The 246,873-nt window shown below is 39.0% G+C and overlaps 5 protein-coding genes across 5 annotated transcripts; 1 reads left to right on the top strand and 4 right to left on the bottom strand.

Annotated features, from left to right (window-relative positions):
• Positions 1–42,976: 42,976 nt before the first annotated feature.
• On the top strand, positions 42,977–103,060 carry HSPA12A (heat shock protein family A (Hsp70) member 12A). The gene is made up of 12 exons (XM_054832341.1): positions 42,977–43,305; positions 58,660–58,745; positions 60,923–61,050; positions 67,399–67,585; positions 68,492–68,596; positions 71,275–71,391; positions 89,601–89,772; positions 92,526–92,612; positions 93,184–93,288; positions 94,376–94,634; positions 96,288–96,391; positions 97,850–103,060. The coding sequence occupies exons 1-12, from the start codon at positions 43,278–43,280 to the stop codon at positions 98,482–98,484; spliced, it is 2,013 nt and encodes a 670-aa protein (XP_054688316.1). The 5' UTR covers positions 42,977–43,277; the 3' UTR covers positions 98,485–103,060.
• Positions 103,061–115,104: 12,044 nt separating this feature from the next.
• Positions 115,105–131,515, bottom strand: LOC129208641 (inactive pancreatic lipase-related protein 1-like). The gene is made up of 13 exons (XM_054831728.1): positions 131,407–131,515; positions 130,959–131,001; positions 130,037–130,191; positions 129,377–129,502; positions 127,099–127,233; positions 125,888–125,996; positions 122,747–122,866; positions 122,383–122,502; positions 120,826–120,944; positions 119,555–119,684; positions 118,339–118,450; positions 116,421–116,588; positions 115,105–115,224 (listed from the first exon to the last, which is right to left on the bottom strand). The coding sequence occupies exons 2-13, from the start codon at positions 130,999–131,001 to the stop codon at positions 115,161–115,163; spliced, it is 1,401 nt and encodes a 466-aa protein (XP_054687703.1). The 5' UTR covers positions 131,407–131,515; the 3' UTR covers positions 115,105–115,160.
• A 2,791-nt stretch (positions 131,516–134,306) lies between these two features.
• LOC129208694 (pancreatic lipase-related protein 2-like) lies at positions 134,307–145,678 on the bottom strand. The gene is made up of 13 exons (XM_054831878.1): positions 145,616–145,678; positions 145,039–145,087; positions 144,064–144,218; positions 143,023–143,148; positions 141,333–141,467; positions 139,492–139,600; positions 138,761–138,877; positions 138,558–138,680; positions 137,574–137,692; positions 136,702–136,831; positions 136,308–136,419; positions 135,075–135,242; positions 134,307–134,370 (listed from the first exon to the last, which is right to left on the bottom strand). The coding sequence occupies exons 1-13, from the start codon at positions 145,676–145,678 to the stop codon at positions 134,307–134,309; spliced, it is 1,470 nt and encodes a 489-aa protein (XP_054687853.1).
• Positions 145,679–159,021: 13,343 nt separating this feature from the next.
• LOC129208762 (pancreatic lipase-related protein 2-like) lies at positions 159,022–176,144 on the bottom strand. The gene is made up of 13 exons (XM_054832059.1): positions 176,085–176,144; positions 175,855–175,903; positions 174,243–174,397; positions 171,020–171,145; positions 169,934–170,068; positions 168,863–168,971; positions 167,603–167,722; positions 167,388–167,510; positions 164,932–165,047; positions 163,331–163,460; positions 161,850–161,961; positions 159,895–160,059; positions 159,022–159,085 (listed from the first exon to the last, which is right to left on the bottom strand). The coding sequence occupies exons 1-13, from the start codon at positions 176,142–176,144 to the stop codon at positions 159,022–159,024; spliced, it is 1,464 nt and encodes a 487-aa protein (XP_054688034.1).
• A 24,318-nt stretch (positions 176,145–200,462) lies between these two features.
• On the bottom strand, positions 200,463–220,880 carry CCDC172 (coiled-coil domain containing 172). Its single transcript, XM_054831879.1, has 8 exons — positions 220,802–220,880; positions 220,479–220,564; positions 216,980–217,096; positions 215,437–215,602; positions 213,347–213,448; positions 212,268–212,370; positions 201,352–201,439; positions 200,463–200,498 (listed from the first exon to the last, which is right to left on the bottom strand). The coding sequence occupies exons 1-8, from the start codon at positions 220,878–220,880 to the stop codon at positions 200,463–200,465; spliced, it is 777 nt and encodes a 258-aa protein (XP_054687854.1).
• Between the last annotated feature and the right edge of the window lie 25,993 nt (positions 220,881–246,873).

The following is a 246,873-nucleotide window of genomic DNA, read 5'->3' on the forward strand; positions in this document are numbered from 1 at the left end:
AAACTTGTCAGCTTTGCCTTTAGGAAAGCAATGAGCTGAAGCAGGTTGATACTCACTTTATTTAATAATCTTGCATTCTTTTTTTTAATAAACAGGTTGAAATACTAAGGATTCCCCTCAAGTATTTTTCATTTCTTGGTTCATGATCAAGTGAATGTTACATGAATTATCTCTATGGTCATGTAATTTCCATTAACAGTAATAGTAATTGTAAGCATGTAGAAAGAGGATGGCTTATCCTATGATCCTACCTATTATGAAGTAGTTAACTGATTAAGGTTAGGATACTGCAAGCCACTTCATACCATCCGTGAACTCTCTGCAACCCCATTATCTTCATTAGGCTTGTGTGGGTGTAATTAATTGGTCTTTAGTTAACAGTTGTGTTGAATGAAAAGAATTTAGTTCTATTTCTCTTAGTTTTATTGGCCCCATGGTGCTAACAGGCTAAAGTGTAATTAAAAACTCTCTAATCAAAGTATATGTAGCAAGCCCCAAGGAATGTCCCCAGTGAGGAAAAGCCTGTGATTGGTGTGACTCTGGCCTTTGAGAAATGACCAGGTACAAATGACACCCTATACAATGAAAATATTTCATTTATATCAACATGTACATTTAAAATGTACAAAACTGGCTGTATAAGCTTGCAATCTTCGCTTTCCTAGGCGTGTGCAGTAACACCATATTTTGATGTCTTCTCACCAGATTATCTCCCAGAATCTTGTAGATTGTATAGTATTTTGGGTGGATAGAGAAATGGGTCTTGTGTTTCTTTTGAGAGCATCTGTACATAATTTTTTATCACCTCTTGCCTTTACTATAACTCTTGTGCCAGGAAATAAATTATGATCATCTGTTCCTCATTTATGATATTGTATTGTGTGCATTCCTTTCTTCACCAGATGCTTTGTATCTCACTTGAGTATTTATATGTGGTGCTAATCTGGGGCACTCTAAAACCAAGTATAATACAGCATGCTTAAGTGTTACATAAAGGACTTGCTTTTTGCTGTTCTAAAATGTTGCTTTAAAGATATAAACTCGCCCCTTAAATCAATTAAGATCATGGTCTCACTGCTATCTGTGTTCGTGTAGGATTTCACAGAACAGTAATGTGTGCTCATTCCACTGACAGGGTCTTCTTTGAAGTCAAGTCTGAGTACATAAAAACTGCATGACATTTCCAATAAAATCAGGATTGCCTTTTTAGCTTGGTGATATAAATACTCTTGTACAAGTACATTACTGGTTTTGAGGCGTTTTAATTTCTTAAATAAAAAAGGCTTTTTAATTATTTTATTTCTTCTTACACCTAAAATGCTTCTGTAGTGTTTCTTTTCTTTCTTAGTATTCTGTTTTCTATAAAGGACAAACTGCAGTAACAAAGTTAAATATAACTTTAGGGACAAGAGTAAACAAACACTTTGGCCCTAGGACATGGCGGGACATAACGTTTAGATTGGGCTTTGGGTCTAGATACAAAATATCCAAGAACTTGAGTAATATATATACTAGATACTTGGAAATTTCTAACAATTATTTAGGTCTTTATTTTTTCCTCTTTAGCATTATTATTTTAATTTCCAGAGTACTCATATAAGAGTTCATTTGCCTTGAGTAATCATTCTCCGGTCCAATGGTTAGTTCAAGTTGAGTGGGTTTTAGTACTAATTTATTTCTAAAGTTTGAGGATTCTTCCTGTGGGTCTGTTCAGCTCCTGCTGTGCGAGGGTGAGCCTAGCTTTCTCCAAAGGAGCCTGCTGAATTAAAATGTGAGAGCTGATAGGCTTTGATTTATCGTTCTAACTCTAAGGGTGATTTGGGATGCATAGTGTTGACAGACAAGTTTTTGAGCTGATTTTTGAGTTTACAGAAGATTGTCCTCAGATTTCTGTGATATAACTTTTTTTTGTACTGTGTAGATTTTTTTTAATGTAATGCACAGGTAATTGATGAATGCTAGGTTTAGTCTTGGGTATGAGTTTACTACATGATTTCTTTGTGTGTGCGTTTTGAAGTAAGTGTTATGAGCTTTAAGTCATTATTGAAGCCTACCTATTTCAGGGACCCTGACATGATGGATTATAGGGATTTTTGTCAGTATATTGTCAATATCATACTCTGAAATGTTAATACACTTACAAATATATACAGAGTCTGAATGTTGTCAGGCTTTGTGAAATTCATATCAAATATTTTCTATGACATGAAAATAAAAATGTGTGCTCATACATCAGTTATTGCATATGAGGTATTGACATATTTCAAAGATGATGTGGCACTGTGGCCATAGTACATTTGCAATTTATATGGACCAGCAGTCAAACCAGATGAACAGAGAGTTAGAAAAGCAGGAACATGTACTTAAGTTTTCTAGTTCTGAAGCTGGGTAAATACTGCTAAAGAAAAACTTACTTTTACATAAACCAGTGGAATTTATTCTTGTTCATCATCTCTTTTTTATGGTCAGAATGGTTTTCTTGATGTTCAAGTTTGAACCTGCAGTTCAAACAGCAGCCAGAAAAAGCAATGTATTAATTAGAAAGGAATGACCCTTTTCTACTTTTCTGACCTGAAATGAGATACCTTTCTGAAAATAATGATTTGATATCTTTTTAAAGGTTCTGAGCACTAAAGCACCTGGTTTTTTTCTGGTAAATCTTCCCATTCATTGCTCTTGCTATAAAGAATTCTGCAGAAGATTTTTTTTTTTATCTAGATTTTTTTAGCTTTACCCTTCAGGCTTTGTGTTTTCCTCTTTCCTTTTATATTAGATTAGAAAACCCCTAAATTTGCTCAACTATTTAAGAAGAAGTACTTGCAGTTCCAAATACAGACACTTTTGGGGTAGTTGGAAGCAATCTGTAGGTTATCTGTTACTTGTTAGCAAATCAAAGACTTACATGACTGAGAAGCGAAACCCTACTAGTGCAGATGAACTGGTCATCTGTAGGATACAAGAAAAATAAAGTTTGAAATCTTAGTTACTTACAAGTATGCAATAGTTGAAGTGAGTATTGCAATGAGTGAGAAAGAGTATTAATTGAGTTCTTAAGTCCTGTAATTTGCTGACAGATTTCAAGAGAAGCATTTCTGTTTCTTTCCAGGAAAAGTGAAGCTGGTAGCAGAGGGATTTAAGGAGTTGGAATAAAAAGGGTAATTTTCGCATTACTATTGAAAATTGGGGCTTTCCTGCATCCTGTGATTTTTTTGCTTAAACACATTTTTTGGGACAAACTGCGTATGGAAGAAAAAGAAGAATGGCATTTTTTTTTCCCCGTGGTGTATCTCCTGATTTTTACAACCTTAATCACTTGGGGCATGTCTTGAACTTTTAACCTTCTTTCCTCGGCACTGATGCAGTGAATAATGGACTCTCCTGCTTGACACATAACTAGATTGCAGTTCAAAGTGGATGTCACAAACACTATTGCACCATCTGGAGCAAAAGCTTGACTATCATTTCAGGATAAGCCCCTAAGATCATATGAATTTATAACTGACTTCATTTTTTCCATTGCATTAATTTGTTTCTTCAATTCAAAAATACATTTTGGGTTTTTTTTCAAAAAACTCGCCTCCTGTTGCTGATATATTTTGCACAAACCCCTTGAGTTTTCCTATAAACAAGATTTAAATAGTTCCCCTGACTTCCCTGAGGCTAGGGAAATGCTGCATGAATTGTGGAGGGAAAATTCGAAGTCTATTTCTTTCTTGCATTAATGGCACTGATGGAAATTGCATAACCATGTTTGGTTACGGTATATTGGACTATATTAGTGTAAGATTATGGTTTGATGGAGCATAACTGGAATTGTGCTTAAGAATAGAATTCAGTGTCAGAATCTAAATTTCTGTCAGGATTTGTACACTTATTACAAAACATGCATGTTATCCACTGATAGTATTGCCTACTGGCTGTATATTGCACTGGTAGGAATGTACCTTTAACTGTGATACAGGACCGCTGCTTTCTAGTCTCCATTTCTTACAAATAGCTACTGAACGCAACATGAGGGGACGAACTGATAGAAAGAGTGTTTTGACAGAAAACCCTCTAGAACTGGAGGAAGATAGTGCATCTGCACTTGTACATTTTGTGAAACGTACCTAAAGCAATGAGGAGGATGGTATGTAAAACTCATGAGGCTTCAACCAGAAAGCAATCGGTACACCTAATGTGTCCAAACATCCATCATAAAAATCACCACTTTCCTCAGTGAAGAAAGAGGATATATTTATTGTCAACTGCTGATGTCTAGTAATCAAGTCAAGAGTAGTACCAAATGTACACAAGTGTATTTGCCAGAGTGTAAAAAGTTTATGTTTTTTGACTGTGCTACTTTATCAATACTCAGTTACTGGCTCCATTCATGGGGAGGGTAGCAGTCCATCACACACAACCTAGAACATTCTGGCAGTGCAAGCTGTGTATAAGTAAATAACACAATGAAATTATTTTGAGACGTGCTTACTATCGCTCTATTTTAAAGTTAAATGGTATCCTAGCACTTACAAGCTTAAATCCACAAAGGACTATCAGATCATCTACTCTTGACCTCCTGTGTATACAAAGCACTGCATTGTTTTTTGCATATGATCTACAAGTTGGAAGGTTTTTAGGCTTTAATTTGAGATGAATTGCTGCCTGCTTGCAGCAAAATATCTCAATAAATAGTGTAGCTCTTAATTAGCAATTTTGTGTTTTAATTCTATCCATATTCTGTGAGCATTGACTATAACAAGCAAGAAAAATTGCACAGGAACACCTTTAATTCCCTGACTACTTGTCAGAAGATAGTAGAGCTCTTCTTTTCTGTTTCCTACTTATAAATGGTCATTTTTTTAGGACTGCCATGAAGTGGTTGTGAAGCTACTGCACTAGTCTGCCCTGTAATGGGAGTTCATTCAAAGGCCATGTTGTTTCAGGACAAGCGTCAGTAGCAATTACCACTTCCAGCTTTTCTCTAGAAGTGTGAGTTTGTGTCAAGGGCTCCAGAGTCAGCCTGCTAGCCTAAGCTTCAAACACAGAGACAGATCAGTTATTCTCAGTTTCCTGTGTCGCAGTTCTTCATGTTGAAGCTTTAGACAGAATTTCCACTCTATTTTTGGAAAACAAGGTGTGGGACTCTGTTTGAAAAAATTGAGCCTATTGCAACTATCAAGTTTTCAAACTATACTTGTGAAAAGAGTAAGAGGAAATGGTATTTCATATGTCTGCTGAATCCTTTTACGTCACTGCTGTAAAATATTATATCACCCAGCAAAAGTAATTCTGAGTAGGACTTTAGAAATCACTGCTTAGTTTAATTGGATACCTATACTAGAATTCGTTCAGCTTATCAGTGAGCAAGCCCTATTGCATGTAGCTCTACATAACAAAACGTAACCATGAAATTCCAAACTAGTAGTTCAGTTTCTGAATTATTCAATGCATAAACAAGTTGAGCATCTAGTTCTCTACTTCATGTTGTTAAACTAGTGTAAGTCTGGTTCAATTATAGTGCAAGAGTGGAGCCAGGATCTCTCCGGATATCAGTCACACTGATTTGGGTGCTTTTAATCTTGTGATACTATGTGAAACAGCCATCGTGTAGTTGCCTGTGTTGGAGTTCCTTACCAGAGAATAATAATTTTCCCTATGGTGGTTCCTCAGCAACTCAGCATATGAATAGCCCGTAGTGATCTAGCTGCTGATCCATCTCTCTGTCCTTTTTGCAAAACTCTAAGAAGCTTCCAAAAGCTATTTATTATTTATGGAATTTATAGAAAAAAGATTTTATGGTTATGACATTGTGATGGTGTACTATTGGTGACAGTGCATATGTAGTATAGAAAAAATGTGATTTGGAAAACTATAAAGGGTGAGGTTTTGTGTGTTTTTCCTGATTTTGCTCTGAGTAAGTTTTTACATGTGTAGACTTTTTCTTGCTTATTTGTACTGTCAGTTAAATAAATGGAGATCTTGATTTCATACAAAATCTCTAAGGCCTACATACTTTAGCAATAAAAAGCATGATGTCTTTGGGTGCACTCTTGAATTGTTCATCAGTGCGCAACATCACGTGTTTGTTAGAAGTGACAGCATGTGTTTAAGATGAAGAAATGAATTAAATACTGGCCCCAACTATTTCTGTTACTTTAATTATACTTAGATTCGGAGTGTGATATTTACAATACCTTTTTGTGGTACAGCATTTTTCTATCAGCTATCATTTCATAAAGCTACAGACCAGAGCTATACGAAACAGCCTTGTTTGAATATTTGGCAAGTCACTGTTGCTAGCAAGTGACTAAATCAGAAGGGCATTAATCTCACAGCACTATTCAGTAACTCCACCCACTTCTTCAAGCCATTCCAAGCTTTCCCTTAGCATCTTTTGTATATAGACAATATTTTAAGATTAATGAGAAATTGCATTAGTTTGATTTCTAAGAAATGGAATAGGAAGTGGGGAAAATGCAAAGGAGGCAATTATATAATATTGTCTTGCAAAGCTGAAGTAAATGACATACAAATCCAAAGTAAATTAGATAAATAACTTCCTTATGTGAATTGATGTGTGTGCTTATGATGTTTAGCTTCTTAAAAAAGTCATGAAAATATAAAATATGCTGAAAGTGGTGCTTATAAATCAAGATCATCCAGGAGAGCTAGCCACTGCAAACTTGCTATATATACACACAGATACATCCATATACAGGAGCTGCTTCTCTTTTGCCTCCTTGTTCTTGAACTTCACTAAGAGCTTTCAATTGCTCTGACATTTTCAGCCAAGGAAGTAATAGTTGTTGCTGAGCAGTATTCTACAGGCAATTATCTTATCTGATCGTTGGAGCAATCCCCACTAGAAAGGAACCAATACGATCAAGTTAAATCATTACAGAAAAGCAAGACAAACAGAGGGAGGAACAAATAGAGGAAAAAGGGGCTTATCTCATTAACGGGTGCCTATGCTGCAAGGTTCAGAACAGCAGACAATGAAGTTAGCCTGTAAAACAAAGCTGTGGGGTTGCCTCTCCTGTAGCTGTTGACAGGTCTGAATCCTCTCTTCCAGAGCCTATTGTGGCTATAGTGCGGGGCACCTGCAGAAAATGTGGCAAAACTAGGCAGGGAGCACGAGCTTTTCAATAAGCTGTCATCTCTCTTCTCCCTTCACCCACCCTCTAGTTCCCAGCAGGAGAGGAGAAGCCATACTGAAGAACTAGACTGGAAAATAGTCATGTGATGGGAAAAGGGGTCAGATACAGACACCTTACTGTTACTGACTTTCTGAGCCTTGTATGATTCAGCTTTTTGGGCAACTCCTAAAGAGCATTTATTCTTTTTGCTAATGCTGTTTTTAAGGTAATGACCTCTAAAAACCTGCATCATTGCATAGGCAAATCACTGTATGATCATTTTCAGCAAATACATTTTTTAAAATATTTATCTCTTCCTATTTCTGCTCTAGAAAGAAAGATAGGGATTTTGTTTTCGTTAATTCACTGGTAAACAATGATTTGAATACTGCCAAAATTGGCTGCTTATTTGCTCTCGCAGGTGAGTCAAAAGATGGATTTCTAGACTTGGTACTTGTGCTGTAAAAAAATCTATATTTAGAAGTCCTTTTTGTTGTTTTAATGTTTCTAGAGTGTCCTCAAAGGCTACACGTACTTGTTTAAAAAGAGAATAAAAGCACTTGTCTGTGTATACATACATCCACAGGGACACAGGCACACAAAGAGAGTAAGAACTTGTGTGACATAATCTATAGATCCCAAAGCATTTACAAAGGAGAGGGCTTTACCCATCCTGTGAACAGACAGTCCTTATGTGTATGAGCATATTCATGTGTACCATGTACATGTGTAACACTTTTTTTTGTTTTCTCTGTGTGTGCAAATCTTGTTATTGTGCATGCATATTATTATTAGTGGAGAGGTCTTGGAGTCCCAATCAGGCCTTTTTATACTAGGCATAGCACAAACACAAGATATTTCCTGAAAAGAAACTGATTAACAACGGTTGCATCTGCACTGTGGGGTAGAGGTATTATTTCGGCTTTTTGGATATAAACTCTGCTGCATCTCAGTAACAGAATGGGAGATTTGTGAGGCATCTGATGTAGTCTGAAGGTACGATCTTCTGGTTTTGCCTGTCATGTGATGTATAGAAGTGCAGTGCTTCTCCCTTTGTACTGAGGTCAGGGTTCAGGGGGAAAGTTGGCTTATTTAACAAACTGAACAAACAGAGATAATATGCATAGTCAAGTTGGGTTTTTTTTCCCCCGATAATGGCATTTACATGGCTTGGAAACAGTCAGGGACCAGAACCTCTGGGTATGCCAATGGGTGAGAAAATGACAATACTGTTATTTCAGTTTCCAATATGTGGATCTGAGAAAGAGGATAACCTTCCATTGATCGCAGAGCAAGTCTAATGAGTTGGGTTTTGAACCAACATCTTCAGCACCTTCATCCCAAGTACCTTATGTGGAAGATCTATATTAATCTCTTACTTTTGTACTTTATTTTAGAAGGCATAAGTGATATTCTGTGCAGCTGCAATGTAATGGAATGATTTCCTAACAAATGAAAAAATCTTTATTTTGGTAGAACAAAAGTATTGCTGGTAACATGGCTGTTAGAGATTGGGAGAGCAAATTCCAAAACCTAAGGCAATATAGTCTTTTTCTGGCCTAAGGAAACAGCCCTAGTGCTATATTTTGTGGTTTCCATTGGAGGAAGAAGGAGCCAAAGGGTTCAAAGGAAATACAAGGAACATGGACAGGGGCACGTTCATGGGAAGTAGACATAAAATATCTGAGGAATGGATGCCCTTCCAAGTCCTGTCCAGTTCTTTATTAAAAAGGATATTTGTAGTTATTTCATTTTCTCTTGTCTTTTATCTTCAAAAAACTGTGCCAGGATTTTGGTCAAGTAGTGATAAATTACAGAAACTCTTCAGGTAAAGAACCTGCAGAAAAAAATAGGGTGATAATAAACTGTCTCAAGGCTGCATACTCTTCTGTATGAATAAATAACTTTTCACACATAAATTGCTGCCAGTGGAGACTTAATTAAGGTCGATTGTTAATATGCCTGAGTGGTATTTTTTTATAATCTTCTGTCAAAGGTAATGTGCCAAGATTAAAGAAATTACAAGGAAAAAGAAGGACAGTATATTCTTAGACATTCATCCTTTTGCATTGCTGTAGCATTTGACAGCTCCAGCAAAGGGTTGCAAGCTTACTGGATTTGGTACTTATTCTTGGATGTAACAGAAAAGAACAAAAATACAATGAATACACTTAGAATAATCAGATGAATATGTGATTGTGTATCTCTGTTCCAGTGTGGGTTATGCATACTTTCCCTTTCAGATGTCCCCTTAGGCGTGTTGCAGGTAAGACTGCATTTAGTTGTTTGTTCACTCACCAACACGCTCCCCAAAAGGCAAGAGTTTGTGTCTGATTGTTTAAGACCTTGCTTCTGCTTTGAACATGTCTAGTTCCCTTGGAAAAACATTCTCTACATCCCCATCCCCCTTTAGGGAAAACAAGTGAACTATTCATGCAAAAAAGTGTGTGTGTGGTTGGGAGAGTGGGGGGGCGTGCAATGCCACCGACAAACCCTATTGAAATGCATTGGCTGTTCATTTACATTCACACTTTTTTTAATAAAAATGTTAACTAATGATGTTAAATGCTTTGCCAAAGGTCCTGGCGGGTCAGTTGCCGAAGTGCCATTTCTGCCTAATTAGGGCTCTTGTGGCAGCCCAGGGGCCTCCTGATGCAGTGGGTGACAAGCCGGGAGCTGACAGCTTCAATCGGCTCCAACAGGAAGGTTGGGCTGGTCATGTTTTCTAACTCAGCCAGGTGTTAGCTGAATGTAGGGGGGGTCTTGGCCAGACCTGAGCATTCGTTTGATCTTCCTTTCTTTCACTTGCTCTATTTTGAGCTCTTCCCTTTGCCTGTCCCGTCTTGTGTCAAGGTCAAGAATGAGCTTGACTAAATCAGCAATTTCATTTATCTCTGGGAGATCATTAGCAGTCCTTCTCCCTCCCCTCCCCAAATAAACCTTAGGCACTGGTGCAGAAACAGCACTGGTTCCAGAAACCAGGCACTGGGCAGTCCAGATATGAAAAGGAGAAGGAAAAAAATGCAGATCCTTCCATAAATAGAATCTTTTCTACTTCTCTGTTCCTTATTATTAATGTATATTAAATATCTCCATCAAAACACCCTGAGTAACCCTCAAAAACATAAAATACTTCCACGATTACCAAAAAAAAAGCTTAGAGCATGTTTAAAATTTTATTTCAGCACTACTGTAGTAAAAGTATTTTCTTAAAAATAACAAGTAAAAACAGAATAAATAAAGTTTTCCTTTGTCATCACCTGTTTCTTAGTAGCACACTAACCATGTTCATATGTGGCCTCATGCTTTTGATAGGTGGCCAGTTTTAGGTGTCTTGACAGCTGACGACTGTGAAATTGGATCATCAATGTATTGGGGAATTTGCTTTTTTAAATGGGTATCTTCACTTCGTTATAGCATTTTGACTTCAACTGAGTTATGCTAGTTTATGTTAACTGAGAAAATAGCCCTTAAAACATAAACGCATTGCTGACCATTGTATAAATAACTCAGGATTTCAAAATGCTTTACCAAGAAATGGCACAAAGCATTAGACTGATCAAGGTTGAATTAATTTACTAGATTTCTTTAATCTAAGATGAATCTAATTTTCAGGAGATGTTCTGTTTTGGTTTTTTTCCTGGTTCTTACAACTAGATTTCAGACTTCGTTGCCTATTTACAAAAAGTCACTCTGTGCAGGAATTGCTTTGGCCTCTATGGAATGAAACCACTGCTGAAGTAAAAGGTAGCATTTGGATAATAACAGACAACTGGTTAATAATGCTCAATAATATTAAGGACAGGAAACAATAAAGGAAATTATATCACTTGATAGCTGTAGTCATAATGTAATGATAGGGTGTGGTTTGGGGTTTTTTTAAACAGGAAGACTATAATAGGAAACAGTTGCATCCTTTCTTATTAATGATGTTAAACACTTTTAATTTTTTTTTTCTTTGTCCTTATCTCTGATTCAAAAGACTACTCCAAAGAAATTCAGATCTGGAGAGCTTCTGTTGTATCCAGCAAAATTTTAGCTACAAAACAGTAGAAAATTGGAACTGACAGCTGAGAAGCAGTTACACTTTATGAGAGCAAGAACAATTTAAGTGTAATTCCATTCCAGTATTTTAATAAAAATTAATTTTCAGTGAGGACAACTATTACAGCAAGACATTCCAAATAGGGAGACCTAAAAGTTGTGTTATGTAGTTTATTAAGACAATATTCCTATCTTTCAAAAGAGATTAAGATTGAAATAGGAAGGTAATGGTGGGACATGCATTTCTTTCAGGAGAAAACGTAACTGGACAATATAAGGAATCACATTAGTCAATATCTTGCCGATCTACTTTCTGACACTGTAGTGTATATCTGATTTTCATTGCATTGTCATAAAAAGAACTTGGCATGCAGGACAGTTGCTGGCTAAGTGGCAAGCCCACAGGGTAATTTCCAGAGGGGATGTTTTTTCTTTTGATATTTTTTTTTTGAAAAAGTAGTTTTACTTGTATTGTGAATGTGGAGATATTTTGTTGATACTTGGAGCCAAAAAGCATGAAGCAGAATGCTTGATGTTTGTATATTACTAATTTCCTGCAGTCTAAAAGAATTTTAACCATCTTTTAGTAATGTTGACAGTTTTTGGAAAGTTAGGGACAATGACAGTGCACCGACTTTTTGACAGATAGTTCCAAATGAGTATTATGATTATGCACATGTGGACTGGTAATACCAAAAATACCGATTACCAATATGATAATACCAAATCATAGTTTTCTGCATTCAGTCCTCTGTCTTCCTATGTAGTTTGACTTGGTGTCTACTGTCATAAAATATGCAGATCCTCAGCAGGTTTCAGAAATGCACGTATGTCTGAAAGAGTAGGTAATTGGTTTCTGTTGCACGCTGAAAAATTTTATTTGCTGTTCATGTCATAACATACAAATCAGTTATTGAAAAAATCTACACATCATACATACATTTTTAACATCTTAAAGAGCAGTTCCTAGAAAAGTGAAGCTGTGATGAGAAGTTACTGAAATGATGAAATCATTTATAAAATGCAGAAGACTATGAAGGTAATGTTGGGTTTTTTTAAAGACAGTTACTGAAATCTGTCTTTGTCTCCTTACTTCATTATATCCACATATTGCAGCACATCGAATACCCTAAAATGTATAATTCATGAATCTCAAGATGGGTATGTGGGGAGGACATGGCTACTCTACAAGCAAATTTCCTCTGCTCTGTACTGTTCTGGGAGTATGCCCAGAAACTCATGCTGCTGTAGCTTACTCCAAACTATTAGTTATATTAACCTGCAGCATACATCAATCCAAGCATCCTGCCTTGCAGTTTACCTTCATACAATAGAAAAAGTGAATTGAACCAGGGACAGAGAATCAGGTTTTGATCTGTATTTCCTCTCCATTTATAAGATTCAGAAATGTTTCTTCACCAGTTTACTCCTTTAGTGTAAAATGTATGCCCAAGCTGAATATTCGCGTTGCAAAAGTTTACCTGCTTCCTTTATTTGTGACTAGCTAGTTCATGTGTGTATTGTTCCGAGAAGTTCTTTCATTATTTCTCATTGATTGTTGTAATTTTTCCCCTTTTTTTTTTTTCATGGAGGAAGGATAAACCCCTTTATTGAAGCGTTTTGTATATGAATCCGCAATAAAGTTATGGCTGATTTAGTCAGTCTGAGCAACAATAGGAAGAAAAGACATGCACAGATATGAAGAATTCTGCTCTTCTGCGGAAATCTGCACTGCTCAGAGCAATTGCTCTTGCTTCCACAAGGTAGATCTGAGTGTTGCTCAGAACTGGTACTTATTTTAGACTATAGCTGTGTATTAGGAGTAGTTGTGACCTTGGAGATACAGTGTGTGTTAGCAGTCACCGACTTGTGCATTAGAGGAAGGTAGTGCCAGTCACCTTCTTAATAGAGTCTTTTTAATTCTTTTGCAGTTTAGGGCAGGAACAAACTGTGAGGCCTGATCAATGACCCATGAATCCAGTGAAGATTCACCCACTGACCTGTAGTTAGCAATGATTCAAGGCTTTAATGATTCTACATTTTTCCACTCTTTTCATGTTTTCAATCTTTTATTTCTATCTTCATATCAGATCAGTAGAATCCATCTGTTAAAGCTAAATACAGTGACATGAGGTCTGAAAAGGTCAGGAGCAGAACAGATTTCTTTCCTCCAGATGGAAGCTTTAAAACAACAGGGAATAATTACATATAAATGCAAGAATGCTCAGGTAACTGATCGGATTTTATCTGCCTGATCCTTGCGTGATGCGAATAGAAGATCGACCTGTCCCTGAACTCTCTTGGCAGCTTCACGGAATGACTTAAACGAGATCAGCTAAAACGATTATACTAGATGGGTTTTAATGATTAGTCAAACCAATTTATCAGCTTGTTTCTCATTGGTACTTTCATTCCACCACAATACACAGGCTGACTTTACAGACTGGCTGCATCTTGTTGACAAAACCGTTTAAAATTTTGGAGGTATAGCTTCTGAGTTTAATTGATAAGTTGTTTCATAAAATACCTATGTGTGTGACATGCATGTTGTGATAGATCAACAGTAGGCAGTCATTGAGTTAAGCTGCTGGAATTCTTCTTGACTTCTTAAGAATGATTTTTTGGCAACATTAGGTTAAAATGTTAGAACGCTAACACTGAAACAGGCCGAAGCCTTCCAAGCTCACAAAAACATCCGTTGTAGTAAAGACAGAGTTAAATAGGGAAAATCTGTAATAAAATCAGTCTAAATATTCCCACCCTGATCTTCAGTATCTGGAAAGATGAGAATGAAAAACCTGGAGTGCTTTATTGTTTTCATCTAAACTTTAGGGGGTCTGTTGAGGAAAGAGGATATTCCAGCTGAACATAATAGAGCAAATTCCAGAATGATTAGAGACTGTGATGTCTAATTAATTAGCTTTTGTGGTAGTTAATTAAGTGGTCAAGAGTAGTATATGAGGCAATAAAATCTGCTGCTTGCATTTAGCAGTGCCAAAGGTTATTTATAGGGTACTGATAGTGATGTAATTCTATTATACTGCAAAACTTGCATAGAAACACGCTTATTAATACAGTTTAAGATTTGTAACATTTTTATACATGAGAATAATAGTTAAGGCCATGGAAAAATCTTGTAGTGAATACTTGGGCAAAATTACTATCTGTAGACCCATGTTCTAAGTTACTCTCACAGATTTCCATCCCTGGGATTTAAAATTCAACTTCCCATCAGTAAAATGAGCAGGACTTAGCCAAAAGGCAGAAAAAGCTTTTGCTTCAGAAGGAACAGAGATGGGAATTTTCTGCTATTTTTAGTAGCTTTCATGTTATGTATAAAAATAATAATGAAAATAAGCGAACAGGCGTATCTCTAGGATTGCTTCTTACATTTTTTAATCTAAGCTTCTGGGTTTTTTTAGTGATTCCCTGATGTTTAAAGTTGCAAAGGGAATAAGACTTGTGAATAGAAACCAACATAGTATCTATCTCCAGGACTTTTGTAAGATTGCTTGGCATATCACTGTAAAATCCTTGACATAAGTTTTAAATTTCTTGCATGTATTCAATAAGCTGAAAACACTGAATATTACTGATAGCAATTTAGATGTCACTGTTGACTGTTCACTGTTGATTATCTATCTTTCAGGTTTTATTTTTGTGGGATGATAGCATGGAGACTGCGTAATGTCCTGCAAGTGCCGTTTTATTTGACAGCAAGATTGGGTACAGGGAAACAGTCCTGGCATCTAAGTTCAGTCTCCTTATGGATAAATGGAAAGAGGGAGATTCTGACTTAGGCGTTCTTCATCCTTAATCTTCCTGAGGACAGTCAGGTCAGTTACATGAGGCCTCCTCCTCTCTCCAGAAGGGTCTCTTGCATGTAGAACAACAGATTGCACCAGTGTTTAGTGTCTTCACTTTTGAACCTCTATGAAGTGTGCAGCCATCATGTTCCCAGGACCCAGTCGTGAGTGGGCTGAGTGCCAGCCCTGATACGATGCTATAATGCTAGCTCGCTTAATAGGGTTGCATGTCAGATGGCACACTTGGGTCCTGCAGGGACAGAAGGCAGAGGTCTACAGGGAGAAACAACAGGAAGAAATGAAGTGGGTGGAAAGAGCAAATCAGGTGTCTGCCACCCTACAGTTACTTGTATGGAATGGGTAAGTGCTAATAGGTGATACCAATCCTGTACTTTTTCCATACAAAGACTTTCCCAAATATGTGTGTTATTTCCATTTCTCTATCCAATACAGAAACTGCACAATGTTCCCTTTTCACTTATCTATCTTTTTATTGAGATCTTCTGCAGCTTGTGGTAATACATTTCTTTTCTTTCTTCTTTTTCTATTATTCACAGTTAAAGACACGTACTGTATCTCCAAGCCTTTCTGATAGATTCCATAGAGAAGAAAATGATTCAGGGGAAAAATCTTTGAATGCATTTTTTGAAAAATATTAGGACTAAAGCTACCTTAAAACTCCCCGCAGGTTTAATGAGAGTGCCTGTTAAATTTTCTGGGTATAGAAGAATAATTTGCTAAACAAAATCCCTGCAATCGTACCTTGGTTGCCTATCTTTTTTTTCTTTTAAACTTCAGAATAAATGAAAAATTGATCTGTATGGTCACTGAAACATTAAATTGTCTTATCTGTCACTTGTTCAACATTGGCTTCTTAAAAGGGAAAACAACAATCACAATCAGCAGTTTCTCAGTGCCTAGAAGAAAATAGAAGCTATAAATGGACAGATGAATTATGTGCTTCCAGTGGTTTTCAAGGGAAGCATTTACTGAGGGAGAAAATTGTTTTAATCTTATAACAACTAAGGAGTGCAGAGTTTGTAAAAACATGGAACACCTACACATAAACTTAATTTTTGTTGCATAGGAACATATACAAAGTAGCTTTCAACAAAAATGGTTGGGGAAACAAGCTCTTTCATTGTTTGGTATGCTATTTTATATCTTTAACAAATCTCTCTGAAGCACTCAGGGAAACCTAAACACAGTGGGTTAGTTGAGTGTTCAGCCTTTATGGTTTTCAAAAAAAAAAAACAAAAACCAACCCAAAAAAGGAGTGAATCTTCTTTTAAAATGGAAATAAGTATAAATTTGGGTCATGTGGTGTGTATCTTTTCTTGCATATTTTGAAAGAGTGGAGGAAAAGAATAGGAGGAAGCTAGAATCAAACTCAAACAAAGAGCAGCCTCCACATTCTTGTTTTTCATTTCCCTGTCCTGTGTCTATTTCTAAGTTTTGCTAAGGATCTACAGAAGCAAAATACAGAGTTGCAAACCTACCAGTAGGAGGCATGCATAGCCTCTTTCTTTGATTAATTAATCTTGGCCATTAGACCACCCTCTCCCTCCTTTTTTTTACTCTTGTCCAGCTGTTTTGCATTCAGTAGCAGAATGAAACTAAGTAAATTTTGGGGAGGGATAAAATCAGAAAGCATTCAAGAATGAAATTTTTCATTCTTTCTTGGAGAAACTAAGTAAATAAAGTACTAGGCATCCAGAATACTATAAATTATGAGTTAATAAAGACAGAAATGTAATATTTGAATCCTTTGTTATGATGGGAAGTTAGTAGGAATCATAATCTGATCCTTAAAATTAAGCTGGTTTTTGACTGCAAATCTATAAGCCAGGTAAGGCTAAATAAAGTTACCCTTTTTATCACCATAGTGATAATGTACTGCCCAGTGTAATAATGAGATTTTCTTATGTCTACCCTCTGTGCTGGTGTGGGAGAACTGCTTAACCTACTAGAAATACTAAGGAGAGAGGGGAGGAAGAATAGAGAAGATTGTTGAGGACTAGGAAATGAGGGTGTTACTTTTTTAGTTCCAGTGTGTGCAAAGCAGGGGACACAAAGGCAGCGTGATATATAAAACATAGATCTTTGCACAAGATGGCTTATCTGCCAAACATTTCCAGTAGCATTTTCCCTTCTGAGTGGAAGTATGTGGATGCATTACTCAAAAGTGGACTGAAAATGTAGATCCCATTCCTTCTTCCACTGAGGTTAAAGTAGATGTATAAGATCAGCTATTGATAGAGCTGTGAGCAAAACCTAAGACAGGAGAAGAGAACTGGTGGGAATGTTTATAGAAGGAGAGTTTTGTTCTGGAGAACTCGTTAAGTTTTCCTAAGCCCTTCTTGCATGCAGGGTACATCTTTATGTACAGGAAAAATGCCAAGCTAGTTCCCATCTGTTTTGTTTTGGTGAAGCCACATTGGGGAAGGTAGGTACAGCCTGAGACTCCACTAGTACAATCACTTTGAAGACTGAGTTCAGTTCCTTAAGGGTTAGTGAAATAACTGTTGCAAAAGCTGCTTGTAGCTGCTGATCGCACATGTGGAAGTATTTGCATTGTTCCAAAGGCAGTGAGTGGAATATTGTGGGTGAAATGTAGCAAATAAAATCAAGGAGTTGTGGGAACAGGAAAGCTCACGTTCTCGGGTGGAAACTAGTAACTAGGGATTCAGACCTTGTGTGGAATTTTGACAGCTGTTATTACTCATAAATGCCTGGGTTCATTTGACCATAGGAAAAAAGAAAGGGTGAACAATATCTGCAGGGGATAATTTTTATTTCACTTCGATCAGAAATAGCAGTCAACAACAGTAGTTTAAAATGCTGTAACTAGAGAGGAAAATACTTAGAGAAAGCAGATACATGTTCTGTTCTGCAGAATGGTATTGCTGACAGACTGCTATCGAAGCTTAAGCAAGGGGTTAATTCATGACTTTTCTGAATACTCATACAGTTTTCTCACACACTGGGATGTGTGTGTGTTACTGATACCTACCTATCAGAAACATGCTTGGAGTTCGTAAAGTATTTCATAGAATCACAGAGTGGTTTGGGTTGGAAGGGACCTTAAAGACCGTCTAGTTCCAACCCCCCTGCTGCGGGCAGGGACACCCTCCACTAGCCCAGGTTGTCCAAAGCCCCATCCAACCTGGCCTTGAACACTTCCAGGGATGGGGCATCCACAGCTTCTCTGGGCAACCTGTTGCAGTGCCTCACCACTCTCAGAGTGAAAAATTACTTCCTAATATCTAATCTAAATTTCTTCCTTATATCTATCTTATATCTTCCTCATAACTTACATATTTGACTCTTCTAATTTTCATATCTTTTCTAAAACACATTGCCACTGCTTACTACCTTATATTATGGACAGCGAAACTTACACATTCCATATAAAAGGTTTTTAGCATGAATTAGTACTTTAAGTTGTAAACAGAATGTCTACTTGGTATTTATCCACTGTCACATACAAAATAACGTTATTATTTTAATTGTGTTTGAATATTTGGGGTAGGGTGGACTGTATATTGATTCTTATGGTTTTTTTGTTTGCTCCTCTAGATGTAATGAAATAAAAAAAATGCACAAAGATTTTCCAGCCTAGCAGATGCTTAGGGTTCAGTACATAGAGAATAAATGCAATTGCACATTACTAATAGAGAGCCAAGCAATGTAATAGGAATGACCGATCTTTAAGATCAGAAATCCTCCTTACATGTAAAGACTGTGGGTTTCATGTGTAGTGAAAGATTTAATGCTTTAAAGAACAGATGTCTGTGTTATGATACTCTAAACAAATTGTGGTTGTCAGTGGAGATTCTGCCAAAGGGAGGAGTTCTGTCAACTAAATGATAAAATACTAATTATTGTAAAGGTACAGCCTATCTAATTTTTTCCTCAGCCTTGTTTTACTGGATTTTTTGGCTATATTTGTGAGAAAAATTGTTAAAATGTGCTAATTTATAATGCCTCTGTTTCTGCAGTGTTATTCCTGGTTTTATGGGAATGCTACAGAGGATCGTGTGCATCAGTGGAAGCCTGCTGCATCGGTCAGGGTGGAATAAATGGTACACAAGACCACAGGGAAGCTCTCTGCATAGAGGTATTTCTCAGTTCTTGGTCTTCCTTGTCATAGTTCTAAAGGTGATAAAAAATCAGGCCAAAGAAATGTTAGGAATAACCAAAATTGTTGTTAACAAGCCTGTCAATGAAATGCAGTGGGAAGGTTGATTATGAGGAAGGGAATTAAACACGTGGAAGAATCTAGAAAATCAGAGTTTGTAAGTAACTGCAGCCTTGAGGCTTTTAATATGTCAGTCACTGGCCTTCTCCACTGAGAGAGGCTAAAATGTTTACAGTGCTTTTTTTTTTTTGGGTGGATGACATTTAAAATCTCAGCAATGAAATACTTGCCTTTTTCATTTTAAGTAACTGCATACAAACATGTATTTATGAAATGTAATTTTTGATTGCCACAAAGAGAGACTCGTAAGTAGGCATAAATCAGTTTACAAGTGTTACCTTCACCATAAGTACTTACTTATTGCCTTTATATTCTGTAAATCAAGGAGAAAAAAAAAAGATCAGAATTCATGTGGTTGTTTCTATGTCTTCAAGAGCTGACCAATAATAGCATAAGGGAAAAGGTGGGGTCAACAAAAGGTTTCTTGGAAATATCAGCCAGATCTCTGAGTTCTCATCGTATCTCTTGCAGAAGTTTCATGGTAAAGCTAAACCTATAAATACAGACCTCTTAAGTATCTGGTCTTCAGACACGTGAGATTCCATGTGCTGGGGCACACATTTCTCTGCAAGGTTAGGTGATAAGCGTATGTCCAGTCATTAAAGAATTGAATCCTGCAGGACATAGCCTTAAGAGGGGAGCATGGCTTATAGCAGGGCTCCTGTCAGCACTGGGTACTGCTAAACAGCACATTCTCCAGCTGCAGTGCCAGTACCATGACCTTTCTTTTGCTCCCTGACCCACACATCAGATGCAGCTGGTCAGATAATCGCAGATCAGACTGACCACCTGCGTCTGATGTGTGGGATCCAAAAGTGGGAGAGAAGCCATGGTACTGCTATATAAAAATGTGCAATGCTAGCAGTGACAGAGTGTGATACAAAAGAATGAGTCAGTGCATAAGACTTGACAGGTCTGCTTTATAGCACAGCTGGGGATTCACCAGATCCCACAGCACAGAGAGTGGGAAGGGAAGTGCTCTGTGTGCTGCCAATTCTCCCTCTTTGCAGAACAATCCTTAGAAGACTGTTTCTGCGTGCATAACTTACCAGCTTACCTAATGAGATTTGCACTGCAAACACCACAGCTAAATTTGTCTTACAGATAGTGTGGAAAGCACTTTAGCCTAAGAAAACATGATTTTTAGCCTCTTCCCCATTTATTTCATAAAGAGCTCTTGTTAAGCATTCAGGTTTTGAGTCAATGTTATCAAAGCTACATGTTTTGACAGGTTCTCTCCTGTGTGTGTGTATATGGAAAGGTTCTTCATGTACCTCCTAAGTTGAGAGATATAATTTGAACAGAGAAAATTATGGTTCATAAAGTGCTCTTGTTAGGTGACATGACTATGCTTAGTCCACTGCAGGACAGCCTACACAGAGAAATGCATATTTCCATACAAATTACAGTATACTGCAGCCAAGAGATCAATTAGAATGTCTGCGACCAAGAACTCTCAAGTGTCTCCATTCAGTCTGCCATTCAAACGAGACGAGAAATGCGTTCAATTGGTGTAAAGAATTTGAACTCTTTCAGGGAGTGTGTAGAGACTGCCGGAAAGTGGCATTCCCCGCGGGGTGGGACTTGCAGATTCTGTGAGATCCAGCAGAGAATTTTAAGGGTTCTGTAACCTAACATTTTGTCTCCTGTTGAGCGAAAAATTGCAGAACCTGCTGAATATTGTGGAAAGAATGAGGATTTTTCATTGGTCAAATATAACTGACTATGCTGGCTCTATCAGGTGTTGCTTCGGTCAACTTGATCATCTTAAATTAATGCTATATTTCCTTTGAACTTGCACTTGCACTTTGCAAGCTATGTTGCAGGTACAGCACCAGCACCTCTGGTGTTGAAATGCAGGTCTTCTGGAATGAAACATCACAGGAATGAAACATCATAACTGTTTAACAATACACAGTAACAGTTGACAGATCGAGACAGGAAATTCAGGTTTAAAAAAACCTTGAAAATGTAGAAGTGTATATTTTATAGGGCAGCAGAGTATGATATTGTCTACTCTTTTGATAACTGCCTCGAGATATTCATTTGACCAGAAGTTGTCAAAAACTGTGTTTAGCAATTCAAAATGCCTACCTTTCATCAAGATGATCTAAGATCCCTCCCGTTGACTGGAGCTGTAAAGTTCAATTCTTACTCAAGTCAATGAAAAAGCTCCCATTGACTTCAGTAATACAGCAGCAGAATGCAGAAGACATGAAAGCTATCCCAGCTTTCACTCAATAAAAATACTTACCAAATGAAGTCACTGAAATGTGACAGAATTTAAATATTAAAAATACCTCTAATAGTTATTTCTGTGTAATATAGTTATATGGCAGTTAATAACATTATAAATAGTTTATACTTAAAATAGTGCAATATTCATATACATTGTAATTGTCTTTAAATATACCGTTCCTATAGTATTTTTTTATTTTCATCACTGAGTGATTTGAAATATTTTTGCTCCATTTTAAGCAAACATGCTCCTCCCAGCAATTAGTGAAGCATTTTTTTCATGGCTAGCTTTTCCCCTTTAAAAATATTCTTTGATTGTAGGAAAGATATTAAACTTAATAGAACAATTTCTTGTTATAAAGGTACTAATTAAAAGAGAACTTTTATTCAGAGGCAGGATTTCTTTCATTCATGATTCATTAAGGGTTTCCCCAGGCACAGGATCCGTAAAGTGAGTCTCATAAATTGTTGAGAAGGGGCAGAGTTCGCAGGCGTTTCCTTTGGAACTCAGAGGTTCAAAATCTCTGATAAGCTTTTTATGTTGGTTACTGTCCCCAAAGTTTCATAATATTTTAGGACGCCTCTTCTTGGTCATTTTGGTATTTGTTTACAAAAGAGCAATTGGTAATGATGGGATGACTGCTGGGTCTCAGACTTTAAATGATCTTTTTCATAAGGGATATGGGAGCTGTTTTCTGGTAGGAACTGGCTCAGGTTCAATATTAAATATGGGTTTGCAGCGAGTTCAGCCTGAAAATTCTGGGAAGCAATTGGTGTTTAGCAGCTCAGACAATTGACTAGGATTAAAACCTTCACCTTTCACTCCAAACCTTTCATGCTGCAAAAATCTCCCCAATGAGAGGTGTGGGATGATTTTCTTGGAGAAGTCAGGGGAAGAGCGAGTGAAAGACTGCCGAGTACAGTCTGCTAGGAGAGAGGGTGTAGGAGCAGCCTGCGGTGTGCTGGAGGGCGCAGGAGCATGCTGCAGGCAGTTAGAGAGCACCCAGATTTCAGTGAGCGTGGGGGCCCAGGCGGGGAGCCGTCTCCCAGAGTTAAAGTATGTAGTGAGCACTCAGCTTTACCCAGGAGGTGGTGGACGCAGGGTGTCTTAGCTTAGTTTACTCACATATCTCCTGTTACCTCTGTGTGGTACATCCACTGCTGATGTGACGCTGGTGTAGAGTGCCCTGGTTCTTTGCCATCCGCTCCCCACGGCTCTCTGGACTCGGGTCATTATACAAAGCAATAGGACGCCCTCCTCTGGATTGCTGTGTCCAGCTGCACGTATACTTCATCCAAAACGTCATACAGAAAGAGAAACATCAAAATAGGGGAGATGGGAAGGGTGAGGGTCTTTGAAAGACTCCTTTATATTTTATGGAACATAATAGAAAGTGATATAATACAGTATATGGCATAACATATCGAACAACCTGTGGGATATTCCAGTGTATCTATCCTCCCAGTACGGCAGCTAAGAGCTACACTGTAAAAAAAGGAAACTGAATATATAAAGGTAATGTAAATTTATATGTTTGTGTATATATACAAATGTATGCATATAAATGAATTTTACAAGTTTATATATAGGTGTGTATATGTAAGTGCCAGAAGGAAAGCAGATTTAATTTTTTTACTAACTTTAGATCAGAAAAATATTTATTGCTACATTCCAGGACATAATGTAATTGCACTAATGATCAGGTCAGGAAGACCTTTTTCCATGGACATGTGATAACAAATGCCTGGTATGAGCTTTGAATACTGTCTTCTCCAAGCAAGTTGCTTATTTGAAATTAACAACTGAGTGTGCCTTGGAGATGCTGCTGCAATCCTTGTGAATAAAAATAAAGACAGCCTTTTAAAGCAAGCTGTTACTTGTTCACTGCGCAGTAACAGCTATGAGCCTGTACCTGTGATAGCTTACCATGTCAGAGTCAGATTCTTAAAAAGTACCACACCAGTATGATACAGAACAACAGTGGTGTTCCTCAGGGCTCAATTCTAGGGCCAGTTCTGTTCAAAATATTTATCAGTGGTCTGGATGCAGGAGTGGAATTTACTTTAGCAAGTAATCTGGGAGGTGTTGTTGACTCCCTTGAGGGACAAGATGCCTTGCAGAGGGATCTAGATAGATTGGATCATTGGGCAATGATTAATTGGATGAAATTTAACAAGTCCAAATGCCGGATCCTGCACCTAGCACAAGGCAGGTACAAGCATAAATTGGGAGAGGAGTGGCTGGAGAGCAGTCCTGCAGAAAGGGATCTGGGGGTGCTGGTCGGCAGCAGGCTCAATATGAGTCAGCAGCGTGCCCTGGCAGCCAGGAGGGCAAACCACATCCTGCGGTGCATCAGACACAGCGTCACCAGCTGGTCAAAAGAGGGAATTATCCCGCTGTAATCAGCGTTGGTGCGGCCTCGAGTACTGTGTGTAGCTCTGGGCCCCACAATTTAAGAAGAATGTTCAGGTACTTGAATGCGTCCAGAGAAGCGCAACAAAGCTGGTGACAGGGCTGGAAGGAATGTCCTGTGAGGAGCGGCTGAGGACTTTGTGCTTGTCTAGTTTGGAGAAAAGGAGGCTGAGGGGTGACCTCGGCTCTCTACAGCTTCCTAAGGAGGGGAGGTGGAGAGGGAGGTGCTGAGCTCTTCTCCCTGGGATCCAGTGACAGGATGTGTGAGAATGGTTCAAAGCTGCACCAGGGGAGGTTCAGACTGGACATTAGGAAGCATTTCTTTACCGAGAGGGTGGTCAAACACTGGAACAGGCTTCCTAGAGAGGTGGTCAGTACCCAACCTGGCACTGTTTCACTGGCATTTGGACAACGCCCTTAATGCCATGCTTTAACTTTTGGTCAGCGCTGAAGTGGTCAGGCAGTTGGACTAGATGATCATTGTAGGTCCCTTCCAACTGAAATAGTCTGTTCTGTTCTATTCTATTCTACCATCCAGGATAATGTGCTACCTACAATTCTTGACTTTCCTGGCCAGCATTAACTTTCTAGCACTATGAAACCAGATGGATTTTTTTTTTTTTAAAGCAGAATTAGCTATTAAAAACAAGATTCCAGGGAACAAAAAGAAACAGTGAGTTTCTTCTGCCAACTGCTTATCATTGGATAATGAGGACCTTGTATGAGTGTTTCAAAGAGAGGAAATGACTGGCCCTCTGTGAATGTTATACTCAGAGTAATCAAAATGCTTTTTTTTTTTTCTGTAGTAGAGAAGATGAGGCATGGTCTCACTGTTCTGTATGTTGAAAGATCAATCAGTAGACACACTAAGAAGTGTTCCCTTTCACTCCTTCCCCCTGAATTTAAGATTCTGAAGAGCTTACCTTTTCTAGTGCAGCTCTAAGACCAGAGCTCTGAGCAAAGCAACATAAGTTCATGAGAGGCTTTCAGTGGGTTGGTCCTTTGGAATCCATAGCTGAATATTAGGGTTAAGAAAGCAAGGTATTGTTAGAAGATAAAGGATTGAGGGAATGACTAGAAAGCCATTTGCTCTTTCTCAAGTCAGAGAAGCAACTGAACATGAGGTAAATAAAATTATGTACATAAACACACAGACATATAAATAAAATAATATAGTTATTCCAAGAACTCACTCCTTTTGAATTAATTAAAGAAAATGGAAGGATGGCAGTGGTCTGTGTTAGAAACAGTCCACTGTTAAAAGTAAAACAAACAAAACACAGTTCATTTTGAATTATGTTATTGAACATTTTTTTAAGTCTTCTAATTTGAAGAGGGAATAACATTGTTTCTTTTTTGAAACTTTCAATAAACACCCTGAAAGCATATCGTACCATAAAATTGGTACATTATCAGCATAATAGAAATTAAAGCTATGAAAGATCTGTGGAAACATCCCAGCAGTTTTTGCATGTCTTAATAAATATTGTCGTTGATATACTGAACCACACGATGGCAGTGTATTGTTGGATAAAGACGAGTCTGCTGAACTAGTCTGAAAACCAACTTCACAGATTATATTTACCTCGTGTTAGAGAAACTTTTGTCTCTTAGGGTCATCGATTCCTAATTTTAGCACAAGAAGGATTTTCCCAAGGATCTAGTTAAATATATCCACAAAGAAGCTCGTTGAAAAACAACACAAGCCAATAAACCCTAGAGCATGAGAGTAGCTTGCAGCAAGTTACAGCTTCTTCTTGATTCCAGACTCCATGACCTTGTGAACAGTAGATCATCTTTGGATGCCTAATATAACTCCATGTTTCCACTCCTGCAGAAGCCAATATTAAAACTGTTGTTGTACTTAGTGAGAATTGGATTAACCTTATAATTAGGGACAGCAAAGAAAGATCACAGTTTTAATGTGTTTTGTAAGAAGCACCAGAGAATGGCCTTTGAAAGGTCACTTGGAAAAGTCTGGGTCAATGTGTGTGACTTTTGAAAAAGTTGGGCACTCTGGTTTCATCAGTGGCCAGTGCCTTTCTTGAGGTGGAGAAGGAGGCAGCAATTAACTCACTGACAGATAAGAAGGAGAAATGGAGTGTCTGAGAGCTTGGAGTCTGATCTTTCCTCAGAGTCAATTAGTGATAATGGCTAAACTGAGTGTTTCTTGGAAGCTAAGTTTTTGTACATGACCTTTTGCCTTGGTCATTAACTGCCAAGTCAAGCACCCTCTGCACTGGTCCTGGCTGTTCCTGCAAAGCAAAAGAAAGGGGATGGGGGAAGGAGAATGATACTGCAGTATTGGTCTGTCCCATTTATTTATTTGTTCTAAGATATTCCCATCCATAAACCACAGCATAGTTGTAAAACAATTGCAAAGCAAAGTAAGCAAAAAGTGTGACAGGGTTTTAAATGGGAGACAGCCCATCCCTCCTGGCCCACATTTGTTGAAATTTAACTTTCTACAATGTGTAAGAAAGGAGTGTCACAGTGTGGTTTGATAGCTGAGTTCTGGTGGATGAGGGGCAAAACAAATTCCAGAATTAGGACTCTTTCCCTTCCCCCTTCTGAATGGAGAGCTGTTAGCTTAAGGCCTGCTGAGTCTTAGCTATTACACAGCTAAGTGAGAGGGGCTGTTTCCGAGGAAACCAAACTGGTCATTTTGGCTGATATTTCCAAAGGTTGGTAAAATGTTTGAGCTTTATACCCTGTTGGGTTTTGGAGCTTAGCTTTCTTTAGGAGCCATAGAAAAATCCCAGCTTTGTGGTTCTGCAGACAATTGTGTAAACACAAACGCTAATCGAAGAACTTGTAAAGTTGCAGTCAATATTAGCTGTATGTACAATATCTTATAGTGAACACTGACTGCTGATTTCCAGCTGATGGGATATCAGTTGTTGCAGCAGGGCAGTTCATAATGTTAGTGAGCTGCATGGGCCATGCCTTTTCCTGATAGTGCCTTAGGGACAGCCTGCAGGCTGGCTGGATAGTTGACAGCAGCAGCCCACTTCCATCTGCTGTTACTTCCTAGGTCACACTCCACTATTTCATAAGGTGCGTGACAGGCAAGCTGAGGGTCTTCCAGAAAAAATGGTTTCAGCTGCCACATTGGAACAATTCGTGTGTGCCACTGGTAATTCTGTGCTGGAGTCAGAGGGATACTTAAGAAACCTAACAGACAGAAGTGAGTTGCATGAAGTGCTCAGGGGGTGTCATCAGTGCCCTGCTGCCATCTGTCCCAAACTCTCTGCAAATACAGACAGAGAGCAGCTTTGGGCAGGCTCAGTTCCCATGGACAATTATAGATCTCTGCAGGTGCAATGAAACCAGAACTTCCTGGAAGCATGGACATGCTGTATGATTATCTACAATGTGCCAGGGGATATCACAGCCATGTTTTACAGGCAGAAGGTATGTGATGTATTCAGCTGGAAAGACTGGACACTTTAAGTCAGTGTAAGAGTTTGCCATGAAGCTCTTCTCTAAGCCCAGAAAGTTATCTCCTGCCTATCTGTTATGCCTCTTGATGCTTGCTCATTATTTTAGGATCTTTTACAAACATGTTATGTCAACCAGAGATATGTCCTTAAAATTTTACAGTAAATTTCTTTTGATTTTCCAAATATTGTCATTTGGCCTCAACCTTTAGGAGTTATCTGCCAAGAAGTGGTTTTGGTTGGTGGAGTTAAGCATCAAAAAATTGTAATGCGATTGCATTCGGTAGCAATGAGGCTGGGGCCCCTTCTTCTATCTACTAATAAGAATACTAAATTCCTGCCTTCCCTCATATCACTTCCAAAGGACTTTTTTTTCATGTTTCCAGCATGTCTGATGCCCATAAGGTCACCTTCTCCAAAGGGCTCTGTTCCCTGTCTGCATACCACATCCAAATTTTGAAAAAAGATTAATGTTCCAGCTGTAGAACCCTTTGGACACTGTTGCCTATTTTCTCAGTCCAAACTAGCCTGGGGACATGGGACACGGGACACGATTAGGAAACTTCTGTAAAAATCAAAGTATGATCCTATTGGGTTCCAAAAAACAGACCTTCATTTAGAACCTTGTAGATAAATAGGTTTAGGACTACATCTAAACAGCTCCTGACTTGATCACTTTTTCCTTTTCATAAGAATGACTCACAGATTCATGAGAATTGGCTTACACTGACACCAAAACAAAAGAATAATCTGATGAAATTCTAAAAAAATACACAAAAGCAATAATTCATGAAGTAGGTTACTTCCCTCCACCAGTATCATACAAACTTTATAGAATATTTTCTACTGTTTTGCCCTGTCTAAATTTTCCCATCTGATATGTTCAGAATTTACGATTTACAATTTTAAAGTACTTTCTGGTATTTAGTATAAACATTCATTTTCATCCTTTCATCCTGTTACACTTTTTTTCATAGTAAAAAATTATCTCCCATTGAGTCTGACCCTGTATGTCTCAGATTCTTGTCAAAGCTTAGGGAACACTGGTTACACCCATGTTAGTTAGCCATTGCCTTCTGAAAGTAATTAAATATGTACTACTCAAGCACCTTAATAATTTTCACTCTTCTCTGAATTCCCTCCAATTTCCCATTAGGCTTTGTTACAGTCATAAAGATTGATAACAAGGATTTAATCCTGTTTCTTATTTCCAAGTCATCTTAATGTTGCTCAAGACATAACATAGGAACATGAAGAGAACAGCAGGTCCAGCAAGAGATTAAAAGAGCAGCATGATTCTGAATAAGCTGTAAACTTAAAAAAAAAAAAACCCAAAACCAAACCAAAACAGAAGAGCAGCTAAGAAACCATTAGAGGAGCCATCCAGAGAAAACAATAGTGCTAATGTGTTTCATAGAAGAAAAATGACATTAAGAGTTTTCAACAAACTAAATCTCTGGGATACTTAATAAGTAATGCAAAACATACATGTGATAAAAGTAAGGACAGGGTATATTTAACTGTGGATTCCACCGATGATATTTCAACAGGGATTTTTCCAAAAAAAGGTGAGAAACTGGGGTTCATCTGTCCCTATGCTTCTGAAAATCTTTTCTGTACAAAAAGGCAACAAGGAGCTGTTGATGTAGGTTTTAACTGATGTTTGTTTATGCACATATTTATATACTAGACACAGGGGATCTTCTGGGTCAGTTTAGGAAAGGTCAGATTTTTCCCACTGATGTGGAGCTGGAGACTATTAATTCCCTACCATTGAGAACTCTTTGCTCATTGTCTCTGACTGGCAGGAGTTTGCAGGTGGCAAAAGAAGTGGACGCTTTCCTGGTGCATTTCTGAGCTGACACTGGTGTTTCGAGTGGGAAGGTGAGTAGTTTTTGTGACATGATGCAGATGTGTCCTTTTTTTTACTCCCTAAGGTCCTAGAAACTACTGGAGTATGTAATTAGGACATCAAATTTGGTTTCTTATCAGAAGAAGAGGAAATGTTTGCGATTTAGCACAAGAAAGAATATACAAGATTAAATATTGATTGTAATGGAAGTATGCCACAAGGTAGCAATTCTGTATTTTGTGGTAGCACTTCAACTTAAGTTTCAACCATATTATGCCTTCTGTGGCATGTCTTCTATGTCTGTCGTCTTTGATGTCTTTGTACTGCTAATCCTAATTCCAGTCTCCTCACACAGTTGGAACACGTAGGTGTTCTACATCTTAATGTTAAAAATTAAAAAAAAAGAAGAAAAATGCTAGTAAAGCTAAATAATTTAAAATGAAAACTGTAAGCTAGTCAATAAAATCCAGAAATGAAGATGTCAAGGCAAATGCCTGTCTGTGAGATTGCTAGCCCTGAATCCCAGACATTTTTTCGTTCACATGCCTGGCTGCTTTTTTTTCTCAAAGCTTTCTGTAAGAGTTGTTCAGCTGCTGCAATGGACCTGGTAATTGCAGTGTGGGAATTTGCTGTTATTTGTGTGGGCCTAAATAAAGATATCTCTTGCCTGCACAAAAGTACTTCCAGAAATATCTAGAAAATCCTCAGGAAACAGAGAAGTTACTAGTATCATCCTTGATTTTGTTTACACACCTGAGCCTCTTCTTGTGCTAACCTGTTAGTGGCTGCAAAGTGTGATTCAGGTGTGTAGGCTAGCATGGTAGGGCAGATGAATATTTTAGAATTTTACTAGTCATCTTTTTGGGAATGTTTTGTCTCACCATTTGATAGTATTGCAGCATGTATTCTAGTTTCTTGGCTTACATGGGTTGTTCATAACTATTCAGGATTCTTTTTGATTAAAGATGTTTGGTAGATGTTGAAATTAAGGTTCTCTCTTCCGCCCTTGAACACTACCTGGTGAGTCTAATCAGGCAGAGTTATGTGTTGTCAGCAGAACTTTGTCCTTTAGTTGTCTGTCCTCTGTGTCCAATCCCAATCTTAACAATTTCCTGTTATATGGAAAAATGTCTCTAAATCACTCTTATAATGTACTTTGAACCCTACTCAGTTCTTAGACACCTTACATGACAGTATGAACTGAATGTAGTATTCCAGGTGAAAGCATCATATTTAACATAGCTTTGTACCTGAGATATAATTGTCAAATTCTGTTCCTTTGTACTTCTTAAACTTTTGCTTATTTCTTGATAGGTGCTGAATGGTGCATTCACCAATGACAGCAAGCTTTTTTTGTTGGGATTACTTTAGAAATTAGCAGTGTTTACAGGATATTCAAATTATTCCTCCTGAAGCTACCTTGCATTTGTTTTCCTTGTGCAATGTTGGGACGTTTTTGCTAATTTTCTGCATTACTAGTGTCTGATATTAGATATGCATCACATTTCACAGTGCTGTTGTTGGTCTAAAATACTGTCTTTGTGTTTCTGTAACACTGGAAATAGAACAATGGACTTGCTTCAGATTTACAATATTGGAATTGTAAGCAGAACTTGATTGATTTCCTCTGCAAAGTGAAGCCTGCATATTAACTTGGCTGAAGAAAAAGGTCACATCAAAGGGCACGAGTTAATCAGCTGGGACAGTGTCATCAGCTATGAGGTAACCACTGGCTGTGTGTTTCTGGAGCTCCTGTCAGAACATTTTTTTTGTACATTGTATGCCATGCATGGGGATGCTCAAAAAGCAGGTACAGTGAGAATAACACTGAAAGGGTATGAATGTTTTGTCAGTGATTGAGTGCTTACACGTTTTGTAGAGAGCACTGAATGAAGCCTTCAGGCAACTTCATTTATGTCTAAGAAGAGAAGGTAAGCTAAGGATACAAATTTATTGTAAAATTCAGGCTTTGGAACAAACAGGGTTTGGTCTGAGCAGTGTGTCATCTTTTGTGGCTCTTGTAAAATGTGGGGACACAGACTTACGTTCTCTCAGATCAGTTCAGCTTTTCTTTTAGATTTTTGTTGATTGTTCTTGTATTTGGCTTTTGTGTGTGGTTTTGTTTCTAGTTTTAGGATTTGTCTAGTTCATTACCAACATGTTGGCAATTGTGGTGTTGGTCCTAATTGGATCTATGGTATGTATTTGAGCCTGAAGGGGCAAATCAAAGTGATATTTATACCAAAACATTACTGAGCTCAGGCTGGTCTGTCAACTCAAAGCCTGTGTATAGTTTTGTAATGAGTTGATTTCCATTTTGTTCTTCTCTGGGTGTGTTTATCTTCCATTGGCTTTAAAGAGGGTCATGCAAGGTTGTTGAGGGACAAAACAAGCACGGCACAAACAAAATAGATAATGAGAGTGGAGTTTCTGAAGATGATATTGTGCCATTCTGAAGATGTCCTTGGCTGTTCCAGAATGCTTAGATAGCAACAACCGCCAGGAATGCTTTTATCATCTGTGTTTGCCCAAGAGTCTGCAACCTTTCCTTTCAGATGCTGGCCTTACACAGTTTTCTGTGCCTCTGACACCTCTTGAGTAGATTAGTGTAGTACATGGTATCTTGAGTAATATACTGCAGTCACTGGAAACTTTGGCTGCTGTGGAAAGTGGTTGCTGCTTTATTTAAAGAGAATGATTCAAGTGTTCAAAGTCCTGAACAGTTTGGATCCAGCATGATTTTGAAATCATCTGTCTGGATGACTTCTGACTGCAGAAGTCAATTTAACTGCAAGAGTACAGGCTTATAGCCTCACCCTTCCTCTCTTCCCTACTTTAAACCTTGAGGGAGCTGGATACAAGGAGTTAGGGAACCTTGATCCAATGGACATGCATTTAACTTGCATCTTTCACACCTTCTGAGCTTTTGATTAGAGCGTATTATTTTTTGTTCTCATAGATTTTCCGGCAGAAATGATTGATTTCAGTAGGAAGGAGCGAGGAACCTGTACTGGGGAAATGCTGCAAAGAATTTAGTTTTGGCCTTTTTAGCAGGGTTTTGTAGGTTTGTAGGGGTGGCATGCCTGCTGGTTTGTGGGGATGTCTGTCAGGCAAACAAGTATGAAGTTGTGGTCAAACTTTTTTGTCTTGTACTGCAAAAGTACATGCCTTAGGTCCCCCTTGGTTACTTTAAAACATAAATCCACATTTGGCTTCAGCTTTGCCTCATAAATCTATTTAATTTAGGCATATAAATTAAATGTGGCACCTGTGCAGTACTGTGATGTATATGTCAGATTATGTTACGCTGTAGAACCAAGCAGTGAAGATAGCCCGGCTAGCAGTTTACCTGAAAACAAAGGTACTAGGCAGATAGGCATCCTCAAAGGAACCTTAAAGATCATCTAGTTCCAACCCCTCTGCCATGGGCGGGGATATCTTCCACTAGACTGGTTTGCTTCAGATGCTCAAAGCATCTGAAAGGATCAGGACGCAGTAGCAGTGAAAAGACAGAAAGTCATAGTTTAAAAACCCTGCTTCAGATCCTGAGGCATCAGCTGGAGCTGAAGTTGCAGGTAGCTTATTACCTGTGAAAGAATATCAGCATCGGCCAGTTGGCAGTAACTCAGGTACCTACAGGCTTAGAAATGTGCTACAGTAGGACTTTGAGAAAGCAGTGGTCCCTGCTGGGTGAACAAGGGCCTAGTAAGAGACCAGTTCATAACTCTTACCTGGTGCCCCTGCTCAGCTGTACTAGTTGAGAAGGGCCAGCCAAATATACAAGCAATACAAACAGAAGAGCCTACAACAAGGAGATTTAGCAGTGAATTGAAAGGAATTAAAATTGTAATTGCTCATTTAAAATTGTATTTTTGTCTATAAACTGTACCACATCGAGAGGAAGTAATGGTATGTATCCATGTAAAACTTGTTGATACATACCACACAAGATTTCACATACACATACAACTGCTTCCCTTCTTTGTCTGAGATAACTGTGTATCCAGTCATTCAAAGTCATTCAAAGTCCTTGAAATTTGAAATACGTCTAGGAAGACACAATTTTAAGAGAACTACCTCAAGGCAAACTGAGTTTTCTTTCCAGCAAAAATCCTTGCAATTGCAAACAGAGTATAAAGTCTTGCAAACACATGGATACACAGAAACATCTATTACAGGGGAAAATACTTATGCCAGTGAGGTTGTCAAAGGACCTAGAAATGGAGATAGCTTTCCAGCTGGCTTTGAAAAGCAATTAGACAATTATCTCCTGTGATTTTCACTGTGGATTAGGTTCCTCTGTGAATTTGAAAATCAAGATAGGCATCTAGCTATCTCTGAGTGCTCTGAATGCTGGACATTTGCTCTTTCTGATGTAGAGCAGCTGCATCTCAGAGAAGGCAGCAGTAAGTTAGACTCTTTGAAAATCTAAAATTAAGCATTCAGAATTAGCGCTTTTAAACTATTGTTTTCCCCACCTTAAGTCTTGAGAGATACTGAGCCCTCACAGTGCCCATGCAGTGTTATGGAAAACGAGTTATGGATGCCTGTGAAAAACTGACTTTAAAACCTCTCATTTGAGTTACCTGAAGTGCAAAATTGAGATGATGAGAGTTACGTGTGCTGCCTTTGTATTGATCCAGCATTGAAAATGTCGAAGAAGGAAGGCTGACTATAAATAGTTATTCATGGCAACGTTTGGAATCCTTATATGTCCATTGTCTGCATGGTCCTTTTATGACTGGGAACACAGTTTTAAATGAATGTCATTCCAAACCCATTGATCTGTAGAAAGTGCCCCTCAGATCTTGCATCGGTGAACAGGAAGATGTATTTGATACAAGCACCCTATTTTCCCTGTAGCTATATACAGTATTTCATGTCTTATTAACATAATCTATCTACAGTGAAGTTTATAGGCCTTGACAGATAGCACCTCGGGTGAGAAAAAGGATGACAGAGAAAATTTACTTTTACGAAGTCAATCTTTCTGGATCTGTTCTTGGACAGCTTGACACCAAAGGCTATAAACATAGACTGGAATCTGAAACCTTTTCTGCAATGACCTTGTTTTAGAAAATACTATTCTTATCTCCTCGTGCTTATTCATCTCTCAGCAGTCACTGTACATTCCTCACCATGTGCTCCTTCTGTTTCTTGAGCAGTACCTTCATATTTATTTTTTATTTACTACCCATTTTTATTTAAGTCATGCAGTCTGAAGACCTACTTTATGCTAGTATCAGAATTATGTTAGTGGACCATTTGATTTGATATAGGCTTGTCGTCTCTGACTGTTTCTTTTCCATTTCTTTGGAAGAAAGCTTTTCCAGGAGGAGGACTGCTCCTGCATTGAGCACTGCATTAAATTATAGTTTAATGGCTGTAGTTTTGTACATTGAAATTTAAAATTGCCCATTCTTTATATTAGTAAAAGAAGGTCACTACTTTCTAAATAACAGAGCAGTCATATGCAAGCTTAAGGCAAAGGATTGAAAATACGGACTCAGCCCAAAATACAGTCCTTTGGAAGAGAGATGTCAAATGGATTTGAACAGTATTTTTACACATATTTCACTGTTTATAAACAGTGTCAACCACTTCTTTTTGTATGAAATGTTATGCTGCCATTCTAAACAAACCACATGCAGTTTCCTGTGGTGATGGCTTTTTTTATTGTGCTTGCACCCTGCCTGTATGACACGCATTTTCTGCAGAACTGATTTTAAAGTAGCACCTACATTTACTTTCACTGCCCTACATTTCAAAGCCAGGAGACCTTGGATGAACAAAGATCATCTGAGGTGTGGACATGTTAATCTCGGAGCATTTGCTGTATTTGAGTTTCCAGATGTCCTTGCTGGTGTTGATCTTGAAAGCAATCTAGTCTCCTTTTCAGCACGTTTTGTCCTCCTCTTTTTGAAAAAAACCCAAACCCCCAAACTCTATTATACAGTCCCCAGATACCAAGGCAGCAATCACCTTACCTCAGTGTTTCAGGGCCTGTTTTAAAATTATTGAAAGCAATGTGAGATTTTCAGTTGATTTGAATGGACTTCGAATCCAGCTGAAAGAAGCTGCAGCCAGAGTTTGCCATCGCGTCTTAAGTACAAAAAGGCACGGAATATTTTTGTGGTCAGTGAAAATCCTGGTTTTATAAGATACACATGCATACATAGTATACTAAAATAATCAGCTGTGTCTTTTTCTAAATGGTAATCTTTATCAGGAAATAAACCCCAGATCTTTTACTGCAACTAATAGGGTCAATGTTATGTGATTCTTTTGTCCATGAAAAAGCAAATTAATATGATTTCATTATGTTTCTTCCAAGGATTAAAGCATCATCTTTATGGTAGTTAAGAAAGTGGCAACATTTAAAAGAGTATTAGTTTTTCTCCTGAACAAATTCTTAGTTTATTGAATTACCAGACTGGAGCAGTTTAGTAATAATTTAGGCTAAACACTTAAAGGAATGTCAACAACATTCTTTTCTCCTGGCACGGAAGACTAACATAATAAATCATTATTGAAAATACCACAGGCAAATCCAACAGATTTAATAAGAGGAAGGATGTTTCTTGCATTGTATGTGCCAGTTTAAAGATTTTGGTGCAGTTTATTGTATTTAAATGAGAATGGACAAATAACGGACTTCTCCAACTCTCAGCTTTATGCTTTGTCAAAGCAAGATTTGCATCATAGTTTCTGATTTAAATTACATTTTAAGTCAGTAGAGCTCTGCCATCTTCTTTTTATTTTTTTTTCTTTATCTATTATTGAATTCTGCAGTTGGGGACAAACTGTATTCTTGTTTACATTTGTGTAAATACAGGAAATAGCTTATTTTTGCTTCTATTTTTTATGTAGCTGTTGTAATTAATTTAGTATTCATTTATAGAAACTAAATATGTTACATATTTCAGTGACGCTAATCTTGTACAAGATGAACTACTTTTCTTAAAAAGAGTCATATCTTTGTTAGATGACTGTTGGATAGTTACTTATTATACAATTTGACTTTTTAATTACTTGCTACTGCTCATGGTAATTCCTCACCTTTACAGGAATAATATGACTTATTGATTCATAGTCTTTATTTTAGCCTCCGTGTTTAGAAATCTTCAAAAACTGGTATTGATGTCTTCCTTCAGAAACATTTTACAGCAAGTGATAGAGTGGTATAATCTTATGGAATTGGTGTCCCTTTAGTGATTAGGGAGAAAAAAAACAATCAGAGGTTTTATGTAACCTATAGTGAGATGAATTAGATATTGAACAGAAATCCTCACTCTGTTCATTTGGGATATTATGTACTTTCATTTATATGTGTGTGCCCTCATTAAAGATTCCAAATATAGAAGTATGTGGTAGTTAACAAAGAACGTACAGAGAGGAATGGCACATCAAGATTTTGAGAAAATGTTGGTGATACTCAAGACACCATTCATTTCAGACATTTTATCCAAAAGTAAATAACTGACTCATAGTGATTGACTGATGATTTAGCCTTTTAATGTTTACAAATGTGTTAGTTATTGACATTTTCTTAAATGTTTTGTTAAGAACATATTTCAACCAGTGGATTCGTGCTAAAATATCCACTTCCACCATGTCTAGGAGTATTTCTATTTTTTTCTTCATCTGTGTGATTTACTATGCTTTATGTACCCATGATTGAATAAATGGTACCATTTGATGTTCTAAATATAATTTTCTATCAAATATATATTTTTTTAAAAAGTTATGCTCTGAAAAGAAATCCAACATCACTTATATTTGCAGATCATGTTTCAAGAGCATTTCTAAGGCATATCTTTGTAAAACATCTTTTACAACAGTTTAGCCTTTTCTTTTTTGGATAATATTCTTAGAAGTAAAAATCAATTCATTTCATATAATGTTCATATATATGAAATGTTAAAGGTTGTAAAACCTATCAAAATATGTTTAGAATGTTAAAAACATTTTCATTATTCACCAGGCACTTCTTAAGAGTGTCAGAGGGCTTCTGGTTATTTTTCATTTCCCTTCAAAATCTAAAACATCACAGTCCTCCTGCATTGTTAAATGTCAGAGGGAAGTGGAATTCATTAAGATTTACTCCAGTAAGTAACCAGTTTGTTCAGCCTTAGGTGGAGTTATAGATTCCTCTGTGTACTGCAAGTAGTTTCTTGTAAGACTGATCATGTTATTTCTTTTGCCTACTCTCTGGCTTTGCTAGCCTGCATTTCTTCAGTTGGCCTTTAAGCTTCTTTTATTCCTCCATACATGCGTCTGTCTCAGTGTGACCTGTTCTGCCTCCTACATGCAGGGTGAGATGGATGCAATCTAATGTGTATTATGGTGCCCACTCTTCATTCTGTACTAATCTGCAGGCTCTGGGTTGACGTTTTTATTATATTTGTATATTCTCCACACAGTTTCTCAAACATCTTAGGAAAAAACGAACTTTAAGCTGACACGTACCTACATGAAACCTAAATGTCTGTTTCCTATGAATAATCAATCTGTGGAAACTGCATATAATTCTAGTTTCAGGTTTTCCCCTTGAATGCAATTTCTTTTAAGTATCATGTCAATCAAGTGTTGCATATCCTTTAGCATGCTGCCTTTTCTTTTTAGTATTTAATTGGACCACAGGAAGCTTCAGAAAGTAGTTAGGTAGGGTCATATGTTCTATGTATTTCTGTGACGACATTTTTATGTATCACAGGTGCACAATGAGAGAATGTACTCCCATGTCACTTGTTGACTCTGATAATTTTCTGAGTCCTTTCCCCTTTACATTGTCAAATTCAGTATACTCAGGCTGGTAAAGGACAATTTAAGGGACAGAATTATTACTTGCACTGCAAACAACATTGCAATTTTGTAAATGCAATTTAATTCAGTGAAGCAGGTTCCAAAGCAAGAGTATGAACAATAATAGCTAAACATGCCACCGGGGTGGGGGGCGGGTATGATGTATTCTCTGGAACAGAGGCCATAAGAAATAAGGTAGGCAGAATTTTGTCCTGCCCAACAGCAGTCCTTGGTTTTAGAGATGGCTGAGCCATCTGCCACTTTTATTGACTTCAGTGGGAGCCAACATGCTCATCACTTACTTAAGCAGTGTACATGTTCACAGGAACCATGCAGCAAAACTAAGTTTATTGTTTGATGCATACGCAGCTTTGTTTCTTTTGGAGTGATAAGAAGTGTGTGGTAAAACAAGCCACTATGGATGCACAATCTGGTTGACTTTTTAAAAATGCCTTGACAGAATAGCATTTTTTACTCTGTGTAGATGGGTGCATATTTGGAGAGTAATGCTTGGATGATGGTATGATCACATTAAGTTATATAATAAACCTGTTTCTTCTGGAGTTTTTTTGTTTGTTTGTTTTGGGTTTGGGTTTTTTTGTTTGGTTTTGGTTTGGTTTTAATACATCCAGGGTAGAGGAAGGGCAGTGAATTTAAGGAGAAAAGGAGTTCAGGATATACAGTATGAATGGAGACTTTTTGGGACTGAACCCATCTTTTGGCTTTGTGTGCACAGCATGTAGCATAGTCCATTGGGATCCATGAGAAGACTCTTGAACATTACTGTGGTGGGTCTGTTGGGGACACTGTTCAGTGTTCAACATATCTACATAGTACAGTTTGTAAAAGAAGGGAAAAAAACAAATGGGGTTAGCAGTGGTGAGCACTGGGCTGCCATCTCTGCATTTGAAAGTACTCTCTTGAGTAAGTGTGTTGCCAGAGATTTGTGAGCAGCAGAACCAGACTTTCAGTGTTCACAGCCTAGCAGATTTGCTGAAACAACATCCAGCCATGAAATGCTGGAGAATTCTATGCAGGCTCTGTTCCCCAAGTGATGTACTTCTAGCAGATGCTGGGATACCAGGAATGAGAAATGTATAAAAGACAGGTGAAAACTGTATAATCTGCTCCTTTTGAAGAAACCCTTTATATTCTTATGTACTCAGTAAGCTGCTTTATTGAACAGGTGTGACAGCAATTAATAGTTTTTTGTTCTTCTTGTCTTTATGGAGATTTCTTGAGTATTAATATAAAAGGCTGGTTTTAGGAAAGGGGAAGATAGCAACTGTACCTAGGGAAACAGATTGCCAGTTGATTCTGTAATAAAAATAATTTCTAAGCTTTTAGTACATGAACCAATAAGCAGAACTGGAGAGGTTAAAGCGCTGTAAGCTGAAAAACTATACAGCTGGAATGAAGGAGGAGACTGCAATAGCAATTATGCAGGTGACAAACAAAACTCAGGTATTGTATGTTTAATGATGCTCCAGAAAGTACATAAGAGGAGACTTTGAAGTATGAAACCATTAACCTGGGAATTTTAATTGAGCAGATGGACATAGTGCTTGATGGGGGATTCCTGAGCTGCCAAGATACAAGGCTTGCTTACCTGCTTTCTGTTGTTTTAAATGCGGTGTGGTTTTTAAAGAAACAGCTCTCCCTGGTACCGGTATTGGGCTGGGTGTTGGACTTCAGTGGCACGCCGATCACTGTGTCTGTAATAACGTCTGTACATCTTGCTGTCAGGTGCATTGAAAGCAATATTCAAACGCCTGTATTCCTTCCAGATCTCCATGCCTACTGTTTACAGCTCACTGATTCTCAGTGCTACCCCATCAGTGCCTCACTTAGACTGTCGTAATCGTGTGCAAGAAGCACGTAGCTCTTTTCTCTGACTGGCTGCAGTTTTGTGTAGCTCTCACAACATGTGAATATGGCCCTGAAAGGGCACTGTGGCTATCTCCAATTTTTTCATGAAATTTTGTTTGATGCTAATGGATAACATGTATGTGGTAGCTCTGCTAAAATCAGAGCTTAGACAGCTATTATTCTTGTACTGTCAGTTTATGCCAGTGTATCTGAACCCTTTGTGTGATGAATAGAATGGTTTGAGGCTGCAGCTTTCTGGGTATCAACTAGGATAAGAAGTGCTCTGCAGATGCAAAATATAGTATATTAAATCACTGTTCTTGATTGTGCTTGAGAGATGTTCAGTCCCAAGTAGGCGCTTGATAGGGAACTTAAAGCACACGTCTGCCCCAAGCTGCTGCAGAAATCAAGCTTCTCTCCGTAGTCAGAGTAGTACCATAACAAGTACTGGGTTTGGTGCTTGAATTTAACACTGATGGGTGCCTTGGTTGGCTGACGGAACAACACTTTGATGTTTCAGAGTCAAAAAAATGTTCTTCCTTTCTGCTGCTACTCCTCTGAAATGTGCTAAGCCAGCTGATGTTAGTTCACTGAGAAGGAAAAAAATTCTTTCTGGACCCATACTAAGATTGAATCTTGTGTAAAGGACAAGCTACTTAGCTCACCTAGGTGTTTGTAAGAACAGGGATTCAGAGAATGTAGATGGCTTTACTTGTGCCATCCTTTTCAAAATCTATCTATCTGCAGTATTTTTACATTTTAATCATTATATTTAGACTCATTTCCTGTTATGCTTATAAAATCTCAACCATTAAAACCACAGATTCCGAATGACCTATCAAAATGACCATAAAAATGACAAACTTCCTAGGGAATAAGTAACAAAAATAAAGTCTCTTTAGCCTCAGAGCAGGCTCATTTGATAAGGTGACCTTTTCTAAAATTTTTTTTCTTTTATATTAAATGTACTTTTTTATTTGTTTCCAAGAGAGAGAGAGGATGAGGGAAAAATAATGCATTATTTTATTTCTCTATAATTTATTTTTATCTGTATAGTTAAGGTTGATCAATATAAAACAAAACAAAATTTAAGGTGCCTTAGTCCTTCGTTTTATATTTCAGAGTGAGAATCTAATTTTACTTCAAATGCATTTTTTAACTTGGTTCCTCTCATTAGATTTTAAAAGGAGATACTAAGCTCTCTGGGAAAGGGTCTTATTTCTGAAACTAGCAGTCACATGCATTCAAATATTCTCCTTCTGCATTATTCAGAACACCTACAGCCAAGTGTGTAACTTAGGCAACCTGGCTTGATATTGAATAATGTAGTCACTGCCTTGACATTCGGAAAGATGTCTGTACCCAGCAAATGCTATTTTTATGTGTGTTGTCTTGTTGCTTGAGGGAGCCTGGAAAATTAGCCTGCATACAGTCTTTTTTTCCTGAAAGTATATGATTTGGATGTGTATTTATGTTTTCCTTGATTGTTTCTTTTCGTTTTCCTCTGCCTTTGTTAGTTATCTCAATACATTTTTTTAAGCCTACGGTTAATTGCGATTGAAGTGCATTTAATCTGAAGCAAAAGTTTCTGCTATTTAAGTCTCTTGTCAGGAAACCAAGTATTAGAGTTGTTTGGTTTCTTATTTCCGAGGCTGTTTAATGACAGCATAAATAATCAGCCTGACTCTAAATACGTAATTAAAGCTGACTATTGGCCAGATGTTCCCCTTTGTTGCCTGGCGTGGAGTGGAGGGAAGAAGAGGAAGCAGCAATCCCAGTGCACGCTGTCCCAGTGCATGCTCTCCTTGTGTTTTGGCAGATTGCATGAGTGATCCTTGTGTCACGGAGTCTCCACAAGGATATAAGCTTACAGCTGACGCGAAGGGTGGAGTGAGCTGCTGTTCCTGCGTGCTCCTTCCCTCTGTCCTCAACAGTTTAGAAAATCCTTTTACACTGCTGCTTGTGGGAGGTGGACTGAGGAGTTCAGGTTTTCCCCTGGACAAGACAGTGGATTTCAGGATGAGGTCGTCTTGTTAGTGCATACAGGATTGGTGCAGGCCTTTCAGATGAGTCAGGTGTGTGGATGTGAAGCAGTTTACTGCTTTACTTCAACTTTTGTGCCACACCTTCTGTCCTCAGAGGCAATAAAATCTACAGGGAACAGAGCTAATGCTGTGAGAGGAGGAAATCAGGGAACAAATAGAGGGAGGTGCTGAGTAAGCACCTGCAGTGTCCATGGTTTTGCTTCAAAATTCCTTAGTTGTCAGGGGTTTTGCAGGGATCCTGCCTTGTATGAGCCACAGCTTTGGTGGGAGAACTCAGGAGAAACTTCAGTGGGATTTTATGTTGTGATGAATGCTGGAGTGACCTCCTGAGCCTAGGAGTTAGCAAGGAACTGAGGTTGAGCTTGGACTTAATGCCCTTATTTATTCCACGTGAACTGCTGGCAGTCCTTTCAAAATATGAATGGCCACTGAGGCTGGAAAGTAAAGGAGAATTAGACCATGAAGCATGGGAGGAAAACAGGAAAACATTTTCTGTGGCTCCAGGATTGTTCATGGGAGGATACTAGCCTTGTTTTTATTCTCAAATTTGTAATGGCTTCTTGCTTAGTTTGGAAAACTTAATCATGGATGAAGGGACAATAGGAGTGTCTCTCTCCCAGGTCCTGGAGACAAGTTAATTAGCTAAAAATCACAGGAAAAAAGAAATTGTGGCGCTGATGGCACTGCAGAACCACATCGGAGAGTTCACTCCAAAGGCAAATAAAAAGAATCCCTTGCTGTAAGTTACTAGTAATTCATGATTTTGGGGGACCTGTTAATGATCTCTGACTGTGCAGATTATCTGTACCTACACCCCTGACAACCTGAAGGCAACCGACCAGCATAACCATTGCAAACAATGTCATGGCTCTGTCTCCAGCAGGACTCCTGAACCCTTTTCCTAGCGCACGCGGATGAGGCAGGGTGTCACTTTCGGCCGTGGAAGGGGTGCTCTTTTTATAGCTATCACCGTGAGGGTTTTTCTGCTTCAGTGGCCGTGAAATTCGCATCTGGGGCTGGGCTGGGCTGGACTGCCCCTCGGAGCTCACCTCCCCCCCCCAGCCCCGCGCCGAGCGCCTCGCCGCTTCCGAGCAGCAGCCGCAGCCTTGGGTTCCTTGTGCGGCTGCGGGAAGCGGGCGGGGAGGGGCTGCGCAGCCCCGCAGCCTGCGCGGGAAGCCTGTCAGTGCCGGGTCAAGCGGGGAGGCTTGCCTTCGGCTCTCTGCACCGTCCGCAGGAAGGCGCAGCGGGGTGGGGACGAGAGGAAGGAGTGGAGCCTCCCCCGCGGTGTGCAGCGCAGCTCCGCCGGCGGCCCATGCCTCGGCGTGTGTAGTGAGTGCGGCGCGGCGTGCAGAGAGCCGCGGGGCGGCGGCGGGCGGCTGGGCCATGTCGGAGACGGAGAGCAGTGCCGCAGGTAAGGGGGGGAGCGGCTGTGCTCCGCGGCCGAGCGCGGCCCCGCTCCCGCCAGGCCCCCGCCGCAATGCAGGAGCGCTACCGGCGGCGGGCGCGGCAGAGCCCGGGCGCTCCTCCGGCACGGCCCGGCGGAGCTGCCCCGGCTTATCGGGGGAAATGATCTCGACCCGGAGCCCCATCCGGAGGAGGGGAAGGCGGGGAGGCGGCAGACAATGTCCCGGCGGCGGTGCCGGCCCCGCCGCCCCGGCTGTGTCCGCGCAGGCAGGGCGGCCGCGGCGCGGCGTGGGGTCGGACCGCCAGCCCCCCTCGCTTCCCCGGCGGGGTGCGGGCGCGGCGTGGGGGGATGTCCCTGCGGGCAGGCGGCGGCTGCGGCAGCGGGGGGGGGCGGGGAGCAGGTCGCTGCGGAGCTCAGCCCCGCGGAGCCCCCCGCCCGCTGCGGAGCTGCCGCGGCTCATCACGTGCCGTCCCCGGGGGGAGCCGCTGCAGCAAACCGGGAGAGGATCCAGGTGAAAAAACAATGCAGCGGCATCGCCGGGGCGGGCGTCGTGCCCGGGCGCCGGTGCTCTGCGGCGGGCGCGGCCCGGCGGGGCGGCGCAGCATCCCTCCTGGCGGGGGAGGGGGGGGGGCCTTTGTGGCTCCGTCCTCCCCGCGGGTCGGGGTCTTCCCCAGCAACGGCCCGGGAGAGAAGGGGGAGGGCTTGGGCTGGAAATCAGGTGCTGATGGTGAAATAAAGGAAGGCACCCTTTTTAGCGAGTAGCCTGGGGCACTGAAAAAGAAGGACCTGGCAGCTCGGTGGGAGAGACAGCGCTGTCTGGGATGGGAGGCTATCCTTAGCATCCTGGCACTGCCTCGGGGACCAGAGAGCTGCCAACGAGGTGTAGGGGTGGGATAAAACCCGAGTGGGTCCGTTTTACCATGCTAACGGGTCCGCGGGTCTCTGAGTTTGCAAACTTGACATACGAGCTGAGACGATCTGAATCTTGTTTTGCTTGAAACAAGGATTCTGTGGTTTTGGTCCATTTGTGATTACACTGTGCCTGATGAAAATAATAGTCTTTGCAGGACAGGGGTGGTCTCTCCTTGTGTGGGAAGGGAACTGGGGGAGGGAAGAGGGTTCCTAGGATACAAATGATATGGGTGAATAACCCTAAGGGAAATGCAGACTCAGCCTGATATCATTTGATCTCTCCATCCCTTCTTCCTCAATGTATGCTGCAAAGATTTGAGGAAACTGTAATGTGGAGCTTAAGGTGCTGGCAGTAATGTATGGGGAAACTTAAAAGGTTGAGTTTCTATGGATCATAATGAGATTTGGGGAATATTTTGAATAAAGTAGCTGAATTGCAGTGCAGGTAGCATAAAAGAGTCGTAAAGTATCCATTTTAAAAACTCCATTAAACAATACTTAGAAACTAGTTGAATCTTCAAGATGACCTGCTCTGCTGGATTCCCTTCCCACCCCCTCATCTAAACGTTCTCTCAGTGCCTCCTAAATAAAGTCTCTAATGTCTGTCTGGTTTGAGGTAACTTGTAACAATTGTCTAGCATGCAGCTGACAAAGGGAAGAACAGACTGACAGAGTCATTTGTCTTTTAGGTGACAGGGTATGGTGTTTTGTTTTCTGCAAAGTTGCAAGGTTAGTGCGATGTAACGCTAAAATTAAGTAACTTGTGACATAGGGAGAATCTGCGCAGGAGGGATTTTATTAGAAGACAGAAGACCACGTAGTAAAGCAATGATTTGTTGTGCCAGAAATCTTTATGTTCTTTCCACACACTGGAATGCTGAAGCTATCAGAGGAAAAAAAGGCTTCAGGGATAAAATGTGATTTAGTGAGTGGTGTTGTATTGACAGTACTGAAGCTGCAGCCCCTTATTGCAGCATAGTACAATGCGTAAAAGAAATGTCTGTATGTAAAATAGCCAAGTGTTGTATGCAGTGCCTGCCAATCATTTTTATAGCTTCAGTTAGCACAGCATTGCGGTATCTGCAGTTTGGTTAGTGTGAGCCTGGATGAAATTGTTCATAGCCAGGAGCTGTTGCATGTAAAGCTTCTAATTATATTGACTTTTAGCATTTTTAAAGCCATTGGCTCATAATTGGGTGACGCTGATTCAGCCAACAAGTTTTCATTTATGGTACTGTCACCCTGTAAGCTTTCAGGCTGAATATTTAGTTCATTCCCACTGGGACAGCAGCTGGTGTTCAGCAGAGCTGCCCTGCTCTGTACCTGCAAAGTTTCCCAAAGCTGCCGTCAGCTGTAGTGAGGCCCCAGGAGGTTGACGCTGTCCAGAGGTGGATTTAGCTGATGCACACATATGGTGTAAGGGGGCTTTGCCCTAGCCTAGAGGGTGTGACCGGGATATGTCTCAAACACAACTGTCACTAGGAGCCAGAACAGGTTGCTGTGGTCTTGGATGTTGGATCGAGTTAGAGCAGCATTCGGGAGGCAGTTCTGTGCAGGAAGACCAGAACGCTGCCTTAACTACAAAAGACTTGATCCCTGCATGTCAAGATTTAGTATCTATTTCACTTTCTGACCATGTCACTGGTAGTTGGGGTTATATGTGAGTTGACTGGTGTCTCATCTTGTGCTCTTTTCTGCCAAATGTTTTTGGTTGGTTTGTTTTTTTTTTTTTCCTCCACTGAGTTGATGTGACCTGCCATGGCCAAATTCTCCCACTTTCATGGGAATGCAGCTGAAATTTTTAAGGCCCCTTCTGAACCTCATATCTGCTGTTGCAATTAAGTGGATTTTTTTCTTTTTTTTTTTTTCTTTCAAAGCTACAGATGTCAAATATTTTAAAATTTCCAGTTCCATATTCTTGTAACCTGTTCTGGGTGATTAGTTGCCTTTTTGCTGTCCTCTACGATGATGTAGCTTATTCTATCTATAATTGCACCAAACAACATTCCCTTTCTTAAAAAAAATCTTAAAAATATACTTCTTACTTTAAACAATTAGCATCCAAAGGAGATCCCATCACCTCCATTTTCTGTACTTGAATTGGTTCTGCCTTTTGATGATCTGTCAGATGGGATTTCACAAGTGTTTGACTTCAAAGAGCACACCGTTTATCATTTTAGAAACTTCTCCCTGTGGCTGTTTTAGTCTGTAGGTATTGTGAAGGAGCAAATTGGCTTTTCTGGGTATTTAAAAAAAGCTGTGCTGGCTCTCAGTAAACGGTGAGGGAAAATGTGAAAGGAATTAAAACCAATGCACTCAAATGATCCTACTTCCAGGTTGGAGAACAGGAACAGTCATGACCTTAATTAGGTATGCAGTGACATGACCTTTTGGGGGAGTTTGGATCTATTCCTTTTTTATTTTTTTTAAGTAAAGTAGATGTTGACATTTTCCATATGCAGCTTAGTGAAATATTTAGAGTATTTTGTCTATCCATAAATTACTTCAGTTGCTTATTTATTCAGCTTCTGTATGGCACTTATCACTTTTCTATTAAACAGTCTTGCTAGCTGAAAACAGAAATGGCTGAAACCCCAGGTTGCATCACTATTGCGCAGGCTTGTTCAGCTGTATTTCTCCAATGGTGAGAGGTACCAGGACTTGGAATTTGTTTCAGGAATGAGCTCTGAAGTCCATCAGTCGTGATTGTAAATGGTACACTCGCTTCGCAGATGTTTTACTGAAGAGTGTGCAGCTGTTTGGTGATGTAAGGCCACAGATGTTGGTGTTGCGCTGAGGGAGTGCTGCTGCTAAGTCTGAACTTCAGTGATCTGAAATGCCTGTGACATACCTGCAGACTCCGTCTTCTTCACTGTGATAAACGTTCTGGCTCCTGGGTCATTAAATTGAAACTGCCTCCTCTCAGCGATCAGGCACGTTTTTGGTCTTAAAAAGAACATTCCATAACTCTCATTACTCAAAATATGTCAGCTATGGCCCATGTGCCGTGCTGTTAAGAAACACAGTGTTGTGCATTTAAAATAAACAAATGCGAGTTTTAAATTTTTCCATAACTACCACTAAAGCAGTGCCTTTGCAGTGTTTTAAAATTAGGATGGCAGTGGTGAACTGTGTAAGTAATGGGTATTAAAACAGGAAATTCCTTCAAAGCCTGTCTTGGAGAGATTTGAGAAAGGTTTTCACATAAATGAAAAGGAAAATGTAGTCAATTCTAATAAAGTAAGCAAATAAATAAACTAAAATACTCAGAATATGGAGGCCAGCATTCAGGCTAGAAAGCCTTTGTTCTTTACTAAGGACTTGGCTAAATATCCTTACTCAGGACTGCATCAGGGTGTGTCAAGGACATCAGAGAGCAGCTTTACCAACTGCATTGATGTGCCCCATCATCGGCACACTGCTGCGATCTTGTCCTGCGTGAGAATCATTTGGTGCTCGCTGGCCCAAATGAGTAGCTGTATCGTGATTGATTTGCAGGGCTCTGGGCACACAGATCAGTTCTAAAGGCATCTTAATTTACAAGAACAGGAGACCTGGAGAGGGTTTTTCTTACAGCTGCTGTTTCTTCGGCCAGTAATTCCTCAGTGCCTGAGTCACACTCTCAGACTGTGCTCTGCAGATGCAGTTTCCAAGGAATATTGAGAAATATTTCTAGTAATTCGTATCGTTTGCAGTCCAGAAAGAAGTGTGTATGTGAATGGATTTTCGTAGCAGTAATTTCATGTCATCTGAGGGAGTTTATTCACTTACTCTCTCTGAAGAAAAACTCTATTGCAGGAGCCTACCCAACCTGCACTGGTTTCCTTGGGGAAGGAGGCAGATGTAAATTGTTCTCCTTATGCTACTTCCTTCTCCCATAGGGAATAGTCTGGGAGCACCGCTTCGATTTGTCTGTTTTTGGATACATCTTATGTTCTTAGCACTTCTCAGGACCACTTTCTGGGGTTGAAGCAGTTTATCTTGAAGGGTTTTACAGTGCCGAGTGCTCCATGTCCACCTGTGCCATGCAGCCTTTCCTCGCGAGGCTCCGTGTGTTTGGATTCACACTTTCTTTTTTCCAGTTCCCTGTGAGGTCTGAAGAGTGGGTATTTGACTGTCTCTCTCCTCGTTGCAGCGATTGGGCTATTTTCCTCTATTAAGAGGTAATAACAATATTAAAATCAGTTTCTTTAGTACATCCTTGCCACCTCCTAGTCATTGCTTAGGAAATGCATTCCTGTGACAATTTGGTCTTGTGGATTTCATCATCGTTTGAAGATTCTTGATGCTTTCTCCATGCCTAAATGTCAAAATACCTGTGGTTATACTAGGCTGACTGGAACCTAGCCCCGTTCCCTGGTGCCAAACAGATCCAACAAATTTAACATCTCTTTCTCAAGTTTCCATGGATACCTTAGTAGAGCACATGCCGTAATCAAAATGGCAGGGCATGCCGTGTATAAAAGCTTTCAGTATTGTCATTATGGAATTGCTGCATTCAAAAATCACCCTTTTGTAGCAGCTCTCATGCTTACTCAGCTATGCTTTTGTTATGGTTTTAGGCATGGGAACTCCTTTGCTGGCCATACCATCTGCTTATTCCATGACCATGTAACTTAGCAGCTGATTATCTGGCTGGTCAGTGTTCTCGAAGTGATGTGTATGTGTAGTCATGGTGTTTGAATGTAAGCCTGGTGGTTGCTAATATAAAAACCTCTGGAAATGGATTTTGGTTGGTGATTGCATGGGTTTTGTCATCTGCTTTACAAATCCTAAACATGTACTTTCTTCTATCCATGGCTTCTCTCCTCATAAGGTATTTTCCTTTAAGCCCGATACCTGATCTGTTTTCAAGATCGTAAAATAAAGAGAATAAAGAAATACAAACCTGCTTTTGATTTAGCTATAAAGTGTCATTCAGAAGCTAAATCGATAGCTATAGACTGTGGATTCACAGATGACTTTGCTAATGAATTGTCAAATGTGATACCAGTTTTTGCAGTTTTGCAACAACTGATCTTCTCTTATGTTCCCATCTTTGAACAAAGTCAGGTTTAATAGCCTTGAAGAATATCAAGGGATTTATATATAGCATCACTCATGCTGACTACTATGAGAAGTAATGGTTATTCTAGTTTGGCTATTCTTTTTACCCTGTCTCCCTCTTTCTTTGGATCTTTTTTTGGGGGGGTGCGTGGATGGAGAGAGGTTTGTTTTTTCTCTTGTCAAGACTCTACAAATATGTGAATCATGTTTGGCATTCCTGAAGATTGTCAAAATGAAGACAACAAACATTTTCAAGTATTTTTCCCAATTCATGTTTTAAGAAAAAGGAGCCACTGCATTCATCCAGCTTGATCCATTACAAGATACTTCATAAATCTATGATATACTTGATAACTAAATAAAATAAATAAAAATGTTCTTAGTCCTGTGTGCTGGATGCACAGTCCAGAAAAGCTGAACAGTAATTCTTGTCCAGTCTCTGAAGAATATTCCTTTGAATATCGTGATCTAGAAAGGTAAATCTAGGATTGTGGTGTTTGCGGGATACAATTGCATCCTGAGATGGTTCTTAAAGAGGAACTTGCAATAAAACAGGGATTTTTATAATTCTGTAATATTTTTATCTTGCTTTTCAAAAAGAAAAAACAACCAACCAGCCCACCCGCAGCTGGTAAATGGTGTTTTTTTCCAAATAAAGTGATTAGCATCACAAATGCTCTGTTTCATGAGTGTGGTCCTGGGAATTAGAGCATAATCTTACTAGTGCCATTCCTGACAACCTTGCAGTGAACCAAGTAGATGAGTTAGATGATGACAGATGTGATGATGAAGGAAAAGCAGCAGGAAGCCCTTTCTAGGAAGTTATCTTTTCACAGAACCTAGGTTCCGTACATCTGTGTTTTGTTTTCTGTTCCTTATGTCTTTCTGTTTGGAAGCAAGGAGAGAGGGGATGAGAGATAGGAGAACCATGGTTGCACAGAGGCAAATAGCGCAAGGAAGCAAGTTCATAGAAGAACTTGTGGAAGGAAGAGAAGGTTAGTTAATGTGTATTAAAGGTGTCTGTTACAGAACTATATCTGTGGAATATTTAGAAAGATCCTGGAGAGTTGTCTTCTACCACTTTGAGCTGCAAAATCTGCTGTTAACATACCTTTACTACAACATGCAGCCTGCCCTCTCCAAGATGTAAACCACATCTCTCCTGGCAGTAGTGCATGGGTGTGCAAGAGCTGGAATCTAAGCAGAGAGCGATCACTACAAGGTGCCACTGGTGAGTCCCCAAAACCCCAGGCTTGGGGTGGGAGCAGATTCTGAGCAAGTGGGAACAGGGAAAGCTCTTGGGTCGTTCCAGGTGGAGCTGGATTTAAGACCTTAAAGTGCAGATGGTGAATGGGTTTGAGTTTAAAAGGCAGCTTTAAGTTAGACTTAGCTATTGGTAAGGATCTGGCTGAGGCTTTACAGACCCAGTTGCGAAGTATGCATGGGAGCATAGTAGGTCTGGTTTAGTCCAGCTTACCGAGCATTAGCGAGGTCAGATTAAACCTAGGTAAAATAGTTTAGCCTACGTCTTGTCAAAAAGAGGAGAAGTGAATGTAGCCCATGTGGCATTTTCAGAAGGTTATTGCAAGTTCTTGTGTGTTTCTTTCATCTTAAATTCAGTTCACAGAAAACAGGTAGTGCTTTTGGTTTCCCTTTGCTGGTGAGGTGCAGGAAAATTAATATTATCCACAGAGTGAGCGATGGGATGAACCTAGGGTTGGTTTTTGATACTCTTAACAATAATGTTAAAAACCTAAATTATCTTAGAAAGCTTGATAGCAAGTAAAGTAATTCCTCCAATCAAACTGTAATCATGATGGGAGGCAATGTAAAAGCATAAGTGAGAAAGGTCAAAACTGTAATAAGGAACATACCTTATTTTTAGAATTTTACGTAAAGAGTTGGGAGATTTTTGACTTAGGAAATCACTGTGCTTTAATTGGTATCAGTGCAATGAATACCAGCTCTTTGGGTGACCAATTATTATGAAAGGGTATCAGGAAACTTGGATTTGTATCAGAGATTAGCTATGGCCATGTTCATAGAAGGGAAATGTATTGCAGTCTTAAGAAACCAGCTGGATGCCTACTGGCATTTTAAAACAAAGAACTCTGATTCTATTGATGGTAATAGCAGTGGTGTCTTTGGTTTCAGTAGAAACAGAAGGTTCTTCTTTCTGATATGAAATACGGGATCTTTTCATTGCGCATAAGAATATTTTAAGTGGGTTTTTTGTATTTGCTTCTCTCTGTCTCTCTTTTTTGTTGTTCTATAATTATTTTCAAAGGCCATCTTTGTATTTGCAGTAAAATGCTCTAGGTTGTCATGTTACATTTGGAAGCTGTGATGTTTTGTGCTTAATGCAAAGCAAAATCTCAGGAATAGGAAAAGCTGAATAAGGTTTTCTTCATCAGTGCAGCAGTGGCCAGCTAATACCAATATGATAAACCCTTTCTTCCCTGTTGTGCAAACATCATTAGCAAGCTTTGCTTGCAACAAAATTATTATTGATGCTCAAAATGATGCACAATGTTTTGAATGAAAAACAATACTTGTAATTCCATTCTTTTATTGCCTGATGGCTACCCTATACCCGTATTTCACTCAGTGCATCTTTTTTTTTATTTTTGTTTTTTTAAGTCTAGAGATACTGCCTGAATGGAAAATGAAGAATTTGGCTAAGATTTTGGTATGACCAGCAACCTGAAATCATAGCTACATATAGCAATCACTCTTATCAGCTGCTGGATGGCTGGAAATTCCAGAAAAATGGCCATCAGATATGTGCAAATGTTGGATCTGTGCAAATGATCAGTATGTGCATGGTAAATTCAGTTAACTTGGATTTATTGGACCCATAAAGGTCGGCTGCAGTAGTGGCATTTTTAGTAGGTCTAATGCATCCTGACTTACCCTGTGTGTCTGGTTCATCAACCTACAAATAACTGAGAGGCTGAACAGATTTGGCGTGTGGAACAGTGGATATGCATTACACAAATCAAGAACAGTTATTGCAGCTTTCCTTTTGAGGCAGGGTGTTGTACTGTAGGCATACTCAGTTGGGAGTTTGGGAGAGCCTGGCAAAGGTGTGGTAGCTAGGTCTTCCCACTGGGTCCTCAAGCTCAGCCAGAGGCTGAGATCTGCCTGGAATTCATTCATTGTATATTATGAATTGAAAAAAAAAAAAGAAAAAAAAAAAAGAAAAAAAAAAGAAAAAAAAAAAAGAAAAAAAGAAAAAAAAGAAAAAAAGAAAAAAAAGAAAAAAGAAAAAAGAAAAAAAAAGAAAAAAAAAAGACTTATTGTGAAAGAACTTCTTAAAATGCTAGAAGTACGATTTGAGATAGGGAATGGTATTGATCCTGTTGTTTATTCAGAAAATCACGAGAAGAGTTTAATTAGCAAGTGTTGGGTTTGTGGCCACCCTGGCAGGATAGAAATAGAAAAGAACCTAAGATACGTTGAGTGGCATATGACATACACGCTAGTGTTCAGGCATGTTCTTACAGAGAGGTGATTTCATAGTGATGCTGCCTATTTTCTGGTTTGCAAAACAGCTGTAGGAGATACAGACCATGATGAGTCCCATTCATCATCACTTGGAACTGAGGTCTGCAAAGGTTCAGAAAGTACACTTCTCTCCCGGCCAAGCCTTTTCTTTTGTAGGCATGACTCTAAAATACTGCAGAATGTGTCTGAAAAGGTCCACGTTGGGGTTTCCGAGGGCAGACTTAGGGCTTGATGTCTTATTTCTTCTTTTTTTTTTTAAAAGTTGTTTCTTTTCCATATAATAAACAGGTGATACGAGACATATTTCCCCCCTTCCCTGACCTGACTGCATTTCTGTGCTTTATGCTGTTGAGCAGCATATCCTGCTTCCCGAATTCCTGCTTTTATTTGTCTTTTTAAATACTTACTTAGAGACAATACACACTTGCAAAAACTTTAGCTTATCTGTTGTCCATGTTACTTCAGTTGCAGGGAACCTTCTGTTAGCAGAGTCCACTGCTATGGCATGTCACTCTGTGTTGAAATGAACAATTTCCCTAATATGTGAAGCAGAAAATTTTGCTGATGCCTAGTGTAGCTGAATTACATAAGGTTAAATATTTAATAAAAGCTGAATTTAATAGAAAAGAGAAGACTTTATGTAGGTGCTGAAAAAAAATTTGGTTTAGTACCACCTTAGTGACTTGTGACTGAGAGGTTTAGCAGTGATCTTTCTTAAAGCAGTTTTAAGCCTGCTGTCTTAAAACTGATGATCTGGGACCATAGTGGTCCATGTCTGATACTTTCAGTGGTTCACTAAAACTCATTTCTCTGATCCTGAATAGGAATGCATGGCAGGGCCTCCCAAGTATTCAGAACAGACTGATAGTCTTCCAGAGGAGATCAGCTGCCATTAACTGATCTTTCTAATTAAAGAATGAGCTTGGTCCTGCTCTCTAGATCTCTTAGAAAATCAGATTCAGCTGAACATGCTATTAGTGAAATGTTCATACTACATCAGCTAATTTTTTATAAATGCTGTGGACTTTGCTTTTATTCTGTATTCTGTGACACTTAAAGGTTAATCCTTCGTAGCATTTTGTTGTCAGGTAAGTTGGAAATTTAGAATGTGGCTGACTATTTACTGAAAACCAGAAAAAGCTAAACTGATTGGCTATTGCAGAAAACCACAGAAAATAAACTCTTGCATGTGTTTAGATGAAAAGAAGGAGTAATTTAAATTAAATCTGCTAAACCAGCAATTGCAGCTAATTTGATAATGGACATAATTCATTATTAATACACTATCTGCTGATCTCATAATTTTACCAGTTCTGTAATTGTGTAGGGATTTGCAAATCAGATAGAACCCTTTGAATGTTAAAAAAAAAATGCTGAAAAAGGGAGTCTTATCTATTTTCCCTTCCTCTTCTGGTCTCCTTGAAAATGCACAAGGTGTTCTTTGGCAATTGCTTAGGTTAGGGCTAAAGTCAGAAATTGTAATTCTATACACATTTACTTAAATTACCCAAACCCCTGATGTAGACAGTCATATTTCAGGTTAATGTTCATATTATTGTTTCATAAATAAATAAAAAGTTTCTATTCAACAAATTTGCATCATACTTGGAAGACTATTTTAAATATTAGTATAAGTATTTGAAAACTTAATATAATTAGGATTCTAAATCAGATTCCTCCATTTATTTTGGCATGCAAATTGTGAAGAATGAAATGTTTATTTAACACATGTTGTTTAGCTCTATGGTTTTTTTCATAGTGTATAGTTTGACACAGATAGACAACCTCCGTAAACATGGGAGATAAAGATGGAACTTGAGCTATGTGGGACACTATTTGATTGTGTTTTTTCATTACAGAAGCCTTAACAAGTCATCCTGCTTCTAAGAACTGTTCTAAATACCATGATGCTATCCTGGACATCTTTTTAAATTGTTAAGAGGAGGAATTTACTCATGAAGGCTAGATATTCTTTTTTGTTGCATGATTGCAAATCAGGTTCCTTGCAACTCTTTTCCCATTCCCTGGCTTGGAACAGGTACTTTTTTTCCTTTCAGATCAACCAATCACAGTCCTTTAGAAATAAGAGATTTTTATATATCCAGCTCTCTCTGGAATATCCATGCATTTACTGCTCATAAGGACAGAGTTATAAAAATTGTGACACACAATTACAAAAGCTCCCACATGCACAAGTATATTTTAACCGTTCAGTTTAGATAGGGTAGATAGTATAATGTTACAAAATTCCTAATTTAATCTGCTTTTAACAACTATTTCAGTACTTGTTAGAAGAAATCTTGGCATTAAATCCAGGGTGACTGGCTTGCAAGCCATTTTCTGTAAATGCCAACCACTCTTTTTAACTTCCCAGTATTCTGAACTGCGCTCATTCACTTCTTAGCTCTGCAAACTCTCTGGCAGTGTCAGGGCCTCTTTTAACGGCTGAGTTACAATACAGCAATTACGGCTGCCTCAGTTATTGCACATGATTAGTTAGTAGTCTCATGAAATGAGTTGCAGTGTAATGCAACTGCTGCTTGTGCCAACATGACAGCGAAATCTCTCTAACAGGACATTTTGGTGAAAATTTTAGTTTGCTACTTTAGAGGTTTTCGCATTGCCTTCCATGATACTCTTTTCTTGATACAACAGAACTCTAGGCTGGTGACACATAGGACTCATTATTTTGTTTAGCTGGGTATTTGCAGGAGCAGCAGTGAATACAGTGCAGAATGATCATGGGTTTGGAAGGATTTTTTTCCTCTGGTTAAAAAATACTGCTAAATCACCAAGAGCTTAACATTCGAGCAGGGTTGAGCAGTTGATAGTTAGAAGGAGTTAGCCCTTCCACAAATCCAGCCTTTATGCATAAGTTTTCAAGAGCATTCTGAAACTGAAATGGACAGTTTATTTTAAAGATTTTTGATGAAAATATCTAAGTCACAATAACTGCATGCAATGCTACAGCCTTGGGGAAGAGTGGCTGGAAAGCTGCCCAGTGGAAAAGGACCTGGGGACGTTGGTCGACAGCCAGCTGAATGTGAGCTGGCAGTGTGCCCAGGTGGCCAAGGCGGCCAACATCATCCTGGCTTGTATCAGAAATAGTGTGGCCAGCAGGACCATGGCAGTGATCGTCCCTCTGTACGCGGCACTGGTGAGGCTGCACCTTGAGTACTGTGTTCAGTTTTGTGCCCCTCACTACAAGAAGGACATTGAGGGGCTGGAGCGTGTCCAGAGAAGGGCAATGAAGCTGGTGAAGGGTCTGGAGCACAAGTCTGATGAGACAGACTCTACAACTACCTGAAAGGAGGGTGTAGCCAGGTGGGGGGTCAGTCTCTTCTCCCAAGTAACAAGTGATAGGACAAGAGGGAACGGCCTCAAGTTGTGCCAGTGGAGGTTTAGATTGGATATTAGGAAAAATTTCTCCACCAAAAGGGTTGTCAAGCACTGGAACAGGCTGCCCAGGGAAGTGATGGAGTCACCATACCTGGAGGTATTTATGAGACGTGTAGAGGTGATGCTTAGGGACATGGTTTAGTGGTGGACTTGGCAGTGCCAGGTAAACGGTTGGACTCAGTGATCTTAAAGGTCTTTTCCAACCGAAATTCTATGATTCTAAGTCCATTTTCTGTTTTAACTGTCATGTTCTATGGGTAGCTAAGACATACCTCTGATCTCTGCTTAACGTTTTTTATTTACTAGCAAATATTTTTATATTTGTGGATACAGTGAATGTCCTTGTATACATTTTACACCTCTGGATTGTGAAGTTAATTGGGTTGAATAAATTCTTGATAAAGCACCATCCAAGTTAGCACTGTTTCATTGGATGAATATGAATATTGCACTGGTTATTTAACCACTGCTATCTGAGAGACCAAAAATGTGTATCCTGCCACACAGGATTTTCCAAGTTGTATATAGAGCTATAAATAACTTCTCAAGGTTCACCCAGGCTGATAACTGAAGACAGGCTGGAAAATAGATTGTTGAAACATGAGTGCTGAAACAGGTAACAAAAAGAATCAGTAACAAAGACAAACACTGATAACACATAGCTAGTGATTTGATGTCTATATTTTTGTGCTCAAAAGCCAGCATCCTAAGTGAGGAAAATGTACCAGTTTCCAAAGATGATGAGTCAGTATTGCGATGCCCTGGTCTGCTCAGGAGGTGTTGGTTCAGGTCCAGTCAGGAACAGCTACAGGATGCAAGGAACCTGTTTTGTTACTAATTCCTTTTTTTTCCTGTGCTAAATATTGTTCTTGAGTTCTACAAAGAATGCTATGTTGATGGTACAAAAATTAATCTGTTTTAGAAAGAGGAAGAAATTGCACAAAAGAAGCTGCTAACAGCATCTGAGGCTGCTAACAGCATCTGAACCAAATATATCTTAACGAGCTGAGCAGATTCTGTGCCTGCCATATTTGGCCTGTGGCTTTTTGTACTTTACAACAAGAGGAGTAACATAATATATTCTTGAAGAACTTGTATAGGAAATGTGAATATTTTGCTTCTGCAAATGCTTCTGAAGATCAGGCTCAACATGCATATTATAACTTGAACTGAAATAAATATTGTTACAAGACCAATATTAAGATTTGGAGGAAGATTTTTTTTCTATGATTTTTCTATGATTATCCCATAGTTGCCTACTGCAGAGTTTTTGCATCCTCCCTGGGAAAAAACCCATATTTGATTACCAGGAACAACAGGATTCTTCAATAGGTAGCTCTAAGGTTTGGGGTTTTTTGGAGAGCAGCTCCTGTGTTACCATAGAGTAATGCTCTGACTTGTCAGTTATGTCTAGAAATTACATGCTATACATAAATATGCATTTTATTGTGTGATACATCCAAGTAGGTGATAAAAAGATGTTGAAATCTATTGTTTAATATTTATTATGGGTATTAATCTTCAGAGACTTATTTAATAATTCTGCTTTACATCTAATTAGTGTATATTCTACAGAGACTTCAATAAACTCAGGGCTCAAATTTGGGAGCAGATGGGCATGAGCATGGACAGGGTGTGTGGCACCTTTTCTACATTGCATTTTGCTAAATTATTGCAGTCTTCATAAGAGAATATATTATATATAAATCTGTCTGAGTCATCACTTCTTAAATATTTTACTAAGCCATTTCCTTTTCTATCATCAATGGGGTAAATATAAGAAGGAAAAATACAAATACTGCAGTACAGTATTTGTCACTCATTTGGTATGTTCCTTTAAATGAAATTTCAGTATTGTATGCAGGGTAGAAATATTTCTTTGATGATTTGTTAATAATACTTTCCTTTTTCCCAGCTGGATTGTGTCCTGCAGTAATACTAACAGCTGCAAGATGTTTCAGTGCAGAGTGTATTGAAGAATAAAAACAGAGACAATATTGGGAAAGTTTCAGAATAAAGGTTCATGATGGAATAATTGCAACTTATTCTTACAGCGTTGTCAAATTGATATAAAATCCTCTTTTTCTCTTAAAATGAGTCTATCTTTTTTGATCTCATAATTTATGTTTAGTTTCTACATTCACACATTTAAATCTTAGGCTATTAATGTTAGCGTATAGTGTTCAAGCTGCTTGTGTCAACTATGACTTCTGAATATATTTAGGAAGACTTTTAAAATTATACATGGTAATGTAATAGGCAAAAGAATGGAAGTTAGTGATGAAGGTCAGACAAACATTTTAAAACTAAAACTGCAGTTGTTGTGTCTTAGCATGTTGTAAGGGCAACAAATATATTTTATGTGGTGGCTGTGGAATTTGTTTTCTTTTTTAGCAGATTTGTTACAACAGGAAAATAGTGTAGAAGTATGCAAAGCAACTATCTTATCCTACTCATTCTGCTTACTGACACTGAAGAATTTTTGTTTCCTTTCAGATGCGGTTTCTACATCTGCTTACTCATCACCAGCCAAAAGTTTGGGAGACCCTGGAATAACTCCTCTGTCTCCATCACATATTGTGGTAAGAAATGTGCTCTTAACACACTGTACGTTGACATTACTTTCTCCTGCCTGTTTGATTGGATGTAATTTTTTAGAAAGTTGTAATTTCCTTCCATAGTGATCCCTTTTAGGCTACCCCTAGTCTTAAGTGAAATTTCGGCAACAATGGAGTTGGTGACAGAGCTCTCATTCATTTCATTGGGGTCCCGGCTTTGCTTCTTTTTGGTCTACTTGCTGAGCTAATAGATTTGCTCCTGTATATTTTTATATCAAACACAGGGGCTTCTTGGTCCTCAGGGTTGCCAAATTCTGTCTCTGTCTTTATCACTGATTTGTTTAGGCAGCTCCTGAAAAGTCTCGTTCTATTCAGAAAAAAAGGAGATATATAGAGATATATATATATATGAATGATATTCAACAGTAAAATCCGAATTCCCAGAGAAAAGAATCTCCTCCAGCATAGAGAGCGAGAAGGTCAAAATAGAACTGTTTTAGTTTCTTAAGGAAAATAGCCACCTCTGTAAGCTTTTAGAAGCAAGCCGATGTCCCATAATGGTAGTGTGGTTTAATCTATTATATATCACGTTCATTTTGTCGACAAACTCCCATTAAAACTAAGTCCCATCTGTTTTTAAGATCATCTGCATCATCTCTAATACAGTATATACATTTCTTGATATTGCGAGGGATCATGTTCAGAACACATTGCTACCCTTGTGGATTTCTTCCTCAGCTTTCTGAATCAAGTTCAGAGTTGTACAACATCCCTCTTCAGGGTTTCTAGAGTTCTGTCATAATTTTTTGCCTGTATTCCCTTCTTTCTCCATATACTCTAGAACTTCCCCTTTTACTTCTGTCATACTGATGAATTTATGTCCTCTTTCAGTTAGATTTGCTCCTTAAACTCTTTGAGGAAGACATATAAATAACATTGCACTAGTTGATTGAAGTTGAAAATGTAGGGGTACGATAGAAGGGTGCTGGTAGTAACAGCCATGGAGATACCCGAGATACTCGAGGAAGATGGTGGAACACTGCTCATAGAGCGAGGACGTTTGGCAGTTCCTCTGTAAAACATGATAACAATTGCTTCAAAATGTTATCGGGAGTACAGGCTGGACAGAAGTGGTGGGGGATTCAGAGGTGACCTGTATAGTAATAGGTCAACAGGTCTGTTCCGTGGTGATTTTGCCAAAATCATGTGTGTGCTGTTAAGGGTATTACCCTCCTTCACTATCTGGCTCCTGTAGCACATAGCCCTTACACCAGTGTTTCCAGCTTGTTCTCTTCCTGTCTTGCTAAGCTATTCGTGCTTTAGCTGCCATCAGCATGTGAACAGTAGTTCCTTACTGTTCATTACTTATTCCTCTTTATATAGGATTATGTTAGGCAACAGCATACTGGGGAGTGGCGCAATTCCTTGTTTGTTCATGACATGCTTTATATCACATCATTATGATTTGAACCATAACCCTTACAACCTCTTCTAGGTAAAGTTCCCACGTTGCCCTTGACTGTGCTTTTCAGGGATTGCAGGTAAAAGGCAGGGAGAGGGATTCAAATTCACTATAAGCAGCTGAACAGCTTTCCACTTTCTAGCACAGGCAGGAGGAAAGAATGAATGTAGTGCTTACAAAGTAAGTGTTAGGTAAATTCTTCATAAATAAATAAATATCATGGGTTATAAAGCTTATTGCTGTGTTTTGGGTTGTTTTGTCTCTACTAGTTTGGAATGATAGTAGTACTTCATGTTCAAGTTTGTGACGTAGGTAACTCCTAAGACCACCAAATAAGTCCCAAATATACCACATTGACGGAAATAAACATATTCTTCAGTTGATCAATTTAAGAAAAAAAAAAAAACCAGCCCCAAAACCAATACCCTAGTGTTTAGCCATAAGTTTTAATGATACATTATAACAGCTATTCCAAGAAAGGAGTATGAAGAAAACTCTTGATTCAGAAGGTTACGTACAAAAGGCTCCAGCAAATACATTGAATTGTATATTGAATTTCCACTTCCATTGGAATGTGGAGCTTTCTGGTATCAACGTGGGTCACAAATGCCGCTTTAAAGCCCTTATTTCCACTGAAGAGATATGCATGTCTCGGAGAGCAGAAATATTGAAGAGTAAGACAGGTTGCAGTCATTCTAATCAGTGACTCAGTGTCTGTTTTGCTTCTGCTATTTAACAGAAGGACTCTGATGCAGATGATGCTGTAGAACAGTTATTTCTTGTTGTTGTGGCTATTGATTTTGGCACAACATCCAGTGGCTACGCCTACAGCTTCACCAAGGAACCAGAATGTATTCATGTAATGAGGTAAGGGCTGCAATGCAGCATTTAGTTTTTTATCGTGATAACATGGATTGTCTGCAGTGGCTGTAGCTATTTTCTACAGGAGCCTGAAGTGTCTAGATTTGTCTAGTGTTGCCACAGTGTAGAACTGTCTCATGGTTACAGTTTTTTGTTGCATCTTACTGTATTCTAATTTGCTTTAATAATCAATGTGAACACATGCCCTCTCTGTTATTTTTGCTGAGTTTGCAAGGTGACATGAGTAAAAGGAGGGATCAGTGAGTACTTAGAATTGTTCAGGGAGCAGTGATAATTATTAAGATGCCCTTATCTCAGATTGAGAGAAACTACACATTTATTAAGAGTCATGGCATTTCCCAGGAGCTGCCCGTCTCCTGGAATCAAGCTTGCATACGGTTGTGTGTACCACACTTAGTTACTTGCACCCAGAAACTGGTAGTTCATTTGGCTGATTTAAACTTTTTAGCATCAAATTCGAATCAAATCCCTGGTAATGAACCAGTGATACTGAGAAATAAAGCAATCAAAAGGCATGAATGTGAAAATTAAATTTTGATGTGAAATCTGTTATGTATTATATGTATGTAAGGGACAAATTTAAATGCCGTTTTGTAGCACTTTTTTTTTTAATTTCTTGATAAATTCAGTACTATGCAGTCAGAAATGCAAAAACTATTATGGCAGGTACCTCAAAGAATTGCCATACAAACCATTTTTATAATGTTTTTGATTTTTAAAAGATTTTTTAATAACTAAAAGCTTACATAATTCTTACTAAAGTATCTTTAAAATGACTCTGGTGACAAGACCCAGATATAGATAATTGCAGACATAAGCAAGGTACGTATGAAAATCTTAGCCACAGAAGTTCTTCTAAACAAAGCTGCTGTAAATAACAGTAGGTAATCTACTGTTTTAGCACTGTAATACTGAGAAAAAAAGGGCAAAAAGACTAATTTGCTGTAGTCCAGTGCGATTTTTCTAAGCAAAGATGGTAGCTGAATGCAGCGTGCTCAGTCTCAGCAGACAATATTGATTGTGCAGTCAGCCTGCGTAGTTGGTCTGTATATGGCTGTGAAGTATTTCAGGGATCTGACACGACTGGGTGATGTGAAATAATGTCTGAGGGGAGATAAATTTTGGAATGGCATTAGGCCATCCAGTTGCAAAGATACCTACCATTTTCAGTACAGACAAGTAACGCTTCAAGGCCTTTTCTGCATCCCATTCACCTATTGTTTTGCAAACAGCACAGGAAGCTGCATCGTGCTAGATGTCAAAGGACAGGCTACATGTTGCTGTCTCAGACAGGTTACTGGGTTATGGAGTCAGAATCCATGTATATCAATTCCTATTCTCTTTTGACAGTAAATAATTAATCAAAATTCTTAAAGAAGTTGGCTGAAGTGAGGGAAGACATCTCTGAAGCTGTACCTGAGCAAGCCTAAATCCTATATATTGTGTTGTTCCTATAACCTCTGTGGAGATTTTACTATGTGAAATCCCTGCGGGTTTTAGGGATGTCCTTTAAGTGCTCTGGGCTCAAAAGTTTACCTTAGGACCTGATTTTGCCATGGGGTTCACACTATACTGCAGTAAATTGCAGACCAGATTCTCCTTCCAGAGTACGAGGCTTCATACTGTAGATCACTGGGACATTGAAATCTAGATGCGGTGTGGCCAGCTGAGATGGTGTTCCAAATCTTAATAGACATTTTACTACTTATTTTTTTACCATATTTCGTTCCTTATGTAATAATGGTAGCATGATTGTGATTTCAGACCTGTGTAGATAATATGAGAGGTACTGATGTAAAAAGAAATGAAGTAAATTAATTCATACATTTCCAACCAGAAGGGAGAAACATATTTGGGGAGGGAGAATGTATTCAGATTTCCAAAAGGTATTTCAAACAGTGGAAAATATTTTAATACCAAGAATGATTTTTTTTTGTTTTGTTTTAAATAAATATAGCTGTCAGGGAAGGATTTTTGGGAAGATATAGCTGAAACTGACTTATGAAATAATGTATATATTATTTTTTATATATTTATATATGAATACTCATGAGATAATGAAATTCATTTAAAAGAATGGTATAGGTATCAAAATAAGGCTTCAGTAGTTCAGAAGGTGTTAAGAGGTTCGAACTCTGTATATAATGAGGCTTACATGTAGGATAATTTACAAATAATTCAGCAGAGTAAATGTAACTTCCTGCCTGCACTGGAGAATGTTTACATTAAAATAAAGCATGCCAATGATGCATGGTCCTCTTTTGCTTCCTAACTTTTTTTCCACTTTCCCTCCTTAGTGTTGATCCTTTCCAGACATTTAGATTTCTGTCTGCCTTTTAACAAAGCTGCTTTTCTGTAAATGTCTCAATGAAGGGTAAGATGGCTTTATTTAGAAGGTCCTACTTCTGAAAAGAGTGAACACACAGGGCTTTAGTACCAAGTTTGAGTGTAGTGTCAGCAAAGTCGTGATTCTACTCATGTAATTAGTAGACAGTCATGTTTTTGACTGCCTGTGTTTATTTGCTGTGATGGCCAGTACTTAAAGAAATGAATTTATAGGCATTGACCTAACAAAGTTCTTTAAGCATATACTTAGCTTTAAATGTATGAGTAACCTCACTCACTTCAGTGGATTAAAGCATGTGCTTGGAGTTGGGTGTGTGTTTCTGTATGATTGATGAATGATTTTACCTTGATCGCATAACATTAGGTATGTTATTTATCAGTTTTAGGTAATACTTCACACCTGTCAACTCTTATTAATTCCCCACAGCTTCTGTAAAGATAGTTGTGGTTACCGTCAGGCTCTTGTTGCAGAGTAGAAGCATATGTTACAATGAGTGCTATTTTCTGTGTACCTTGAGACTGAGAGTAAATGCATATGAACAGCCTGGCGATGAGTTCAGCAAGCACTTCAGCGGGCAGGGCACTGCCAGAGCTGTAATGACAGACAGTTTGGTGCTGTAGAATGAGTTAATAACGTCTTCTTTGGAGGGAATACACAAGGTCTTACACAGTTTTGAAAAAGTCCTATTGATTAACATGCACCTATGTGAAGTTATGTTTTGGCTGCTGGCTAAATAGCAACAAACTGAATGTAAGTGTTTCACAAATGGAGAAAAAATAAATGGAAAAACGCATGTGATTATGAAGCAAATTGCAGCCTGTCTTGGAAGGAGGGAGAAGGTGGTCTTTTTTCAGTGTAACTTCAACCTTCAGATTTTTCCTTTTCCTTCTCTTCTCTGTTTGTAATTCTTGGCAGGCACATGCTTGCCTTTCTTCTGCGTCCACACTCCTAGCAGCGTTCAGCTACGTTTTGATGACCCCACTGCTTGGCTTCCTTGACTGTTATGCTGCAGCTCTGGATCAAATTCTCATCACTCTGCACGGATCACTCTCTTTGCTCTGTTAGCCAGATTCATGTGTAAGGAAGGGCATTTCTCTGACCTTACTATAACCTTGTGATCCTTTCCACACTAACTTTCCTCTTGTCTCTGCACTTTTAATATACAGTCAGATCCTGTGTGGCTATAAATGGGTCTATACGGCTCTGTTGAGCTACTCCACTTTATTTCAGCCTAGGACCTGGTCTCGTATGTCTGGATCTAGGCAGAAATCTACCTTGGGTTCTGCTTGAATAGATTTTTAGCTCTGACCCTGCTTTGAGAAGGTATCTCCCACATGCGTTTAGAGTGCTGCTGCCTTGCATTAGGTCATGCTCTTAGTAGGCATTTTTTTTCCCTAATGGCATTATTACCATCATTTGTAATACTGGGACCATGAAGGAAAGCTGCAAACGAAAGTGTTGAAATCCTAGACCTACTGACTAGAAGCCTCCATTAACTGGAGTGAGGCTTGGGATCCACCTGAGAAGAGTGTCCCAGTCAGGAGTTACCATGCACATCCCTTTTCAGCTGCTTCTCCTTAGAAAAGATGTCACACAGGAGTATTTTTAAAGCTCTGATTGCAAATGGTAAAGTCGTATGTCATCTTGTTTCTTTATTGCTATGTCTGTGACTGAACAGTAATACAGGCTGAGAACTTTAGAACTTGCTGAGCAATTACTGTGTCTAGTTTCCATCAGAAACTCATCAGGAAGTGAACATCCAATTCTCTAGGTGGTTTTGAAAATTTCAGCCCATACCACTAGGCATCAATTTGTCTTCATTTAAACTGCACCTTAAGTGTGCTTATTCCGGAAAGAGAAAATGTGCCTAGCTGTAAATAAAAATAAAGAGGTATTGCTATTAGCCACATCCTATTTATGGAATTTCCCACTGGTGACTCAGAATGAATCATTAATGCTTCCAAGCAAAAACGATACCAGTCTGTCTCCTCTCTGCTGCCAGCAGGTGTGTGGGATTTAATGTTCTGGTGAAATAGGCAGTGTTTTCTGTTCATGGGCTGTGGGCTTCCAGCTTCTTCACATTGGAACCATATGTTTGCTGTAACACCTACTCAAAGATTTTGGAGTTGACCAAGTACATTTTTAGCAGCAGGTTAGAAGAAATGACCTGGAGCAGAGCCCTTGCCAGCTATTAGCTTTGGGGCTGAGCAGCGGGACTAGGGAGATTTATGGAAGTTTTTTCCAAGTGGATGAATGTGGAAATCATTTCACTTCTCATCATACCGTTTCTGTTTTCAGAGTGGTAGAATTGCCCTCTATACTGAAGTAAATTCATAGACGTGGTGATTCCCTGCAATCAATGCTGCTGGTGGAAAAAGGGGCAGATTTTGCTCTGTTTGATTTAGTTGAATGGTCTGAAGCGTTCCTGGCACTTTAGAAGATCCTGTTGTTACTTTGCCAAGTACTAACTCCTTAGATTGAAATTCTCCATGTCAGTTGTCTGCCTTGGTCTGGAGGCCGATTAATTTTCAATTGGCTCAACTGTTTCTGAGAGTGAAATGGAAAAGATTTTTTTCTACATAAGCTTCCTATGTCACATAAACAAATACCACAGAACAAGTCAATCCTTTTGTGCTTCAGAACAACGCCTTTGGCAGTAGTATATTGTGGAAGTGCGTTTTGCTATCTTTAGAAAAAAACGATCAACATGTGGTTTAATAATGAATGCAGTTGCCTGTGTGATCTTAACTTGTCTCCTGTTTGAGCTGCGTTATGATTATGTCTGAGAGCATAAAGCAGATTTTCCACTGATGCATTTTTTAGAAAATGTTTTCTGGTAGGTGTTTGTTTCCCATGCTGAAAGTACATGTATATGAAGTGGAACAGTAATGAGAGTTCTCACATTCTGCTTTTTTTTGTGATGGAGAAGTGAGGTGAAGACAAGAATGTTCAGAGCTGTCTCTGTGGTACAGCATTCTACTATCTGACATTGTTGGTCCCCCGTGCCCCCCAATTCCTGCTGCATTTAATGGCTGTTCCCATATTCAATGTTCTTACTTAGTTCCTTATCCATTTTGTGAAAGAAGCCTTCGTCTTAATATCTTTGTACTTCTTGGGCCTTCCTGAAGATAACTTTCACAGTCTTGATAAGATAGGATAGTTTTATTCACTGTTTTAATGGATGGTGGTGAGGGAAATATTTTGGTGCCTATAAGGTACTTGGGGATTGGAGGAGTCTGCTTAAGTTTTGACAGGCTAAAATTTTTACAGCATTTGGGGCATTTAAAACACAAAATCCATCAACTACAGGTGAGTAGAGCGCAATGCAGAGCATTCAACATCTGCCGACATGTCTTCAGATGTCCAGGACATTAGACACAAGAAGAGGTGTTGGTTGAACTCGCTGGTCTTGCTTCAGAGAGCATTCTGTGACAGAAACACGGATTTAATCCACTTCTCTGCAGTGGTGTTCAGCTGACTTAAACAGGTCCATATTTAAAAATGGGGGAAAATACCCCATACAAGTAAGCATGTGTGAAGTCTGAGTGACAATTGGGTAGGCCATTTTGAGAATTTGGGTTTTCATTTGCAGAGTCCTTGGATAATTACTTGATTTTTTTCTTACAATGTTTATTACATATGTATGTTTAGTTTGAAACTGTAATTGTTAATTCCTTGGTACTTGTGTGTGGCTTACTTTAAGGAACTTGTATTCTTTTCAAAGACAGAGTATGATTATGACCTTAAAAATTATACAACTAACTGCAAAATGTATTGAATTGTCCGAAATTAAAATTACAGTCCTCTTTTCTTGGATGTGCATAAAACCACTTGGTTTTAGTATTATAAGGATTGAAATTAGTATCTTTGGAGGGGAAAACAGTGTGTGCTATCTGCTACCACATTGTTTTTCTCACAAGATACTACTTTTTCTGCTGCTCTAAGCATTAGTATCACTTACTGAAGCTGTTTCTCTTGTTGGATAGGCGATGGGAAGGTGGAGATCCAGGCGTATCCAATCAGAAGACACCAACTACTATCCTCCTAACACCAGAAAGAAAGTTTCATAGCTTTGGGTATGCAGCAAGAGATTTCTACCATGACTTGGATCCCACTGAATCAAAGCACTGGTTGTATTTTGAAAAGTTTAAGATGAAGCTACATACCACTGGTGTAAGTAATAACCAAGTCTCTTGAATAATTGTGCATTTACCACTCAAATCATCTTCCTGTGGACAGTGCTAAGTTTTGCCTAAAGCTTGTGAACTAGATGTAAAGCATCTCTGTTCCTACGTTGAGAGAGTAAATAAATTAAACTTTTCGGTTAACATTTTGATTCATTTTGCTTCTCACTCCATTTGGCAAGTGTATTTTCCAGCCTTCTTTCTAGATCTTTGAAGTTCAATACCCACTTTGCTTAAATTTTAATGTCCTAATTTTCCTGAGTGAAATTCATAGCCATTTAGGGAGTCTCCATGAGGTTGGTTTGTTGTATAAATTTACTCAGAAAGCAGAAGTAGCATGTAAGAGCCAGACTGAACTTTAGCGCAGGGGAGCAAATTTACCCAGAGTTCATTGTCAAAACTGCAAGTGCAAATCATGCTGTTAATTTGACATTATTCCTGCTGTTTATATGTTTGTCTTTAAACTAAGCCATTCTAGAGTTTTGGGACTTGGCCAGTACTTTCTGTATTGAGGTGTTTTCTGGTTTCATGTGTTGGTAGGAAGCCAAAAATCTATGCTTTTAACTATTAATTTGGATTAAATATCTTGCATATGCAGCTTTGTTGCAATTAATTACAAATACGTTTGTTGTAATTATTTAATATTTAGTCCATATTCTCTCTCTGCCTGCAATTATTTGTAGACATGATATGTGTTTAAAAACAAAGTCTAAAATAAGCAGCAAATGTCATGCTCCAGGAAATTCAAGTGATGAGTTAGATCCTCTTCAGAACAATTTTGTCACTTTTTCCTAGCCAGGTGGATAAAGAAGAATTCCCTTTCCTCAAGCAGTGGGAATTAATTTCGTGTTTACCTTTTCCTTTTAATAACTTCCAGTTATTTTCTTTCATGTAGAATCTTACCATGGAGACAGACCTGACAGCTGCAAATGGCAAAAAAGTCAAAGCACTTGAGATATTTGCTTATGCTCTGCAATTCTTTAAGGAACAGGCATTAAAGGTAGGGTAATGCTTCCTTATCTAGATTTTCTGTATTTATAATTGTTATAAATGTGAGCTTAACACTTCTAACCTTGCCAAGCTTTGTCCTCAGCAGTATTTGATGTAAACAAAGCAAGGCAGCTGTAGAAACTCTAGGCAGGCTGTGGACTCTGGAGAGCTCACAATAGCCTGAAGTGATTTCCCCTAGCACAGGGGAAGCTTTATTCAGTAATAGTAAGTGTATCACTGTGATGCTGAGTTCTGAATATCTTCTTACCAGCTTAAATATCTTCTACTGTTTTTTTCTTGAAAAAATATTGATTTGAAAAGAAAATTCAAAAGTACAGGAGCTGAAGCTCAGGAATTAAATTTGAGACTGAGTCCTGTCCTCGTCCCCTGCACTTCTGCTGCTGGGACGATGGATTGTTCTGTGTTCATGCGAGGTTCTCTCTCATGTTAAAGAGTTGGCACTGTGAAACACAACAGGATGGGCACCTACTGATGTCTCCTGCCCCAACCTGACTTCGTCTTCGTTGATTAAGCAAAGGGAAGTCAGATGAGCTGGATTAATTTTGTGATAGATTATTAAAAGCTCATCTGTAATTTGGTGACTCGAGTCTCACTGTAAGTCTGTAGAAAGATGACCTGCTGAGGTGTACAAGCAGGTCAATACAAGCAGGTGGAAATAGTGTAATTATGCCAGTGCAATGATCTGTACAGGCTGCTTGATTGCACTGAGAGGTTCAGTATATTACCCTACGTGGAATTCTGCACCAGCGCAGAGATATAGCCTCCGTTACCCAAACCAACTCAGGTAACTTTGCGCAACACTCCTTTATTCTGTTTTACACAGTTAAACTGTAGTGTGTGTGCCAAAGAACTGCAGTTAGGCTATGGCATTTTGGCCCTGTGCTGACCCTTTGCAGGGGTGAATTTCATGTTGTTGTGCTGTGAGATGTTATTTGGTTGCCCAGATCCTGAATGTCTGTTTATGAAGAAAATCTAACAAGCATTAGGGAGAATCAAAAAGAAAGACAGACACCTGCTAGGGGTTTAATTTGTAAATTCGTACTGTGGTCTCATGGACTGCCTCCATTTATGTTGCCTTTTTTTTTTCTTCCCCTTTTTTTTTGCCCTTTTTTATTTTCCCTACTATGGCTGGTCTTGGTAGGAAAAATGCATTGTATTTTCCATTTCCCATCTGAAATATGGCAATACTCATTTCTTGTAATATTCTTCTTGTGTCACAAGATTGTTTTTTTATATTCTCCTGTGAAATACATGTCCGCAGTAAACAGTTTTTGAGATTTAAAATCTCATGTAAACAGTCACATGTGAATTAAGTACACATTGGCTTCAAATGTGCTGCTGTAATGTCAATGTAACCACAGTAGTTACTGGGTCAAATCAGAATATTAATCCAAGCAAGCATTGTTTAACATAGGCCTTGTTGTTGAAAACTAACCTACTTTTTTTAATGGGTTTAATTTATTCTCTGTGAGATCTGAGTCTATTCTTTATGGCTACAGAGAAACAATCCTATTATTACAACTCAAATTCCTCATCTTGTGAAAGACTTATTTAACTAGATTTTGGGGTTGATTGTGGAGTCATAAACTTGAACCTGTGCATAGGCTGGGGAAATTCTTAGTGAATATTGACACTGTTGGATACGATCCCATATATTTGCTGTGCTGCCTGTTCAGGGCTACATCCTTTCTTGATGTTAATAAATAAATCCCTGTGATTTGTGAGTGCATGCTGAAACTAATTAGACAAGTGATGTAAATGGACTGTTACTTTGGACTATAATCTGTCCGTTCCTGGTGCCCTGTGCAGTATAAAGGTACTACTTTTCTAGCATGGATTTTTGAACTGCAGCATAGCTAAACAAACACAACACCTTGGCACAGCACATGCAGAAACATTTTTTTACATTCTAAAGGCCCGTTGTTCACCTTTCTGAACCTTACCCTGTTTGGATGGAAATTTAGATAGGACATATGGTAATGACATTTTACTTGGAACCTGTCCCAAAACATGTCAGTATATCACCTAATTTGCAAATGCAATACAGACTTTCCTCTTTTTAAGGGAAAAAAAAAAGGACAATAAAAGAACTAAACTAGTCTTGAATGTTTGCTTAAAGCAAAATTTTTAAGGAGCAATCAGTCATTTTTTTTAAAGGGTTTAACTGTAACTTCCCCTTGTTAACCGGGTTGTAAAAATTTGATTTAAAGGTAAGTGGTTTATAAAGAAGTCATTGAAAAATCCAGATTGTAAAACATAATGTTCATTGGTGATACCTCAAATATTTTTCTGTGTATTAATACAAGATGCAAGTGTGAATTCTTCAAACTAACAACAAATCCCACACTGTGACTAAGAATGCACATAAATGTTCTGTAGTATTTAGCAGTGCATGAGCTGCTTTTGGAAAAACTAACTTTTCTATTTCATGTTAAGCAGTGAACTTTTCTACAGGCCTCCTTGAGAAGGCATCGACCCTAATCGCAGCTTTTGGCACAGTAGAGTATTCTTCACGGGTTGGCAATAATTCTGATTTGTAGCATAGATGTTACAGGAAAAAAAATTGAGAAGAGAAAGTTACTGTTACTGGAGCCCGCTGAGAAAAATGTTTTATTATAAAGTTGACACCCATCACTTTGCATTCATCTCTGTTTTCTTTTTATTTAGGAGCTCAGTGACCAAGGAGGCTCAGACTTTGAAAACACTGAAGTAAGATGGGTCATTACAGTGCCTGCTATCTGGAAGCAGCCTGCAAAACAGTTTATGAGACAAGCTGCCTACAAGGTAAGATTACAGGCTGGATGTAGAAATGCTCCTGTAAGGCCCTAGTTGATAGACTAAATGATAAATGTATTTGAGACAATTAGCTCTAGTATAAACTGGTATAAAAATGGTCTAGAAAAGAGACTAGAAACATTGAAAGAGAAGTTAATTCTACCAAGCAGTAGCCTTAAGTCATACATATTCACCTCTTAAATGCCTTTTTCTTTCTATTTACTTTTATATATTGCTGTCCTTCCCTGCAGACTCTGATGTTTTAGTCATCTTGTACACTGTATTCCTGCTGAATTCAGTGCACATGGAACAGATGCAGTTTTGAGACCCAAGGGAAAGTTGATTTTAAAATACTGGACACAGTTTTGTTTTGTTATTTTCTTTAGGTCATCGCAGATTTTTTAAATAAAAAAAAAAAGGAAGAGGAGGGAAAGCAAAGAGCCTCCTCAGTGGGACTTATTTTCCAGTTCCTATTTTCCCACAGTAGGAATGAAAGGACTGTGAACCGGATAGTCTGGATATAAAATTAAATTCAAAAGTTATTTTCACCAGTAAGAGGTTTATCTGCATTTAACCCTTTCTCCCCAACCCCCCCCAATATGTGCACTTGCCATATGCATGTCCTTTATTTCAAATTCAGTTTGCGTCTTTGATACACGAGATGTACACATTCTTCTTTTCATCAGGATATTCATTTTCCATTTTGTTGTATTTATTTTTGGTCAGAAACTTGCGTAACCCATTGGCAGCAGCTACGCGATACACAGTTTGTAAAATATCTAGTAGTCATGAGTAATTTGCAGAGTGCTCCTGGGAAGCACCCAGATTTTTCTAAATCTGTTTCTAACTATCTCTAATGTTGAGCAACATTTTTCTTAACAGTCGTTATTGTGGGATTGCTAATGCTAGTGCCAGAAGCAAAACACTCTTAAAGTTCTGATGGAAGGACACGGTTGTAGGTAAATCTGAAACGCTAGAGACCCATTCATTATCTTTGTATATTGTTGTCTGCCTGCTGTCTGTGTGCATGTGTGCTCGTGAACCGGGAGCTGTGTAAGGAGCAGGGCAGTGTAAGGTAGACTTCTTGGCATTTCTCATTTGTGGCACAATGGAATGTTGTTAATTAGTGTCTGTGTCTGTGGTTGTGTCTGTGATTTGTGTACTTTTATTGGCAAGCTTGATAAATAGCCAGGACTGACAAGGCTTTTAACTCGGGATGTGTGATCAGTTGCAGGAAAACATGAGTTTAGGGAAATAATTGATGTTTACTTGACATACATGGTTGATTTTTTTTTTAAAGTAATGGGGATGGAGAAGGAAGTGCAGAAAACAGAGTTCTGCACAGCCGTTCAGTCTTTCAGATTGCTATTGCTGGATCCAACAGGTTCCTCAAACCAGTGTGTACAGAGGGATCAGAAGTTGCAGCCTGTGTTGCTAGCTGTTGGAACATCCAAGCATCATGAAAATGAGAGCTTGTTGTCGTAAACGTAATCAGGGCATTGAGTAGAGAAAAGTGTGAAAAGGCAGTGGCAGAAACTTTGTTACTGGAAACACACTGAAGTACAACCACTAGTCTAAGCTGAGAGTTAACTAGTGGGAAATGTTAATGAGCTGTGGAAATCTGCTTGAGTATTCTGTGGCAAGTGAGGTAGCTCCTAGGAGAACAAAAATACTAACGGCTTCAGTCATCGGTTCACAATGTGAAGCCCAGCCTTTCTGGAATGGTTAAGTAGTTGTCTAGGCAAAGCTAAATATTGCATGGAATTAATAAAGTCAAGAAAGAAGTGTGGTAAATCTGCTTCTGCACTCCACATCCATCAGCTTTTGTGCAGTTTACAATCTCAGTGCATCTCTCACATCCCCTCATCTCTGCCTTGCCTTGAACAAAACATTGCTAACCTGGAACTCTTAATCTGCCCAAAGGCTCCTGCAGTGTCATTCCAGCTGCTGTGCTTTCTCATCTGAATGAGTAATTTGGGTGTTCCCTTCAGCTCACAGTTCTTCCTCTCTCCTTCCATCCAGCCTATCAAAAACCTGCTAATTCTGTCTACATGACAGCTTTTCCTGTCTGTGCATACTGCTGAGCTTTCATCAAAGCTGTCAGAGATTTTGCATCTTGGTTACTGCAACATCATTTCCTTGGCTTTGGCAAGGCCTGGTTTGTATCTCTTCAGAATATTGCCACTAACGGGTTTTGTAGCCTCGCATTTGACAGGGAATCAACCTACATTTGACTCCTTCATCTGTGTCATCTCAGACATAAGCTGCATGTCCTGGACATGAACATCTGTAACGCTAACTCATTTTCTTTCTCTGAATGCCTCTCTAAAATGCTGGTTTTTTCATGCCTACAAAAACTTGACTGTGATTAACATACTGATATGTGAAAACTGCTCCTCATTGCTTCTTGCTGTTACTCTGCCTGCCCCATGTGTATTCATCTGTTGTGCTTTTTGTATCCTTAAATCTTTTTATACTTCAGGTGTTACCTCTTTGAAGCAGGTATTTTTTGATTCTCATTGTCTTGCTGTCCACATTCTTCTGAGGGACTGAGTCTGCTAGGCTGCAGAGAGCTGCATGTCTTTACAGCTTCACTTTATTGAATCAAAATTGCTTTCTTCCTGAATAACAGTTCACAGACGCTTCTCCTGTCCCTCGTGCTTAATTCCTATGCGTCCAGAGATAGTTCTAAAGCTGTGTGACACCTGTTGAGGTGTGGTCACATTTGGAGAGAGAGCAGACTGTCATCTCTGTAGGACCCACTTTGGCTTAAGTTTCCTTTCCCGAAGCGTGTCTTCTGGGATTAGTGTACATTGCATCTGTGTTTGTTACATCCTGAATAATGACTCTTAGGATGCATCACTCAGGTTTCCCATTGTCCCCCCCCAGTGAAATATAAAGTATCATAAATAGTGTTAACTTTTCTTGTTTCTGTGTCCTAGTTGTTCTGTTTCAAATTCTTTCCTTTGGTGTAGTTCTGTCAGAAGTGCTGTATTTACCAATATTAGAAGGAATCCCATTCTCATGAAGAACTCGCATCGTGAGTAATAAATTCCAATTGCTGATATGTTTTCTTATTTTGGAGACTTCAGCAACGTGGTTTGGTTGGACAGCACGTGGGAGGACTCTGTCCCGCTCGCGTGGGTGGGACCTGCCCTTATTCTTGTCCTTGCAGAAGCAGCCAAATGCAACTTCCTGCACTGGGCCTGAGGTTTAGACCCCAGCATGGAAAAATGGCTTAGGTGTGGAGGCAAGCCACATCCTGCTCGTGAACATGGCCTGGCACTTCCAGCCTCATCAGAATGGTGTGTGAGCATGGACACAAAACCGGGATCCCACCTCAGTGTCATCTGTGTTTGTACTGACACAAGAAAATTCAGTGTTTTGTTAGCCTTGTATTACTGATGATTAAAAAAAAAATAAAAAAAAATTGTGTGTCCACTAATGGAAAGGTGAAACTCTAAAAGTATTCAAGACCATTTGTGTAGAAATCCATTGAATCTAGGTAGGCATGAATAGTTGGTTCAGTCTTAAGAGCACTTTGCTGTCTTAATATGTTACTATGAGCAGCATTTTTAATTCCTTATCCAAATGAAATTCAGGCACCGTAGAGTGTTTATTAGAGGAACCCAGGATCCAATATTCTTGGCAGAGTGTTTTTAGTAAAGGCATTCTTCCAGCTCATCTTTCAATACACATTCTTTGGGCACAGCAAGTGCAGAGCAGAATCTGCAGGCTGGAATTCCTTGAGCATGCCAATAGGAATAAGGTTTTAAGGAAGAGTTTGGAGTGTGACAGGAGTATGTGAATGCAGAAGCTATAAAATAAGAAAGTAAAACATGGCATACCAAATATGCTCAGAGCAGAGCAAAGGAAAGGGAAAGATAGTGCATTTTTGTAAGCTGGCCCAAAATATTCTGTAGGCTTATAAACATCGTTCAGCTGGTCTACTTAGAAATATTGAGGGTTCTTTTCTTTTAATATGAACTGTTGATTTTGAAATGTAGTTCTAGAGCTCTGAAGTAGATTTATCTTTCAATTACAAACAGCAAAATCATTTGCATGGTAAGCTCATATAAATAAACAGAGAGGAAGTCTAGGTTATAGGATTAAGCATGTGAGCCTGGAATTCCAGAGGCTTTCTTTAACCAGCTCTTATGCTGAATATTTATTAATGTTTTCACATCAGTTTCGTCATGGAATATGCATGATGAGAATTATTTAACACATTGTGTTCCAGGGTTACATTACATTACATTGATCAGTACTAGACTGCTCTGTAGAAACCTTCAGAGAAAAGTAAACAAATTTGTTGAAAGAGTAACGTGGCGTCACATAAAATTCCTTGCTAATAAAAACGTGGTGTGAACTATGTTTGATTTTTAAAAAGATGACTAGAGAGACTTAACCAGATTGATATCTATGAGGCTGAGCTCCATTTATTCCTTTGCAAGTATTTTCTTTGGTACATAAACCACACACAACTGAAATCTATTTGTTTAGGCACAGTGTAACAGACTTCTGCTATAAATTACATAAAAAGGCAATGATGTTCAGGCATAAGCAGCACTGGGAACCTGGTGATTTCTTTGAAACAGTACTTGTGGAGGCAGATGGGGCAGAAGTGTGTTAATGTATCAACCATCTTGATTATTTGTAGCTTCTGGGGTTCTCTTGAGTCTATGCTTTCACTTTTGTGATATTAAGATCTTTTTAATCATAAGGATTAAAACATTTAACAACTGATATGTTAGGGAGGATTCTGCATCTTGTAGCTATGTTTAATTAGGAAAGGATAACTAATTGGGGAGTGAAGATTACAGAGTGGGAACTGAGCACAGTGGGAAATGTGTACTAATTGATCTCAGTTTACACATTTTAATTACCCGGCCAGGTTCATATGAAAGCAAAGGCAGCTGACAAAACCATCTGCTAACCCAGTTCTGTACATTTCTGTTTGTCCGCTTCTGTGGCACAAGTTGGAATATTTGGAGGTTTTCTTTTTATTTTACTAAGCAAGTAAAATAGGAGGTTTTCGTAGCATTCTAGGTGAGAGTAGGTAGATGGACCTGTGCCTGTCTTATAAAGCTGTGGAACATGTTTCTCAGAATCTTAAAAATTGCCTAAAGGCTACTGGAACCAACACAAATAACCAAAAATTAGAATCTTCCCTCTGCCTGGTGGAAAGACTGTGCTAGAGGGGGCTTTCCAGCCAAAAGAAGAAAACGACAGTCTGAAAGTCTTTAAACTACAATCGGGAGGAGTAGGGGGAGTGATAGAAGTCCACAAATAAATATAAATCAGTGTGGACAAGGTCTAAAACTAGTGGGTGGGATTGTAATAAGTTCATGGAAAGGACAATGAAGGAGGATAATAGGTTGGTCTAAAAGACATCTTAGGGTGCCAGTATTCGATTACAAAGACGGAGAAAAGAAATACAAGCTGAAAGTGGAACTATACTGAAAAATATTAAGGCAAAATCAGAAAGCCCAAGGTACAAAATAAGGTGCAACTAAGAGAAAATAGCAAGCATGTAGTTTTGTTGGCAAAACTGCTCTCAGTCAGAGCCACTTGTGTCCTTTCAGTAACCAACCTGGGTCATAAGGACCTACAATAAGGATATTTTGAAACAAAGGGAAGGGGAGAGCCTGAGACACTTGGAGGGTACTCAAATAGGAAGGGAGTCAGGCTTTGCTGTTGTGGTAACTGGTGCCATGCCTGTGGTACAAAAAGCATTTCTAGGATAATATAACATGAAAAATTGAAAAGCTTATGAGAATTTAATGGCTTCATTTTTCTAATGCATGCTAGTCATAAAACTTGCAACTAATGTCCTCCTGCACCTTGGGGGATATAATGTAACGCAGCAAAAAATTCTTAGTAATGCCACTTGGAGCTAAGCTTTCATTTACTGCACAAATGTGATCTGTGGCAACAGTCACTTGGGAGTGAACTGCAGCAACATCACCTAGTGGAAATACAGACTCAGTGCCGCTGTGGTCCCATTTACCATCAACCTGTCAACAGACATAGCCTCTCCCTATCTCTGTTTCTGTCTGAAAAGCAGCCACTTCTAGAAATTCAGTTCCAGTGGGCATCTTCTAAAGACAGTGGAGAACAGACACCCCTACTGAGGGTATGTAAGCCCTCATTTTCTGTCTTAATAAGGACGGCAGAATCTTTTCCATTTGGAGAGATTCAGGACAGACTGCCATACAGTGCAAAATGGCAACTGAATTTTCACACCACTCCTCCCAGTAGTTGGCAAAAGGCAGCTGAAATACTTTTTGTTTCCCCTGAGAGTGTTATATGGATGCACCTCCTGATGATGCAGGTTGCAGTAAAAGGGAGAAGAGAGAAAGCAGGAGGATATGACAGGGATACAGGCTCTGTGACTGCATCAGAAAGTATTCAGAGAGCAGTGTGTGGGGGGTTTTGGTTGCTGTCTTGTGCTGCTGGGAGATGTGACAGCCCTTGCCCATCTCTGCACAGTCTGTAGGATACAGGTGTGAACTCTGAGCCAGCACCACTCCTGTGGCTGTGGCTGGTGCAGATCTGAGCCCAAGATCATGGGCTTGCTGAGGTTTGTACATGAAAAGGGGAGTCAAAGTCCGATTAGGTAAAATCGGCAGTGGTAAGTGGTAGTTACTCCTGACTCTCTTACCAGACCCTCCCACAGGTGCAATACACCCTCTTTCCTACACTTTTGTCTCTTTGATTTCTGTCTCTCACCTGCATTTTAGGAGTTTCATAGGTTTGTATTATATCCTATGTTTAGTAAATTTTATTGCTTTATATATTTTAAAAAGGGAAATTATAATACAAAATCCAGAGAACCCGATGAGTATGGGTTTTAGTAATAGAATCAAACAGTGTTTACAGTCCCAAAGAATTCCAAGTTCAAGTTGAAAATACAAAGAATAGATTATAAAAATAATGTATAACGTATAGAAATGCACAGGTAAAGCAATCTGTACTCTTAGCTGGGTAGCAGCAACCCCAGGAAAAATAAATTGAGGCAGTCTGACCGTGCTTAGCAAAGGCATTTATCTCAATAAGACAGCCTAGCCATCTACAACAAATTGGTTCATCTAATCAGTGACCACGCAAATGCAGCAGTTCTGACTGCAGCCAATGCAACTCCACAAAATTGGTTATTCAGAGTGTGCTGAAAGTAAAAGTCACACTTCATTACAGATCCAGATGCCACGTTTATCATCTTGCTTTTCAGAATGGGATAATGCCATAGTTTCTAAACAGCCTGTAGGAGGGAGCAGTGTTACAGGCTGTACTTTATTTCTTTTCATGGGACTAGCTTTATTGATAGGTTAGTAAACAGAAATGAAATATCAAATGGATTCTGCTTTGGTCCAAAATATCTTGCTAAGTGTGATGTATATACGTGCATGACGGATAGCCAGCTTGATTATTTGGAGTCCAAGCACCCCTAATTCCAACAAACTTCTTCAGTAGCTCCATTGTAAACCTTGGTATTGAGTTGGATACTCAGAAATTGATGCATTTGCTTTAGTGGATTGTTTCACCAAGTTTGGTCTAAGTGACTTGCCAAATGTTGTGTGGGCAGCTTGTGGCAGAGCTGAACGCCAAAGAATTGAGCTTCAAGTCTAGGTCTGCTACTGGTATTCTCATGCTTTTAAGCACAAGACTATTTCTTCTCTACAACCAAATACAGGAAGATGAATTAATTAGGAATTGAATTTTCCTCTCTGACAAAGACACTGAACTGAGGCAGATTTTTTTTTTTGGTGCAGATTGTATTAGCGTTGTAAACTCAACTTGGGCATCCTTGATGCATTAAACTAATTTCTTTGCCTATATTGAATCACTTTTAAAAGTGACTGATAGCTGATGTTTAAGGCTAAAGGTCTACTTAGGACTGTTGTGCTTTTTATATTTTCAGATTTTAAAAGTGTAGCTTTCAGATTAAGAAAAAGCATACTATGACAAATGTTTCCTTTTGATCCCAAGACACTTAAATAAAAGTTCTAATTGCAAAGATGGCTAAGCTCCATACAGAAACCTGTGAGGCCCTGAGTGACTGCAGGCTTGTTATGGTGAATCTGGTACTGCTGGTGTTGTATTGTCAAACATCATGGGCTCCGTCTTGCTGGTACAGGCAAGGGTTTGACACAGCATTCACAAAGACAAGGACAGAGAAAGTGTGTAGGTCTTTGGCATTTGGGAAGGATTCCTACCAGCAGTTCTGGTCTTTTCAGTGAATAATACCTGCGCCATTTTAGAATTGTGGAAGCATTCATTGGAAGCATTTGTTGGAGAGCATCTAGTCTGACCTTCCATTTGAAGCAGGGTTATTGCCAGCACCAGGTCAGCAGTGGTTTTATTTAGCCAAGTTTTAAAAATCTCCAAGGACAGAGATGCCTCTCTGGGCACCTGTTGCAGTGCTGCGTCACCTTCCTAGTAAAAAGGGTTTTTTGTAATATCCAGTTGAAATTCTACATGCTGCAATACATGACTGTTGCCCCTTGTCATAACTTTTCTCAGTTTTGCCAGGAGATGTGTTCTGTTAACTTTGTCGCTGCCCTTCAGATAACTGCAAGCAGCTGTTAGGTTGCTCCTTGGCCACCTCTTTACCAGACTAAACAAATCCAGCTCCCTCAGTCTCTCTTTACAGAACATGTTCTCTAGTAGTTCTTGAACCCTCTCCACTTTCTCCATGTCTGTCTTGAACTGAGGGGTGCAAGTGTGTTCAGCTGATAACCTTTACAGAGCTCATTCTGTAGCCATTGCTCATGGAAATTGGCAGTCATGAATACTTATACTGAGAAATAATAAGGAAGTAAGTGCTGTAGTATAGGGCTATAAGTGATTCTAGTGGTTTCTTTGGCATTAACAATAATAATAATAGTTTACACAATGATTAAATATTTTCATTCCAGCTTTTTGAAGTTGGTACCCAAGAATTTCTTCCACCATAAAACTAAGTCTAATTGTAAATAAAATGCTCTAGCCCCTTCAACATACACGTTCATGCACAAACTCTTAAATGGGGAGTAGTTTTGCTATTAATTGGAATTAATTTATATCTTTTCAGGTGAAGTTCACCAAACCAATGATATGGGTGAAAGTGTGAGGTACCTTATTACCATCTGTCCAGATTTTCTGCAGGTTAGAGGATTTCACCTAAAAACTCCCTTCAAAGGAGTTCATACCTTGTGAGTTCTATCGTTGCAGTGTGAGCAGCACTAAATTCAGCCTACACGAAGGTTGTAGGAAGGCTGTGAATTTTCTTTGAGTTAGTTACTTTGTATGAACTTCTTGTATGGGCAAACCCTGGGAATTCAAAAAGCACTGCAAAGCCTATGTTCTGGTGTTTCAAAAGCAAAGAAAAATTGTACAAATATATAGTGACAGTATCTACTTCATCATGGCACAAGGGAAGATACCTATGGTCTCAAGGAGGGGTCTCAGGATAATCCCAAAATCCTAAACACAATTTAAAGGTCGATTTTTACATTGGGGTTCATCCTTCTATGTCTTTGCCGTTACTTAATCACTTATGCTAGTGCCAAGTGAATAGGTGAAAACTATTACTTCCAGTTTTGTGCCCCCTCCATTAAACCAATGGCTTTTCCACTTTTCATCTTTCATAATTTATATTTCACTTGTCTGCAAAATGAAGTTACTACTATTTCACCATAGCCTGAGATTTCATTTATGCTCTCTCAAGCAGTTTTCTCACAGAGAGATGAGTATCTTTGTCCTGTCCCTTAATTGTGCAGATGAGGAAGCTGACACTGGAGGAATTCTACAGCTGGGATAATTATCCACTATGTTCTCGCTCGTGAAATGCAAAATATCAATGGCACCTGATCAGAATAGGACAAAGGAGGACAGCCTGTGCTACAAGCCTAATTTTAGGTCAACAGGCAACAATAGTGTGAAAATGTATGCATTTATGTATATGCATGTGTTTATAGCAAATATTGTTTAAGAGAAAGCAAAAAGTGCCTCTGACAATGTAGATGTCAGATGTGTACAGGATCAACCACCACCCAAATATTGTGTTGACTGGACTTAAAAAAAAAGAAAAAAGACATTAATTCTGAGTTTTCATCTAGACTTTTAAATCCTGAGATTGAACTTTTGAATGGAGGGGAGTGCCCGGCTTCCTCCTGCCTTTGGCAAACGCAGCCTCTTTGCTGTGGTCACTAAGAGGAATCTGGGTGTCTTTGAAAACCCTGTTTGTTTTGTGGTTGTTGAGCAATTTTAAGAGTCTGTCTTTAAACGGATAAGTGGACTGAGCTAAGTGGGCTGTCTGACCTCACTCTGAGGTTTTTATTCATGATACTTACTGTACTATGCTACTTTTCATCACTCTGAAGACTAACGGCAAAGCATCGGTGCATGTGATGGCATAGTGATTTTCAAACATTTTTTGTGAAGGCTTCTGAAGTCTCAAGGCAGAAGATGTAACAAAACTGCATTCACCATGCTTTTCAAGCAGCTTTGTGATATCCACTAGCCCCACTCCCTGCCAACCCAGCTCCCCCTTATGCGCCTCTTTGTGATAATGCTGAGAGTCTTTTCCCATGTTGCTCATCTTCTTTCCTGGCATGCTCTGCCTCTGTAATTAGATCTCAGTCGTTTATTTGTGACATCCCAGTTTGATGCCATAGAACTGGAGAAAGTGCTAGCTAGTGAAAAAGGAGGAGGATTAGAGAAGAGCTCACTTACCAAGGCACTAAGTGGATGGTGTTAGCATGAATCTGTTAACACAATGAACTGATTAGTTTAAACAGTGTAAATTTCACAAGGCACTTAATTTCCAACTGCTGTTTTGTGTTGCCTTGATTCAGTCACACAATACTTTCTTCATGTGGGCTGTGTGGTGCTTAACTTGCAATCATGGCTTTCCTATTGTTGCTAATTATAATAAATATGTTGGAAAATAGAAAAATGTTGATGTTAATTCACAGCTTCTGTTTTTTTTGGCTGAATGATGTTGTCCTGCAGAGCTTCATTTCCTAATGAACCACATTATCTTTACGGAGCTATTTAATGGAATCCAACTTTAAAATTTTATCTCTGGTGCTATTACAGATGTGGCTTTAGTGGTAAAACAGGTGGAAAAGGTTCTTCCTACCACCCAGAAGAGTGGATCATTACACTCATCTGGTCTGCAGTGCTGCTCCAGAAAGGATTAAATTAATGCAGCTGGTGGAGGTGATAAACAGTGAAAACAGAACAGGGACCCAAGGCTGTGGTGGAGCTGTCCCTGCAGCTTCTGCATGTGCTACGTGTCACATACAGAAATTGAAGCTTGCTGTTTGGCGAAGAGTGGCATTTGGCTGGGACACTGAACTGGAGTTCTGGGGTTGTGGAGTGAATTCCCACCTTATCCTGGGTTCCTGTGCAACATTGGCCAAGGCTTTTCGTCTCTGTGCCTTGTTTTTCCAACTGTCTAGTGAGGGTGGTTCTTTTGCACATGTTTATCTGTTTAGTCTATTTATGCTACATTTTTGTACCCAGAAATGTCTTATTAATTGTGAATGCAGTGCCTACGGCACTGACCCAATACTGAATCAGGTCTTACATGACTACAAAATTCTTCAAAGCAGTAAATTAGAATTCATCCAATCAGACCTCATTCTTAGTTTGTTTCTCTTTCTGAAAGATCAAATTTAACTGCCATGAAAGCAATATAATATATTACTTTATACTTAGTTTACAAAATGTTTTCCTTTCATGCCTTTCAATGCATAAAGGACAAAGGCAGTAGTATACGTGTTTTACAGATAGGTAATCTGAGCTAGTAAGGAGCACAGAGTCTGCTAGGATCTCACTGGTTAGTAGTGCAACAGAAAGTAAAATTCACTTCACCTGAGTATAAGCATAGTTCTTATCCAGAGAAAATGCACTTTTTAAAATTTGTGGGTCTATGTTGGAATAATTTACTTATTCCATTGGACCCTAAAAGAGATGTAGCAAGTGTTACTAAATGGGTAAAAAATGGATCTTGATCAGATTATTTTCTTTAGTTCAGAGAATTGGCCTGAAGTACTCCCTGGACCAAAGAGGAATCAAGGGGTCAGAGTGGCCTCTGTGTTCCTCTTGCAGTGGTGAAGACCACCGTTCTGCAAGTTAATGTGAGCATTAGCACTGCACTAGACCCAGCTGCAGCTGGCTCTGGCCCTGACTCTAGATTCTAGTGAAATAGGGGTCAAGACCAGACTGCCTGCACAGATCTGATTAATCCTAAGTCTGTGTAAGGCTCCTTTGTACCTCCATTATTTCCAATGTGTACTGACTCTTAACCATTTCTCTTTTGCTTTTTTGGACCTTTTTCAGAGGCTATGTTAAGATTAATATATATTTTCACCGTATTTTTGCCATAAGGAAGATGCTGATTTTATAATATTAAGTACAGCTGCATCTTAACAGGTTGAGGCTTTTCTGCCTATGTTAACATAACACTGAGGTGCAAGAACCATCTGAATCTAATACTATAAAAGTGTGGGGTAAAATGCACCTCATCTTTTATTTTTTATTTAATGTTGTCATCTTCCCAAGCTCTCCCTCCTAGCTTGGCAGGGTAGCACCGCCTAGGGGTTGGCCCACACACAACCTCGGGGACAGAAAAGTCTAATTATTGAACATACAAACTTAACACAAATACTTTCTTTTTGGACCAAGAAAAGTTCTTGGTAAGTCTGCACAAGACAGGGCAGTGTTTTGATTATTGCTGTTGTGCCCCTAGTGTAGTTTCATTCTGCAGTTTTGGCCCTTTTTAATGATCTGGTTCCAAAAGTAAGGTAGAGCTATGCAATGATCTTGTGAAAGTGCGTGCCTATGTTATCACCCAGTGCTGATGGAAGGGCAAGAGCTTCAGAAATGATTGGAAATAGGCTGCTGTGTGCAGGAAAGCATGGTTACGTGTTCCTTGACAAGGGGAAAAGCTGCGGTGTGAGCTGAGAGTCTCCCCGCCCTCATGGCAGGCACCGTGAGATTTCAGAAGTTTGAGTATTCAGAAAACAAGTTTGACTTTAAAGTTTTTTGAGTGAAGAGGAAATGTGTGTACATGAAAGAGAGAAAGAGAGGATTTCCAGGCAGATGAAGGTCAAGGAAATAAAGCTCAATATAAAATGCATGGGGCTGACTCCATTTAACATATGATTCTAGTAATAAATCAGTGTCTTAAATTCAACAGATGGAGTACTATTTTCTGTACGTGGATTTTGGTTTTGTCCCCCCGCCCCCCACTATTTAAGACCTTGGTATCAGTACTTTTAATCAGTTTTATAGCTCAAAGAAATGGGCGCACTCCATTTAAGGCATGTTCCTTGTGTTATGCGTCAGTGCTCGGGCTTTTTTTTTTTTTTGTTTGCCTGTAAAAAGATGCCTGATGTATCTCTCAGAAAAAGCAGAAAAGGAGATTTAACTTTTGCTTTCAATAGCTTGAAAGGATAGTAATAGGAAACGTGTAACTTGTCAATGATGGTGTATTTCCTAATGTGCTATTCCGAAGTCACTATGGTGTAATAAAGCTTGATAGAGCAACAGTGTTCTGCCTGGCTGTGTTATGAAATACAGGAGTACTCCAGCTAAATGCTGATGCTTCTAATTATGGCAGCTTTCAGAAATGGGAGCTTTTTATCTAGGTCTACCTTCTGGCTTTTAAAAAGGCTCAAACTACGCAGAATATTCTACTGTAGTACTAGCTTTAAGGCCATATACATGACAATAATTTAAAAAATAAATAAATGAACATTGCTTTTTTTCATTGTGCTTCATGGCATGTGAGGCTGGGTTTTAAAAATAGGATCTTTTAATGTGTGGTAATGATGATTCTGTGTATGGAATGAGCAAGTATCATTTGGTTCTCTGGAAGTGCTCAGACTGCTCTACTGAGCTACAGTCCAGACAGTATTTGCTAATGTTGACACTGTTCAGAGGATTAAGAATGCATTTGTGGTCAGCTGTGGCTCTTGTCTGGTGACACATCTCTGGCTATAAAAGCAGAGCGAGCGCGCCAGGTTGAGAAATCACCTGCATCTGGATGGTAAAGTTATTTGTGCTCAGTATGCGAGGCTTTGAAACGCTCTGAGGTTTGCTGTTGATGATGCATCTTGGCAAATGAGCAGCGATGCATTGACACCACTCGCAGACCTGTTTTACTGGAGTGAGTGAAAGTCCGGGAGTTCCCTTGTCAAAGCATGAAATCCTAGTGCTCAGGCAGGTGAGCAAAGGGAGTTTGGGGCAGTCTTTTAAAGTAGTTCTTTTCACAGTGTTCTTTGCTTCTTCCAGGTATATAAATGCAGCAATGTCCTGCAAATAAATTCATTTTAAAGAACTTTCTGGTGCTCAAAGGATTTTTGTAATTCCATGATGGGTTTTCCACGTTTGTGTTTTTGGGAAAACTGCTGTCTGCTTCTTTCGTGTTTCGTAAGTGATGACTGGGTTTATACTGCTAGTGAGTATAACAGGAGAAAGAAAATCGCCTTAGCAGACAAGAATCAAGGCATGGCTCTGTTATAAAGTCTGCTATAAGCTGCCCTAGGCAAAAGCAATGTGTTGAATCTGTCCCACTGCCAGAATGGTCTATATGATGTTGAATACCGAGACGTTGTTTAGATCTGTCCCATTCAAGCCTGTTCACTTGTGAATCTCTGTTCCTAGTTACAGTTGTACTTGGGCAGCAGTGGGCAAGGGCATGGAGTGAGGCAGGTAGAAAGGAGCAAATGTAAAATATAACAAATTCCCAAACTTCAACAGTTAATATTTTTAATGAATGCATCACCGTTTCTTCACGTTGAGCACCTGCTGTTTTCACTCCTCTTTCTCTGCATGCTTGATATTTTTCTCCCAGCTGTACCTTTCTCCTCAGCTGTAATGATGGGACAGAGGTACTGCCTCCTAACTCTTCTTCTCAGAGCTTGTATTAATGCAACCTCATTGCTCCATTCCTCTCTAGCAGTATGTATGTGTTCATGTTTCTTTCTCATCTCCCCTTCCCCCATTACATCTATGCTGTGTATAGATATATATGTACATTAACGTGCTATCTCTGATGATCTAAGTAGAAATACTGCATACATATGAAATAGAGTCAATATTGATCCATATATACGTACATATGTATATATGAAAATATATGTATATATATTATTATATGTACGTATGCATATATATACATATATTTTCATATATATGTACGTTGGATGCCAAGTACATTTCACTGCACAAGATTCTTTGTATGGTCTTTTTATGATGTGAAATAACACTTTCTTCATTGTAACTGGCCATTCAAACTGTAAGGAAAGCTTTTTACAAAACCCCTTCACATTTTCTTCATGAAATTCTGTTAGGATCAGCTCTACTTTGAACTGTTAAAAACTGTCATTTCTGTTGAATGTTTTCCTCAGGAGATATTTTGGGTATGTTAAAATAATATCTAGAGAGAAAAAGTAGCAAGAATAGCATCTGCTATACTTGGAGGGACTGAGAACATGGATCTGAGTCCATCCACTGCAGGTCACTGCCTTCCTCTGCTGATGTGCAGGCTGCAATGTGAAAAGTTCATGGTACAGATTACTGCTGGAGGAGGGGAGGAAGCAAATGTTATTGTTAATGGTTTACTGTTTTCTTTTAGCAGAACCAGCCTTGGAAATTTGTACCAAAATCCCCCCTAGAACAGATGACTTTGCAATTAATACAATTTCCCCCCCCCTCGAGTTAGGAAATACCAGTGCATTCCCTGTGTGTTCAACTCAGTTCTTGTCATCTCTGCAAATGCTTTATGATGTAGCCCTTGGATTTTAATATCCTTAGCAACAAAGTATTTTTTCCCTAAAATATAATTTTCTCTTTTAGTGTGTAGGTTAGACACGAGACTTAAGAATTGCTTTGTCTGCGCTACTAACATATGCCCAGTACATGGAGCAGACTGAGCATGCTAAGTTCATCCATGTTGCTGGATACTAAAAAAATCACTTGCTCCTCAGATTCAGAGCTCTCCCAAGACATGATAATGGATTTAATATACGTGAAAACCGTGGCAGGGTAGTGAGGAGCTATTTGTTCTCCATGCCCTTATTGGATAGGGCAAGGAGCGCTGGCCTTAAAATTGCAGCAAGAAAGATTCAGATTAGGTTTTTAGCAAAACTTTCTAAAGGCAAAGACAGTAAAGGGCTGAGACAGTTTGTGTGGGGAAATAATACATTTTTGGAATTCTTTAGCAGATTAGATAAGTATCTGTCAGGGACCGTACATTGATTCATATCTTGAATGTTGCCCTTTCCAATGCAACAAATTAAAGCTTTGTGTGTAGATGTTGAAGTGAGCTGCAATGAAACCTGCCCTGCTGTGCCTAGTGCATCCAGATTGGTTGGAGGAAAGATTGGGTTTATACTAAGGCACAATGCAAGAACTTCATCGTCATCCCCAGTACCGCTCCAGAGCTTTATCTAAGCCTCTGCCTGCCAGCATGCTTGCATGCGAGTGGTATGATGGCAGGAGAGTCTGGCCTGGACCTGTGCGTGATTGATAGTCTTTTTTTATATATCTTTTAGGGTTACTATGGCTGCTGCAAATCTGCATTTTCCAAATTTTGAAAGTTTGGTTGCAACATAGCTGGCAAGGTTTGATATTCTGTGGTATTTGCACAGTATTCTCCTTCCCAGATAGTTCCACTGATTTCAGATCATGCTGTTGAGTCCAGTGGACGTAACTGAAGCAGAAAGATTTGCCCAACAGCAATAAAGGATGTAAAGTGACCATAATCCAAATCATGCAGAGTGCTTTTAAAATAATGAGCAACCATGATTAGTTTAACATGACTTTCTTATTTTGGAATTTGTTGTTGTTTTTCCTTTTTTGTTATCAACAATGAGGAAGATGCTTTCTATAAAAATCTATTCTCTTATTTATTAAGATGGAGAGGGTAAAATGAGTCAGTAAATGTGAAGAACTAGTTTATGTCTCCAAGTCTTACCCCCGTATTACTTTTTGAACAAGTACTTTTTCACTTTGAGTTTCTAGCTGCAGGTGTAAACTAGTCAGCAGTTCCCACAGCCCACAGCATAGCCAAATTCCAGTCTGGGTCCGCAGTCTTTCCATGTGAGTCTGCCTTCTTTTGGGGATGCTCTGGAGCCACCTCAGTGCATCTGTATGAGTTGAAGGGAAGATTTGCTGGAAGACTGCCTGTGGAAGCAGAAAAATGTTCATACCTTTCTTTGTTTGCTAGGTTGCTTTAGTACTCAGGCCCTTTACTGAAACATGACAGCGGGTAAACCAAAAGTTGAGCAGAAAGATTTGAAAGATATTTTTATCTATTTTAACAGCAAATCATAAGGTAGTGAGAAGTACAGGAGAAAAGAAATGAAAACACAATTTTATCAACTGCTCTTTGATGTTTTTCTTTAAGCCCAGCTCTGAGAGTGATGTGGTTATGTGAGAACTTGTGGCTTCTTGAAAATCTATGTGTCTGGAGGCTGAAAATCCAGAGAGAAAACAGAAAGAATGGCAAATGTTGATGTTACAACATGGGATTATTTTTAGGCTTGTTCCCATTACATTTTAGGGAACCTGCCCTATTGTATTTTGAGTCCTTGAATAAACTGAGCATTTTGAAGATGTTACAAAAGCGAATGTGCTTAAAAGCAATGGATTTTGAAATAGAAAATGTTGGGGTTTAAGTCAAAAGATGTATTACTGGCAAAGTGTATCATATATTCCTAGTAAGCTACACAGTGCAGGGAGGGTCCATTTCATCAAGAACTGTATATAGCTGGGATATAAAGAAAGACATACTTAAAATATCATTGTGGGGAGGAAAGGCTAAAGGTATTCCTTCATTTTTTTAGAGCAGGGGCCCTCTTAGCGTGCAGATTCACAGGTTAATTAGGAGTTCGGGTTTTCGGCCATTCATCACAGGTTTCAAAATGACTTTCTTCCTTTCCCCACCTGTCATGTACACAGCTACTCAGTTAGACACTTTTAGCATGGTAAGTGCATGCATACTTCCCTGTTACAGCCTGTGAAGTTGTGCTATACATTGTGGGCAGGATGATTCCCAGATCAAGACTTTAGCAAACAGCAGCAGCTTCTTTGTGTGTTGAACTTGGAGGGCTGACCTAACTGAAACCGCGAGCTGGGGAAAGGCCTGTTCACTTGCTGAAAAGGGTCTGATAGATTGTGGTATTTCCCACCCCACTTCTCTGATCCGTTGTCTCTCACAGGCAGGACTGGCATCTCCTGAAAATCCTGAGCAGTTGATCATTGCCCTGGAACCCGAGGCTGCCTCTATCTACTGCCGAAAGCTCCGCCTGCACCAGATGATAGACCTGAGCAGTCGGGCACCTGTCAATGGTTATAGCCCAAGTGACACTGTTGGAACTGGATTTACGCAGGGTACTACTTCTATTAACTCACTTCTTTAGATTCTTATGCCTAAGTTTGCTTTGTCCATGAGGGCTGTTTTCTTACCATTTGTTGTTGTCTTTGCTCTCTTGAAATGTTTCAGGCTAGCATGAGTTTGCTTTTCTAAACTGTGTTGCTGTTTATTGTAATTAGACTAGTTTAGGCATTGATCCAGCAGACATGTTTGCCCACACTTGAATTTTAGCACGCAGGTAGCTTCATTGCCTTACCTTGTTGGGAGTCTTTTAGGAGAGGCATGGTATTTTCACAACAGTATTTGTCTGCCTTAATTAAAATCAATGCTTCATGTTGGATCATTTTTTTTAAGTTTAATTAGTTGGAAACAATTATGTGTTCGATTAGCTGCATTATTGAAGCAATGTTAAATAACTGGATTTTCAATGAGACTTTTAGTCTGAGGTGTTCCAGAGTTTTGGCAAATACTTTTTGATGTAATCTTTATGAAATATCATTAATTACTTTCAATACTCGAGGGAATACAAAGTACTGGAATACAGCAATTAATTAACTTATAGAAGAGCAACTAGATATGGCACTTCTGATTTTTTGACCTGGGATCTGTTGCTAATATCAATGTTTGACGATGACTTACAATAAGGGACAGAGATCAGACCACAGTGTAAGTCACTGGCCAAAAGGTTCTTCATCACCAAAGATTTTTGAGCTTGGTATCCTGCCTAAGATTGGAGGAAAATAGGAAAAAAAAAATGAATAGGAAAACGGAGGAGGAGTAAGGTGTGATTGCTGCATAAGAGATCAGATTTCCAGTCTGTGTGAATTGTAACAGTTGCACTGATACAAGTGGTAGTGTGTCAATCTACCCCAGAAGGAATTTTTCAGAATAATTTGTATTTTATCACATTTACTAGGTCAAAACAGCAGAGGTAAATGGAAGATTAAGCTAGTAAAGCTATTCCTGTACTTACCGGAGGGTATTTTTTTTAGTTAGGTGGAGTCACTATGTCATTCTCTCAAATTCATGCCTCGCCTAGCCAGCACTTGTCAGATGTGTTCAGTGTTATGGAGGCCCACGCAGAGCACAGGACACAGTCCCTTCAGGGGCCCTTTGCCTTTTGTCCCCCTTGTTCATGTCCTGAACCATTCCAGTTTCATGTGATTTTACATGAACTCACGTTCAGTCTACACAGGGATTTGCCTCTGGGAAAATAATAAAAGAAAAGAGTTCCTCTGTTTGGTTAAGGTTTTGAAGCTGTGCAGAATCTGGCAGATCATGCATTTCTGCTAACGGGCTTACGCTTGGATGAGGGAGTACCATTCTCCTTCTTGACTTTGTATGGTAAAAGCTATTGGGGATGAGAAAGGTTTCACGTCAAAATTAATGAAAACAAAGTTTGGAGTGAATTAATTTGGGGTTAGAATTAAAATTTCATAAAGGCATGGCAGGCACCCAAGACAAGCTGAGAACAGATTAAGGAGAAAACCCCTTTAAATATAAACAGAGAGAAGCACTCCAAGGACCATATCATTGCTGTGAAGTCAAAACAAAACTTTTACTGTTCATAGTAGCCAGGATAACCTTACTTCAGCTGTAGTTAAAGACTGGCTCTGGTGTTCACTTCTAGCCCACAGGAGTGAATGAAGGGACTCCCATTGACTTCTGTGGGCTCCATGTCAGGCCTTTGCTTGCACCTAGTGCTTTCTCTGTCATTGAATGCTTCATCATTTAAGCTCTCTCTGTGCACTGCTAAGTCAGTGCAGTGAGGCTGACGCGGCTTGTCTGCCTGATGGGCTCTTTATGGGGAGGGTACGGGTGCGAGTGGAGCCGCTGGCCTTTTTCTGATGATAGGCACTATAGAAATCAGAAGCAAAAGGCATTCAGCGATTTGCTTGCTGATGTTTTCAGAATGGTGTTTTCATGTGTGACAAGGTGCCTCTCCTTCTTCTGTACTGTTTCCTAGAAGTGCCTTTGAAGGTGCATGAAGATTACACAGGGAATGATTTTTTGATCAGTTTTAGGGCTTGATTAAGAAGCATAAAGGCTCTCACTACTCTGCTTCTCTTCACAGACTGTTCTGCATCTTTTAAATGTCTAAGTAGCAATTAAGTCTTGTAAGTTAACTTATTGTTATGGTAGTATTGCCAGATTATGCTTAATTTTTAATTGGTGTATATTTAAAACATTATGAGGGTCAGGCTTGGTGATCACTGTGGCTTTAAGAAGTTATAAATCTGAGAACCAGAGCTTTTGGCTGCTTGTTTTGAGACAGACCAACATCCTGGAAGGCTTTGGGGCCATCTTTGCCAGAGCCCCCAAAATCAGCAGTGCTTTTGGAGACGTGAGGATCGCCCCCTTGGCCCCGGGCAGCGCAGCTGGGTCTGGCAGCGGGCCGGGGCTGCCGCCTGCTGGCAGAGCCTGCGCCCGGCACAGCTGGCTGTGGGCCCGCCCGGTGCCAGGCAGCGCTTTAAAAACCGGGATGTGTTAAAAAAATAAATCAGATCTGTCTATAGCTTTCATTTTAGGTAATTTGTTTTAATCCAGTTAGTATCAGGAAGATCAGTGTGGCTGAAAAACATTTTTCCTTCTTTCTAGGAACAACATTATAATGTTCCCTATTCTAAAGCAATAATTTTTGTTCATTTGTTTTGTTAAGAAGTGATACGCACAGATCTGTCAGCCTGCTTGTGCTTGTTTACTGGACCTTATGATATCAACTTCTTCATGCTTTCTGATACTCAGTAATTTTTTCTCTGTCAATGATTAGCTAAGGAACACGTCCGTCGTAATCGACAGAGTCGTACCTTTTTGGTGGAAAATGTCATAGGAGAGATCTGGTCCGAACTGGAGGAAGGTAGTGTCCTTTCTTGAATAAACTTTGCTCTCACTGGTTTTATATTGCAGGCAAACATTGTGTTTCGCACAAATGTGCTGTGCACTGCATTGTTCTCACAGGGATTATAAATAGGAAAAGAAAAAAATACACGTTTATGTGCTGCTCTTAGTTACTAAGGCTGAACTGCTATTCTGTATGCTCTAGCAAAATACAGTTTATTAAGGAGATGGTAGAAAGGAATCCAGGTGTTAAAATGCAACCAGAATATTTTCCTCAGAATAGGCCTTGTAAATATGCCATAGTATTAATCGGGTAACCTACTAGAATGTATGCTAGCAGCATGAGCAATACTACTAATCTACTTTTCATCTGTGCTAAATCAATAGCTTTTGACATCCAATTTTCAAATTTATTGTCGATCATTGCATTATAATTACTAACAAAGATCAAGTCTTCAGCATAGACATTCATGACTTTCTGTAAGTCATTACCTCTCATGGTGATAATGCCCCTGAGAAGTATTCATTGCAATATGCTATTGTAATAATGTTAACGTAAATATCATTTGCCTATTCCTTTGGAAAACTAGGTGACCGTTACATCGTTGTTGATAGTGGAGGAGGTACAGTGGATATGACTGTCCATCAGATCAGGCTCCCTGAAGGACATCTTAAGGAGCTATACAAAGCAACAGGTAATGTCACTTCCACCGCTTGCTTTATTTATGTAATATTTTACTTGTCAATGAAGGAAATGTATGCCTTTATTATTCATTACATTTCACTTACAGTTCTTCCTGAAATAAGACCAGCATTCAAAATTAGTATAACCTAGCCGCTGGTCAGCAGACAAGAGTAAATCACTTAATGCTTCTGATGCATTGGGATGGTAAATCTCATGTTGGAGGGGTAAGGAACTGCCATCTCCTGTGTTATTCGCTCCCATTCAGGCCATGACCTCCTGCCGTGGTCCTGGTCTGACTTCTGCTAGTCGAGTTGTCATCTTCCTGTCCTTTGAGAGGTCACCTGTATATTGCTGCTCTGTCCAGCTCTTCAGAGATTACTGTGGAGATACAAATAGCTGAGTGTCACAACAAGATTCTTGTAAAGTGACTGTTGGCAGAACAGAAGTTTCCCTAGATTTAAGGGGAAGCTTATATATTCCAGTAATCTCACAGACAGTGTAACAAGGACGGTCTACACTCCCCTGGGAAAAATGCACAGTGATTGGTCTGCAACAAAGATATAAAGTGCAATTCTTTGACTGGTATTTCTATCCTGAACTCTGGATCCCCTTTGACTTTGTCCCATGACTAAGCTGTTAGCCACATGAGACAGCCTATTATTTGTTCCTGTGTCTCCATACTGAGTTAGTCTTCGTCTGTATGGTTTGTCACTGAACGTTCTCAGTCTTGGTGACTGTAAGGAAACAACCTAGTAGGAGCACATGGGACACTACATCGAGTCTGTCTGCTCCTGAATATGAGTCCAACTCACACCTTCTCATGTGTGGATAAGGAGGCAGTTTCCTTTGCTTCTAATAAAAATGTTTCTGTTTTATAGTGGTAATGTTACAGTGGCTATGATGCTATAGGAGTAAAAGCGAAGCAAAGGTAAGATTATGTTCCATATTAGACCAACTGTTATATTTAGAAAAGATACCTCTTTCTGTAGACCTTCTCCTATGGCAGTCCTAGTAGTGTTAATCTGATGTGTATTTGGTCAACCTGAAATCTAGTAAGCAGCTTAGAATGTTAAAGCTGTGTTTTGTTTGTAATACAGGTGGACCATATGGTTCTCTAGGTGTGGACTATGAATTTGAAAAGCTCCTGTGTAAAATATTTGGTGAAGATTTTATTGAGCAATTTAAAATCAAGCGTCCTGCTGCCTGGGTAGATCTGATGATAGCGTTTGAGTCCCGTAAACGGGCAGCAGCTCCGGACAGGACCAATCCACTGAACATCACTCTGCCTTTCTCCTTCATTGACTACTACAAGAAGTTTCGAGGTCACAGTGTAGAACATGCCTTGAGGAAAAGCAAGTGAGTAGACGACTGACCCGAAATGGATGCAGAATTAACTACTGATAGCAAAGACAAATAATTAAAATATCCTAATTACACATAGACTGAAAGATAATAATGTAAAAATGTAAGATAAGGATGAGAAAATGGGATTGCCTGAAGTGCAGTTTCCAGAATGAAAAGTTCTGATCAACCTCTTGCAAAAGCTTTTCTATATATGACTTGCACTCTCCTGGTATTGCTTTCTATCATTTTTGTTAAGCCACCGCTGCGTCACTTTCCTGAATTTGACTGTATATTTTGAGTCTCTTACGTGTTAATTGGGAAGGTCAGATCAAATACAGAATTTGATGTCTAAAAGTTAGTTCCCTAAAACCTTAATTTTTAGAGGCCTAGGCCCTGGAACAAATCAAAGATCCTGAGTGAGATGTGTAAGAATATTCATGACTTGAGAAAAGTTTTGAACAATACAAGGATTGAGCTCTGCAAGAGGAAAGCATTCTTCTTTTGAAGTGGTGGCAGGCTTTCTTTTCTTCTAGTATGTTACAGTTAGATCATTTGCTCAGTAGATGCAGAGACATAATTTCCTGCAGAGTTTTTAATTCCCAATTGTTAATATCAAGAAAGCACCCTAAATGACAAGATGATGGGCTGCTACACAAGGGGAAGTGTGGAGAAAATAGAAGTGGGCATTTTGCATCTTTTGAAGTTATATACTACAGGAGACCTGGAGATTAATGGCATCAAAGAGAATGAACAAGAGGGCCTGTGAATCTGGGGCAGAATGCCTGGGACCTGAGAGCAGATGACGTGATATTTAGTACCTGTACTTTGGCTTCTTTTTGTGTTTTTTAATCTAGTGAATGTTGAATGTAGCGTGCAGGCTGAAACTCCTGCAGCTCTACCTAAAGTTATTGGTAACTGTACTTTAAGCCTAAATGACTGGGAATCCAGCTTGGAGTCACTTCCTATATGAGACTGAAGTTCTGAAATCATTAAAACTTTCTGGAAGTATTCCCCCTCACAAGACCATCTCCCTCTAACTAATAGTCTTAATGGTGAATCTTAGAGGGAATGCTAAATGTTGCCTTCAACTGAAATGAAATTAATTGGATAATGGGATAGAAAGAGTATAAAGGGGACATATAATGTGCTTGAGATTACTGAGCTATATGCATGTCTATCAGTGATGGAATAACATAATGCCTGTATTCACTTAACAACTGTTATGCCTCGTTAAAAATGCTGTGCTCCCTTCTGCCTCCTGAGGCTTCCCATGCTTGCTTGTTTTCCTTGTGTGTTTCCAGTGGCTTTGGCCTGCTACTGCTATAATCTAAATGTTGCCCTTCTGGGGATGAATCAGTGCTGTTTCAGATGAGCGAGCACTGGATTGACTGCCAGCTGTTGCAGGAAGCAGCTGAGCATTGGTAATGCTACAGAAGGCAATCAGGCAAAGAAAACAACAATTAGACAAGCAACAATAACAATTCTCCCTTCAAATTTTACATTGTTGCAGTTGGTGTGGGGCTAGGGTGAGGTGAGGCACTTCCTTCCAAGCAAAATACATGCAGATTCCCTAAACTCATTCATTTATTTAGTGTGTCTTGTGAGCACTTGCTGTTTCTTACAGCTCAGCTGTTATGTTTGAATGTCCTTCCTGTTCTTTTCCAGTGTGGACTTTGTGAAGTGGTCCTCCCAGGGAATGCTGAGGATGAGCCCGGATGCAATGAACGCTCTTTTCAAACCTACAATTGACCAGATTGTTCAGCACCTTAGTACGTATCTGTAATTCCGCTTTCCGACTGAGCTGAAACTGAAGCTTTGCTTACCTGTTTCAAACCAGTAACTGGAATTAAAGTCAAACCACCCCCCATAGTATGCACCTAGTGAGCAAGGAATTTAGTTCTGAAACTTGTAGTTCTCTGCAAAGTAGTTAGGAAAATAATAACAGTAAAGGACGCACCTTAATACGTATTCCTACCTGGATCTGGTACTAGTTGCTGGGTGTGATTCAGTCCTGGTACTGCCTAAGCTTCAATTATTCTGTACTTCCAGGGCTGCAAGCATTCAGAAAGCTGAAATGCACTGACTCACCCAGATCCTGCTTTTCTTTTTCCTGTTTCAGGCAACAACGAAATAATGCCAGAGATGTAACTAGTTTCTCATTATTCCTGTTATTAAGAACTCTAGTTCATTTCTCCTCAGTGGAAGAACTTAGTCACATTTGTTTATGACTGTCCAAATCACTGACATCTCCAAAACACAAATAATAAATGATGCATCCTGGTAAAAGTACTTCCAGGCATGGCTTAAGCAGCACTGAATTTATTTATCCAGTAATGGGAAGTGGCATAGGCTTATCAGGAAATTTATTCTTTAAAGTCTTCCTGGTGGAAGATTGGATTTGTATCAGGTAGAGTATAATATATGTATTGAGTGAAGTATTTCTGTTCTACACATTACAAAGCACTAATGGAATTGTATTTGGAGTGGAATATCCAGCTTTACTCACTATATGTGAGGAATTATTAGATAAATTTTGAGAGGTCACAACTTAACTCGTACAGAACAGCTTATATGCGAGCAGGGAGGTAGAAATCTAGAATTACAATAGCTGTGACAGATACCTCGGTCATGCTGCCTCAGTTATTTGAACTAAGGGTGAGCTGACAACTGAACTGTATGATTTTCTTGAAAGTAGGGGATGTGAGCTTAAGCTAAGAAGGAACATCTGTAAAAATGTAAGGAGGTATTATTTTGCAGATGGTACATATTGTGGTTAAGATGTCAGGGTCAGAAATAAGAAGTGAATTTAAAATGCGGTGACTTATCTGGAATGCAGTGGAGTATGTGAATAGGTTAGGTTTGGGAATATCTCGCTGACATTTGAAATGGCAAGATGATATCTGTTTCCCTACCACCCATAATGTGACTGGCAGGATTTCTTTGCAAGAAATCCATGTCTCCCTTTACCGGTAGAAGCTAAATAAAAATCCTGTTCTAAGTGCCACTCAGAAATATTGCTTGCTTTGAGGTAAGTTTCCATTCACAGTGAAACAGAGTACAGAAGAGACTGCATGATGAGAATGGCAGCATGGGCATAGATGTGGCAGTTTCAGACTTTGTGCATGTACATGGGATGTGCAGTGCAGTCAGACATTAGGAGTTTCACCTGCATTGCCTTGTCACAGTGGATTTTTTTCCCCTATTGAATGGGCTCTGTTTCTATTTAGGTGATGTGTTTGATAAGCCAGAGGTGACCAATGTCAAGTTTCTGTTCCTGGTGGGTGGCTTCGCTGAATCCCCCTTACTCCAACAAGCTGTCCAGAGCGCTTTTGGTTCGAGATGTCGAGTCATCATTCCTCAGGATGTGGGGCTCACTATCCTCAAAGGAGCTGTTCTCTTTGGTCTAGACCCTGCTGTCATCAAAGTGCGGCGTTCACCTCTCACCTACGGTGTGGGTGTGCTCAATCGGTTTGTGGAAGGGAAGCATCCACCAGAGAAGCTCCTCATCAAAGATGGCACACGCTGGTGCACTGATGTCTTTGACAAATTTATCTCAGCTGACCAATCTGTAGCCCTTGGAGAAACTGTGACGCGCAGTTACACACCTGCCAAACCTTCTCAGTTAGTAATAGTGATCAATATCTATAGCTCAGAACAAGATAATGTCAGCTTTATCACTGAATCTGGAGTGAAAAAATGTGGCACCCTTCGCTTGGATCTCACAGGAACTGATGCTTCAGTGCCAAGCCGGCGGGAGATCAAAACACTAATGCAGTTTGGGGACACTGAAATCAAAGCCATGGCCATTGATGTTGCCACCTCTAAAAGTGTCAAAGTTGGTATTGATTTCTTAAACTATTAACAGCCCATTTTCCCCACCACAGCCTGTTTGTGAGACTGATCTTCCACTATTCCATTTTTTGACTTTCATATATCATGTAATCAACTTGAATTTCAGCAGGCTATGAGAACAGCTAGTAGGGTGGGGTATGTCATATTCGTGCCCTTTGATGACCAAAGACTGGATTTTGAAAGACCCTTAAAAAGTGTTGGGAGCAAAAGTTCTAGAGGTAGTAAATGTTCCCAAGTTACTCAAGCATGCTTAAAGATCTACCCTTATTAAGTAAATACTGATTATTGTTGGGTCCTGACGATTAGTTAAAAAGATATAAAATTGTAATCTCTTTGCCGCCGCCTTCTTCCTCTTCTTCTTCTTTTTCCTCCCAAGAAAAACTCACTAACCCCCGTGGCTGTTGTAGTGGGGTGTATCTGTGTGGGGTATCTGTCTAAACAGCACAATCCTCTGGCAATGGGAACAAATTAATAGTCTATAGTAGTCTATAGCGTTCTTTTGATTTTGCCCTGTGCTATCAAAATTTTAAGTGCTGAAAATCAATGACTTAAATGGGAACTGAGTTTCTTAAATTCTGAGATCCCACTGAAAAGAAAATCCTCAGAAATCCTTAAAAGTAGATTTAGGAAATTATATATATATATATATAAAAGGAGCCTAAAATTGATTGCTCCAGTTTGAAAACAAGTGCTTTATTGTCAAAGCCCTCAGAACTAGCTGTTGAATTAAATAGCTAGTGTTACCCTCATTATACTTTGGAAAATTTTTAAGAACCAAGCTATTTCCCGTTTTGGGTCTTCTAAACTTATTTTTATTAGTGTCCATCTGAAATCATAGAATCAAAGAATAGTTGAGGTTGGAGGAGACATCCATTGACTATCTGGTCCAACTTCTCAGCTGTCAGCAGTGTCAGCTAGAGTAGGATGGATGCTCTGTCCAGTTTTGAGTATCTCCAAAGATGGAGGTGCCTAAATTTCTCTGCACAGCCTGTTCCAGTATTTGACAACCCTCAGTGCAAAAGAAAGCTTTTTCTTACGTTTAAAAGGAATTTCTTTAGTTTCAATTTGTGACCATTGCCTCTTGTTCCTTCACTGAATACCTTTGAAAAGTCCGGCTCCATCTTTTTTATTGTCTTCTGTCAGGCATTTATACACATTCCTAGCATCCCCTGAGCCTTCTCGAGTCTTGGCTCTCTCAGCATCTCCTCACATGACAGATACCCCAATCCCTTAGTCATTTTCATGACCCTTTGCTGTACTCAGTCCACTACATCCCTGTCTCTCAGAACTGGACCTGCACTCCAGATGTGGTCTCACCAGGGCTGAATAAAGGGAAATAATCACTTTCCTTGACCTGCTGGCAATGCTTTTCCTAACATACCCCAGGAGGCTATTGGCATTCTGTGTTGCAAGGGCACATTGCTGGCTCATGCTTAACTTTGTGTCTGCCCAGACCCTGAGGTCTTCTGCCAAGCTGCTTCCCAGCCAGTTAGCCCGCAGCGTATAGTGGTGCATGCGGCTGTTCCTCCTCAGGTGCGGGGCTTTGCACTTCCCTTTGTTGAACTTTATGAGGTTCCTATCTGCACATTTCTCCAGCCTGTTGAGGTCTCACTGACCCATCTGGTTTATCAGGCACTTCTCCAAATGATTATATTTATTTTATTGTTAATCCCTGCGTTAAGATTTGGAAGTAAAATTAGATGATGGCTGTCCAGGAAGATTTAAATAACTGAAAAGAGAAAAAATGTCCAGATCAAAAGTACTGTAATATATTTTGAGTAGCAAACATTTTAATTGAGTAAAATATATTTCTGGGTTGAGTTGGATGGCCAGTACAGTGGAAGGCAGAAGCCAAGAGAATGAAACCACAGATAGCATTAAGTAAAGCATTCCTTATGTGGCTATGAGCACACAGCTCTAACGCAGGTGAAATACAATGATGGTCATGGTAGCATCTTGTTTTCCAAATAATAACTTTCTGGAAATGTTTTCTTAAGCATGTTCACCTGGAAAATTTCTTCTGCTACTGGAACAGTTTTTATTTTGCAAAATGCCACAGGTGGATAACTTCTGAAACCTACAGTCTATATCTGCCATGAACTGACAGCTTCAGATTCAAATCCAAATCCGACTCCAAGTTGGCAAACTGATACTAACCTGTAGAATCATCCTAAAATACTGATGCTTTCAGAGCATTTATGCAGAGCTGCTTGATTACCTGCTGGAATTCATTACACTTTTGAAACTTTGCAATGTTAATTGTTAAACTAAACCTTCATTTCTAATAAGTTAAGCATGAGTTAAATCCATTACTGACACTTTTGGGAAATGAAAGCTTTCTTACCAATTATTTCACTAATTTACGTTCTAATCCTGCACTTAAGCTTTCTGTGTTTAGCCTGGAGTTTTGCCACAGTACAGAGCTGCAGAACTGGTCTACTGCATTTTGCCATTGCATTTTTGTGTCTCCTGCAGAATTCTCTAGTTGAATGTGAAATCTGTTCTGCATTCAGCTTTGAAAAAAAAAAAAAAAAAAAAAAAGGACTATGGAGAATGCTAGTCACAGTATCCGGCTGGTTACTTTCTATAATTACAAAGTGTGCTTGCTAGCATTCAGTTTCCTGCTGCCTGCTAAATGCTTTAAAAGCTAAATACTGGGATTTTTTGTGTGTTGCTTTCCATGGTTTACAAACAAGAGAAACTTTAAGATGAGTTATGAACAATATAATTTTATGTATATACAATATTTAAATATTGTACAGACTCTTTCTTTCTACAGTGCTATTTTCTTGTATAAAATGCTCTTTGCCTCTGTTGATTTCATTCAGCTGTTAATTTTAAATAACATAGTTTCTCAATCAGCTTCTGTAATTATAGGCTTTTAAAGATGGTAAGATATGAAATGTAAAAGGCTGATCTTATAATAATAGGAAAGAAATGTTGGTGTGTCAGAGAATACAACATTCTTCCTGCAACGCAAATCATACCAGTTAAGCGTATTACACAGATGCACTAGTATGTTGCTGGGATTTTCATTTCTTTGTTTCAGATGGTGACCATTCTGTCTCCAACAGTTCATCATAATAATGGATGAATCCTCCTGTAAAACCAAGTTAAAATTAGATTGTATGATCTGGATATACAGCTTCTTCACTAGATTTTGGGGTTTTATTAAGGAACTTCTCTAGTTTTTAAAAAAACCAAACACAAAACTACCTTCCCAAGACAGGCAACACTGATTTATTGTAGCTGCACTAAGACCCAGTCTCTGTCTACCACTACCTTTTAAAGACAAAATTCTTAAAGAAAAGTAGGCTTTGGTGTCTTTGCATCCTGTGTTAAATGGAACCAGTCCAATTCTGCACATATTGGTTTCTGGTGGCCTTAAACTAACACAGAATTTTGTCTAATAAATGGCTGCAATCTCCCCCTCTGCCCCCCTGAAGAGGAGACGAACTGCAAGATCAGGTGGCCCCTGATTTTGTGCTGTTTTCAGCCCATCTGCAGGGAATGCTAAGGGTAGTTTCTGTGGCTCTTCTGAAGCATAGTTCCCTGCACTGTAGTGATTCTCTGCCCTTTCTTATTCACCCTTTGTAAGATTCCATCTGGATCCACGCAGAGGTTTGTTGCTGAAATTACTCCTACTATAACTGTAAAATATGAAGTTTGCATATTTTTGCACTTCTTCAGTCTGATGAGAGCGCTATCAAGCTTATCCTTGCAGAGCACTGAACTACTGAACAAACTCCCAGCTGTCCTCGTTGCCCTTTTTAAATCTAAGAATGGAAAATTAGCTTGTCTCTCTAAGGAATTAGAATTGTAAGTAGAATATTATGCTGTGGTCTGTAGTCTATAACCCAGTTAAACAACTTTACATTGTAAATGGCATGTGGATGCCCATTTTGATAAAGGATGCTAGGCTGTAAAATTAATATGAAATTTATTAGGAAGTGAGTAATTTTTAGAATTGTAGTTCTGATGGTTTTGCAGGAGATTCCCTGCAGAGCATTTTTTTGGTAGGGGTTTCAGATGACATTGTGCAACTTAATGTTGAAAAGGCAAAGCCTGCTATCCTTAGGGAAAGTAGAAAGCCTTGGTGGAAGTTTTGCTCTAAGCAGCAACTTGCAAGTTTGGGTCCAAGTTACTTAACTCTAGGCTGAAAGTTAGCAGCTAATTGTGATAGAATGATTTAATTGTGCTAGAATATGATAAATGTGCAGTGATGGTTAGGACAGTTTACATTGGTATGAATATACCAATATTTATATACAGGAGTTTTAATGCATTATTATGAGAAGGCTAATTATATATTGCAGAGATTTAATCGCCAAGATAAGCTGCATATTTATGATATGAAGTGGCTTAAGCGGATGAATAGTATAAAAGTTGTTGGGCATAACGTCACAGTACTCACCTGCTTGAAATAGTCTTAAACTATATTATGAAACCAACCATTGTGGTCTTGTTCACCTCTGTGCAAGATAAATTCAGATTTCACTGATGTTTGGAGCTGTTCACAACTTGTCTGGATTGTATCTTGAGTGTTCTTGTGTCTTCAACCATGTCAAATAAAATACAGTAAAAGTAATTGTTTTCTTTTTGGGTGTTACTGTTTTTATGAAAATGACTATAAAAAGAAACCTAATTTATTTTGAAAGTGAGAAAAGCCAAGTGGTTTTACTTGCGTTTGGATACTCCTTCATGTGCGTCACTGAGGAAAAGTGACATCAACTGTATGTGCTGCTTATCAGATTTCTTTAACCTTTTAGATGTGTGGACACCTGGAGTCTTTGCCAAGGGCTTTCAGGCCCGTGTGCAGCACACGCAACCCTTCCACAAGAGGCTGCTGTGTTTGTAGTTCACTCGTGTACTTTCTAGGGGCACTCCGTATGTGCCCGAGGTAGGAGTCCACTGCTGGGGATTACTCAGCTTCCACCAAAGTTGGTGTAGCTCTGAGTAGGACGTCTGTCGGAGTTAGGACAGAAAGACTTTGGGCAATACCAAAAGCATACTAGGTATTTTCTGTAATGATGCTTTGAGAGAGCTGGGAAATCAAATATAAAAATTGATATATCAGAGAGGACTCTTGTCTCTTAGGCCTTACCAAAGGCTGGTTTACTGCTAAAATTGTATTATCAGGCCAGTAAGCTGGCCAATAACCAGGTATATTTGCATGAGAGTGTACATCTTTACTCTGTGTTTCTAGATCAAGGAGTGTTTAGTAAGGTCCAGCTGCACTGAAAAAAACCTTCTGTAATAGTTTTTGCAATATTATATTTTTCTGCTAACTGTTGCAGGCCACATCCCTCTCAAATTCAGCAGTGTTGGCACTAGCTATGGAGATGATTCAGCAGTGTATGTGACCTTAGCCTACAATGCTGCTCGGGCACAAGGATGCAGAGAATGAACTGAGATGCACAGCAGCCACTACACACCGACTTCCACCTATTTGCTGCAATGAAGATGTTTTACAAGTGCTTTATGACTATAATTATAAACACCATCCTAATAGGCTAGGTACTGTATTTAACTTGTAATGAACTTGATTTCAGCTAAACATTCAATTAATGTTACTAGTACAATGGGAAATATAATTACAGTCTTCAGGGACACATTAAGAACCAAATTTTGCTTTCAGTGTTCTAACGCATTGCTCTGGTTCCCAGGGGAGTTTCATGTTTGTGCACTCACTGGCAGAATTTGGCCTTTTCACTGGACTTTTCTAAATCTTAAGCTTTTCTCATATGAGTGTGTTTATGTTTAAATTTACAGCTGCATCTTGATAGGAAGGAGTTTGTCTAAATCCTTCATTGGTTCTACCAAAATCACATAAATCTTTACTGAAATTTCCAGATGGTGTTTTCCTGCTAATAGCCATGGAATAAAACAACTCATAAAACAACCTCCATGAGAGCAGCGTCCAACTTCCCCAGAGAGATTTTCTCCTTCCAGTTTCCAATCTGCTGCATTAAACACCACCCCAACATCTGTCAGTGGGTTCAGAGTCCCCTTACTCAGTACATGAGGTGCCTGATTTTCAGGAGACGCAGCTTGGATAGATCAGTGAGAACTGCAGATGCTTTGTGTGAGTGGGATTCAGGCCTGTTATTTGCTGATCTCATTAGATACTGATGTTGGAAAACTTGTACTTACCTTTTTTTAGGAATAAATTCTGTGTTACTAGTTCTCATTCATCCCTTGCTGTGTTCTGATGCACAGAAACATTTTTGTGGTGGGACCGTTGTAGTGTGACAACAGGGTATGGGGGCGGGGGGAAAGCAGAATTTTGTGCTTTTGTGCTTCAAATTAGAGATCTGAAAGTGGGTATTCAAACAAAGGAAGAAGTTTGCACTGCAACCTGTGCAGTTCCACAGATGCAAAGAGCAATTTCTTGCAGAACAAACTCTCCTGGGCCATCCTGAAAATGCATCAGGAGTGCTGATGTGCCTCTGGGGAGATGAAGATGTTCATGGTGTATGAGTTCACGACAGTTCTGTTTTCATACCTGTGACTTAACATGTGGATGTGGTCATGGATATGCCTAGTTTAAACACGCAGACGGCTTCATTGACTTCATTAGCTCAGAAATCTGGCACAAATTTTGCTACACTGCTGGACTGATGTACGCAGGCAATGCAGGAAGCGTATTCCTCACACCTAGGAAAAGCTAAATACAGCAGCTCTGTGACAGCACTAGTTGTCTTTCTAACATACAAGGCAGCTTTAAAAAGTGAGTCTATAGCTGAGAGTTGAATGAAACCTATTCTACCTTGATAACCTTTCACTGCTATAAAACATTCCTTAGTTACAGCTCTTAATTTTGTCACTATTCCTTTTCTTCCTGGTTTGCCTCATGCACCCCTTCCTAGCAGCCAGCACCAGCGTTTGAACGCAACAGCTATATTAAGAGCACACAGCTTACAAACTGGCACTCTGAAACGAGATGTCACCTGTGTCCTGGTGAAACTGTTGTTTGGCAGCCGGGAGGCAATTTCCTATGTGTGAATTTTGACAGTGCAGTGGAAATGACAGGAACCCTTAAGGCGAGGGAGCCTTTCCACTGTTTAGGGGCTGTTTCGGATCTCATTAAATTCAATAGAAAGGTTCCTACTGACTTCAGGGGAGCTTTGAGTCTGGCTGTTAGCCAAGCCCTCAAATCCTTTGTTGCTGGAGAAATACACATTCAAAAGTAAATAGATTTTGAGGAGCTAGCTGGATTAAAAAAAGTAGGATTATCTCAGTATCACTTATGGGTATATCAAAAGCAGCTGAGCACATACCTCACTGATCTAAACAGACTAAGTGCAGTATATTAAGTTAGTCCGTTAACTGCAAACATTTTTCTGCTAACCAAGAAATTCTGTATCTTCTTTGTTTAACATATGGTTGTCTAGGTGCTGGCTATAATTTTGAAGTAGTATCTATTTTCTCATTTTTCAGGGACTGTAATAACAGGGAGAAGATTACTAGATGCTACATCCCAGGAGCACGGGCTTTGCGCCCAGAGCAGAAGTCATTGAACTAGGACATAATGTTTGCTGCCATGTGATGGCAAAAAATCACTTTAAGAACTTAGTAGATTGCAACCGCTATGATCTTTCTATCAGTGTCCACAGGTGAGCTTACATAAACATGGAGGAATAAAAAATTCAATGTAAGCTTACTCTGGGAATATTGTGTGCTGCAGCAGAGCCAACAAGTAAAACAAGGACAATACCAGATTAAGTGTAAGGAAACGAAAGGAATCGGCTGAAGAGGTGTGTAACCAGAATTTGGATGCGGGAGGACAGAGGCGTTGGTGTGCTCCAGCAGTACCTGCAGATCAGGGGAGGTTTCCAAGTAGAAAGGAGTAGTGAGACTGACAGCTGTGAGTGCCAGAGTTTGCTAAACCCTCGTAATCTAAGGAGTTGGAAAGGTGACTCTCCTAAGGACAACAAGGACTGTTTCCTTCCCTCTGACGAATAAGCTCTGCACCTCTAGTAAGAACATCCGTCTGCCATCAGCTGATAAGAGCAGACACCAGACTGAACATATCCTCTTCCTTTGTAGTACAAAGAACAACCTCAGGGCTGACCTGAAGCTTCCCACACACAAGCACGCTGCATACCATCCATGTGCCATCGCTGCGTATTTGCTAACACGTAGCAAGGTTGCAGTTAAAGCACTGCAGTGTAATGTATTGTTCACAGAGCTTTTACTTTTCATCTAGTGACAGTCATAACGGATCTATTTTCTCAGCCTGTTCCGCCCCCCCCCCCCCCCCTTTATCTAGATGACTATCAACTCCTCAAAATGAGTGAAGTTAACTGTGAGCAGAGCTGAATCCAGCAGAAGAAATGTTGGTCCTGCATGACATCTGCTGGAATTCCTGTATTTAAGTGTGTTTTTCCATGAACAACATTACAGCATCTTCCTTTGGATAATTTTCTCCCTATGTTCCTTGTATAAGCAGAGGTCCCAGATGCAGTAGTATCTGCAGGGTGCTGGGAGCACACAGCTAGTGGCCTTGGCCATGGAAAAGTCCTTAGTGAGTAGTACATAGGTGGGCAGGAGAATAGATATTTTGTCAGCTCAGGGAAACAAGGTCAGGATTTAAGTCTGATAATTGTGTAAGGCATTTGAAGAATTAGGTAACATGACTGAGGGTATTCCAAAACACATTTAAATTAATTTTGTAGTTATTTTGTTTTGCCTTGGGGGTGAGACACATGAGATTGAAGATCAAAAAGTACCACATGCTTATCAAAGATGCTACAGGACTTTGGGGATGTTGCCAAAATAAACTAATCACTTCCCACAGAAGCATTTATCATTTCTCTCCTTCGGAGTCAGGTAGTAGATAGTATTAATTGTGGCTTTAGATTTTTCTCCTTTTCTCTTCTCTCTCTGCAGACCCATCCAGTATTTTTGCTGACTGCAAGTGCAGCTCTGTCAGAGCATTGCAGGAGTTGCTCGTACCTGGAAAGGACCTCAGACATCAACTATATCTCACCTTCCTGCTGCAAAACAGTATTAGTTCTGCCTAAGCTAGTCCCAAATTCTGTTTAATCTGGTTTTAAACCTTCTCATGCTGCAATGGTGCTACCTGCCCAGGCAGTTTATTTGTGTTCTGCTGTCCTCACCTTTCTAAAGTTTTATGTAATGTCAACTGTGACTCTCTGTGACTGTCCTACCCCTAAAGAACACAGGAACATTTCATCCCGTTCCTGCTCTGACAGCTTTTGACATATCCGAACACTAGTTTCATGCTTGCCCTGAGTCTAATTCTCTCATTAAACCCCAGGTCTTTCAATCATGTTTTGTAGACCTGTGAATTTTTTTTACGGCTCTGTTGGCACCTTTGAGGATTAGACAGTGGATGCTGGTTTCTTGCAGATAAACATCTTGTTGCTGGAAAGACATTTGGAAAACGAATCCAAAAAGTCATTCGTTGTGCACACACATGGAGGACTCGTGTCATGCACATCCCACTACAGAAAGGAAAGCCCTGGTGAAACATCTACGAGCAATGAAATGTGATGTAAGTAGTGGAGGCATGTTGTGCTTTTGATTTTTGCAAACATTGATTAAAGGCCTTGTGTGCAATCTGAGGGGTGCGTGTTTAAACCTTAGGAGCTTGTTACAGTAGTTAATATTATATTAGCTGGGTGTGTTTTTGATAAATTGCACTCGTGAGGAAACCACAAATCATGGTTATGAAACATACCGCGAGTTTTGAACTAATTTTTCTTTTAGAATTTGCATTGTGAAAGCATTTTCCTTGAACCCCCAGACTGTGGAAGTTCTGGTAAACAACTTTTGTGCTTTACCGACCTGAAATGTGCTGAGCTTTTACTTGAATAATGCTGCAATGAAAAACTTCAAAGAGAGTAAGAAATCTCTAACTTCCTGAACAACTTGCTGGGGAAGTTCAGGAAGGATACATTGAGCTTTTAACTATGAATTTGAAATGCAATAAAATACTCCAACTGCAGAAAACTGGACTCCACTCTGAGGTTAAAAACTAATTTCATCTGGTAGTCACCCCTACTTTTGACTAGATGTTGGCACCTCTGGTCTTTCTTTAAGTCTCCCTTACACACTCCCTGTCATTAAGATCCCCAGCTCTTCTTACATGGCTGTTAGGGGACATACCATGCTTTGGAAAACGAGGATCTAAATGAAGAGTGTTGGAAGACAGTGCTTTAGACTTGGACACTTGCTGTTTTACTCAGAATTGATGGATGTGGAAGAATCACATGATCTCCTGGTAGATTCCCAGTGCTCCATCACCTAAACCTATGTGACTGATATGATGCCAACAATATATGGTAAGCCCTATGTAGTGCTATTTCCTCTCTGCTTAACCGATAGAGAAAGCAGAATTGCTGTAAACAGTAAAACAGCTCACTGTAGCGCAAACTCTAATACAAGATTTGTTTCATCTACCCTATTCTACTCCTCCACAAAGGTGAAATGAAGCATTTTTCACATTGTCTCCATACCCAAAAGACCTCACATGAACGAATAAGATTATGGGATTGGTATGAGGCTCTCAGTGTGCCCAGAGAACCCCAAAAGATCTGCCCTATAGATATGCATGGTCTGCAAATGGCCTGGGTGGGAGTGACAGAAGAGGTGGACCTGTTTCGGATACCAAAGCAGAGCAGAAACAACTGGTGAAACTCCCCAAATGTATTGAACCCTTCTGAGGGCTTTTTGTGTGTTAAGTTATATTCATCTTCCCAGGGTACTATTAGCATATTCACCTACATTTAAATAATTAATTTTCTTGTTATACGCCAACTCTTAATTTTTTGTTCTTTCAAAATTATTGAAATCTGTGACAAGAGGTAGTGATATGAGGAAACGTTTGGTTTCTGGTTTGTTAATCAATTCCATAATATCTCATTCTTCACAATTGCTTTATTTAATAGCACCAATTTCTGCTTTCAGGTCTTGACTTCCCTGTTAAGCATTTAAGTTTCAGAATTTTTTTTAATCTTTTAACCTTTATCCCTTTGAAAATTTTTTTTCTCAGCCTATAATTTATTATACAGTCTCCTGTCAGAGGAGGAGGTAGACTAGGTGATTTTTACTGTATTGCAAATTATAATTATTATCGTTATTTGCATTAGTAATGGATTCATTCTTATCACTGAAAACAATTCCATTATCTGATCAGACAGTTATCTTCACACTGTCCGTGATCATATATTTTCATTAGGCACCTCTTTCTCTGTGGGTCAAAAGGAGAATTATTCTTTAGTGCAGTCACTTTTCTCTTCACTTTTAACATTTTCCTCCATTAAAAAGAAATTGTTAATCCCCTACAATCATCCTTTGCAACAAAAATATGCTCTTTTCTACTGCAGTGTCGCAGTCCCTTCAGACCAAGCATGGAATGGCACATCACTGCTACCAACTGCCCTTCATTGTCCTTTCTGTCGCAGCCACCGGGAGAGGGTTTGTCATTCAGGTTCAGTGGGAGGAACCGAGGCTGATTTTCATGACCTGGCAAAGACATTTTGACTCCTTTTTGAATTAAACCAAAGGCTTAAGGATCTACGATCTCTCTTTAATGAGGTGGAGAAACCTCCTTTCCCAAACTCTCGCTCCCCGCATTCTGTGAGAGATGTGAATTTGGGGATGGATGATTGCAGAGTCAGGGTGCAGAGGGAGCAAATGCATCCTCCTATCTGACTCCCCGCTGAATTTACTGCGCCTCTGCAGGGATCAGATGGCACTCGTTTCCAAACTGCAAGTAAAGGGGAGATGAGAAAGGTTTGGAGAGAGATGTGAGGTCAGGCCAAAGACCTTCCCGAGGGACAGACAGCAGCCTTTGGTGAGAGCTGGAGGTAGCAGACAACCTTCTTCATGATCCCCTCTTGTTGATTTTTATTCTCTCATCAAATGAGAGATGGTTGGTGTTTCAGTAAGGAATTAAGGACTCTAAGGAAAGGGTTGGCAGTCTAAAACAAGAGTTTGGGTTTATTTTTTAAGCAGCTCCTTTGGAAGTTTCTGTAGCCTGACTCAGGCTGCGGTCAGCAAATACAGTGCTGGGTGTTCAGAGAAGGGGGGGATGGCTTCTGCTCTTCCATTGTCTCAGGCAAGACATACATATGTTCATGGTGTGTTTTGCATCCCACGTAATTAAGGTGATGACTATATTCCTGCTCCATGAAGAACCTCTTCTGAGCGAGAAATAGTATCGCTCTCATGGGATACCTCACCTTCCAGAGGGGATAATCAGCACTCCCAGGGGAATCCAAACTCTGAAACTGCACACCCCAAACTGAGGCACCAGTATTGTTCATTATTTTTATTTTTAATGAGATCAAATGAGATTTATGTTTATCTAAAATTACATGTGAAATTATAATAATGCAAATTATTATGCAAAAAAGTGCATTGCTTTGCAGGTTTATATCCGCTTCCCCCCCCCCTCTTCACCTCCCTAATTGGTTTGATGTGAAGCAATTATCCACTTAATGCAATTAAAGGTAAAATTTTTCATAGGATATGTACCGCAACAATAATTACATGGGCCATAGCACAGAGGGACTTGAACGCAACTTTTGTCTTTGGGTCTCCCATAATATATGTTTTCAATATGCTAGGAAGTGTAGTAGCCACTCAATTGTTATTGTGCAATTGAATACAACATTTAGACTAATTTAAAGAGTACTTTGCTTCTTGTTTCTGTTTGTATACAGGCACAGTTGAGACGTAAGTGGCGTGTAGGCCACTATCAGTGTTTTTTCATTTAGGGCTGTGGGAGGATCACGTTGACCTTCTCCTTTCTTCCTCTGTCCCCTACTGAAGCCTTCTGTTTTGACCGATTAGAAATGCTGATACATTTAACCTTTCATTGCTTTCAAATTTGAGAGGGTTTGCAGAGAAAAAAATGGGTATCTGAACTTACTATATTTTTTTTTCAAAAAGACAGTATTTTCTTCAAGTAAATGCCTCTTTTGTCAAAGAAACTGTTTCCAGTTTTTAAAAGTAAGAAGATGTCAACAAGTTTAGCCTTGTTTTTCCACAGTTAAATGCAACCATACAGACGATATATTTCTGAAGTATGAGGGTGTGGCAAAATACCTTGTGATTTACACTCAAATTAACAACAAAATAGCCTTCAGGCATAACATTATAAAATTCCTATTTGCAACCTCTGAGGACACATCCCAGAAAGGTATGGAAATAAATATGCGTACATAAACACTGTCAGCTGTGGCTAGGTGATGAAAGCTCTAATATGACAAACTAGATGATTAAAAAAACCTCAAGAGGTTCAGGAAGGAGAATTCATCAATGCCAAATTAAGATACGCTCAAATATTTCTTGAAAGATAGAACCTCATTATCCTACTGATTTATGGAGCAAAGTAATGACTATAGGCAGCATTGTCTAAAGACAACAATGAGCACTGCTATATCTCAGTAATAATTAGAGTCACATGAAATCTTCAATTTTTTCTGGTTGTTCTCAGATGATTTGTAATATAGGAGAGAAATACATTGCACATGGCAATCTAAAATGTAATGAAAATATGTGCCCCGAGTTGCTCCCATATTTAAAATCCTGATTGCAATGCTGCCCACCAACAAAATAATAGTAATTTCTGGCAGGAATTATAAAACCTAAACTACAGCACAAAGCGTCGTTCACCAAATTACTCATTCCATATCCACAATTACAGTCCATTTGTTTTCTTATGCGGGTAACAAAAGATACATTTTAAGATCTGCGCCGTGCTACTCTTCCTTTAATAAATAAAGTGAGCTTTTCTAAAGCTACAAAATGATGCAGATAAAAATCAAAACATTTCTACATCTAAAGATTCAATCAACGACTTGCCATGAATGGTGTGATATTAAAGTTTAAAAAAATAATCAATTTAGCGTGTATTTTTGAACATGATTTGTCACAAATAGCATTCCCAATAGATAAGAATGATTATATGGTAAAGAGCGTAATTTATATATCTCAAGCACTATGCTTTTGTCACTGCCATCGTTAAGGAATTTGACACGTTTGCAGGAGAACAATATATGTCAACTGAAATATATACCAATTAGCCATAAATGGGACACTGAAATGAATGATGCATGTGCATGCTATACTTACAAGTAATAACATGTGGTTTAAAGTCGCTTGCGTTTTCAAACAAGAATTCTTTTTATGTTGTCATTTAAAAAATCTAATATTTCAAAAGGTCAGGAATAAATAGCACCATTAGCATTAAAAGCTAGCTAAAGGGAAAGTAATTTGTTGTTCATTTAACATTGCATTTTATGTAATAGCTTTGTAAAGTGTTCGGGAGGGGGGAGAGATTTTACTCTGCTAAAACAAGATGACGGCAGCTCCAGTTCATTATTAAAAGGAGATTTTTTATTATGCTATTGTCAACTTTAAAGTCTTGATTCTGTTAGGTGTTTGTTAAAATTACATGGGCTGCTGAAGTGGCTATGGCAAAGGATAATGCAGAGAATATCATGACTGTCAAAACAATTGTGTAGGCAAGAATCTGCTTATACTAAGGTAAAGGAACAAAAGACAAAGGAGAAACTCTTCTGCAGTGTTAGGAAGTTAATAGCCCTGTTGAGGTTTCCTCAGCAGGAGGTAGTGAGATCAGGAAGCCAAATTCTAGAAGAGACAAATAGTCAAGGCAGAAGGAAGCAGGCGGTGTCAAATGGACGCGGGGTACCTGGAAACCCAACATCACATGCCAACTCCCATGTCTATGGTTACGCGTGCTCTGAGTAAACCCATAACTATTTATCTCCCTGGGGATGTGTGTTCCTCCTTGGACTGGATGGCACAAATGAAGTGCGAAAATGCGTAGAGTCCTGCAGCTGGATCCTCCGTGCAGCTGCGGAGAGCCAAGAAACCCTTTGCAGGAGCAACCCAAAACTGGGCTTACCGCAGCCTGATGCAGGACAAACAATTCACATCCTTGAAATTATTAGGCCTTACCCTCTTATTCTACCATTATAAGGTTGACCACGGATGGGAAAAACTGGAGCCAAAATAAGCGTTAGCCTATACCCCTCACGGACAGCATAGGCTGGGAAGAAAACACACAAAGTAAACTTCTCTGCTGTGTACTTGCTGCTGCCATGAGGAGCTGCACAGAGAGGGAAGCAATTCAATGAGGGGCAGATACGAGTGGTATCATCAGGGTGAAAAACATTTGGTTCTCCCTCTTGAGAGAAGCTGGGCAAGACATTGGCTTAGCATTTTAACATCCCACACATCTGTGACAGCATAGCAAGGCGTGTCCCCTTTATTCCCCGTTATCCTCCCTAGGGCAAGGTTTCAGGGACTGAGACAACAGTGATTCTCCAGATCAACATTTGATACATACTGTGCTCCTGGAGCAGCACAATTGGGCAGTGCCTTTTAATGTGGGCAAGAAGCACAAGTGCAATTTAGAAGGTTTTTAAACTTAAAAGCAAGCCTGCGCATCTCTGACTAAAACTGAAATTGCTGGGGGATATTCTCTTCAGTTGGGGTAAACCAAGGAACAGTTTAGTTTTCACATAAGGAACTTATTCCGGCTCTGAGCATGCCCATAAGTTGCCAATTTTCAGTGCTGATGGTTCTTTTTCTACTCTTTCCAGCCCCCTCTCCCTCCCATCACCCTGCAAGAGCTGGCAGAATGCACTGAATTAATTAAACTGCTTTTTCTTCTGTATTAGAAGTGCTCCAACACAGAATAAATTGGTTTCAACCTTCACCACTGCAAGGGGAATCCAAAGCCTTGCTAGGGGATTGATGTCCTTCAGGACGAGACATCCTGGGAGGAAGAAAGGTCGTGCAGAGATGCAGATAGAGCGGAGTGCCTCAGTCTGGGGAACCTCAAGAGAAAGTGCTGAAGAGAAGGTCCCAAGGAGTGGTAGATCTCCAGGCCTCAGCAGTTCTGTGGGTTTTTTCAGTGAGGATGAGGTTCCTCTGGCAGCAGAGGAGAAGCAGGCTGCTTCTCCAGCAGCAGGCTGAGGGAGCAGAGGCAGCATTACGTAGGAACAGAAACGAATTTGTGAACTATCTACACTTTGGTTGGATGTGGTTATCAAAGAGCAGAGAAAGAAGTAACTCCCTGGTTACATCCCCTGTTTTGTGACTTAACTACAACACCTGGCAGTTTTGTTCAAGGCTGAGGGCCAGCATATGGGATGTCAGGACACTTTGGTGATTGTTGTGATTATAAGCATGTTGGTGAAACATAACTAGCATTTGAAATTTGCTGTGCAGCTTTCTCAGATTAATTCTGTCCAGATCATGTGGTCCGAGCTTAGTTCAGCATTAACACACCAAAACACTTTATGAGTCCTCCATCACGTTCACTGTTCTGTCTCTCACGGGTAATTAAAATTAAACTTCCAGCCCCATTTTGTAACTACTTACCCTCCTACCTCTTTCATCTTCATTTCACATTATTTCCTGGCTTAGCCTTAGGTCTAAAATTATTTTGAAACAGGCTGTAATTGGGGAACTTTTCAACAGGCTTTGGCTCACTCACTTGTTAAAGCTACTCTCAGAATTCTGTCTATAGACAGGTATCCACAGACACACACCTCCCCTGCCCCAAACCAGCAAAAAATCCCCATCACCAGTATTATAACTGCAGTGACAGCAGACTCCAGTGTTTTACGCATGACTAGCTTTTATTGGTAGCAAAATTTTGGGCATCTGTATGTGCTGTTAGCAAGCAGTAAGAGTTTGCAGAACATCCTCCCTCACCGTCCCAGAACCACAGAAACGAAATCTGAAGAAAACAAAAATATACAAGTGCCTTGAGTTGTCAAGATTTGTTGAGATTATACAAGTGGATTTACTTTAGAATAAGTCAATCTGATTTGTCATTTGACACAACCGAACATTACATACTTTCAGCTCCTAAGTTTGAAATATTACTGCTGGGGAAAGTATTGATGGATTGTATTCATTCTGGTTGACTGCCTGCCTGCCTTTCCTTTTACATTTCTTTTTTTTTTTTTTCTTTTCCCAGATTTTGTGCTACCATCACTATGTAGATGATCACAACTACTTGTGCAAAGTGCATGAGTCAATAGAAGAGTGACTCGCTATCTACAGAAATGATGCTTCATCAGCAATGTGCTTTGTGCATAGGCACTACACCTGGACTTAGGAGCTCTGCTGAAAGGTAAAGCTGCTGGGCTGTGATCATTGCGGTTTGCTCGGAACTGGTTCCATCTCCCATGTTCTCTTTTAAGTGATGGTATTTTAACTATGAATTTGTATATGGGTCTAAAACATATACTATACCTCCTCTTCTAGATACCCAGTCATGAGGTGGATGAAATAACGTAACTGATCAACTTATGAGTAGAATTGGATCAGTAAATCATACTTCTATAAGGGGAGCATTCAAGCCGTATTCCATGAAGTCTACAGAAATCAGTTTTAGCCTATTTCCTTTGACTTTAGATTTAGCCTTTTAAGTGCAGCTTCCAAGTATTAGCCTTGCTCATTGGAAGGGTAGGCTTATTGTCACCGTTCTCTCTTGTCAATCATGATCTCAGGGACCACCAGTATCAATGGAAAACTTCTGCTGGTTCCAGCTGACAGTGAGTTGACACCTCAATGCAAGCTCAGACACAGATAACCAGTTCTTGTGCACAGTAGGAGCTTGGCAAGAATGATGCTGATAATCCAAGCCAGTGCTAATTTTTTTTTACCCAAAGGGTCATACAGGAAGTTTTCTCTTCTGAAGCCTGTAAATATTTTAAGTTTTTCTTTGAAGCTATTTAAGGCAAGGGTTGAAGTAGTGAATTGAACTATGGATGAACAGTGTCTTGAAAGGAAGGAAATAAAAGGTTTCTTTGAGAGTCTTTGAATGCTTTAAATAGCTTTTCTTGTGAAAATGCTTTAACCCCACATATAATTCTGTCACCTATCTTCCCAAGTAACTTTCAGAATTTTCACAATGGATATACTTACTCTTTTCCATTTTCTCCAGATTGTACTGTAATAGTTGCAGCTCCTAGTTTAGGAAAAGTTGGATTTAACCAATTGTTGTTCCAAAGAAATTTAACCTTTGTAACTGTTCCAATGTTAACTTCTGCATCAATGAAGCTTGTGTAAATGTTGTCTGGTTGAAGGGTCCCCCTGTGAAAAATAACATTTTATGGATATGAGGCTTGCTGGCATTTAATATTAATTACCAGTCCTGTCAACTGATTTGCTATAGTAGCAAGTGTGTAAAAAAGTAGCAGAGAGACAATTTTAGCTTATAATATGGTAACAACATTATTGCCAATTTTTCAATGTAAATCATCCCAAATCAGTGTTTGTCAGAAGAAGGAAAGGCAGGTAGGCCTGATGTGCTGCACTCACACCGTACAAGAAGACCCAGTTACAGGATAGTCCCTGTGGAGAAGGTAGAGCTTGCTCCCTGTTGCTTATGTAGGCAGGTTTTTTTGCATGTAAAATAATTCTTCATTTAATGTTAATTAATTTATAAGATACAGATGTTGTATTTGTTTGGGATGGCCAAAAGGATTATCCACCAGCTGCTCAGCTTGGCTCACTAGCAGAGATTCCCACACTTGCAGTGCCATGGCCAAGTCAAATGTGCATCTGCTCTTGGGTCACCATAGCTTATAATCTGGCTACTTATTTCATGTCGCATCAATACAGCAAACTGCAAATGGCAGCAGTTTGAGACTGGTAATGGCTTCAGCTATTACATCTCACTGAATATGAGCCAATGCTTCTCTGATCATCTCCTTTGTCCCCTCTCATCCCCATGCTCTGAAGGTGAAGGGCTACTTTCTTAAATTTACCCCTCCTGTATGAAGTCAGGAGACATTTGAATGTGTGATGCCTTTATCACTGCAGAACTGTTATTGTAGACATGACCTGAGAGATACAGGAGGGGAAAAGAGAAAAGCAGAGGACCCAGCAGAATCACCCAGAAGAAACCTCAGAAAGACAGGATTTTTATTCCTTCCCCTAGCTTTGCACTTTCTCATTCTTCTGCCTGCAGAGGAGGATGTTTATTCTCCTCCATATTAAAAGGCTTATGGCAATGAAAGTAATGAGACAGAGGACAAAATCCCCTTGCGTTTTTGCTTCGTCGGATCCACAGTGGTGCCTGATAGGTGAGAGCAAGATTTGCTGTGGAATAAAAAGTTCACTTTCAGCAATTAAATTGACACAGGCTATGCAAATAGCAGCTAGAGAGTGCTGGAGCACACTCGGTACTGGCAGGCTGATCCCAGGTGAATGCACAGATGCCTGCAAATGGGGATCAACTCATAGCAAATACCTGCTGCCAAGCGTGAAGATGTGAAGTCCTACTTGGGAAAGTGGAAGTGACTTTGCTTCCAATAAACAAAAATCAAAACCAAAAAATAAAAAACAAAACCCAAAACCAAAAAATAAAACCCACATCAAAATGCCTTCTCCATATTTTTCATCATTTCAGATATTTTAGTTGAAACAAAGACAAAAAATGCAAATAAACAAAACCACGTGAGGCAAGCAAGCAGCTTCAGTGTGAGCAAGCAAAGTTATGAACCACAAAAAGTAGTAGTAAATCATAAGGTAGCTTTAGCACCAACTTTTTATAAGCCTGTGACAGACAAAGAGATCAGAACTCTGCTAGTGCAGGTCCAGCTAGACCTTGGTGGTACGGCAAACAAGTGACACCAAATTCTAACATTTTAAAATCCTGCATTCTAAATGTCTGCCTTCAAATCCAGCGTGAATTGTCACTGCATTTACATCAGGGAGCTGCATCTGGGGGTAGAATGTGATCTGTAAAATAGGACCCATTTAAACCGAAACACTAATTGAAAATATTAATTAAACATTCTAGAATTGAAGTTTCTTTTCTATTGAATTTTGAACTTACTTGAAGATCTGATGCTGCCTTGTGTTCCCACCGCTTCCATACAGGGCAAGATTTACATATCCTTTAACTTTACTGTTTCCAGAGAGGGTCACAGTTACTTTGTACCTCCAAACTACACAGAAGAAATACAGTAAGTTGGATTGTACCCAGGGAGAAACGGTCTCCAAAATATCAAGGGTTGGTTTTTTGGTCTGTACAGTGTGTTTGAAAGCAAAAGAAGATTATTACTGCCTTTGACTTTCAGCTCAAGGTTACATTGCAGGCTGGCTGGGCTGAAAGGGGTTAACACAATGCTCTCTCTCACACCTGAACCTTGGTGCTCCCTGCTCTTCCTTGGGTTATAACCATGCAAAACAAATACAAAACATCAGTGAGTCTGATCTGTCATTAAGCCTTAATGAGATCAACCTAAGAAATGGGTAGACATTTGTTACTTTCTGGGAGGGGGGGGAAAAAAAATCTAATCCATAACATAGTAAACACAATATAGAGATCAGCATTTTAACCACAAAGTTTTTTATACACAGTGAAGTTGGAAAGAAGGTGGTGTCAGAAATAAATACTGATAGATACCAGAATATAAGCAGTGTAAAAGGAGTATAAAAAAATTTTGAAGCTCAAAGAAAATAATTTTTGTGGGCAGGAACTTTCATTTAGCACACAGTTTGGAAAAGCAGCTCTTCTCCTTCTGATTCTTGTTTACAATGGCAAAGGAAGAAACATGTTGTGAGAGCTGACATTTAGGATAACCAGGGTTGTAAAGGAGGTCATCTGGTCCATCCACTTCTCAAAACAAGACCAGCTATGATCGGCTTGCGCTTGGCCTTTATCAGATTGAGTTTTGAACATCTCCAAAGATGGATATTTCCCAGATCCTCTGGGCCCCTCTTCCTGCATTTAACCGCTGTCATTGTGCCAGTAATTTTCATACTGTTTAATAAGAAATTACTTTGCTGCAACTCCTTTCTCCTTGCACCTTGTAGTGAAGCCCACTAAACATCTCAGTGACCTTCACTAGACTCTATAGTTTGTCAACGTCTTTCTTGTACTTGAGGGCCCAAAACTGGACAGCAGTATTGGAGCAAAAGAGGAAAAGGCATGAAGGACTGAAAAGCCATTGCACTGCTATGAGATCTGTTAAAATTAATTGTAAAACAGGAAAATAAAAAGGTTTGTTTACAAGGAGTAGGTAGCAATGGAAACAATTGAAACTCACGAGCAAAATCCTTGGCCTCTCCAGTATTCAGGTAAAGTTTCACGAAATTATTTTTAATTTTCCCTTTAAATTTATCTGCAAAGTGACCCATATTTGGGCATCCCTCATGTGGGCATGGGAAACAGTTTTCCTAGTGAAAACAAATATATCATTCATAAAATTATCCAGCTAGCCAAGAAAAAAAAATATTAGTCATAGGACTTATTTTTAACATATCCACCTAACCGGCCCTGTATCACCGCAACAACAAATTTCAAGTAATCATTTCTGTGACTTGAGAAGAATCACATAAGCTAGCCAGCTTTCTCAAAGGCTCTGATTTTTCTGGGCTCAATGTATTTTCTCATGCCATTCAGCTCAATTCAGCCACATCAGTGACATTCTTGAGTAGTCTTGAGCTGGAGCAGAGGGGAGGAGGTGTCTTTCCCAGCAGCTGATAAGAAAGAATGATGTCTCCTTATGCCTTCAAGTTGGGTAAAGAAAGGCTTTGTCTTGAAAACAAAGCTCATTTTTGTCCTGAAAGCAGGTTTTTACTATGGTGACAGAAGCAGGTAGTCACCTTTTCCCAAAGTGATCTGAGAAGTGTGATCTCTGTCCCTTGCCCAGAAGGTATAAAGGTCAATCTAAGCCCTACAGAAGTTGATACCTCTGTCCATACTGCCTGTAGGATATGAAGAACCCGTTACCTCCCTGCTACTCGTAGGCTGTAGTTCCCTGTCTCCCAGTCTGGGAGAGGGAAGGGCTTCCTGACCTAGTCCATAAACCGTTGTGCTCTGTCCCTGAGGCCATCTTAAGCCACCAAAGTACTTTGACCATGGATTGACCCCATCAGGCCATGACATATTATTTTACTTTTGTTATTTTGAAAAAAAGAAAGATATTTAAGCTATGTTTGAAAGCTCATCTGCTACAGTACGGGATTCCACTCATTGCTGTTGGATAAATACCTTTGATGATTACGGGGACAGGCTCTCCTCCTCACCTCTTCCCCAGTGTGATACAGCAGAGCAGGCCTGGGGAAGCCGCAGCAGCTCCACTTGTAGCTCAGGGCTGTCATATCAGCACAGAACCAGGGATGTCCCTGTTTTGTGGTTGCCTTTTCCTACTTTGACTCACATCAGCTGCCTCAGCTATAATACTTTAGGATGTCTGACACTTCTCTTACACATGCACTCGGGTGCAAGCTAGCAGAAATAAATTGAGTTTCAGATGTATAGATAAGAGCTACTATTTTTGGTGTGGTCCATCCTGAGGCTCTGAGAAATACTTACTGTTTCAAAAACATCATATGAAGCACAGGCATAGCCTAGAAATCCATCAGGGTGCATAATGCTGTCAGAGTAATACTTGTAACTCCGCAAATGATTGCAAGCCACAAAGTCCCGAGTTCCTGTGAAAAGATGCTCCCAGGTTAGTTCTTTGCTTTCTGTTACCATGCAAGGAAAGATACTGGCACAGCCCTTGCCATGTCATTGAGACGTATCGTTCCCCCTCAGAAGCCTCATCACCGTTCTTGGAGTATCAAACATTAGGTTTGAAGCTTGCTTTTTGCAGTGAATTGATGCTCTAAGGAACATCACTGACTCAACAGGTATAAAACGCAAACTTGAAATGCTTTGTGGAGACCAGCTGTGCAGCTCAGCTCAGCCCCTGCCCTCCTCTCCCCTCACAAACACTTATTCCAGTGATCTGACCGAGTTTCACAATAGAAATGAGAACTACATGGAGCAGGTCTTTTGTAGGCAACAGTTGCATTACCATAACAAAAGAAAACCAAATCAAAAGTATTTAACAGTGAACTTCCTAGGGCAATGCTGATTTGCTCCAGCTGAGGACTTCAAAACAAAATTATTATTATTATTATTTCGGGGGTGCTTAAGGAAGGGAGCCTCTTAAAAATAATATAATGAATATATTATTTTCCTTTGTGTTGCCTTTATTTTCCTGGCTTTAAGTTAAAAAGAAGATCATATACAACACAGTTATTTCTTTGTGCTTTAATTCTCCATTATTGATAACAAGTTTACTCTGGGGAAAAAAAAAAAAAGAAAAAGAAAAAGTAATGCCTCCAGCTGCATTGAATAAGACCTGGAGTAAAAGGAGTATCACAAATAAGTTCATGGATTCCCAGAGTTTAAGGTGTTTGCAGCAATATAAAAATGAGCTTGGATGATATACTGAAAAATCTCTGCAGCAAAATCTTGGTTTGTTTTTTTAATGTTATGTGCAATTTAACTTTATTAAGATACATAGAATTTTTCTAAAACTTAGAGCTTTTATTAGAACCACGTAAAACAACAAAGAACAGTGTCTTTTTAGTCAGCTACGTGCCAATCTTTTTTTAGCTGACTAAAAATAGATGTAATTACATTGCTTTAATGCAACCCAGATTGTAATAGGTACTTAAAAAAATAAATTAATTGCTCTGTCTCAGCAGAATTGCAGCTGATGATCCCCTAACAAGTAGCTGTGAGCATCATTGCCCTACTCCGCCCAGCACTGTTGCTGGGCAGCTAAGCAGAAATGAAGTGCGTTGTTACAGACCCTTCAAAAGTTTTGGCACAGTTTCAGTAACTTTTGTTTCTGTTATTAGATACTTTAGAGGAGGCATATTTTTCCAGAGGTAAACACTTTGTCTTGTTTGTTTTCAAATAAGCTCTGGAAAATGGTGTATTTTGAGCATATTGACAGTTTCACTACACTCTGCAGCTGCCATTGTGGTGGACACACCAAAAGCTAATGCAGAACACCTGAATTAAGAAAAGTTAAGTAGTTAGGTTGTGAGGGGTGACCTTCCCCTGAATTTGTAATGTAATCAACACACTTACCTTCCCAGATGCCATCGATATCTACGATCTGTGAAACAGGGTTCTTCCCACACCCTGGCATTTGCTCTCCTCCATTTGGATAAAAGTCAAGATGTCCTATAGCTGTGCTCATGCCAAAACCTGAAGCATTTAAAGTAGGGGTAAGCATATTTTTAAATTAATATTGCTTCATATCTACAACTGCTGGCTTGAAGTTTGTCTGTGCTTGGTATTTTAGGATATGAGCTGTTAGTGACCAGTGTGGTGTATTTGTTCTGTGTCTATGCATCACCCAGCACAACTGAGTCTTGCTGAATGATTTTGATATTTAAGTGCCACAGGGCATAAGTAATTTAGTATTTATGCAGTAGGACTGAATACTTACCTAAGTAAGGGATTGTGGGAGCTGAATCTGTGTGGATAACATCAACAAACTCTGCATCAGATTTATCCAGTCTGACTCCAACTGGAGTGCCTTGAAAATAAGGTTGAGCAGGGTCCAGTCCTGAAAGAAAGAGATTAGCTCTTCATGTATAGATAAAGAGATATGGAAGTATCACTTTACATAACGCTATGATGGTATATAATGAATATCACATATATATATAGTCACCTATGGTTCCTTATATCTAAGTAGTATAAGCATTAATAAAATAATGATGTGTGCTCTCTCTTACCAAATGGCTTTCCTCCCAGGAAGGAGGAAGGATTACCTATGTGAAGCCTGTGAAATTTTACTGATTTACATCAACATTGAATCCCAACACTTGGATGTAACTTTTATTTTTTTAATTGAACTTCTCTTTATTGATGTTGCTCAAATTGAGGTTGCTGTGTCTGCATCCCATGTAATGACCTATGTGTGTGGCTTCTGGAGTACCTTGTTTGAGAATACTCAAACAGGAATGGATGCTGGTAGCATCCCACGTGCTTGGAGGCATTGAAACCAGCCTGCCTACTTCTGGCTCCAGTCAGATTTTGGAAAAACATCTAGTTTTGAAGTGATGATCTTTGCTTTTGATCCTAGCAGAAAACAGAATTCATTTGTTTCCCAAATTGCTGCAGTAATTTCAGGAGCTTGTGAAGTCTTGCAAATTACCCAAATTTTGCTGCTTTATACTTGCATCTCTTGTTGTCCCTGGGCAGCAGATTTGGTTTTGCTTTTGGACTGAATTTTGTAGACTATTAGTCCAAGGTTTGCCAAGCCTGAAATCCCTGATGAAAAGTAAAAATTGAAAAGGGCTGTGTTAATAATATCCAAAACTGTCTCTGTGTATGAAAGGTCACTCTGCTTAGTGCACGCTGCAATTGGCACTGCCTGCATGATGAATAAGGAGATCAAGCCTGTACCTTTAAACTCTGGAAGTGCTGAACATGTTAAAAAATTGCTAAAGAAAGTAGACTGTGGGGTGAGTTACCTGTATTTTGAGAAAGGAGTGGTTTGATCCCAAGTTTAGCTGATACTACCTCTTTTCAGTTTTGTTCTCTGGGAGAGTATTGGAGGTTTTAAAATACTCAAAATGGCATCTCTGCTTTGTGAGGTCTCTGGAATGTCTTTTTTAGAACTGAATTCACATTGCAATAAATATGCCTATTTGATTGCCGTTTGCTTTTTTTAAAGAGCCAGTTAAACAATTTGAGAAAAATGAGGGCAATCCCTTGAAGAACAGTGCAGGGATATGGCAAATGGTTATGTGGTGGCTGTATCACTGATGCCCCTGCTGTGGGCAGAGGGCTGAGACAGCCTGCGCTTCCACGGAGCTTCGCTTTGCCTCTCGGCTGTACGCATTTTCATCATTTAAGTGTTGCAAAATGGTTCCTTCAAGAGTCATTTGCTCTCAGCTGGTGTGGGTAGAGAGCAGATTACAAGCCAAAGGACGCTGAAAAAGGAAAACTTTCCGTTGGATCAAAGGGAAAATGAAAATGCTTCTGGCCAGCAGTCGCAGAGCCTTGATCTGTTATATCTTGCGAGACACAGACACTATTTATGGGACCAGTGGAGGACGTCTAGAGTCTGCATATTCAGGGTGACATGAGGATAGCTATAAAACAAACTGGAACCAAAAATGCCTGCTCTGAAAGAATTCAATAGGACAACCTGGCTCAGCGGTGGAGAGACTTCCTCACTTTCCCAGAGCATAGTGTGTGTAACTCACAACCGGGAAAGACAGCAGAGCAATTCAGCACTGGCCAGGCAAAAACTGAATCAGTACAGCTGACCAAAAGTGAAGAGAACAACATCGTATTCCTTAAAAATGTCTAAACTCAGAAATGTGGGAGCGCTTAAAAGGGACCGGCTGTTACTTAGGAATATATTGAAAATGGGGGGGGTCTTTCTGATCAGTCAGCTCTGACATTATCTGGAAAGTAAGAGTGAGCTCATGTAGCTACAACTAATACAAGAGCTGTATAAAAATAAAACCTGTGATCTCCCTCAGGAGAAGAGAAGGATTCAGTTGAAATCTGACTGTCTCTTTAAGTGCAGTTTTTTAGTCTACTTGAATCTGGAGAGGTGATATAATACTATGTGACTTGATTTTTGCTGCCAAGGAAATAACAGAAATGTAATGTATCAACAGTTAAGGGAAAAAATGAAACTTGAGAAAGTTTGCTGGAAATAATAATACAAAAACCCCAACAAAACCAAAGCAGAATTTAATTACTGTTAATGTACTCTCCTAGGTGAAAAGTTTATGTAGACATAGCAAAGCAAGTTGATAATGGATGATATATCAGGAAGGTTAGCATACTGCTTCTGAAATGTCAGGCTTAATCCACCCTTTTCTGGAAAATGAAATTTGTTAGCAAAACTGCAGTACAAAATAACTAACTGCTCACTGTTCTGCTGCTTCTAGCATGCTTTGGAGGGACCTGTAAGCGGTGGGTGATGTTTTGCATCAGGTGTGCTACTATATAACAGGCCAGGTTAATGAAAGGTGAAAATGGCAGGAGAAAAGCTGCTATGACAAGGAAGGCACGGGTTACTCTCCTGGTCTGTTTTACTACGTTAGTGTTGGACGAATCATTATGAAAAACAATCACGGCAGCTAAAGCTGATTCTGGTGGTACATTGGTTATTGTGAGTTTGTTTTTAGCAGAGACAATGGAATATCGTTATGTTACAGCATCACTCCCGTCCCGCTCCAAACCAGCGCTGGTCTGGGCAGTAACACTGCTAGGATGAAGCATCAGAAAGCAAACTCTGTATGGATTGCCACAGCCTTTAATGTGTATCAGCAAGTCATCCGAGGTATTGCAGGGGGCCTTCTGGCTGTTAGCTGTGTGGAGCCTTTCCCTTGCTCTGTAAACATATGCACCCAAAATAATCATCACACTGACTGTTTTCGCACGCTTACCAGGACACCGCTCCTCGGTGTACTGTGAGAAGAGGCTGAGGTCTGTAATGTCCAAATTACCCTGGACTAAACTACAGCCCACGGTCTGATACAATCATAAGAGAAAATGAACAGCAACCTTTTGTTAAGCAGTGGTGTCTTTAGTATGAGCTGTAACTGAAGTCACTTACCAGTTATTCTTCCAATCCCCGGCTGCCTCCTGCCAGCCTCACCTGCCACGTGTGCTCCAAGGCTGTGGCCAATTATGTGAACGTCGGCTGGAGAGTATCCATATTCTTCCTGAGAAAACAGCAATATTAAAAAATTACTACATCTGTTTTCATCAGCAACAGGGAAGAGTAAAAAGGGACTAAAAATTTACTTTAAATTTGACTACAGACTCAGGAGCTCCTATAGGATTTCAGCATCTGTTTGCCAGTTTAGGTACTTATGTCTGATACATAGATATTTCAAAACTCCTTATTCAGGTGCTGCCCTCATTTAGAAGCTGTTAAAGCTCTACACAGCTCTGTCAACAGAATCCTGAGAGGCTCTGTATCCACTTTATGTCCTGGACTCATTAAGATTCACAGGATACTTCTCTGGCTTGAAAGATTCAGCCAGGCAGGAACTCTTAGTTACACCGGTCAGGCAACATGTGCAGCTGGAGCAGGATGTGAGAGGAGAGATGCCTTCGGCCTTTTGGGACAGTAATTCAGTAGCTGCAATGCAGATATAGAGAGCGAGACACGGGTCAGAGCGCTCCTTGACCCAGCGTACTATCTATTTAAGTAATTTATACTTCTTTTATGGGAAATGTGTGTTGAAAGCACTTAGATTATAAGAAGGCTTCAGACCAAGCATCGCTTCCCATGGGAAGCTGGCTAAGAGACGGGGCACGTGGCACCTTCTCTAGACGTAGGCCCTGTGCACAAGGGCTGTCCCCTGGGGCAGCTGCATGGGTCCTGTTTGTCCCAGGAGCTGCTGCTCACTGGAGAGCAGTTGTCCTCCAGCTGCTGGCTGCCAGCTGGTTGTCTGGCATTCTTAAGAGCCTTTTGGTAGGCTTTGTCTCTGTGAAAAGGCAGTTTGCTGTGTCTGTTACCTCTGCGTATTTAAAGCTACACAACACTTCACAGCTGTTAACATCTATGGAATAACTGTTTGGCTATACTATGGGCATGTCTTGTAGAACTTTATATCTCTAAGTTGGCTAACCTTGTTGTTGCGACATGGTTTTCTAACTTTAAAAAAAAAAAATCTGTTTTTAGCACAACTTCTAAAATGATCACTGCATAGAAGAAAATGTTTTCTGTGGGCTACATTCACATTCATGAAAGTTCCTGAATCTTCTTTCTTTCAAATGAGCATTATAACTATAGCTTTATAACCAGAAAGTTCTTACCTTAAGAACATTTACAAAATAAGCTATTTCAGCACCCACAACACGGACGTTGTTTGATGCCTGGGTGTACTGACATCTCGCGCCTTTTTTCCAGTCTACGCAGATGCAATTCACATCTTCCACAGTAAGCATCCTCTGTTTTGTAAAACAAAAGTAAAAACTAAAGAGCCCCACAGTAAATACAATCTGTAACTGGTTAATGTTCCTTTTTACAGCTCAACTCATAAATGTTGCAGGTATTTTTAGAACATTTTAAGAACCAAAACCTTAGCATATATGTGTGCTCATACAATGCTGAAATAAGGACACAATACTGACCTAGGGTGGTATGCTGTGGTAATGGCCACACAGTCATTCCAAATACCCAGAGCAGTATTTTTTTTGCAGAAGGGAAAACAATATAGTGATATGTTTAATTTCAATCAGACTTTGTATGTAACGCTAAATAAGAGGTCTACTCATGTACTGATTAACTTAAGTGATTTAAAAGTACTTTTTTAATTCAAATTCAATTAGAATTATACTTTTGATGATGAAAATCAAGAGTGTTTTTCTGATACAGATTTGTAAGAAAGAGAGCGTCTGTGTTTTTATAAGAGGGTGCATAAATTGCTGGTGTCACTGAATATTCATGTCAGATTTATGGCTTTATTTGAGAATATGTAAATATAGGCAGATACTTTATTGTCTGCCACAAAATATGAAGCTTTGCTTTTCTCCTCTGAGATGGATTGTTTGGCTAAGTGTATTTTGCTTTAGCAGCTTTGATATATTCTTTTTTGCTTTATGTTCAGACATTATAAAACATCCAAAACAAGTTACAACTGGCAAAGGACAAAAAAAGACAATAAAATTGTCTGTGGCTATGTTAGAAGTGTAAAAATAAATGTGCAGATAGAATTATTTCTTAATGGGAAGGAAAGTAAATAACAGATAAACATAGGAGAGCTGATGTATTCACAGTCCCATTTGCTCCACTCTTTACTGAAAAGATTTACTGAGACCATTTTTTTTTTTAATAAATTGGAGCATTGTGATAAAATATAGGCCACCGTAATAGAGAAAGAATTTAAAGATTTATCTTGTGCCTCTACATCCTTGTGAAAATTGATCAAAAGGATTTAAGGGGCTAGCTGAAGCAAAATGTGAGCTATCTTGTTGATTGTGAGGTTCTAGAAAAAAATCTCTATTTTAAGAATGGAAAATGGGAGACTGTGAATTATTAAAACATCAATCTGCTCCTGATATTTTGAACAAATTGTTAACTAACAAATCCACCAATCATTCCTCAATGTTCATGAAGTGATAATCAAGATAGATTTTTTTTTTTCAATGAGAAACTGTCAAATAAACTTATTTTCTTTGACCAAGTATCAAAGAGAAGCAGGTAACAGTGATGCAATACATGTGAAATACCTTGATTTAGTGGACTTTCACATTGTTTCTCATAAGTAAAATAGGAATATAGAATTTCAACAAAATTCTAGTTGTATGACTAGTTGGAAAACCTTATCCTAAAAATGTTGCATGCCATCAGCTGGTATTTTGCTCTGTGCTGTATGACTAGTAGCTTTCATTAGCTGCAGCTGCAATAGAAAGCATGTTTATAGGATTTGATAAGACCACAAGCTGAAATTGCAACTTTGTATGGGGATAGGATTAGGAAATAACTTGGGGAATTAGCACAAAAATCAATAAAGCAGAGTGCTTCACTTCATTCACTGTTCATAGCAAGTCCTAGATTGAAAGCTTTGCTCAAATGATCGCCCTGAGGTCCCTTCAGGATGTACATTTCTACAGCGTTATTGCTCCTGTTAATGGTCAGCCCGTGTCCGCAGCCTCCCACGCTCCCGTGGCAGCCCATACCTTTGCGATGGACTTTCCACATCTAGAAACCTGTCTCTTGTCTGGAGAAATATGATGCAATGCTTATGAGTCTGCAGCTATTTCTGGAATTGCTCTAGTTCCTAAGCAGTTTCTTGCTGCAGGGTTTGTGGTGCTTGTCCCAAGAAAAGGACACTTATTGAGCCAAATCCTGTTGTCACTTGCTTCACTAAAGAGAAGGATTTGAATGCATTTTACCTCATGCTTTTCCTCAAGGTGCAGAGCTACATATTTAAGTTGCTAACAATTTGAAAATGTGGCCTTTTTTCCCCTTCTTATCACTACAAGTACTATGATAGAAATTGGTTAGAAATAGAGAAAACAGCTTTAGGAATGTGTTTATGAATGCAAACTAAGGAACTTCACAGGGACAGGATTTCCCTGTGGTACCTACCTTGCACATGTCTGAGAGCCAGTTTTCTTCTCCATTATCTATAAATCCATGTACGATAAATCTGGTTATCCTACTTGTGTTAAAATTTGAATACTCAATTGTTGGGGCATCAGTTGCAGAGATCTCCTGTTGTAGATAGTAAATTAGTAAACATTTAAATCTGCTTTTTGTAAATAGTTTATCAAAATTGGAAAGACCTGAACTATGCTCATCTGTACAGGTGTTTAAAAGTTATGCAATGTTAAATTCCTCTGCAAGTCCTCACATGACTATGGCTTAATGTCTATATCTCCATTCAAAGCAAGCTTTGACACATATCTTAGAGCAGCCAAGACTTTACTTTTAATGTATTTTCATCTTATCTGTGGAAAAAAATTCCCAATGATTTTAAAAATGCAGTTTCCCAGTACTTCTCAGTGGCCATACAGAAACCACGGGGCAGTGCTGCTTTGTGGGGGCCAGAGGGGAAGAGTTCTACCCCAGAGACCATGCCAAAGAGCTGGAAAAGTTTGTCTCTTGAATAAAGTGGAGGTTTGGCCATTTCTAACGCTTCAGGAATGCAGCTGGAGTCTGCTTTTTGGTTGTGTGTGTGGTTTGGGTTTTTTTATTTACTCTTTTGTGCGCACGATTTGCTAATGTTTAAGCTGCAATAGTTCTTACTTGAAAGTTAGTAGGATTTTCTCTCGTGTACAGGTAGAAGTGAATGTCTATCTTTTTTGGATCCCAGGGTAACTTATGGATTGGTCTTTCTGTAGTCCCAGACCATGGTATATCATCTGAGAAACATCCAAGCCTTTCATAGCAAACTTCTTTGCCTGTAGCACACAGATCAGATCAATAATATGTGAATGAGTAAAGAAGTGGAGCAGGCTAATGACTCTTAGCGTCTCTTCTCTGGAGGTCTCTTGGTTTCTTGAAAAACCTATGGTTTACAGAAAGCAAAGACCAACAGTTGCCTTCTCTCAGATCTTCAAAGGCTACAGTTTGCCGCAAGGAAGAAGCCACTCTATTGCTCATCAACAAAGTATTCAGTGGAGTTTCTCCATGGGTATCCTGTACCATATCTTGAATATCTTTCCCAGCTCTGGTTTGCCCAAGGCAAACTGATGAGTTTCTCCTAATACCAAGCCAAGATATTGAAAACACAAGTAATAACTTGAGACAGTGCTGAACAGCTGACTACACTGTACATGAGAAGTCTTATACTATACAAGCCAGTGGCTTGTATATATAAAGCTATACCCTCATTAGACTGCCTCTGCCCCCCCGTCCTCCGTCCCTGGCTTTTTCTCCATTTCCGTCACTAAATAAGACTACAACAAATAATTTCCTAGGTTTGGTAGAGCAATAGCTTTGCTCTGAAATAGAAAATGCCAGCATTTCTTGCATGTTCCTAGGGTGGGATTTCCAGACTGGAGAAGACGACAGACAACACGCAGACACACTCATCTCACCATTCTTGTACAGGAAAGTGAACCATGTAACCTCAATCAGTAAGTTTTAAGGCACCATAGTGTAGAATATATCTCACAAAGCATAGCAGCATAGAAAGGCTATATAAATACTAACCCAATATGCTTACCTTCTGCTGTGCTGAGTAGTGCAAGTATCCAAATTCCAAGCATCTAGAACAGTAGAAAAAGAAGCAGCTAGGATTTGCTAACTCACTTGATGAGCAAGCACACTTAGCTTTCTGGTGCTGAATTTTGTCAAGGTGAAAAGGATGCCATGTCCATCTTCTCTGCAAAGTGTATCTATGACCACTGCATATGTGAGACCTATGAGTCAGCTTTATGTTTGCTTGCTCCACTAGAGATTGCGGGGCTCTTAAATCTGCTAAAGCACAGTTTATATCCAGAGTGATTTTTGTCCTGTTGAGGCTACGCTTCTAATCGGATGTATAGTAGCTACTTTAGAATTAGCATAAGGATGCCTATACGAGCTGCCGTTCCCCTTTATACTGCTGTGTCTTGGGAAGCCATATACCTGACGAGGTAAAAAAAAAAACAAACCAAAACTGAACTACTTACAATGCAGCCTTGAAGCTCAATGCACTAATGTGCAAGCTTTGCATGTACTTTTTATAGTCTGCTTTATCCTTGGAAATGTTCCCAGAAAGATAGGAACATTTATTTCAGATTATAGTTTATAGCTAATATGGAAAACAACTTTAATAGTTGGTTTCTCTGAGAAGTCCCAAATCCACGGACATAGATTACTTGAATTGGTGTGCTGGAGCCAGAATAGGATTTGAGCTCCAGAGGTAGGGTAATTCCCAGGCAGAAACACATTTGGAGTGGGACATTAAAGACAGTTCTGTGGATCTGTGTAGCAGTGCATTTAGGGGCTTGTCTTGGCTGGGAAGATTTTTGGGTTTTGTGTTGTGTACTTGGAATGTAGAGGGTCTACTAGGGGAGCCAGTAGGGAACCACATCATCTTTAAGCACCCTCCCTTGCCCTGCATCAAGTGACTTTGGATGTGGAATGCTCCAGTGCTTCTGGGTCTTTTGTGCCCATTTCCTGACATCAGCTCAATTTGGTGAAGCCTTATCCCTTTAGAAAAACCTCTTCATGTGCCTGGTATAGTTTTTTTTCATAGTGAAGGGATCTGACCTTCTCCTGGTGTCCCTTTCATGTCCTTGTTGAAATAAGTAGATGTAGAAGGACAGTTGTCTACCCCTTTGGATCCTTTCTATGCTACCCATATAATCCAAGTTTTGAGAAGGCCCTTCTCTGAGTGATGAACTGAGAGCAAACATACTGGAAATATTTACAAATAACGTACAAAATTCCCCCAGACATCGTGACATGGCTGCTTTGTGTAGCGATGTTACAGAGCTCAGTAGGTTGTTTTGCTAGGGACATCAAATAAAATGTGAAAACCAGCCTGTGCAAATAAACAGGACTAGGAACCTCTTGGTCCTGTTCATTTCTAGGAGAAAACTGTAAGTGAACTCAAGGGCAATGAGACCTCAGCTAACTCTTCAGCTAGAAAGCTTTAACAGCTTTGCTATGCTTGTTGGCTGTGGCAGCTTATCTTTGCAGAGCTGACCTTCCCTAATCTCCACCTCTGGGAACGATCAAATGGGTACCACCTGTGTGTACAGGTATTACACTGCTGTCATCCGTTCTAGTGGGGTTTATTTCTTTAAGTAGTAGTGAAGTTTTTGATTTTTCTAAGATATCACTTTTGATACTAGCTTAGAGTTCTGTGCTCCCGTCCTTAATTGAAGTAGCATTTTAGTTTGTAAATATGTTCCTATCAGTGATACAGGAGAACTGGAACATGCCCTAGTACACTGATAAGTTGTAACGCTTGTTCAAAATGAGGGGGGAACAGTCTTTCCCATTTAATTTAAGAGCTGGTGGAAAAGATTTGAGTTAGGATTTTATCATAGCTATTCAACACAGTAATAACACTGAGTGAACTGAATAACTAGACAATTCTTTAGGCCATGGTCAGAGGGCTTTCAGCTGCTTGCTTCTGCTTTGGGAAGGAGGGGTATGGCTGGGATGCATGTCCCTCAGTACGATGCAGGCTGCTCTCTGTGTCTGGAGGAGCTGTTCTGGTCCTTCTGGCCTCACAGTCAGGGGCCGTTGGAAGACAGATGACTTTTGAGAAAGAAAATGATAAATAAAGGCCCAGCTATGTTTCAGCAGTCCTGAAGAAGCTGTAGTCTGGAATAGGAAGCAGGCAGAGGAGATGACTGGAATTCTGGCACTGCAGGATGCCATGGCTATCTCCTGGGACACGGCACAGTGCTTCCCGGCATTGTTCATGCTTCCCTTGCCACCTGTCAAGTCCCCAGGGGACCTGTAGTACTGGGGACTGCAGGTATCTCTTGGCTGAACCTCAGATTTGTGTTTAATTATGCTTTTAATTTCATACAGGCTGGTTAGCATTTAGTCAAGGATACAATATTGTTCTTTTTAACAAAAAAAAAAAATTAGATATTTATATTCATTATAAATGTGTTCTTAGTACTGTATTCTACTATTTCTTAGAAGTTTATGTGCCCAAGTGCTTGTACATAATTTATCAAACATGGGGAAATGGGTGTGAATAAATGATTAACTCTTCCTATTTATCAGCTTAGAGTTTGCTTATTATACTTAGAAAAACATCCACTGCCTTGGTCTCTTAAAGCTCCAGATGGCTCATTCGTGCCATGCTTTGCAGAGCAGTAGTGTTCATTTTAAAGTGAAATAGTCAATCTCAGGTTCTGCAAAGCCTAGAGTTGTTAGAAGTCAGAGTTTCTCTCCAGCGATGTCAGCAACCACAGCAAAGGTACATGTTTGAAATTAAACAGTAGCCGGATGCTGTGATTCAGCTGTTTAGTTTCTTCCAAAGCAGGGAATGCTTGAGGTTTGCCTTCATCTGTTGCTTCCGTGAAGGTGCAGTGTACAAAGGGCTGTTCTGACCTGATGAAGAAATACCTTGGTCTTGTTCTTTTCCTGCCTCATCCCAGAGTGTCTTCTGGGGGCAGTGCTCTTGTGTGGGGCTGGAAAGCTTTGAGCAATAGCGTAGGCTGTGGAAAGGAGGCGTTTGGGATTGTTCCCAGCCGCAGGGGTGTGCTGAGGTGATGTGCTGCCTCAGGAGTGTTTGATTATATATCAAGATATATTAGATTATCAGTCTGGTGGGAAACAGCTCTTACCTTGAGGCGTTGGTAGCGTAAGACTGTGCAGTGTTATAAATGGGTTTTAGCATATATGATTTCCAGTTGCCTCCATAGTTACAAGCACAATAAACTTGGTTCAAACATGAAAAACATGAAGTGTGTTTGCAAAGAACTGAAGAAAATAAAAAAAAAAGGCAGCAACAAGAAGTTTGTTTTTTCCTTTAATAGCCTTGCATACCAACATTCCCATGCACAGGACTGATGGTTTGCTCAGCTGCCGTGTACAGAACGGTTGTAATCGGTGACCTCTAGCAAGGTGTAAGTAACTGGGGAACTCCATATGTCACAGTTCCATGGCCACAAAAAGTTGACCTGGAAAGGAAAAAAATAAATACTTGAATCAAGATTTATTTATCTATTTTCCCCCAAAGAAAAACTAAATGTTGTCAGCTGTCACCTTGAAGGTCGTTAGTTTGATCCATAATCACACTTAAACCTTCCTAAAAACCTGCTGTACAGAATATTAGCACTGCACATTAACAGTTACAAGGTGAATTTCCTTCTTTTGGGGACCAACTGTAAAATATGAGTTTTAATACGTGAAGAAAATTAATCTCTAGATTCACAAATATAGACCTCTAGAGAAAAAGTCAGAAAGGCATCTTGTTAAGCTCCATTATGTAGGCTAGGAGCTTAACTAGATTGCCCCAATGAAAGCTTTGCAGCTTTTTTTTTTTTTTTTAGGAGCTCACAGTAGAAGGGATTTCATCAGCTTCTCTAAATAATCCATGCCAATACCAAACTATAAGGAAGATTTTTTTTTTCCTAATATCTAAACAATATTATTATTTCAAATTATTCACTGCTGTATTCCTTTCCAGGCAGTTATTCCCTGGTTTGTACTCGAACATTTGATTTTTCTGCCCAAAGGGCAATATCTTGTCCTTGTCATTACTGAAATTCATATTGTTGATTGCAAACCATGTGTCGAATTTAAGACCATTTTTCAATCCTGTCTCCCAGAGTTTTTGCACTCCTTTCCCATTCCTTTAGACATGTAAAAGGGATATACTTACCTATGTCCATCTTCTCCGTGAATTATATTGACTGTTTCTGCTCCCAATCTTGCCCAGAGCAGAGTAAATATGGTTTTATTCCAGAGAAATTCAATTTTTTTAGTATTTTTTGGGTTTATTTCAACATCAAGATATTTTGTATAAACTTGGTCTTGAGAGAGGACTCCACTGCAAATAGAATGAAGACAGCAATGCTAAGTTGAACAGTTTAGAAATTACTGAACTAAATCACGTTCCCCACAATAATTGGATTTCCCCCTTTGTTACAACAGAAATTTGCACTTTTGCTGTTCTTTGCAACAGCAGAGGACGCTGAGCCAGGACTGTGAGCTGTTCTTCTCTGAATAGGGAGAGGATGAAAAACAATACTGAAAACTTTAAATGTGCCTGTGGCAGGAGACAGGATAAGGGTGAGGCTGGGGCTGACTGGCGCCCAAGTGTGCCGAGAGTTGCAGCTATTGCTGCAGGGAGAGCTCCGGGCGAGGTATTTGGGGAGGATTTTATAGATGAGCTGGGAACTTCCGTGGGGCTTTGGTCTGCATGTGCACAGAGGCTGGTGGGAGGATGTGTGGAAGCAGTTGTTTCAGAGCAGGCGCAGAAGATGGTGGGAGCTGCTATTTTGTTAGTCAGTGGGAGATATGAGCTGTGAATGAAGCCCACTGGCTAGACAATATAAATGTGCCATTTATAGAGTGGTGATGGCTTTTATTATATCCTAGGGAGGAAGGAGGTATCCACTTTGCAAATTTTATAAGTTCAGGCACAGGATTGCCTTGCATGAGGTCATACAGCAAGTCACTGGCAGAGCAGAGAGTCTTGTCAGCATGTGCGGTGAGTGTGCTGACATGTGTGATGCCATGCTAGTGCGGGAGTGGTAGTGCTAATGCACGTATGTAAGGGCTGAGCACTCTGAATTATGTGCATTCCAGAGGTGTAAATTTATTATTTTTTTTAAGAGCAATCCAGAGAAACACAGTACTTCTCCTGTCAAACTCTATTCCTAATTTATTGTAAAGTCACATAATTCATGAAAAGGAAGTGAATTCCATTTTCTTTTTGCAACCATCCTTCTGCCCTCATAAGTCTTATCTGTGGGATAACTTTTTTCATATCTGATGTTAAGTAGAACGTATGCAACAAAGAATAAGTGTTTGCACTGCTTAAACATGTGGAAATTGTGTAGATCAAGGTTAACAGCATTAAATTCTATAGGGAAATATTAATTTCTCTTACCTGGCAATTTCGTATTCTTTTGTGTTCCCTTCTGTGTCATGGAAAATGAGGTTTATGTCCCCCCTCATTTTCTTTACACCAGACAGTTTGATAAATACTTTTTGTCTCCAAGCTGCATAAAGAAAGGCAAAATAAAACTAGATTGTCATTGATATGAGAGATCTAAAAATGCTAGTTTACTGGAAAGTTCTTTTTTTTTTTTTTTTTCCTACCTAGAATTCATTTGTGTTATCAAATGAAAGACTCTATGAGCTTGAATTTTGATAACTAATGCAGCATTTTTTTGTCAGAGGTGTTAGCACTTGTTTAAAGAAGCAACAGAAGTGCATGGTTATAAATCAAGGCAATCACTTTTCAAATGTATGATCAACTCTAACAAACCTCCTCCACTTACTAGCAAAAGGTGGGTCTGCTGCTGTATTTAAAAAATACTTTTGGTTTACCCTCTTCAATTTAGCTGGGAATCTGTCAGCATAGTGCCCCATCATTGGGCATTCCTCCTGGGAACATGGGAAGCAGTCTCCCTAGGGGAAAATAAGACCATCAGTCAATGAGCAGTATTTTTTTTTTTCATCCTAGGTCTGACAAAATTAAGACTCAAGATGCTGTTCTGATCTTGCAAAGCTGTGACAGTGCTGTATGTTGTCACATCTTACCACCAAAACCTGATAAACTTGTTTCAGATAACGGCTTCTGCACCCGTGCACACCAAGCGGGTGTAGGATGAGCAGGTTTAATACCTGTGTGAATAATGGCCTAAAATTCCCTAGTGCAAATATTTTTCTGCTAGAGTCTAGGACAAAATATAAACCAGTGGAAGGGAACTTGCCTGCAGTCGCCTTGCAACACAATACGGAGGAAAAAAAGGAACATCATTCATAAGTGTATTTATTTAGGTGCTCTAATCAGTGGCAAGTGTAGATCAGAGAAGTCAATGATTTTGGAGGCTCCAAATCTCTCTTCTTCCAGTCAGGAATTAGTAGGGTAGCTACATCTAGCCTACACACCCTTTGCATAAAGGTTTAGAGTGAGAATTGTACAGGGTTTAATTTTTTTTTTTTCTTCCCTATTTGGTGATATCATCTGTGTGCTTCAGGATTCATTTTACAGAGTGGAATAGTTGATGAAGCCACTGTGCCTCACCACACCACGAGAGCACAATCACCAGCATCCAAGTGCTCTGCGCGCATAGCGGGACTTATCGTGAGTACAGGGACCTGGACTATTTTCTTTACAGCTCACCCATTCCTGGGCCAATATACTTACTGACTCAAAGGATTTGTACGTTTCACAGGGATATCCAAGGTATCCGGTGGGATAGAGGATACTTTCAAAATAAAACTCATGGCTGCGTGAGTGATGGCACCCCCCAATGATTGTAGCGTCTGTTGGAACAAAGTTTATGAGCATCCATGAAATAAGCTCCTGCTGTCCTGCACAAGAGTTGCACTTGCCTCACCATGGAAACAGCTGAGGCATGGAACAGAACAACAGCGTGGTCTTGTAATAACTTTTCATCTGAATTTACAGATCTCTAGTAGCAGTAGAAGTTACTGGTTTGTCTGTGTTTTATCTGGTGAACTGTGTGCCAGTTACCCCGAGATCTGAAGTGAGATGCATTGGTCTGCTATGGTGGAATAGTCCATTTTAGGAAGACAGCCATGTATATATACGTATATATGAGATGTCACAGCAAGATGACATTAATTACAGTTTTAAAAGGCTTAATAGAGCAAGGAGAATCCACCAGCCTCTCCAAAGCCTGTGAGGAGAGGGAAGTCTCAGGTGGAGAGGCGAGGCATGTACAGTCCCTGGAAACCCCGACTGCCCTTGCCTAATCCATGCATTATGGGTGCTGGATGCTCTTTGCAGCATCTGCAAGAAACCAAAGGTGGTGGTGTCATGCTGCAGGTTTGGTCATGATGCTGGCTGATCTCAGCCTGGAAAACCTCCTGCTAGGGTTGTTGGACTTGCAGACTGACTGTTCCCTGCCTTTTTGTGTTCTGCAGGTCCAATTTCAACTCACAAAAGCAAAACTTAGACCTCTGTTTTAGTGTAGCTTCATGCCTGGGGAGCACTGTTCTGATCCAGACTTTATTGTTTCTTATTTCCTTTTCTAATTTAGGAGTAAATAGGCAAAAATCAATTTTGTTTTGCTGTTTTCTCCCAAATGGACAGTTACTTTCACAGTTCACGTTTCAGGATTGAACAAAAAATAAAGTACTATGCGTGTTGGGAGTGTATGTTTACCTGCAATGATAACTTCAAAATCACTTTGTTTCATCTCTGGAATTAAATCATTGCATCCAGGCATCACGGTTCCTCCATTTGGGTAAAAGTCCAGGTGACCAGTGGTGTTAGATATTCCAAGCCCTGAGATAAGTAGGTGATGATGTCAGTGTCTTGGTGACATGCACATCCCTGCAAGTATTTACTTGCACATGAACACTTACCTATGGCAGGAAAGTGAGCAGCATTACTGTGAATAACATCAACAAAGTTTGCATCTGTTGGATCCAGTCTCACCTCAGGAGGAGTACCTTCAAAATAGGGCCCAGCAGGGTCTAAGCCTACAAAACCCCCCCACATTTATTGGTTGAGGGAGGGAGAGAGAGAGGTGTTGCATATGTTAATATATCTTATGCCAAATTACAACATCAGATATTCAGTATTGCACAAGACGTGTTGAATAATAACGATGTGAATTGTAAGCTAAACTGAAAAAATTGTGCAATAATATGATTTTGTGAATCTTTCTGCAAACTTACTCCAACAGAAGTAAAATATTTTCTAATAGACTATGTAATGGCCTCGTATTACTATGAAGGAGGTATTTTATTATCTGTGAGCTTTTTCCTGGCCTGTAAATCTTTATGAATAGGAAAAACTAAGGATTCTTGGTATGTTGCTTTGCCATTGTGTAGGCTTGACATAACCCGGTGAATGATGGTAATGTTACAAACATACTATGTTTGTCCTTCCACTAAAGAGTTTTTAACCCTAACTAGAGAATGAAGATCTAATAACTACCCTTGTTTCTGAGAAGCAGAAAGTTTGCCAGCTCTTACGCTGGGTGTCTCCAGCACTGCCGATAATTTAATTCCAGTCTACAGACCAGTGAGTCGCAGGTTTCTTTCCTTCAGAAACATGCTCTGTTAGCTCTGCACCTCAGTGAGCATCCTACCTGTTATCCGTCTGATGTCTCGGATCCTTCTTCCCGCCTCTCCTGCAGCATGCGCTCCCAGACTGTGGCCAATTAAATGGATTTCGCAAGGGGAGTATCTGAAGATTTTCTGATCATTAAGGTGGTGGTGATGGGAGACAAGAACACAGGCTTTAAATAGCAAGCAAAGAGGGTGTCTTATATTATGGGCCTTTGGGAACATCTAGACTGACTTCCTGCATAGCAAACAGGGTGTGAGTTCCTTGAGTTAATTATTTAAATTACACTGACTTGATAGAAAATTATCCAATCTAGAATTTTAAATGCCTAGTGATGATGGATTCATTGTTGTGGGGTTGGTATATGGTTACCATATTCAATTACCCTTGGTGACAAAATAAAAACCTTCTTTCTCATTTGGATCAACTCCTAATTTCATCTTCCATCAAAATGATTTTTTTTTTTTTAATTTACTCTATTATGGAGCCCTCTCTTTTATCACATGTCTGTTCTCCATGTGTCTGCTTAGAATATGTGATCATATCAATAATATTTTCACTGACAAGCTTAGGTGGGGCAACATTCCTCCTCCTCTTTGCTAAGTGTCATCTGTACAAGCCCCGCACTGCTGAGATATTACATGTGTTGAAGGTGGAAATGGAGATTAATCAGCGTGTAGGCTGCACACAGGGGACACCTTTCATCCAGGGATTTGCTCGGTTTTGTAGTTGCTAATTGCTTGAGTTTTTTACACTAAGTTTGGTTTTGTTTTGTAATGCGTGTACCAAAATAAAAGCAGATCTTTAGTATTGGCCTGTCTACTTTTATTTTTTAGACAGCAGATGCCTCTGTAGACATTTTACTGCAGTACTTCCATTTTCCTAAAGTCAAACTCCAGAATTTTGTAAATTGGGGAAAAGAAAGTCTAAGGATCATTTATGCGTTTCCGTAACGGAAGAAAGAGGGGCCTAGACTGCAAATGGTGCAGTAATGGAGATATCCAATGAGAAACCAAACCCATCTTCAAGTGACCTGGGATTTGTACACAAAGAAGATAGACACAGAAGCAATTGCGTGAGGCTAGGTACAAGTTTCCTAAGTAGAAACAGTAGATTGTACCCCAGCAGATTCTGGGGAAGTGTTCTTTGATACTCAGGTGTTGGCAAAGTTTGCCTTGTGGGCTCTGAAGTACCTCTTGCAGCACTTTAAGATGAACACCTACTGACCAGGATCAAAGTCTGTAGCCAGGCAGGGGTCTCATTTTCAGCAGTAGTAATTACTCATGGGTCTTTCTGAAGGTAGTGGGAAATGCTGATGCTCTTAAACTTTGCAACCGAGCAGTTAGCTCTGCGCTGTGTGTGTAAATACAAACACTTGCCTTCAGGAACATGAAGTTCATGACTAAAAGGTAACTGGATGGTTTATTGTGCCTGTAGACAGCAAATACGGTATTATTGAGTGAAACCAGCTTGTTTCAGTGGTGCTAAGCCCAGATACTAGTTTTCTTCTAGCACATGAATATAATGCTGGCAAAACTCTGTAAGCACTGAACTCGTAGGCCTTGCCTCATTTCTATTGAATGCCTGCTACCTGCATCATCATATGGAAACGTTGCCATCTACTGGTCTTTAATTAATTGGCATTGCTTTTCAACCATGTTAGCTTAATTTGCGTCTTTTGTGGCTGTGAGAAGTCCTTACAGAGTCGATAATTAGTATAATTAGCTGGTCTCAGCTGTGTGCATTGTACAGCTCTTCCTGAAGCACTGGCTGACCACGCTGGACAAGGTTCAAAGTTGCAGCAGCAACATAACCCCACTACGTCCACTTAAGAATTGTAGATGGTAAAGCTGTGTCTTTTACCTGTAAAGTTTTTATGAAATAAGCAACCTCAGCCCCAATCACGCGGATGTTGTTCACTGCACTGACGTAGGTGCCTTTCGCACCATCTTGCCAATCGACAGCAATGCAGTTGATATTTTCCACTTCCAGTAACAACTGATGTGGGAAAACACAAAGCAAAGTATTTAAGGAAACAAAATAACAAACAGAGATTCAACTTAGAATAGATACTAAAAGGTAATGTAATAATGGCATTTCTCATTCTTTACTAAACAGGACTCTTTACCTATACCACACTGAAACACACCTTTTCTTACAAAACAGAATATAACAAGCCATTAATCCAAAACCTACCAATTATTAAAAAGGGTAATAACAATATTTTACTTTATAAGCCATTTGTATATGTATTTGAAATAATTTGGAAAAGTCACACAACTGCACAGTAGCTGCTATATGCAGTAAGTGACTTTGGGACGTTGGTAGTTTAATGGCATAATATAGGAAGTAGACTTATTTACTAAGCGTCTTTAAAGCTGAGAAAGACATGCCAGACTGGAAAGGCTTGGAGCAGAGTAGACAGTTTCTATTTCAGCAAAGAAAGCTAATGCATTGGTCACTTTGGTACTGGTCACTGTCTTGCAGAGATCAGTGATTTTTCCGCTGGAAGAATCATATACCAAAGTCTGCAGCTATAGCTTTCTGTGGCTAAGGATTAGTTAAGGGTTGAGAAAGAACAAGGAGTGGAAACAAAAATTAAACTATGGTAAACAGCTGAAAGTGAATGACAAGGAAAGCAGAAGCTGGAAGTGATAGTGCATTGAATCCTGGATTCCCTCCTCTCCTGTAGGCACCATAAACAGTTTGTAGCATGGAGACACAGATAGATTGTTGATTCTTTTCAACTGAAAAAAAAAATTGGTAATTTAATATTCTAGATTAAAAGTTTTCATAGATTTATGAACAAAAATAATAATGCACATCTGTGGCTTAGTATTCAGTGGTCATCTCATTCTAGCTTCTCCTTTTCCCTGCCGGTGTAGAAGAAGCAGAAACTAGAGTAGATTTTGCTTGTCTATCAGAGCCAAGGCTGTCAGTGACACAGTATGCTCTGCTGGCCAGAGTGCACCAGCTCTGTTTTGTGGTAGCTTCCGCATTTCATATTGGAAATCTTTTTTTTCACTGCACTCTATAATAATAATTAAAAAAAAAAAAAAAGGGGGAGGGGTGTTTGCCCCCCCCCCCCCCATTTTTTTTCTTCTTTTTAAAAATAAAGGACTGAATGGTGGTGAACTAGAATAGTGTTTGTAGATTGAAACTTGAGCTTTACAGCTCAGGAAGGCCATTTAGCTGAAGGACAGTTCAGTTGCTCCTAATGGGAGAAGGAGTGAATTGGTGTGTCTAATGCGATATCCTGAGACTGGCGTAGAGGCTGGGGACATCTGTGATCAGTTTGCTGCTTTGATCTGATCTGTAGGGTTTGGGGATGGAAGTTCTCTAGGGAAGCATAATGTCAGAGATGACCAAGATGCCTTGACTATTCTGCATCTTCCACAGTGAGAATGTTTTGGCTTTTGTGAAACTTTCTTTTCGGTTGGTATCTGCGGCTACCTAATGAATTGCAATATGGAAAGTGAACATTAGGACCTAAAGGATACTGACAGATTGTAGTTACAACTCTTGATGGAAATCAGAGGATACTCTCTCATACCAAGCACATTTCTACCACCCAGCCTTTTTTCCCAGTGCTGCCAAATCCATGAATGATGAAGGAGGTTTTTCTACTTGAGGAAAAATGTGAGTTTTGGATGGTTGAGGAGTTTATCGCTGAGATCACCTGTGTGTGGGGGGAAAAAAATAAATGTTTTATCTATTCATACTTTCAAACATTTAAAAAAAGTCAGCTGAGCAACCTGCTGCTGTGAACATGTCTTGTGTGCTCACATATTCCTGCTCTTCAGATTGTAAGTTTATTACAGGTATAAGTTCTCATTCTTAGAGACCCTGAGTTAGATTCTTAGTGTAGCAACCAGGGTTGCTGTAAGCAATGCTGTCTGCAACGGCAGTGATGGCATCATATAGTTCATGCCAGAGGAATCCTAAACATTCCTGTACAGCTCAGGGGCACTACGTCTGGGAGCCTGAAAGGGATTTAGCAGCTTCAAAAGCATTTGCTGAAGTGATGTGGTCTCAGCCCCTGATCTTACAGGTTCCTCCACATTGCTCTGCTCAGTAGTTCCGGGCATAACCAACTGGAGTAGTTCTGTCTTATTTTCAGAGTGCAGAGAAGCAGGTAAGAACATAAAGTCACTCAAATTTAAAGGTGGAAAGTGGGTTTGGAAATTGCATAAAATCAGTCTTCCAACTTTTTTAAAAGTCACAATATCTTCCTAGCTCAGCTTCCCTGTAAGACAGCAGTATTTGCTCTCCTATCTGAATACTCAGAAGTTTATTTGAAAGATTCCTCAACTTTCCTCCTCAGACACCTAAGTAGTCTGCCATAACCCATATCCTTGTGCAGGAAAATGCCAGGAAAGCTGCTGTGTCTTACAGTTCCTTCACAACGTGTTGGTTTGTTTGTTTTTTTTTTTTATCCTTTACCCCAAATAGCTTCAATGTTCCTTCATTGCCATACCTTCAAACTATCTTCTTATTCTGATTTGTCTGCCTATGAATAGTTATGTAGACTTTTTAACAAGTTAACAAATATTTGTAGGTTTAGTCAGTTCTTGATGTTAAAAATAAATGTCACCTGTGAGTTATTTCCTGTTTCTCTGGTGTAGAGAGAGAAGCTGATGTTCATATGTTCTGGAGAGTCAGGCAAACCTGTCAGAAGTCTCCCTGGTACCCCAGACCAGGGTGGGTCATCTGTAAAACAGCCAAGCCTAGAGTAGCAAACTTCTTTACCTAGAGTAAAAGAAACAACTTGTTTATCTTTTGGACTTACTTATGCTTGGTGATGTATTTCAGACTACAAGGGTTTGAAGAACAGAAAACTAAGGAATTTGTTTTATGATTCATTTTGAAACTGAGATTAATTCTTGTTTCCTTTATGGATATTTCCTGAAGCAGGTAACACAAGGGGAACTAAATAATTTGAGGATAAATCAAGTAAAGACCCAGACAGTGTTTTGACACCATTTTCTAGGCTTGTAAAGGATTCATTCAATTTCTTTAAAAAAAAAAAAAATCTTTTAAGAAGTGCTTGTTAGAATTGCTCCTGCATGCTTCCTACTCCAAAGCATTGTATCCCTGCTTGTAGGAATGAAAGATATCTACGTAGTAACCTTGTACTGTGAATGAAATGATCATTTCTTTCAATATAGTAGCTTTTTCTAGATCAAACATGTCTCTTGCTCACTTATGCTCAACTTTTATGTCTTAGCACTGTCTGTTGTGGTAAGCACCCTGTTGGCGAGCGGTTCTTTGTATACATCAGTCATGTAAAGACAGCCTGTGCACCGTCTTGATAGAAGTAGGACATGTGACTCTGAATTTCTTTGTGAATTTTCAGCAGAGAGTTATGTCTCTTGTGTTCTTAATAATAAAATTTAAACAGAGCAGAGCCTTTTAGCATTAGTTCTATGCACAGTAATCGACATTGTCATACAATGACGCACAAATCATACCATAACTTTGATCTACAGGAAAATACCAGTCATCTCCTATGTATTATTTCACCTGAATTCACCTTCTAGTGGTAGTTTTCATAGATACAGTGTCTCACCTGCTACTGTGCCAAGGAGATAAAATGCAATAATCCACATTCCAATCACCTAAAACATTGAATATACAAGTCAGGCATTTTATTTAGAGTGATTTGTCCTTTTTGAAAGAATGTAATACAAAGAGAAACACAAAGCCCTGCCCCTGAAGAGGAATAACCTCATACACTGGTTGATGCACCTTGGGGACCCATCAGCTGGAAAGCAGCTTTGCAGCAAAAGAAAGACCTGGAGGTCCTGATGGACACAAACTTGACCATGAGCCAGCAACGTGCCCTTGCAGCAAGGGCAGCCAGTGGCATCCTGGGCTGCACTGGGAGGAGTGTGGCCAGCAGGATGAGGGGGGTGATCCTTCCCCTCCAATCGCTTTTGCTGTTCGTTGCATTTCTTGCACAGCCAATACTGCGTGCAGGTTGCTGAGGGAGTGAACTGGATCACAGGGTCCTGATTTTTGCCAGCTGTGGGGACATAGGTGGAAGGTGTGGTAGAACAGTCAGTGATACCTGTAACTCAGGAAAGTCTGTATGCTTGACAGGCTGTTTGTGCTGCTTTTACTCAGGGCTCTTTGCAGTTCTGCACCTTCGTATCTCTGACTTGATTCAGGTTCCTTTCCTCTACGCTTTCCTCACTTGGCTTTCCCATGGCGGGGTTCCATGTGTTTCACCGTTCTCCTCCCCTCCCATTTGCCTCATTCACTGTTCTCAATTTCTTCTTCTTCTAGTGTTTACTATGGCACCCACCTCCCATTTTCCACATATTGCTTTTCTTGTAAAGCAAAAAATTTGAGCTGTCACCCGTGGCCACTGATATAGATTGTTAGAGGTAATTAAGAAAAAATGGTAAATTTAGTAAGTATAAACCTTGCTATGTGGGAAACTGTCTGCAAGGGATATTTTTAGAGATTTGGCAATGTGAAAAAGCTAGAAAACCAAGGCTCCAAAGATCATTGATGCTCTCAGAAACGAAAAAGAAACAATTGGGAATGTCACAGAATTAGTCCTTGAAGCGCATGTGTGAAATGTCAGACAGGAGAGGGGTATGTGATCGACCTAAGTGATTTTTTTGGTGGAAGTCAGATTACTTGGCTATAATGATGTGATTTCCTAACAAGCCAAATGGGATGGGTCAGAGTGCAGAGAGTGTGTCTCTGAGCACTCCAATCGACTCCAAAGTCCCTGTGTGGTAATAGCTCGTTGTTTATGTGGTAGGGCAGAGAAGCAAGGCTGAATATCTAAGCAGTGAGCTGGAGCTGCAAAGTGCAGAGCTGAGAGGAATCACAAAATTTCCTTGGAAATACAATTCTGTTTCCAGTTCTAATATATCCACTGATGAAGTCAATAGAGAAGAAAACTAGCTGCTCAGAGAGAGTGGAAAGTGGAGAGGAAGTCTGGCAGTCAGTAAGATTAGAAGGGAAAGGGATCAGGAGTTGTTCTAAGCAGTTGGTGGCAGTCAAGAACAGAGCGGTCCTAGCTGTTATCCAGAAGGAGCACCTCTGTTCAGCAGGAATATCTCTCAACAAGTACCCATCATCATGATGAGAATCTGATGACAATGCAGGAAAATCACAGAAGATGTGGCTCATCAAATGAATTGGAGAGCTCAGTGGGATTTGCTTAAATTTAATGGAGAGCTCTCCGACTCAGGACGTGGATGGTCTCTGTTGGGAACACTACAGCAGGAGAGACAGTATAATTTCTTTTCAGATCCAAAATCAGAAAGGCAGCTTACGAATAATGATTTTAGAAAATGTGGGAGGTTGTTGCCAAGTAAGAGTGATCAACAGTTTCTTTTCAGAAGTTCTTCCTTCGAAGGCAGAAAATGGAAATGAACATGTAGCTAGGTAAGTAATAGAAGATGCAGAAAACCTTTGTGTGTGTCTGTGTGTGTGAAAAGGTTGATTCATTCTGTTACTGTGAGGGGGATAGTTTGGACAGGAGACAATTTTTTTGTGGGTAGGTTTTCTACATTGGTCTATGTTAACCTGATCACCAAAAGATTGCAAAGAGGTCAAGAAATGATGTCTTTGTAAAAAGAGTTGAGGCAGTGTACAACTTAATGGGGGAAAATTCTTTCACTGGGCATTTAAGAGGCTTAGCGCTGAACAAGAGAAACTGGAATGACTTGTTTGTGAATGTGATCTCAGCCTAGCCAGTACTGCTGGCAGGAAGGCTGCTGATCACCGAGCTCAATTGTTATACTCAGTGGACAGAGGGCATGCACTTCTGAAGCAAATCCAGCACTAAATATCTCCAAATTGCTGTTCAGCTTGGGGGGAAAAAAAAAAAATTGCAAATATTCACAGACTGACATCACAATGTGTAAAACCTACACTGGAGTGGTAGTTGTCCTTCACAGTAGGACACCAAGTCACCTTCTGGACACTGTTGCCCAACCTGTGATTCATGGGCGACTAGTGGATGGTTTGTGAGATATGAGAAAGTCTGCATAATGACTGTCAACAGTGTATTTTTAAGTGCCATACATGTACCCACACACCTTCCTCAGGACACACGCAGAAACATGCACACACAGTCTGTTCAAGAGAAGCAAGCCCAAATCTCAGGCTTTTTAATTATCAGCATTTTGAACCTCATAATCTTACTGCAGTATATAGATTTTTTTGTTTTGTTTTTAAATTTAAACCAAGATATGTTATTTATCTCATTGCTAAGAATTTTACTCACCATTCTCTTATCAACCTTCTTATCTCTTTCCCTGGTGAGCAGTAACAGGATACAAAATGGCCACTGTTTTCTTTAATGAAGATTGGGTAGCTTTACACTGAGGAAAAAGTAATAGAAAAGCTATTAAAAACCTACAGGGCACCTTGGTAAAGTGAAAGAAACTGGAAGAATACAAGAGGACAAAAAAGGGGAATATTGGTAACTGGAAATAAATAGCTAGAAATCAGACAGATTTCATAAGGAAAACAGCAATGCCAACATGTATGTTTATGGCCAACAGAATTAAGAAGCAATATTTAATGTATGGAAGAATTAAAAAGGTGCAATGTTTTTTCGTCCATTACTAGATAAAATGGAGCAAAAGGCAATGATGCAGCTGAAGTGAAATGTTTACATTTTTCTTTTTCTCTGATTACCAAAACCAGCTGATGATGTTCACACCAGAAAAAAAAGTATTCATGATGATACTCTGTCCGGACAATAGATCTCCTGTAGAACAGCTGCTGGAACTACATATTTTAAAATGGATTTTAGTAACCCATAGCTGAGAGTCTTAAAGAAAAAAAGCTACAATAAAAATCTATTGACAATTTTTCATTAAGTTATTGGTTATTAAGAAAATTCCAAAGACATGTGGTTTGAAGAAATCTGATACGCTAACAGGTAAAAAAGATAGGATGAATGACCTAAGGAATTTCAGAGCTGTGGAGTCTCCGTCCAATATCAGCCTGAGGCAGAATAATGTAACTTTCCACAGGATACTCAGTCATGAAAGAAAAATTGTGAAAAACTATTAAAAGATTAAGTTGGGTAATTCAGTTACATGACATGACAAACTAACATGGCACTCATCAGCATTATAAGTCTCATGATACTTGGATTTCAATAAGATCTGCTCTGCTACTTGATATTTTGGTTGAGAAATTAAAATTATATACATGCACTATTACAACAGTTAAGTAGATTAAAAATTAAATGCATGGATTAAGTAGATTAAAAATTGAATAATTATGGCATCTCAGACTATAATGGCAAAGAACTAGAAGGTAACTCCCGGATTTGCAAATACAGTTCTTGCTGCTGTGCACCATCGCATCACATCACGATCAAGCTGTGATCATGTTTTTAGCTGTGGTTTTTGAGCCTGTAGTTACTCACTGGTCGTGACGGATCCTCACTGATCGTGATGGATCCTCACTGATTAGGGCTTTAGAGGAATCAATTCCTGGCATTACACTGCATGCCAGCTTTCAACACTGGTATTGCTGGACATGAACTCATTACTGAAAAAATACTGACATCTAGACTAAGGATTAGTAAATAAAAAATACAGGTCATGAATGTTGGATTATCTTTTATTTTTTGGAAAAGTAAATGCTGTCACACTGCATATCATACTCACAGAATGGAGGAGAACATCTGAGGAAGCAGTAACTGAAAAGGCCTTTGAAGTCTTGCTAATGTATTACTAGTGACTTTTGAAGTGCCAAAGAACTTGTTAGTTTTTGTATCCACGTATACAGATGGGAGAATAGTATTTTCACTACATATATTGCATTCATTATATAGGTGGGGGTATTGTTTAAAGAGTACAGAGGTTTCATTGGTGCTGCATGCACAGTTCAAGAGGGATATTGAGAAAATGGAGAAGGTGGTTCTTGGATGAGAATGGAAAAGAGGGAATGCAGAGTGAGAAGTGAAGAGAGGACTTTTTAGCCTACGAGTATGAAGTGTAAATTTGTAGATTTCCTTTCTCCAAACCACCCAATATGAAGCAATAACCAAGGCAGAGCTTACATACGTTGTCTGGTGTGGGTAATAGAGTTTTCTGAGTATCTGCTGACCTCTTAAACTGAATCTGAGACAGAGGACTAGGGCATTAACCTGCAATAATGACTCAGTGATGTAAATTCTTTTCTTGAGGCATTTAATGTGGGAAGCGTTCCAATAAAAGGTTAGTAAGTGTGCAAAGTTCTACGTATATTTGTTCATCATTGGAAGATGCAGTAAGATTTGGGCTTTTAAGGTCAGTTGTTTAGAAACACTGAACAATTTAAAGAAATTGCAGGATAATAGTGAAGAAAACTTATTAAATATCAAGTCCTTGGCTTCCCATTTCAGGACTTTGTGCAGTATCTGCTCCGATTTCCTAAATTATAGGGTTCTCACCTTGACCCTGCACTGGTATTCATACGTTTATATTTACAGAGACAATTATGATAATTTAATCTAACTACAAGCATCATAAAAAACCCCAACAAACATGATTCAGTTTTGGGAGGTGGCTGAGCCAATTCTGTGCCAACTAGGGAGCCTTCAGCTGACTTGTAGCCACCACCTGGCCACTTGTCTCTCTTTCCAGGAGGATCTTCACTGTTCCTCTTTGTGATTAGGCTACTGTTAAATTTAGCCAAGTCTAAGACGAACACTATTTGCCTTTTGCCATTTCTGAAGTGCAGAATAACCCTTGCTGATGACTAGTTCAAGTTTTTCTGTAAAGGGTAGTTTACCAAAAAAGTCTCGTTTGCCACATTCTTCCACTTAACAGCTCTGTAATTCTTCCCCACTTTCATTCTCCCTTTAAATTTGCAGTGCTCCTAATAATGCTTAATTATGTAGCCTACTTTATTCTCCTTTTTATTTCAGCTGGGTTTTGTGTTCTCATGCATTTTCCCTTCAAAAAAAAGTAATCTAGATTCCATGTGCAAATACCATCATTTTGTTCTTCCTTTAAAAACATAGGGATGTAGTCTGTCTTAAATTACCTTAGCCCCACTGAATCCACCCTGTTTTCCTAGCTGCATTACATCATCACAGCCAAGAAATTCTCATCTCCTACTGGAATTTCCTGGAATTGAAGAGTTTCAAGCCTTGTAGCTGCTGCCAGGGTCTCCTCAGGATCACTCTGAGTACTGCTGTTTGCTTTTTGCCTGTTGACTCAGACCATACTGTTCAGCCTGTCTCTCTTTAAGCAGGAGTCCTTACGGTCCTCCAACCCCAACCAGCAGTTAGTAAGGACGCTTGCCCAAAAACCCTACCAAGTTTTCAGCCACTTACCACTCCGAGTGCAGAAAGGGTTGCTGCTTTGCAAGCTCCGTTCAGCCAGCTCCCTGTCAAATCCTGGTTGCTACCAGCTCTTTTCACTTGGAATCAGTCCCACGACGGTGGGTGCGGACCTGCCCACACGGTGTCTAATTATAGGGTTTGTGTGGGTGAGTGAGAACCTTTGTAAGAATGATACCCTTATTGCTGGATATAACAGATGTTGCCTTTTCTTGTCTCTTGTCATATTTAATTCATCAAAATTTTCACCTCTTAAAGTTTTGTTATGGGTTTGAAGAAAAGCCAGATGAGGCCATTTTAGCCCTCAGAGGGTTTGTTGTATGTAACGTTCATAACAGTCAACGTGAAATGCTTACCTGAGTTAGCTGGTTATCGTACTCTCCTGCTACAGGCAATGGGCCGAGCCTCCTCTGTGGGGAATTTCAGAACAGGAGCTTAATTTTGCTGCTCTGTGTCATCCTCTGGAAGTCACCAGCTATCTGTTTGTTATCTGAAGTACATGCCCTGTGAAGCAAACCCTTGTACCTTTTCATATAATCAAGCCTGTTTATATTTTTTGCAGAGAGCGGGCTAGCTTCTTTTGAAAAGGGGGGAGTGAGAAAAAATTGTGTTACAACTTAGGGAGAATATAGGTGCCTGAGCATTTATTAGCTCTTTCTAGTGAAATTACTCAAGCTCTGTCTAGCTACTACCATTTTGACTACTCATGTCCTCTTAGGCCATGTGGGATTCACAGCTTAGGTGTCTCTGTACCAAGCGCTTTCATCAGCTGGCATGCTCTGAATATAACTGGCATCTACTGACAATATTGTGATCAGCTTAGAGCAGAGAAACCCCAGACACTTTCATTCAAAGTTGTGTCAGGAGGAGGATAGAATAATGATAATTGTGTCATTCATCTTTTTCTCTGTAATGGCTTTGTGACTTGCCCATCGTGTAAATCCCAAGTTTTCTGTGCTCTGGAGGTTGTGGGTCACAACTATGTCACAACCCAGGTCTTTCAGTTCCTGGGCAAGACCTCAAGTCACTACACGGCTATCTACAGGATGGGTGCTGCCATAATCACCTGTTCAGGCAACTGTATAAGAGCGACTGTCATCCTTATACAAGGAGTGATTCAAGTGCCTAAGGGCAGGAAGTAACTTGGGTTGAATCCATGGTTCATATAAGAAGCCAATTTGTGGTCTTGAGATACGTACATTGCCTGGGAGAAGATATAATTTCAGAAATAACACCAAAAATGTTTTTCCATATGCTGAGCTGTACACAATGCACTGAGCCTGCTAGCCATTCTAAAAACCAAGTCAAGAGCGTCTGTCACTCCTTGTAGTTCATGGCACCTAGATGAAAGTCTGGATCTGTGTCTAGTTCTTGTTGGTAAAGTGGTGTAAGCCAGAACTGTATATGATGATAATCATTAGAAAGACGTCTCAGAGGAATCTGAAGGAAGCAGTGGATAGTCAGTGACTGGATCTCATATTTAATTGCCGCTTACACTGAAGACACACGTGGAATTTCAGATAAGGCAGAACAGATCTAGCTAATACGAAATTATGGAAATTTGGCAGGAGTTATGGGACCTGTATCTCCTCAGAACAATGTAGCTCATTAGGTAAGTCTGGGGACGGATGAGATTGGGGAGCCACGGAAAAGAGATAAGCAACGTCATGTGCCCCATTTCTCAAAATATCAGCATGTAAGTTAGGTGGAAAGCAGCCAGTGAAACTGCTGCCTCTATTAATGATGAAACATCTTCAGAAATTGCTGAACATCTTTGTGTGAAAAATCAGACCCCTTTGAAATGTTTGGGGTTTTTTTAGGGGACTAAGATTGCTGGATATGCTCAAATATTTTGCTGTACTTTCCACAGAGTTAGTTCTTTGTGTGCGAGTGTTAAAACAGTGCCACCGAGCCAACACCAGTTACAAATTGAAACAGAAGCACACACTTGCAAGAATACCTCTGGGCACAAATGTACACCAATAACTGAAAACTGCATTTGACAAGAATATAAGTTTGCTAACTTCTTTATTTCGTTTTTTGATCTGCTCTGTATGTTGATAAGTGGCAACCTGGCCGATACAGGAGGGCCATATACATTTTCAACACAGAGTTTCCCTGTCGGTGTGTTTCAGAGGGAATACACAGTGGTGCAGATTAAATTCATGTAGGCCAGTATGACAAGTCGGAATGAATAGCAAAAAAATTTCTAGCCCATGTTGTAGGGTTTTTGAGGTCCAACTTCTTTTAGGAATGGTCAGATTTTCTGGGTCTGATTTTATGTCCTGAGAGGAACAGTAGGTTTTTATGGACAGTAAGAAAAGGCTGGCTTTTGCAGTTGCCTCTGACAATATGCAAGTGAACACATCCAGGTGTTTTTATAAATGTCAGCCTGAGAATTGTCAAGGACATAAATGCATTCTGATAGTAGTGGCCTTCACATAGGTAAGAAAGAGAGGATCAAAACATTCACTGAGAATCATGTTCTCCAAAGGAATCTCAGCAACTGCGTTTCAAGTGCAGCGATATATAAATTACCAAGGCTTTCATAGAAAGATAAGTGAATAAAATTGTAAAAGCAACATTTTTCTCTCTCATTTCAATTATAGATTGAAGATGGTTAATTAATTTCTTAGACTGGATGGAGGTCATCTAGAAGTATCTTTGTGTATTCCATCCCCATGGATTTGCTAATACCTACAAAGACCACTCACCTTCTTGGAGAATCTTACCTTTAGTCTCTGAGTGGCAAAGCCATGAATAAAATACTTTCTTGATATTTATATTGTCTAACTCCAGCTTGTTCATCCTGGTAAAGTGAACAAATCTTATATTGAATAGAGGCAAAACCAATTTGCCTTAGTGTATCATTTCCAGTGTTGCATAACAGAAATAAAAGGAATATTTTGAAAGTGATAAATATGTATGACCTTCCATAATACATGCCGTCTGCTAATTAAGTCAGTCAAAGCAAGCAAAGGTAACGCCATAACGGAGCATAGTATCATTTTAAGGAAATAACACAAGGGCAGAATTTTAGAGCAGAGACGATGACAGTAACCAAAGACAGAGAGGAGTCAGTAGGAACAGCCAGGCTTTATTTATATAATAATGGACAGAATTAAAGGGAAGAAGGCAAAGTCCATTATTCTGAATGCTTGATCTATTAATGCTAGAATATTAAACTTTATTGAAAGAAGCGGCTGAAATAAAAGGGAGTAACTGTAGAGTTTGCCTTGCAGATTGAAAGGCAAATGCAAATCTTGAATGTTTAGAATGATAAAAGAATGTCTCTGAACTGCTTGGAGGCAGACTAGTGGCTTAGAACAAAGTTAGCCATCCAGGGCTCTGAAAATCTAGCTTTCCTAGTATAAAAAAATAAAATAAAATAAAATATGGGATGTAAAGAGGACTGACACCAATGCCAGCCTGTATTTTCACATACTGCTTACGCTTCCAGTGTTGCAAGACACTTGCCCCATCCAACCTTGCGGTAGCTGGGAGGAGAGGTATGTTTTTCTGCAGCATAGCGATGTAGGCGTGCTCTGTTTGTGCGAAGGTTGGTGATGATGCATGTTCTTTCCGGAAGTTTTTAGATCCTTGATAGTTAAAGAACAGATTCTTGGCTCTGTTTTATCTTGGAAATATGCCATAAAAATAGATTTGGACATGCTATCAACTTCTGCTTCCTAATTATTGGAAAGAGAAAGCAGCTTGGAGACTATTGAAGTCCCTGACACTGTGCTACTACAAAAGAAGAATAAGAGCCACAAGTTTTGTAGATAACCCGTGTAGGTAGATTTGCTGATAGGTCAGTGAGCAATTGTTTACCCTCCCTGTGGTAACTCCAACCCCAGTCAACTTTGCTTTTGGAAGAATAACTCAAATAAATGTTGGGAATGCACAAAAATTTTAATTTTTGTTGCTGTCCCAGGAGCCTGCCAAACATAACTGTTAGAGCCAGGGGTTACACAGAATAACCTGACTGCATTCAAATCTCAGCAAAATCAATTTCCAAAGATTTTACTTTATCTTCTGTATAACAGACACACATTTGAGAATTGGAGCCTGCTGTAGGAAAAATCAGTAATTTTCAGTGAGGGAAGAGTGGGGGAATTGTAGGTAAACAATTTCGCTATAAAAATATCCAGGAGGAAATGCAAGAGAAGGCAGTGAGGTGATGCCCCGGCAAGAATACTAACTGGGAAAACAGACTTGCTTCCAGGCGATTTGATCTTACAGGTGGATTGGTAACTGATACGACACAACTGTGGGCTGAAAAAAATTAAAACCAGATCTCAGATCTACCAGAAGTACCTTCAGGATGCGTGTTCTTAGGCACTGAGCCATGGTAATCATTCACTCACTTCTGCTATGCCAAAGATAAAGACTCTAACCTAAATTAAATGTAAAGGGAGAAGTCTCAAAAACTTATCAAAATGCATCTATGTAGAGAAGAATTAGCTTTTCTTGGAGCAACAGAAATCTGAAGAGAAAAACAAAAACTTCTATAAAATCATGTGGGAACATGTGAAATAGAGATCCTGCAGATTATCTAGAGAAGCAAAAAAAAGTCTGATGTATTTTTTTCCTGGAGAAAATTATGGAGATTCTTGTGGAGTTTCTATAAGGAAAGATGCTGCCAAGTGACTGGGCTATAAAATGATATAATCGGACATGAGATAAGTCTTGAGGGAAGCATGAAGGCACTGGGGAGGCTTTCTGTCCAAGATCCTTGTCAAGCTTCATCTCTAACAAAGTTGAAGGACCAAAAGGACTTCCTGAATGAACTGATGTAGGAGGTTTGTTTCCCGCAAATTTGTGGTTCATTCAGGATTTTATCAATGTATTCTAGGATAGCATGAAAAAAGCTGAATAGTCACATAAATAAAATAGATAGGATCAAAAGTGGGTAGAGAGGTGGCTGCCTAAACTGAACATTGAGGTCTCAATTAATTTTAATTATTCTTATGCTTTGGTTCAGAGCTCGAATATTTATGAAGGCCTTTTTGATAGACTGTGCTTTTTGGAAAGAAGACAGTCTGCTGTGCTATGCAATAGACTATTTTATTCCCGTTAATGGAGAACTCTGATAAAAATGGTCCTTGTTTTCTCATTAGCGTACCGGCATATATCGCTTTATGACAAGCATGCTGTTACTCCTAAAATTATTTTTCTGATGTTACATATAAAGTAAATACAGATGATGTAAGCGGAGCAGACAGTATTTTGGATTACTTATTATTGCTGTTCTCTTCTTCTAGAAAAGATTTGAGAAGTTTGTTTGGATGCATGTTTGTTTTACCTTAACCCATTGCCAAAAGAGTGTCATGAGAGAGGAAAGGGGCTGAGGCTGAATGCTTTGGAATGGCTTTGTTAGTAATTCACCTTTTGGCATAATTTTTGTAGTGAACAAATGCTTTAGAAGTATAAAATGGAATTTGTATTGTGATTCTGAAGCACTCATAGTGTTGCAGAATATATAAATAATGTGAAAGACAATGCAAATCATAATATGTCCTTAAAAACCCTGGACAAATGAAGTACCTTTGATTTAAAAAAAAAAAGCTAGCTTTCTACCTGACAGCCAAACATATCAAATGGTGCATCTCACTTGACATTTAAAGATGCAATTTAAATTGTTCTAAAAAGCTGGCTTACCTTGTTGTGAAGATATGAAAGAATTACCTGTTCCAGTCTTTGACAAAGGCAGATTGTCTTGTGAAATACCAAACCCTTGCATTTTTCGGACTGGCTCCATTAATACAGAGTGATAGTATCCAAAGGTTTCATACAAGTAACAATTTTCATTTTTAAATACAGAAGAAAACAGGAGGAAGACTATTTGCTACCAACACAGAGCTGCTTTAGCTCATAAAAATAAATGTCTCATGCTCTGTCTATACGTGTTTACTATACCAAAGAATGAAAATTAATTCAAGAAACATTATATGACAAAAATGCAAAACAGGACAACACAAGGGGAAGAAATTAATGCAATATTTTATTTTTATCTGAACTGATTGGGTGAGAAAATGCATATTTTTAAGTGGTCTAATCAGCTGGACCACATTTGTAGCAGAAGTATTCAGCCCCATGAGCTGTTATGTTTTGTCAGAACACTGTTGAAATAAATAGCTTAAAATTAAACAAAATGAAAGATTGTATTTTTGAAAGTAAGAATATGATTTATTATTCATAACACCACAAAATTAATTTTTAGAATTGCAAAAGTGGCACAGCCAAGCATGGAGGCGGGAGGGGATGGGCTATTTAGAAATCTCGAGTCCAACAGGACATTGCTTCCTTCGTGTGAGAGGCGATAGCCTACGCTGCACTGCTCACACTGCCGTCTCATCGCATCAAATCTGATGATCCAATGCAGTGTCTGGCCCTGCTGCACAGTTTTTCATGACCCCGAGGAAAATATTTACATTTCTTTTGCTTCAGTTCCTGACTGTAAGAAAAGGGAAATAGGTCTGTCTTTTTTCCTCCCTGAGTCTCCTTTATTTGTGCAACTCTGGGGCAGAGCGCCATGCCTGACTATGAGGGATGTTAAAGATGGTGTAATTACCAGCTGCGGATATTTCCCAACTGCACAGAAGTACCTGGGGGGTTGTTTTGCGCTTCTCCAGGGGAGCGCGGAGTGGGGAGTCTCTACTTACACAAGAAGGGGGGGTCTTGCCTAAGGAGTTTCCCTAAGGGGTAGAGGAGGACAAGTTCCCTGCAGAGAGCCTGGGAAGGTAGACAGCTGATTTGTCAACTTTCCTGCAAACCTCCTAAGCAAGCTCCTCTGGCAAACTTCATAGGAAGTGACTGGATTCTGACATCTCAAAATTATTGCTGCATAATTGGAAACACACCTGTTCATCACTCACATCTAGCCTTGTGTAACGCACCTCATTAACACCTTCTGGTAAACCTCACTGGAAGTATTCTGGAATAGCTAGTTGTTGGGATGGGACAGAACAGAGTTGCCCAATGTGATTCACGCACACGATTTCTGCCCCCAAATGATAAACCTGAGATTAGATTTAAAAATTAGCTGTATCTCTTAGACCACAGTGGGCAATTAAACACAGAAAGGATTTTTGTGGTTAGCTTGTATTGAAACAGAAACAATCTTAGCTTATTTTGGCTGACGCTGATAACTCTTAGTAATCTGTTAACCAGTATAATCAAAATGCTTCCAAATTTGGGGGGGGCAATGCTATACAGTAATGCAAATAATGTGGCTCAGGCCTGACATCAGTGGCTTTAGAAAGGCAAGGTAGAGGTGGAAAATTCAGCTTCATTGGCAGGAGAAAATAGTTACTTTGAAGGCTGCTAGAAAAATGAACGTCCTCAATAGTGCAACAGCGTTTTGATAAAGAAGATGCCTGTTTCAGGTATAAAGAGTCCCAGCTCACCAGCGTTCAGCAGAGCTGGAGACAGCGCATCAATGAGTTCTGCCCCAGGAAAAAGGCAACAATCAAATATTTTGCTGTGCATTAAGCTGTCCGTCCAGCTTGACAAATGGTGAACTTTCATGGACGAGATTCTCGAGGTATTCTGTACAACTCGGTGTGCAGTCCCAGCTCCTAAGCAGTCTTTTGGATGTGCTTCTAAAACGCTGTTTAAATGTGATCGTCAGAAAGGAAGAACACATCAGGCAATGCCATTCAAACTCTGATTATTTTTATATTTGAAATTATTCCTCAGACTCCTGACACAGAATCAGATGCTCCTGAAAACATGAAAGTGTCCTTCTCCTGAACAAGTAAGCAAATGCTATTAAAGAATTTGGCTGTCTATGCTCCTTTTTTATTTTCTCCCACTCTTCTTTCTTTTTATCTTTCTTCATTCTTCATTGTTCTTTGTTGTTGTTGTTGCTGTTGTTTCATTTTGGATGCTCCTCCTACAGTAATTAAATGTATTTCAAAGGAGAATTAGCTGGAACTTTTTTTTCTATTTTATTATTTTCCCCTTGACTCTGAAATATAATCACATTGCGTGAGTGTGCTACTAGTAGAATATGTGTTAAGCTGTCATTGTAACTGGAATTCACAGAAGTGTAACTCCCCTGTATGGATAAAAGCTGATAACACTAATTTGGAAACAGCTTTTGCAGAGGGCTGGGTAAATTTTTGCTGTCTGTTGAAGGAGCCTTGTTAATAGTTTGCTGCTGATTGAAGAAGTGTGGTCTTCCAGATAGTGAGGGTTGCCACAGTGGACAACCACAGCCTTCCTCTCCGAGCCTCAGCAAAGTGCCAGGGCTTGCCACGTGCTCGGCCGCACGGTTCCACAGCCGCAGAACACAGACCTGGCGAGGGAGGAAAGGTTTAAGGAAATATTTTTCAGCACAATGGGATATTTTCTTAGCAGTAGCCAAAGATAATCAATATAAACCCAAATTTTATTTTATGTTAGGTCAAAGCATGGGTTCCAGTTGACTGAGAACATGAAGTATGTGTGTTATCAAATGATTTTTTTAAAGAATTACTAGTTAGTATATAATTATTAAATTCTAAGACGTGTTTGGCTTTATGCTCAGACCCCATTAGCATCTTAATTTGGAGCGTGCTTTTGAAGTGACTCCCTCACTCCGTTTTCCCCAATTACCACGCTTTGCTTTACACAACAGAGTGGTCTGAATCCATCGGCCGGATTCATTTTGGTTAAAACTAAGCCGAGAGGTGTGCTCCAGAAGCATACCTAATGGACTGCAGATGCCGTGGGATCAGGTTAGAATCAGCCTAAAGTACCCTGCCAAGGCAAGTATGCTGTCGCACTGTGCAGAGCTGTTTCTGATGTGCTGCAATTTAGGAGAAAATCTTGTACCTTTCTTAAAAGTGCAGGGCTACACCCCCCCGCCAGAATTTCAGATTTAATATCTCTGTTCTTTGGGGAAGTCTGGCTGCAGTGCTGAGCTGGTGGGAGTAACTGTAATCACCCAAGCACCCAGGTACTGCCACGACATTTGGATTAGGCTCTTATTTGCAATAATTAAACCCACTTGCTTTAAGGAACATGATACCAAGCAAAGATGTTTTGTTCCCCCCCCCCCCCTTTTTTTTCCCTTGTTTTCCCCCCAGGCCCACAGAATGGAAGACCATTAGATTATGTACTCACACTTTTCCATTTTCCCCAGATATTATTGTTACTTCTTCAGCTCCCATGCAGCCTCTGTGTACGTGACCCAGATGCTTTTTCCAGAGAAACTCAACTTTTGAAATGTTCCCAGAAATTTCTGTATCAACGTAGTTCAAGTATGTGTTGCCTGGTTTGAAAGTGCCCCTGCCAAAAGAAAAGCACAGAAGCGATGCTCAGTGTTCTTTACAAATGAGGAAAAAAAAATGCTTCAGTTTAGAAAGGGAGATGAGGTGTGGGATGCTATGAGAGTGGAAGCTTTGAATACTATCATTATAATTCTATTACATTTTTTTTTCAAGAATTGCCACTCAGGGATGTTAGGCAAAACTTTAGCTTAGAACATGTTCTTGGAGAGTATGTTCCCTGGGGAACACACAGGGCTCTTGATGCAGAGCCTCATGCAGATCCAAGGCTTTCAGCTTAGGCAGTAGGAGATCATGTCTCAGGTCCAGAACCACCAAGTTCTGTCCTCTCTGCTGACTAGTCAGCCATGCAGCAAAGTCTTTGATAAAGTCCTTGGACATTAGATTTTTTGTACATAGAATATATCAAATACTTCTTCTTGACAAACATTATAACAAGGCTAAACTTAAGGGAAGATTAAAAAACCAATTAAAAATATATAATGCACTTTACATTTAACCTTTTTTGTAAGGATTAGGAAGGAATGTCTTGTTGACATTTTGGTTGATTTCTTCCTCCAGATCAGTACTGCAATTTTTTTGCCTTCCCTGAAGCTATCGTGGCGGTGCTGAGGCTACCTTATCTCTCCCAGCACCATTTATCCTGAACACTTGGAGGAAGTTCTGAGGACGAAATGTCACTTTCCCCCCCACCTTTGGCTGAAGTCTGTGGTGCAGATCCCAGTTAGGCAGATTTGTGAAGGCCACAAAGTCTCTGTATTAACCTTACTTGAGAAAGCAGAGGAAACACCGTTGCTGCTTACACAGGGAGGTTATTGTGGGTTCTGCTACGGGCTTTCAGCCTATCAGCCGTACACACAGGCTTGTTGGTACCTAAGGAGGACATAGCTACTCAGAGGGATCTACAGAAGGATGTGAATGACTTAGTTGCTTAAATTCCTGTTCTTTTCAGGATGAAAACATTAGATTAGTTAGCCTTTGTCAGTATTGCCATGGAATTTATTCTAGATGGGGGGTGTTTTTTGGAAAATGAGATCTATCTTCAAATAAGTCCAAGTCAAAAAGTTCTCTCAGTGTTTTTGCTTGTTCTCAACCATGAAGAAAATTGAAAATTATAGTTTACATTTGTGCTTTCTGTGGTATCAGTGTTCATTATAACAGAGTGCACATTAGAGTGTGACATTAACATAGAAATGACCTGTAGGTGTATCGCTGCAGTAGTGTATTTGCAACCAAAGGCACTCCTGGTACAGACCAGTAACAGGGCTATGTTCGAACACAGAGGAGGTTGGGTTTACAGTATTTAAACTGTGCTCGTGACGAGGACCAGTTTGTGAGATTTAAATTCATGTTTACTGGAAAAGGCCAGGCTGAGTCGATAGGAAGCCCAGACTCCAGCACAGTTCATAAGCAACTTTCTTACTCACGTATTCCCTAGAGGAGGGGATGATTAAATGACTGTACGTCATGCAGCTCTTCGTCTGCTCAGAGAAGATCACCAAATGATGTTTGAGTCCAGCGGTAGCCACAGAGCTCTTTGCTCTTGCCCACTTTGCTATGCTAACTCTCATACTCAGAAAAGAAAAGAAAATACAGAACAAGAGAGACCAGCAAGCAGATTTTGATGACAATCTGCAGCATGGGGAACTTCAACCCCTTTTCAGCTACTTTTACTACCAGTCTAAATCACAGATCACATAGAGCAAGATGAGACATGTAAAAATAGCTGTGTATAAATTCAATATGATAACAACGATAGAGCCATTTTTTCAACAATCACGTTAAACTTACCTGTCAATTGTGTATTTTTTCCTGATCCCATTAGTTCCAGTCAAGGCTACATCTATGTTTCCTTTCATGGTTTCTGTCGCAGATACTCTGACTTGTATCTCTTTCCGCCAACCTTTGAAAGCAAAATGAAATAGATTACGGTTGTAAGGCGATTTCTTTCCTAAAGGTAAAACTTTTCATACGTTTCAATGTCTTTTAGGGAGAGGAAAGGATTGCACAAATGTGCTTGTAAGCAAACAAAGTGTCACTCTTTATTAAGGGAAATGTTAGTTCTTTGTGATTCTGGTAGTATTAATTTCCTTGGCAGTGGTCTAAATCACAGGTGCAATCTTTGCTGACCTACTGGCTGTGCCGAGTATTCAATCTGCCAATAACGTCCTTGCTCTTCCATTTGGCCTCGCTTTTAATTTTGTAATTTCTTACACTTGTGAGCAGTTTGTGGGGTCTCACGGGCAGCCTGTCAGCTCTCAACTACGAAGCGAGGTCCGCTGGACTGCCGTGTTGTTAAAGATAAATTAAACAAACCCGGCAGCTTTCCCAGGGTGATCCTGATATGCAGAGCGTTTAGGGTTTTTCTTACACCCGTACGCAGCCCCACAGCTGTCAGGAGATCCTGCCATCTCGCGTGGCAGAAGCAGGGCCTCAGACGCAGTAGCACGTATTGATTTTAAGCAACCAGGTTTGGGAAGTTTTTGTACTGGCTTTAATTCGGGCTATTAAAAGGAGAATCTCTTCACCCACTTCATAAGGTTATATTTGGTTTCAGGCTATAATTTCTATAAACTCAACAGTAAATATTGAAATTAATGTATTCATTCAGATTTGAGAAATGGCTAGATTCTCTATACTCAAACTGATTTTTTTACTTTTTGCTTTTATGGAGACGTGATATAATTTTTTTGTTCTTAAGTTTGCTTTCATATTTTAGTTCCTGGTGAATAAGGACCTCAAGACCCTCTCTCATTTATTGCAATTCATCACCTGTGATGGATTACAATTTATTTATGAACTTATTTCCCAGTTCTGTGGCTGCTTCAACATTAATCACAATTAAAACTATAATTCTTATTACTCCCTGCCATTTTCAGTTGATGAGCTTTGCAAAAATATTCTGAAATGATCCAGTTTTATAAAATTTTGTCAATAAAAACAATGTATTTTTTTTTTATTTGAAGTTTTGCACTTTCAGCATAACGTTCCTCCCACCTTCAGCTTTATGGAATTTTTGAAGCAGTAATCTAATTAACAAAATTTCAGCAAGGTTTCTAACTCAGAGATCAGCATCAGTTGATCTGTTTCTATAATTATCTCGGGCTTTCCCAGGTAATGTTGGTACTGCACGTTCCTAACACACCTGAAACTCTAGATTTTGTACTGAGTGCCACTCATTCATTCCAGCAGCTGTCTGTAGAAGCGTAAGATATTTGTTCACATGTAATTCATTGCCACTTTAGAATTCGCCACCCGAAATGAGTACTTACGGGCATAAGGAGAGGAGGGCCCTGTGTTTAAATAAACCTTTTGCTGTTCTTTTTCAGTTTTATGTAAAAACTTGTCAGCGTAATGACCCATCAGTGGGCATCCTTCCTTCGGACAGGGGAAGCAGTCTCCCTGGGGGAAAATAACAATGTGTGTTACAACATGTTATCTGTTTTCATTCTGCTTCTTAAAGTTTAAGAAATTAGGATTTTTCAGCTTTTTCCCAGCTTTTTTTGAAAAGGTGCTTGCTTCTGAGTTCAGATCATATCATCAGTATTTATCAGTGCGGTGAAAAAAGGAGCTGAGATGGTCGATCAGCTTATTTCATCTGGTTGAAAATCAGAGAGAAACAGGTTAAAAATCTGGCCTAATTCCTCATGCTCTTGCAGAGACCATAAGTAAATACCTTAATGCACGTTGTGCCTAACTACCTGATCTGTAAAATATAGGTAATACATTCATCTTTCATAGGGTCCATTGAAAACCTGTATGCTAATTATTATAGGGTGGCTAACCATATTTGCAAGCAGGTCTGGCTGGATATCTTACTCATATGGTAAAGATATTTAAGTTTAGGAATACTGAAGCTTGGGGTCTCGCTTTGGAATGTGTTCTGTCTGCTTTTCAGCCTTTATTCCCATGCAGAACCTTAATGAAATTAATCTGCCTACACAGATTAAACATTCAGATCAAGACCTTGAGGTCCATAAAAATAAAAATAAAAATAATAATAATAATAAAAGACAAGTGTGTATATTTTCAGTGAAAGTGATTTTATTGCAGTTGGACAAAATAGCATTATTATATTTAGATAGTTCAATTTTCATATTTGGGAGGTTCTGTAGGAACTGATATTTGTGGATCTTTGGCTATTTGGGCATTAGATGAAATAAAAGCTAAATGATCATCATCACTTGTTTATTATGAGATTGAAAAAAAAAACCATTTCCCTTGCATCACTAAATTGCACAGGGTTCAGGTTTTAAAGTTCTGAATTACATCAAGCTTTCAGGGTCATTATGCTGCCTTCTTTTTCTTGCCGCTTGAGGGCTGTGTGAGCAATGCTGTGCTGTATAAGTATCTCCCCTGCCCTATATACTGTGGATGTTTATTGTTTATACAGATCTTTAAACATTTCTGAAATCCGGCGGCTGTCCCCTTGATGATGGGTTCCACCAGGTTTAGATGGATTTCCTTCAACCAGAGTGAGCGTCCCTTACTGCTGACCTGCGCAAAAAGTGAACCCAGCCACTGCCTCTCATTGCCCTCTTCCTATCTCCCTTTGTAACTGTCTTTGCTCTTTATATTTACTGCCTTATTTTCTTCTGCTGGTTGTTGTGGGGGTTTTGGGGGGTTTTTTTTGTTGGTTTTTTTTGTTTGTTTGTTTGGTTGGTTGTGGTTGGGTTTTTTTGTTTGGTTGGTTTTTTTGAGTTTTCTGCTTCTGCATCTTGCCTATGTTTTGGGTATGGTCTGGATGAGGGCAGTCAGTGTGTCTGCATAGCCCCCCTGTATCCCATGATCCAGAGTGTAGACGTCCCAGAAATTATCAAGAGGAGAAGGGCAGGGCTATAACCCCTCAGATAAATATGTCCCTGGTACTTACCAGTACAAAAGCTCGATATGATTCACACTGATACCCAACAAATCCATTGGGAGTGATAATACTCTCAGCATAATACCGGAGACTTCTTTTATGTCCACATCCAATAGATCTATATGCTGGGGAAAAGCCCGGGTAAAAAAAGATTAAAGCTATACATTAACATAAAGTCCATGCCAAAACAACACTTGTGGGTCTTTTTTCCTCATAAGCATTTGTACATACAGATATGTACAAATTTGAAGTCTCAGATTAAAAAAAGGTAATAATTAAAAGATGTTTGAAGTGTGAATTATTTGCATTTATAGTAAAATTTATTTTACTGTATATACTACGTATATTTTTTTGATGGGCAAGAGCTAGGCTCTAATCAATGTGTCCGTGTGCTCATGCTGAAGTTAACAGAAGTGGAGGTGCACCAAGGTGGACCTCGTGCAGCCTCCTGTCCTGCTATGTGTACGTAACTGCTTTTACTTTAGCATGAGAACCGAGGAGGCCTTAGGAGAATTTCCCTTTGATATTTGAAAGACTGGAATAATTCATAGCTACAGCATTTGTAAAGCATACAGTAGTTACTACGAAGCAGTCTTCATTTGCTTACCATTATCACAACATGGGATTTTGTAAAACCACAGTTTCCACTTATTTCTAAAATTAAAGGTAATTGTAGTAATTATTTTAACTTCAGTGGCTTTCAATGTTTTTAAGCGCTAGAAAATCTGCGGTCATTTGACAGTGGTGATTCTGTGAAATGCTCTGAAAAGCAAGATGTTTGGCAGTGTGTCCTTGATTTTGTCAGAATTATTTGAAACAAGTACGTTTTCCCATCAGAGTGAAATATATAAGCAGTTAGTACAGGAAAGGAGAAAGTGCTATTTGGATTATATTTGCAGGTCCCTTGTAACAAGTATTGTCTCTACTGGCTCTGAAGTCCCTCCTTTATCAAAGCACAATAAACCAAAGTTAGGTCGTACAGAAATGGGCTCTACTCTGCCTCAGCTCACCCAATGAGAGGGTGAAGTCCTGGAGGCACTGAAGTAGTAGTAGATGCAAACTGGCACAGCTTATAGTGCATCTTACAGACAGACCAGTTGGCATTGACCAGTTGATACACATTGTTCTTTACATAAGGAAAGAAAAAAACCCAACAACTCCACACCAAAAACTCTCTGGAAAGTATTTTTCACTGTTTTTCTTGGCAATAATCTGCATCATCAAGGCTTTCTGGGTATGTTTTCTTTATAGTTCCTTCTTCAAATCTAATTCAGAAGGGTCTGTGCTTTTAACTTTAAAAATCTCAGCTCTTACAGTCGGCTTTGTGGTAGTGCCAAATTCACTTAACATCTATACAATGGGAACATAATACTCCCCTCCCTACTGCATCAAAAGCTGTAGAAAGAAGTTGCTAAATAGCATTTCTAAAGCACTTCATACATAAAAGCACTACATAAATGTAAATATTATCAAACAGAAGAGATATGCCCAAGGTAAGGTGTAAACAAGAGGCAGGAGTTAAGGCTATCTCTACTTTTAGGACCTGCATGAACAACCAACTCCATCTGCTCATGTTCAATAGAGCTGAGCTTCTCCATCACCACAAAACGTTGCAAACAGCCTTGTGAAATGTCTGTGGAAAATATTTAGGGTTTTTTTTTCTGAAAATGCAGACATTCTTCTGCAGTCTGATTGGAAAGTGTTTTGGTTCCAAGTGACTTTGTGCACAGCCAGCTTTCAGTCCTCTTTATTACTAAGTTCTCCAACCAATTCTAAGACAGAGCATTCTTGAAAGCCAATTACTTAACTAGTCATAGGGATTTCAAAACATTTAGCTGTGAATAACAGATGTTCTTATTTCCCTAGGTTAGGATCAGAAGACAGGATTTTGGGGATCTATTGTACTGATCCCAGGGTAATTCTGATTAACTGCCCAGCTTTCTTTGAAGAACGTGAACTATCAATGGAGCAGTCACTTTATCATCTGCTAAATTTTTAACCTTGTGCTGTTCCCTTTGAAGACACTAAAGCTGTTAATGGCGTGGATGAGTATGTCTAACCCCAGTAATATTGGGACTGATATCATTCTAGGGAGAAGGGAAGCTCAGATTTTAACATACTCATTTTTGTGTTATCCTTGAATGAAATTTTACCAGTCCTTCATGTGTGGAATTCCCACTGAGGTCAGTCTGTCAGAACAGTGGTAGGCTCTTGTAACAGGTTGCGATGAACAAGTCTGTATGCTTTAACTGAAGTTTCCATCCGGAATTTGCCTTGGTTAGTATATAAGAAAATTAGAGCGTATTTCACAGGCAGCTTTAAATCTTCCATTTTTGAGCATTCCCTCCCTACTCCAAATCTGAGCTATATAAATAATATAAATATTCAAAAGGCTTTACCTTAGCCCAGCCTTTATTTCTAACTGTAGCTTATAATGAGGTATTACTTTTTTAAAATATATTTACCTCTCATAAGGTCATTGATATTCCAAGTTGCAGGGGGTACACGAAGCTGCTTGCATCCTGGCATCTTCTTCCCACCATTTGGGTAAAAATCCAGGTGGCCACAAGTCTGAAGAATCCCTGGAGCTGAAATATATAATGAATCAAGGCTGATCACTCTCAGGTACGACGCTGTGGCCAACCTCTGTGTTGGTGTCAGCCTTTGCGTGAAAACTTACCAAAGTCAAAGAAAAGATGACCAGCATGGGTATGAATTATGTCAACAAATTTTGCATCTGAAGGATCCAGCCTAACCATTGTGGGAGTATACTGGAAAAGGGGCCCAGCTGGATCCAAACCTGAATAAATGAGATACGTCTGATTGAGTAAATACTGCTGTAGGTATGTCATCACATACAGTGTGTATATGCTGTATGTCATTACATTTCTGACTTTACACCATATATAAAATTCCATTTTGTGGTCTACAGCCAGTAAAACAAGCTGGTTTAATAGGTGGCTGGAGCAGCACAGTAAAATACTGAGGGGTGCTTGGCTTACTTTTGGGGAACAATGTTATAAGAAGAGGTTTGGGTTTGGTTTTTTTTTTAATGTTAGTGAAAAATAGGAAATTTTGATATGTTACTCTGAGCATGTGGATTTGTTTGAGAATTTTCATTTTGTCAAAAATCTATTTTTATTTCCAAAAGAGCTTGGTTTAAAATGTTATCCCTTCACTTCAGTGTCAGTGAGCTCTCTTCAGGGCTACAGCAACACAGTTCTGATCCCAGTTTCCCCGAGTTACTTATGTGACTGCTCGCTCTGCACACAGCTTAGTCAAAGCAAAGTCTATGCAGAGAAAAGAACTGACTGGAGGAGAAAGGAAAGCAGAAAATAGCGAGCCTTTTAAAAAAGTGATGTGTGTGTCATGTCACTGTGTCTCTCTGTAACTATGCGACTAACAGCTTTCTTCCTCTTCAGGGTGCCCATGGCTATTTACTGTCTCATCCTGACATACTGGATATAGGGGCTTTAATTTTTCATTTCAGATGCTCAATCTTTTGAACTGCTGAAAAGTCATGTTAGAGTGGGCTTTTAAAATCAAATATGACAATGAGTTGCTACTGTTTTACGAATCGGTTATTCCACATGTAATACAGTATTTTGTTCCTGTTCTTTTATATTATTAAAAATCATACCCAAGTGTTCCCTGGGACTCGTGACCCACGAAAACTGACCTCTATTTAGCCACAGGTGGGACAGTTAAACCTTTCTGATCTGCTGCAGTCAAGCCTTTCTCAAAGCTGGGAATGTTGACATGTGAAATGCATGGCGTGGGATAGGACATGGCTTTGTGTGCTGTCACGCTGGCTGTATACTGTTACGACAAACCAACGTATCATGGTCTGTCTTATGTGTTTATAAGGCAGGAGTGATTCTTCAGTTCTCTTAAGTTGCATGAAAATATAAAGCTTCATCCATTGAAATAGCTTCAGTACCTGTTATTCTTCCAATGCCAGGTTTCCTTCTCCCAGCCTCCCCTGCGGCATGTGCTCCAAGACTATGGCCAATGAAATGGATGTTGGCAGGAGAGTAGCCATAGTCTTTCTGTGAAGATGTATGGAAAGGAAAAAACAAGCGTGTCAAGCGGGGGATACAAGCCTGTGTCACTGCATCATGGCCCCATGCTGTGCTAGGCCATGGCCAGACCAGCGGGCAATGGAGGGGACTGTCTTGGGTGGGGGTCACTGCAGGTGTTGGGATCTGTTCCTAAAGAGAAGCAGTTCCCAACTCATCCCATCCATTCTTATATCACACCTCTGGAAGGGAGTAATCTCTGTCAGGAACTGGCCCTTATGATAGAAAAGAACGAAAAGGGACTTTCTGCACATGGCTCCCCTACATTTCCACTGATTGCTCATCCAAGAGGCAAATGACCTCACTGCCTCACCTCTGAATCTGTCTGCCTGGTCAGGACAGCGGTCTGTGGCAGAGGAGTTTGCCTTTGTCTGTGGCATACCCTCTGTGTGAACCAAGCAGCCGTCCTGCTATGGAGGTGTTCCACCATGCAGGTCCTGCGGGACGGGGAGGACCATGCCAGGAGCACTGCCAGTGCGCTGGGCTCAGCTGAGCTTCTGCGTGGGGAGCCTGACACTGGTGGCTGCAGGAGAGGCGCTTCTCTGCTGCGATCCAGTTCTCGCAGGAGGCAGCATGTGTGACCCACAGAAGGATGGTTTAACCATCTTGGCCCTCTCTTACTACTGCTCTTCACCCTGCTGATTTTGCTAGGCAGTCTCCAATCTGATGTCTTATCCAGTAAAAAGTCCATCATGAGCAAAACTTTCAGAAACTATGGCCTGTAAGCCTTTTGGGACATGCTTATCTGTGATCTGACACTAAAGTATTTCCATTTGTACAGGATTAGAGATTTTTTATGACATTTTCAGCTGCGTTATTGAGTACCTCTGTACTTCCTGACTCTATTGCATCAAACCTAACGGTGCCACCCTAAACACAGCCTTTACCATACAGACTATGTGCCGGCGTTCACGTTCCACGGATACTTTTACCTCGAGAAGGTTCACCAGATATACCAGCTCAGCCCCCACAATGCGGACATTGTTAACAGCTTCAGTGTACAAACCACTAGAACCACCTCTCCAGTCGGTCAAAATGCAGTTCACGTCTTCAGTGTGAAACATGAGCTGGTGGAAAACATGAAAACAGGAGAACAGAAGGAAATGAGTATTAATTACAATTGTAGCAGAGTGTATACAAATGATATTTTGTTTTGCTATAGCTGGGGACTCACTTTGTCCATGTGACTGGTAAAGACACATCTTTAGTATATTAATTCCTACTAATACTGAAGAATCAACACAAGGAGGCAGAGTGGAGGCAGTGATTTGAACACTGTGTAAAGACACACAGATGCTTGCTTCAGTTCTGGTTTCTATTCCAGGTGCCTTGGTTAGCTTTAGGGTATCAACTTCCCTTAACGACAGTACCACAGTTAGGAAAAACAAGGATAGCATGACTTCTTTTTCATTGTCCAAGATTTATTCTTCAAAATTTATATGCTTGGATCATCTAAAAGGATTCACAAATTTGTTTTAATGTGCTTAAATTGTTCAGGCCCACAGTTCATATATTTTAACCAAAATATTCTATTTATACACTTCTGGCAATGGAACATTCTGATTTTTAGTTCTGAAACAATTTCATTTTTGAAATGTCCCTAAATAAAATGAAAACGATCTGCTGAGCAAAGCATTTTGGTTTTATTAGATCAAATGCCTCACTCAAACTGAAATATTTATTTTGACCTTTTGCTGAGGTGAGAAACGTGACTTTTTTCCCCCTTCATTATTGGCAAGGAATCGAATAATCAATTAATTATAACTTTCCCTGTGGAGGTGAATGCAGCAAAAGGGCATTTATCAGAAGGCTGAAGTGTGCTATACTCATAGCTAGGTACAAAAGGGTGGTCATGTGGAACTGATCTTTATTCTGAGGTTTTTCCCTCCTCATATATTCCCTGAATTAACAAGAGAACAGAGGTGTAAATTTTATGTAGGAATGTTAAGCCAGTTAATGGGGGGATGTGGATATTTGCACTTTCAAACGCAAGCAAAATGACAATACTCATTCCATACCCTGCATATATTTCTTATCCAGGGGAGGTCCGCTCCAACAAGATGGCCATGTATAATGAAGCGAGTTTTCCTGTGTGTTCGGAAATTTGAAGCTTTGATAGTTGAAGGATTTGTAGCAGAAATTTTCTGTGTCAAAAAGACCAACAACAACAAACAAACACCACAACAAGGATGTGACTGCTCTGTACCAATGTCCATTTCGATACAGGGCAGAGCACCCCAATGGTTAAGGCATAGACAGGTCTGGACTCTGAAGAGGTGGGTCTTGTTCCTCACTTGTAAACTGCCTTGCTGGGGGATATCAATTAATCGCTTCAACACATGATTCACTTCCTCTAGTTAATTGAACTAATACTGGCATCCTCTGCACAATGCTTTAAGATATACTGATACAACATGCCGTGTAAATACAAGATTTTATCAAACTTGACTATAGAAATACAAAGATAGCATCTTCTGCAAGGTATTATGCAGTTGACTTTGAATCTATACCTATTTTTTTCCTTTTTTTTCTTTGAAGATAAGACCTTCATCACTAAGCTTATTTGTACTTTATCCTAAAGATATTCCAGACAGCATGAGACAGCCCACCAGGCTTACAACATCAGAGGCTGGAGGCATTTTGGGGTTTATTGAGAAGGAAGGCATTATTTTGTTTTTTAAAAAATCTGAATACTGGATTGTTTTAAAACTTGGCTCTTGTTTTTTGTTATGGTTTCATTACCTTAAAAGGTGATGTCATGACTAATTGGCACACATCTAACCTTCAGTGAAAGATTGATTGAAGTTAAAACCTTACAGGCCATCTCAGCTAGAGATTTTGGACTTGTTCTGATGTGACTCAAACAGGAGAAATCATTAAACATCCACTGTTTGTGACTGCCATTTATATAAAAAAAACCCAACTATGAAGCCTTTTTCATGTAACGTAAGCCAACAACAGCAACAAATTGCTCTCCCCTCTTTCATATTAATTTGCTTCATTTTTTTTTGCTCTTTGTCCAAGTAAAATTCACACTCTGTTGGTCACTGCTCTTCTTTCACCAGACGAGTCTATAGCTCCACAAAACTGCTTTGTGCTATGGACGAGCCCAGCTCAGACCCTTCTAACACCTCGAGCACCCTGCCGTGAGCTTTTCCCATTACTTGCTGGTCTTCAGAGGAAAAGGCTGACCCACTGCTGGCATCCTTCAGTGTGTTCCCATTTGATCCATCCTATGCAGTCCTGCAGGCTCCTTTTAATACTTCCATTTGTCACTCTGTCACAGTCCAGAGCTTCCTCTCACGGCCACTAACTAACTTGCAAATGTTGTAGGTAACTGCACCTTTTTACTTTTTTTCGTCCACAGAGCTCCAGAGTCTGCTGTCTCTATGCTTCTCTACCTGGTGTGCTTTCATGAGGGATAACCTGGTTCAGATTTCTGTAAAACAAACCTCCAAGCTCTCTCTATGATTTATCTTACCAAGTCTTTAGCATTTAGTCTTCATTTTCCCTCAGTCATATTCATAAAAAAAAGTTTAATATTTGTTTATTTTCTTTCTTCATCCTCATTTCATTCTCTTTTTGTTTCCTTCTTTTTCCACATATGGTTTCATTCTCTCCTTCAGTTTTTTTTAGTCTCCTGTTTTCCTTTCTAAGCTTTCATTAATTTTTTCATCATATTTTGCTTCCCCTCTCTGGTGAACATGGATACTTTCTCTTCTTATCTTCACTCTTAACTATCTACCCGCTCTCAGGGATCAGTGTTGGGCACCACATAAGCAGAGCCTCTGAGAGTGATCATACGTAGTGCAGAGGACCTAGTAATCATATGTATGAACCACATCCCTGAGTCGTGTGTATGGGCCTCAAACGTGTTTTTAATCTGGAGATACGCAGGAGCCAAAACTGAGCTTTCCTTTTGTACTACCTCCCCTACTACCTCTGGCTTTATAATGCTAAACCTGAAACTGAGTTTGGGCCATTAGCTTACTGTAGAGAAGTATGGACAGCGGGATTGAGTGTCATGGACAGCAGGATTGAGTGCACCCTCAGCAAGTTTGCCGACAACACCAAGCTGTGTGGTGTGGTCGACACGCTGGAGGGAAGGGATGCCATCCAGAGGAACCTTGACAGGCTGGAGAGGTGGGCCCGTGCGAACCGCATAAAGTTCAACAAGGCCAAGTGCAAGGTCCTGCATGTGTGTCGGGGCAATCCCAAGCACAACTACAGGCTGGGCAGGGAATGGATTGAGAGCTGCCCTGAGGAGAAGGACTTGGGTGTGTTAGTGGACAAGAAGCTCAATATGACCCAGCAGTGTGCACTTGCAGCGCAGAAAGCCAACCGTATCCTGGGCTGCATCAAAAGCAGCGTGACCAGCAGGTCGAGGGAGGGGATTCTGCCCCTCTACTCCGCTCTTGTGAGACCCCACCTGCAGTACTGCGTCCAGCTCTGAGGCCCCCGGTACAAGACAGACATGGAGCTGTTGGAGTGAGTCCAGAGGAGGCAACAAAGATGATCAGAGGGCTGGAGCACCTCTGCTATGGAGACAGGCTGAGAGAGTTGGGGTTGTTCAGCCTGAAGAAGAGAAGGCTTTGGGGAGACCTTATAACAGCCTTCCAGTACCTGAAGGGGCCTACAGGAAAGCTGGAGAGGGAGTGTTTATCAGGGGGTGTAGTGATAGGACAAGGGCTGATGGCCTTAAGCTGGAGGAGGGGAGATTTAGATTAGATGTTAGGAAGAAATTCTTCCCTGTGAGGGTGGTGAGGCACTGGCACAGGTTGCCCAGAGAAGCTGTGGATTGCCCCATCCCTGGAAGTGTTCAAGGCCAGGATGGGGCTTTGGGCAGCCTGGGCTAGTGGAGGGTGTCCCTGTCCATGGCAGGGGGGCTGGAACTGGATCATCTTTGAGGTCCCTTCCAACCCACACCATTCAATGATCCTATGATTCTATAATTCTATGATTCTAAGTATATAAAATACATCCAAAATAGCTCAGATGACTTGTGTTAGAAGGGTGCAATTAATATATTGTAAATATACCTGGCTCATCAGAGAGCTGAAATAAGGAAAAACAAATGAGATAGAAGAAAATTAGGATGGACTGTTCATGGAGTGTATAATATAGAATTGGGGCTTTTCCTGGCAGACTTTTGGGCAAAAATACAGGAGAAAAGAAACTACCTATACAATTTGTTGAATGTGTAGTATACTACCAGTTTTTAAAACAAAAGCAGTTTCTTACTTGATATTTCATGACGTTGTCTCTAGTGTAAAGGAGGAAATTGGTGTTCACATGCTCTGGAGAGCTGGGCAAGCCTGCCAGCTGTCTCCCTGGGATCCCAGACCAAGGGGGGCTATCTGTGAAGCATCCAAGCCTTTTGTAGCAAACTTCCCTTCCTGGGGTACACAAATAAAAATGTTAGTGTTCTGGGAATGTAGCAGGTTAGGCTGCCACCACTTTACAAGAAGCTGTCAGGACAGTGTTTATGCCGGGGAAGCGGAAAATGGGAGGTTCGGATTAGGATGACACCTGTGTTCATTTTTCATTAAGGGGCTCAGTTGTGCTCCTGTGCCTTGTGCGTGTAGCAGGGACTTGAACTTCAAGACTGATTCCTGTTGCAAACATAGTATGGAGCTCAGTTTGGTGAATTTATGACTTGTCAAATATATTGTTAACACAGCCATCGGAAAAAGACAATAAAATCTTGGTCCTTTATGGATCCAGAGAACAAACCAGCTTTGGTTGCCAGTGCAGAGCAGTCCTTCAAATTAGTGCTAATGCTCCAGGGATTATCTAAATTGTTATTTCTTGTGCAACAGTTCATGAAGGAATAAAACAAAACCTAAACATTAAAATAGATACCCCTGGTTGCTTCACAACATACATTAAACATCTCCCTTTTTTTTTTTTTTACCACCATAAGATTTTAGTGGAAGCAATAAAATGGAATTTGAGTAGAAGCCTAGAGCAAAGCACAGCCTCAGGAAGTGTGGTCTGTGCCTGAACGACTAGAGTTTCCCAATTTCTACTGTGGCTTTAATACAGTAATGATGCAAATATGACATATGGGTGTTGCTATTAAATGTCATCCTTACTGACTATTAAAGCACAACAGTTGTGAAATCTCAAGTAATTTTATTGCTATTAAAAAGCTACTGAAAACAATGAGAAACTATTGTTACCTAGGATAGGTGACAGATTCAATACTACCTCAGACCACGACTTACTCTATTTGTTACTCTGTACGAAAGGCAGGGGTAGAGTGATACATACTGGAAATACATCTGGAGAAAGAGATGACTTCATTGTGGAGCTGCAGCTAGAGATTCCACAAGTGATCCAGTCATTTTCACAGGGGTCTTTCCTCTGATGCCAACAAACTTTTGGACTGTGTCTCTTTGTTTCTCTCTGCCCTTTCTGTGTGTCCATCCCTGTTGAACTATTCGTTCCTATTGGTAAAGAGGTATTTTGGACCGGGACTATTTTCTTGTTCTCTGCATGGTGCTGTGAAGAGTAAATGCCTAGACTGGCATTAAAAGTGTTGAAACTACCGTAAATGCTGGTGTGGGTTGAGGGTGGGTAGGGGAAACTGTTCTGGAAGGATTTTAGTATCAATTAATATATAAAAATACCTTTCTAATTCCCATTCTGTTTGCTAGCTGCAAAAACCTTTACTGAATTAAAAAGTAATAGGTTAAATGTTGGAAAGACATGATGTAACTCAATGCTCCTAATCAAGAAGTCTGTTAAATTGATTGCAAAGCACAGCCTTTTTCTAAAATATGGTTATTCTGGTGTAAGCTGCACACAACAATTTTTACTCTTTATAGATTTTATCAGCTATGTGTCTTACCTCTGGCTGCATCAAGAAGAAAAAGAGCAGTGATCCATATTGCAAACATCTAAAGCAAATAAGAACACAATTACAATCTAATTAAAAATAGAATCTGGAATTCACCTAAGGATTTCCTTGGCCCATCAAAAAAAAAGTCATAGTGACCATTGGAATACTTCAGTCATTTAATGCATGAGATCCCAAAGAATCAACACTTCCTTAAAGATAGCAAGGTTTCAAGAAAATACCTTTGGGATCCTTTCTGTTTGCCATGGAGATTTTGCATACGCAGGATATCCTCTAAGCATCTCTTAAAGATTGTCTACCTGATCTTGACAAACATAAGCTTTTTTTTTTTTTTCCTCTAGAGCTGCAATTTATGGGCAAGCAAATGAAGTTCTTAAAGGATTTGCAACATTTTTTTTTACAGAGTGAAGTTTCTTCTATCATTTAGTAGAAAAGTTACTCATAGAACTGCTATTCAGTGATTGCATTTAAAAGAACTTAGGAAAAAACTTAATTCATGTTTCTAAATCATATAGAAAGTTTTGAAAACTGCTTTTGATCATTGCTATCATCCATGTACACTTATCAGCCCTGATCTGCTTGATCACTTAATCACCAGCTGATAGGTAAGCACTGGAGTAAATAGAACCAGTCATTTACTTTGAGATGAAGTAGGGAAAGCCTTTTAAGTGTAATCTTACTACTACTAGTAGCTTATCTTCAAAGGAAAGATGATCATTCTTAGAAAACTCTACTATCAGGCCCCGATCCTCCAATGAGTCCTGCACAAGCAGGACATGCCCTTCCTGCCCTCCCCACCCCGCTCTCCCCAATCCCCCCAGTCCCCTGGAATCAGCAATATGCTGTTAGGAGCAAAGAGTTCATCCCTGTGAAACCCACTGCAGGTTCAAGCATGTCCTGCTTCCATCTCTGCTCCTCCAGCCACTCACCAAGTACCTTATCATGGTGCACCTAATTTAAGTTCCTCAGATGCTCTTGTCTCCAGTGCATCCCATTTTACCTTGGCTCAGACCAAGTTCTTTGGTCCACCTCTCAGTTGACTGCAGCAAGCCTTGCAGAAGCCCTTTGAGGAGCCTGGAATGAAGCAGGACAGCAATGTGCCTGCCCAATGAGAGCACACAGTGGAGGGACGCTCACCCCGCTGTTGCTCCACAAGGCTTGGGTTCCCAGCTGCACCTGTGACTTCGTTGGGTAGTGCCAAGAAAGATCTCCCTTGTGTCAGGCATGCTTCATCTGAGATAACACGAACCAGGTCAGACCAGTTGCTGCGTGACTCCACCCGTTTAATGCAAAGTTTCACATAGGGTGTTATTGTCATCCATCGGTAATTATTTTTAAAGCTAAAAAGTACTGGGAAGTGTGGTGTAAACACTGAACAAACACATAGACTTTCAGGATCAGGAGCAAGGCTCTTACCATCGGCTGGGCTGCTCGTCTCGGTGTGATGCTGAGCTGGGATTCAAGTGACTGAATCACACCAGAAAGCTGTAGCAGAGCCACAGTCTTTTGGGTCCTACTCCAGAGTTTTAATAGCAAAACCGCCCTTCCTGGAGCTGATCCCTGCCTTAAATAATTTACAGTCTTCAGCAAAGTTTTCAAATTTGTATTTGATAGTTAAGTCTACCATTACATCAAGACACAAACAAGGTGTTTTGGGATAAGCCAGCGTGCATGTTCGCAAGGTTTAAGCTGTTACCTGAGAAAAGGCAGAAAGATGAGAGAAGGATGAAAAATGATAAAAAAAATTAAATTGCTCATCTTGTCATCTGTTATTTGTTCGTCTTGTAATTCTCTTGTCTGTAATTTTGCTAGTGGTTGAATTACCTGACTTTTCTTTGAAAAGATGACAGAAATGCTTTTAAACAGAGGAAGACAGTTCCTTGGGCAGATTGTCAGCACATCCAATCACCCTGGATCTTCATAATTAAATTGTATTAATTGCAGTAATTTTAGTTTTTAGTGTTTTGAAAATGATGTCTTTTCACATAGTACTATATTGTTGTCATACTATTATGTTAACATTTCCGATCAGGCTTTCCTAGAAATCTTTGCTCCAGTACATGGGTCTTTTCCAACCTAAATGATGATTCTATGATTCTGTGTAGACATAAATGAGAAACTAGCGTCTCAACATTTTAATGTTAAACCCTTAAGTATATTGGGTGACCATTGGCACCTCCTAAGCCAAGGGTGTAGAGAAAGGGGAGATTCCCTTTTGGTACAATCCTTTCCACTGACTGATGGTGTATCTCATATCTAGCACATACAAATATGAACTGGTTTAAAGTGATTCTAAAGACTGCTAGGTACAAAAACATTTCCAGGCTGCTTTTTGCCTTTTTATTTTCTTTTTTTTTCTTTTCTTTTTTTTTTTTTTTTTTTTTTTTGGCTTAGCTAGCCTTGAAAGGTTAATTTCTTCAGATGCAGTTTCTAGAAGCAAAGAGATCCTCCATCTCTGTGCTCTGTAACCCCAGCAGAAAATTAAGAAAGAAGGTTAGTATGTACCTCATGGAGTTTGGTTTTTTTCCATTTCTTCAATACCAAGTTAGTCCAGTAAAGTGTTGAATTATTCACATTAAAATTCATTTGAGTTATCTTCAGCTCACATAATTAAGGGTGCAAATTGGTCAGTTAATCAGTCACCAATAGAATTTGGCAAACAAAAATCCTGACCAGGTGTTTGGAATAAATGGTTAAAAGAAGCATACACATAAATCCAAAACTGGATTCAGTGATAGTTAACTGGTGCTCAGAGCTGTGATGCTACAGTGTACCCTGTACTCATATCTGGTGATCAGGTACTCAGATCTGTGATATAGTATCACGTTCAAAGGGAGTGGATGCTTGTATTTTATATCTCTAGGAATTTATAGACAAACTCAGAAAGGCTGATTCATTAGAATTTAAGGGCCCCACAGAAAATTAGTATTTAATCTACATTACCTGCTTCTGGTTTAATTCTATTATATCTAATATTGGACCAAACCCTCATTTCATTCTATCCTTACAATTTCTTCCCACTTCAGGAGAGTTTACTGCAGAAACAGGTCACTCAAACTTTTCAATTAATCTAGCTGATTCAATACATTATTCTCATTAATTTGAATTCATAGATTTTACCTAGAGTATTTTGGTGCATATGGTCTCCGGGGATTTCAAGAAATCAGAATTACCCATTACATTAAGAAGCCTTTCTGACACGTGGTATTATAGTCCCAAACCATACCTCAGCCCTCCGCTGCAACATGGACTTCAGTGGCAGCCTGGTAGTGAAGATTTCACATCACTTACAAGATTATAGTGACAGGACAAGGGGTGATGGCCTTCAGCTGAAGGAGGGGAGATTTAGATTGGATATTAGGAAGAAATTCTTCCCTGTGAGGGTGGTGAGGCACTGGCACAGGTTGCCCAGAGAAGCTGTGGATCCCTCATCCCTGGAAGTGTTCAAGGCCACATTGGATGGGGCTTTGGGCAACCTGGGCTAGTGGAGGGTGTCCCTGCCCATGGCAGGGGGGTTGGAACTAGATGGGCTTTGAGGTCCCTTCCAACCCAAACCATTCTATGATTCAGTGACATTGCCAAGTTAAAATTAGAATGACAACATATTTACAGGCTTTTGATTTTACCTATGATGAGAGCATCATTATCTCATGTCCTAGACGCAAACATGTACTATGCAGTTCTTATAAATCATCATTCCAGCTAGCATCAATTGGAGGTTAACTTCTCTAGGCTTTTCTCAGAACACATGAAGTGATTCTTTAGTGACATTCATGCTGCATTTCAGCAGTCAGTGAGACACCACAGCTCTCCTCCAGTGTGTAAGACAAGGTTTCTGGGAGAGCAAGGCGTCTTCATATTTATAACGAATTAGAGGATTTTCTCCAGCTGACAAGTATGAAATGGTTTTTCTATGAGAGTTTACTAACATCAGGAAAACTTGTAGCTCAGCAACATTGTTAGATGTTAGCACTTCTGTGTTGGCTTCTAGAAAACTTCTCACTTTAATGAGATTAACTACTTCTGTATTTATTTGGGACTTGTGTAGGAAGTAGCAAGACACAAAGTGCTGACTCTCCATCCCTTAGAAGTTCTTGAGAATTTCTCTTCCATGAACTTGTCGAAGCTATCCCTGAACTCATGCACCCTTCTAGCACACCCAGCATCCTGTATCAAACATGTTGTAGTTACGCAACTGTGAGAAGAATCATCTTCATTCGTCTTGAGGTGTGCAACTGCCAGCTTCATTTCATGCCCCCTGTTACTAGTGTGGAAGAAAATGAACAAGTCATTTTGTATTCGCCTTCTCCACGATCCTCTTCACTTTATAGACCACATTCACATCCCTATCACTTTACCAGGCTGACTTCTGTTTTTCCCTTGTATGCCAGGGGAGGTGGGAAAATGACTGCTTATTCCATTCGGCTGGAGTAGATGAACAGTAGTCTTTTGCCCTCCATTGCCAAAACCAGTAAGGAAAAATCTTTCCGTCCTGAAGTTTTGTCAAAGAAAGTGTGTTTTCTTGGGGGATGAAGTGGCCAAAGATGGAAACAGCTCAAACCCAACTTTGTGCAGTCTCTCTTAAAAGCTCCCTTCTATAGCAACATCTGTAAGAGAGGAACTTAGGTGATGAGGTACAGTGCATATAATACATTATGATGAAAAAATAGGACTAATAGGGATAATTCATTTAAGTTATTGTGCAGGGCTGTTTATGCTATTTTTTTTTCTTTCTTTTCCTTTAATTGTAATTGCACCCACTTGTCATGTCTTAACCTGGAGAGTAAACTTTCTGGGCAGGGAAGACCTATCTGCACATTGTGGGGCATGTAATTCAGTTTTGGGTAGTGTATGAATAAATTTTATTATAAATGGTAACAGTAATGTAAAAGTCACCGTTTCCAGCACATCAGTTGTAAGGCCCTCCCTAAGGAAGTAACACTTTTGAATAAAAAATCTTAAATACCAGCAAGCATTTTTCTATTCTTTCCAGTCTGCTTGGCTGCTGAAATAGATATGAAGGGATTATTATTCTTTTTATCTGCTGTTCCTTCATTATGATCCAGCTTCTAATACTTTTATTGATGCAAATCCCAATGGAGTCGCTCATAGAATAAAATACGTCCTAGCTAAGGAGAGAACCAAATGTTAAGTTCTACTTGCTTTGTATTTTAATACCATTTAAACCAACAGCTGCTGTATGACTTATCCGTGCCTCTCCTGGTACTTTTCTTATACTTCTTGAGGTGAGCCTGGAGATACCATGAGATTTGGTCTGTCATGCTCCTGACTACGTTTTGTGCCAATAATTAAAATAGGGTGAAGAAGTAGTTTAAGGGCATTGGCTTCTATCTGCTCTCCTCATAGCAATATGAATTTTCAAGGATGTGAGTGTGTAAATAGCTATCCTTTATTTGCTGCTCACCTCTCTGTTTACTAGCCTTCCAGCTCCGTTAACTATAACACTTACTGACACTTCTGAGTAGATGGGTGAAGACTGATTAAACTTCACAAGAAATACTGCAGGAAACATTGTCCTCGGCTTCAACTGGCCTTCTACTGTGTAAATCAAGAAGTTCTGTCTAACCTGGTCTGTCCTGGACATATCTGGCATATCTGAGTAGGTCTGAAACATCCCACTACCATGCTACGAAGTTATTTAATTCAGTGTCAGTTTAGAGCTCCTAGAAAACTGGAGATCCATATCCTGTCGATGTAAGCAGAGATAAGCATCCTCTTTCAGCCCTAGTACTGTTTAACTTTCATTTGGCAAAATTCAGTAACATCAACTATAGATAGCAAAAAAATGGGAAAAAAACTCGTGTATTTGTACAGAGCTTCAGTTTGATAAAATATCCCTCTTGCTAGAACAGTTTAGAGAAGAAAAGAATTCAAACAGTGTTAGCGAGTTCAAGCTTTCAAGCTTGAAGACATGCATTTTATTATTTTCACATAATAACGGTGCAATTGCTAATAACTATCTGATTAGTAATAGATTGTGCTTGTCTCTACAGCAGCTACTTGCAGATTGTAAGAGTCTAGGCTACATATTTGAAACAGATACAGCCACTGATTGGATTCTATAGAGTCAGACTGATTTACACCAGGTAGGATCTGAAATTTGTGTCGTAATAAACAAAATAAATTTATTACTGCAGTTATGTCGTAGTTTGTTTCAAATTGAATTCCAAGTGAGTTAGCTTTTCATCATTTCTGTGATAAAACACTCTTGTGCTTGGTGCATATTCTGAGGACCGCACTGAATTTAAAAGTATGAAATAGGGAACTGAAGAATGTGATATAAATAGAAAATTTTAAATCTCCTCCAGCAAAGTGTTTTAAGGCCTACGGACACTATGTGTGTTGATGGAAATGTCAAGATTTAAATTAGTTAACTATAGTGCAAAAAAAAAAAAAGAAAGAAATAAGTGAACTTTTGGACATTTTCCTAAACATTTGCCATTTCTTTCTTTCTCTTGTCAGCTATCTAGCATGAAATTATTGGTTTAGTACTTTTGAAAAGTTAGAAATTATTTTAAGAAAAGACAATTAAATACCATATAAATGGATTTCACAGATTAATGGGAAAGCATGGAATAAAGATTCTAATCATAGGTGTTTTCCACAGCCCTGTAGAAGGCTGTGGTAAATGAATTGTAATTAATCATGATGAATTTTGTTATGTGGTTTAAAGGTTACATGAAGTGGTGGGATAGAGGCTCTACCTGAAGGCCTTTGATTTTATATTTCTGAATTTTTGATAATGTTAATTAAAGCTGGTGGTTATTAGTAAAATAGGAAGTCATCCTTTATGAGATAATTGGGACAAATCCCTATCTGGTAGCATAATTACTGAAACACTATGCCTTTAGAAGCACTATATTTTTTTTTTAGTTGCTGCTCCTGTCTGAAATTAAAGAAGACATTTTTTTATTAAACAAATAACATCAGCTTGCAGGATGGCTGAATTATTTTCTATATGTTGATAAAATCATTTTATGTATTTATTTCTGAAGGATAAGACTAAAGATAGAGACATAGACGGTCTACATATTCTAGTCCCTCACTAAATTTCTTCTGTATTTCAATCTTAATTGGATTTTTAATATCCTTATATCTCATTTTTGTCAAACCGTTGAATGACTGTAACTGTCAGAGCAGAACACTCCAGGTTTAAAAATGGATGATAAAGTCATTAGAATAATATTAATTTATACAAACTGTTAGCTGCTCTTAAAAATAATTAAGTGGTTTCATATCAGGCCTTTGATGTGATATGTGGCCTGGTTTATGTGGGTTTGGTCGTTATTTTGCAAGCATGGGTTCTATTCCGTCGCACTTCTTTTAACTGCAGTCGAGTACAGGAGGTTTACGTCAAGGTGCTGTGATGTTTGTGTCACTATCTTTAGGTTGTTAACTACTTGTGGTGTGGCAACACATATAACGTGTTAATAAAACTGTAATGTTTTTGTAGTGTCCTCTACGTCTGCCTGGGTTTGTGTTTGTCCCCTATTTGTGTCTTGTCTGGAGAGGAGGTTTGAATTTGGAGCTGTGCACCTGAGAGACGTGATGATCTATAGATTTCTTCCGCAGAAGGACCCCTGGAAGAGGCTGACAGAAGGAGAAGCAGTGCGCGCATGGTCCCCCAGGTCTGCTCGGTGCCTCTCACCGGCTTTGCCACTCCCTGTACAAAGGGATGACTTAGGGAATAACCTTTTATCATATTTGTGATACAAGACTGCCTGCAAACAGGAAGGCTTCTTTATTTTGCTTTTGAATACTGCTGTTTCTTCAGTCAGTTTGGATTTTTAGTATACTTTGAGAATGCTGTCAGAATTTTAAGAATTTGTGGGCCGCTATTGGAATTAAATCAGGTTTTGATGAAGCACTACCTCTGTCCTCTGTCTGCTGTTTTTGGAAGGTTTCTCAACACTCATTTGAGAGGGGCCAGACAATACAGGGTAGACGATGAAGAAAAGTAACTAATTTATAGCATCTTTCTGTAAATGAAGTAACGGAAAAGCTACAGGATGGCATCCATTTATTTTGCAGGCCAGGTAAATCAGTATCATGTTCAATATGGCTTCAGAAAAATTGAGCATCGACATTTCAATTTCAAGCTTTTTGGTTTTGAAGTTATGAAAACACAGATTTTTTTGAAAAACTGTGAAGAAAACAGTCATGAGGAACAGAGAAAACTCTTTAAAGGGCTACCCCAAACGCTAGTTATGAGGCAGGGTTGCAAAGCAGAATGTCATTTTAAGCCCAAAGAATGTGGGAGTGGGATGTCGCAATCGGCACAGCATGCAACATATAAAGGCATTACCACACAGATTAAACCTAATAAGTTTAACTGGAATATTTCATAATGTGAGTCCAACCCAGCCTCTTTTTAAGGCAGCTGGAGTTATTGCCATTGTTTTCAATAAGCAAGGGTAGAAGCCAGCTTTGCAGGACTGATTTCAGGGGGTACATACTTGTGGTTTGTGTTTGAGGTGCATACAAATGTCTGAAAAAGATGTCAGATTTCAGTAATATTTCAGTGATCTGTTACTTGACAGGCACTAAATGCTAAGTGTGAAGAACTGGAGAGTTGAAAAGCTCTAGGACTGGTTTCTGTGTGGGCTTCATGCTTCTGAAAACCAGTTGGGCGGTTTGCGAACACATCACTTGTAGACGATTGCAGCAGGCAGGCCTTGGTTCTCATGGAGCTGTGTCTGGTTTGGGATTATTTAACAGTTAAATCTTATGAAAAGAAATGGCTATTTAAGCATCCTTCTAAGCTGCATTTTAGCAACTATGCGACAGAAGGATAAAACCTTCCGGTGGCAATAAAAGGGCTTCCAGGCTGTTAGTCCTCCTGTCTCATGACTGGGCACATTAGAGATGAGGAGTACAGCTAGTTTGTGTGTGCAGAGCAGGTACTTACTTCCCGGATGCGTTGGAGCACATTAGATGTGCTCTGCACTATGCAAGTGTACATCCTGCTCTCCTCTCCAAGAGAGAGGATGCTGAGACTCTGCTATGGACACGCTAGCCATGGACTGATTTGAACAACGCTGGTATATGCAAAGGAGGTGGCACTGATTCTTCTTGTCATTTGCAACGTTAGTGATACACAACATATGTAAATGTTTTAAACAACCATTATCTGCTTTCTGTTGCTACCAGCCAGACTACAGTTTAAGTTGGCTGATATTAATGTAAACCATCTAATGATCAAAGCTAGAATTATCAACAGTCACAAGAGGCGAGAGCCAAGTGATGCCTGGGCTGCACGCAGGATTAGCCCTGGTAACTTAGGAGTTTACCGCAGCCTTTGCCAGACTCATCAGAACCAGCAGACACATAGCCTCAGCACGCTCTGTTATTCGTAGGCAAGGCTGACGTGCTAGACTGACTCTGTGTCCAGGAGAAGGGACGCTGTTGCTCTCTGAACCTTGCCATCAGCCAGGCGAGTCAAGTTTGGGAGCCAGCGGTTTTCAAAGTCCTCGAGGCTACTGGTGATATGACCAGCAGTCAGAGCCTGCATCAAACACCATAAAAAGTAAGGGGTCTCCAGGCAGACTGCTCCATCACCTCTGGCTGCCAGAGACCTGAGCCCAGGGATCTCACTGACATCAGAGCCTGGCCTGAGAAGATGGAGCTTTTGGCCAAGAAATCAAAGGCCATTCTCATCGCTGGCAGTTTCATGGGTTCTGATAAATCAGCTCTTTTGTTCCTCTGAAAAACTTCCTGCTAGCCTGGGAACCACACTTCAAAGGGATTGTTTTTCATGGCCTTCATCTAGCTGCTGTCGCTTCTTAAAGTAATAATTGTCTCTTTGCTATAAAATATATAATTTACCAGGTAGGGTAAGTTAATACTTTTCCTCTTTTTAATTTGCAGTTTATAAGACAAAATGAAGTCAATAAGGAAGTTAAAGTCCTTTTTAGCCTTTTTAATATAACACTTTGTTATAATAACTGCAAGTGCATTCACTGGCATGAAATCTTAAATATAGTGGAAATAACACTTCAGGAGTGCTCGGGTTTGCCTTTATAGATTTTTCTCTGCTGCACCCTTTATCCCAGTAGGCTTTCATCACTGAAACTTTTCTGATATCCTGTAGTAAGTAATACTGTACAAACTCCTGAAATTTAAGAATCTAAAGTATTATCCCTTGTGCCCTTTCACATGTACTGAACTATGTGTATGTGAGTCTGTATGATACATGAATGGGATATTTACTGGGCATAATTTTTAATGCCACTGAAGTCATTGTAGGGATAAAAAGAGAGAATCTTCCTCAGAGAACTACAGAATCTGTAGACAGAGGGCGAGTGTTATGTATGTGTTTTCAAGATTTACACAATCCTTCTCTCCATTATGTAAATGCTGATTACAGGGAGCTCTGGGACCCAACGAGAAGCAATTACAGCCCTCCCAATCTGCGAGGAGCACATGCAAGACTGCCATTCACAATGGCCAAAAAAGTTGTGGTATGTTTGGTATTCTATTCTAAGATAAACTGATTTCTATCATTAATAAAACATTCCCCATGCCCTGCTCATCAAGGAAAACTACTAACAGTGCACAACTTCACAACAGTAAACTGGAGCAAAAAGCACATGAACTGCAGAGGAGTAACGGTCTAGGTTACCGAAACAACACAGGGAACAAGTCCTGAGTTCCGCCTGTCTGTGCTATAAACGTTCATGTACCTCAAACATGCAATACAGACGGTTAGAGAATTGATAAAGAAGGATAATCTGTCTCAAAAAATGATTGCTTTCTGGACAGAATCAGAGTCTCATCTTATTACAGGGCTCCATGAATAGCTGATGTGTCCACCTAAAATTAGCTAGGTTGATGTCTGAACACCTACATCTCTACCCCTGGTTTCAGTTGATTTGTGAAGACACTCCCTAATTATACATGATGATTCATCTAGATTATCAGCCCCAGGAATGCTTTCTGGTTCTCAGGCTGGGGTCCGTGCTCTGGCAATGCTCTCATTATACATGGGGGCGAGACCCAACATGCACCACCCCTCTTCACAACGAAACCTCCAGAGCCACTGGGAGACAGAAACTGGAGTATGTCGCTGTCAGCTGGGAAGAGAACTGAATGGTGCACCACAGACTGCCCCAGTCTTTAAACCTAAAGGGAAGAAAACCAGCTTTCATTGCATGGCCGAGCAGCACCACCAGTTCATTATTGTCTTAAAATAGTATAGCCTCTGAACAATGCATTAATTATTAGCTTGCCTCATTAGTTAATCCCATTAGATTGATATACGTGTGCATTTTATCAGCAAAATTGAAAGTAAATTACTAGGAACACTACTTTTCCACTTGCATTTCAGATTACATAGTAGATCAATAGATGACTTGAAAACGTTCTTGCTTTAGTGTAGTGCAAACTTGGCCTCCGAATTTCCTGTGTTCAGACAAGAGGGCATTTGATGGTTGAAAATGATGCTTTTGCCAAACGATGTTTTGGGGAAGGATAAATTAAGCGTATAAGATGGTAGCACTGGGAATACACTCAATGTTTATCACCAATCTGCGTTACTGATGTTCATAGGAAGCTTTGCTTGAAGCAGGAGTGCAAAATGCCCGGTGCTGCACGAGTACCACATCAAGATACTTGCAGCTAAGCTTCCTAAATTAGAGCAAGAGTGACTAAGTCAGCAATTCTCACCTCTGGAGTTTGCATTAACTCAAAGCTCCACACCTGAGACACGTTGGCACTCCACGGGGTTCAGAGCCTGTGAGATGCTGGGACTGCCATGGAGGTATCATTTTATTAATACCGGCATTTCCAGATCAATTCACTAGCTGCCTAAAGGGAAAACAATTTAAAATGTCTACTTAAAAATAATTTGCAAGTAGTTTTTATTATCAGATATTAATTTCAAAATGGTATCTAAGGGCCTGAAGTACTGAAACATTTAATGAGGGTTTAGAAATGGTAATAAAATACAACAGGCATGTATTAATCAGAGCAAGACACTTGTGAATTGAACTTGATGGTTTGGATCTTGAAATGTGCTTGCAGTTTCCTATGAAGCTAGTAACTATGATTACTGTTGTAGAAACACCTCCACAGAGCAAACATTTTACTACTTAGGACGGGATCAACAACCACCTGTACATATTTTATGCATAAGACAAAAGCTTGGAAGTTAACACAGAGGTCATGCAATTTTGCATCACCTTTGAACTCCATTTTATAGTGTCATTTCCATCGTCATTGCAGGTTACTTGCATCACAGCAGCACCTAGAGGCTGGTGCTGTGCAGGCATGGAAGGGAAAGATCATCCTGATGCAGCTAAGAGCTGAAATAATAAACAGGAGAGATGGAGGAAGCAGAGACCGACAGTGATGAACCAAGCAAAGTGTGAGACGTTGACAGCAGTCATTGCTGCCTTCCCCATTAGCTGTCAGGGGTTAATGGGATTCTCTAGGTAAAACTATGCTGCAGCGTCACTTAGAGGGATTTAAAGGAATCAGAGATGACAACTGGTCTGGTATTTTTGTCCCTTCATATTTACTGTTTCATGACATTTCTTCTGTGAGATTTATTCTAGTTTATACCTGTGTTCTCACATATGAAAAGTTAGAGCTGGTTGAATTTTTTAAGAATTAGAATTAAGCGTTAAATTAGATGAGCTGCACTTTCTTGCTCTCCATGACTGAATAATAAAACTGTGATGGCTTATTCCCTTGCAGAAATTACAGAGAGAAACTGTATGCTAACTTGCTCAAAAAAAAAAAAAAAAAAGGAAAAAAATCCCTAAAAACCCCTTTTCCAGTAGTGAAGCAGATCCTGTTTGAAAACAAAATGGTGCTATTCAATGGAGTTCATATTTGAAAGAAAAGAAAATAAAAGCTAGGGGTGTTGGCAAGTGGATAGCTATTTTTCCCTGCAACCATATATCCACAAATGGCTGCTACATGTTGTTATTGGAGTTTAGGCTATAAGTATGTACCAGTACATTTGAGGTCTTTGAAGTGCCATATACAAGCGTATCCATACAGGTGGCATATGCTAGTATCTTCTGTCAGGTAGAGAATTCCAATTTATGTTATTTGAATCCTCAAAGGGTGTGAAAAGCTCTATTTATGTGCATTCAGCTCAACGGGAATAAATCAGACCCAGAGTAATACAGTCTTCAAATATGTCTGATTTCTTAGATCGTATTTGCTTGAGTATTTTCTGAGACGCGCTAGTATGAAACATTTGGTTTAAATAATTGTATTGAAGACAATACAATATAGTTGGAGACAACTGTGTTAAAAGGATTTTCTCTAATCTATTGGTTGAGGTAGTTTCCCTGGAAACTTTATAAGAATCCTTCTCAGTGCAGTCTATCTAATTATTATTATTTATTTGTGCTATTTTGTTTGATAAAATTAATGAGAATACATACTGATTGGATGAGTATTTATTTTCACTGGTTCTGGCATAGTTAGAGCCAGGAGCCAGAGTTCTGAGTTACATTTCTGAGTGTGACAGAGAGATGGATAACAGCTGATACTCATAAATATCCCCCAGTGAGAGTCTGCACGTTTGGACTTTTTTCATTAATGATTTTTATTTACAGCTGGTTACCTAAGAGAAGTGAATTAACATAACTCTTTCTCTCCTTCGTTTCACAACTTTGTTGTGCTCTTTGAGCTGCCCCAGTCACTGCTGAGCCAATAATGTCAGCCTTGATTTGTTTGTTCACCTCTCCTGCAGTACATGTCCTCCTACTAAGCCACTCCTAGTCCTAGAACTTGAAGTCAATGTCTGCCCGCATCACCTCTCCCCCTCCTACACATCACCTGCAAGACATTCCTCCGCTTCGGTTCATGTGCAAGTGTCATAACGATGCACTCGGCTCTTCTCAGGGTAACTCTGTAGCCCCACTACAGGAGCGTCGCTTCTCCTCCCGTCATCGTGCAGTTGTGCTTCCCGCTTGTGACTGAAATGAGATTTATTTTTTAGCTCTTTTGTGATGCTGCGTAACCTGTCTGTGCCGTGTGTTCACTTCCAGGTACCGTAAGTAAATATGAATGCTCTAAATTTATAGGTGATATTTTTTGTGTGACGATTATGCCTGCGCCTAGCGATGTAAAACTGGCATTGAGTTCCAGTGGAGCATTCTAGCTGCCCTTGTGCCTGTGGGGTGGGAGCCAGGGACCTGCTTTAAAGTCTCTGAGCCTCAATGGGAAGCGCTGCAATGGGGTGTTGGAACTAAGCCACCGCCAAAAAGGTAAATTTGAGCCATTTTGGTGATCGTACAGATTTTCAAAATGTAGTGTGTTCTTCTGGACTTGATGGTGATGCTCTCTAGTGGACAAGTTTGAAAAATCTGTTAGCAAGAGCATCTGAAAGATGCCTAGTAAAACTCTGGTGCTGAGGGTACCGGCAGGTAAGGCAAGCAAACACAAAAAGAAAAGATCCGTAAAATAAGCAAGCAAATTAACAAAGCTCAGAATGAAAAAATCTTTTTGAAGGAGCCAAAAAAGGATTAAGGGATTGGTAAAAAGGATTAGAAGCCATGTATGTTTTGGTCTCCTTCTTGTGTATTTAGCTTGTGAGTATTAAGGAAGCATTAATATACATCATATGTATTTGGTTAGAGATGTATGGGCATGAATATGACACAAGGTTGAGTTGTATTTCTTTTTTGGAAGTTAATTTCTGAAAAATCTCTCTGCTTTTTGGTATTTACTACTACACTCAGCTCAGTAGCTTCTCCTAGGTAAAGTATTTTTGGTTAAAGGAAAAAGCACTGCAGATTTTTTAATGAGTATAACAACTGTTACTGTTAATCCTAGACAATTTTCTCATGAGGCGCAAGTTCTTACTACCACCTAGTGCAATTCATGTTTCAATGCAACAGCATTATACAGTATGATGTCTTCATTATTAACGAATTCCTCTAAATAGTTAATCTAGCTGATGTACTTATTGACTACAGTAATAACTCTATATTAATGGAAGAAACAGAAACAGAACATGATTGTTCTTCTACCTCTAAGCCCTCTGTAAATAGTACACTCACTTCTGTGCTTTATCTGCCTATTTTCTCCCATGTATACAGTAATTTCAAGATAGTAATCATTCCCCTAGCACGATAATACACACCTATACTCCTGCTGAATTATGCAGCTGTGGGTTTATGTGAATGAACAGTGGTTGGTTTGCACAAGCACCCTGTCAACATTTGAAGTGTGATTTGGAAAAGGAGAGTAGATTGTCTTGATCTCGTGTGCTGTGGTATGAAAAAAACACAGTAAATCTCTAAGTTCCTAAATATTAGCATTCTGATCTTAACAAAGGACATAGGGATTAAACAGCCACTGCTGCTAATTCCTACCGTGTAGCTACTACTTTGGTGCCATTCTACTTTTCTTATGTAACAGTCCAGTATTTTTTTAAAAGGTATGTCCAATAGACATCCTCAAATGATATACGGATTGTTGAAATAAAATTCCTAAAGGTCAAATGTAATGTTGGCCTTTAGTATAACTATGTAATAATGAATATACATAAACCCATTCTATCCATTTACAAAGGGCTGGGCATTTTTCTATATTGGAGTCTTCATTTTGTCTTTATTAATGAATTATTTCAGAGACACAAGTGAATATTATAATCTTTTTTTAAAAAAATTAGCCAAGTTGAAGCTTTCTATTATTATGTTTAATTCACTGGCCCTATTTTAATGGCGTGTCAATAAGGAAAATATGCATATAGTTAACTTAGTGTGCAGCAGAACTTTCTCTAATACTAGCTGTATTTGTCCTTGCTCAAAAATAATGTATGCTTATTTCATATAAAGAAATAATAGAAATATATTAATAGCCGTTCTCTTCATGGGCTAGCTAAATTCTGAAGGAACTAAATACATTTTAATTTCAACAAGCAAGAATTTTTTCCAGGCCTCTTCTTTTTCGGCATTTCCTTCATTTGAAAGAGTCAGATCTAAAGAGACAGGAAGGATCAAACTCCCTATAAATAACTCAGAAGTTTCACTAATTTGTAATTCCAATGTGATTTTGGCAAAGGCATCTTACCTACATGAAAAGCCAAGCATTTAAAGCTTAGGGTATGGATTTAGAGGGACAAATTTGTGGTTGATGGATAATTCCTTGGACTTTAGTGAGACTGGAGAGTGTTCAAATATGAACAGAATGCAAAACAGTTTATTTAATAGATATATACTTAAAATATTACAGCTTATAATTATAAGCTATATGTACCTTTTCTAAGAGAAACATGAAATATGGTGTTACAGCTTGCCCGTCATACCAGCAATGGCTCTTTCTATAACGTGGTATCACTAGATTTACTTTCTCTGTCATGCTTCCATGGCAGGCAGGAGTGGCTATAGGTTTACCTTAGGAGCTATAGGGGAGTGAAAGGTTATGACTGATGGTCTTACAACTCCAGTGTTCCCAAAATTCAAATGAACCCTGCAGGCAGATTAGCATTACAGCTATTTAGAATGATGCAGAAAGGGCAAAGAGCTTCAACATATCGTTTCCGTTTTGTGTTTGGAAAGAAGTGTGCTAATGCACTCGTTCCACTGAATTCATTAATAGGTAATGAAGTTAGGTGTCTGCTAGGGATAAGGTTTTTTAAATTGATGAAGTCTGGATCATTCGCACCTGAAAGTCCATAAAGAAAATACCTGTGGCTGAGGCACTTCACACACACTAACCAACTTTGGAAATGAACTCTGGAGTGCTGGGGAAATTGCAGAAGCAGGAAAGCTGTGAATCGCTTACATACATTTGAAAAGGACTCTTAGCTAAATGGCCTGGTAACCTGCCTTGAGCTCCAGGTGAAACACAGTGGAAAGGGCGAAGGATTTCAGTGATAAAGAATTAAGTGACAGGAATACAATTAATGTCAGCATAATTTTAGAAAAAACAGGCCTGATTTAACTCTTCGAGAGATTACAGATGTAATCAGACTGTGTAGATACCACATGCTTTCACTGCCGGAAGAGGTTCAGCTAGCACAATTATACAACTGGTCATTTAAAATAACTGGCACCGTAGCACATAGAGTCTATAAGCAACGAATTAAAATCTGAAACTGATGGTTTTGAAAAATAATGCCAGTGAGAAATAATCATCCAGTGAGGCCGTTTACAATTGTGTCTTCCAAAGAAGGGAGCTCAAACCAAAGTGGTGCTACCGTTTTATGCATAACCTGGGCTTAAATATAAAATATGCAGATGACACAGGGGTTGACAGCTTGATAGATAACGATGCTGAAGTCACAAAGAGTAACATGGATAGTTTGGTAAGCAGAACCCATGCAATTAGCTACTCCTTTGATATACTCACATGCACGCTGTATATCTGAAAAAATCCAGTTTATAAGTGTGGAGGGGAGGACAGTATCCTTGAAAACAGCAACTTTGAAAAGTGCTTATAAATCATCTTGGACAACTGCATCAACACAGACTTCTAATGTGATGTCTGAGGTAAAAAGGATTAACAAGAATTTGTAAATCTACGTGTAGGAGTAGTAAGGCAATTTTATGTTTATATAAGCACTGATGAAGCCAGTCCCAGGATATTGCTTACAAGTCAGATGTCAGTGTTTCTAACAGTGCAAGAAATGGGGAAGGTGTAAGAAGAAAGCCACAAAGATTATCTGAGTGCTGGAAAAATGCCTTACTGTGAAAGACAGAAAGAATGCCATTTGTTAAGCTTATCAAAAGAGAGTCTGAAAGTTAACTTGATTGCAACACATAAGTACTGATACAAGGAGAATATAGTACATATTAAAACGCTTTTTAATCTTGGAGAAGAAAGCATAAGAAAAAACAGGGATAGAAGCTACAGCAAGCACATTCAAACTATCAGTTAGACAAAGATTAGCGTGCCAGTTTGTCAGCAGAACAGGTCTGATGCATCTCCCCTCTAGAAATCTTCAAACTGAAGCTGAGTTCCTTTCCAAAAGATGGATTTTAGCCTGGCTAGATTAATAGTCTCAGCCTCACAATATGATGCCTTCTCCTTGCTTGTAACACAGTGTATTCCCACACCACATGATATTTATTCTGGTTTTGCACAGAAATAGCATGTCCTTAGACAGAGCCATTAGAAGCATTTTAAAGGGAATGCGTCCAACATCGTTATGTATAAAACTGAGGAAAAATTAAGCATCTAGCAGTAGCAAAAAGTGTTTCCTGATTACAATTGTAAAATGAAAATTGTCATATGAGAGGGAACATTTTTTTATTAATATGAAAGAAACCACTAGATGGCACTGAAACATCCCTTTGCAAATCCTCTCACTTTGACTGATAGCTTGATTATCCATATTTTTTAATCAAGACTGAAAGGAATTTATGAACCATAGTATAAAGAATCCAAGGGACATAAAATTCTGACATTAGACAGGATGAATTTTCTTTGTTTCTGTTTATTGTACACAATATACTGTTTACTGTTTAGTTTATGATTACCTGAATTATCTTTATGCACTTATATGTTTAGATACTTTGTTTAAGGGAACTGAATCAGTACTGAATTATATCAAATGCTCCTTAGAATACAGAATTGAACACTATTCCAATCCATAATTGATTGCTGGCTAGACCTTGTTCTCTTCCTGCTAGAGTAAATTCAGTTAAATTACAGCAATTCTCTATTTTAAAGTGAAACAGAGGCTACGGGCTCCTCTCTCCCTTGGACATGGCATCAAGACTGCTTGGAAGTTTATTAGCAGACAATAACAGGAATTATTGTTTCAGAAAGAAACTCCAAGAAATATGCTGTTTATTCATAAAGATTTTTTTCCTGGCATCTCAGCTATTTAATATATTATTTACATGTAAAATCGATCACTGTAAAGCCATTCCTTCCAAGCAAGTAGTTGTTCTCTTTAAATACTCAAGACATTAAGTGGGAGGAAAGGAATCAGCTCCCACTTCACCTTTCTAAAGAAATTCTTAAGCTCCTCAGCTATTCAGGCTGCCAGACTTGTGCTGACTGGAGCGATCATAGGAGTCATGAAACCTGGGAGTTCCTACATAGGTCTGGTTGCAGAAATGCAGAAGGCATATAGTTTAGCATAACACATTCAATATTTTAAAAACCTGCAAGTGATGTAGTCTTATATTTTCTGATACAATTTTAGTCAAAAAGTAAATGAAAACCAAGCTTTCTGCTGATGATAATCTCGTGCTGAAAAGTGTTCAAACCCTACATGTATCAGCAGGGTGACTGGAGGTGACTCTGAATGCGTGGATGTGCCCTGAGCTTGGCCCTTCAGGGAATCAGAGCTACCATGGCCCCTACTTTGGAACTCAGAGTCTGTGGCTGGTTTTGACAGTTTGGGCTTTAGGAGGTTTATCAGTGAGCCAGGTGAGGACTTCCCTTCTGTAGATTAAGGTATTACTAGATATAACTGTTTTTCAACCCAGACTATAGATGTTTTTTGACACAAAGAGCAGCCTGGTATCTAGAATTAAAACAAAAAAAAAGCATCTAGAAACTTGATAAATTCGGCCCCAAAAAATCACCAAATGAACAACCAAATAATTACAAAAATCATTTGGATAGGGGGCTGACAATACTTAGCAGACACAATGAGAGTGATGGGAATTTGGAAGGCTGGACTATCACTAGAATATATAAGCACTGCATGTCAGCTGCAGTCAGTAAAACAAGCAGAGCTACTACTTACTTAAGTACTCTATTGACAAGCAAGGCATAGATCGTTAGACATTGAATCTGATCCTTTACCCAGTAAACATACAGTAGTATCCCATTTAATTTCAGAGCAGAGGACTGGAACTGTTTTGCTAGTCCTCTTTCCCCGGTATCTGTTTATTGCATTGTCACCCTTGGAAATGGGTGTGCAGCATAAACCTGTTATCTTTTTCGTGGAAATCATCTGGAGGTGTTTTCTCTTACTAAAAGCTTCAGGACAGGTCCCTGTTTATTACTTCAGCTCAGTCAGTGGTAAAATCCTTTCTCGTGTCACAAACACCTATCAAACTGAAGACGGCTGTGGTAAGCCAGTTGGCTCACTCTACACCAGAGCTAGCAGACTGACTTAGTGTGAATTTAAACATGGATCAGCAGGACAATATAGAGAGATACCAGTTGTTTCATCCAAATTTACTCTGACTTGCTACTATGGTTATCAATTAGAGCAGAAAGCACCCAAACAGGTACACAACCACAGAGATAGACACCTAGAGGTCTCCAAACTTCTAATGTGTTTAACCACCATGATATAGCACAATCTAACACTCTACATTTGATTGAATCTGCAGCAGAAACGCAGCGGGCAGCATATCCAAAAGCAGTGCTCTTTATCCTGTCGAAGGAGAAGGAGGGTCTGCTACAGATAGGTAGTGGTGCTGGTCCGGCACGGCATCCTTAACCAGGGAGACAGCGCTGGAACACGTCTTCTCTCTCTGGTCGGCCCGTTATTGTTCCTGTAGGCTCTGCGCTCCCAGGTTCCCCACCACACCTTTGTGGCAGGGGTTGGCCTTGCAGGTAATTTTCCTGTCCATTTTGGGTCTATACATGTAATTCAGTCACAGGTTTGAAAAACAAATACTCCTTTCCCTTGAGGTTTAATTTTTCTAGTCAACTGCCAAACTGTCAAGATCTACGTAAGCAACCAGCCCTGCAGCTGGAGACTGTCGGTTGCCTCTGTGACTGAGGACCCCATAAACTAGATCAGCTGAAAAGGGATGTGTGACCTCGATTGATATTTTGCCCCCCATGTCATGCATATGATTTTTTTCTCATTGACTGTGTCATTCAGTTACAGGTAACTTTTTTTTGTGGTGTGACTTATTCTTTATTTCCTGCTGTTCTTCATTTTATAACATTAATTTGGCACTATCACCAATTCAATCATAATTATGTCAACCAATTAGAGATAATTTGTGTGGGTACTCTGTATTAGCTAACTAATTTTATTCTGTGGTCAGATATTGTAGTTATTTTCTTGGTAGTCTTTGGCTGTTAATAATAAATAAAATAACATGAAAATGTGGTAACTTAACTGTTTTTACAAGAAACAGAATAATTGCATTTTGATTCCTTTTTTGTTTTTCTCCCAGTTGTAGCTGTTTCTTGCTTCAAGAATAGGTACGTATCTGGGCAAGTAACATAAGGTTATGGGGGCTCTTTTTACAGTTAAGCCATAACTTCATTGTGGTTTGTGTTCTGTCTGCTGGCTTGGTGGCTATTGAGGTTCTTGGGTCTTCTGCTCCTCAGCATGACCTCTGACCATGCCTTTGGCTTAGTGTGTGTCCCAGTTTCTTTGGCTCCTGACCTTGGGTTGTCCTTGCTCTACCTCCAGACTCATTAAGGCTGATTTGTAAACCCATAGTCTTGTAGATACAGGGTTTAACAGACTTTCTTTTTTGGGCTTCTGTGGTCAGACCTTACTCACCCTGGCTGGTAAACTCTTTTTGACAGTTCGGTGATTTTTTCCAAGCCTTATCAGGTCCATGGCCTAGCTTAATTATTTTCCTGTTAGATTTTTTTCAAATGAATCTTGGATCCTCCTTTGCAACAATCTGTTTGCGTTAGGCTACTGGGAAGGGTCTTTTACAAAGCATGGGTGGGAGCTGTGATTTGATAAAAAAATTGGGCTGCTCAGCTGTGACTTAGGTATGTGCTCACAGCAGAGGAGAGATGCTGTGATGTCAGTGTGTAAGACTGAGATAGAACTGCAACTCATCAAGTCTTTTGTGAAGGATGTAGGGCTTGATGCTTGGCAAATCCCAATCCTTACTAGGTAAACTGAGTAATCTCAAGTATTTATCTGGCTGTCTCCAAAAATTAGGGAGCTTTTATCTGTTGATCCTAAAAAGCAACTGTTTGCAGGTCCACTATGGAAGCATGGCTAGTTTTCCCAATACCTTTTTTTCCTCTAGAACAATAACTTTTTTCTTGGGCTGTCTTCCGCTTTCTCACTAACTGCTTCAAGTATTTCTATGACTCTAATCTTTTTTTGGTCATAAAAAAGGGACAACTACTCCCTCAGAAGCTTTAGAATTTCTGTTAGATTCTCATATGCAAGGTATATAATATATGATCGATCCTTTAAAAAAAAGATATTTCTTAAATTATTTCACCGATGACATAGTATTTATTCATAACAACTCTGTGTGTATTTTCATGGCAATTTGGCAATGTCTTTTTTTTTAAACATATTTTAAATGACAAAAGATTTCGTTCTTTTTTTACTCATTATTTAAAAGATTACTCACCTCTGGTTTGAGAATTTTAAAGCAAATCCACAAAACACAAACTTTCGCTTAATTTTTAGTTTGAGTCTTCCAAACAGAAACATTATATTGGTCCCAAATTCCATTATTCATAAGACAGAGGTGACAAATGTATTTTTCTACTTGGAGAAATAAGTATGTTTTACATTCACCCTGCAAAAGCTGGTTTAGTCTGGCATTATAATTTTTTTCAGAGCTGTTGAGGGATTTGTTTAGCCCAATAGGATTTGTATTGATTTCTGTTTCACTTTTTTTGGTGAGCTTTATTCTTGTTTTGTTGTTATATTGATTCTGAGAGTTTTAGCCATTTGAGTTATTACAAATTTTGCTATATTTATGCTGTGATTCTACTACAATAATCAAGAACTTAGACCTTCACAGATGTTTAAAAGCAAAACACCCCCCCAACAAACAAACCAACTACCCAGAAAACCTGAAGATGCAACTAGTTTCCTGGAATCTGAAGTATCTCTGAAAAGGGCTTACCATATTTCTTTTCCTCAGATGTTTTTCCAGGTGACTTAGGGACATTAATTTATATTATTAATTGATAGTTATTGGATGCTATTGCTCATTCCACTTCCCTGAAATGTATATGTAGAATGCTGGTATAAGCCAATGAGTTCCATTTCATGTCATATCTGAGTATTTAATCTATATGGACCAAACAACTATATAAATATGAGACCATTGCAAAAGAGATGCAAGGATTCCTGTAAATAAAAGCAACTACAAGTGGGTGTACCCAAAGTTTAAAAATAAATTTTTCCTGGTTGATTAACCAATACACTTAACATAAGCAAGCTCCCTTAAATGAGTAAAATGATCAGGATAAACTCAGCCATCCTAGCAAATCCCAAATTTATATCTGTTTCCAGCACTTAAACCCAGAAATAGCACTGCTTTAGCTGTTGGTAGACACTCTGATGTGCAACTGTATCACTTTGCAATATGCCCTGGATTTGATCAAAGCCCACAAGCAGTAGCTGCCTAACTTTAAGAGAGTCAGATGGCCCTGTAGAAGTCAAAGGGACTAAGTTCTTTAAAATTAAGCACATCCAAAGAGGATCTCAGGGAAGAGACAAAAAAAACCCCTTATAAGGATGTCAGCTCCAACAGCACTGGTTATTAAGAAGGATAATTCCAAGAGGTTGGAATTATCATAGTTAACCCAGTGGATCAGAATACTCTTTGATAACAGTGCTGCAGATGAAACCTTGCCAGACATCAAACTGCAGCTGTGTCCCAAGAGGAAAAAACTTTCTCCATCACAGAATTGGGTCAGCTTCCAAAAGTGATTTATTCCTCCCATCTTAATAAAATATCTTTTGCAGTTTTATGTGTGACAGACACTCTCTGTAGCTTGGAGAGCTCTGGGTGTAGAAAAACTAGTGAAGAACAATTATCCATCCCACCCCCCCAGGTGGAAAGCAGGTTGAAAATGATTTCTACACCCTGTTGGATGTGGTGAGATGATCCAGAGTGGACGGCAGCTGAGCAGAGTGAGTGTTTTAACGGGGTCCTATTGTAAGCATCTGAATCATAAAGTCAGTTCCTGCTGTGGGGTTGGTAACTGCTGTAGCAGTTATACATCTCCTAGATGCTTGAATGAATAGGATTTCTTATTCAATGGAAATTCTTCACCAATTCTCTGGATACATGGACTCTTCATTTAGAATATGGTTTTATTTTTGCTGTCAAGTGCTGAAGCTAGCACTCAGTATTTTGGGGCTTGTGGGAGAGGAAGAAGAGAAGACTTCTCATGTAATCAGGAGACAAGTGGTAAGTAATGGACAGGCTTACCATCAGTGGAGGCATCTACTGATCAGTGGATTCGGAAACTATTATGGACCATCATGCAGTATTGCTGGAGTTCGGCTGTTCCAGAGGGCTTGTTATAGAACTGCATTGGCAAGGTATAAACTAAATAGCTGCATCCTGTTAAGTATTTTTTGATGTTAATAGCAGTCTTACTCTCAAATAAAACCACATCACTACCTTAAAAATAGTAGAGCGTTCATTCTAAAAAATGATACATTGAGAATGGAGCTGGTAATATAGGAACTCGGCCGTACATTTAGTAGACTATGTACTGTCCATTTGTGGGCAACAAAGAGGAAACTAAAAATCAACAGCTGTTGAATTTGAGAATAAAACACAAAAAATCCAACACTTTTAAATTAATAAAATTTTATTTTCATGAAAAGTAAAGGCAGATGATACAAACTGTGGTTTAATCAAACAAAAATTAGAAGCAAACCTGACAGACCCTGAGAAAAATGGTTTTAAAATACTCAAAGGCTAGCTTCTGTGACATTCCATATCATATGTCACATATTATTCACTTGTCTGAAGACTTTTTTGTGATAGATTCTGGAAAAGAGAAAGAATTGAATTATAGAAAATGAAATCTAGTGAGTTCACTGTGTTCTTCACAGAGAAGTTTTTAAACATTGAGCTTTTTTTTTGTTGTTGTTTCTGATGTTTAACAAGCATGATAAAATTAACAGATAGAGTACAAGGAAGTTACACTCCTCCAACAGAAGCTTGAAACATCATAGAAGTGAGTAATACAAATTTCCCATGACTGCTATTCTGCTATTGATGCTAGAGGCAGCTGCATCTTCATACAGCTCGACCAGGAGCTCTGAAATTAACCTTTAAAATCCCTTTATTTCCAAAAATAGGACTTCAAAATATTTTTTCTCTTTGTCTTGTTACACAGACAATCAAGGAATTTGAAGTTAGGATTGACATTTAGAGAAAAAAACACACTTTGATAAGTTTTTGTAAAGAATTTGTGAGTGGAAAAAATAAAATATTACATAAAAGGATGTTATTATAGTCCTATATCTCCATATTCCCATTTTCCATTTAACTGACAGCTGGAGGTAAAGATTAATTTAGTTCCTAAATGCATAATCTTTTGTAGCTTTCAAGAAACTAATGATTAGTACTAGTTCTTCAAATAGGTTATTCTTGTGCTAAAAACATATCTTTAAATTCTTTCCTGTGCTTCCACATCCTGTGAGAAATGATATTTCTGGACTTTTGGAAATAATAGGCTAAAACAAATGAGAATTGGAGTGCACCTGCAATGCAAGGGTGTTTGGCTGTGTACCTAGTATAAAAACCTGCTTATTTAAACCCACTGCTAATCATCTTAAATTACACCTTTAAAACTAAAATTATCAAACACTTAAAGTACCAAATGAAAATGGCATACCATTTGCAGAATTTCAATTTCTGTTCGAAGAGTCTCACAGATACTTTCCCAATCATCATCTTTGCAATTTTCCAATTCTTTCTTAAGCCTATGTCCAAAACCAAATAAATTTTCAGATCAGAGAACTGGTGCTTGGGTAACTATTTTTTTCAGCTTTGGTCCAAATTGCCAATTTGACTTATGTGAGAAAACCCTCATTGACCTATTTGCATGATCAGGATTTAAGTTTGCTAGTTTTGTAATTGGCAGTCCAATACGCTGCTCTCCTGCAATATCGTTGGATTTCATTCAGCACTAGCAGTTGTGATGGAATGTGAGGAACTTCAGAAAATGACATTCCGTTTTTTTGCAAAATGTGTCTTGACTAAGTACTTAGACAAATTTCTGGACCATGTTGGTTTCATAAACCATGAAAGATTTATGGCCTCAGTAGTCATCATTTTCCTTATTTAAACATGTGAATTGGAATGTTGATACTTAGGAAGTGCCATATGTTACTGTTCTTACTTTCCCTTGGCATCTACTTGTAGGAGCTGGTGGAAACAGTATTGGATTAGATGGGTCCTCTGCCTGACCTTGTGCAGCCATTTCTGTGCAATCATTGCTCCATACCCCGCCACAGACTCCTGTGCTGTTGCTGCTGTTCTCTCCCCACTGCTCCTATTATTCTTCAGCGCTTACTGTTTCCTAATTGTCTCAGCCAGAAATTCTTCTACTTTTCTACAATAAAGACTAATTTTTATACAGTGATTTTTTGCATTGTAAAGAGCATTGACTTTCCCCCCATTCTTTCAAGATTATATCATAGCCCCAATGGCACTAGTAGCAATTATCTGTAAAAATAATATTTAAAATTATTTGTAATGTAAAATATGAGTAGAGTAACATTAAAATCTGTTAGGAAATCAGACAGCATGGAGCCAGCACCATACAGGGAGCTACCTCTGGATCTGCAGGAAGTGATCAGCAAAAAGAATTGTAGTCTGCAGTTTGGTTTTCCTAAACAGGTGGAGATATTCACAGCACCAAGGCTTGCAGAGATAGAACTTTCTTTTGTCTCTTTGCGGCATACAGCAGTTTTTACAAACAGCTCTTGGATAATTTTTGCCATAGGTATGAAAGTAATTAACAAAACAAACCTTAGCAACAGGATTCTCAATTGCTGCAGCTCTTCAATCACTGCAGCTCCTCTCCAAATGTTTTCATAGAATGAAAAGAAGCAAAAGACTTGACTTAACACTATCTACAAACCAGGCTCACAAATCCAGAGTTTTGAGAACCAGAAAAATGCAATTTAATTGGGAAAAAAACCTCTATAGAAAAAGTCTTTCTAAGGGAAGTATCAGTGTTTGGGAAATGTGTAAGACATTAGTCCTGCTAAAAGGAGACACCTAAACTTTGGACATCAATGGCTGTAGTGGTTTAAATTAATACTCGGTAGGCCAAGAGAAATCTATGCCAGAACTTTCAGTAGTCCGATGAATACAAGGTGATGAGATTATACTGAGTCCTTCCATGGCTGTCGTAAGAAAAGCATAATGAGAAAGCTGAAGTTGCTTACACTTAATACAGTTTCAGCAAACAATGTGAATATTGTGGGACATATAGACAGACTGAAAAAAAGGAGGAAAAGTATATATTGTACTTCTCATTAAATAGCTAAACTGATGCATCAAAGCAGGACCCTGTTGGAACCTTTCTGTTGAAAGAAGTAGCAACCATTTTTTTTCTTTTATATGCTATAGTGGGGAATAAATTATTTAACCCTATTATATAGATAATGCACCTCTATAGCTGTCCTACTGCAGATAGAATTTGTCTTCTACACAAGAAAATGGTTTTATTAAAATTAAAAGATAGAGCTTCATATGAGAGGAATAGCTTGGTCATCACGTGGCAGCAGAATAATAGCATAAGACCGGACCGTAAATTAATTTTGCTGTTCCTGTGGAAAATGTAAATATCTTACCATCAATATGGAAACAGTATGAGGTTTGTGTGTTTGTATTACAAAGGAGTAAATGCGTCTTCTTTCAGAAATATTTCTCCTGCATTCTTAATACACATAAGTGTTCGAACAAAAGGAAATTTTGAACTACACTTTAAGAAATGAAATATTCACTGTACTGTAGTAAATTGCTAGTTTACAGACCGTTTGCATTGAGAGAAGTTCATTTCAAGGTCTAAGATCAGCTTCTGATCTTGATTAAATCAGCTTAACTTCATTGCCTTGCCTCCCCATTTTTTCCTGTGTTCTCTGTTAGCGTGATATTAGAACCCTAATTTGTTTAAGACAAACAAGAGCCCTACTTTGCCTAATTTACTTTAGGAAAAGACATAGTCTGTTAATCTCAGAGAAAATGCTCTCTCATTGTCTTCCACATTGTAAAATTGATGCATAGTCTGTTTGCTAGTTGTCAGCTAAGAATGAAAGCAGTTTATGTTAGGTGTACACTGAAGATAGAACAACTAGAAGACAAGCACTAGGAGTTGCTTATCTGTGTTTTGGGAATGTGAATTAATTACTATTGATGATATGCTTTGAAACTGTAACATTTTGGGTATGGATTTTAAAATGTTATTTAAAATATCTTATAAAACTTTTAAATGTGGTGACAGTACAACTCCTCACATAGCATGGGGTAGTGGTGATAAAAGACATTCATTCAAATGTGGTGTTTAATTTTTACATTAATCAATTGATTCTGCTTTCAGGTTTTCCTTCTTTCTTATTTAGAAGCTAGATAATTACAGTATGTGCCAGGAATATTATACTCTCAAAACAAGGGCTGTCTGTTAGGTTACAGTCTACACAATTAATCCATTGGAGACGCCTGAGCTACTGAATAAATGATGAAGTTTTACCAGAAGGAATGTGAGACAATGGAACTATTAAAAAAAAAATGCTTAACCTGGAAGCAGATTTAGTTCTGCCATTTTACATTTAAGATAAGGAGGATATTCATATTCATCTTTCTACTATCAGATGGAATGTGCAAACCAATTATTCATGAAACTATACTGTCTAGATGGAGGACAGGTTTTCTGTCACCTTTGGAAATGGAAAGAGATGTACCTTTTGCCAGAACAAGGATTAATATGACAATTATACCCTCTTTATGCCTATGATAAAAAGTAAATATCTGGGAAAAAAAAAATCTGAAAAATCACATTAGGATTTGGCCCTCCATGTCCTTTGGTTTTGCTTTACTTTTAGCATTTTGGTCTCCTTGATGACAATAAAATATATCTTTAAGAAAAAGTCATTGCTAAGGATTAACAGAGTATTGGTAAATTACAGCATCACAAGTAATGGGCTCTAACGACCCGCTGGAGTTGAAATACTGTATTTGTGAAAGGAGGTTTGACTATATCTTTGAAAAACATTCAAGATAAAAGGTGATAGCAAAACCTACCCTTAAATCAAGTAGGTGGAACAACAACATCAGCATTTTTTTGGATGCTAGCTTGCCCTAGACTGAGTTCTGGTATCAGTGGTCCATTTTCCATTACTCTTGAATGCCAGAAGTAACAAAGAGATGAAGGAGGAGGAGATCGCTGAAGATGATTGATTTTGCAGCTTTGAAATGAGCACAGCTATTAAATGCCATTGGCATTTGTGGTTGATATGCGCTCTTCTTGAATTTCAGCTGTATATGCAGAAGGCGAATAGGAAAAATAATTGTGAAATCAATACATGCTGGTATTATGAATTGAACTATGATGAAAATAATGTTACTGTCAAACAAGTTTCTCCAAAAAATCATCCAGAGATTCAAATTGCCGGATCAAGACTTCAGTAGCCAAAACTTGCTTTCTAAGAATTTTATATAAAGAGGTCTCAAAGAAGAAATAGTTTGTGTGGAAGGCAGGGTGAACATGTGGTTTTAGAGCCTTTTTTTTTCAAGTGGGATGAAAGACCCTACCTGGTTATTGTTGGAATTGCAGAAGGTCATGTTTTGCTGAGACAAGTAAAACTTTTTTTTTCTTATTTTCCTTCTTGTCTTTGCCTTGTTAGTGACCACCATTTTATTTTTTAACCATAAATACAAGGGAAAATATTAGAGGATTAAAAAGCAGAATTGCTTGATACTGAGACACAGGGCATAGAATTTATGGTACAAAATGAGGTTCCCTAAGAAGTTTTATGCAAACTTGAGAGCATGTATGTTGATTTTTCCTGAATTTTATCATAAAGCTCAGGAGAAATATTTATCAAGGTTTTAAGACTTTATTGAGTCTGAAGAAAAGTATAGAGGACACTAGTTTATCGTCTCAAGCCAAAGCAGAACTAACTCATTGAGGTCGTTCAGTCTCAGTTCAGTACTGGGCCTAAATGAACATGTATGTTTCTATAGTGAGAGCAAGATTTTGCTGGGTATTTACAATTTGCTACTAAACAGAAAATGCTATTGATACAGCTGAAGAAGTCAATAAATTTCAGACCATTATCAATTGATTGAGGAAGGGAGAAAATGAGCCCTAAATGGAATTCAGTATCTCAAAACATAAACTCAAGCACTTGAGTTGAACAAATAAATTATAAAAGTATGTGCTTGATGGAGCAGAAATAGAATAAAAATTAAGAAAGTGATCTAGTAGTAATAATAAATGTTAGCAAGAAGGTGAAACATGAAAGTGAACAGGGTACTATGCTACATAACAATGGGAATTAAATAGAAATTAAAATAAATAGAAATACCTTAGGTAAAATATGAAAATTTTAGGTTTTACTGTTCTGGATCAAATGCTGATTGTAAAATACATAATTATCATTGATTAAAGCTTGTGCTTTGTGAATGCTATCAGGCTACTATTTATAAAAGTAGTTCTAGGTCTTGAAAAGTTGGGGTTTTTAAAATTTATATTCCCCAAATAAATAAAACATCACAAGAAGTCTTTAAGGAATATATTATTATAGATTAACAAGCACGGAAAGGTTAAGGCACACTGAATTAAACAGCACATTTAGGATAAGATTTGCTTTTCTGCAGACAGCAAACCAAAATTATACTGACTGCTTTCCATATGAACTGCAAGAACAAGTTACACAGGAAAGAAAAAAGTTACAAGCATCAGAGACATCAAAACCGAAATGTGTTGGGGTCGATAAGATTCCTATTGAAAGGCAAGGAAAATAAATATGGGTCAATGATCCTTCTAGTTCAAATATCTTGATTTTTCTATTGTACAGGGAAAATTAGATCTCAATCTGGATATGGCTACTGTGTTGCTGAAATTAGTATCTCTGTACTGTACTGCTTCACTTCATGTGAATTATATAATTTTCTCAGAGCCAGAAATGATTTAGAAATGTCCTTGTTTCCTTCTGCATTATGGACTCTCCATTCTCTGCTCATCTTCCAGGTTGAATGCATCTTTCTTGAACAGTAGGTGAGAGATTTGTATTCTCACACCCTCCTGTTTTTTTTTCTGGAAATACCTCTTGCTTTTACCTTTTCCACAGCTATATTTACTTTTGATATTTATAGTTGTATTTTGATGACATTGTATGCTCAGGCCTCTCTTCTCCTTTGCTTCCAGGTACCTGTTATTGAAGTTCTTAGTTGTGTACAAGTACATAAACTTGCACTGCATATAATTATATTCCTCCTCTTTTTTAGCAACTCCAGTCTACAAGGTCTATAGTTTTTCAATTGTTTTACACTATTGTCTTAAAACACTTTCTATTCCAAAGTCATTATTTAAAACATACCTATTTATAGCAAGACCAGCTGTGACTGTAGTTACCTTCTTCCAGCACCCAAATTTCTTTTTTCACACCTATTACTGTTCTTACTAATAGTCATTTCCTTATTCACTTAAAATTTTGAATATGTCCTCCCCAGGTTAACTAGGAGTTTCCCATGTAGGATAACATCAAATACTTTACTAATGTCTAGATGGATGGCATTTGCATTTTCTTTGTCTAACCAGCTGGTTGTCTTGTCAAAGAAAGGATATCATTAGTCGGATTTGTTCTTTTTTTTTTTTTTAAATCCATACTACAATTTATAATGGAAACCTATTTTAACATAATTCAAACTATAATAGTTCCACTGGGCACTGCTATTAAAAAGAAAAGCTTAAAAAATCGATGAGGAGATTGTCATTAAAAAACTCATTTTGAACCACATATATTACTCCAGAGATTGATATTTCTTGATTATAAAACTTAACATAAAATTAAATTGCAAATATTTTTAAAAAAAACCCCACTAGAACCATGCATGCCCTGAGGCAGTCTGCTGTTAGCGTGAAACATTTGTTCAGCTCTAATGAACATATTTTCTGTATGATTTGTATGAAAGAAAGCGTTGCTTTTTCCTTCCTAATTTTGGTAATGGAGTTTCTTTTTCTGTATTTTGAAGTATAAGAAGCAATACTACATTTTTAGGAATAAGGCAAGTATACAAAGCCTTGAACTATTTACAAAGTAAGCTGACTTCATGCATTTCCCTTCTGCTACTGCTTTTGTGAAGTAGAACAGAAATTCAGGTTTCAAAGAAACATTTTATCCTTAGTCTACCTTTAGAATAGTGTTTAAAAATATCAATTTTAGGTAGAAACTGTCTGTGCTTAGTCTAAATAAACTTTAATTAAAATTATTTCTAGGTTGCTTTACATAAGGCAACACATAAAATTAAAATGTGAAAGAAGATAATTAATATAGTAAGTAATTACATTGAATGTAATAGTGAAATGACACAGATAGGAATTTACTGTTATCAGTTAGTCTCTGCTTGACTCCGGCATTATTCCACTTAAGTGAGGCTACTTGCTACCTGCCAGGGAAATGTGACTCAAGAGAGCTGATGCCAAAGGTCTTTCCTGCTGTTTAGTGTTTGGGGTTGGCATTGGCAGAACAGATGATTAAAATAAGGCTTTTGATTTTAATTGCAGATCTCTTCTGAAAAAAAAGCCCTCTTTTCTTAAATATTTCTCTGAATTATGCATCCGTATCATGAGACTTACGATTTCTAGGGTGCCTGCTTAGGGGGAGAGGGTACAGTGTCTTATCCATAACTATATCTGTGCTTAACCTTCAAGTTTTGGTTAGCTTTTTCCTGTATCTGATGTGTATTAGAAAAAGCGTGTAACTGCAGCACCAACAGCTGTTGGAATTACTGGTATGTGCTTCTCATGACCTTTTGTAATTCTTTGATGGATTTGGGAGAAATTTTATGAAACTGCCGACATAGTATAGGGCATTTTTCTCAGATCAAAGATGAATTGCTATAATTTGAATTAGCTGGCTACACTCTTCAGCTGAAATGCAATTTACTTTAAGATATATACTTAATTGTAATGAAGATTCTTGCCTTGCCAGCTACTTTTGATATTGATTTTTAAGCTGGGACTAGGTATGTGATACAATAACGGACTTACAGGGTGGTCTGGGAGCTACATATATCAGGTTATTGATGCTGACTGTCTCTCACATTTGTTCTAAGGAAGCATTAAAAACATTGGTATTTTTACCATTTAAAGAGTGGTGTGGTTTCCTGCTCTGTAAAAAAAGAATCAAATTTTGCATTTATTTCATAAAAGAAAAATGTGGTTTTGAGCCACATTGCTTGTGTCAAAATGTTCTTCTCTATATACACTAAATTTGATTTTCAGTAAAAACTAAAATTCTGTTCTTGCAGTAGATTCTGTATGGGGAAAAAACCTTATCTTGTTAGGCTAAAAAGGGTTGTTTCTCAAACACCATAGGTTCAATCATATTGATTTTAACATCACCAAAACTGACTCCTATGAAGATATACACTAGCATATGTACGATCGCATTAATTGGCACTTTGGCTGTAAAAGGTCCTTTGCAAGTGCCAAAGATGTGTCTAGACCATCAGGAGGGCTTTCTGCTTCACCCCAGCTGCCCGATTAGTTTTTCTCACTGACGCTGCATGAATTCTTCTTTACTCTCAGATTCCCTTCAGAGGGCACCCACAGGAGTGGCCAGGATAGTTCACTCAAGGATCTGCTCCAGAGAGACTATCGGCATGGACTGCATCAGCATGTGCCTTTCTGCAGCAGCTGCAGTCCCTCAGTACTTCTGTGGCACCTATAGGGCATGCAACACACAGGGTACGTACTGTCATTTTGAACCAGCACTCTGCTGTGCTTGACATAACTCCTTTAAGTATTTAAAACATTTCAAATGGAAAAATACATGACATTATACCTTAATGTCACAGAGACATTGCAAAGTGACCACAGTAGATCTCACCAAATGCTAGGCAGTGTGGGGATGACTGGTTTGTTGCAGATGATGCTGCCTCTGAGCCATGTAGGCAGAAGCCAGTGCATATGTATTGATCTATGGGCTGTTTTCTCTCCCTTGTGCAACCCACAATGATAATTGTTTCATCAGATAATTCAGACTGGAACAGATGTCAGGGGGTCATCTAGCGCAATGTCCTTCTCAAAGCAGGGTCATCTACAAGGTCAAACCAGGTTTGATAAAGCCTCAGGGCTTTATCCAGTCAAGTCTGAAAACCTTCAAGGATGAAAACTGCAACCTCTCTGGGCAACCTTTTCCTTTGCTATGCTATCCTCATGATAAAAAAGTTTTTCCTTAAATTCATTCTAAACCCTTCTTGTTTCAACTTCTACTTTTTACCTTTTGTTATCCTACTGTGCAGCATTGTGCAGATCCTGGTTCCATCATCTTTGCAGGTACTGGAGGGCAATCAGGTACCTCCAAGGGGACTATTTATGTACTGCACTATTTATTACGCATAATACTTTAAATTCCCTTTCGTTCTCTTAATTCAGTAGTCCAAACCAAGAAGTGATGAGTAGGTTTTTATAAAAAAAATAAAGAATTGATGGAGTTGTATGAGTCTGATAAGGTTTGGGATATACAGAAGTAGATAAATGAGGATTGCCTGCTTGGCTCTACTGAAAAGCAGATTCTATTATTGCTGACACGGACGTACAATAACATAGCTATGTTGCTTCGGGCATCTTATAAGTTAACTTATTCAGAGCTATCTGTCTCTATAAAGCATTGAACTTTGCTGATCAAAAGCAGGTACAAGTATGATTTAGGCAAATCTATCCCAAATTTTGTCCAGTATCTGAAATGAAAAAGCATTTCAACGGAAAGAAAATGTCTTCAAGATATTATTACACCTCAAGGAGCACTTGTTTTTTGTTATGGCAGTAAGAGCAGTAGGAGCACTTTATATTTTGCACTACATGCAATTATCAAATAATGAGGCATTTTATGAAATAAAAAAATCACATCATTCTTCTTGCTTTGGTTGTAAATGACACTTGCTGGTTTTGTAGTTAATAGAATTAAAATATTTTATCCACTGTTGTGTTTTCCACCTTGATAAAACCAAAGTATCATTCCACAGAGCTGTGAGTACTAACTTTCGCTACATAGACAGACAGACATACATGGATTTGAATGATTTGCCTAGGATCTCATAGCAATCAGTGGCAGAGCTGGGGATTTAAAGTAATATAATGTTTGCTACTTCTATACCTTATACACAGGAAACCTGTTATAAAAAACTAATTACACCAATTTGAATATTAAGTGGCATCATGGCAGTAAACTACTCCAAGGGAAGTATGTTATTTAGAAGGAAGCTGACAACCTCATGTATCACAAAACCTAATATATGACGATGGAATGAATAATGTAAAAGAGTGAATTATAATATGCTGTCTTACAAAATTGCTGCTGCTGTTATTATTTACACTGTGTCTTCTATGTATATGTTGAATGCAAAGGTTTTGCTACTGTATGCAGAATTGTGAGCTAATTAATTTTTATGCTGAGGGAATTTTGGCCGTGTCTCAACACCATGTAAGAGGTTGAAGATAGTAATAGGGCTGATATATCATTTTCTTTCAAAAACCAATATTCAGCAAAAATTGGGGCATTACCAAATCATCTTTCAGAAAAATGCTCAGGGTTCTCTGCAAAATTTTATTTTTCCATTGAAAGTTTTCAGAAAAAAACCCACTATATTTATTTTTGTCAAAAACTCAGAAAGGTATAGGAAAAAAACCCATGATGGTAACAAAAGCTGTGTTTTCCCTAACAATTTCTGTTAGAGAATATTTTGGACTAGCTTTTCTAGGAGTTTCTTTGCATTGTCTAGTAAATATTTTTAAATATCCACAGGCACTTTCATCTTTAACACCATAAAATAGGAAAAAGATGGTTAATGCTGTGATATAGGGCTTTCAGCATTGGAAGAATTTTTTGTTGAAAACATTAAATTATTTTCTGTATAGTGAAAACATAAATGTCATGCCTAAGCAAACTGACAAGAAATGAGTCATTACCACTCAGTTCCTGAGAAGCAATATTCACTATTAAGGGAGACTGTGCAAGGTCATCTGTCTTGGTTAAATATGCAAAATTTTGTTCTAAACTAGCTTAATTAGAAGGCAAACTAGAACTGATGTTAGAGATCATAGAGGAAACAAACCTACATTTAGTAGCTTCAATACAAGGCCCACCTGACCCAAAGAAGTTATTGTGGCCAATCCATTCCATTGCAGTCAAGCTCTGAGGAAGGTTGTACAGTTGTACAGTTGGCCATCAGAAGTACATATAGCATTAGGTAGTTCATCAGTACTCTGTGTGCCACCACTATTTTTACAAAAACTTAAGAACTGGCCTTCCGCCCAAGGAGCAGTCTTTTGCTCTTCCTCTAAGTTTGAATTCCTTGCAAACACTTTCAGTTTTTAGTTCATTGGAGTATGCATGTAAGGGTGAAAGGCTGTAGTAAACAACAGGGATTTGAGTTCTGTAATAAAAATGAATGATTCTTCTGATTTCAAAGGAGTATTGTACAGGAAAAGTAAAATAGTCATTGCCACCAGGACTGGTCTGCAGTTACATGCCTAAAATTAAATTTAGGAACTTATTAATGTGAGATTCTTACCTTAAACATTCAGGATCAGTCTGAGGTTTTTCAGTGACTTGGAGTTTTTCTGCTTCTAAATCTTTCGTCATTCTTTCAGCCTCCCTGATTACTTTCTCAAGGTCTAAACATAAAATAACAATTACATTATAAATATATATTAATCATCCATATTGAAAGACTTCCTCCATTTTCTAAATTTATCTTTTCTGATATTTCTTTGTGAAACTGTTTATAGGGTAAAGGCATCTGAATAAAGAACAGGAATTATTTTATTATTGTAATTGGTATGCATATTGCAATCTTCTAGAAAATGTTGTTCCCAAACAATTTATAACCATATTTACAGCCTGTCTTTCCTAGCTCTCTTACTGTGACATGTTATTTACACATTTGTAAAGCAGTTACTAAACCACTTCTAGATTACATTTTTTTAATCCAAATTTCAAAATCATCCCTATTGCTTGTGATCACCTTTGACACAGAAGCTTTCTTGGTTCCCTCTGTATCTTTTTACTTTTTTCTTTTATAGAGTTTCCTGTGTATTGCACACATTCCTCCCAGCTTTGTGTGTAGACTTCTCTTTTTAAGCACAGACATTCATACACGAATGCACCGATGTCAGTGAAGAGATGATAGCTGAATTTACAACTCAGATGTTTAGCACCTAGGCCAAATCTATCTTTGTCAGTCCAAACCATGTTGCTTGTAAACATTTGAATTTTAGTGATGTTCTTCAATTACAGGTTAATGGGTTTTAAACAACACTTGTGTTGATTTAAGTTCTTTGAAACACTAAATTCTCCATGTAAGTGTATGACTTACCAGCAAAAGTAAAAATTTCTTTTTCATATTTATAGCTTATGATTCAGCAAATCTGTAGACCTCAGTATTAGTGACATTTAAAATAAATCTTATTGAAATCTGTAATATTTGTTAAAACCATGTTTAAAAATTATGTGCTACATAATGTAAAAATATATTAAAATCTTGTTTCTATGATATCTTTTTCTTGAGAAAAATAACCTAACAGAAAAGATATTTCAGAAACATTTGTCAAGCCACAAATAATTATCATAACAAGCGATTATCAGGCACACCTTTGAGTTTGCTTTGGAGAGTAAATAAATCCTGCTTTAATTCATTCTTTTGCAGCCGGAGTGCATTTAACTGAACATTTGTATGTTCCATTGACTCCATTTCTAAGAAAAAATATATTTTAAATTAAATTGCATTGCAGTTTTAGTCTTCATGCTATAATCTTAAATATTCTTAACTACATCTACCAATATTCAGCTAGTCAAAAAGAACCTTAAATATAAAACTGAAATAAACTAAAATCAGTCATATAAAACCCAGTTCACATGAAATTATATGCCATATAATGTATTCATAAGTATGAAAGAATTTTTTTAATGTTATTAATATGTTTGACATATTTGTTGACTGGGCATAAAAAGAATGTTTTGCTTTAGAGTTACTTCAGCTATAAAAGAAGATAACTTATTGAATAGGTGGTGAACAGACACCTCTCAGCAGGACTTAAAGAAAAACCTTATATTTGTTTAGTGTTATGGACATTTGAACCTGACCATCGACAGCATCTGGAATTCATTATGATTGTTTCCCTCACAACTGGAGGTCCTCACATAATTTCTTTGTTATGAGGTACTTAAACTTTTCTCTTTAGTGTTGTCAGTGTGCTCAGGACTGTAGCAGACAGAAAGACAGACAAGCTGTACCTCAAAAAAGGTGCAAGTTAAAAGGATGGAATCAAGACAGCAACTGAACCTAGAGAAGAATGTTAGTCACCTTTCATGTCCTACTGATCATTTGACTGACCAGATCTGTCTGAATATGTAAAAAATAATCATTAAAAGTAACAGGTGCCACCAAATACAGCGGTTTTTTTCCAGCTGTAGATCGGAATCAGAGCCACAAGAAATACAGAATAAAGGTACCACCAAGTACAAACTCAAATGGATAGTCATATTTTAGTAACTTCACATCAGAAATCAGGAATTCAAAGTGCTGACACTTGATGAATCATAGAATCATGAGACTGGAAAGGACTTTGAGGACTTCTTCCTGAAGGCAGGATCACGCATACCTCTGTCATTTCTGATAGACGCTTGTGTAACCTGTTTTTAAAGACCTTTGGTAATGGAGAATCCTAATTTCTTTGGTAATGGAATCTCCTAAGACAGAGTGTTTCAGTTGTTAACTGTTCTTCTTAGAAAGACTTCTAAACAGCCAGCAAGACTCTCCCTTACACTTGTTACTTTTTATTCAGTTCACTACAGGTATCGAGAATATATTAATTTCCTTTTTACAGAATCCTTTAACAATTTGAAGACTGATATCCATCTTCCATCAGTCTTTTCCTTCATAGGTTAAATAGTCCCAATTCTTTAATTTTTTTCCTTCTCATGTTCTCCATATCTCTGATCACTCTCACTGGTCCCATGTGGATTCTCTCCAGCTGGTCCACATTTTTTCTTGAAGTGTAACATTGAAAACTAGATTCACAATACTCTAGCTAAGAGGTTAACTGCCCTAAATAGAGTGAAGGATTATTTTGCATGTCTTAGAGGTCAGAATTATGTTTATGTCTCCGTATGGTGTTGGCATTCTGATTTCATTAACTTATGTTCAGCTTGTGATCCATGATGACTCCTATTTCCTTGCTGAAGGATTTCTTTTCAGTCTGACACTCTGTTCTGTGAAATCTTATATTCTGTATCTTAACTCAAAGATAAAAGTTATACTCTGGCAGTAAAAGAACAGTTCTACAAGACATCTGTGCATATTGTTCTTTTGAAGCTAAGGAAATTTACATAGCTCAACCATGGATGATTATAATCAGTGCACGGGTAATGTAGTATGCTATGTATGACAGTGCACCTCTGTGCTGGTTGACATTAGATATTGGGAGCCACTTCTGCAGGTCTGCTTCTTCTCCTCATAGGCTCACAGTCAGAAAGGACTGAAGAGGATAGGGAACAGAAGAGGCTTTAACTATGCTTGTATAATGTGGTATATCAGACCACACTCTTTCAGTTTAGTGCTAAGTGGAAGTTCCAGACAGCAAGGAAATGGAATTAAAATTATTGTTTTGCACAGCTATATTTTACTAATTTGTCTTCATTCTCTGGTAATCCAAGATAAAATAGTTTAATGTAAGACTTACCATTTTTCAACAGAGTTGCCTCATTCTCTAAATCATTTATTTCAGTCTTGACTTTTTTTTTAATCAGAAGATCTCTATTACTTGTTAGTCCATATTCATTGTTAAACTCTGTTACTTCTCTAGTAAAATTATCTTCCTCTTCACTCAGTTTTCTCTGTGCATCTGTCTGAAAAAATGAAAGAGAAAACTGAATGTTCAGGGGAAAAAAAAGAAAGTATTTGTTTAGCTAGGCAGACTGAAACACACTGTTGTTTATCCTTAAACTTGTAGTATAATTGTCATGTATTTACTTTTCCTGACTTATGAGAACATGAAAATGGTCTACAGCTCTATCATTTTGTCTGTTTTTCTTTTTTCTGCAAAAGTGAAGGATATATTCTTAATAATAAAACATTTGAAAAAAGCACTATATTATGATACAGGTGCGTGCCAGCAGTTTTTCAGTTCAACTCTATTAAAATTAGTAGAAAGTTCTATTTAAAGTCAGTAGCATAATATGGTCACTGGGTTTTTTTAGATTGTTACTAAATGAAATAAAGGTGTTGTTTATTCCTCTGCAGGATGCTATAGTTGACAGGAACTCACTGTTTCATTTTCTGGAAAAATATTCTAAAGAGAAAAGATATATTAAATTCCTTTAAAAAAATCTTAACTGATTGCTAATTTAAATAAAATGAAATGATCCCTATATACAGGAAGAAAGAAATTATAACCTGTATATAAAACTTGACTGGTTGCAATTAAAGGAAATTTCATACTTCTTCAAAGGATATTTAGCTTTCACAGTTAAATAATTTTTCTATGATATTTATATTTTTTTTTCTTTCTTTGTATACTTAGGATTGGGAATACTTTGAAGAAATATTACTTAATTAAAAGGATACATGCCTAAAGATTTTGGGTTAATACTGGTGATTCATACTGAATGTTTAAAATTTAGCTCTGCTGATTCAAAGTACAAATACATATACAGAGAAGACTATTCATCTGTGGACTTCCTTGATATCTATAGATCCAAGGATCCACAATGAAGTAAGAGGAAGGCAATATTCAGATTAGCACAAGAGAGAACTGAAAACTTGTTGTCTGCATATGTTGCAAGTAGCTACCTTTTAAGAGGTGGCTAGGTGTGTCTAGCATCAAAAATGTGATGTTGGCCTCCCTAAATTTTTCTTTTGATCCTTCTCAATATGTTTTATTGTGGATGAGGCAATCCACTTTAAGGTGAGACTTTCCTAGTTTTCTTTTACAAAGGAAATAATATACCAGAATTGCAGTTCACTCATACAGCAGACATTAGAAATGAAGTCAAGAATGTTAAATCAGCTTTGTAGATAAACTGCAACATACATTACCTTAGATCATGTTTTAACTTAAAAGTGAGAATTTATCTACATTTACATTAAATATGCTAGAGTAAAAAAAAAAAACCAACCGATTTTCCAGATTTAAACCATTACTACTTCTATATTTTCAATCTTTAAAGCTGACTACTCTCATACAGAACAAAAGAGCTGTTTGAATACCATAGCTGGAAACATACAAAGATTTTAAGGCGGCTGCTTTTTTGATTAATAAGTTCAGCTTTCTGTTTTTCTAAGCTGTCTTCATGTTTCTTCAGAATTTCTAAGTAGAACCGTTTTTCAGACAGACGCTGAACCTTCCAAGAGGAAAAAAAAAAAAGGTTATAAAGTAAGATTATTGTTTTATTGTTTCATATATTTTGATATTGTACATAAGGATCTTGGTCCAGTTAAAACACAGCTGGCATAGCTGCTGGACTTGCAAAAGCATAACAGCTCTTTTTACCCGCAGTAATCTTCCAATATACCACTATGCTTTTGAAAAGTATCCTTTCTTTAAAAGGCACATTTAGCACTGGTCCATCTATCTAAAATGGCATTTTAAAGTCTGTTCAGTTTAGGAGAATTTTTTTCAGGTAAAACCAGGAAAAATATTGATCACATGGGATGTTTTACCCAGCATAATAGTGTCCTCCATCTAATTTTGTAAAGCTCATCACATACCAAATCAGACAATTATATCAGAGGGACAGGCATCCAACATCATTGTTCTGACAGAATGGCTGTACACATCAGCAACTCTGCAACGCTACTGTTGCATAGGCAAAGGAGGGAGGGATATACTTATATTTTTCTGAGCACAATTTCTGGAATTCTTAGCCAAGGAAGTGTAATGGAAATTAGCTCGTTGGTTAAAGACAGTTTGACAATAATTCCCTCAAGCCCCAAACTTCTATTTTGCATACAGTTTTATTTTTAGTTTTATTAATTTTAAACAGTAGTTTATCTGATAGAAGATTATGCTGTTCAACCATAGCATTTTCACAATTTGCTGAAGAGTTCCTTTCAATTTTCCAGCGCATCCACTGTATCATTGTCTAACCTCAGTTAAGATATATGGTAGGATAAACTATAACAGGAGATAAATAGGGAACAGCTAAGTGTTGAAGAGTCTTAAAGGATGAGAATCATACATCTGGTGAAGTGAAAAAAAGGTCAAGAGAATGACTCAGACTGTAATACTCAGAACAATAAGTAGGGAAAGTAAAGTTAGCAGAATTGCCCACAGACTGTAAAGGCACAGGGTAAGTATTGGGAAGTAAATTGAATAGTCAGGCTGATCCATGACTGTGTGTGCAGAAGCAGAAAAGATCAAATAATAGTGACATTACAGAGGTAAAAAGAAAAGATTGTAAAATAAAAGAATGTAGATGATTTTGGAGAGGGTGCAGATGAAGTGCATCTGATCAAAAAAGGAGGATAGTATGCTCAAATGCCCTAAGACTAGAATGTGAGAGTTGGAAAGGACCAAATTTCTTCCTTATCCCTGATATATCCAGCATGCTAAATGTCCAGGAAGTGTTTGTCTCAGAAATATTTATTTTGCATATTAATTCAAACAGAGTAGATGGTCTTATACCACTGTATTTATATTACTGAACATAACTAGCTGCAGTGTAGTTTCTCCATCTGTAAGATGCCAACTTAATCTCTGCATTTGCAACAGATTTTTTTTTTAAGAAATCATTGAGCCATGAAAAGGAAAATGCTGTAATTCGGGTTCTAATTACATGCTACCTGATTTTACAGAACGGAGGAAAAAAATAGCATTTCCTAGGAATCTTTGATTGACCACAGGCAGTCTCTGTGAAATAGATGTCAAAACACTTTTGAACTCACTCTCATCTGCTTGGTCAGGCATAAGCTGCTGTGCATGCATGTGCTTGGATATGTATGCTTATAAAGAAGTACAGTTATTTGGTGTGGGGCAAATTGAACAGCATTAGCTGAACAGCATTATTTAATATTATTTAGATTACATTAACTATTGTAGACACATGTAAATGTAATTCCTGTACTGAAAAATAATTTACTTTAAATAATTTCAATAACTATATAATCTTTAAACATAAATACAGTCTGATTGAAATGCATTTTCTTATTCTGTTTGTTTTCTGTATCATTTCCTATCTATAAATGAATCAATGTCAGACTAAGCAAGCAAGTAAAATATATTTTTGTGGACATCAGTGAGAATATTATTAATACTGGTGGGTAAAGCATATAAGATTTAATTAGGAATAGTTCTCCAGCTCTTCCCATTAGTCATTTACAATAATGGCTCTACTCTTGGGACTTTCTATACCTTCTTACCACATAAACCTTGATTGTAAATTACAGTGCATCAATAACAAATTGGTAGTATAAACATAAAACAGTGATGTTCATAAATAAATTTATGAGCAAGACTACAAAGGACTTTACCTAGGAAGCAGCACACAGATATAATCTCTGTTGGTTAAATAAGTTACTATTTTAAAGTGCTTTTGGGCTCTGAGATTGTGACATGCATAAATGCAATCACGTGAATAGCTGCTTGCATGATTATAGTCTCAATTTGCAACCAGTAAATATTTGTAAATTAGTTCTCTTTTATTCTGACCCCCTCGCAATACTGTTGATATTTATTATATATTACATACTCTTTTACAAAAGGCAGAAGGGCCTGGTTTTGGAAGGATGAAAATCATTCCCATTTATTTTCACAACTAGGTAAGGTAATCCCCCAAAGTTTCTTGAAGATGTTTAAGTGATAGGATACAACAGTTTTGACTTCAAACAAGGCTCCATATGCTTTCCTGTTGTGCGTACACATTCTGCCAGCACAGATACTTAAGAGCACAGGAGATGATATTTAGACTTCATTTTCAGGCACAAACGAATGGCTTTTTAAATCATTTGTAACCACAGGTATTAATGGTGAAAAACTCTGCAAAACTGGAAGCTTCATCTAAAAATATGTCTGTAGTTTGGTTAAATGGAAAGCATAATAAAATTTTAAAAACACTAAATAGATTCAGAAACTTTCCTTGGTCTTCAGCATCCCTAGAAAAACTCTGAGGCCTTGTGAGCCCTAACTGTGAGCCCAGGCTCACAAGAAGATCTTCAGTATGTGACTCAAGATCCTGTGAAATAAGCACAGGGAATGTTTCCATATCTATTTTGTGAAAGGCCTTTAATGAATGGCAGGGGGCAACAACAGAATGGTTTCCGGGCCTCTGAAGGAAAGTGCTGCAGCAAGCTCCAGCACTGCCAAGGCAGGGCCGTGCACACTGTGCCTGAGCAGCTCTTCCAGACAGACCAACCTGCCATGGCGGTTGCTCCCTGCCCAGCTCCTTCTGCAAAACATGACAGACTTTGATGTGCAGGTGTGCTGTCTCCAGTGCTTCTGGATTTTTGGAAGCGTTATCTGGAAAGGTTCCTAGCCCTGAGGTAAGAGAGTTCCTGAACACAGCCAGGGGCCAGCCTGAAGGGTGAGATTTGTGGGAGGAGAAAGATGTCAGCAGACCTTTGTTCACTACAGAAATGCATGGTATAAGTTTTATCAATGCTGTGTTATTCAGTAGGTGAAGCGTACTCCTTGAAAGTGTTTATGACTCTATTCCTGAAAGAATAGGTCATATATTTGTAAATATTATGTGTTTCATTATTATGTATACTATAAACATGCCTGCTTACCTTAGTTTCTAATTTCATTTTTGCAGTGCTCAGCTCTTCTTTTATTTGGTTAATTTTTTCATAACTTCTGTTTATGTCGAATTTAGCTGCAACACAACAAAAACCTGTAAGACTGTCTGCTCATATTGTAAAAGTTACATCCTTATAAAAATGTGCCGTTGGCAGAAAGCAGCTAGCCAGGCTACCTGCCGAGCTTTCACTGACAAAGGTCCCCTCAGGACAGCATGGCGGCCCCCCCCTGCTTTTCCTCCAGGAAGTGGAGAGGCCATTAAGAGTGGACGGCACTGCTGCTAGACCTACAAGATGGCGGCCATGGTGCAGACCTTGTTGGATGAAACGCCTCTTCTCCCCCGCCTGCTTCTCTGTGAGCTGTATTTGCTGGAACAAAGCATCCAGGTTCATTTCTATCTTCTTGTGCAGTCTGTGGGCTCTCCGGGTCTTGCTGTCTTTGTGGAGGTTGATTAAAGCTGGGATGCCCTGCCTGGCCACAGCCCTTCCCTCAGGGATCTGTGCCCCGCCAGCTCTTGGCTCTGCCCTCTGACTCCCTGGGGTCAGGAAAGAAACCCCAGACCATAAAGCATGGGAGATGGGATATGGCTGACGAGGAAGGGGTGATGGAGTGGGATGTGTGGGCTGCGGAAAGTGGAGGGGCAAGAGAAACCTTGGGCAGAGCTGAATGTGGATGACTGGCTGGAGGAGAGTGTAATGGCGCAGCAAGTCCTGAGGGAGCCTCTGTGAGAAACATGGGAGATGGAAATGAGCACGAGAAACAGCATCATAAGAACAGAAGAAAGATACTTGGCTAGGCAAAAGATAGACTGGCTGAATCTTGTCGAACTTGTGCACATTTGTGAAACGTTGGTCTGGGGAGTTTTGATTAAACAGCTACAACTGACTTTATTTCTCTGGGACCACACACTTTATACTGGTTAAAGTGTTGTTCAGAAGCTGGGGTTTTTTATCCCTTCCATTTTCTATGGAGTTATCACGATTCTTCTTAAATACTATATCTGCTCAGATTTATTTGTCTTTTGAAGATTGATGCCTAATCTTAGCAGTTAAGGAAGCAGGCGAAAGTCTGCTATCATACAGAAGAAGATAGTAAAGCTGGCTACGTAAAATTTAAGTAACAGTGATCTGACTCAACTCAGCTGCATTTCACCATTAACGTAAAATGACAGTGTTTCTGTTCCAGGTGGTCTCAATAAGCGAGGATCATAATGTAGCCCATTTGTAGACTTTTCTGTAGCATACTTCTGTAGAGTTTACTATGCTATGAGCTTCTGCAGCTTTCTGGTTTGTACATTACTGGATGGTATACCTGGAAATGTAAATACCCAGTTGAAAATATAATTCATATTACAGAGTTTGTTCCTACATGTTGAAAAGGATTAACTACATTCCCTACAGGTAATATCTATGTGAAGTTGGCCTATTTGCTTTGAGGCAGAAAAAACCTGGAGTAATGGAACTTTATACCTTTACAGTCTTTTTAACATTGAAAAAGATTAGGATTATTGACAGTCTTGTCTTGTTAAAGAGTTTTCCTCAGAGGAGATACTGTCTTAGAATAGACTGCAGCAGCAAAGTTCAGAAATTAGAAAGAGAAAATCTTTCACCACAAAAAGCAAAACAATATATATGAGAGAACAAATGTCTTATTAGTGAAAATGCTGTTCTAAGTTACTAGAATGAAACTGAGAATTCTGGAAAAATGTTATGGTATAGCATTTGCTGCTTAAAAAGTGCCATGTTATAGCTGATAGTGTGCTATAAAATGGTGCTTTTTAAAGAAAAAGACATTGCTCTATCTAAGAAAGAAAATGTTCTGATGAAATTTAAAAACCTGAAACTAGCACATTATGTTGCAGGAAATGCAATTATTTTTTCAAAGTGCAACTGAGGGAGAAGAGTTCACAAAAGTGAATTTAGAAAATGTTTCAGAAGTGAAGCTTCCTACCCAAAGGCCAAAGGCAAAGCGGATGAGTCAAACGGGAACATTTGGTGATTGAGACAGTGATTTGTTACACAGGTCTGATGAGTGAAAAAGTCATTTTACAAAATTCAAGAAAATGAACTGCTCTATCAGTGGATCAAGGAGAACATAAAATGAAAAGCTTTCTTTGAAGTTTTTGAGACTTGACTGCTTTTGTGTTTCAAACTGAGAAAGCTGCTGTAGGCTGGGATAGTGTTCAGTGTCACTTATTAAAGAAACGACTGTATTTTGTGGAGGGTGCTTCAGTGCTTCTAATTGTGGCAAAGGAACTGCTCTCCCTAGAAAGAAGAGTCTGGCTCCAACTATACTTCTCACTGTCTGAGAATGACTATTCAGTGCGATTAACGGTTCTGTAAAAGACTTCTTTAGAGACTGAAAAAATTCAAAATGGGACAAGTATTTGACATTAAGCTTCATAGCTTTTGACTCCTGCAGCTATTTGCTATGTGCTTGATTTTTACATAGTAAATAACTCACAATAACATCTCAGGATTGTATAAAGTGAATCACACTTGTGAAACGTATACAAGTGCTTTCAGAAACAGGATCACGGCCATTACTTCAAAGGTGTGTAGTCACCTGAAATGGATGAGAAGGTATGAACCTAAACGTTTCAGAATAAAAGTAAAATGTGAATTACTTTTGATCAACTCCAACCTTTGCAAAGTATTACATCTTTTGTAAATCACTAGCTGTTAGAAAGGTGACTTTAATTTTATTCTGTTGGTCATATCAGTACATCCTAATCTTAATCTATATCTGTATCTTAATCATTGTGCTGTAATCAGGTCATGTCTTTCTAGTGTACTTCAAAATTAGTAATTGCCCTTTGTAATCAGGCTGCTGTGCTAATAGTAAAGTTTCTTGTACAAGTTTATTCTCTAGTTTGTGTAGGAAGATGAAAAGAAAGATTTTGTGTGTAATTTAAGTCACTATAAAATATTTATTAGTGTAATTTATTTCTAAATCATATATGCTCAGATTATTTCAAAAACTGTTTTTCTGAAAGCCAGAAATGAAAGAGGCAAAGGTAAAGTGGCAGTGTGGTGGGTTGACCGTGGCTGGATACCATGTGCCCCCCAAAGCCACTCTATCACTCCCCTTCTCAGCTGGGCAGGGGAGAGAAAATATAACGAAAGGCTCACGGGTCAAGATAAGGACAGGGAGAGATCACTCACCAATTACCATCATGAGCAAACCAGACTTGGGGAAATTACTTGAATTTATTACCAATCAAATCAGGGTAAGATAATGAGAAATAAAACCTAAAGGGATGGGGAATGGGGGTTGCGGTCAGTTCATCACATGTTGTCTCTGCTGCTCCTTCCTCCTTAGAGGGAGGTCTCCTCACTCTCATCCCCTGCTCCAGCGTGGGGTCCCTCCCACAGGAGACAGTCCTCCACGAACTTCTTTAACATGAGTCCTTCCCATGGGCTGCAGTTCTTCATGAACTTCTTCAGCATGGGTCCCTTCCATGGGATGCAGTCCTTCAGGAATAGACTGCTCCAGCATGGGACCACCATGGGGTCACAAGTCCTGCCAGCAAACCTGCTCCGGCGTGGGCTCCTCTCTCCATGGGGCCATGGGTCCTGCCAGGAGCCTGCTCTGGCATGGGCTTCCCATGGGGTCACAGCCTCCTTCAGGTACATCCACCTGCTCCGGCATGGGGTCCTCCAGGGGCTGCAGAGGGATATCTGCTCCACCGTCATCCTCCATGGGCTGCAGGGGGACAGCCTGTCTCACCATAGTCTTCTCCATGGGCTGCAGGGGAATCTCTGCTCTGGCACCTGTACCACGTCCTCCCCCTCCTTCCTCACTTAACTTGATGTCTGCAGAGTTGTTTCTCTCACATCTCACTCCTCTCTCTGGCTGCAATTGCTCTTGGTATTTTTTTCCTCCTTCTTAAATATGTTATCCCAGAGGTGCTACCACCATCGCTGATGAGCTTGGCCTTAGCCAATGGTGGGTCCGTCTTGGAGCTGATTGGCATTGGCTCTATCGGACATAGGTGAAACTTCTAGCAGCTTCTTGCAGAAGCCACTCCTGTACCCCCCTGCTACCAAAACCTTGCCATGAAAAACCAATGCAAAGGGTAAAGATTAGATGGTGCAATATGGTCTTCACCATAAGAAATACATAGTAGAAGATAGAAATTATAGGATTATAGTTACAAATTTATTTCCTTTTTTGTTTCTAAGCACTGCTATTATTATTATTTTTTCCATGTAGAAACCATAGTGCTTAGTGTTGAAAAGTTGTGTTTATAGCAAACCTTCTTCCCAAACTACATTTCTTTGGTCTTCCTTTGCTCTTTATGGTATTTGCCATTTATTTTTGCACTAACATTTTTACTCTATGGAATAAACCCAAATTATTCTGTGGCATAAATTCACAGCTATCATTTTGTGTTCAATACTGAAGTCTGAGCTATCCTTTACTGGGAAATAGTATATATATTTGTGTGTATGTATATAAAAAAAGAAAAAAAGAGCACTAACAACTTGGAGTGCAGTGTTGAGCAGCAATGCTGATGGAGAGAAACCACAAATAGTGAAAAACTCAGTAATTATTTGGCGTAAGTAAGCATAAAAAATAGCAGACATTCAAAATTAATTTTATATTGTGGCTTTTAAAATCAAAGTTTTAGCTCTACTCTTTAAAACTTCATTGTTAAAATACAGCAAGCAGTGTAAAGTGGTAACGTGTAATAAAGCGGTTTTAATGCAAATCAAGAACATTTTGTGTGGTGGTTCTCCCCCTCCCGCTGGCTACGCATTGCACTGCGGGGAAGGATGGAGCTGTTCTGTTTCTTCCATCGCCTGTCTCCTGCCCAGGCTGGGTGGGATGGAGGGAGCACAGGAACAGCAGAACAAGCACTTGGTGGTCTCTGCTTGAATATATTTGAGTTCCTTGTAATAAAAAGAAAAGGAGAAAAAAACAAACCAAAAACCTCAACCACTTCTGAAAACCTAGAGCAGGACAGTAGAGAAGAGGAATATTAAAATGCAGTAATAACCTATAACTTACAACCTATCTCTTATTTCCCAAGGAACTCAGATTAAACACAGTCTAGTTATTATCTCTGAAGAGTGAGAGCAAACTGCTAAGCCACAGGCTGGAAGCTCTCCATTTCTAGTAGACTGCTCAACAAGGGACTCACAAATGGACGCTGTTTCTTCCTTGTAACAGGAAGGAAATAAACAACAAAAATCCATATAATCCATATAATAAAATCCATAAAATCCATATAATAAAACACAAAATATGGGAAAAAAAATCCCTGGCAAATTATATGCAAATGCAAATGACTGCAGAATGTTTCTCTGTGCCCCAACTCCATATTTGTCTCTTTTTTCAGGTGACAAAATTGTGAGTTAGTGAAAAGCCGTGTGTCTTTATACTGTGTTAAAAAACCCTAAGAAGTAACTTCACACTCCCCCTAACATGTCTGGCTGCAATGGAGAATTAGCTATTCTCTTTGCCATTTTGGTAGGAATGTAAACAACTTCACAACAGATGTTCTTTATAAGGACAGAGCCTGCTATTTGCATTGTGATATCTCTGAGTCTTATATCCAAGATTTTGTTTAATTCCATCTGGAAAGGCTTCACTGGATCCCTTTGGGTTACAAAAGCAAAGATTACTCTTTTATGTTTTTAAATCTAAGTTTTCAATTGTCTTTGGTTATAATCACACAGCACCGGTTTTCTTTGCTGATTGGTAACTGTGCTGTTAGATAGGTATCCACACTGTTCCTCTGTAGTGTTTTAGAGTCTTAAATATATTTCAGTTGTCTCTTTTACTGAATCTAAGAGTCTGTCCTCAAACTTTTTTCTCTGCTATTCCGTAGTGTTTGGATAAGCGACAAATGAGGCTCGCGTTTTGAAACATTTATCAGAGCCCTTATTTATCTTGGCATAATGGTAGTAACTGTTCTAATGGAGAAAGAATTTTTCGTATCTGGAGTGCATATCACAGTACAAAATACTGCCTTGGCTTTGCATTTTCATAGTAAATTTTCTTAATTATTTGACTGGAAAACTGCAGTTTGCTTTACATCAATACTGGTTATCACTAAGCTGGCACTCAGTGGAAGCTACAATAGACACAGTGAAAAAATACTTTTTAGGTTTTAATTGTTTATATCTTCCATTTAGAAAAGAAATTGCCTTTATTATTTTGTAAATAAACCTCCCATTCCCCATAAAAATAATTTACAGAAATGTAAATGAATTATCCATTATATTGAAATGTCCTGTAAGAAGATGGGTGCCATTAAATCTTTTGAATAAAGGTCTGTTAAACAAACATTTTGAGGACTGGGACTTTCATGCAAGAGATGTAATCTTGGATTGAAATGCATTAAACAATCTGTTGAAAATACTTCATTTTAATCAATTAATTATGGTATGTTTCCTAGAACCATATAACACCAGTATGCTAGCTTATCTCTTTTTGTCACATAAATTTTATCTTAATCATAGAAAAATCTGAATGAACACTGAAACATAGAAAGTAATAATTTTACTTTTTTTTTTCATTTCAGTTGATTCTCAGAAGTTCATATAAAATCCTGCTAAGTTATTAGATAAGCAGCTAACATTATTCTAAAATATTTCAGGAGATTTTAAAATGTTTATGTTCTTTAAGCTTTATTTCTACTTGATTCTGAAATTATAGGAAAAAAAGAATATGTGTAGATGACTGAAATGAAACTGCTCTATTGTCTCTATTCATAACAGGAGCATTATTTAGTGCTAGGTTAGATAACTGTTATGCTGTTGCTGTATGCATTAAAGCCAAATGACTTTGCATACTGAAAATAATTCTCATGTGAAACCAAGAGTTTTCCGTTACACTTTTAGGCTTCTCTGCTAATAGTTTATATAAGATTAATTTAACGATTCCATCCATGTTCATGCTTAAAAATATGAGTTTCCTTAGACATTTAGAAGACTTCAGTACATGCCCATGGCCTGAATTAGGCAGCCGTAGAGATTATTCCACATTCCATGCAAGTGCCCAAACCAAGGAAGTACTGCTGATTTGAGGAAGTGCTATTTCGGTTTGACTAAAACATATATCCAGAATCTGAAAACCTGCTCTTAACATAACTATTGAAACTGCACGGTCTCATAAAACCTCTCACCAAAACTGGGCCAGGTGACAAACTGTTTTGTAAAAAGTTCCCAATTCTAATTATTTATTTATTCATTCAGTAAATAGCTGTTGTCCCTACTCCTTCAAAATAATCTGAACAGTTTTCAGAATACTTCTTTCCTCCAGAATATTATGGAAAAAGTATGTTCTACCTGCAGATTTTAAAAGCTGCTTTGTAAAATCCAATCTAATAAATAGATCTCCATAAACCTGTGCCCTCTATTTTCTGTACAGCCCTTCATCGGCAGAGCAGCATATTTAATGAAGACTTAATAATGATAAATAACACTATATAAACTTAATTGCCTGTTGATACAGATGTTATGCTGTGATGTCATCTTTTTGGAAGATGACATAAAAAAAGAGAACCTATAGTTGTGCTTCTATCCCTTCTATATTCTTTCCCACTGACGCTTCTGGGAGATTAGCTATCTTTAATCCTGAAATTTTCAAAGGCTTCATGGCACACATCTGCATACATATGCCAGGACTCAGCGCATAGGAAGAAGAATAAAAGCATTAAATTCAAGTAGAGTAGAAAATCACAGCTGCATTAAGCATGTATTAGCAATTGTGCCACATTCATAAATTAATAATTTGCATTGTATTACAGTGACTTCTTTTCAGAAGCATTAAAAATGTCTATTCACAGATTGTGTGAAAAGTATGTAAATAATTCTTGCGAGTTTGTCTTTTTACAGCTTGTCTTTTTAGAACAAAGGTAACAGAAGGAAGGTGAATTAGAATAAACAGCAGAAATGTTGCTGCCTTTAAAATAATTACATTTTTCCTATTTTGAGAATTAAAACACAATATTTAAAATACCCTCAGTAAGTCAATTCTTTGAATACAAAAGTAATATCCATAGCTGAGGCTGCAGAGTTTATGAAAGTGAATAACGCACAGTGTTTTCATATGTGTTTTCACATATGTTTTGGCCTGTTCCTCTTTCTTTTTTTAAAAAATCAAATCATAACTATGCTGCTGTTGATGGCATTTTTAACCTTCCTCTTCGATTGCTAAAAGAAATAAACATAGCTTAAATACCAGTTCAGAAGCAATTGTTGTTGATTGTGAATGCTGTTAGATCTTCCAGTGCTGGGGGAAAAAAAAGAAGAGAAACGTTCTTTAATCAAAGGATTTAATGATGAAGAGTGTGATGCACACACATATTTATATTTGTAATCTTTATTTATAGGAATAATCCAGTAGGACATACTGAGTAGATGACACAGGAATCATAGGCACGGAGGGCTGAAAAGCATAGCAAGGGATTGTCTGTTTTAACTCGACAGTTTGTACAGAAAAAGCTCACCGGAGGCTGCCTGACTCGTGGGGACAGGGCACTGCTGTATGAGCAGAACTTTTCAGGAAGTCCTGGCAGTCTGCTGTCCTGCCTGGCTCTCCCTGTGCTGTGTTTATTATCTAGAGTAAACACACCCAATTCCTCTACCCTTGCTCCATCAGTCGTATTTTCTTAGCCTCTAGTCTTTGCTTCTTTCCCCATATTCTCCACCTTTGGTGTTCTTAGATCCTTTTCTGCTGGGCAGCTTCTTCACCAGACATTCCTTATTGCGCATGTGTGTATTCGATTTATTGTCATTAAATGTACCATGTTGCTCTTGCCCCTATCGAATATTCCACACAATCTTTCCCATTTGTCACGGTATTCTGAATTCTGATTCATTCCTCCAAAACACTCTCTCTTCCCCTTCTCCAACCTCTGTCCCCTCCCCAAGACTATATATTGAGTTGTGCGCATTTTATAAGTACACTCTGTATTCCGTCTTTCAAGATGTTAAAAACACTAAACAGAATCACACCTGGCTCAGATGTCTGTGGGATCCCTTTTGTGAAGTTCTGAAGAGTAAATAATTGAAAACTATCCACTGAGAGCAAGTTTTCGATCAGCTATGCACTCTGATAATAATGAGTACTGCAGACCATGTGGAAGATAAGGTTCACGGTTATGCTGGCTCAAACCAAAGGAGTACTTAGCCTCTCTGCAACAATGGCCAGCAGTAGAAGCCTAAGGAATGTAAGAAAATAAGTATGAGATGACTCTTCCCCTGATATGACCTTCTAATTTGCAACAATTTGGATTTAGAAAATAGTTTACTTAGAATATGATAAAAGACAATGTGAATATCCAGTGTCAATGTCAAAATCATTTATCAAAGTCCAGGTACAACACATTTGATGCTTCACTTTCGTGCTTCTGGCAAGCTGCCACATCAGGGAAGGAAGTTAAATAGTGTGACATGATTTGTTCATGACAAACCAAGGTTGACTGATGTTTTATATTTGTTTATTTTTCTTCCAAGTATCTGCAGTTTAATTGTTTAATAATTTGTCCTAGTACCTTTCTCAAAACTTAATCTGTCTGGTGTAAAATTCTGCCAAAGAATAAAGACAAGCACTAAGTTTATCCTGTTGTATTTTTCTGGGAACTTCCCAGTCCTCGGGAATTCTTTAAGACAGGCTCTAGCAATTCAGAAATATCTTTGAATGTTTCCTGCAAATTTATGAGCTGAAGCGGATGAGGTCCTATCAGCATGAACACACCTAAGTAGCTAGTAAATTCTGTCTGTATTGTGGCCAATACTCCATACTCCTTGTTAAAGTTAGTGTGATTATGCATCGAGGCACAACTCACTTTTCTGCAGAGCGCTGAAGGAAATAAGGGACAGAAATGTATCAGTGTTCTCAGTATCATACTCCCCACCCTTTCCTAGTTCATAATGGATCTTCTCAAGAGCGATATAAAAATATCAGCATGGCCAAGAACTTAGCTGAGTTGGCTTGCACAATTAAACCAAACACGAAATGATTCTTTAGACGGATTAGTAAAAGGGAGCACAGAAGTAAGAAGTTAGGAAACATAGAATACCAGGAATGAAATGGAGATTAACTACAATCTAGGTATGACTGAAATAGCAAATGAATACTTTGTCTCATTTTTCAGTGGGGATAATATAGTAACTAAGAATAGTAAAAAGGTGCTTAAGGGAATGAAGACAGAGCAATGGATGTTTCCTTAAGTGAGATATTGGCTAAACATGGCCTGCTTACTGTGAGGAAATGGATAGGGTTAAACAATACCTGTTTCAGGGCACTGAAAGAATCCACAAATGCAAATGCTGATTTGCATGAACTGCATTTGCAAGGATTTTATGTGTGTCTCTTCAATTCAGGGCTAGCTCAATACAATAAAGAATAATAAAGTTATTCCCTGTATTCCTAAAAGGGAAAAGAAGTGGTCAAATAAAATGCAGGCATGGTAGTTTGACCTCAACACTATGCAAGGTCTTAGAGTAGATTTTGAAGGAAAAAAATATCAAGGACCTAGAGGTAAATGGAAACTGGGAAAAACTACACCATGGTTTTATCAAGGGTAGATCATATCAGACTAACTTAATATCTTTCCTTGATAAGATAATTGTCCCAGAGAAGAGTAATGCAGTAGACCTAATCTACCTTGATCGAAATAAGGCATTATATTGTTCCTTGTGGGAAGTTACTGAAGGTGGAGAAGATGAGCTTTAATGCAAGAATGGTAAGGTGGAAGAAGAACTGAGTAAAGGGTTATATTAGAAGAGAGTTCTGTTAAAAATGAAAATAACAAAATGAAAGGAGTTTGCTAGTAGAATTCCTCTAGGACTGATCTTGAGACTGATTCAAGTAGTATTTTTGAGCTTGGTAAAAGTAGGAGAATGGATATGGCCTTAAGAGATGGCACAAAATTGGAATATGACTAGCGTATCAGAAAAAAAAAAAAAAAGGAAAATGGAAACCTAATAGTACAGAAAGTAGAGCTGGGTGCTTGGGGATTAATATCATGTTCTTTTAGTATTAGCTGGTGTCTTGATAATTGCTGGCGATAGTAAAGGAAAGAGGTTTAATGCATTAGTTGGCTGTACGGTGACTTTGAGCTATCATTATGTCATGGCCATGAAGCAGTTTCAGAGTATATTAGATGAAGGATTTTCAGTGACAACAATAAAGTGTTAATATTGCTTTACAAGGCATTGGTAAGACAACTCTCAGAATACTGTTTACAGTTGTCATGACCCACATTGATTCACAGCAGGTGCACAGTGGGTTGGTTAGGGGAAAGGAGTACCTATTTTCTCAGCTGAGATGAAAATAGCTTATCTGGCAAAACAAAGCTTGAAAGGGCATATGGTTATATCTTTATAAGTATGTGTGGGGGTAGACGTGAGGGAAGAAGACTTTTGTGTTAAAGGATGACACTATTTCAAGATCAGATACATACAAACAATTATGAATAAATGGGAAATTTAAAAGAAGGTTCTTGGCAATCTGTGCAAATCTCTGGAACTGCTTTCCAGACAAGGTCACAGAGGCAGAGACCTGAACTACTTCCAGATGGAAATTTATAAATTAATGAAAGGATATGTGTGACATAGTGAAGTTATCATGAGTCAGAATGTAAAGTTTGTGATATAAAGCTTTGGATATTTACTGATAGAGAGAGGTTTACTGACAGAGAAGTTTAATGGGAAACTTGTTTGTGTACTTGTCTTACACAATCCCCAAACAGAAATGTTTTTAACTGGTGTGCCAGTTCTATTCTTCTGTGTGTACTAGGACTTTTATGTTCCTTCTTGGTGCATAGTATAGGAGAAGGGGACTGCCTTTGCTTAAATAAGATTGGTAGCAGGAAAAAATGGGGCAGTTGGTTAGGATGTCAGGTGTTAGTTGGATGTAACTTGCTTACATGTTCAGGGTTAAATTGATCACCTGATTGGCATCAGAAGGAATTTTTCTCTAAGTCATATTGGCTGGGGTTATGGAGGGTATTGTTTTCCTCTTTAACGTAAACTGTTTGGAATGGGATGTGAGTTTTTAACTTGTGAAGTACCTGCTTTTGCAGAATGCTAAGATGTGGCTAGTCAGGAAATCTCATGACATTAATATCTTCTACTGTCCTCTAGCACATTGGTGTTTTTCAGTCTTTTATTCTCCTGAAGTACAAGGGGCTGTGACTATAATGTAGGATTTTATTTCAGTATGCTACAAGACTTGATTCAGTGTTTGCTTTTTCAGATCTTTCGAGAGTTTTCTCTGAATAAGAAAATCTCTTTTTTTTGAGGTAGCATGGAGCTGAATAAAAGGCAGCCAAGGATACTTCATAGGTATTGGTAAGTTTTGAAAAAGAAAAGGTTGATCATTTTTGTGGTCCAGATATTCCTGAGACCTTATAGCAGAAAAAGTCCTTTAGCTGATGATTCTAGCTGAAAGATTTTTAAAAACTATTTAGAGGATATAATGTTTTGTTAACTGGGATTCTCAGGGCTTTCTAGCTTAGGTATTCCACTAACATACTTACAGTTGCCTTATCTTATTACTAAATGATTGAGATTTTTCAGACTTTATAAAATCCATTTTATAGTAACTACATATTGTTTTTCCTCCTAATTTGGTTTCTTACTACTACTACTTGAAAAGAAATACTTAAAAAGTGAAAGTGATGGTACTTTATCTCATTAAACGTATAAGGAGTCTATGGCAATTAGGCTCCTAACTCACCTGTCATAGTTAAGGATATAAGTGTACTGTATTTATAATGCTTAGTTCTAGAGATCGCTTTTTACACAAATATGGATCCTCAGACTAGAGGCCACAAAGGATGTAATGGTGTTAAAAATCTACTAGGTAATTTAATGTGAATTATTGATATACCTATGCTTGTAGTGGCATGCTGATGTCTTTCTAATCACTAATAAAAACAAGATACTTAGTTTATCTCTGTATTGTTTCTTGAACTCTGAATAAGTGTACTCTGAAATTGGGCAGTTTATTTCTCATAACCTGTACAGTGGTATCAATGTATTAGTTCTTGATGTGGTTTATCTCTTGCAATCCAGGAAGCCGGAGTCTGAAAGCTTTTCTTAAAGCACAGATTACTAAATGGCAGTATAATCTACTGCTACTCAGTCTGTCCCTCTCCTTACATTTCTTCTCAGAGAAATAAAATAGCAGATTTATAAGTCAGGTCAAATCTAGTCTGTATCTGTTTTCTTGAGTCCTATCTTGACATACTCAGATAAATTATCTTTCAGTGAAGAGATGGCCTGAAACATATATAGAAAATGAATGTCTCTAAACCTGCCAGTCCTCCAAAATCCTCATGTGGCATTTGATTTAAATTAAGCAAATGCTTAGTTATCTGCTAGTGATGCAAACAGCAAAACCGCTAAATTTTTGTTTGTTTGTTTGTTCTTCATATCATTATCTCTATGGAGTCCAAGAAGCCATGGAACCCTTTAAGAAATAGTTGACAGTTGCATGGCATATGTAACTTTCTAAATCCAAACCCCTCATAGATGGAGAACAGTTACTCCCACGCTTCTCAGTCCCTTTTGGCTGCCATCTGGAACAGCAATAAAATAAAGCTAACTCTTTTTATTATCATCTTAGGTACATAAATCCAGCTGAAAAAAGCTTTTTTTTTTTTTTTTTACAATAAATTGTGTGATTAAATTTAAATTGAAAAGTTTCTGCTGAATCATTTTAAGTTTACTCGGATTAAGTTTTGGTTAGAAATACAGGATTTTTGAAGCTGATTCTGTCAGATTGTTTTCATTTTAGCATTTTAGATAGCATAATACTCTTTTCTCCTAACCTCCCTTCCATTATTAATGTTGTCGAAGTTATTGTTATCAGGTGTTTATTTTCCTTTTATGTCACAGGAAAACTTTGATACATAAATCAGAATTTGGGAACATAGGTTCCTCATATCAAAAAAAGTCGTTCTGCTAAACAGACACCAGTATCTGTTGGCAGAAAATTAGTTACCTTCTTGTTCTTTTACTTGTGTGCTGTACATGTGTCTCAGATTGCCTCAGCTTGAGTATCAGTCTCTAGCCATCTCTTTTCATGGTCCCTGTAATTTATATTTAAAAGTCCACCCACAAGATAGAAAATGAACTCTACTATGTATAATTGAAGAGGAGTCTGTACAGTATTTCAGTGTTCATTTTAATTGCCAAGATGTTGTGTTTCCCTGCAAAAGCATTGGATTGAGACCTTTAAATGTGGTAAGAATAAAATGATTTGTGTTGAAGGAGAGGGAAAGGAGAAAGGCTGATCTCTCGCAGAGGCCTGTATTGTTAGGAGCTCTCAGAGCATGTTGTGGCAGAGGTATTGTACAGCCTAGAGTATTTGTCCAAGACAGGAAAGTTTTGATTCTGTTCTCTTACAGTACTAGGGAACTAAAAATCTGAATTTCCTAGCATATTACTAGGCACCTCTTTCAGATGGGGACATGGGACAGCAAATCGTGCAAGAGTGATGGGATAAGAACAACAACAAGCAAGGTGTGATAGAAGGTGGTATGTTTATGATACTGTACTTCCAGGACTGTTTTTATCTGACAAGCGTGCAAAATGTATCTAGAGTCTTCAGAATGCTTCTTCCACTTTTACATATTAAGTCTGAAGTATGTTCTTAGTTCATTATAGACCAGGCTTGTCTATTGAGTAGTATCACAACTGAAATGAGATGGCCCTTATCCATATGAGAAATGGTTTTAAGAAGTGGGTTACCCTGGGGAGATATCTAAGAGCATCGGTTTGGTATTCAGTGGACCTTCCAAAATCTGGCATAAATTTTTATTCTTTGCCTTAGATGTTGATTCAGTAACAGTATTAGTCTGAATATATAATCCTAATTAAAATCCAATTCTCACTTTTAACTCTAGAGAAACGTACAAAGCCAGATTGAATATGAACAGATTCCAGTTGTAAGGGGGGAGCAATATATTTTTTTATTTTCTTTCCCAAGGAGACTTTATGTTCTGGTTGTCATCTTATTTTATAGTACTGGATTCTGTTTGGGGCAAATATACATCTGGTACTCTGAAACAGAAGTCAGCAGTAACTGCTATATGCTGCTTTCTCTGAGTCACTGGCAGCTGATGGGTGTAGAGAAATGGCTAGTATTGGGAAGGAAGAGAAAGGAGAGGATCTCTGAGGGTGGTTTCCAAGAAGCACCAAGATTATGAGTGTTCACAGGGAATTATTGGTAAAGGACTTCAATTGGGGGTGTGCATTTGAGATAAACTATAGTCTTTCATTTGGTCCAGGATAAGGGTGCACAATTCAAACAAAGCAGAACAACCCATCACAATATTAAAACCAAAATGAATTTTAGTAGCTCAGGCAGATGTTGTGGCCATCTTATGTGTTCACCTTAGTAATACTTGTAGGCTTTGCCTAAGCACAGATCTATTATATACCTGTATTTTCTTAGACTATGCAAACAGATTTTGAGTATGTTAGACATTTCTCCAGGTTTTCTAGCTATGTGGTGGTCTTGTCAGTGCCTCATATAAGTTTCTAGGTATTTGGACAGCTAAGATAAATGGTGCCTGCTCAGGGAAGCATTGCGTGGCAAGCCCAGCATTGGATTTATTAAATAAGAGCTGCATTTGCACAGCATAGGCATAGATACTCTTGTATTGTGAATCTTACACAGAAATGTGGTGACCCTGGCTTGGTAAAGTGGTTTGCAATATAACACCTAGTTCTTTCTTGTCTTTAAAATTTTAGACTTTTGTGGGAAACCTGACTTCTCTCTAATCATTACAGAAATAAAAACATTCTTGAGTGGCTTTAAAGTACGATAAACACAATTCAGCAATCGAGTGCTCTATTTTGCAAGTAGTTTTATTTTAGAGGGGAATCTGTCTTCCAAGTTTTTCTTTTTTTTTTAAAATTTTTTAAAAAAGTACCATTTAAATGTTAAAAAAATATTGTGCAGATAGCTTTGACAGTCCAGTCACATAATTATTCAAGCCATGAACACCACTCAATTCTTTATCACAAAGCTCAAAGTAGGCCCTTGTTGGCCCCCAACCACTGGAAGATTTCTGTTATGCAATTCCAAATTTACTGGCCAAGTCTGGGATAGCATTGCAAATCATGTTCAGGAGGGTAGCCAGGGAGCCTGGACCAGTTTGCCCCTCTGTCTCACCAGTACTTGTAAGCTTGGCCATGAATTAGACAGCTGGATATATTTAGGCCTCCCTGTCACATATTCATGTTCTGGTAAGCATCTTCCTGTCTCAGTATGTCACAAGACTTTGGATATCAACATCTTAGCTGGATTTAGTCTGTAATTAAGTCCAAGTCTTTTTACCGATCCCTTTAGCCATTCTGTTTCACCTTCAGTTTAGCGTTTTATTTACTCAGGACTCCTGGTAGTTAAAATTATGACTTAAAGATGTTCAAGGGAGTTAAACAGACTGAGGAAAACTTCTGTGTGCCTAACACTTCTTTAAACATTTTTAGTCAATATTCATCAACTGGGACATTCCATGTAGAGTGGAAATCTTATAGAAAGAGTGCTTGTGGTTATTGGTGGAAATCTTGCAGGAAGAACACTTTCAGTTATTCCTCTTGGGGGGAAAAAATATTACATTATCTTCCTGCAGGAATTAATTTTTTTCTAATTTTTTTTCCAAGGGATAAAAGACAATTTTAAAAAATAAATAAATTTAATTTTTCAAAGTTCTAAACCTCAATTTTAAATTAATATTGACGAGGCAGTCAACACATTTTCAGCTTTCCTTCAATACAGCCTCTCGGTGCTGAAGTGAGCTATTTCAGATGTCTGAAAAAGTATTGCTTAATGCCTGTAAACACTGTCAGAAATCAATAACTTTGAAATTTGTCCTATTTGTACTTTAAGTTTGGCATATCACTTTAATTCAGTCTGTTTAAAGTAGAATAAAAGTGGGTATGAACAATTGTCACAAAACACATAAATGTGTTGAATAATATTCCTTTAAATTGTAGAAAGAATATAATTTTGATATTTGCAGTATTAACTGTATCTTTATTGAAGCTCTGCAAAATATCATAAGAAATAGCATTGTTTTAGTAGTTACAGGTAACCTGTGGATAGTGACCACAATAACACTAAAATAATTTTTTCATATTGAAAATATTTTGAGAATTTATAAAACATATCATTAATGAAGAAAAAACACATTTTCAAGGTATTTTAGGTGGGAAAATGATTAGCAAAGCAGTGCTGTCAATAACATGAGCTTTTAATATTTAAGCAGCAATGCAAAAGAATTCCAAATTGTGTTTTGAGAAGAAAAAAAGGATGCTGAATTTGAGTGTTGTATTTTCCAGCAGACAAAGGCAGCTCTGTTGAAGTTCAGTTTCCATATTGCACAGATGTCTGCATCTTGAAGAGGAAATTTATTCACTTTTGTTATATAAATGTATGGTCAACTCTTGAACTTCGATCATCTATCTGTGGCGTTTATTCAGTGATAATGGGATGATTCTAAGCATTTTCAACAAGGAAAATTTGAAGAAGTTAAAATATAACGGTATTCTATCTGAATGTGAATTAAAAGACTTAACCAATTAGGCTGAACTTTTAGACACTTTAATCTATTCCACCTAAAAGTGCAAAGTATGCCTTTTCAACTCAGACTGTGGTAATGCAGTGCAATAGATACCCTGGGATGAACAGCTTGCTTGTTTCTGCTTCTCCTTGTGCTCTCCAGGTCTCCAAAAACTACTGTGGCCCAGCTAACTATTCCAAAAGCAAATAATTTAATGTGCCATCACCTATCTGTTTTATTTGACATTTAGAATGAAGACTTTCTCTCTCAAAATGCCTTCATCAAAGCTATTTGATTTTAATCTTATAGTACTTCCCACAGTTCTAAACAAGACCGTAGCCTCCTTTCTAATCATCTGAACAGTGCCGAAGTAGTGCCTGCTTCAAAGCATTTACAATGTATATTGGAAAAACTAAAACGGAAGATAATTGTGATTACCCAGTTTGCAGATGTAATCTGAATCTCAAAGTTCTATGTACAAGGATGCATACCAGGGAAATGCACAAGTTTCTGTTCCTGAAGATGTCGTGGTTTAGGTCAGGCCAGAATAAGTGCATGCATGAATTACTTCATGATAAATGAAACTATGCAAGGTATTGTTCTGTGCATTAACAGTCAGTCTGTCACAGAGGCCACAAATATCCAAAGTTATAGGAATGTGGTCAGCGCTGCTTCCCCTTTCCTTGCTGACAGGAGTAGTGATTATCAGTAATCTGGAGGAGCAAGGTGTCAAGTGTGGTGGTTGTCAGCATGGTCCCAGGCATCCCTTGAGGCTTTCCACAGTCAGGTATCCCAGAAAGTTCAGCTGAGCTGCTCCCTAAATTCAAACTCCTTTGTGTCTGTGGGTTTTGGTATTTTTTTTTGGGGGGTGTGTGTGTGTGTGTGTTTGGTTGTTTTTTTTTTTTCCTTGCTTCCTTTTTTGATGTGTAAAGAAGGAAAAAAACCTCAGATGTGCTGTGCTGGTGTTTCACAATATCCTGACTGTACATCTGTCAGGATGCTCCGACTAGCTCCTGTGTGTTGGGTTTGCGTGGCAAGGTTTTGGTAGCGGGGGGGCTACAGGGGTGACTTCTATGAGAAGCTGCTAGAAGCTTCCCCTGTGTCTGACAGAGCCAATGCCAGCTGGCTCCAAGACGGACCTGCCGCTGGCCAAGGCCAAGCCAATCAGCACCTCTGTGATAACATATTTAAGAAGAAGAAAAACAGTTAGAGAGGGAGAGCTTTTGCAGCCGGAGAGAGGAGTGAGAAGATGTAAGAAACTCTGCAGACACCAAGGTCAGTGCAGAAGGAGGGGGAGGAGGTGCTCCAGGCACAGGAGCAGAGATCCCCCTGCAGCCCGTGGTGAAGGCCATGGTGAAGCAGGCTGTCCCCCTGCAGCCCATGGAGGAAGGATGAGGGGGTGTAGAGATTCCACCTGCAGCCCTTGGAGGACCCCATGCCGGAGCAGGTGGAGGCACCTGAAGGAGGCTGCGGCCTGTGGGAAGCCCATGCTGGAGCAAGTTCCTGGCCGGACCGGTGGACCCGTGCAGAGGGGAGCCCATGCCAGGGCAGGTTTGCTGGCAGGACTTGTGACCCCGTGGGGGATCCCACGCTGGAGCAGTTTGCTCCTGAAGGTCTGCACCTCGTGAGAGGGACTCCATGCTGGAGCAGGGGAACGATGAGAGGAGTCCTCCCCCTGAGGAGGAAGAAGCAGCAGAAACACCGTGTGATGAACTGACCGTAACCCCCACTCCCCGTCCCCCTGTGCCGCTGAGGGGGGGAAGGTTGAAGCCGGGAGTGAAGTCGAGCCCGGGAAGATGGGAGGGGTGGGGGGAGGTGTTTTAAGAGTTGATTTTATTTTCTCATTCCTCTACTCTGTTTTGCCTAGTAATAAATTAGATGAATTCCCTCTCTAAGTTTGGTCTGTTTTGCTCATGACAACAATTAGTGAGTGATCTCTCCCTGTCCTTATCTCGACCCACAAGCGTTTCGTTATGCCTTTTCTCCCCTGTCTAGTGAATTAGGGGAGTGAGAGCGCGGCTCTGGTGGGCACCTGGCCTCCAGCCAGGCTCAACCCACCACATCCTGTCACACAGATTAGAATGTAATCAAGTTCAGAAATCATTATATTAACCACAATTGCTTTGGATTTTTGTAATTCTGGGAACATCATACTTACTTTTTATTCTGGCAAGATGCCATTGTTGTACGTATTTAAACAAGTTTGCATTACTTTGTTATAAATAGTGATCTACTGGATAATTAACTAAGTCAGAAACTTGGAGAGAGGTCACACTGTGGGTGTGTAAGTATTTTGTTACAGCTTTGAATTTACTATAAAGTATTTACATTTTATCTTAACATTTTGTCTGCAAACAGGTTTTTTTTTTTCTTTCATAAATTAACAACTCAGAAATTCGTATGAAAATGAGTTCATCAGATACTGCCTTGTTTCCCTTACTTGGGACTGTAGATTCCTAGTCTTTTTGCCATTTATAAAATAAATTGTACAGCTCAATTACTCATATCTGCTGCTGTTGCTGCATTCAAAAGTATGGCCTTTAGAAATGTTTTTCAGGTATGGTTTGTACGAAGCAAACAAATAGACATTGGACAATCTTGTATGCTGGATGCTCTTTCAATTTATATCACAGGGCAGACAAACTTTTTTAGGGTCAGGACATTGGCCTTTCAGGTGCTTTACAGACACCGTACAGATGAACTTCCATAGTCTGGAGCACGTTTTTCCCTTTAATGGACCAATAGTTACTCACCAGGGTCCAGGAAAACCTGAACTAGTGTGATTTAAATGAAATAAAATGAAAGCAAGATGTAAATTAAAATAGGTGCTTATTTAATCTGCATTTTTTCCCCAAAGAAACTGATAATTGCAGGTTTCAAAGAAAGGTGTCCTAGGACAACAGAAAAGATGCCTGTGTGTTCTCCTTGGCCTGGCTTCTGCATCCAGGCCATCTAGAGGGAGGAGGAGCGAGAAGCCCCTGCAGTGGATGGCAAGGCAGGCACGACAAAGTCAGCAAGGGCTGGAGAGGGGAGTGCTGAGGGTTTATAAGAAGCACTGAGGCTCCTCTCTCTGAGTGCCTGAATAGACCCAAAGGGAGGCCTCTGAGGTGATGCCAAATAAATAGATTTTAGTATCTCCAGGAGAATCTGAGTAAACTTTGTTCAAGTCAGGAAACCACTTGGTGAAAAAGCCTCACGTGCCATCCATGCAGTAGTAGGGGAAAGATTTGCTTTCAAACTTTGTAGTTGGTCAGCTCCACTCAGCTAAATAGAGTTTTCTCTGCTAAAAAAGAAAGCTCAGTCTAATCCATTATTTTCTGTTCTGATAAAATATGGGTTTGAGATTAGAAGGCTTTAGTGTGTCAGCTTAAAGAAGATGGCAAATCCACCTTCATATCCCTCACAGATGGACAGACAGACAAAAGTATGGAGTCCGTTACATTTTGTTACTTTTACTGCCAAGTTAAGGAACAGTTTAGGAATGTTCAGGATGCAGTTACACATAAATTACTTGAGTCAGAGTCAAGTTTAGGTAGCATCCACAACATCTGAATAGTTCACCTTCATAATTTAAAAGTATGCATTTTTGTTTTCCATCTGAATTATGTCCGCTAGTAAAGCGGCAGGATAGATGCAGGCATTCCATCGTAAAAGCTTTTTTATTGGTGTTACCAGCAGGTAACTATAGCCATCTAAAGAAAGTGCTATAGATTTAACTGTGCATCACATGATTAAACTGGGAAAATGTCTTTAACAGATAGAGCTGTAATTGATGTAATGAATGCTTGCAGAAAAGCGTAGAGGGAAGGAACTGCAAGTAACATCAGTTGTGACTCTAGCTTTCAGACTTGCCTTTCAGAGTGGCCTGTTGTGTTTACTTCTTCGGTGTGTACTGTGCCCAGTGGGTATTCTGCTGCCATCAGAATTTTACAGAAGTAGTTGCTGAGAAGCCAAGTAATGGGATTATCTGGTATTTTAGTAGAACAAACAGGTCTTGATTTTCAACACTGTTTCCAGCTAATAATCAATTGGATTACAGGAGAATTATCTCATTTGTCAGTCATAAGGTTCTTCCTAAACTATAAAAATGCATGTATTAGTTAAGGAGGCATTGTTGCTGACTCAAGAAATACTTAGTCTTTTCATCCCATATTTATTGAATACTTTTTATAACTAAACATTTAATTTCAAAGTGTGTTCTGTGCACTTATTTCTTCTGAAATGTTAGGAGTTATTCAGGAAATTGTGTAAACAAACAAAATAATTAAAAACCACAACACCACAAAACAAACAAACAACCCCCCCCAAACCCGAACAACCAAATAACAAACAAAAAATGAACCACCTCCCTGAAAAACCACAAAGTAAACAAAAAAACCTCCAAACCCACTATCACCATACCTTTGGTAGACAGACTGCCACATACAGCTGATGGCAGATATCTGAGAATAGCCAGTTTTGCTTCCCCTGTAGGACAAATTCTCAAGGCATTTACAACACTAGGTTTTTTCCACTTCTGTTTTTTTCTTGATTTCCTTTCACCTCAAATATAAATATCTTGAGACTTTTTGTATCCTAAATTTCTCACCTTAGAGGAAGACCAATTGAACAGAGGTTGTACAAATTAACACAGACAGAGTTGCTAACCTTTTGAGAAACTTCCAATAAAATTGCAATTTTGGTGATCTTCACCATCAGGAAAAAAGTTTATTTTGCTTGTCAGGGCTAGTCTAGCAAAATACACAGCAAATGTACAGAAAATACAGTTTTGAAAATCTAAGATGATAATTTTGCCTTTGGTCACTAAATTCTAAAATTACTTTAACCTCCATGCATCTTTTTGACTTTCCTACACAGGGCAGGAGTCAGGGCAGATTTGGTCCTACAGTTTAGAATAAGATATATACAGCAAGTGAAAGCAAAATATTCCTCTATGATTTAATATTCTTTGCTTTGTAAATGTTTGTGCATCTGGCATAGCATGAACAGCGAAAGCTGAATACCCATCACTAGCTAGAGCTGTGCATGTTTGAAAGAAAATCTCACTGCTTTTTACACACCATTCTATAGAGATTTTGTCACTTTCAATTAAACATGGGAAGGGAATGAACTTACATGTAAGTGAAGCAGTATGCAAATGCAAGATACCAACATTCTCATTTTTTACATGGATTTTCTCAGATGCTGTTCAAAAATCTGATTTCAATGTTCTGAGATGTTAATGCTTTCCACAATTTTGTTTTTAAAGCTGCCTGGATGTTATATACCTACAGCAATAGACAATTGGAATAAATAATTTTCTAGAGCTTTAGTTTTTCTGCAAAGATTATGAGGTTCATTAACGTAAATATATTTTACATAGTACAAGGTAGGGAGGGGTTCCTATCCTGTGGTTCAGGATCGCATGGTTTCCACAAGACCAAGTTGCTGGTAATCACAGAAATTTAAAAAGACAAAAGGAAAGTTTTAAGTTAACAAACTGAATTATGATCTTGGTTGAATCCCATGGGATCCCTAATGCCCGTGGGTTGCTAAAGGTTGATACTGCTGGCAAATGGTTTGGAAGGTGAAGTTTCAAATGATGTTCTAGCATGTGAATTGTATTGTTCTAGATTCTATAGGCATGTGAATTACTACTACTTAACATATGATATTTCATATTTTTTTCATCTGTTATATTTTTGCCTAACTGCTTCACATCAAGTTTCTTTGCTGTATCGTCTTTTACTGTGGAATTTAGCTCGTTTTGCTGTAGAGGCATGAATCCCCTTTCCGACGTTAGCTTGAATTGCCTCTACAAACAGCTAGGGGGCTGTATTATTCCACTTTTAAAGCAACAAATCGAGGGCTACTACTGTTATCAGTCTGTCTTAACAACATTTTCCTTACAAGTTTGGGCAAATATCAATGCCTATGCCTATATATCAGTATTTAAAGTTTAATGGAATCATTTGTATAAGATACAGAACTCCACAAGTGGCTGCAGTTTTGTCTATATTCCCAAATCTTTAAGGGTAACTGGTATCATGTGTTTCTTAACTACAAGCTCTCTGAATTGCATTGTACTGTTTTAGTATTTATGTACCTATTCTACTGAAATCATGAGCAGATAACATATTAGATATGAATTCATGGAGGGATTTTGCAGCTTTTTTTTTTTCTTTCCCTTCCTTCCAGGTGGTCTGATACTACATAAACACAACCTCTGATGAGGACAGGGAAGCAAGAGTTTAGGAAAAACTTCCTGGCCAAGAACAGCTGTGGGAATTCACTACCAGGTCTGATTAAAGCGGGGGAGTGGGGAGGGGAACTTTCTTTTCTTATACTTTTGCATCAATTAAGTCCCTTAGTAATTTGGATTGCACTTCCACATGTTTTTTATTTGATTACTGTGTGAATGCTCATTGCTTACTTTGCTTTTGTTTTATGTTTTTCCTGATACTTACTGAAAGCTCTAAACCCAAATAAATGACAGGTTCAGTAAAAACTCAATCTTGCTTTTGTGCTGCAAAAGCCCATTCAAGGCTTCATAAGCCCCTCAAAATTGATTTTTGGAGCACTGTTATTTAATCTGTCCTTTACAAAACTTTAATGCCTTGAGCAAATCCTTCTTGCCTTATTCCCACCACTGCAGGCTTTGACTTCATGGTAAGCAGATAAATGTAAGACAAAAAATGCAGTTCAGATTGTTCCCCCAGTCCCTAGTAATTCTCTAACTTGTCTATTCTCCCTTTCTCATTATTGAATAAAGCCTCCTGTGTAAACACTATTTTGTGTGCTCCCATGACATACAGACTTTTTCCCATCAGTTGCTTGCTCTCCCCCACCTGCTGTATCTGACTCATTAGTTCAGCTTCAGCTTTGCTTCACCTATTTCTTCCCCAAAGAATTATATTTAAAGTTCACGGCACTGTTATTCTCAGCGTACTTTCTCTCCACACATCTACTGGGCCTGCAGATAATACTGTGTAACGTCCACTGGGCTCGGTAGCTCCAACTTCAATATTTCCTTGCAGGGTTCAGTCTTTAAAAGGAGGTCTATGGCAGAGATGGCAAAGGGAACCTGCAGGCTAACTGTGGCCCAGTCAATGTATTAATTCAACCTTCTTGTCAGCTTACCATCACATTGTCATCTGAACTGCTGCCAGCCATAGCGACCTAATGCAGTGCTCCAACACCGCAGCTTTGGCATGTGGGACTGGCTGCAAAACAACATCGACTGCATTGGAGTCAGTTCTTTTTGCATGTGACATCCCTCTGAGAGATTGCTGTCAATCATTAATTTACATGCAAAGGAGGAGGCAGAAGGAAAACCACTAAAATTGAATACAGAAAAAATGGTATTCTGACTTTGCACGTCTTGTAGGGCTGGCCTCAAGTACCACATGGCCCTGCCTACAGGTGTGGTTTGATGCTGTTGCTCTATTCAGAGCATTTGGGTTCAGCCTGCAAGGTGACAGGAAGCGTAAACCTGCCCATAGTTGGGACTCACTTAACCTACTTTAAAGAACAGCGTTTGAAGCACTGTTTTTACAGAAGTTTTAGTATTGAATAACCCCTCTATCCCCATTACTTTGTCTTTTCTTTATTAATAGTTTTCACTGAAAGAATACCAGCTAATGTAGGTAACTAGAAAGAACCAAGTAACTAAAATTAGGTAAAGACTGAAGTGCTAGCAGTTAATGCTGGCAGTAAGTAGCTTGAAATAGTTAGTACTGTCTTCCACATATTTTATACTGTAACGGCCTTTAAACAATAACTCACTGGTGATTATGTTGTCATGTTGTCATCTGTCTTCTGTCCCGACCAGCTATACTTTATATATGTTATATTAAGCATTCTGGAACATTTTTATAAAACTCAATCAACAGAATAGAAAGCCAGCTTAAATATCTTTAAAATGTTCACATTAAGGACTTCTGTATGGCTTATTTTTTAATTATTCATTTGACTGATGAGCCTTATGGTCTGAGCGATTGTCAGATGCAAATTGTAAGGTGGACCTTGGTTTGACCGAAATCAACAGCAAAGCATCCGTTGACTTAATTTTACCCCAGAGGAGGTAAAAGGCAATTGGAAAAGAATGTGCAAAGAGCAGAAGGATTATGGCTCCAGCCACAAAGTGGCTTATGGTTTTTGTCTGGTATCTTTTTAAATTCTTAAAAAACCTGAAAATGATGTGTAGCTAGGATACGCGGCAGAGTATACATAAGCAATACTAATACAACATGGCACTCCAGGAAAGCTGCATGCCTTGTGTGTTAATGTGACACCAGTCCAACATGCAAGTGACTTCAGCTACCCAAAACCACAGTCATCCTCTACAAAGAGAGTAAAGTACTTGTGTTGTCTCAGTGCTAGGAGGACATGGAAATTAGTTTAGTAATAAATTGAAAGGATGGCATCCAGAGATTAAATTAAAAATACTGGAAAAAGTTGAAAAAAATTACAAATAATTCCATCTCGGGGAAAAAAAAAAATATGGTAATTTCTGCTGTGGAACAAATGTCCCTGTGATTTGCAAGACGCTTTCTCACACCCACAGTCCTGTTAAAGAGTGTGTAGTGGTTGGACATTCTGAGCATCTGTATGTAGCATGGACTTTCTCTTTGGATGTTTGATTTTGGTTTTTTTAGGAACATGGTTGCATTTTAAAACTTTTTTGGATTAAGACATTTGAACATTTTTTCTCTTTGGGTGATAGTTTTCCAGAGATGAGTCAAAATACTGACATGAGGAGTGTTTAGTGACAATCTTCAGAATTTTGGATGCTGCTTTCCAGTTGTCTTGTTACTTCTGAACTGTCAGTAACATTTTATTTGATTTTTAACACTTAAAACATGATTTCA

This window comes from Grus americana, chromosome 7 (assembly GCF_028858705.1).
Source record: "Grus americana isolate bGruAme1 chromosome 7, bGruAme1.mat, whole genome shotgun sequence".
In the NCBI taxonomy this organism is placed as follows: Eukaryota; Metazoa; Chordata; class Aves; order Gruiformes; family Gruidae; genus Grus; species Grus americana.

What these genes read in the sequence shown, in the direction of transcription:
- CCDC172 (XM_054831879.1), bottom strand. Translation starts at nt 220,880, where the DNA reads ATGAACCTGGATGCTTTGTTCCAGCAAATACAGCTCACAGAGAAGCAG. An exon ending in GAGGCGTTTCATCCAACAAG is followed by an intron (nt 220,565 to 220,801) that starts GTCTGCACCATG and finishes GTTGTGTTGCAG; the next exon opens with CTAAATTCGACATAAACAGA. An exon ending in ACTGATCCTGAATGTTTAAG is followed by an intron (nt 201,440 to 212,267) that starts GTAAGAATCTCA and finishes TTTTGGACATAG; the next exon opens with GCTTAAGAAAGAATTGGAAA.
- HSPA12A (XM_054832341.1), top strand. Translation starts at nt 43,278, where the DNA reads ATGTCGGAGACGGAGAGCAGTGCCGCAG. An exon ending in GAATGTATTCATGTAATGAG is followed by an intron (nt 61,051 to 67,398) that starts GTAAGGGCTGCA and finishes CTTGTTGGATAG; the next exon opens with GCGATGGGAAGGTGGAGATC. An exon ending in TGAAGCTACATACCACTGGT is followed by an intron (nt 67,586 to 68,491) that starts GTAAGTAATAAC and finishes TCTTTCATGTAG; the next exon opens with AATCTTACCATGGAGACAGA.
- LOC129208641 (XM_054831728.1), bottom strand. Translation starts at nt 131,001, where the DNA reads ATGCTTGGAATTTGGATACTTGCACTACTCAGCACAGCAGAAG. An exon ending in ATTTTGTAAATGTTCTTAAG is followed by an intron (nt 125,997 to 127,098) that starts GTAAGAACTTTC and finishes CTGTTTTCTCAG; the next exon opens with GAAGAATATGGATACTCTCC. An exon ending in CATATGATGTTTTTGAAACA is followed by an intron (nt 119,685 to 120,825) that starts GTAAGTATTTCT and finishes TGTTTTCACTAG; the next exon opens with GAAAACTGTTTCCCATGCCC.
- LOC129208762 (XM_054832059.1), bottom strand. Translation starts at nt 176,144, where the DNA reads ATGCTTAGAGGATATCCTGCGTATGCAAAATCTCCATGGCAAACAGAA. An exon ending in AAACAGAAAGGATCCCAAAG is followed by an intron (nt 175,904 to 176,084) that starts GTATTTTCTTGA and finishes TATTTGCTTTAG; the next exon opens with ATGTTTGCAATATGGATCAC. An exon ending in GCCCTCCTCTCCTTATGCCC is followed by an intron (nt 161,962 to 163,330) that starts GTAAGTACTCAT and finishes TTGCTTTCAAAG; the next exon opens with GTTGGCGGAAAGAGATACAA.
- LOC129208694 (XM_054831878.1), bottom strand. Translation starts at nt 145,678, where the DNA reads ATGGGAAAGCCAAGTGAGGAAAGCGTAGAGGAAAGGAACCTGAATCAA. An exon ending in TCTCCTTGGCACAGTAGCAG is followed by an intron (nt 144,219 to 145,038) that starts GTGAGACACTGT and finishes CTTTTACTCTAG; the next exon opens with GTAAAGAAGTTTGCTACTCT. An exon ending in TTTTGAAGTTATCATTGCAG is followed by an intron (nt 137,693 to 138,557) that starts GTAAACATACAC and finishes TTGTTCCAACAG; the next exon opens with ACGCTACAATCATTGGGGGG.